This window comes from Corvus moneduloides, chromosome 9 (assembly GCF_009650955.1).
Source record: "Corvus moneduloides isolate bCorMon1 chromosome 9, bCorMon1.pri, whole genome shotgun sequence".
Lineage (NCBI taxonomy): Eukaryota > Metazoa > Chordata > Aves > Passeriformes > Corvidae > Corvus > Corvus moneduloides.
The window spans coordinates 30,017,576-30,300,993 of NC_045484.1; the positions used below are offsets into that span (position 1 = coordinate 30,017,576).

General features: G+C 44.6%; 6 protein-coding genes and 2 long non-coding RNA genes across 32 annotated transcripts in view; 4 read left to right on the top strand and 4 right to left on the bottom strand.

Moving 5' to 3' along the window:
• Window positions 1-9,141: 9,141 nt before the first annotated feature.
• Window positions 9,142-23,430, bottom strand: TM2D1 (TM2 domain containing 1). Its single transcript, XM_032118098.1, has 6 exons — window positions 23,200-23,430; window positions 21,839-21,912; window positions 19,226-19,334; window positions 14,839-14,930; window positions 12,078-12,151; window positions 9,142-10,885 (listed from the first exon to the last, which is right to left on the bottom strand). Exons 1-6 carry the CDS (start codon window positions 23,316-23,318, stop codon window positions 10,775-10,777), a joined length of 579 nt encoding a protein of 192 aa, XP_031973989.1. The 5' UTR covers window positions 23,319-23,430; the 3' UTR covers window positions 9,142-10,774.
• Window positions 23,431-23,538: 108 nt separating this feature from the next.
• LOC116448088 lies at window positions 23,539-25,294 on the top strand. Its single transcript, XR_004241799.1, has 2 exons — window positions 23,539-24,018; window positions 24,294-25,294. It is a non-coding gene; the product is annotated as an uncharacterized LOC116448088 (long non-coding RNA).
• On the bottom strand, window positions 24,592-26,017 carry LOC116448089. The gene is made up of 2 exons (XR_004241800.1): window positions 25,925-26,017; window positions 24,592-25,795 (listed from the first exon to the last, which is right to left on the bottom strand). It is a non-coding gene; the product is annotated as an uncharacterized LOC116448089 (long non-coding RNA).
• Window positions 26,018-26,125: 108 nt separating this feature from the next.
• PATJ (PATJ crumbs cell polarity complex component) lies at window positions 26,126-166,126 on the top strand. Of its 4 annotated transcripts, none has more exons than XM_032117749.1 (44): window positions 26,126-26,252; window positions 32,186-32,245; window positions 32,328-32,494; window positions 34,126-34,308; window positions 35,633-35,772; window positions 37,544-37,736; window positions 39,433-39,561; window positions 41,175-41,387; window positions 44,052-44,154; window positions 45,353-45,441; window positions 46,672-46,810; window positions 51,627-51,703; window positions 54,083-54,139; window positions 55,514-55,648; window positions 59,181-59,345; window positions 60,124-60,252; window positions 74,911-75,120; window positions 75,995-76,114; window positions 78,958-79,329; window positions 80,444-80,564; window positions 81,091-81,247; window positions 82,247-82,318; window positions 83,161-83,338; window positions 84,171-84,281; window positions 85,040-85,117; window positions 88,175-88,292; window positions 110,725-110,921; window positions 117,527-117,618; window positions 125,242-125,314; window positions 127,981-128,073; window positions 132,240-132,311; window positions 132,624-132,741; window positions 133,328-133,461; window positions 145,324-145,407; window positions 147,417-147,610; window positions 149,383-149,530; window positions 150,588-150,674; window positions 153,345-153,462; window positions 155,128-155,168; window positions 155,437-155,559; window positions 156,636-156,740; window positions 160,081-160,184; window positions 161,695-161,818; window positions 163,466-166,126. In XM_032117749.1, exons 2-44 carry the CDS (start codon window positions 32,224-32,226, stop codon window positions 163,610-163,612), a joined length of 5,532 nt encoding a protein of 1,843 aa, XP_031973640.1. In that variant the 5' UTR covers window positions 26,126-26,252; window positions 32,186-32,223; the 3' UTR covers window positions 163,613-166,126. The 4 variants fall into 4 exon arrangements, with proteins under 4 accessions (XP_031973640.1, XP_031973642.1, XP_031973641.1 ...); XM_032117751.1 differs by lacking the exon at window positions 161,695-161,818 and adding an exon at window positions 30,874-30,933 and having other exon boundaries at window positions 26,236-26,252; XM_032117750.1 differs by lacking the exon at window positions 26,126-26,252 and adding an exon at window positions 30,852-30,873.
• Window positions 166,127-169,616: 3,490 nt separating this feature from the next.
• On the bottom strand, window positions 169,617-192,339 carry KANK4 (KN motif and ankyrin repeat domains 4). Of its 5 annotated transcripts, none has more exons than XM_032117767.1 (10): window positions 192,228-192,339; window positions 181,337-181,415; window positions 178,081-179,967; window positions 177,014-177,125; window positions 175,520-175,732; window positions 174,888-174,975; window positions 174,291-174,510; window positions 172,806-172,948; window positions 171,754-171,954; window positions 169,617-171,104 (listed from the first exon to the last, which is right to left on the bottom strand). In XM_032117767.1, the coding sequence occupies exons 2-10, from the start codon at window positions 181,350-181,352 to the stop codon at window positions 171,015-171,017; spliced, it is 2,970 nt and encodes a 989-aa protein (XP_031973658.1). In that variant the 5' UTR covers window positions 181,353-181,415; window positions 192,228-192,339; the 3' UTR covers window positions 169,617-171,014. The 5 variants fall into 5 exon arrangements, with proteins under 5 accessions (XP_031973658.1, XP_031973653.1, XP_031973655.1 ...); XM_032117762.1 differs by having other exon boundaries at window positions 178,081-179,970; XM_032117764.1 differs by lacking the exon at window positions 192,228-192,339 and adding an exon at window positions 191,058-191,855 and having other exon boundaries at window positions 178,081-179,970.
• Window positions 192,340-202,078: 9,739 nt separating this feature from the next.
• USP1 (ubiquitin specific peptidase 1) lies at window positions 202,079-213,965 on the top strand. 3 transcript variants are annotated; one of them, XM_032118617.1, is made up of 9 exons: window positions 202,079-202,197; window positions 202,372-202,565; window positions 203,828-203,951; window positions 204,285-204,392; window positions 204,890-205,050; window positions 205,645-206,357; window positions 207,462-207,632; window positions 208,741-208,942; window positions 212,345-213,965. In XM_032118617.1, the coding sequence occupies exons 2-9, from the start codon at window positions 202,405-202,407 to the stop codon at window positions 213,066-213,068; spliced, it is 2,364 nt and encodes a 787-aa protein (XP_031974508.1). In that variant the 5' UTR covers window positions 202,079-202,197; window positions 202,372-202,404; the 3' UTR covers window positions 213,069-213,965. The 3 variants fall into 3 exon arrangements, with proteins under 3 accessions (XP_031974508.1, XP_031974510.1, XP_031974511.1); XM_032118619.1 differs by having other exon boundaries at window positions 202,400-202,565; XM_032118620.1 differs by lacking the exon at window positions 202,372-202,565 and having other exon boundaries at window positions 202,080-202,197.
• A 2,280-nt stretch (window positions 213,966-216,245) lies between these two features.
• Window positions 216,246-283,418, bottom strand: part of DOCK7 (dedicator of cytokinesis 7) — a 92,592-nt gene continuing 25,419 nt past the window's right edge. Inside the window, exons 7-51 of one of the 16 annotated variants that reach the window (XM_032118601.1) lie at window positions 283,187-283,272; window positions 281,134-281,200; window positions 279,783-279,932; window positions 278,980-279,060; window positions 277,754-277,919; window positions 276,977-277,119; window positions 275,370-275,463; window positions 274,255-274,417; window positions 258,343-258,460; window positions 257,531-257,601; window positions 256,684-256,822; window positions 256,409-256,510; window positions 256,069-256,155; window positions 255,093-255,324; window positions 253,599-253,763; window positions 252,282-252,451; window positions 248,562-248,654; window positions 247,280-247,369; window positions 246,159-246,254; window positions 245,916-246,056; window positions 245,685-245,798; window positions 244,432-244,602; window positions 243,559-243,698; window positions 239,958-240,127; window positions 239,011-239,165; window positions 238,185-238,367; window positions 237,623-237,758; window positions 236,496-236,592; window positions 236,036-236,053; window positions 234,110-234,206; window positions 233,385-233,519; window positions 232,612-232,764; window positions 231,972-232,130; window positions 231,606-231,706; window positions 230,487-230,679; window positions 229,928-230,071; window positions 228,857-228,988; window positions 228,277-228,291; window positions 222,974-223,099; window positions 222,019-222,108; window positions 220,966-221,202; window positions 220,135-220,278; window positions 219,279-219,385; window positions 218,144-218,311; window positions 216,246-216,780 (exon numbers count right to left, since the gene is read on the bottom strand). In XM_032118601.1, the coding sequence (XP_031974492.1) occupies window positions 216,738-216,780; window positions 218,144-218,311; window positions 219,279-219,385; window positions 220,135-220,278; window positions 220,966-221,202; window positions 222,019-222,108; window positions 222,974-223,099; window positions 228,277-228,291; window positions 228,857-228,988; window positions 229,928-230,071; window positions 230,487-230,679; window positions 231,606-231,706; window positions 231,972-232,130; window positions 232,612-232,764; window positions 233,385-233,519; window positions 234,110-234,206; window positions 236,036-236,053; window positions 236,496-236,592; window positions 237,623-237,758; window positions 238,185-238,367; window positions 239,011-239,165; window positions 239,958-240,127; window positions 243,559-243,698; window positions 244,432-244,602; window positions 245,685-245,798; window positions 245,916-246,056; window positions 246,159-246,254; window positions 247,280-247,369; window positions 248,562-248,654; window positions 252,282-252,451; window positions 253,599-253,763; window positions 255,093-255,324; window positions 256,069-256,155; window positions 256,409-256,510; window positions 256,684-256,822; window positions 257,531-257,601; window positions 258,343-258,460; window positions 274,255-274,417; window positions 275,370-275,463; window positions 276,977-277,119; window positions 277,754-277,919; window positions 278,980-279,060; window positions 279,783-279,932; window positions 281,134-281,200; window positions 283,187-283,272 (5,682 nt within the window). In that variant the 3' untranslated portion in view covers window positions 216,246-216,737. Of the gene's footprint in view, window positions 216,781-218,143; window positions 218,312-219,278; window positions 219,386-220,134; window positions 220,279-220,965; window positions 221,203-222,018; window positions 222,109-222,973; window positions 223,109-228,276; window positions 228,292-228,856; window positions 228,989-229,927; window positions 230,072-230,486; window positions 230,680-231,605; window positions 231,707-231,971; window positions 232,131-232,611; window positions 232,765-233,384; window positions 233,520-234,109; window positions 234,207-236,035; window positions 236,054-236,495; window positions 236,593-237,622; window positions 237,759-238,184; window positions 238,368-239,010; window positions 239,166-239,957; window positions 240,128-240,978; window positions 241,066-243,558; window positions 243,699-244,431; window positions 244,603-245,684; window positions 245,799-245,915; window positions 246,057-246,158; window positions 246,255-247,279; window positions 247,370-248,561; window positions 248,655-252,281; window positions 252,452-253,598; window positions 253,764-255,092; window positions 255,325-256,068; window positions 256,156-256,408; window positions 256,511-256,683; window positions 256,823-257,530; window positions 257,602-258,342; window positions 258,461-274,254; window positions 274,418-275,369; window positions 275,464-276,976; window positions 277,120-277,753; window positions 277,920-278,979; window positions 279,061-279,782; window positions 279,933-281,133; window positions 281,201-283,186; window positions 283,273-283,418 lie in introns of those variants that run through there. The other 15 variants (XM_032118600.1, XM_032118609.1, XM_032118608.1 and 12 more) reach the window with 15 other exon arrangements.
• On the top strand, window positions 263,883-273,546 carry ANGPTL3 (angiopoietin like 3). Its single transcript, XM_032118621.1, has 7 exons — window positions 263,883-264,466; window positions 265,535-265,645; window positions 266,424-266,541; window positions 267,249-267,362; window positions 268,582-268,677; window positions 270,253-270,525; window positions 272,026-273,546. Exons 1-7 carry the CDS (start codon window positions 263,963-263,965, stop codon window positions 272,205-272,207), a joined length of 1,398 nt encoding a protein of 465 aa, XP_031974512.1. The 5' UTR covers window positions 263,883-263,962; the 3' UTR covers window positions 272,208-273,546.

Here is a 283,418-nt window from a genome sequence, read left to right on the forward strand (position 1 = left end):
TCCGACACCCAGATCATGTTTGACATCATAGAGCCATCAGACAGAGGACATGGCAGACCTCGCCCTGTCCAAATCGCTGACTCACATCTCTGTTTGTCCTGGTTTAAAAGTGAGGCCTCCAAAATGTGATCTGGCCAAGGGAGTCGTGTGGGGTTTTATCCCACGGCCTCCGCCGTGACAGGAACAGTGCAGCTCCGAATGTGGGCCATGGATATGGCTGGATTTATGGAGTATTCATTATTTTAATAGCACTCATTGACTTAGGGTCAAATATCTTTTTCCAGCATTTTTTTTTTATTTAAGGAAAGAGCCCGTATGTCACAATCTCATGCCTCATCTAATTGGGTAAGTGTTTCCTTTGTCCTTGAAACCGAAAAGTAGACGGCGTATCCAGGAGCTACAGAATGAAAAAGCATCTGCCTTTGGTATTTGGCAGGCCTCAATTAAAAACCTGCTGCCTGGGCTATCATTTTTTCTTTCATTCTGACCAAGGCGCTTCTGCTCAGATTCAAGCGGACGGTTCTGAAGGTTGAGCTACGGGAATGCAAAAAACCCAAATATTTTGGAATAAAAATTAATGTTTTACATACAACAGAAAAGAGGCCCGGATCCAGAAGCCCGGAGTCGTGCTGGAAACACAGGAAGGGCTCATGTGCTCGCTCCCTTCCGAGTGTTTCCATAAGCTCCTGCTGGAGCCGAGCACAGGTCCACGCTCGAGACGTGGCTCCCCCCACTCCCAGCTCCACAAATCCAGAGCTCGATATGCACAAAACACTTCCATCTTTAAAAAATAATTGAAAAGGTGCACTCTGAAGTTCACTGGATCGATCCCACTGAATTTATTTAGAAGGCACTTCATTGTGTCAAAGATTTAATGGCGAGGTTACGATGCCCAGCCTTCAGAATGTCAATGCGCTGCAGCGGGAGCGTTGCAGGGAATGCTAAAACCCTCGGCAGCACATGGCCAAGGAGAAGTGCCAGATTTGTGAAATATGAAAATTATTACACAGAGTTTAGATAAGACACAGGCTGCTGGGGGAAAAGCAGCACAGGGGCTGGAATTCTGCGTGTGTCTTATGAGTGGTGGGATGAAATTTTGCAGCCTCCCTGTGGACTCCTTGGCCGGCCCCTTACATCCCTTCGAGCCTTCGCTCCCAGGCTGCCCCTTTGGAAATGTGTGTGTCTGGATGTGAGTAGTATTTCCCGGCACACTTGATTAAATACCTCCCCTGGTTATTTATTGCACATTAAACAACATCTCTCCTGCACGTACCTTGCTTGGACAAAAGCTCTTTGCTCTCAAGTGCAGAGCTCAGCATGTCGTAGCCCAGAGTGCTGCGAACCTCCGGCAGCACCCATCAGCATTCCCTGTTTATTAAACACCATTTCTGGAAGCTGAGAGTTACCCTGCTTTCCTACAGTTTACATTTCTTGGTGCCTGTGATACGGTTTTAATGCAGAAGATGTCCAAAGGTTTTTTTTTTTTCTCTCTCTCTCCTTGGGGAATCTCCGTGTTCAGTGCTGCAGGAACAATCCCGATCCACCGAAGGACTCCCAGGCTGTAAAGTTTCAAGTGAAGCGGGAGGGCGGGGGAAGGAATGACAAGTCCTTTTTACTGAAATTCTCTCCCCAAATGGATTTGGCAGAGCCGGGCTCTGCTGATCTTAAAGCAAGGTTTATCATTCGTGCAGGCTGCTGCCTGAAGGGGGAAAAGATCTTTGAAGTTGCTGAATGATAGAAGGGTCTCCCCCCTCCTCTCCCTCACACACATTTTTTAAGGGTGGTGACTGGGAGATGCTCAACTGCCCTGAGTCAAGAAATTACATGACAAATTAAACAATTATGTGTTTTAGCGCTGAGCATCTATTTAAACGTTTAGCATCAAACATGCTTTTAGCATGAATTCCACGGGCATTTATACTTTTCCCACCACCTGTAATTCCACAGTGTGTTTATTTCCCCTGCATCTCAAGAGCTCCTCTGGTGCAATATCTACACCTTGAAGAGGTTTCTTTATCATTTAACTTTATTACAGAAGGCACTACTGCCTGGACACTGTTGGAGTGACAAGGACTATTTCCTTAATTACTGTACATTGATAATAGCATTTACTCTGGCAGCTCCAGTGCTATTCAATCAAGCAAGATTCAATACAAAAAAGCTGATTTGCCAAAAAAGAGATTAGCATAAGTGCCTACAGTCACATTCTATTTTTGAAGGTAAAGCTACTGTGTCTGTGAGCTTTCTTGTGGGAACTTTATAAAGAGAGATTAATCTAGTTTATCTCCTTCAAAACATATTTGGGGAAATCGCAGAGAGTCACTGTTTAAGGCTCTTTTGGCAATAATTTTCTATAAACATGTAAAATAAAGACCTGCACAGAAAGTGCTAATCAGCAGCAGGAAGGTGCAGTTCTTTTCTCTTACGTGGAGAAGAGAATTTGTGGTGAAAAACTCTGTGTTCCCCAGTTTGCTGTTGCTGTTCTTTGTCATTTAATCAAGTGGTGACTGTGGCTGTTGCACTTTAAAATTAAATGCTATTATTTATGGTAGAAGTTGTGCTGGTTAAAAGTGCAGAGCTCAGCACTGTGTACGTTTGTAGGCAGAAGGTTAAGCAGGACATTTTAAATGGTAAAGCAAAGGGCTTAATCAAGGCTGAAGAGCAAAATGCAGTGGGATAACAGATATAGTAAATAGGCATTAATCACCATACAGGCTTAATCCAGGTATTAGGCAGTCTTGGGGCTAATTTGAAGATTCACTTACATAAGAACTCATTCTACCAACCCCTAAGTAAGTGAATAACTTTATTCTTAGGAGAAAACTTAGCAGTGCTAAAGGCCCTTGCAGTATCAGGCCTGAGTTATACATTTGTAAAATGATCATCACACAATTATTTTGCCTGAAGGGGATTTCTGAGTTAGGAGGCACATGGGGGGGGTGGTTCAAGAAGGGAAAAACTTGAATCACCAGAGCATAAGGAGCCACTTTTCCATGTGTTTTTTTTCCCCCTTGACACTGTCTATTACTGTGACATCAAAATCCGAGCTAAGCACTTCTTGCCAAAGATGGACCAGATAAAATCACGAAGCCAGTATCATCTCATGGGAGACAGCTCACTGTCCTAGTGCCAAATTTAGTGACTACAAATCCAGGCTTAGAACATAGTCCTTCTCTAGCCATAATCCAGCACTTGCACACTGGATTTGTGCTTAACTACTGATGACCTAAACCTTGGGGTTTAAGAAGATAATTGCACATCCATAGGTATGGAACTCACTGTACACAAGTTCTTTTATTGAATGCTCAGACAGATTAAAGATCTTCCACGTTTAAATTTACGTCAAAAATTCCAGATCTTTGTACAAACAGACACTTCTCATGTACTGACACAGCAACACACAAGCCCCAGGGTGGATTTTGTCAGCCTGGTCAACCTTGCTGTAGAATCCTAGAGTGGTTTGGCTTGGAAGGGACTTCAAAGCTCATCTCTTTCCACCCCCTTCCATGAGCAGGGACACCTTCCACTATCCCAGGTTGCTCAGAGCCCCTTCCAGCCCGGCTTTGAGCACTTCCAGTGTGTTCCAGCCCTGAGGAACAGCAGACTCAGGGCTAGCACGACACAGCCTAACCTGAGGAAAGGGGAGGAGATGGAAGTGGGGAATGCAGTAGATGTCCACGGTTTATCTGCTCAAGGAACAGCAGGACGAAAAAAATCCACAAACCTTTAATTGTGAATGTAGGAGAGGGACAGTGATGTAACTGTTCCCAGGGAACACTATTCTTATTTTGTAGAGGGAGGTGAGCCAAGATACTTAAGCTCTAGAGAACCTTTAACACAGGAAGCTATTTATCATAACAAGCTTGGTTGATACTGCTCCCATACTGAACCAATTAGATTAGCCTATTTCGTCATACTTCATAACTTGGGATGATAGGTTTCCAAGCATGGTACAGTGCAGTAATTGAATTTTGATCAAACACACATGGCCCATAACCCAGTATGTGAAACTTTCAGAACAGTTCACAGCTTTTAAATATCCAGTCAACATGTTGCCAAAAGTACAGGATGTACTTGATGCAAGTGGGAGAGGAGGGGGGGAGCACGAGTCCACGCCGTAACTTGGTACAGCTGTAAAACAAACATTTTTTTGTTCCGATTCTGTTCCTACTTTAGCAAAGGAGCTGGGAGGAAGACAGTGAATGTCAAGTAAGTCGTTTTTCTCCCCAGCCCCCACGCCCCTCAGGCACACACTTCCCTTTTAACATTCTTAGATTACCACAACCTTTTAAATTCACTCTACTGTACTTACATACTGTGTTAGACACACCAGCAATTATGGTTGTTAGCATGACACATCCATTGCCTACACTTAGTTAACAAAATAACTTAAAAGTCGCATGCATCAGCCTCTTAATAGGGTTATAATCAATGGGACCTTGGAATGAAAGCCCTAAAAATTACCCCCCACCTCTGCATTCCCCAGGTTTCTGCCGTTGCCAACACAATCCATATGGTGGGCAGTCTCGTCCGGCTCAAGGTGAACACTCAGTTTTTCAGCTCTCAGCATTCTCTTACATGTTCCTGCTGTATTTTCCCCATGGTAAATCCAAGGAACTTTGAAGAAGACACTGTAAAGGAAATAGAATTCATTAAGAAATACATTCCTATGATTTTACTGACTCGGTGGCAAAGCACCCACTGCAGAACAGGTTTATGGCATGGGAAATGCTGTGCCAGAGTTTCTTTGGAGCAAGTCATGGCTATCCATATCAGAGCTGCTCCCTGGCCCACCAGGGAGCCTGGTATTCTCCAGCAGTGGAGCAGGACATCACCAACCTCTGCTTATGGTACTGACAACCTCTTCCCCAGTTTTAGAATCACAGAATCCCAGACTGGTATGGGTTGGAAGGAGCTTAAAGCTCATCCATTCCACCCCCTGCCATGGGCGGGGACATCTTCCACTCTCCTAGGGTGCTCCAACCTGGCCTTGGACAGTGTCAGGGATCCAGGGGCAGCCACAGCTTCTCTGGGCACCCTGTGCCAGGGCCTCCCCACCCTCACAGGGAAAAATTTCTTGTGTAATATAATCTAGATTTCCCCTCTTTCACTTTGACCCCACTGCTCCTTGTCCTGTCATATGTTCCAAATGCTTTGACCCAAAGGAAGCTCCAGACACCTCAGTGCCCCTGAGGGGGAACCACCAGGGCACCCAATTTTCATCAAAGTGGTGCAAATGACATAAAAGCTGGGAGTTCCTGCTCCATCCCCCCGGAGAGGGCAGGCTCTGAAGGTTCACCCCAGCACCACCGGCCTCAGAGCCGTCTCACACACCTGCTCTGAGCACAGCTGTGCATGAGGAGCAGCCACAGGTTCCAAGGGGAGAAACGGTGCTTCTCACAGGGAGCAAAATGCACAGCTCATTTCGTCCTGCTGCTGGCTGGGGACAGGTATTTCCTGATTGCAGCCACCCCCCTGGCAGGACAGGGCACAGAGGACACGCTGGATCCCATCTCCCTCCCTGCCCAGCTGCCCACTAAGTTATGATACTGCAGAGAAAAGAAGGGGGAAAAAAAAATATAAAAATAATTTGGTGCTCAACTTAATCAGACTTGGACCAAGTCTCAGCTCAAACCAAGGTTAAATAGGCCTGTTCTAAGGTAGGATTTATATAGCAATTACAGTAATGGAAACTGAGCTTTATAATTCTTATACTGCCTAAAATTCTGCTGTGTCATATGCATCTGCAGAGCCCGAGGAATGTGCTGCTCGGAGAGCACTGCAGTCCTGAAAGCAGCCATTCAAATGGATCATGGAGAGTTATTGGGGCACGTGGATGGCCGAGATGTTTATGAAGCACAAAGAGTTACAATCAGAAATCTGGGAAGAGCAAGCAGCTTGTATCTGAGACAAGCAGTGTTTTTTAAAATACTTTATTTTGCTGGGAATGTTGGGAACTAGATCTCCATCAGACACTGTGCAAACAGCATTGAGTGTCCTTTTTATCCTTGGATTTCTTTCCCTTTGCTGCAGTCTCAGATCCCCAGTGCAAAACGCATCTCAGCCAGACAGAATCCTCGCAGCCACTTTCCAGTTTGCTCTGCTGTGCAAGGAAAAATACCGGTGTGCTAAGTCTGTGCTGTGATAAAGAACAACTTGGGAAGATTTGGGGATCTGATAGGGGGTTTGGCTCCACCTTCAGGAAGCAGAAGGCAGAGAGACAACGCGGGGCTGAGTTTCAGACGCTTCCCGCAGAAACTGGAGCCCGCAGCCGCCTCTTGCTGACATCATTCCTGCCCCTCAAAGGGTCTCTGCTCGGATTTATCACAGATTCCCTGATCTGATGCCGTGATATTTCCACATGGGTGATGCAGCTCTGGAGTCCACCTCCTCCTAGAACTTGAAGAATTAGGGCAGGATGTCCAAAGGCAGCTGGTGCATGGACAAAAAGCGACAAATAGCAGCTTTAAGGTGACAAAAAGTAGGGGTACGTGGGATGCCACAGAACTGTGTCAAACACCATTAGCCATTCACACTGTCAGTGCTGAGGTTCCCCTGCAGAATGTGATTTTCTCTTATAATTCCCAGAGATTAGAAAGGTTCTCTGGGTATCACAGATGGATTGAGAGGAAGAAAGTGGGAAGAGTCTTGATCATATTTCAGTCTAGCAAAACACTTAAGCATATGCCTAAAGTTAAGCTATTTTTTCTCCTCAGATTCAGGCAGAAGATGCAAACAGAACAATCTCTTATATTTCACTTTTTGGCAGACTCTGATGCTGAACCTAGAACAAGGTAGCTGGTTAGAGAGCATGATTTAAATGAATTTAAATGGTGCATTTTTTAAAGAAGCCACATAGTGACCACTTGTAATAATGAAAATGGCAGAGTAGTTAGGGACGACACTGAGTTTGAAAGTCGGTATGATGCATTACTGAAATAATCAGCAAGCATACAATTAGCAACAGTCCTATGAGGCAATGGAAATGCTCCTGCTCTTGCCTCTGGAATTTCCCCAGCTGGGTGCTTGAGCACCCAACTTTATTGTATTTAACGTCACTTTCAGGAGGAAGCAGGTTTGAAAAGTGCAGAGCAAGCAGCAGTGCAGAGATGGCCTAAACACCTAATGAATCTAAAAATTAAAAAAACTCAAAAACACAGAGAGGAGATGGGAGCAGACTGAATAGACAGAGCTGTGCAAGCAAATATAACTGAATATACTCCTGAGGAACAAAGGAAACAATCCTTGATGGGGTGACAACAGATGTTCTCCAAAAAAAAATTCTAAGGGAGCATTTCAAACACAAAGACCTTCCTGTGGAGCTGAGAAGTTTTACTGGCAGACATACAGGAATACATCTTTGGAAACAGAATAAAAGCTAACATTTAAGGTGTTATCAGGTCCTGAAAGCAGCAGTGATATCTTCATGTAATAAGTGGTGGGTGGTGGTGGAGAGGGAAACAGTGAGGATAACAAAATACTGTCACAGGAAGTTGCCGTAGCAGAGTTGTGATTTCAGTCCTGGGAGGAATAACCAGTTTGTTCTAAAAACCTCTTTGAAAATGAGCTCTAAACACAAGTGAGAGATGCACAGGTTAACCCAGCTGAAGGAATGCAACCCAGAGCCACTTATTAGTGCAGTCAGCACACTGAAGTGCCACCACTTTGGCACTGTGGGAGCGAATGTGGAGTGCCCAAAGCTGGACGTTTCTCCCAACTATGGCTCCTTCAGATCATGGTTAAGCACACTGCAGAAAATCTTAAACTGGTCATTAAAAATTCAGGGGGGAATAGGACAGTTTGTAGAGTCATTTTTGAAATGACTGAGTTGCAGTGGTAGTTTGGGAAGATCTGGATTTAATGCCTGGCCTGGATCTGCAGCATCTTCAGTGAACAGTTTTATCCGAGTTTTTAAAGGCTGGGCACCTCAAACTCTGGTTGTAAACTCTGGCATTTATTTTTTCTGTTATTTTTACAGATACAGAGTAATACTTCTCTGCCTTGTTGGAATGTTGAAAGGATTCCTGACTATCTGCAAGGCCAGCAGATATCATTTTATCTGGGAACGAGGCAGGAGGACGACATAGTACATTGTCTAATTATTTTCATTGGTTTGCAACTGTTTTGGGGAAAACAACCCCCAGAGAAGATTATTCCAGTGAAATCAGAACTACAGAAAGACTGGGATGGACAACTTGATTGACAGGAGAAAGCTAAAGCAGGCAGCAACACAAAAAATCATCATTGGATAGACATTTTGATAAATATTACTGCAGCCAATTTATTATTAACACAGTGGGACAGCTTTACATCTCACATCACACTTTTCACAGCCCTTATGGTAAACATGCCATATCTGACAATTACAAGATGAAAACAAAGACCTCACTAACTGTCTCCTGGCCCTGCAGCACTATCTGCTTGCTCAGTTAACCCTCTCTCCACTTCTGCTGCGCAGCTAAACGAGCAGATAGAAGCACAGCACGGTGTGTTCACACAGAGAACACAACCCTGGCAGCAGCCCACAGAATTCCCAAAGGTTAAGCCATCTGGGGCACTCATTCCTTAAAGGCTTCCCAGACACGGGAGGGGGTTGTGGCTGAGGTGGGAAGTTGTCAGGACAAGATGTAGGATCAAGGGGAGTTCCTTGTGAAGGAGAGAGAAGTCACCTGTGGCTGTGTCCCGGCTGCGGTGGCAGAGCGGGGCAGCCCCGGCGGGAGCAGCCCCGGATCCCAAACCGGGCTCCAGCAGGGAAGGATCCCACAGCAGCTCTGATTTCCTGGACTGGCTGACACACATCTTCTCTTCCTACACAAACACTGCAGCTTGGACTAGCAGCTCTTCCTCTCTTTGGCTTCTGGGCTTAGCAATCTCATGGACCTCGGAACTAATCATGTTTTCATCTGATTCACACAAAACAGCTCCTGGAATTTTTTACAGATCATGAAGCACAACCTGGATTGCTGAAATCACCAAGCCCTCTGCTACTTGTACACCTGGAGACACATTTTAGAATGGAATCTTGTGTAATAAGGCACCCAAGGCTATTTTTCTATCATAACATCCATGACATCTTCCTATTTTCACAGCTTCATTATCAGCTTCAGGGTTGGAAAAACAAAAAGCAGACAAGTCACAGGATGATCTTAGGAGATTTTATTTGATTCGAACATCTATTTTCCATCCACTTCCTGTCTGTTGTTCAAAGTATTTCAGGGAACAAAACTGATGTGCACAGAGAGGAGTCAGTGAGAGAGAGACCAAAGGGAGACAGAACAAATATCAGGCAAGGGAATGGAGCTGACAGAGTGTTCTTGTCTCTTTGAGCCCACAAGGAAAATGCATGGTAGGAAGTATTCCAAAACCACATCTTTCTTGCGTGAAGGAAAGAATTAACGTTAAGCACAAAGTATTCCTTGTGGTTTATTCTCATTACGTGACATGTCAGGTTATGCTGATTTGGGGAAAAAACAGGATTTCTTTACAAAGCCTTCTGTGCACTGGGCTTAATGTGGGTTAAAAAGAGCCTAAACCCCACAAACTGTGCTTTCATAAATCCACTTAGGAATCTCATTTTTGGTAATTCCCTTAAAAATACAGTCTGTGGATATATTAATGACAGGTTCAAAGTTTCACTGGAAAAACAAAAAAATAGCCCAAATTTTGGTAAATAATACAGATTACACTGAAGTTTCTATGGCGTGGGGTTCTCCCTCAGTTACTGCCAGTTTTCATTAGGAGGTGAAGAGAATGCTTAAAATTGGTCAAATAGCATGAAGACTTTGTTGACATGTTTTCTGTCTCCGTGTGTACCTACTTTTCCTGAAAGGAACATCCAGTGAAATCCTGGTTGTCCAAAAGACTTTGGTCAAACAGCTTTGAAAGACACTGAATTTATTTCACTGCAACACAACTGATCCAAAGTAAGAGCCTTTTAAGGGCTTTAGTCATACAAAGAATTCACTCTTTCGACACTCTGTAGCTGTAAAACACACACCAATTTATTTTTAGAAAAAAAAAGGCATTTATTTCACTATGGATGGCTGCAAGAGAGGAAAGAAAAAAAAATCAGAATAAGCAGAACAATTATTTCTTTTTCTAACCTCAGGGCACCCCAACATCCACCCTCTTCTTTTGTGATGTGCCATCTACAGTTCTATTTTTTAAGCATCCATATTTCTACTGTTGATCAGCAGTGACCAAATTTTGCAACTTAACCAAAATTTACAGAAATAATTATTTCAATTAACACAAGTTCACTGGCTACACCAGCCTAAGATTTACGGCTCTTTGGATTTTAACAGGATGGAAAAAAAGGCAGTTTGTGTGGTTTGGGATATTTAAGTTAATTTCCAAACTGCCACATGGACAGAACCCAAGTGTAATCCTGGCCCATCCATGCTAAAACTCCTATCAATTTCAATGGAATAAATATCAGCGTATTTATTATGAACAACTCTCTCTGCAGCTCTCTGTACACTCTAAACGACACAGTTTGCATCAGTGCAAACTGCAACAGTCTGCATTGTTTCACAGATGATACAACTTAGCAACAACCCTGTGCTCCCAGAAACAGAGCAGTCCCAAAGTTCCACCTTTGAGGTCAACTTGTTCACGTGAGGAACTTTCACATTTTATCCTCTTTGTTCACCGTGCATTTGATATGCTGTTCTGACGAGGGGTAATCAGTAAGTCCTCAGCAACTCCAGTGGACCACTGGATCCAGCTGTAAAAACAAGCTGCACCTATGGATTTGTGCCACTCCCTGCCAGAGTTAGGGATAGGTCTGCATTTTCCTGAAGGTTGCATTGGTGATGGTGAGCCGGGTCAGCCTGGCCCCATAATAATCGATGATGTAACTGGAGCCATCGGAAGGGCCAACGATCTGCAACAGAAAAAAGAACCAAGACTTTTCAATATGAAGTGAAATATATACTTTGTGCTAATGTCTCAATTACTGCTAATTTTCCCATCATAAAATTAGTCATGCTTAATTAGTCAAACAGAAACTAGATTTATTTTGAAGTTATGCTGCAGTTTAACTGTTTTAGCGAGCGCTGTCTCAGAAGGAACATTTCCCCTGGGCTTCTAATCAACCAAATTACAGCCAGGCACTGGGACTCGGCTAATCCGATGAGGATTTGAGGCACAAAACCAGCCGAACAAATGAGTGGGCTCCAAACCACTTTTCCTGAACAAAGGAGGGTCGGCAGCAGAGAATTAGGCTGATGACAAGAGTCTTTGAAATACTGAACAGGTAAGGAATGAAGAGAAGGAGGAAAGATCACGGAGTTTTTGTTCTGGGAGTGCTAAATTGATGTGGAGCCACCAGGGAGATCAACAAGGAGAGATGAAAGATACTCTCAACTGGATGTGTAAGTGCTCTGAGGCAAGATCACCGCGACAGCAGAGAAAGGAATTTGAGAATGCACACAAAAGACATATACAAAGTGCACACTTTTAAAATATTTCCCTACAAACCCATAGAAAAAACCTCCCATATCCACAGTGGCTTTTGAGTTCATCGTAGCCAATTTGCAATTCATGCTAAATGGCTGCTGCTCTGTTGAATAAAACAATTTGGCAATTTCATGATGTCACAAGATGTCACTCCAGCTGGGGATTTAACCCTCATGAATCCCTCACAGCTCTCAGGTGATGCTGGAGTTGAATTTGGAGGAGAAGTGGAAAATGAAAGTGGTAATGTCTTCTTTCATCAGCATAAAGCATGTGCAAACACAGAACCTGAGGATTCTGGGAACAGTAGGACACCTCATGCTGAGTCCAACACTCTGCCTCACATAAAGAGGTTCTGACCATGTGGATTTATGGTGCTATGGCTTCCAAGCTATTAATTGTAAGTATTTATAGATGGCTAATTTTTAATTCCAACAGCAAATATATTGATATTTTGTGTCTATATTCTACAACATCAATCTACAAGCAGAGCCAAAATAAATGCCTTGATTTTTCAATACCCAATGGTCCTTAAGGCCAAAATACTACCAAACTGTTAGTAATCAAATCAAAGCCTAAAAAAACACAATTTGGATCTTGTTTTGAAAGCCCTGACTTACCTGCATTGAAATAAGTATGAAATCAATTAGGCTCCCAATTCCACAAAACCCTACAGTGCAGAACTTTAACAAACCTAAAAAAGAAAAGTAAAATTTAATGTAGCTTTAAGCAATCACTGGATTTAATCAGTGGTGGCAATAACATCCAAACTCTCTCCTCATCCCACAAAATGTGTGTGTTTATATATATATATATATACCTCTATCTAGAAACAGACCTAAAGTTAAATGTCTTTAATTATTAGGGAAAAAAATAAACCACATATTCATATTTCTACATCCTGAACGCACTTTAAAAATTTTAAATATTAACAATTGATTTTTTTTTTTATGTATAAATATTCTTACACAAGGAAAGGCAGAAGTTGATAATCAGGTTACTGAAATATTCCTTTCACTGAGGCACAGACAGAAAAATCCCAACTTGAGCTGCAAAATTTGCTTATGAATAGAAAGAGACTTTCTACCACCTCACGAGATGCAGCACATACTGATTTGATTTTCAGAACATGCAACTTTGGAAAACAATCCTTTGTATAATTTTTGTATTTTTGCTGAAATATGAATTTATTTTGAATACATATAAAAATAGATAAACACTTCTTTTTAACTGGTATTCAAAAATGTTGGGTTTTATACAAATAAATGAAAGAATAATAGAAAATACATGGGAATAGCAACTGACAGATGAATGTTTTATTGGAAGTTGTCCTGCAAGGCAGACTTCATCTGGAAAATGCCTTAAGAAAAAAGAGGCTGCCTTCAAATTTATTTTTAATATCAATAATTTCTTGTACAATGAAGGTAATCCAGCGAGAACTATATCTATTACGAGTCTTATTTCAGGCAAACATCTTAGTTAATTCCTCTCTCCAAAGCAGCAACGTGTCCCACAAACCACCTCCTCTCCCCCAGGCCTGTTTATGGGGCTGCATATGGGGCAGAGGAGAGGAATAACTGCATGCACACTGCAGGAGGAGCATCCCACTGTCTGGATTTGTCTCTCATGCAAGAAAAGTCCCTGGGCATCCTTCCCTCTTAGGCCCTGGCACAGGCTGCCCAGAGAAGCTGTGGCTGCCCCTGGATCCCTGGGAGTGCCCAAGGCCAGGCTGGATGGAGCTCTGCACAACCTGAAGGTATCCCTGCCCGTGGAACATGCCAGCTGGGATTTTGGGAACCCAGCAGATTTCTTACGACTGCTGCAGCTCGACTTTACTTAAGGAACTGGATGGAGGAGAACTGTTTCTGAACCTGGCATTTATTTCTGGAGTGCAGGGTAAAGTTGGGTTTTTTCTTCCTCCTCACTTCCCTCCCCACAAGCAGATCACACTGAGAAAATAAACTGCTCTAAAGCATGGAGGGAAAAAATAGTGTTGTTCTGCAGTAATAACTCATGGTTTAGTTCACAGTGTGTGGGAGAGGAAGAGGTTGCCTTCCTGATTTCTTCATACTCAATAGCTTGTTTGTATTTGTGTGCTCTTTAAACAAAAGAGAAGGAAAAAAATAAACCAAAGAGTATTTACAGTCTTCATTACACTTGCAAAAAAGATTTCAATGTTGTTAACCTTTCTTAACCATTTTTTGCCAAGGCAGAGATGACCTAAAAAATCCCTAATCAGCCACTGTAAAGGAATCCAATATGTTGATTTTTATTCTCTTCTGCTCTTACCTATTTGCTTTTCCCTTCTTTACCTTTCAACAGATTGAAAACTTGGCTTTGGAATTTTAAATACTAACTTTGGCTACTGGCTACAGTATAATCCAGTAGGGTTAAAGCATCAGGCATAAAGAATTTCTATAAAAGAATTAAGGATTTATGAATCTGTATTTCCACAATATATTAAAAAATAATTATGGCAAATTATTTCAAATCCAGTGGTACAACAAAATAATGGACCTTATTGACTGTTTTGAAAAATGTATCTTTTTGTAAAACAGATGGACAAAGTAAATGCTAATTACAGAATCTCAGGGATAAAAGACATGGATGTTAATCAAGATTATAGAGAAGGACAGATAATGTCATTAAAAAGAGTTGGCATTTAATGGGCAGAAACTCAAAATTTCTGGCTGAAGTGACAGCAACACACAGCTTTTTCCACATCATTGCTCCATCCTATCTATACTTAAATTCACCCCCTTTGTCCAGCTCAGAAATAAGGCCAGTGAAGGCAGTTCTAACATAATAAGGTATTTCCATTACTTAAAAGCCAGTGGCACCATCATCCTGGGAATCAGGTCCTAAAAACATCAACCAGAGAGAGAAAGGTCTATTAAAAGTCCCAGCTTCTGCAGAATTGTTACTAACACCATGACTTATCTTGAAGGTGTGCATTTGCCAGAGTAAATTGCATCTCCCAAAACACCAGGTGTCCAGTAAAATTTGTCTACTTTTTTCCTGGTGAAGTCAAGCTTCATTTAAGGCTGGGACATGAGGCAAAGCTACTTCTGCTCCAGTGCCTCATGAAGAATGCTGTGGTAAACATCAATGCAAAGCAAAACTTGGAGTAGCAATAACCACATTTGCTTATTAGGATTTTATCTGCTGGACACTCTATCTCCATTTGTCACCACTCCAACAGAAGAGTAGGCTGAGGATAATGCAGCATTTTACCTCACTTGACCATGAAGTAAGGATTCTAGTTGTAAATATTGAAACTGTGGCTGTCAGCCTTCATTACTCAAAATGTGAGTATACACATACAACTCAGTCATAACAATAAGCTTTACCTCAAAGCAAAAAATTAAGGAATAAACTTACCTAATGCAGGATAGCCTAGATAAAATCTATCTGCTCCCAACCATCCAAGAAATAAGGACAGAGCCACTGCCACTTTGTAGGAGTATCCATTTCTGCCAAAAGAAACAAGCAATGTAGATAATGACTGCAAAATATCTCCACTCATACTTTTGACTGTTAAAGTAGTGACTCATTTTCCTGCTGCTCCAGTTTTAAAAAAAAACAACAGACTTGTTATTTATCTTCAATTAACGGCCATGGAATTGATAATGTTAAGCTTTCAAACTGGGAAGGCATCCTCCATAAAGGAACCTCAGCTGCTGCAACTCAAGTGTACTCTTGCAGAATACAGATTATTCTGAAACTAAATGATGATTTCTTGTCAAGACATAATTCAGTTGCTGATCCATCCCCAGCTTCACAGAGCACTTCCTAACAGTTCAGCCCTACTGAGACGAGCCCAGGAAGCCAGGAGGTGTGTGAACACTGTCTGCAGGCATTAGTCTCACACGCAGCCAAATCGAGAGGAACAGGACAGACAGGTGAGACGTCAGCAGAGACAGTAATTGCCATGAGATCTGAAGGAGAAATGAACCATGGCCACCGGCTGAAGAAGCTGCAGGAAGGATTCAACAAAAAAGAGTAAGTCATGTATTCACTCATTACACTGTAAATGGCACAAACTCACAATGAAAAGAACTGTTGACAGTACAAAGATGCACAGGGGTAGAGAGGCACTCTCAAGTTAAGCTTCCCATGGTTAGTCATACAAAATAAACAGATAGAACAGACTTTTTCAGATTTATCCTAATTGGAACCATTCTTGCCAACAGCTGGAGCAATGCAACCACCAAACCACCTGTTACTGCAGTCCCTGCTGGAGAACTTTGCACTAATAAGGGAGCTAAAAACATATCGCTCTCAATGCTGGAATTGCTGCCTTGGCGAACAGAGAGCTTCTGAACAGCAAACCCAAATGTAATTAGAACTGAAAAATATTCAATAATTCACTGTTTTGATACGTGCACTACTACGTGCCAGCAATTATTTAATAGGCCCAAATTAAACTCTCGGGTGACAGTTGAATAAAACAGTCTCAAAAAGGACAGTAGCTGACAGAAGTCCAAGCACTTCTATTAAGCATTTTCAATGCCAAGTAGAGACCTACCTTTTTTTGCTTATTATCTAAATTTACTGACTTTAAAACCTAATGGCAACATAAAGTGATTAAATCATGACTCTTACCTCAGTATTTGTTACTTGGTGTTTATTAGCAACACGGAACACACAGGGCATTCCTGGAACCTAATGTAACGTAAATTATCATCTTTAGAACCATCTTGTTTCCACTGTAAAGAACACTAATGGGTTTATTTAAAACTTGAGGTAAACTGTTGGAAATTGTTTATCAACTACAAAGTGTCAACAGCCCTCCAAGGACACTAAAGCATAAAAAGAGCTGTTACATAAAAAATGGGAACACGGTTTAATTTTGCTCCTGATCACAGCTAGTAATAAGCTGAGCCCTTGCTATGCACTGAGATGCTTCTGAAAGCAGAACAGTTTCTGCAGCCTTGTCAACATCAAACTGACAGGCAGAAGAAATCCAGTATGAAGGGGAAGCATGAGAACACTGTAACAAACAGGGCTGCATCCTCTCTTGTGTTTCCTTTGCCTTACTCCTTCAGATAAAAAACATGCACAAAGATTAAACCAGTGAGTAGGAAAATGTCACATCCCAGGCATCTGAAGGAATTTCTACAACTGGGTGAAAGAGGCAATTTCTTGTCAGTTCCTCTTTTGATTTTTTTTTTTGCTTCTCAGCCTCATCCAACCTTTATTTTTCCTGCATGCATTTCTTCCAGCTGCCATGTTACAAATGTTTCCTCCCAGCTCTTCCACAGCAGCTAACAAAAGCAGGTGCTTGCTCTTTCAGGGTCTCTTGGCTCTGCTCAAAGACCTGTCCACACTGAACCCCATGAATTTCACAGAGAAACATTTCATGGCCTCCTTCCCTGGAATGGCAACACTTGAACAATGGACATTTCAAGTCTGCAGCATCAGGGCCAGTACATATTAAGTAAAATATATGATAGATGCTCATCTGGGGGATTCTAGAATTTGGCCAAAAAATAAGATCACCTCCAAAACATCAAATTAAAGCCAAACCTAAGCAATCCTGACTCCCAGTACTTCTTTGTCAGAACAACCTTACAAGCTTTTCCTTGAATTATTACTGGGAGTAAATGAACTTGAGCACATCCACTCACACAAACATGTAACATCTACTGGTCTTGCTCTAAAATAACTGGATCCCAGAACTTAGCCAAAACTAAATTACTGTTTTGGCTAAGGACAACGTGCTGATTTGTCCTTTCCAAAAGCTGGGGATAGAGATTCACCTGCTGTCCCCATGCTGGGACAATCCTGCCATAGGAAGATGCCTTCTCAAACTAATTTTCTGGTTAAATGATGTGCAGTTATTTCTACAGTTACAGTTTCTACCAAAACTCAGGTAAGATGCTGGAAAATCTCCAAAAAGCAGTAGAAAAGGCAGGGCTATTGTAATATTAAGCTGGAGATTCCTGCTTAAAACAATATTTCTAACACTTAGGTGACATTCGAAGTGCCTCATAAAAGGTCTATCAGTAACTGGACCACTTTTTAAATAAGTGCACAGATGAAGGATGGTGATATTAATCTTGCTGCCATTTTTTACTGGTTTTAGGACATTATGAAGGACATGCTTGTGTAACTCTATCTACATTCACAGTTGTATTTTACTGGAATTTTCAGTCCAAGAAAGGTTCTCTTCTCTTTCTGCCATACTAGCAGTTGTGGGACTGGAAAAGTCACAGCAAGTTTTTTTGGCAGTGTAACCATTGAGTATTCATCATAAATAATAGTCATGATCAAGTAATAGATACTGTAAGAAGGATCACATTTCTCTGCCTACAGACCTGGATTTTAATAAATAAACGTAAAGAAAAGCTACCTTTAAAAAACATTTCTAGAAAATATACTAAACCAAAAATATATGTATACAAAAAACCTCCAAACATAAGAATTGCCATCGAATCTAAAGAGGAAACAATTTCATTAAATTAATATAGCTCATCTTCTTCTCAGTCCCCATCACAGATGGGACTGAAACACAATTGTTTCTGGACAAAAATGTGACTGACGTCTACTTTGCGGGCATTTAAATTTGATTAGATGTAATAATATGTTTTCTTCAGTTTGCTGAGCTTTGACTGCTGAGAAGACTAAATACAGAGAAAATATTTATAAAACTAAGGGGCAGAGCTGTACTTCTGAGTTAGGCAAATTACTAAGCAGCGAGTAGCACATCAGAGTTATTTGCCCACTAGAGTGACAGGGAGCACCCAGTATCAACGGAGTTTTAATTTCCAAAGATTCCAGTAGGACAAAAGAGAAAGGTTCCAGTGTGAATCCCAGAAAAATGGGAAACAAATGGTAGTGACAGGTGCTGGCTGATCATTAGCACTGGCCAGTTGGAACATTTATTGGTATCCAGAGCTCTCCATCACTCACGACGTGCTTCAGAAAAACGAGGTCCATCATTCACATACAGAAAACAGGCTCTTAAAAGACACAGTGGATTGGATTAAACATAAAAGTTATTCCAAAATAGAGAACAGTTTCTCCTATAGATTTTGGGGGTAACTGCAGAGATCCTGAAGCTCCCCTGAAATTCATGCATAATAGAACTTCAGCTGCAGCTACAGGCACGCTTTGAACTGGCATGAACCACTGAGCAGCAGAGCCCTGTCCAGCCCTCCTTTGTCCTCTCCGATTTATCCTTGAGTCACCCTCATCCCCGTGCTGGCACAAGCACTTGGAGCCACTGTCCTGTGACTCAAACTGGGGAACTGATCCAAGTCAGCTCAAGCCCAGAGCAGCTCCCTGATGTCCTGGGGTCTGTCAGGGAAGGGGATGGAGGGTGTCCCCAACAGCTCCTTCCAGCAACTGTGCTGATTTTAAGCACATGTGAAATGTGGCCTCAGCATTTGGAGCAAAATTTTGCCAAGCTAAAGTATGAAATAAAGCAAAGGTAAAGTAATAAGGTAAAGCAAAGAGATAAAAATAACTAAACAACAACAAAAAAGCGCTGGCAGAGACAGATTTCCTGAACGTGCATGTTCAGAGCAACCTGGTCTAGTGGAAGGTATTCCTGGCCATGGCAGGGGGATGGAATGAGATGGGCTTCAAGGTTCCTCCCAATCCAAACCATTCCATGACCCTGTGTTGCATTCTTATAGTGTTTATTAGAGGATTAACTACTGGGCAAAATGTGCATGGTTCTGTTTTACTTCTATTTTCCTTCTGCCAACACATCATACAGTTTTGGACAAACTTCAGATTTTCAAAACCAAAGAGTACTCACACATTGCGACACTCAATAGGCTTGTAAAATCCAACTTCACGTCCCGTGAAGACTTTCTCTATGCCAAGGTGATCTTTGCAAGTAATATTTGGTGCTGGCAGACATTGAACTGAGGACAAAAAATGATTTGAAATTAAGCAGTAACTGACACTCAGACCAGTTTTCTGACAACACACAAGTGAAACAAATTAAGTTCTACTGTGCAACAGTCTTGATACAAAGCACAGTTCACACGCAATTACTTGTTTAAAAATACTTTTTAAGCCAGTCCTACCACTAACTTGTAGTTTTTCCTTGCTACATATTAAGCAAAGTATACAAACCTAATTGCTGCCCCAATTCTTTTGTATTTTCCACTCTGGCTTCAATATGAGTCAATGAGAAATCTGAACCTGACGTACAGAAAACATTTTCATCATGAAAACAGTCAAACATTGGAACAGGTTGCCCAGAGGAGCCATGCCATTACCATCCCTGGAGGGTTTCAAGATCTGACTGCACAAAGCCCTGAGCAACCTGGTTGGAATTCAGTGCCAGCACTGTTTTGAGCAGGAGGCTGGACTACGCAACTTCCTGAGGAGTCTTTCTACCCAAATTATTCCATTATTCTTGACTCTTAGGGGAACCAAAGTGGAAAGCACAGCTGAAAGTCACACCTGCTAAAAGCTTGCAATATATTACCAGAATACTAGTCACTCTCCAATGCTGTAGTCTGTTGTTTTAAGGGAAAAAAAATCAGTCCTTTACCCACTTTCTATCAGCTTTCAGTACTTGTGAGTCCTGTTGGTTAATTCCAACAAAACTGCAAGCCAGGTTTAACATTCCTTCCAGATATTCCAGTAATACACACAGGCAAGAGATGGATATTTTTTAATGCCCATCTATGCTGCATGGAAACAAAGAAATAAAATAGTATTTGAGTTATCTCTGGACTTAACTGCTATAAAATCTTACATGGATTATATACCCCATCCCTGGAAGTGTCCAAGGCCAGGTTGGACGGGACTTGGAGCAAGCTGGGACAGTGGGAGGTGTCCCTGCCCCTGGCAGAGGGTGGAACGAGATGAGCTTTAAGGTCCCTTCCAACCCAAACCATTCCATGATGCTACTGATCAATATGCCTAATCTAAGGCTATTACAAAAAACCACATTATTTCTTGTAAAGTAAATTAAGCAAAGAATTTTTTCTGTTATTAGAAGAAACCCAGCGCAGTTAAAATATATTGATACAGGAAAAGCCACAGTTTTCTTCTCAGTGTCACTCCAAAGACCCCAAACCTTCTACTCAATGACACCACTTTGATGCTTTGAATTAAAGCTCTGTTTGTCTGGGTGAGGGATCCCAGAAAGTGATGAGAAATTGCAGTGTTTCAAGCATGATCCAGAAATTAACTTTTTATTACTTAATAATACTGAAAAAATAAGAAAATTCAAATACTCTGAGGACAATCTAAAAACTGGTGTGTGTGTGTGTAAAACTGCTACACAAAGAAAACAGTGTTAATTAATTCAGCAACTTGTTCTACTCTGAAGCTCATCTCCTGTTCAAAAGTGCAGTGTATTAAATACAATCACATGGCAAATAGTTAAATAACTGATAATCTTGAGTAGTGATCTATCTCAAACTATGCAATATTCTTTCTGCTCTCTGACTGTCCATTTAGAGTCAGGGACACAATGTCAAAATGATGGAAAGAACTGAAAAAACTTTTAAAAGGATCCATTTTGCAAAGTATTTTCATCCAGTGCCTGATATTGTCTGGAAAGCCTTCACTATCCCAGAAGAAAATCATTCAGCACTTATAGGAAGCAAAATATGAAAGACCACAAGCACACACCTGAATTTTGTGGACTCCCCATCCCTGGCAGTGCCCAAGGCCAGGCTGGACGGGGCTTGGAGCAACCTGGGCTAGTGGAAGGTGTCCCTGCCCATGGCAAGGGGTGGGACTGGATGAGCTTTAAGGTCCCTCCCAACACAAACTATTCTGTAATTCCATGATTTTAAAACAAGGGCGCACATAAAGCGAAATTGCTGTGCTATCAAACACAGACCGTTTATTTCAATGCCTGAGAACACCAAAGAAGTTAAGCACAGGTAGGAAACCAAGTAATCAATTTATGAATTTTTCTGTTGTACTCTGAAGTATGTCAGAACTGAACATCAAATAAAAATGTGCTTTCAAAATAGAACCTCACGCACCAAAACCTGGTGATGATGGAAGGCACAATGTTGCATTAACAAAAAACCCTAAAAAATTAGAAGATTTTGAAGGCTGTTCTGTCACATGTCAATTCTTTTAATAATTATATGCAAAATCAGTATGACAGGAATGGTTTGTTTTAATCACAGTAGTGCAGGACAGAGCCTAAAGGGTGTAACATACATTGAAGAGATTTACCAGAAACCTCACTTACAAAAGTACCAATCAGAGACAGTGTATTTATTCATTTCTAGTAGAGTACCCAATCCACACAAGTGTTTTGGGCTTTCAGACTAATGATATTACTAATCCCATCTTTAATAAAGCTCAGCTAGTAGATATAGAAATGCGTAAATTGAACACTTCCTTGAAAAAAAGGTAGTTAATCAATATATAAGTTAGAAATCCTTACCATATGCCGTGTGATTTGTGCAATTCATTGGTTCTTGTGTGCTATTGTCTATTTTAGGCTCATCACACATATACGTTCAGGTAATTGAGGAAAACAGTTCTCATATCAAACACTACAACAGGTTTAACAGTAATTTATTCCACCCTCTTTAAACCCCGAGGATTTAAGATGCACCTTGATGTTGGTTCCTACCCAGCCCCCAAAAGAGGAGCAGCACATTACCATGCAGCAAATCTGCTAATCCAATTTAATACACCAATATATCGCATAAGCCCCACGTTTAATTAGTGCTGCAGTCAGCACTACCTAAAGGAACTACACTATTTATCAGTTATAGCCTCTGTATTTGGAGGCAACAAGGTAGCACATGCCTCATCTGGTCTTGTTCCCTTATTTAAATACCACAGTGCCTTGAAATTGAGGCATTTGGTTGAGAAAATTTAATCTACAGGAACAGACAAAATTCTACGAATGCGTAAAAATGAGCATATGAAGCGCCAGGAATTTGGTGCAGGAACAAACTGAGCAGGAACTGACTTCCAGAGGTCTCAACTCCCACAGCCAAGTAAAGCAGGAGATGAAGCGAGTTTTTCCAAGATTTGCTTTCCTGACACTTTTGATCATCAAAAACTTGTCAGCTGCCATCAACCAGCATGTTCTGGGGAGGGCAAGAGGTGCCTTGGAAAGCCAGGAGCCTCACACCTCCTGCTCCCTGTGCACTGCATAGAAACACATTATTTTGTAATAAAATGGCAAAGTCTCCACGTCTCGCTCCAGAGTCCTGCAAATAATAAATAAGGCAGAGTGGTAGCAGACCGGACTCTCTCATCCCATGGGAATCTCTTTGAAGGACACCCCAAGCGTGCACCGGGGCACACACAGTATCACCAGAAATCACGAAATTAATTAGGTTGGAAAAGCCCTCTGAGACCATCGAGTCCAACCCGTGACCGATGCCCACACTGTCACCCAGACAACAGCACTGAGTGCCACAGCCAGTCGTTCTTTGAACACCTCCAGGGACGGAACCCGCCACAGCCCCTTCCGATGTCTAATCACCCTTTTTGTGAAGAAATTTCTCCTGATGTTCAACCTGAGCCTCCCCTGGCGCAGCTTGAGGCCGTGACCTCAATTCCCACACCCTGAGGAGCCCTCTCCCGCTCCTGCCAGCCGAGACCCTCTAAGGGCTCCCAACCTGAGGCTTTCCCTCATCCCACCTTCCCCCCGCCCTGCCCGGCACTTCACGGCCCCCACTGCCCCTTCCCCTCCCCACGAGCGGTGCCCCCCCTCACACCGGGCCCGTCGCCACAACAACAGTCCCCGATCCGACCGCGGCCCCGGCCCGGCCCCGCTCAGGATATTGCCCCAGCCGCAGCTCCTCGCACTTGAGCGGCGGCTCCGAGCCCGCTGCTCCCTCCAGGGCTGCGAACCAGAGGAGAAGCAGGACCAACGCCTCAGCCGCGCCGCTCCCGGCGGCCATGACGGCACCGCCGCCGCCGTCAGCTGACGCGGGGAGGAGCGGAGCGGCCCCGCCGCGGGGAGAGCCCGTGCTAGCCGCGAGGAGAAACGGAGGGGGACCCCGAGGTGTTCGTGGGGTGCTGAGGGAGTGGGTTGGGCTTTTTGCGGGGCTTAAGTGTTTTTTGGGGTGGTGGGGAGGCTGACCTCATTAAATATGGCGGCCGAGGCCGCGCTGAGGGCAGAGCGCGCCCGTACTCAAGATGGCGCTCGCAGGACCCAGCGGAGGGACGGGCGGGGTCGCGCCCCGAGTAAAGATGGCCGCGCCCGGCACCGGCCACGCGTTTGCCCGCAGCTAAGATGTCAGGCGTTCGGGGCCGCGGCCCCGCGGCGGTGCGGGGATAGCGGGGGACCCGTGAGGAGCCCTGAGGCGGCTCTCGGAGCGGGGCTGGAGCCGCTCCGGGTGCTGGCACCGCGGGCGGGACGCGCCCTGAACCGAGCGGCGGGGCCGGGTGAGGGAGGAACATGAGGTGAACCCTCCCCGCTCTTCCAGACACCGACGCTATAGCCTTGGCCCACCCGCTGAAATCGCACCTCTGCGTGTCCCCAGTGGTGTCTGGAGTTTGCTGGGTACTTGAAAAATAAGTTGAAAAAGCCCAGCCGAAGTTAAAGGGGTGACCTGCCAAACCTGGTTAACCCGGACTGGCACAACCCCCGTCATCCAGGTGGGCCTGGTGTGCTGATACTGTGTTCAGCATGCCCACAGCAGTCGGATTAGAGAAATAATTTCAAATTCTTCCCTATTTTCACATAAAACTGTGACTGCATTGTTAAAAATGCTGTTTATTTCAATTTTTAAATGAGTACTGAATTCCTGAAGCAGGCAAGCTTTTATCTTCATCCGCGTTTGCTCTTCGTAAGGTATTTTGTGGTGATTACAAACCTTTTCCTTTTCTCACTACCTTGACAGCTATTTATTTTTCTATTGTGATTATTTCAGGTTTTTCTAGTGTTTGAAGGCATCAATTTTCCACTTACGAACTGCTAGGGATCCTGGAGTGTTTATAGGAGATGGAGAAGTCGTTTGGAGGAAACACACCCAGGAGAGGCAACACCACTGTCCTAAGTTTACATTTGCTCAAGAAGCATTTCCTGAAAAACAAGTAGGGACCTAAAAACTGGAAAACTGAACCTAACAAGCTGGGAAAGCAACTCTGAAATAGTACTTAGGAGAACATCATCGTTACCCATCCCTTCTGGAAGTCTTTTGGGTTTTCTGGGCATTCTTTTGGTGCACGGTGACTTGTCTGGAGCCTGTCAGTACCAAAGAAGGGTTTGTCCCAGTCCCAGATATTCCAAGAATCCGTGGAAACGCAGATTAAAAACGTGTGGATGGCTGACAAAGAGCTCAGCCAGCAATGTGAAATATTGCCATCTAACAGCTTTTTGGGAGATGCGTGTAAACTGAATTGGCAGCCTGGAGTTCAGCAGGCAAAGTATGCAAATGAAAATTGATACTCCTCTCAGCAACTGGAAGCGAAAGGGCAGGGCCGGAGCACGCTCCGGGATGAACTCAGCCCTCGGAGATGGAGACAGAGGTGCACTGATGGGAAAAGTGCCCGGCTCTTCTGTCAGCGGCGCGTCCCTCGGATGGATAAATACACCACTCGCTGTTCATCACTGTCAAGAAAATTGTCACTTCTCACAAGCGCCACATTAATTAAAACTGAGAGTAAGGACTGGGAAGTTGAGCGTTCAGAATCCTTTGAAAGGGGGATGGAATGGTGTGTTCTTAGCGTGTCGCGTGCTCTGGTGCAACTGCTGCTGCTCAGTGAAACGAAACGGGTGCCAGAATGAGGGGAAATCAATCTGAACTCATGAGAAATTGATTTCCAAACCTCTTGTAGCCCTTACCCTGTGCAACCAACAGGGCTGTGTAAGGTCAGCAGATGGGCTCGTGAAACTGTGTAGCAGAATAAAAATTGTATTTATCTACTTTAATTTGACTATTTTATGTGTGTACATATATAATTTTAAAAAGTCAGAAAGCAGACTAATGTACAGGTTTCAGAATGCACACAGTTCACCCAATTAATTTCAACTAAAATGGTGCCTGTTCAGTATTTCGTGATTAGCAGGAGGAAAATTTTACTTTTATTGCCATCCTGGGCAACGTTCTGTGTGGTGGAAGTCACAGAGACATGGTGTGTTTTGGGGTGCTGTAGGGGAAGTCTTGCAATCCCTTTACTCCATACGAGTTTTCCTATGGTTTTTTGCCATTCCCTTCTGTGAAGTGGTGGGGGCTGTGCTGCTGAAGCTGAGCAGAGCACATTATTATACAAGTATTATTATACACAGTTCACCCGAGGATGTACACCCGTGTGTGCAAAGGGGAGTTAACTCCTCCAGCAAAGCCCTTGCACCAAGTCGCCTCTACGTGCCCCTCTGTGGGGAGTTCAAAACATAGAATCACAGAGTATCATGAGTCTGGACATCGATGTGCTGCAAATAAATGAAAAATAAGCTTTGCTACAATATTTACACACGCGGTTTGCCTTCACTGGGGAAGCTGGAAGCCACATCACAGGTTCAAACTATCATCTATAAACAGGCTGGCGGGTCAAGGCTCACCTGGAAATTGATTAAAAAGTTAATTTCGGCCCTGAAATCCCGCGGTGGCCAGAGCCCGTGTCCCGCTGGAGCGCGGCCCGCGGCCGGCCGAGCGCTGCCCCCGCGGGCGCGGCGGAGCCGGGAGGGGCCGAGTCCCGGCCGTCCCTCGGGAGGCGGCTCTCCCGCCGCGCCGCCCCGGCTTCCTGCGCCGCAGGTGAGCCGGGATCGCCCCTCGCTTCCCGCTTCCGCCCAGGTGAGCGCCGGCGGCCATCCCGCCGCTCCCGGCATCCCGCCGCTCCCGGCACCCCGGCATCCCGCCCTCGGCGCCACCGCCGCCTCCCGCCCGCAGGTACCGCGCCCGCCCCGGGAATGGCACGGATGGGGTGGGATGCGATGGGAGGGAGGGGGGCACGGACAGTCGGCGTGGTGCGAGGGCTCTGCTGCGGGAGTTAATTCCCCTTCGGACACGGCGGTGTGGATTATCGGGTGAAATGCGCGCATAAATATCTAAAGGGGATAAATAATCTGTGTTTATCTGTAATAAGTATTCCAGCCTGCCAAGAGGATGGAGCCGGGCTCTGCCTGGTGGCGCCAAGCAATAGTACAAGGGGCAGCGGGTAGAAACTGATGCCCAGGAAGTTCCGCCTGGATGTGAGGATGAACTTCTTCCCTGTGCGGGTGACAGAGCACTGGAACAGATTGTCCAGAGAGGGTGTGGAGTCTCCCTCACTGGGGGCATTCCAGAACCATCTGGACACACTCCTGTACCTTGTGCTCTGGGATGGCCCTGCTTGAGCAGAGAGGTTGGACCAGATGACCCAGCTGTGGTTCCTTCCAGCCTGACCTATCCTGGGATTCTCTAAGTGTTTCCAACAGTCTCCTGCTTCCAGAGCCAGACCCGTATTTTGCTGTGAACACCAGCTTGACCAGTATAGCCGTGGCCAGGATACCAGGCTGTGCTCACCCAGAGACCCCCAACTGAAAGCCATTCTGGCACCGGGGACCTCGACAAGTCCCTGACACCCCAGTAAAGACAGGGTAGGGCTGCATGGCTCCCGATGGCAGCCAAAGGCTCTCATGGCACTGGTTTCATCCTGGTGTTGTGTTGTTGTGCAAACAGTTTCCATTGCTCTGAGAGGCTGGCTCAGGATGAGGAGAGGAGGGAAGTAACACACCTGTTGCGACACTTCCCCTCAAGTGCCTGTCAATCCAGAGATTCTTAGCAGAGCAGGTTTTTACTTTGTTTACAGGTGGTTAATAGGAAAACAGTTCTTCCGCATTCCTTGTTAATTTTTGACCCTTGTAAGTTCAGCGTGGTTCCCGGTCTAACAGCTCTGTTCCCCATGAAGTGTAACTTGTTTGCTATGTACACTATCATCAAAGTACCTAGGATTTATTGGCAATGACAATATTTAGATACTGGAAACGAGTTTTCCATGAGAACAGGTTTCTGAGACTGTGTTTTTGCTTCGTGGAGAGCAGCTTTGGCTTGAGCTCTCTCTTCTATTAGACAACAGAGAACCCACACTGGCACTTCCCTAGAGGCTGAAGTCCACAGGAATTCAGGTTCTGCTTGCTATAAAAGTTACCATGCCTGGAGAGTGAGTAAGGCTCCTCTTGATCTGCATTGAGACTGGTAATCACAGGTGCAGAGTGCTGGGTTTTCGTTACTTTCCTCCTCCTCTAGTCACTAATCATCTGTAAAACTCAGGCTGCCCACGCAGTATTTTTTTATTTTTAACAATATTTTGCTGTGACCCACTGTACCCTGGAGAAGTGTGGTGTATCTGTGTTCAGGTACTCACAGAACTATTTAGTTTTTTTCCTTCTTTCAAGTGCCTGGAGCAGTCAGTGTGTGCTCAACAGCATTTTTATAAATCCTGCAGCGTTGCACAGAGCAGAGGTGGTTTCATAGGAAAGGTGTGTATGTGCTATGCTTGGTATGACTGAATTTTACTGTACAGTATAAGTAAAACTGACCATAACATGTAGGATAGCAAAATCTGTGTTAGAATAGTGTTTTTTCACAGTATGGAGTCGCTTGATGGCATGTAAACTACAAAATATTGAATATCTGAAGTTACAGCCAATGTCTTGTGAGGACAGTTTAGGATTAAGATCACACTAACAAATGCTGTTTTCCCTGGCTTTTGCTTTTATCAGCGTTTAAACTGAAACTTTCCAAGTTAGAGGTCTCGGTGATGAGGAGGATGATATGCACTGTATTAGTCACTCCTGATAACAGGGCCAGGAAAAATTCCAACTGCATTAGTGCAGAAAGGTGACTTTGGATTGGGATGAGCCCTTTGGCTGTTCCTGTGGCAGGCTGCTGAGGCTGGCCATTTTAGAAGCCTTTGAGAAATAGCAGCAGTTAGTTGGCACTTGTGGATTTTAATATCCCAAAAGGTTTCAGCCAGGCTGAGTGGGGAGAACATCCCATGAGGCCGTACTTTTCCTGGAGGGATGCATGTTGTTGGAGGCCAGGTTGAAAGACACGAAGCAGAAGCGGTTGTGGATGAGTGGGGAAAAATGGGCAGAAGAATCTCTGCTGGCTGAACCATGTCCTCTTCCAAACCCCAGCAGCAAAGCCTCAATTTCCATCTTCCAGCAGCCCTTTGTGGAGAGCAGGTGCTTGTCAAGGCTGCTGATGGGATGTGGGGATGTCATGTTCCCCTCTGGCTCTGGGATCGCCGGGGCTGAGCGCTCCGTGTCTCTGTGCAAGTGGCAGGCGTCTGGCAGGGGGGTGATGGCAATGGAAGACTTAAACCTTTCAGCTCTTCTGATGACCTCTGCTGGCACCAGCATGGGGGAATTCCTTTTTCCTTATGTTGCTTTTGAAGAAGATCCAAGTCTTGGGATTTCATACAAAACCTTCTGAAGTTTTCCCACTCCCTCGGATGTGTTGAGTTCAACTCTCAGAAGTGAAGACAGTGGAACCCCAGATGGATGCTGTCCTGGGGTTAGAAAACACTCAACCTTCTGAAATTCATCATTTTCTTGATGATTTTATGGTTATGTTGGAAGTTGTGACATAAATGTTGAACTGAGGTTTCCAATAAGATAAATAAGCGTTTATAGAAGTTGGAGACTGGAGCTAAGGAAGCGGAATGTGGAGTGCATGGAACTGATTTTAACAGGACAAACCAAAGTGTTTTGGATCATTCTTCAAAATTAACACCTAGGAATGGACTTTCTAATTTATCAACTGTTTGTTGATACTCTGCCTGGACTTAGAGTGTGTTTGGAAAATGTTTAATGATAAACTGTTTGGGCTGTTAAACATAGACATCAATAATACATAGAGATGTGAGTTTCTCTGGTGCCCAAAAGCCAATCTTAGAGGCCTGTCCTCAATTATCCATGACTTGAACACTCTAAATTAGTTTATATTTTCAGGGTTCCCTTCACACCAGAAGGAGCTGTTTGCTTTAATTTTTCCCCCCCACTCCCTTATGGAAGAAAGGAAAAGAAAGAAGTACTGAGTGTGGTTTTAACATATTGTACCAAAAAAAAAAGAAAAAAAAATCACTAAAAAGCATTGCAAGCTGGCTGGAGGCCAGCTCTGATCATGAGGAACCCCAAAGTGCTGTGTAAACTTGAACTGTTATTAAACCACCTGAGATCCACTTGGGCATCCACTGGCACAAGTGGCCTGCAGTGGCTCTTAGGGACACTTGGAGCAGCTCAAGCAAGAAGCTGAAACTTTCTTTAATCTTTTTTATTTCCTCCTGTTTTGTACCTCCTTCTCCAGGGAACTTCTGCCTCGATGGAGCCAAGATCTCTTACCTATAATTCTTCTCCTTAAATTTAAATCTCCGATTTTCTCAGGTCATAATCAATCATTCCCCATTGTCATAATTGCTGTTGTTACACCCTCTGTAATGGAAAAAAAGATTAATTTTGGGGATGGTTAGCATGGCACTTGGAGGCTGTTTTGGAGTGAGACTGGGTGTTTCTTGTGGTGCAGTTTGGTCCTGCTATGAGGTGTGAACACATCACCATTTCCCCTCTTGTCCCCCTCCTGCCAGTGCTGGCAGCTCAGAGCTGGCTGGGCACAAAGCTCACCCCACCAAAATGTGAAGGATTCATTCTGAGTGTTTAGCTCCCTGTTCCAGCTCATAGTGGGATCAGCTGAATGGAAAATGGAAAGGGAAGAATAAATGCATGGAAGAGGGCTGGGGAGCTGGACCAGCCTCTTGGCTTTGGCTCTTGGGTGGGCATGGTGCTGTCAAGTCGTTATTTCCTGCCATGCTGGGTTTCTTCTCTGGGTTTAATCTTTTCTTCACCCCGCTGCTGATTTAAAGGTGTTTCAAGCCACTTTTCCTCACAGGAGTTATTTTCCATCCCTTTCTCATTTTGATTCGTTCGCTTTAGAGTTTTTTTTTTTTTCCTCTTTTAACTGCTGATGTGAGGTAGAAAAACAGAGGAGGGAAGCGAATGGAGTGAAGTTAACCCGGGAAGAAAGAACAAATTTCCATATTCTTTGTCCTGATTTGTTAAGGTTCATGCAGTATTTTCATTCGAGGAGGTTAAGTTTTGTCTTTCTGGTTTAATGAAGACTCAGGAGTGTGTAAGGAAATGGTGTTTTCATCTGTTCTTCAGAATCAGCTCTCAGCTCAGAATCAAAGGCTGCTGTGCTCTTAGAAGTGTTTTATTTCCAATGGAAAAGAAAATAAAGCTGCAGCACTTCCAAAAGTTCAGATGCATTCCTGAAAATCTTTCAGGGGGTTGTATGGCTTTGCTGCTTCAACTCTTGCTACGAGTTTGATTTAAAATGACCTCCTAAATCTGTTAATAGTCTTGCAAAGCGACTCCTTTTGCCTGGCCCTGGGTGGAAACCACACAAACCCACCGAGTTCTGCAGGAATTCCTGCAGGAGCCAAAGCTGCTTGGATATGCACAGCAAAGGGTGCATAAATCTGAAGTTTCAGTTTGTGACACGCCTCCATCGACTTCTTCTTTCCCATTAGGTAAATCAACCTGACTCTGCAGGAGAAGGGAAGCTACTCATCTGCATAATTAATATTTTGGTAAATATAACACTGTCCTCCCAGAATTCCAGATGTTTTCACTGAGAGCACAGACAGCGTCAGAGGCAGAGCTGAAAGGATCAGAGATCCTGCTGGGAGAGAGCCCCTGGAATGTGCTTCCCCTGGTGTCACGTTCACCATATGACCCTTGCTACTCTTGAGTTGCAAGACAAAAAATAAGTAAAAAGCTTTTATATAGAGAGAGGGGTATGGCTGTTTTTGTTCCAACATAATTCCAAATATATTATTCTGAAATTACACACTTATATACTGGATAGAATTAAAATTACATAAATTGTGCTGTTAAATGGCTGACTTCTTTCAGAAGAGCTTGTACTAGGTGAAGGAATCTTGTTTGGTAGAGCTGCCGTGATAGATTTCAGAATGACAGGCTCCACATCAACTTAATAACATGCAAGCAAGGGTACAAATTTATCATCTCTGCTAATTGCAAGTCTGTTGTTTTTATACTGCCATCTAGGCCTCGGCCCCAGTTGGAGACCTGTTCTATTTGGCACTGTGGAGGAGCATGATAAAGGATATTCTGCTCCTTAAAAGCTTGATAAAGGATACTTTGCTGTTAGTGTATGTAGAAAAGAAAAAGGCAAACACCTGCAGGAGAAGAGAACAGGTTTCCTTCACCTGTTGTGAATCAGGCTGTGATTGGAACTGACCTTCCTTAGGAACATGTTGGAATAGGGATTACTATGCCCAATTTTGGGCTTTAATTCTGTGCTGTCCCATGAGTGGAGGGAACAACATTCTTTTATAGGGAAACACAAAAGTTTCACCTGTATTGCCATCCAGCAGGGCTGAACGATCATGATAAGAATACTGTCTACAAATGATCAGGTGGAAAATATCTTCTAAATAATAGGTAGATTTTAGCTCTGTGTATATCTGTGAAGATCACAATTATAATGTCAATATCCAAAAGAATTTCGTTGAGCATATCTGTGTTTCGGTTTTCTTAACCTGCATTTTTATTCATATTTGAAAGCGTTGTTTATATTCCTTCCTGTGTGTGAAAGGCAAAGCACATGGAACAAAGACAAAGTTTTGAATATGCTGAGGCTATGTTGAGAGCTTTGTTAAATACTTGGGGTAAGCAACAGGGTAGTAGTATTTTTTTATTAAATTTGTTGTAGTTAGCTTAGTATTTTATTACTGCATTTATCGAATGTTACTATTCTGTTGGATATATCATTTATTAATTTGATTTTTTGTTGTTGTTGTTGTTTTTAAACCTCAGCCAGGTTATTTTGAGTAATTCCGAAAATACCCCTCAACATGCCTGAAAATCCTGCAGCAGGTATGTGGTCTGAAAATGATTCCTTTTGCTGAGTGCTGAGCAAAGAAGCTCCATTCCTAACCTGGACTCCGTTGTGGTGCAGATAAGCAGCAGGTGCTGCAGATCCTGGATCGGCTGCAGGCAAAACTGCAGGAGAAGAGGGATTCCCAACACCAGGAAAGCCTGACTATTCTACGGAACACCCTCAGGAGCCCCTTGTTCAACCAGATACTGACTCTCCAGCAATCCATCAAGCAGCTGAAGGAACAAGTGAGTGTAAAATTACTGTTGTTGGTGTGATGATAACTCTGGGCAAGTGGAAGTTGAATCAGGATGTGTAGGCGTGTGTTAACGAGGGCGCTCTCGTTAATAGTCTGTAATGTGGTGTGAGTGAGTGTTGGGCTTTTTTTCTTCTGTGGAGCTGGTGTCTGCAGAGGCACTGCTGAAATGAGAAGTGGTTTTGCAACAAACAGGTCATGGGGCAATATGCTTTAAAAGGCATGCAGGAGAGGCAGGGTTGTGTTGGAAAAAAACATCTGCAAAAGACATCAGCTCCAGTATTTTGAGTCCTGAGCAGTGTTGGAACTGGGATCCTTTGTTTTTCACAGGAACTAAGTGCTGTTTATCAGCTCACTGGCAGCATCTTTTCTCCCTAAAAGACAGCATCACTTAATTGCCTCTAATTTTTACAAGAATGCTTAACCTGCTTCAGGATGTAAAGTGTAGAAAACCCAGCCTGAAGATTTGCCAAGCTCTGATGCAGCCGTACCCAAGCGAGTTTTAAAATGACTCGGCTTCAGCAGCGGTTGGAACTTGTGTGGGTTGGTTTATGAAGCCAAGTGACATTTGATTTTGCGGACAGGGGCATCCACAGCACAACCTGATGAACACATCTCACCCTGCAGTTAAGATAAAATCATCAGCAAACTTAAACCCAGCAACTGAGCAGCAGCAATCCCCATCTGTGCTGCCACGGTGCCCAGCCGGAATTACAGCAGGGTGGGTGTCAGAGGGACAAGGCCACCTCGCTGTCGTTGCCAGATGTCTTGCAGGTGTTCCTGCCTGGGTGGCCTGGTGGTGGCTGTGCTATTCATTATCCCTCCTTCCCAGGTTCCCATAGATGCTGCATCCCTTCCTTCCAAAGTTTGGATGCATGTTTGCAGGCTATTAAAAAATGTATGAAAATGCAAATGTATCTAAGAAGTTACTGTGACGTAGTGGGTTTTATATTCAGAATGTTCAGAACTCTCATATCTCAAAAATTTAGGTTTTCTTGAAATTCTATTTAAGCATGGGCAGCTTCATTCAGGATGGGATTTTCCAGGTTATGATGTCACGCTAGGAATATTTTTGCATTTCTTCGTTATCAGTGAGGACTAGAAGTGCAAGTCCTAGCAGGGATAACTTGTTCAGTGGTAGTTGGTTTGTACCCTAGACTCTCTCCGGGGAAGGGATAATACAGACCAGGCCTCAGGCTCCTGAGTGACTCAAAATATTTGGATTTTTGTGCCAAAGTTCTACGTAGCTTTGCCTGACAGTTGCAGCAGTGCTTGAGAGCCTCTTTAGAGTTTGGTGCTTTTGCATGTGTTGTTTCTGGAACACCAGGGTGAAAAGAAGATAAGGGGCACGGGCAGGGGAGAAGCATGAAAGAAACAGAGAGAAATGAGTGGAGTAGAAACACAGCTGAAACATTCAGGGAACTTCTGAAAAACAGTTTAAATTTCATGTGGTAGCTTGGTTATAGCTTATCTATTAATGCTGCCTGATTTATACAGGTGAGTATATTTGTGTGAATGGGCACAGGTATTCTCCTTTGGCAGCCTGCACACAAAATGGTGTTTGTGGAAAACCTTTCCTTTTGTTTTCAGTAGGTTTTCCACACCTTTGTTCATTTTCAACAGCTCAATTACATGCCTCCTGACCGCTCAGTGGATTTTGATTTTACCAAGAGGGGGTTGTTGGTGTTTGCTGACAAATCAGTCACTGCTGGGACACCTTGCACTTCACCTGGACCCAAAGCATCAGCCTTCACTCCAAACCTGGGAGTTAATGAATTTAACATGATCATCCAGCAAATGGCAAAGGTAAGGCTCTCAGGGTTAGTGAACCAAACTTTTGTTCCTTTTGGAGCATTTCACACTGCTTTTTTTGTTGTGTGTCTGGAAGCATGGTGCCTCCTAACCAGGAGAGAGTAGAAGTGTTGAGAACTTTTCCCTGTGGAAGATAATGTCAGGAATAGGAAGTGGTTTGGTGGCTTGTTTTGTTTTTTAGCTTTCTTTGCCAATTTTCTGGTTTACTTTCTACCAAACACACCAACATAGTAAGAAAATTTCGATTGCCAGAAAGCATTTTTGGTATTTGATGACGCTTAATTGAAATTGGACATTTTCAGCAGAAACTTGTTTTGGTGGAGGCACTTTTTTATCAAGTACATTTTAAATTGGAAACGTACCAACTTTATGAACTGTGCAAAGTATTAAAAGAACTAGCATGTAATATTTTATTTAACTCTTTATTTAGTGTGTCTTAACTTTGTCAGACAGATGCAGATTTTAAAAGCTTGTCATGTAGCATGGACCAAATTCCCTAAGAATTTCTACAGGTGCAGACATCCACCCATGGGGGACTGGCATTTATACCACAAATGTATTGTTCTCTGTTATTTTCAACCATTAATTTAATTGGTATTCATGCCTTTCTATATTAAGTAACTGTTGCTAATTGACTTCCTTAATGTAGCTGTAATATTTTGAGCATTACTCTGCTCATTAGTGTGTCATTAACTCATCAGAGATAAGATTTACAGTAAAGGCTGCACGTTATTTGGAATAAAAGAGCTGTGATAGCAGTGCGTTCTCCCAGTAATATCTCCCAGTAAACATCCCCAGCAATCTTGTATTAGAACTGAAAAACGGGCAGTTGCAAAAGCAAACTTTTTTTAGCATTAGGTGTGAAGCCACAGGGAGGGGAAGGAAATTAATTTTCTGTATTTAAAAGCTGAAGTCTTTTGAATGCACACCTAAAAATCAGCATTAAAAGCATGGGGAGCCAAAACACAAGTAATTTAGTTCAGCTATACAGCATTTCCAGAAATCCCAAATATATTGCTCTAGACAGCACTTCGTTCATAGTTTTCATCCAGTTTGGAATTCATCTCATAATGTGAATGAAGTGTGAAAGCAGCTCTTAAATTCCCTGAGGTTTCAGAACCTCAGAGTGCTTGCATATCCAATACGTTGCTATATTAAAAATAATAAATGGAGGAGCTTTTACAGAAATAACATATTCGGTATTTTGCCTTTGTTTAGTCTTAGGAGGAGAATAATTCTCCAAGTGTTCATAAATTTTGAAGTAGCTCATTCTATTGCTTTGAAAATTAGTAAGTCATTTTATCTTCTGTTTTATTAGGGAAGACAAATAGAATCAATAAAGATTGATAAACCTTCTGTTGGAGGTCTCGGATTTAGTGTGGTTGCCCTTAAAAATCCCAGCCTGGGAGAAGTTGGTATCTTTGTCAAGGAAGTCCAGCCAGGAAGCATAGCTGACAGGTGAGATCTTCATAATTGTGCTGGAAAATTGTGTTTTCCGTGAAGGGAAAAGTCATGACCTTCACGTTGAAAACTCTATCAGAATAACATGTTTGTCTGGGTTATCTGGTGGGATATTTTGGTGGTGGTATCTTGCTTTTCAGCTAAAGGGACTCATATTTTGAGGATCAGGTTTTCAGATGGGTTTTAAATATCCAAGCCATTCGTAAATGGAATTTCCAGAAATCATTACTCACTTTAGAGAATCTTGAGTCCTGATTAAAAAAACAAAAGAAAACTCTGAAAAAAAAACCCAAAGAAAATAAAAATTAGATTCCATTTTAATTTTTATCCATTGTGTCCCTGAAAGATTTTTTTCCCCCCCTTCTTCCTTTATTCATGTGCCTCTGACAATGCCCTATTTATAGTTGGTTTTACTGTTTATTTCCTGTGTAAATTTAGATCCACTCCTCCCGACAGATCCCTGCACAGATGTCATCATAGAATCGAGGCTCCAGGCAGTTTCTTCCTGTATTGTCTGTGGGTTTTCACCCAACAACAAAAGACAGAGCAATCCTTTAAAAATAAAATGTGATTGTAAAACCACAAGAGTTGGCATGAGACAAATGCAGTGCTTGGAATTATGTTTCAAGAAAATGTGTCTAGATTTCAAGTCATTGGTGTCACTTTTTAAATAACACATGTCAGGAAGTGCCAACACAGGATGACAAAAAGAGTGGGGAGAGGTTGGAATGATAATGGCGATGGGCCCACAGAGAACACACCAGAGAACACTTAAAGAAAAGCATATTAAGGCTCTTTCAAAGTGGAGACAGATGGACTGATCCGGATGTCAAAGGAGGGTGAATATCTCACTTTAGGATTTGATGACCTGCTGCTCACTTTCTTTGATGAGAGAATCTGAAATATGGTTAGTGCTCGAAGAAAGTGATTTCTGGGAAACATCTTAAACATGGCATGATAAAAAGGAAGTTTAAAATGCCTTAGTTAAGATGTGCAGTTACATTGTTTGGGAGTTTATAAATTTCCCCAGCATGCTTCCCATTTTGCTTCTGAGACAAGATCTCCTGGAGACTTTTTTGGATTCCTACAGAGCTTTGAAGGCAGTGTCTGTCTATGTAACAGTTTGGTCTCGTGCTCAGAATGAATATTTAACAAAGGAGATGAGTGATGGTTTCTCTCTTGTCACAAATCTAAATTCATCACTGGGGTGAATTAACTGTGAAATTTATATTATCTCAAGGTAGCAACTGAACTGTGTGTTGCTCCAAGAAAGTTTCATGTCTGAAGCTTGATACTATAAATTTTAAGTAAAATATAAATATGCAGCACATCAATCTTTAGATTAAATAATGATACAAAACAGCATCAAAGCCTGAGTTGTGGGTACTTAGAGATGGCATCATGTAGTGCTAAACATAATGAAGAATAGTTCCTAGTTTATTGTGTAACTACAAAAATACTTTTTTTCTGCTTTGTAGTTCAATATCATCAAGAAAGGATGAGGGAATTGAAATTAAATTTTGAATAGAGGCATGGTAAAGAGTTGAGCAAATTTCTGCACCATGCTAAAGCTGGAACAAAATGTGGCTGGGCAGTTCAGAACAGTGTGGATTGAATGTAGTTTGTAAGCTGGTGAAGGCACCCCAATAAGCAGATTTTTAAAATACATAAACATTTAACCTTGCACAACTGTTCATATTGCAGTTACACGAGCCTGATGTGAAGTCACTGTGCCGCGTTTAAAAATTGCTTTCAATGTTTTGTTAAGGGATCAAAGACTGAGGGAAAATGACCACATACTGGCCATTAATTGCACGCCATTGGATCAGAACATTTCCCATCAGCACGCCATTGCCCTCCTCCAGCAATCCACAGGATCCCTGCATCTGGTGGTGGCTCGGGAGCCACTTCAAGGGAACAGCAGAACTGCCTTATTAAGTGATGTAAATCCACCTGAGACTGTGAGTTGTTGTAATGCTGTCAAAATCAGATTTTCAGCTGGGCTGGATATTTTTTTTTCCGTGGCTCTAAGTGTTTGTGTTAGCAAGTTTTACATGGAGGGATTTTTTCCTTTAATTAGATTTTATATGTGATGACATTTCGTTTAGACTCACCGTGCAGTAAGTACAAGGCTTCCATTGCAAAGCTACGTGGAGTTGTTATCAAACAGATCCTGGGTTTTTATGGGATAGCAGAAGCTTTAGTAGATCACCATATTCTTATCAGCAGGGTCTGTTCAGCACAGGCTGGATGAAGCATTTGATGGGGATACCCAGCTGAAACCTACTTGTGCTCAGCAATTAAAGATGCTCTGATTACCTCTTAAAAGAGAGTAAACATAACCTGCCATGAGCACTGCTTGAAACAGCCCAAGCAATTTAAACTGGCACTGCTCACACCAAAAAGCCTTGTCTTTGTTTTAAAAAACAAACACAATTTATCTGTTAAAGAACCTCTCAATCCCCGTTTATTTATCAGCTTGTTTTGGTTCTGGTTTTTTTTTTTTTTTCCCCCATCTGCAAATTTCAGTGATTGGGAAGCCTTTTGTTTTTGTGACAAAGGAGAGCTTGTCACTGGGACATGTAATAAACCAGGGCTGAACTTCCATCTGTGTTCCACCCATATGGTCCAGGTGGCTTCCCTGAATTCGGTCAAACTGCACACCTAAATCCAGGGATTGCAATATTGGAATCTGAATTTATTATGCTATTAGATTTTGATGAAAATCTGGGTAAAAGCAGTGCTTTTCCTTATTCTTAGTAATTATTTCCCTCATGATTATTACAGAGGTAGTGAAATCTGAAGGTTTTAGTGGATAATCAATATTGTTTATTGCACTGAAAATTTTAAAGAATTAAATTTTAACTGCTTTTTCATTGAAAGATCCGCACTGAACAGACTAACAAAATAAAATACAAATATATATCTCTGCAGGGGGTCTTTAAACTTCTTTTATGATATTTAACTGGCTTTGGCAAAGATTTTCAGTATGCTAATAAATCCTTTATTCGCAGAAGACTTAAATCTGCCTACTTTGCTCCATTTGGGCCTGTATGAGATATTAATCTGACAGAAACATTGGCTGGGTTTAGGTTGCTTAACAGCTTTGTTATTTTCAGGTTGTCTTGTAGAACATAAGGTCATGATACAGTGTAGCTTGGAAATTTGCTTCCAATCCAGTATGGCAGAATATTATGCTGTGCTATTAATTCAGTGCCGAATGGTGCTGTTCAGAGTGTGTAAGTGAAATAACAGAAATAAGAATTTGGGCAACGCTGACTGAAAACTGGACCAGTGCAAGCTCCTTGCCTCTGTTTTTCCCTCTTGTTTGCAGTACTCTGGATTTATAAAAAACTAAAAGGATACTTTTCATCTTGGCAGGAAAACCTTAAAATTGCTTTTTCTTCGTCAAGCTTTTTCCTAGTATCCTGTTATCCTGAAGGTGAAGGACAAAATGTGTGTTTAAAAACAGATGAGAAATCCCACTGCGTATTTATGAGGAAATGGAGCTGAGTGAACAAAATCCCACAGATCTCCAATACCTGGGGTGGAGACAGAAAATTGCTCTGATTAATTCTCCTCATTCCTGCTACACGTGGAAGTGAGAAACATTAACGATCATCCGAAATTAAAATCTCCTGTTTTTATTAATTGCAGATTCACTGGGGCCACATTGAAGACGTTGAGCTGATTAACGATGGTTCAGGATTAGGCTTTGGAATCGTAGGAGGAAAGTCGAGTGGAGTAGTTGTAAGAACAATTGTTCCTGGGGGATTAGCAGATCGGGTAATTTGTTATATTATGTCACTTCTTATTTGATTGCAAAGTATAATTAACTGCTTTTGACAGTCTTAAAATAAACTAATATACTTAAACAAAAGGAAGCTGATAGCATCAAAGTCTGAATGCCAACACATGCTTCATAAATAAATACATTAAAGGTATGATGGAGGAAAAAGTCAGCACCTGATATAAATTAAGTTGTTTCTCAGACAAGCTTTGGCTTTTTTAATGTTGTTGAACATGCAGAAATTCTGAAAAGCTGCCTGATATTTTTCATACTTTTGGTATTTTCAGCCTTTGATCAGTCTGGGGCAGAACAAATACTCTGTAGAATTTGGCAACATCTATAGGGACAAACTCTCCAAGTGAATTGTCAAGCAAGAGAATCTGCCCTACCAAAGTCACTGCATTGCAAGGTTCAGTTTAGAGATTGAAAATGTCCTGTTTGTAGAGGGTTTCATTGAAGGGGATTTTGATCCCTGCCCTGCAGCCTGACCAGTCCAAGGAGACACTTGGGTTTGATGCAAAGCCTTTTGAAGGCACAGTTTGTACCTTGATTGTTGTCTTTAAAGACTGGGTGCTGAGTGTTGCTACATTTCAGGAGTAGAACACTTGCAATAACAAAACAGATTCAGATTTTTTAAATTAATTTGGTCACGATGAGTTACGATATTTGAGGACTGGAACCCATAGAGACAAAAGAGAGAGGCAAAAGTACTTCCTCTAGTACAGGATGGAAATAAAAGCTGGAAATTTGGAGAGCTTTACTGGAAAATGTTGGCTTTTTCTTGACTGTCTCCCTCTGAACCTGTCGTGTATAAATGAGTATTTTTTAATTTTTGTCTAACACCTGTTTTGCTGTAAGGAATAAAGTGTTTTGGCTACCAATGAAGCATGTAAGCTAAGAACTCACCACATCATTCTCAGCTGAATGAGACATCATTAGGAACATGTGAAATAATGAGGCATGTACATGTTAAAATTGGATGAGTTTGTAAATGAGTTTGAGTTGGTTCTGGGAATAACCCTGTGATTGCTGTATAAATCAGTGCACCAAAGGTGGTGGAGCTGTGCTGATCAATACCAGCTGAGGATGTGGTGGTAGGAATTCTTGCTTAAAATGGAAATGATGATGTAGGTCATGAATCACAATTATCAGGTGAAAAATAGGTTGTGTGGAGTCTTGTTACCTCCAGTGGATTTACTCACTCGAGTTGGAGCTGGTCACATAAGAAAAAAATTGCCCGGCTAATACAGAAGTATGAGGGAAAAACTCTAGAAAGTCCTCAATCAAAATGCTGTGCTTTTATTCTAATCCCCTATCTGATGAGGAGCGTTCTATGAAACAGAACACACAACAATCTGTGAGATTATAAAACAGTGTTGCTGCCTGTTTTCTCCTAAATGAGCCAAAGGGTGGGAAACCCAGCATGTGACTGTGCAAACGCCTCCTTGAATTATTTACTATGTTGCCATAGTGGTCATTTTGCTGACATTTCCTCCCATTGGTTCTCATGGCCATGAAGATGCCCCTGCATAGTTCCAGTTTTTGTGATAGAACAGATACTTTGTGTATGGACTGGAAACGCTTTTTGCCATTTAATTTGTGCTTGAAGGATGGGAGGCTGCGGACAGGAGATCACATCTTGCAGATTGGAGGGACCAACGTGCAAGGAATGAGCAGTGAGCAGGTCGCCCAAGTGCTGAGGAACTGTGGGAATTCTGTCAGGATGATCGTTGCGAGGGACCCCAAGTGTGAAGTCGTGGAGGCTCCACCACCTCCTGTGAGCTGGCCAGTCAGCACATTACCTTCGCTTCAAAATGGGAATGTGAGTATCTCTGCTGCTTCCTTGTGACGTTTTTAAGCATATTTGTGGCTTGTGATCAGAAAGGAAGAAGAGAACAGAATGTTCTTGGGGCCTAAAGTGCTTCTCCTCTCTTGAGTTTCCAGATACCATATGCTGGTATTTAAGTGGTCTTTATTATAGCCCTGCCTTCTATAATTTTTCCCTTTTTCCTGTATCTTATATATATATACCTATAATCTTGGGATTGGAATGACTGGCTTTACAGAATTTATTTCAGAGTGGCTAATTTAATTACCAAGACCATAAATGTTATCGATAAGTGGTACTTTTAGTTCTTCTTCTTAGCTCATTACATTTTTTCTAATCAATCATTTGTAAGTGGATTTAAAACTGGACTGTGAATTTCCCTAGTCTGAAATCCAGAGAGCCACGGCCACACCAGAATTATTCAGCACAATCATCTTTTTATGAAACATAAGTGTAATGTTTTCATAGTCTACGCTACTGCCTGTGATAGGAAATATATCTAAAAATTTTGAAACTTGTTTTAGCAAATCTTATCATGGTCATATCAAAGTCTCTTGTTTTTGAAGTCATTCTTTTCAGTTTTGAGTAATTAAAATCAACAAATGCTACACTAAGTGTACAGTAGGTCTCGAAACATAAACAAAGCTGTGCTTGTGTACCATCTGCTACTACTGTGCTGCTTAGATTTAGGTGTAGAATCTGAGTAGCCTTTTCTTTCTTGTTTAGTTTCTTGAATATGAGTGAAGAGAGCTGGGGGTTTTTTGAAGCACTGTTTTTAAAAGTCACAGTAGAAGTCACTTCACTACAAACTCACCTCTGCTCCTTGGGCACAGTCACTGCAAAGGCAGCTTTGTGTTTTACATCTCTGGAAAAATGCTGGGGCTGTGTCAGTCGAGTATTTTGGGTCCTTCTCAAGCTCCTCTTCTCCCCAGGGGGATCCCAGGAGGGATCAGTGCAGTAGGAAACGCAGTGTCCAGGAGATGGGAGGGGGTGATCTGCATCCCTAAGGTTGGAGCCTAAACATTGGGTTTGTCCAATGCTCTGACAAAAGGCTTTCCAAGGGAATCAGTTATGAGGCCCTTCTTTCCTGACTGGATCATATTTTCCAAGGCCCATATTAGAGGCAAAATAACATGGTCTTAGTTTTGTTTCCTCCACAAAATACTGTTTTTCTCTCTTCCTCTTGTCACTGATCAACCCTGAGCACTGTAAATGGTGCAGCCTTTCTACAATGTGATTCCTTCTGGATGTCTTTTCAGTGACCTCTGTGTTCCTGCTATGCAGTTTAGAGGAGGGAATATAATTTTCTGATCTAAATAGTGCCTTCATGTGTAGATTTGAAGAAACTCTTCTGCCTGGTGCTAGGAGAGATTTGCTGAAGACAAGATTAGTGGTTAATCTGAATGTATTTATTAATTTAATGATGATTTCAACGATCCACCATTCAGTTTGTGTCAGATTTATAATGGAACTTATCCCTATAATCTAGTTTTTCTCTGTTTTCTGAGTACTTTCACTAGCTGTGAGCTTTGGAATAGAAAACATTTTCCTTTTCTCTTTTTTGCAAACCAGAGAGAGGCATTTTTAACAGGTGGTTAGTTATTTTCAGTTTTATATTAATACTTGATTTTCTTTGGATTTCCTGTAGTAGAGAATAACTGAAACTACTTCTGTCTGTGTGTGAGCACAAGAAAACAATCTTATTATCTGTACTGTCCCAGGCAGTGACAGCAGTGTGAGCAGTGTGCTGACTGTATTTAGGACTTTGCGTTTTGGTTTTCCTGGACTCCATTTCGATTATTTTGCATTCTACCAGGAGTGTTACTTAGAGAAAAGTGTTTATAGGCAGAGCACTGACTCTGAGGAGCTTTTGATTGTCAAAACAGCCGGGCTCTTGAGGCCACAGCTCCATTTCAGGTGTTGCTATGGGCTTGTTTACTGGAGATAAGTGACAGCATCCAAACTTATCTTCATCTCCATCAGCCTTTTATGGAGCAAGGGAGTTGGAAGGCATTTAATGAGCTTAATGACTTTGCTGGTGGAGGGAGGTGTGTGTGATAACGAGATAGCTGCCCATCGATTTCTCTTCCTTTGAGAAGTGAAATAGGTATGGCTGGAACTCTGGGCTGCTTTTGATATGGGTCCTTCCAAAGCTGATACTTGGCAAGCATTTGATTGAACTTCTCTTTTTTCACTCCCTTAAGAAATGTTTTCCATTTTCCCAGTCCATTTTTTGCTGTTGGCAGTGACAGTATCCCTCTTGATTTCATCACTTTACCAGACCTTACTCTCATCATCTTCCTTTTGAACTCATTGGCCTGTATCTGATTACAGAAAGCAAACAACTCTATGTATTTTAATTTATCCCTTGCAATCCCAGATTTATGTGCTTCATTGTTTTTCTCTTTTGGTCTCACCAGTGTCTGTACTGTTCCCTGTCTGAACTCTTGCCTTGCACTTCTGATTTTTGCTGGTCAGAGGAGAGTTGCACAGACATCCCAGGGCCAGCTTTGTAGGGACTTTACAAATGAACTTACATTGCCTTTTAGAAGGAAAAACAAAATCACTGTTCACTTCTGAGGATCTTAATTAACCTGTAATATTGTAATGGCGCTGGGAAATTCAGAGTTTTTTTATTGTCTTGTGCTTTATTTATAGGATAATGACAACTTTTTTGATACCTATGATGTTGAACTTATAAAAAAGAATGGGCAAAGCCTGGGAATAACAATTGTTGGATATGCTGGCACATGTGACATAGGTGAGTTCTACAGGATTTAATTAAGTGTTGGACAGGTGCTTCTCAGGTAGCTTTTATTGACTATGGGGAAAATGAATAGCTCCTACCTGTGCTAGGATATGGGAATGTGGAATCAGGGGGTTTTCCTCCCCTCGATTCTCTTTAAATTAGAGCTCTTAACTTGTCTTTCAAATATCAGTGGCACAAATGATAGTGTGTTTAAAATTGGCCCGACTGAATGTCTGGTTTTATGCATAGGGTAGTGGTTTTTATCCCTCTGCTTCCTCGTGGGAATCAAGGAAGTGTTCTGGGAATGTGGTGCAGCTGGACTTGCTCTCCAAGCCTCTTTGCTCCCAGGAGATCCTGTTGTGATGCCAGTCAGGAATCCCAGGCCAATGGCTGGGGAGGGGGCACGTGCCAGGCAGCAGGGAAAGGTGGGCTTGGAGCATCAGGGGAGGGGCTTTGCTGAGCACGGACAGACCATGTTGGGCAGGTGTCTGAGGAAGCTCAGCGTCCAAAAAAAGACGGATGAAGTGTCAAGATTCACTAGAACTACAGATCAGCATTTATTTATTAAATAAATGAACATATTTAGAGGGAGTGTGTGAAAGGGAAGTGTTAGTGTTTCAGGTTTTTGGTTTGTTTGGGCTTTTTTTCCTTTGTTTTTATTTCCTTGTTCTCATTGGGAGTTAGAATTAATAATCAAACGCCAAACATGACAAAGGACAGCTTTTCTGATTTCCATGTTTCTCTTTTCTTTTTTTTTAAAGAAAAGTCCTTTTTCATTAAGATTTAAAGTACTAAATTCTTTAGCTGTAAGATGATTGAAGTCCTGATCAAAGTCCTTAAGCACATACTTTACTTTTAGCTTATTTAGTCCTATTGAAATCAAACGCAGCATGGATTTAAGTGATTGTGGTTTAAAGCCTGGGTAAGCACAAGGATGAATCCATGGAGGAGGTGGCCTTTTGTGAGCCATTTTAAGGAAAAAAATTTGAGGTCAGTGTACAGGTGGTTGTGTCAGTGCTGGTTTTTTCCACCAGATATCCTCAGTTTTATGTCAGGAGTGGTAACGTGCAGATGGTGGGGGTTTATGGAATCATCACTTTATGGACAGAAGGAACGGTGTGAAAAAGGCTGGAATTAAAAATCTTAATAAGAAAATAAACACCTTAGGTTAATGCAATGACTTGTTTCTCTTCCCGTCCCCCCCCAACAGAACCTTCAGGGATTTTTGTGAAAAATATAATACCTGGTAGTGCTGCTGACCACAATGGCCAAATTCATGTTCATGACAAAATTGTTGCTGTAAGTAAATACTGTGCTTATATATTGCTGTAGAACTAATACATTTCATATCTCTGTTAAAAGAACAACATAGTAAAGACTTTCTAAAATTAATTAAACCTCCTCTGCTTTGCAGAAGAAATAATTTGGTGGTTCGTGTTTGTTTAGGTAGACTTGTGACAGAAATGAGCTTTGGCTTGCTGTGGTTAAAGTATTATTTTATATTCAAAGAAGTAGTAAATAGTAGTTAGCTGTGAAAGAGGCAAGCATTTGGATTAAAGTGTTTCAGAGTGGAGAATCTTGGCTCTTGGCCTGCAGTAAAGATGAGCAGCATTAACTTCTACTTGAATTGAATGTGATTCGAGGATTGTTAAGATTCTGCAAGACGTGGCACATTGTTTGTGTTCCTTAATGGCTGTGTAGTGTGGATACAATCAAAATGTTAATGGTCACAATTTAGGTTTAAAAACCCAAGCTTTATGTGTAGAAAAATGGAAAAACCACTGAATAACAGTGAATTGAATAATAGCCAATTTTGCATTCACAGCACAAGCAGGACTGAATTCCACAGTCTTTTTGTTTTAAGAGATAATATTTATAGAGATATGATTTTAAATTACTTTTAAAATGTATGCCATGCCAGACCTTCCAAAGCCAGCTTCTCCTCTGTGAGAGCAAAAACTAATATAACCTTTTATCTACAGGAAAGGTCCTGTTGATGCATGATCTGACAGTGAGGTGAACAGACTATCTGGGGTGTAAATTAAAATATCTGAAAATATAAGAATTGGGCTGTTTAGGGTGGATTATACAGACAGTCATGTGTGGAAGTTTGTGTTAGAAATCCCTGGGACAACCAACAGTGATAATGAACAGAGCAGACTTTTAGGTTGGATACTCTGCATCCACCGTCCTTGTCAACCTGGTTTTGGTAAGCAAAAAAAAGGTAAGGAAAAATCTGGGCATACTTGTATCATATTAGTAAATTCTGTTTTGTGGTTGTCCCCACGAAAACAGAAAGAAGAAATTACCGCTGTGTTTCCTTTTAAAATGCATTTTGAAAATAAATTCTCATCAGTGAACTGTAACGGATTTAATGAGATTGTTTTGCAAATACTGCTGTCTTGGGAGAGTAACCCTGTAATTCCTGCACTAAATAACATGGCTGTTGCTTACAGCCTGTGGTACTTCACAACACAGCCTAAGAATGCAGCACAATTACTGTTCTTTGATACAACTTTCTTGTTTTAGGTTGATGGAGTCAACATACAGGATTTTACCAACCAAGAAGTGGTAGAGGCCCTGCGAAACACGGGACGGACTGTGCGTCTCACCCTGCTTAGAAGGAAACCTTCCTCTACTGTTTCTTCAGAAACACCTTCAGATAGAGGTAATTTATTTTTTTTTTTTCTAGCAACTGATCTTATTTTTCACTCCATTTACAGCTACCTTATTTAACAGTTTAGGACTGGATACCACATGATCCTTGATATTTTTAAGGGCGCACTGTTGAAAATTAAGATACTTAAAGAGGAATGGAAAGAGACAAAAATAAGAGATTCAGGAAAATTCTGTGCAAAACTCCTTGTGTAGCCACCCCACCAAAAAAAAAGGGAATTAGTGCAGTGGTGTTCCTACTTCCTATAGTTTGCAGCATATGATTTGGGTTTTTTTCATCTATTTTCACAGTGCAGTCAGCTGTTCCAATCTTTGTGTCCCCTGGAGCTGTAGGGACTGAAATTAGTGTGGACACTAAGAATGAGGGAAAACAAGAGCAGAAGGATAATCTTCCCAGTGAAAAGCAGCAGTCTACACCAAGCAGGTAGATAGGGTATCTTGCAGTGCCTCTTCTGCTTCTGGTTAAAGGTTACCATCTTTAATCCATTTTCAGTACTGGCCAGCTGTCATGGCTTACTCCATCTTTAGCTTTTACCCTGCAATGCTTTCTGAAGTAAAGCTCTACCTCTTGGATCTTCCAAGTCTTTCACCCTACCCTGTCCCCAAAACGTAGCGCTGTCCACAGGTTTGCTCAGAGTGGATTCTGTGGTGTCTCAGGGCCTGTAATTCTCTGGATCTTCTTCCTTGCATAAAATTTGCCCTTTTCCAGTCAGCAGTGATCCCCTTTGTTTTGGCAGGGTCTTTTTAAGGTTACAGTCAGTGGAGGTGCTGCCCTTTCAGGAAAGACTCTCATAACTCTGTAGAGCTCAGTGATTCCCCTTTCTGGTCCTGGTCCTGCACTGATGACCTGAGGTGTCCTGCCTGCAGCCTTCCCTTGAGAGAGACTTTATCATCCTCCTCTGCTGCCAGGGCCCTGCACCAGCCTGCTGGGTGAGCAGCATCAGGAGATGGAACTCCTGGGAATTCATACTTCTTTCCTGATCCAGTGTTACCTCAGTCATACCCATTTAATGCTTGGACTCCATCATCTTAGAGATCTTTTCTTGCCTTACTGATTCTGTGATCTTCTTGCCCTCACACGTCTTAGACTCCTGCAGAGTATTTTCATGATATTCTTCTGGTTTCCTGTACCACATCTCTGATACCCATTTGCTGCAGTTTCCTCTTCTGGCACTGCAGTGACTTCATCAGAACTCAAGTCTTGGGTGTAAAGACCTGATAGCTGGAGTTCACAAAAGGCTTTTTTTAACAAAAGGCATTCAGACACAGGGGCAGGTCACAAAGGCATGGGCTGCTCTGGGTTTTAGCTGACTTTGGAACCAAGGCTGGAGGTCTTTCCAGAATCTTCAATTTCCCCACTGATTTCTGGGCTTCTCTACAGGAACTTCTGGGTGAATTTATACAGCTTGTGTTAAAGTCAGCATAAATTATCCTTATGCCTTGTAGTTTCTAAGATATGTAGATGTAATAGAGGATTCTAAATTACGGCTGTCAATGAATAGCAATTTTGCTGTGATTGTCGAAGATCTGTCAGTATTAAAGACAACCTGGAAATGAGAGAGATGTAGCAGTTCCTATATTCCATTCTGTTTGACTTTTCTGTCCAAGCCTTGTAACCAGACATCCTTTGTTGTGACTTTTGCATGTTCCCAGAAATAGGAAGCCAGAACAGAGGTGGTTGAGTAGCTGAGAGTTGGGGTTCTCAAAGCATTGTTTTGCTATGACAGAGGCTAGAAAAGAGCAACACTTTGTCTGTCCTGTGTCACTTGCCCAGGTTTTTTTTTACTGTGGGACTTCTCTGCATATTTCACTCCTGCAGAAATACGATGTATGAGATTTCACCTTGGAATAGAATTTAATGGCCAAGTTTAAATTCCAAAGATAGGTGCTTATTTTGGATGTGGTGATGGGCACTTCATTATAATGGTGCTAAAGTAAATACTGCTAATTTAAGCCTCTGACTAAACTCTGGAAATGCTTTTAGAAGTTTAATGTAAAAGGTATGTTTTATAAAATGCGTATTACTTCCCTTTAAGCCCAGTTGTGTGAAATTCTTATTAAATTGTGTTTCCTGGGGAGGTATTAAGTAGTAATTCTGGCCAGGCAAAGCCATGCTTAAGCAGTTCGGGTACAAAGGCAACAGGGTTTGGGCTGCAACGTGCACAAGGCCTGAAACTGTGCAGGCAATGAACTTAATAGCTGCCTCTGCAAGCCTGCAGTCTGGGCAGAAGTGCTCCATCCTGCCTTGCAGGAGTACTCAGAACCCAGAGGGACGATGATGGGAGTCAGGAGCTTAAGAGATGTCTGGGGAAAAAGCCCCAGCAGTAGGGCAGGTGAAGGTAGGGCTTTAATGAAGGGCACCAGAGCACACCCTTGTGTAGTAACTTTGTGAGACCAGGAGGAAGCTGCAAGAAAAAAAGATCCCAGTTTTGAAGAAGCTGACAGTTTTGACCAGAAAAGATGATTTTTACAATACATTTGTGGTTTCTTCTTTATGCTTGCTAATTAGAAATTAAGAACCTCCTGGAAGCGCAGACAGAAGGACAGGCAAAATATGCTGAAAAGTTGTTGCTAATGAAAGCTGTCCCTGGGAAGTGTTTTCATTTCTGAGGCCTTGGACATTATAGAAGATATGGTACATATGTCAGGTCATGAGGAATTCAGCTGGATGAGAAAGTAGAAGAAATTTCCTATTAGCTGCCATGTGGAAAAAGCTGTTTGGGGAAAAAGGAACATTGTAAGTGAATTGAGTGATGCCACTGGAATTGAATATATTCAATCCAAATCCCTTCAGCCCACATTTCCACAGTTCTAAGGACGTTACAAGCAGAGACTTCAAAGTGTATTTGAAAGAAAGAAAGGGGAAAACTTCAAATGGAGACGTACATCAGCACCTGCTCTGAACAACTCGTAGATTTTGGTAATGTGTTTTGGAAGTGACAAAAAAAAATCTGTATTCAGCCAGCTGAACACAGCTTACAGTTGCTGAACTGAACTTTGAGCCTGACCCTGAGATTCATTATTCCTGGTGAACCTTAAAATCTATATTTGGCTGTACCCGGGATTGCAGGTGCTTGGGTCCTGTGTGTTCACACTGTTGTAAGTCTGTAATAGCAGAAAAAGAGACTAAGGAATTTCTGTCCCTGTGTTTGTCTGCAAGTGGAAGGAGCAGAAGAATGCACTGGTGTTCTGGTTTTGCTACAGTTGGGAAGTAAAGCCAGTGATCAGCCCGTGCTTGATAATAAGTCTTACATTAGAAACTTAATTTCCAATGAAGTCAAAAAACCTTAGCTGGCAGTTGAGAATTTTAGGACAATTTGTCTTCCCTTTTTTTTAAGGAGATAATTTATTTCAGAGAGAACTGTGGGCTGTATTTACAAACCCGAGTTTTTAATCTTGGTGGGGTGTGTTTTTGGTAGGAGAAAACAGCTGTCAGGATTGCTGGAATTCTCAGATATCTGTGTCTGCTTGAGCCTGTAGGTTGAAGATCCTCTTTCCAAATGACATCTCAGTTGTGAGGCTCTGAGGAGTGTGGTTTCTCAGTGCAGATCAGACAGAATTTGCCTGTCTGGCATGGCTGAAAGTGAGCTGGAGAGATGCAGGGGTGGGCTGTGTTGTAGAAGTGAATTTCAATCTTTGTTTTTGATGAGCGGAGAACTTCAAAGTTATCAAAGTGTGTAAAGAGGATTGTATTGCAGAGCTTTATCTTTGCTGTCTGCAAAGGTGTTGAGAGCAGAGGCAGCTTGACAGGCCATTTGTGCAGGCTTTTGCTCCTAGGTGGGCTCTGAGCTCCTCATGGTGTCTTCACAATTCCCCCCTGAGGTATTTTACTCACTGTTGTTGTGCAAAACGTGAGCTTGTGCTTTACATTCAGAATTTCAGAGCGACGCAGCAGCAACACCGAGTGGTCTGTGCCTTGTCTAGACATCTGACAAACTATTGCAGTCATTCAGGGGGGGAAAAAAACCCCCAGTTTTTGGTAATTCAGCCCCCAGATGCTGCTGCTGTAGCTGCTCGATGGAATTTGCTGTAGAGCTTGATTCTTACCAGTTACACATTGCTCCAGCTTGGAACTTTATACGTGAGCTGAGCTTCTGGCTGAGGTCAAACACAGGGCAGCCAGTCATTTTCTGCTGTCTAGCTCTGTCAAATTGTCTTACAGGACTGTAATACTGCCTTGGTTGCATAAGTAAGAAAGCTGAAAAGATATAAATGTCAAGATAGCCAAGTTCCCACGGAAGACTGGTTTAGAACTGGAGCTTATATTAAAGCTCATGTTACTTACTGGCCTAATTAAAGTAGACAAGCCTTTATACCTGCCAAATGTATAAATAAAGTCTGTGCCTGCATTGTGCTGACACAGCCCCTCGATAACAGCAATATCTTGTCAGGTGTTTTCCTTCTTCAGGGGGCTCGTTTGGGTGGGAGATGATGTTTCCCTGGAGTGGGAAGCGTTTTTATGGCAACAAATGATGAAGCCGTGTGAAATTTGTTTTGCAGCCTGAAAGAATGATTTATTTACAGTACTGCGTGGTACAGAACTCACATCTCATCATCAAGCATCACCTCTTCTGCCTCTCAGCTGAATAAATCACACTTTTACAGGGGCTGGCATTTTGCATTGTTTTTCCTAAGAAAGACATTTTTGATTTGCACTGTTTGATAGACTCAGCTTAATGCACTTCCCTTTTGGGGATTATTCCCTCTAATCTTTTATTTACACTGAATTTTTATTGGAGTATTTAGAAGTAAATGTACTTCTGAATGTACAATATGCTTGTAAATTTAATATTCACTTTCATATTTAGGAAGAGTCCCACTCCCTCCAGCACATGAGCTAAAATCCAAGTGGGAAAACCTGCTGGGACCAGAATACGAAGTTATGGTATGTTTTATTTCAATAAACTACGTTCATGAATGTTATTTCTTTAAATTACAGATCTGTGAGCTTAGCATTACCCGCTGTTTATAGAACAGTTCAGTGTTTCGAACACATCAGTAACATCAAATTTTCTTTCCTGTAACATCAGGGCTGAAATGTATGTTATAATGAGTTGGGAGATTTGTTGCCCTTTTATTTTATTCTGTTTATATAGATACTATTGTTATACAAATACAAGGCAGGAACAGTGATTTAAGGAAATCAACTGTCCTGTTAAATCTGCATCACAGCAGCCACTTAAAATATATGGCATTTTTATTATTTCATTCATGATCTATTTGTTTTACTGGGCACTGAATAAAGAAAAGGCTCAGGATAGAGCTTCTGTTTTCACAAGAATATTACAATTCTATCTGAAGAATGAAAGAATGATTTTCAAAACATGCTGAGAAAATACGAAGTAATTCTCAGTAGTGTAACTTTGTGGTGCCAGTGTCTAGTAGATATTTCTTCACTTCATATTAAATAATTGCCTAGCAAAAGATTGTTTTGATGAATTGTCACGAGGAGTTGATGGAAATTGTAATTCACTTGTGCTTTTCAGTGCTGGGTGAGCCAGTGAGTACAGATAAAAGACTCCGGACAGTGTTCTTTCCGAAGCCTTAAAAAATTCTCACCACCACCAAGAAAACGCCCTGTTTGTCTTTGCAATGCTTGTCCAGTTGATTTAGAGACACTTATTTTTACTACTTGGAGTAGCCATCGCTCCAGTCACTCGCTGGAAGATTTAAAGTAGCTTTAAGAATTGCCTTGAGAAACTCGCTTCCCTTCTTTCCATTAGCACTCCTTTAAGATCTGAAGTTCGTCTAAGATTATGTACCTGATGCAATAAATCTGTTTGGCTGCTCACTTCAGTTGCTTGGTATTCCCATCCTTACATTTCAAGGGGCTGATATTACCTCCCTGAGCACTATCATACTTCCCACAGAGGACAAAAACCTGCTTAGTTGGTGAATCTGGCTGTTCCCAATCCTTCTTCAGCCGCCGCCGGTGAAATGTCAGCAGTGAAAATGTTAATGATGGGGCCTTTTGAATAATAGAAGGGAACTCTTGTGGCATCCCATTTTGAAAGTCATTTTTTGGTTCTGGTCGCCTGTGCCTCTCTCCTGTGTTCAGTAGCAATGTTCTGTTTGAGTCCAGGCTGTGACACCGCAGTCCCTGTGTCACACTGTCCTCACTCGGCTCCCAGAACTCATCCTGAAGGTCCCTACAGGATTCTCTCAGGAGTATTTATCTTCAGAGGAAATAGCTGTTTGAAGAGAAGGGTTGGTGGCTTCTGTGCTGCTGGTCCTTTGTGGTGCCAGTGGAAGGAGCTGAGATCCTGGGCAGGAACGTAGGACCATGTGGTATCAGTCAGGCTGAGGAGCTACCAGTCATAAATCCATTTAGTTACATGTATGGACATGAAATGGGTTCTATCTGGCAGGAAAAACACCCTGAGTACTGGAAAACAACATGCTGGAAGCCCTACTTAAAATTAATCCAAAAGAAAAGTCTAATCTTTATTAAACTAGAAGTTTTCAAAGAAAAGCTACCTGTTTTTTGCAGATCTACCTAAGTGTAGCTTTCTTTCAAATATTCAACTTCAAGTGTCCCAAATTCCAGCTCTGGGCCATTGTCATGATTTGACAGCCATAAATTGGAACTAAATGATCTTTAAGGTCTTTTCCAACCCAAACCATCCTATGATTTTGTCTTATTACATTTAAAATTGGAGTGAAGAACCTTCTAAGGTTACAGATAAATCTGTTATGTTAAGGAGGGACAATACAAGAAAACTGGTGGTGAACACAGTCATTTTATTAATCTTAAAAAAAGATACTGAAAGGATTTCCTGTTCCTGCTTGAAATAACCCACTTGCCATTCCCATTTGGTAATTAAAGTTCTGTATTTCAAGCCATGTTAGCAACAGAAGTTGGTGGGTTAGTCTGGATGTGAGATGGCTGCACTATAGCCCGAGGTAAAAACTTAAGCTGTCATACTTTCAAATTCTGATTGGCACGTCCGTGTGGGTATTTGTGTCAAACATAATGGCATTTTGTGCTTACACAGGATTACTGAACTTGACTAAAATTGGCATTTGGGCTCCAGGAATAGGATAATATTGGAGTCTGCTAATAGTGCATAATCACCACATTCCTACTTGTAAATGTTCTGTGCCTGAAAGATTTTTCTAACATTTGTTTAAAATTATTTCACATCAATGTGACTTTGTTTAAGTACAGTTTATTTTGCTCTTGAGTTTTTTTGCCAGAATTTCATCGTTCTGGTAAAGTCTTTATTGTCCCGCTGTTGAAAAATGTTCTGATGTCCAATTTTAGGTTGTGAACGTGGATATGCCCTTTACAGACGATTCAGAGCTCCAGAAGTACTCAAAGGTAAGACTTCCATGGTGGTTTCCTTCGTGGTGTATGTTGGCAGGGCAGTCCTGGGAGGACATGACACCATTCCAGATGTGTTTCAGGAATTTAGTGGTTTTGTGGCTCTATATTTTCCAAAAAAAGGCTGCCAATATTCTGCTTATCTCCTGGACTGATCCGGTACCTTTTCATAGCACAGGCAAATGAACCTTTTAACAGTTCATTACCAAACCCCCAAACAACAAAAAAACTCCCTCAAACCATGCACATAAACCCTAAATTTAGGGGTACTTAATTGCACAGAACGGCAGAGGTTGAAACTGCTGAACTATGCCGTTGTACTGCAGAGGAGTTTGCCACAGTAATCCTGGCTCAAGGAAAGGGAGGTATAATTAATTTAAATTGTCAGAGCTTACATTAATTTCACTTCCAAGAGATTTTCAAGATACATATGTTAATATTGTGGAAAAGAGGTTTTAGAGGTGATGAATTTATATATTTGTGGGGACATCTCACTGGGGAAGGGCCATAAAGTCATAATCAGACATGGCTGTGAAGGAGTGCTGTGGATCAATGGATTGCTCCTTTTACTTGCATCCAGAAAAATAGCCAGAAAATTCCCAAACTGAGGGGGCGGCTCCTGCTGATCATCTCTTCTTCCCAAGTTGCCATGATTTCTGCTGCCTTGTCTGGATAATGTATCACTTTTATTCGAGTTTTCCTAATATTAGACTTAATATTAAGACTTAAGGCACTGAGGGTTGGAGTCTCCCTAAGGAAAAACTCCAAATTAAGGAGGCCCAGCGGGAAAAGGCTGACACAGAATCAGTGATTTCCCCTTGCAGAAAAAGGGTATCAGTTTTAGTAACTACTTACAGAGAACACTTCATGGATATTTTTTCTACCTCAGAGGAGTGTGGCTCCCAGAGGAGTAAGAACTTGTGGTGAGATTTTATAGCAATTATGGAATTTATTTTATTCTTTTATTTATTTTTATTTCTTTTATTTTTGTTTTGCTCCAACTCTATGGAAGAGGGGTTGGAACCGTATGGTCTTTAAGGTCCCTTCCAACACAAACCATTCTGTGATTTGTTGACAACTCACCTTTTGGGTGGGATGGACTTTAGCTGGTACTTCTCTCTGCATTTTTCCCAATAAGATCAATTATTTAAGAATACAGTTCAGATTGCCTTTTCCCCCAAAGAGCAGACTGGTTATTTTTATTTGTGCAAACAGTTTGTGAAGAGAAGTTATGGACATCAGATGAGGTCACTGTGAACATTTAATCATCTTACTGTGTGTTTGGTTCAATTTGGTGAATCCTAAATCTGATTTTATCATGGTAAGTAAAGATTTATACTTAAATATATACTTATATTTATCTTTTGGCAGTTACTACCCATCCACACTCTGAGATTAGGAGTTGAGCTGGACACGTTTGATGGACATCATTATATATCATCCATTGCTCCAGATAGCCCAGCTGCAGCACTTGGTCTTCTGCAACTGGAGGATGAACTTCTGGAGGTAAAAAATAAAACAGAACCCCCACAAAAATAAAAATTATGTGTTTCCTTTTTGTTTGGCCTTCTTAAAATGCTTCTCTTAAGTTCTGGCGTGGCTGCTGTGTGTGCAATAGTAGTATTCCAGAGTTAGTTGAGGAAGCAGAGTTGTGCTTTGGAATTCACATTCACATTCACGCTTATGGACAAAATGTCAGATTCTTGTGACCTCTCAGTGACTTCATGGTTTTTGTTTTTTTTTTTCTGAAATGTTTTAACATGAGTATCAAGAGTTACAAAGGCAGAGATAATATTTGTGTTGAATTATTTGTAGTCCTGTGGCTCAGTCTTTCTGCACAATCTGGCTTTAGCTTTTGTGGTGGATAATCTTTCTGAATATTTGTCACTCCTAAAAAATTTACAACAGTCTTAGGAATAGTGGTTCCAGTTACACAATAAAACTTTTTTGTTGAGTGTTGAAAGATATTTGTGTGTATGAGCAAATACATCAGTTTGTTTAAATGTGTATAAAGAGGTATTGGGAGTTATCAGAGTCACACCAGACCTATTTTCTCAGGAAAAATTATTATTTGATAACATTAAAATAATTCCTATTTTGTATGTGTGTGTACATGTATCCATTGGTATCTCAGCCTGCAAGTGAAAAGACATTAATTTCTTATTGAATGCATGCTCCTTGTGGAATATTTTGATATTTGAACCTTTTTTTTAGTGGATGCAAAGAACATTTAATGGAAACAGAATTAGGCCTTCTGAAAGATTGATTTGTTAGGTGTACAGCTATTTTGCTTTTACTTCTTCACTCCCTAACATCAAAAATTCATACTGATATCACTAAGACCTAAAACATTTTCTTATTGCTTAATGCAGGAAATCTTGATTCCTGAAGGAAGGGATTAATGGAATGCTGGGAGTGTCGTTTAAATTGCTTGGCCACTAAACAAAAAAAATTTACACAAAAAGCAATAATGCTGTGCTCTAGAGTAACTTAGGAAACTTTAATTGTATATATTTAACAGTTTCATGTATTACTCTTAGAATTAAGTTCACAGGTATGTCCAGACCTAGTGAGTATAAATTTTTTGCTATTCTGTAGTTGGGGAAAAAAGCCCCCAACAAAATAAAAATGTGCTCTGGGGCTAAAGCTGCATGTGCCAAGTTTAGCCCAAACTATGTTTTTGCAGCCAAGTTATAAATCCCCTTAAATAGGGGTTTGCAGTGGAAAAAGTGACAGCCCCATTCCCCAAACAAGCAGCCTTACCTGGGCCTGATACATTGGGGATTGAAATATGAGCAGCAAGGATTTTATTTTTCAGTCTACAGTGAGGTTGAATGTTGATTATTTTTAATGATGTGTTTGAATTATGACAGAAAGCACGTTACCCCTCCCCTGCCCTTCATTTTAGCTAATTCCATTGTGTTCTTTTTAGGAGTAAATTGCTTCTTTGTGCCCTTTTGTTGTACAATTTCCCTGCTATTTGAGGGCTGGCTGGCTGATGGGCTGAATGAGTGGGTGTAGGGCACCTCGCCTGCTCAGAGGCTGATTTCTGGCAGCTGCAGCAGGAGAAATGGGAGTCCCCAGGTCTGCTGGGGGGTGAACAGTAGCTCTCCCCCATCCATCATGGGATGCTGAGAAGTGCTGGTAGCTTTCCACCACGCTGCCACTCTCCAAGCATTAAAAAATCCTTACGCGTAGATCCTTCTGCTTAAATAATTAACTAATGGATGAGGCTGATAGCTCAGCACTTGCTATAATTCTTGCAGAAAAAGCCCAGAGCTGTCTGTCTTACCGTGGTGGAGGCCAGTTCCACCACTCTCAATTTTTCTGCTTGGCTGGGATGTAGAGTGTGAGAGGAACTCTGTGTTTCCCAGCAGTACAAACTATGGTTACACTGCAAGAAAGGAAGAAGTGGGGGGAAAAATAGAAGTGGTCAGGAAGCAAACGTTGGCTAAAGTGGGATTGCTGTGGAGCCTAGCTTGAGGATTGAATCCCTCTAATCAGCAAGATCTGGGAGGTGTATGGAGAGGCTCTGCCTCAAGTGCACACATGCAAAGGTGTGTCCATGTCTGGTGAATGTTTCCATGCTCTGTTTTCTTGGATCAGATGTGGTTTCTTCTGCAGTTTGGGTATGGAGGGAAGTATTGAAGGTGATCTTTAGCTATCCCCACTTGCTGTGCCTCGGTTCCTGTTGTGGAGTGACTTGGATGGGGGGTGCTGGATTCCTAAACCAGTGGCTGCCCTCCAGCAGTGTGGACATTTGGTCATGAGAGAGGCTTGAGGCAGCCTGAAAGAAATCCCTGGAACACACGAAGTGTTGGGATTGAGTCCACAGCACTGACTGGGTTAAACCCCTGCTCTTTTGGGGCTGCAGTGCTGGTTAACACAGGTGATACTCAGACCTGTGACACCTGCTGACATCCTGCATTCCTCGTATTTAGGGACAGCCCTGTGGTGCAGATAGAAGTACCCCCAGGATATAAAGGTTATAAAATAGGTAAAAGAGGATGAATCACGGGGGTTTTTTCCTGCAGAAGTAGAATCCCAGAGTGGCAGAATGGTTTGGGTTTGAAGGGACATTGAAGCCCATCCAGTCCCACCCCATGCCATGGGCAGGGACACCTTTCACTATCCCAGGCTGCTCCAAGCCCCATCCAACCTGGCCTTGGACACTTCCAGGGATGGGGCAGCCACAAAAAAGTGCAACTGCAGTATCCCATTTTTAAAGCACCATTATCTATCTACCTACCTACCTACCTACCTACCTTTATCTTTTTTTTTCTGTTTCAAAGTCAAACACTAATGTTTAGAACATCCATTAACAATGTTCTTCTGTTATCACTCACAATCTTGGTTTTATGGTAAGGTAAGCTTTGACCCTTGTCTGGCTTTCTGGTTAATTGCTGACTGTCATTGGTTTCTTTCTTACTGTATAAATGCTCTTGCCTGTTTTCTGTAGGATCTATTTTTGTTTCAGCCGCTTTGTTGCACTTTAAACCGGCAAAGTTAGAATCACAGAATCATTAAGTTTGGAAAACACCTCTAAGGTCATTGAGCCCAACTTTTAAACTACTTGTGGTAGTTCTGATTTCAAGTTTTTGATTGGAGCTCAGAACCCCTGTTTGCTTAAAATACGGTGAGAAAATCAAATGTTTTAGCTTTTGACGTTCAAACATGTAAGCCTAATGTGGAAAAAATTCCCCAACAAAGAAACAGGTGAGAAAGAAATAAGAATTCTAGGAAAGGTTTAGGCTTGGAAAAGTGGTGAGCAGAAAAGAAGTTAGAGGAGGCTGAAGAGCCATGATTTAGCAGTCAGTAGTCACAAGATCTTGGAGGTGAGGTCTTACAATAACCTACATATTCTTCAGAAGTGTATGTTAATAAAACCGTGCAAGCTGTGCCAGAATCCCCAGGTAAAATCAGACTTTCACGCTCAGACGGGGAAAAATATACGCCAAAAAAAAAAAAACTAAATTCAAGAATTCGGTGGATATCCTTTAATTCTCTTTGTGTGGATGTGTGTTCCTGTTCCATACAGGTAAATGGAGTGCAGCTGTATGGAAAATCCCGGCGTGAGGCCGTCACCTTCCTCAAGGAAGTGCCACCCCCTTTCACCCTGGTGTGCTGCCGGCGGCTCTTCGATGACGGCACCGAGTCCCTCGTGGACGAGCCCCCCGTGGCAGCTTCCCCTCCAGAGCAAAAGGTAGAGTCCTCCTGTCATCCACTGGTGCAAAAGGACAGTAACTTTGTGGAAAACTGCAGGTATTTCTGGGTTTACACGGGTTGGTCTTGAGAAACTTCATTGTCCTGGGAAGACAAGGTAGGTAAATCAGTGAGCTGCTTTGCTGACTGTACATCCCATTCGTCATCCCTGCACTTAATAGGTGAGTGAGAGCTCTGAATTACACTAAATCACATCCTTGCCACCATTAGCTGATTGCTTCCATGTTCTGAGTAGGTTTTCATAGAACTGGGGAAAAAAAAAAAATGAAACTTAAAAGTTTCTTTCCGTTGCAGGAGCTTTAAAGTCTCAAACTAAAGCTTGACACTTGTGGTTGCTCCTATTTGTAAAAGTATTTACAGCTTGGCTTCTCATCTTTTCTGATTGTCTGGCCTTTCTATTAGCTGTCTGTGGTTAAATCTTTTATGCTGTTTATTTTTCCTTTATGCATCTAATGGGGCAGCTGAAGTTCATCAGCATGTAACAGGTTAGTAATATTCTAATAATTAATTAGACTAATACACGGGTATTTGTGTGCCAGGTTGGGCTCTGATGCTCAAAACATGTAGGCCTGGGCCCTGGGGAGTACTCAAGGCAGCAAGCTGGAGAAAACTCTATTCATAATGCTCAGTGAAGGTTTAATTCCATGAAAGGTCACATTTTAGGGCATGTATTCACCATTAATAATCAAAATGTTGAAGGAATAGTGTTTGTAAAGAACTGAGAGAATGGTATTTGAACCAGAGCTTTTATTTTCCAGGTGAAACCCGAGGAAGACTTCAATCCCGAGGAGGAAGAAGGGGAATTGGCATTATGGTCTCCTGATGTGAAGGTTATTGAGCTGGAGAAAGACAAGAATGGTTTAGGATTCAGCATTTTAGACTATCAGGTATACTTTCCTGTATAACTAAATGCTAAAAATCCCTTTGATCCTTTGTCATGCATGGTGCCTTAAAGTGGTGTGTGATGGTGGTTACTGGGTAATGGACTTGACACTTGGGCCTAGAAACTGTAGGGAAAAGCAATGTATTTTGAGGCCAACTCTATAAAGAAGGGAGTGTTCTAAACCACTGATTATTGAACATGATAAAGTGCAAAACCTTTAATGAAACTCCACCCCTTAACTCTTGAGTTTAATGACTAAATGTTGGGGAAGGTTGGTTTTTTGTTGTATTTTGTTTTAACTTGGAATGACTTTTCAGCTGTGAGAGTGGCAAGTGAGTATTCTTGGGTATTAGTTGGAGTTGATTATATTCTTAATTGCTAAACTCCTTAGAAATTAACAGACAAGTCTTTAATTGGAGGGAAATCCTATTAAAATTAACGATTCCTTCTTTCAAAAATACTGGCTTCAATTAAATATGTAGAAACTCTCAAAATCTGTAGTCAGAATGAAATGTTCTTCATGTTTCTAGTCAACGTGATATATTTTTTTAAACCTCCAGTCTTCATATTTATAAGGGAATCAAATAGCTGGATTACTCTTTATAATAATATACAGATCACATCTGAGTGCTGCCTAAACATTGTAGTTTAATGAAATGTGTTCAACTGTTGTACATAAATGTCAAGTGATACAAAATTCACTTTTTGATACAATAAGGCAGGAGTTGGGAATGAATTAGAAGGAAGAAAATATTTGAAGTATTATGCAAACCCATTAATTCTATATTTTACCAGTGCGATTTAAGATTACTGAAAATAGATCCTGGTAGTCATTTTAGCTGACACATGTTGTGTTGCAGTGCCAGCTCTACTCTAGAGTTGCTGGGAGTCTTTACAGAGCAGTAATACACAGATTTGCTTTTAAGTTCTCATATAATCAGAATTAATGAAGGCTTTAATAACAGGCTTTTTATTTACTTATTCGCAGATGCAAATACACGAGCAATGTTGTGGTACTTTCAGCTAAATTTAAATACATTCTAATCAATTCTAAATGAGTGGTAAACCACTTAATCTCAGATCTTTATAATTTCAAGATATTTATGTATAAAGTGTATAAAGTATGTTCTTTTGTTTGGGATTTGCCTCTTAGATCTTTTACACTTTTCATCATCTGCAGATTAATTTTGATAGGGAGATATCTGTGACTGTTGTGTGTGTTTATGTAAATACATCCATCACATCCTTGAGTGCAAGGCAAAGAAAATAAATAATTGTCCATGCTACAGTGGAGGCAAGGCAAAAAAAAACCCCCGTGTGTGGTTCCTGGGAGAGTGTTTGGAATTCTTAACACAGACTTGCTGGGGAGCACAGAATTACAGCAGTGTTTAATTGTGCCTTAAAGGACCTGGAGAGCCTTCTTTAAAACATGAAAGGTGTTTTTTTAGGCACATACTCTTTTTTTTTTTTTAACCAGAGAAAATCCAAGCCTTATAATGGAAAATGATGTTGCTTGTGCTGTGTATCCATTGCTGATTTTGCTTCTTTTAAGGAATTGGATTTTTAATTCTTTTTTAGGTGTTTTTCAATGAAGATGGGTCTTCCCATCTTCATAATCTGTGAGTGACCAGCCTTTCTAGGCTCCCATAGTGTTGATGGAGGTAGGGTGGGGAGGAAAATGCTTTTGAAGGGGAGATTTTGAGCAGGCAGCCTGTTTGTGATGCTGGTAATTAACACACAAGGACTGACTCTCTGTCCATTGCAGAAATTTAAGGAAAGTTTGGTGTTACATACCCAGCTTGGAGGAGGTGATGTCACTACCCTGGGTTTTGAAGATCTAATTACTTCTGTAGCTGTTGGTTGAAATGACGCTTCAGCAATACTGGGAGGGCTTCTGGAAGCTCAGTGGGAACAGGGAAGTGGCACCGGCGTTAAAAAGTGGCTCTACAATTCCACCTCACTTTGCCCCACATCAAGGTGTGACAACACCTTGGAAATAGTGGATCCCAGCCCTAGAGAGGGACTGGTGGCTGTTGCCTGCAGTGTTTAAGGAGCCCTGCTCCTACATTTCTGACAGTGAGAGATGCCAGACACGCTGCAGAAGCACAAGAATGCTCAGCAATTAGAGACCAGGCTGCTCCCAGTGCTCTGGAAGTTTCTTCCTGCTGCTTTCCATTCCTCTTTGGTACTTGTTTTCAAGCACAAGACTTTTTACCTTTCCATCTTAATTTTGATTGTAGAATTAGATGTGGTGCTGAAAGCTCCTGTTGTATATAATTTATAAAATTTGCCATTTTGTTTCTCAAAACTGGCTGCATTCTCAGCATAAAGGATGCTGTGCCTCAGTTGTCCTAAATTCTGTGCTTCCCAAGTCATGCTCTGGAAAACAGAATTAATAAAAACTCTTTGTGAGGCAGAATAGGAGTCTGAGTACGTGGAAAACTGAATGCTGAGATCGAGAAAATTATTACTCTGGCATATTAATTTTTAATGGGCTGTCTTTCTAATAATGTTTCATCTATCAAATAAATGATAAGCGTATCCCAAGTGACTTGCAGGATATTCCCAGAAATGTACAAGCATAATTCCAATGCCTATATATTTTAATGAACTAATTACAAATTAATTATACCAATTATGCATAATCAATAGTATTTCTACTTTGTCCTGTGTTTTCTTTTGATTGTCTTTAGGGATTTAAAAGCTTAAAACAGAGCCACCTTCTTTTTTTTAATAAGGTTTGTGCAAATGTTCTTAAAACTTTGGGGTGAAGTTACTCCTTTTACTGTGACAGGATAGTCACAGATATTCTTCATTTTCCTGTGGTCTTTATGTATTAAAAAAAAACCCTTTTTCCCCCCTTTGAATGTTATAATTTGTAATTTTGTAGTAGGAAATCTGCTCTGCTGGCAGCAAGGTCAGTACTTGGCGAGAGGGGAGGTGGATGGGAAGCTGAGCCTGTGGATTCTTGAAATGATGGATTTCAGTGGATTCTTTTTTTTCTTTTATTTAAGTAAGAAACACTGAAGATGTCTTAAAATGAAATCTGTGGTTTTTTCTATTGTCACCACTGCTTTGGAACCTGGTCAGAGCTCCTAGAGCCAGGAATTGTTTTTTCTTGATGGTGCTTAGATGGGAAGGCTGCAGAGGTCTCTTGGCCATTAAAAAGGTGTGCTGCTCAGTCTTGTGGCCAACTCCTCCATGAAGTAATACCCTCTGCTTCCCTTAATTTCCTTCTAGTTTCACTTGGAGAAGTTGCTCTGCCTTTCACCTCTTCACTAACCTTTATGTAGTGCTGCTGGCACAGGTAGTGCCAAGTGTGTTCTGATGCTGAGGGAGGGACCCGGGACGCTGCTTGTGGAGCGATTTGGGATCACCTGGGATGGAAGGGGCTACAGTCAGTGTATTTCATGTTCTTTATCAGCAGACCTGAAAGTATCCACCTTAACAGTACATTTGTCTAGCCTGGAACTAATCACAGAATCTCAGAACGGTTTGGGTTAGAAGGGATCTTAACTCTCATCCAGTTCCAAACCCTGCACCTTCCACTAGACCAGGTTGCTCCAAGCCCTATTCAGCCTCCTGGCCAGCAAGTCAAGAGCTAAGCCATGGTTTTTGAGACCAATCCCTTTTTCTTAGACAGAAATTAAAAGATACTTTTATCAGGTTAAAATAGAGAAATGCTGTCTAAAAACACCCGTGATCCCAGGGCATTAGAGCAAGAGGAAAGAAAAATCCCACAAGACTTCTAGAGAAAAAGAAGAGATCCCAGTAGGATAGAAGGTCCTTTGAGCCCTGAACAGACTCTGTCAGTAATGTTTTACAGAAATACTGGAAAAACCGCAGGTAGCTGAATTGCAGATTTCTTGAGGCAGTATTGACCAGAAGGTAACTTGAATGGTCTGATGAGCTTTTATCAAATTAAACAAAAAGCTGAATGGACTTTATGTGGAGCTTAATTTACTGTGCTTTGAAGTCAGAGTCTTTTTAAAGCAGCTGTTTCAAAGTGCATGAAACTGGAGAGGGTGAGGGGTGGAACGGGGAGGTTTGACATTTTACATAACTCTTGGGAAGGACTGTGAGATGCTGTTCCTCCCTGTCTGCGCTGAGAGAAGTCCCCAGTGCCTGGTTGCTTCTGCACAGTCCAGCTGCCCTGGAGAGCTGTCAGGCTGTAGGAGCTCATGGACTCACCTGCTCCAAGTGATCCATGGAAGCAGAAAGAAGCATTTCAGCACTCCAGGAGCTTCAAGTTACCCTGAGCTGGAGAAGCAGCGTGAATTGTGCCTGCCTTGAGCTGCCTGGGTCAGTGCTGCGGGGATTTTCCTGTGGTTTAGCAACAGGGATCCCACAGCTGCCTTATTCCTGGCTTCCCTTTATTAGTAGTAGCAGTTTTTCGTGCTGTTGAACTGACGTCTCATTTGCTGCACATTCAGCAGGTTATGTTTTGTCCTTCTCCCAGGGAACATGGGAAACAATTGTTTTCTCTTTTCTAACAAAATCACTGCATAGTCATTCACGGCAGGAAGTGGAGCAATTTAAGTGTCTCCAAATATCTTTCCTCTTTTCTTTATGCCCCAAACAGGCTCCAGATGCAGCGTTACAAAAATGCAAACTGACTTCTTATTTGTAGAAGGTGGTATTCAAGTAGATGATTTTTTTTTTTTTTTTTTTTACTTTCTTGGTCTGTTGGGCAGTGAGATGCAGGCTGGAATGCTTTGACAAGTTGCTGGCTAAACGTTTGCCCTCTTGTGATAATTTGAGCTTTTGTCTGTTCTTGTGATAAGTTTGTTATGAACAAAGAAGCATATTCACGTCTTTGTTAAGCACATTTTCACCTGATCATGTGATGGAAACCTGTGGCTTACTGGCAAAAGCTACACAGCTGTATTAAAAAGCAGTTTTACAATGGCTATCAGCTTGGTACTGGGAAAACTGATAAAGGCAGCTTTTCTCCCATCTCTACAACCCATCCACATTCATTAACATCAAAGTTCTGTAAGCCTCAGTACCAACTGTGTTGGTACTCATCTCACGGAGGATTTGCTTCTCTCCCCCTATGGGAAAGTTCTACATCCTTTAAATCATATTAAGCTGCTTCATGTGTAAAATAATTCTTAATAGTGTGTCATGAATTGAATCCAGTGTAGCTTTTTGAAAAATTCTCTTGGAGTTCAGCTTAAAAACTACTTTTCAGGACCTAAGAGCTGGTGAATGCAATTGAGCACATTCCTGGAGAAGTTTCTGAGGTGTTTGTGATTAGTGGATTCCAAAACCTCAGTGCTGCAGTAGTAATGTGTTAGGAGAGCAGAGACCACTTTAATAAGAAATCAAAGAGATTTTGTATCTCACAGGAAGATACAGACAGACCCACAGGAACAGCTTGATGAGGGACAGATCTGGAGAACCTGGAGGCAGGAAGTCACATTAGGGGTTGGGTATTCCCTGACACTGGGCTGGAGGGGGTCATCAGTTTGACCCTAAATGAGAAGTTAGGGAGGAATCTCATAGAATCACAGAATTCTTTAGATTGGGAAAGTCCTCTGAGACCTTTGAGGCCAATTGTTCCCCTCAGCACTGCCAAGGCCACCACTGCCCCATGTCCCCAAGTGCCACATCCACACGGCTTTTAAATCCCTCCAAGGATGGGGATTCCACCCCTGCAGCTGTGCCAGGGCTGGACAGGCCTTTCCATGAAGAAATTTTTCTTCATACCCACCCTGAGCCTCCCCTGGCCCAGCCTGAGGCCGTTCCCTCTCCTCCTGTCCGTGTTCCCTGCCAGCAGAGCCCGACCCCCCCGGCTGCCCCCTCCTGTCAGGGACTTGTGCAGAGCCACAAGGTCCCCCCGGAGCCTCCTTTGCTCCAGGTTCAGCCCCTTTCCCAGCTCCCTCAGCCGCTCCTGGGGCTCCAGCCCCTTCCCCAGCTCCGTTCCCTTCCCTGGACATGCTCCAGCCCCTCCATGTCCTTCTTGTCGTGACCTCAGGATTCCAGGTGCCTCAGCAGTGCCCAGCACAGGGGACAGGCACTGCCCTGGTCCTGTTGCCACACCAGTGCTGACAAAAGCCAGATTTTTGGTCATCCAAGCCATGCACAGCCAGTTTTTCCAGGAGAATGCTGTGGGAAACAGCGTTAAAAGCTTCACAGAAGTCCAGGTAGACACATCCACAGTCTTTCCCTCATCCACTAAGCAGGCTTTGTGGTTTTGGCTGGGATAGAGTTAATTTCCCTCTTAGTAGCTGGTGCACTGCTGTGTTTTGGGTTTAGCATGAGAACAATGTTGATAACACAGTGATGTTTTAGTTGTTGCTAAGTAGCGATTACTCTGAGTCAAGGACTTCTCAGTTTCCCATGCTCTGCCAGTGAGGAGGTGCACCAGAAGCCAGGAGAGTTGATCTGAACAGAGGGATATTCCATACTGTAGGATATCATGCTCAGTATGTAAATGGGGGGGAGTTGGCCAGGAGGGGTGAATCACTGCTCAGGAACAGGCTGGGCATCAGGATTGTGCATCACTTGGTTGTTTTCAGGTTTTATTCCTCTCTCTCTTTTTGTTATGTCCTTTTTCATTATATTTATTAGTATTAGCATTTTTATTGCCTTTTACTTTATTCAGGTATTAAACTGTTCTTATCTCAGCCTTGGGTTACCCCAGCCAAAACCGGGGCAGCAGATTTTGGTCGAGCAGGACCTGCATTTCACGTGCTGATCCCCAGGTTGTCCCACATTCAGGAAAGGACTGAGATTTTCCTTATCCCTCCTTTTGCTGTCTTGTAGAGCAAATTCTAGGAGCATCCCTCCTGGCCCTGTGAGCTGCAGCAGCTCTGGACAATACCTGAGTTTGCAGAGAAACTAGAGCATTACTGAGAACATCTGTTTTTCTTTGCTTTGTTGCATATCCTTGAAATAAATGCTGAGCAGTATTATTACTATTAACCTTTAGAAATGTTTTCCCTTCTTCCCCTAAATTCTCCAATCTGGTTGTTCTTTTTCATTTCCTGCTAGAAAGAATAGCTTTTAATAAAAACAAAAACCCCAAACCAAAGAAATTCATTATTATTCCACAGATGTCTTCTGCCTGCGAGAGAAGGCGAGAGTTTAAAGGGACAAAACTGTAGCTGGATTTTCTGTTAACCACTTGGTAAATCTCAGCAAGGCTGAGATAATGTAGATGAGGCTCGAGGAAGCTGTGCTGGCCTGGCAGTGGGCATGTGGAGATGATGGAGCAGTGGGTGTGGAAGAGCTCAGCCCAGACAGCTCCAAATCTGTTCTGAAATGATGAGATTTGAGGTGTATGTTGGTGCTGATGGATAAACATGAAGTATCCTGAAAACTCAGGGAAGTTTTCAGGTGTTCTGTTTTCTTAGTACCTCACCCTGCTGGAAGATGCTGCTCCCCAAATCCAAGGAGTATTGTCCCACTAGGAATTTTCTGTCTGTTTGCAGTGTGATTCGCTGTAACCCTAAAATTCTCTGCAACCTTTCTGCCAACCCTTCTGTCTGCTCCCCGTCCACCCTGTTCCGCATCCCTGGAAGTGTTCAAGGCTAGACTGGATGGAGCTCTGAGCAACCTGGGACAGTGGAAGGTGTCCCTGCCCGTGGCAGGGGGTGCAATGAGATGATCCTTAAGTTCCCTTTCAACCCAACCCAGGCTGGGGATTCTGTGAGCCTTTGGGCCAAGTCACTGTGTGCGGATCCTTGCTGCGTAAAACCCAACCTGTCCTGTGTGCCCACTTTTATTTTGCAGCTTCTTCTGCAGCAAGTCTTCCATAATTCATGTGTTTGCTGTTCGTGAAGCAAGGTTTCCATGCAGAGGAGAGCTCTGGTTTGTGTGAAAACACATCCTGCGCTTCCACAGGCTTTGACCAGTGCTGAGGCCAGCTCACCTCACTGGTGGAAGTGCTGCTGGGCTCTCTGGTTGGATCTTTAGTTCAGGAATTCTTTGAATCTGAAAGCTGATCAAACCCACAACCTGTGTTAAGGCCCACTGAGTGCAGGCTGTGTAGGTGATACCATTTATACTTTTTTCCTTGGCTTGTTGGTATTTTTTTTCTTCTTTCCCACACATCTCTATCTCTTCTTTATCTCATCACACAGTGGCTTTCCTCCACTTCCTTAGGAGTTCAGGGCTTTTTTTTTTTTTTCTTATCTTTGTGGCTTTTCCCTGTAGTCAGCACTCAGTGTGTATTTTCTGGAGCTGCAAAGTCTGAAAGTCTAAGATACTAAGAGAGTCTAATGAATGTAATCCCTGTGACTTTAGCTCTGTCGAGAGCAAATATGAAAGGCGGATAAAACCTTAGATGGATTGAGAAGTTTGATAAATTAAAAGATAGCGACAGGCACCTGAGTCCACTGCACAGTGACACTGAAAACGCCCAGAGCCGGTGCCTATCTTTGATTTTTTTGTTTGGGAAGAGCAGTAGTGTGTGAGGTCTTTTCCCTGGGGTCCCTGGTCCACAGCAGAGGGGTGGGGACTTTGCTGTGCTCTCCTGCCCTGTCAGACCCACGCGGCTCTGAGTCACTGCCGGCCACCGTGTTCGTTCTTGCTGGGGAAGGTTGATACGATTTCAGATCCCAGATGATGAAAGCCTGGTGTGGGAAACCCATTGTGCCACCTCCTCCTCTTATTTTGCTGTTCCCTCTCCTCCTTTGGGTGGGGCTCTGTGTGGTTTGTTTCTGGTTTTTTTTCCCTTCCCTGCGAATTCCTGTTTCTTTGCTGACATTTCCCACAACAGTTTTGATTAATGCTGGCTGCACACCAGAGCTTCTGAAATTCATTGCTTTATTCCCTCACTGCAGATCAATAAATAGTAATGTTTTATTTCCAGTGCTTTGCCTTACATCACAGCAAAGTTCACCGTTCCTTCTTGAATACTGCTCTGTATTTAAGTTTGTGTTGCTTCAGCACATCAGCCTGCAGTTTATTTCTTTGGTACAGCCAGAGGCTGCGCGTTGTGTAAGCTCCTTCCTGTGCAGTCCTGCTGACTGCAACCAGAGTGGAAGAGGCAGAAACAGGTCTGAAATGCTTCGGATTTCACTCCGATGCAGTGGATCTAACGAAAACCAGTTGAGCACTTTCTCAGGGGTGTTTTTCCAGGCTCTTTGGAAGTTCCTGCAGTTCCTACAGCCAACTGCTGTAAACATGTTGGAGTGAGTGAACAGAAGATTTGGACCTTGAGTCTTAACCCTAAAGTGAGGCCACCTTAAGGAGGGAATCAAACCTCACTCACAGCTGGCTCTCCCTCTCTTCCCTGTCTGTTGTTGGGAGGCACTTTGTGCTTTGAAAAGGCTGCAGGGTGCTTGTCAGTCCTGATTCTTGCATCCTATTGGCATTGTTGGTGTCACTGTGGAGGGTGGCTCTGCAAAGGGAATGACAGGCACTTCACAAAATGAGAGCACGAATGAGTATTTTGAGTAATTGCACAGCACCGAGCATATAGGTACATTACTCGTGCACTTCTACCTTTGTTCTACATAATAGTGAGACAAACATAAAATGCCTCTGGTTCTTTTCGTTGTTGGTGGGTGTCTTTTCCTTTTACAGCATCAAAAGTGTTGTGTCTAAGAGTCTTCCAGCCTCAGAGTCTTCCAGTATCTGAATCACTGAAGAGTTTTAAATATGGATATGTGTGTTAGACCTGGAAGTGGTCCCATGCAAAATGTAATGAAGCTGGGCTGCTCTGACCTCTGAGCTCCAACGCGTTTGTTTTGGCTCCCTCACAGAAACCTGCAGTATACAAATTGGCACTTGTAAAAATGTTCAGATAAATCAAAAAATGGTACAGGGGGAAAAAAGTTTCAAACTGTTTCTTTTGGGATCCTTTGCCATGCTATTTTGGATGTGTGTTTTTGTGGCAGCAGGCAGTTTGTTGCTTGAAGAAAGCTGAAATATTCTAGGAAGTCAGGCTAGCTGGATTTAGATCTCAAGTGATGCCAAAACTAATATAGCCTGTAACTAAGTGAGAGTGACTTTGCACAGGGAATGTCAGTCACCCGCAGCTTTGTCTTACATTTTCATATGAGCCTTTAAAAAAGCAAAACACAAACAAAACCCCGGCAAACGTGAGAGCTGCTCCCATCCAATAGAGTCGTAGTTTCAGTGCTCCTCATCCTCGGCGCAGGGAGGGTCTGCTGGGGCTGGCTGGGTGGATGGGGTGGGTTGTCAGAGCAGGGAATGCCTGCGGTGGTGGGAGCTGGGCTGGCCTGGAGTGCCCTCTCTTGGCTGCTGCACACCCCACCTTTCGGGAGGGACAAGGGAACAGGCAGCCTGGTTTATCACTTTAATTTCCCAGCAGGATGGACAGAGGTCAGCTGCACTGGTTCTGCCTCCAGATTTGCTTCCTAAGGCCCTGTGAGTGTGGATGTTTGGTGCCCGTGGCAATCGAAGCCACAATAAAGTTGCAGCTCCAGCGTTGCACGTAGGACTCTCTTAACTCCCTGCTCCTGGGGCTCTTAACATTTTAGCAGAGCTCAGGTTTTTAAGAGATTTCATACTGCTCCTAACCCAGAGATCCCAGAGGCAGCAACTGCAGTGGCCCCTGCCTGACTCTCCACTGCTAAATGAATCCAGAACAAATGAGGCTCTGAAAATAAGGAGAAAAATTTGACACCTGGACTCCAGGAAACATTTGCGGATTTTGATGAGGGGCGGGGGTAGAAGGGAAAACCTATGGTTCAACATAGTTAAATATACGGTGTGCTAAGAATGAATAAATTGTGGCTATTTTAAACAAGTTCATAGACTCTGTGGCTGACTTGGGCACAAAGGGAAGGACACCAGCTACAACACACGAGTTCCTCAAAGGGTTACCTGGAGGCCACTGTCCTGGGCTGCTGCTGCTGCATGGCAGGGGGCAGCTCTCAGCGTTTACACAAGTGGCAAAAGTTCTCACATGTAGTTCCTGTCTTAAAAAAGAGCTTGTGTCAGTGCTCGTGAGTTAAGGGGGTTTGTCTCCTCATGGCCCTACTTTGCAGTCCAGTTCCTTTCCCCATTGTTCATAAATGATTCATTGGTGTAAAGGAATCCTTCAGGAAAGGTGAAAGCTCCTCTTAATTGTGCCAAGGCTTGTTCATGACCGTCTTGGAGGTTTTTTCCAGTCTTAATGTTTGTATGATTCATTCTCATTTTAAGATGGCCAGTTTGCATGGGATTGCCCATTGCACTCTCCTTGTGCTCTGATACAAAGCCATGTGATAATTTCTTGAAATATTGAAATTGTATCACTTCTGGGTTTGAGGAAGGAGTTTCTCCCCAGCTTGCAAAGTCCATCCCAGTAAATGAGCCCTCACTTTAAAGCAGAGGCTGAAATCTGGTCCTGCCTGCTGGTGACTAAAAATCACTATTATCTGGCTTAACATGAGCCAAGTAAAATGAGTCTAGAGCCTCAGGGTAGGTGTACAGTCACACTGGTGCTCTTTAGTAACTTGGAATGGTTCTAGCTGGTCTGTTAACATGGAGGCAGCCCCGAAATCCCACTGTGGGAGTGAACTTGCCTTTTAACTATACTGACTGTATACAAACTATACCTTTGCCACTTAGTATAGAAGGCAAGGATCTGGTTTTCATCCTGCTGCAAGCACTGCTTTCTTTTAAAAACAAGGCAACAGCCCTCATGGTGCAGTTGCACTCACCATTTAGAAAATGTGAATTCAGTGAATTTGGTGTTTGCTGTCTTGTTTTGGCAGGTGTTTCTTTAGGGTGTGCTTGGGGTTGAGGGTAAATCATAAGGCAAGGCTTCAAAAAATCACAGTGATCCTTTGGTTTAGATGAGGAAAGCACAGTGCAATCCACCGTTGTGATAGAATATTAAATCACAGAGGGAATATGGATGCGTGATTACACCTTGAAATTCAGTGGGTCTGTGCCTTCTTGTGCAGCTTTTGTTGCATTTCTCGTGGCAGTCGCATTGTGGTTCAGCCACTGGTGAACTCTGAGGTTTTGAGCGCTGCTGGTGCTGCTGGCTGAGCTCTCACTGTGCAGTTCATCCTGCTCTTCTCTCCCTGTACAATGGCTCCCTCTGCTTGAAATCAGCAGTGGAATTGTTTTCTGCTCTCCTGGACAACAGTTTTTAGCATGGACCCCTTTTTTAAGATTTCTGCTGCTCTTCATGAAGCAATTCCAGTGCATGGCTTGTGCTCGTGTGTGTTGTGAAGCAGGGAAAGTAACCACATTGTCCTCAAAACTTCTTTGCCTAGGATCTGTTTCTTTGCAGGACCTCTCTTCCTTTTTAGAAGGAGGACTAAAGTTGCTTGGAACACTTCTTTCAGCTAAATTATCTCTTACCAAAACATGGTGATTTATTGAGCAAAACTGTTTTTATTTCAGTGGTGAGTTGAAACAGGGCTGTTTCTCATCAGAAATGTGGTAGTTAGGCCACTGACCCTGCATAGAAGCAGCTAATGGTGAGATTCCCATGTCCTGCTTAAGTGGTTCTAGACCAGAACCCAAAAAAGAGCAGCTTTGGATCAAGCAGAGCAGGGGTTTGAACCTGGTTCTCCCCCATCCTCAGCCAGCACTGTAATTACTGGGCCAGTCATTCACTCACAGAATTTTGTCAGCTTATCTGCATGGGTGGGGGTGAGTGCTGGGTTTGTTTTGTTCATTTTTTATCAATATAGCTAAGCCAGCAAAAGTCATATTATAAAAGCTGTTGTGTCAGCAAAGGTGTAGTTTTGCTGAGAGAGCATTCACCCATTCAGGGAACCAGCATAAACCTCTCTTGCTACGGCGAGATGAGCCCATGATAGGAAAACTTGCTGGTTTCGTTCTCCAGCAAAGCCTCCCCAGTGTGAACTGTGCCTGCTTTGCTGCAAAGTGGCTGTCTGGGCAGGATCCTGGGTGTGCAGAGATGTCCAGAAGGTTATATCTAATTTGCAGTGGAGCAAACCCCCAGATTAAAACCATCTCAGAAGTCTGTGTTGGTTCCAGGGTCGTTGGGCTGGTTGGGCACAGGGGTTTGCTGGCAAGGGCAGGCAAAGCCAACCCTGAACAAAGAGCAACGATAACTTCAATTATCTACATTCAACACTTAAAGCAAAGCTGGTTTTTTTGGTCCATCCTGGAATCCCTTTGGATTCTTCTGAGCTTCCTGCTCTTTGGTCTGTTCCTGAAAATCTCCCGAGGGGATGCGGCTCATGGCTGTTGAAAGCACAGGGAATCCTCCCCTCAGCACCAGGTGCAGCAGGTTTGGGCACAGACACTCGGGCAGCACGAGCACCTTGGCACAGGAGGCAAACACAGGGAGCCTGCTGGGCTTGGCTGCCAAGACATGACACTCGTGAGAAAACCTCTTGTGTGCACTGCGGATAAATTGTAAAATCATAAGATTATAAAAGAGCAGGATCAAGCAGTAGAACGGGAGAGAATTGTTGCTAATCTTTATTTACTTGAATCCAGCTCCAGCTTGGCTCTTCCTGCTGAACTCTAATTTCACTTCTCTAATTTCAGCCTTTTACAGATATTACAGGCATTGCCTCATATGTTTGCACATACCTTAAAAAACATGTGCCCTCGGAAAGCAGTGTATAGTCATATAAAAATAAAGAGTTTAAAAAGCATTCCTGTTTTCAAATTAACACTGAGGTGCTGAATTCATGGTGGTCTTTGTGATTTGAATTTTGCCCTTTTTTTTATCCCTCCCATGCCCCAAATAAGATGCAAGTCCTGAGGGAAAAACAGCCCATGATTATGCATTTGGAGAGCCAGTGCATGCAAGGAGCATTTCTGAACTTTATCAGCCCTTACCAAGGGGGAGAAAGGCTATTTGCAATCTTAGGAAAACAAACGAGGAAACAAAAATTTTAAAAAATTAAAAACCCACACAGTTGTTTTGTGTCTCTTTCTGCCACCATAAAATAATTTATATTTTCATTGGATTGAGGATAATTTTTTTAATGAGTGAAGGCATGATAGAAGTGGTACAGGACACAAAGGAAAGGCCAGTACTGGGTAAAAGAGTAAGTGAAGTGGGTATCTTTGCATCAGTTTACAATGTGTATAATATTGTTGTGCTTCACACTCTCTGTATCCACCACTACAGTGTTCCTTGTTCTCAGTAATCATCTTAGTTACTCTTCTGTTGCTGTCTCCTGTACCCTGTTAAGGAGGAGAAAATGTCTTTTAGCAGTTGTCACGTGGATTTGACAAAGCAGAAATGCTACAGTAACACAGCACACATCAACTGCTATCTCTTCAAGATTTGGGGGTTTCATTTGAACTTAATATTTTGAATTAAACTTCTGACGTTGCAATGATTTTTACCATCTTTTTTGCTGCTCTGAAGCCCTCGGGTGACGTGCAGAGTGGTTATTTTCTGTGACATTAGCACGTCCCAGGCTGGATGGAGGCTGGTGGAAGGCTGCCAGTGTTGTTGTTCTATTTGCAGGTTGGCCTGGCTGTGTCTGTGTGTGTAAGGAGAGGGCAGGCAGGGTATCGGTCACCTTTCAGATCTTAACATTTCTTAATGGATTAGGCAAGTGATGGAATATCTTCCTTTTTGCAAACTGTAAGCCTTGGCAGAGTTAGCAGACTGTTTTTTGAACGTCTCAGCAGGCTTCATTTCTGTAGCATTAGAGGATGAACGTGCTTGAGTGCTCTTTACGCACTCCAAACAAACATCATTTTCAAGGCCTTCACTTGTGGGGTGTTTTTTTTTAATTTTTCCCCCCAGGATCCCTTGGATCCAGCAGGAACAGCCATTGTGATCAGCTCCCTGGTGGCAGGTGGAGTGGCCGAGCGCGGGGGGCAGATTTTGCCGGGTGACCGCTTGGTGTTCGTGAATGAGAAATACTTGGATGGTGCCACCTTGGCAGAGGCAGTGGAAGTGTTAAAATCTGTGCCCCCAGGTACAGTTTCCCTTGGAATCTGCAAGCCTTTGGTGGTAAGAACTGATTTTAACTATTTTTTTCTTATTTGCTCCTATGGCATGTGTAGAGGGGGTTGTTGTGTTTGTGGGGAAGAATTCAGGGTAGGGTATGTGTGCATTTGGGAAACAACTGAGTTGCTGTGCCTTGACAGGTCCAGAAATTCTGGCAAATGAGCAGCTCAGTGTCCAAAAGGTCTGACTGGAAAACCAGCACCCTCAAGTTCCTCCTTAAAGCACATCCACGTGGAACTGGGAGATGTGCCTGGGCAAATCCATGTGCACTGTGCACAGGTGTAACATGGTGCCAGCAATTCAGCAACCAAGTTAAATGTGTGCTGGTGCCCATTTCTCTCTGAGACACTGCTAAGTGCTTGCTTGAGCTTTGACATCAAAGAAACTTACTCTGTTTGAAGTCAAGACTATAAATTCAAGCAGAATTTCCTTTTTCGAATCAGGGCTTTGGAACAGTAGTTTACTGGGGAATGCTGCAGTATTGTTCATCAAGGGCACCCAGGCAAAATTAATTAAAGCCCCAGTTAACAGAAAGTGCTTGTAATTCAAAGTGGTAAAGGAGTTGTGAAATAGGAATGTAGGAAAGCTGTTAAATACATTCTTCTCTTTTCTAAAAATTGCTATTTCGATGTTCATATCCTTGTATTTGCCTTTCTTTCCTACACATCTCTTGAGGTTTTAGCACATCCGAACCAGTATCTTCAAAGAATAAAAGCTGTTGACTTCATCCTCTCTATTTATGGCTTTGTATTGTTATAATTCTGTAACCTTTCCCTGTCTCTAATGGCTGATTCTCCTTCTCCCTTTTAATTTATTGAAAAATGTGGGGATTCTTTTTGTCATTTTCCTGACTCATTGTTGGGATTACCTGTTTTAGGGAGAAAGCAGAGAGGAGGAGAACATGCACGGTGTGGATACTAACAGCATCAAAAGCAGCCCTGGGTCTCCAGAGCCAACAGATAACACCAATTTCTCAGTAATACTTGAAGCACCACAGGTATTTGGTTACTTTTTTGGTTCAACTCAAGTTTATACAGACAGGAAATTATGTTTTAAAGTAAAAAATACGGTGTTTTTCAGATAAGACTGAAAGCATTGGATTCCCTCTGAAAAAGCCTCTAACAGCAAACTGTATGCCAAGTGCATCGTGAGCAGGGAGCACTTAGCAATGCAGTTCCCAGACTGCCTCATCAAATTTATTAAGTCATTAAAATACCTTGGGTTACCTTGGATATGAAATAGGAATGCTGTGTTGTTATTATTGGTCAGAAGTGGTGGGATCAGCTTTGCAGAGAAAGTAAAGAATGGAAGCAGAATGCTTTTAATTATCATGAAGCAAAACAAAAAAGTAGTTTAGAGTACAAGGCACTCTTGAAATATTTTCTTCTTCATAGCCTTCTGTAGCCTTCTGATGTGCTCTGGAGTGATTTCTTTACTCTTGCCTCAACTATCTTCTTTCTTACTATCTGAGAAATAATTCTGTTTATTGTAGGAGGATGTGGCAGTAAAGATAGTGAGAAACTCAGATACCAGGGTAATAGGCAATAATATTGCAGTTCTCACCAGTGCAGAGCTAGAGAGATGTGGATATCTTTGAACTTTCATCTGTTCTCGAGTGCTTTGCAAAATTCATGCTGGTAAATGTATTCTTTTTAGACCAAAAAATACAATACATAAAGGATCATCCAGAACTGCAACACAGGAAGAAAAATAAATTCCAGATTTTCGTATAGCTAAACATGTGTACCTGTCTCTGGATGCAAACCTATTTTTAATGCTGAAAGGGTAGATTAGAAGCACAAAAAGGAGCAGTATTATGGGATAGATGTGGGTATACTGTGAAGAAATCAGCCTGGATGATGATAAATGATATTTACTGATTTTCACAGTGTAAAATGGCGTTTCTTGTTTTCTGGGTGTGTGGGAAGGGTTGCAGAGAATCAGTCCTCTGCCAGCTCAGATTGGTTTTCCACTTCCTAAATAAAACCAATGTCATTAAGTACTTTTAAAGAAAATATTTTATCTTAAAGTCCTGAAACTGGAGCGATCAATTTGGACAAAACACCCGCAGAGGAATTGACTTGCATTTTGTTTCACCTCATGTGTGACAGCTTTGGTAGTAGCTAAAACTCCCATCCATTTATTACCTTACCTGCTCACACAGGTGCCAGGAGTGGTGTGTTCTGATGGCTCCCACTCTGAGGCCCTGGCAAGCAAAATTTCAACCCCAAAATGAAGGAACTTGAGGATTTTATTTGCTGCCACCGTGGACTTCGGTGTCACGTTTGCAGCATTCCCTGTGCCACTGGTGGCGTCTGGTGCTGCAGTGCAGCAGTCAGGGATGACACAGAGCAAACTGCTGGATCAGGGACACAAACCCTGTGTGGTTCTGAGCAGAGCCAGCTGATTCAGGTGCCGTGCACTTGGGGAAGTGTTGGGAGAACGATGCTGCAGGAGCCAAGGGAAATGAAGTGAAAATGGAGAGAATTAGGATCTCTTCAGCCTGGGTGTTTTGTGAGATCAGGTACACGGATCGAATGGATTAAAGGGACATTTAATGCTAGTTAAATTAATAAAATGGGCTAATTTCTAGATTGCTGGTGTTCTGCTTTCGTGCCAGCTATTGACTGCATTGTTTCCTTATGCTCCTGCCTCTCTCTTGTTTTCTCTCCTGCCTCTCACTTGAATTATACAAACATCTTGGCAGTGTCTGGGGGCTTTCCCTCTGTATTTGTACAAATGTAACAAAACAGGATCCTGACACCGAAGGTCAGAAATGGTGCAGTGCCGTGGGGAGTCTGGGAAGGGGCAGGAAGCAGGAACAAAACCATTTTGTGGAAGGAGCCCTGAACCTGTCCATTGGTTTCGGAGTCTGGGGGTTCAGGGCTTTGAAATTGGGTTTGAGGGTTCTTCGGGCCACAGAGGCTTGGTGGCCTGAAGAAAAGAGGGGAAAAGCTCTCAGTGTGTGGCAAATTCTGGAATAAGTAGAGGGCATAAAATCTCTGCGGCCTCACTGTGAGCCAATGAATAGCACCCCATTCCATCTGGGAGAAACAGGAGTTGTTGGAAGTTGGGGAAGCACGTGACGAATCCCAGGAAAAGAACTGTTGAGTGAGATCTTTCACAGTGGGTTTTAATACCTTTTCCTTCAGTTTTGTTGTTTGTTGTTTTGGTTTGTTGCTCTGTGGTTTGAATTTGGTGGAAAGGTGAGCTCTGTTCTCTTTAAAACAGGAAGGTAATGAGCAGTTATTTATATCCTTTTTTTGGGGGTATGTGGGTCATCCATTTCCCCTCCACTCTGGGTTAAAAGTTGGATGGAATATCCAAGATAGGGAAAAGCAAGTATGGCTTTCATTTGGGGGGGATTTGGGGTTTTTAAGTTGCTGACACTGTTGCATAAGCAAACTCTTGGGCTGTTTATTTAGCTGACAGTGTTTTAAGAAATGTTCATGCATTCATAAAGCAACAGCAGATATGTCTGAAGCACAGAGGTACTTTAACTAGATTTATATGTACTTTTTCCTGTGGTTCTTTTAGTGTTAATTAATAATTTCATTCCCTAACTTCAGTCCAGATTGGTTTTTCCAAATGGCTGCAGCAGTATCTTAGCTGTGCAACTTAAATTTCTTTATATTAAAAAAAAATAATTGCACTGTCTACTTTTGCTGTTAAAATCATAAGTCAGAGAGTCTATTTTCTTGTAGAAAACGCAAAAGGTAGAAGATTTTCACTTTAAATATCAGGATTCACTTTTAACATGGGCAAAAAATAAAGCATAGCTTTAAAAGAGTTGGGAGGAAACATGGTGTGAAATCTCTCTTCCTTTAATGATCTTTGCAGGGTTTCAGAGATGAGGCACCTTTTAAAGAAGAGTTTGTTGATGAACCCCATTTGGACTTGGGAAGGTCATTTCAGCTTCCTCAGAAGGATGATGAGTATGGGAAGGAGTCCTGGGAGATGTGTGAATTTCTGAAACCCAGAGCAGAGGACGTGGGCGAGGAACGGGAAATGTTGGTGGATGAGGAGTATGAAGAGGATTCAGACTTCCTGAAATGTGATGCATCAGGTGGAGAGAAGGCAACTTCAGACAAGAACCTGGATACAGAACGATGGGCAAAGCAACTGGAGACTGCTGAAATACAAGATTTAAGATCCAGTGTTAGCCTAAGTCCCAAAGAGTCCCTGGAATATGCATTCAGTAAAGATCAAATGGTAAGGAATGCTGTGCTGGTCTCCATGCTAAGCACAGATCCCTCAGGGCAGACTCCAAAACTAAACCCTGAGGACTCTCTCTAGTGTTTTAATTACTGCAACTTAACTAATTTATTTACTTGGGTACCTCTAGCAGACACCAGTCTATCCTTTTGTACATTTTGGAAGGGTTTTTAGGTTACTTATTGTCTGTATATTTACCTGCTGGAGCAAGATATGTGGTTGGTTATTTACAGGCATCCTGAATTTGTCTTTTTACCCATCTCTGACTTGTGGGGTTGGGTGTTTTTTTTGGAAGCTGTGCTGATATGGGGCATGTCAGTAGCAGCAGAATGTCACTTCATGGGTTTGATAGTCCAGGGTCTTCAGTGAAAGAAGTTCCCTCTTCTCATTTTTTAAACCCAAATCAGTTCCTTCAGCCAGGTTGTGTAGTTGAGCAAAAACTGATGTGGTGCAAGGAATTATGGCAAGGATGCTGATGGATAAAGGAGTAGGAGGAGACAGCTTCAGGTAAATTGCAAAACTCTTATTTATACATCTTTCTCCAGTATTCTGAGAATTATTTTTTTTTCTGATTCTTTGTTCATCCCCTTACCATAAAAAAAGTTATATTATCAGCCTCCCATGCACCAGCGTCTGAGGTGTGTGTGCTTTTATATGAAAAAAAATGGAGCAGAAAAGGATTTAACATCACAGCCACAGAGAATTTCAGGTTTTGTTTGGCTTGTACCCTTAAGCAGTGTGTGTAAACAGATAAAATGAAGTTTCTACTGACAAGAGTGCACAGTATTAAATTTATACATTTGTTACTTATAAAAACCAAATGAGCAAGAGTAAAGAAATTTTTGTCTGAATTACAGGTGAGGAGAAAGATACAGTTGCTTTATATTTCAATTGCATACAACATTTTTCATGCCTCTTCTTAATGCAGTGCATAAATGAGCAGTTAGTATTTAAATGAGCAGTTAGTATTTCATAGTTACCTGAATAAATATGAATGTAGCTGAGAAAATGTGTATCTTTGCTGTAAAAATTAATGTTCCTGTCAAATACCCCTGTGTAAGTTAATACCATTGCTTTCTAACTTTAATTACTTCTTTTCTCCTCTGTGAAGTGTGAAGAGAATGCTACTGTAAGGTCACACTTTTCTGGAACCACAGCACACAGCAGCTACCAAAAAGACATATTTGATACTGAACCAACCCAGTCAGGAGTGAAAACTGAGATGGATTTAGGTTTGTAAGAAGGTTTTCCTTTATCTCATAATTTCATATTTATATATCTAAATTTTTTACCAAAACGCAAACACTTCTGAATGATAAAATATTCAAATGAAGATTGCTGCAGGCTCAGGGCAGTCTGGCTCTAAGTACATTTCAGCTTTATAATCTTGCTTCCTCCTCCAAATCTGGTCAGTGATAAATAAATATAGAAATAAAGTGACAGGCACTGGAGGTGACTTTAGCACAACTCCCTGTGGTAGATAATTGCCCCATATCTTGGGTTTGTGATCTGTGCTCAGGAGCAAAGCTGCTCCTTGTCAGATGGCCAGAGATGCATGGTTAGAATTTGGTAGATTCATCAGGGAAATAAATTTATCAACCTGCCTGAAGTAGCACTCCCTGCTCAGGAGGAAGGAGCTCCAAGCCTTGTCCAGCCTGGCCTTGAGCACATCTGGAACCTGGTGGGATAAAGGGTTTCATTCCAAGGGTGTCTGGATGGAGGAAGCAAAAGTTCACATCTACCCCTTTTCTTCTTCAGGGGCAAAGCTTCAGAGTGACTCCAGAGGACCTGGGCTTACTGTTGATTTGGAAGCTATTGAAAAGGAAGCACTAAAAGAGGAGAATTATGTTTTTTCCAAGAACAAGGAATCTGAGAGAGTAACCACCTTAGCTCAGCCTAGAACAGCATCATGCAGGTATGGAGGAAGAGTTCAGGTTTTGAAAGACATTCAGTTAATGGTCTTAGCTGTCCTCTTGCTTTACTCAGCTGAATCATCATTAAGGGTCTGTGGAATGCTCAGATAGACATAGAGCCAGATCTGTAACTTCTACCCCAGGAGACGAAGTTTGGCTTAAAACATTAAAACTTCCCATGTTTCCTCCCCTGAGTATTGGAACAGAAATGTGCAAATGGCTCTGCCACCCCTTCACTTAACTCCACAGTGAGGGATGTAGCCTTTACTCATGGCTCCTTAAGGAGCTCTCCTCTTGGTTTTCCCTTTCCTTTGTTCTTCCTTTTGGGAAGAGCAGTTCAGCCAGGGCTCTCAGGCCTCTGCAGGAAGCTTTAGTCCTGCCTGTGGTGCTGAGGAACCTTGAGCTGGCACTGGGTGTGGATATTTGCCTTATCTGTCCCAGTCTTTCCCCACCAATTTGGGGTCAGTGGGTATTGGAGCTTTCGGGGCCTAGTGCTTCCAATCCTCAGTACTTCCCTAATTTCATCTGCAGTCTTCTCTCAGAGGGAAAGCAGCTCAACAATAAGGTGAGAGGATTATTCTGTAGGATTTAATGGAACACACAGGATCTGTTCTCTCACTTGGATCATGATCTGCTTACTGGTTTTGGCATGTTTATATCCCTCTCCAAGCATCACAGCATATTTATCAGAAAGTAAATGTTAATTGCTTAAATAGTCATTTCAAATGAGTAAATGCAGTGCAGATTTGTGTATCACAGAGCAGCTTATAAATTTGGTCTGCCCATCATGTTTATTTCTGGAGCATTCCTTAAGTACATTTAAACCTAAATACAAAGATTCCTGTCTGGTCTGTTGACTCTGTACATTTGCTTTAAACTGGGCAGTGTGAGAAGGTGTTGCTGTCTTGCTGCCAGATACAAAGTATGTGAGGAATTGTGACCTGGCATGGGTGATGCCTCTTTTATTTTTTATTCCTCCCCTCCCCTCTGCCCCAAATTAGTGAATTACCCGAGAGAGAAGAAGGAGAAGGAGAAGAAACTCCAAACTTCAGCCACTGGGGACCACCACGGACGTATGTTCATGTGATTTCATTATTCCTTCCCACTTACCTTATGTCTTCTTTTCTGTGAACCAGATTAGTTCTTGTTGGGTGGGTTTTTTTTCCTCTCCTCCTCTGCCAATAACTTTAGGGTACCTGTGTACCTTGGGCTTTCCTGAAGACAGGGAATTTTTAACAGATGTTCAGCAGAATTATGCCTTCTATTTATACAGCTGACTTGGGGAAGCTTGGCTGGTTTAGGTTGTGGATGACCTACAAGTTCTTGCTCATTTAATAACTATTAGGTGTGAACAATGCACATAGTGCTGTGCTGTCTCCCTTTCCACGGGTTCCCTGCTAAACCCCATGGCAGAATTCCAAATTGCCAGGCCAAGTTTTAGCCACATCCTTGTTGTATTGTTAACATTTTTAGGTGAATTGTTTTTATGGTCCCGAGTAAAATATGATCAGAAGGTTCCTGCTTGAGGTGATGAATGTGTGCTGAAGTCAGTGTTCAGAAAGTTGTATGAAATACTTCATTATTTGTCTAGTGTGCCACTTGCAGGGCTTCCCATTCCCAGACACTTTGCTCAGGCTGAAAGAGGATGAGTGTTTACTTGAAGATCTGACTTCCTCTGAAATAAAAGCCTCTGCCCAGTGGGCATGGATTGGCAGCAGAATTTTGTTCTTTTTGTGGGGTGAGATCTGCTCAGGGTGAAAACTCAACTCTGTTGAGAGCATTCTCAGGCTTCTGACTTTATCTCTTTACTATGTTAAATCTTCTTGAAAGACCAGGAGCTTACATTGATTTAAGGCTTTGCATTTGTAGTTTAAAAAAAAACCTGTTTGAAACTGTTAAAACGTGTTTTTTTCAGTGTTGAGATCTTCAGAGACCCTCACGTGTCTCTTGGAATCAGTATTGTTGGTGGACAAACTGTCATAAAGCGCCTGAAGAATGGAGAAGAACTTAAAGGGATCTTTATCAAACAAGTTTTGGAAGACAGCCCAGCAGGAAGAACAAGGGCTTTAAAAACTGGAGATAAAATACTTGAGGTAAATGGAGATAAAACTTCCTTTTTAGTCTAAGAAATAAAAATTGACTCAAACAGCTTTGGGTGGAGAGAGGAACAAAATACTGCCACCACTTCATGAAGTATTGACAACACTGTGTTTTGAAAACCAAAAGAAACCTCTGGTGGTGTTTCTTTTTTTAAGGTCTGACTATGGAGCTCTTTTAACATTCTCCTGTGTATTTAAGAAAAGATGTGTCCTGGTGTCTGAGGGAGAAGTGAAAAAAATAGGAGTGTCCTCCTCCCATATAAATGAGGAATAAGTTATAGCATATCTATAAGCATAAATTTAATACATACAAGAACAGAGACTGTTCATACTGAATTATGGGCTGTTATTTTGTGTGTGTGGATTCAGAGTAGTTAACTGATAACCAGTGTTTGGGATAAATCCCTGATTCTGGCAGGTGCTGGAGGGGGGAAAATGTCATTCCTGCCTCTTACCTCTGGTTGCTTTTTTTACTCATTTTTCTCCAAATTAATACTTCAGAATCTGAGGTGCCAAGCTGATAGTGCTGTTCAGGTTTGATTTACAAACAGGTAAAATCTGAAAGAGTTAGATCTAACATTATGTAACACTCTGACAATCTCATTCCTTATGTTTTTATCTAGAATTGTTTTGGGCAACATATGGCCATCTTTTAGTTGTGAATACTAAATAGTACACTTTTCTTTAAACCATCATCAAAAAGTACTTTACAAATAATTCCTCTTGACTGGTTTTGATGCCTTCCTCAGATACACTAATCTTCTGCAAGTGTGTCTGATGCCTTGTAATGACTCTGTACCTAACAAAAATAAACATTGTTTGTCAGGTTTCTGGGGTAGACCTACAAAATGCCACCCACGAGGAAGCAGTGGAAGCCATCAAGAATGCAGGAAATCCTGTGGTGTTTGTAGTCCAGGGCTTGGCTAATGTACCAAAAGTAAGTTTATTTCTATTTTTATTCCAAAACTTAGTAATGTGTAACATATAATGTGTAAATCTTATTTTAAACTTGGCTAAATTCCTTTCAGGCAGTCCTACCAATTTTTGTGCCCAAGGATGGATCCTTTCAGTCAGTTACAGACCAATTGATTGATTGATTACTTCTCTGGCCTGATTGGAAACCTCATTTCTCTGATTTACATGGAGTAGATGTAAATCTGTTGACTAGGTGTTCATTCAGCTCTCCCACCTGGGTAATAAGAGTCTGACCCTGTGCATTTTCATTTGTCCATATTTCATAATCTAAAAATAAACTCTGAGTTTATATCCAGAGAAACAAAGGTGTAATTAAAATCAGTCAGGTTCACACCAGCAGCTCCTTGTAAAATGTGTCACCAGAGGGACCTGGAACAGTTACCTGGGAGCAAGTTTAATTTACAAGAGATTTGAGGCATCTCCTCATCTTCGAGGCCAAGGCAAGAAACTTTTTAAAGCCTTAGTAAGAGCAGGCATACAATTCTACCTGCCCAAAGTACACACAGAACCCCCCAACTTCTGTGTACTTTTGATGTAAGAATGTAATTCCGTAGATTCAGTGAAAGAATGTAATTTATAGACTGCACTGCAATGCCTTTCTACATGGGACAAAATGCAGAGTGCACTGGGGAGCTTTGTTGTTGTCAGGAACTGATTTTGGATGTTTGTTTTGCAGCTATAATGCTCTGTCTGATGTGTGTAATGTACATTGTTTTTCAGGTGGTTTCTCCTGCCCAGCCTAAGGGAATCAAAGTCAGCAAAGATCAGGATGCAGACAAAGAAAATAAGAGTGATAAGGTATTTATTCCATTCAGTGCTATACCCAGGTTTTACTAAATCAAATGGTATAATAGCATGTATTCTAACTCTATGATAAGCTTCCTCCGAAGTCTGAAATTAAATTTGAAGTGTTTTGTTGAAATATCTTTGATTCTATGATTTTTTGCCAAATTTCTGCCAAATATTCTGACATATATTCTGTGGGTGTCTGCTGGGTGCTGAAACCCTGTACTTAGCACAGCTCCTCACTGTCATCTGTCTGAAGTACCTGTTTTGCTCCATGTGGAGGCAAATTGATTCCCTTTGTTCAGCAGAAACAGAGAAATGGCAACATGTACACAAATAATATCCTTGATGCAAGGCTGCCTGAAATGCAGTAAAATCACCTTATGGGCTTATTAAATCCACAGAGTCTCCTGCATTTCCCATGGCTGTGTAAAAGGAGGAAATGACCAAGGGATCTGTGGCTGCTCAGCTAATTGTGAAGCAGTTACTGCACAGTGACTTCTAAATCACTTCACAGCAGCTTTAAAGGAGAAAAAGTCTGTTTGGAAGAAAACAGGGAATTTGTTTTAATGGCTGCAATAAGGGAAAATTTTAATTTTTCATTTTCATCTGTATCACTCTCATGGCCTTGGTGTTCTCCTGTGGGATTTGCCCTGACTGAGGAGTGTAGTTCAGGTAGTTTGAGGGTGTGAGAGCAGCAGCAGCAGAGACAGAATTAATGTAGACAATAAATTTTGCCTGGTGCAGTTTAACTACAAATAGGATGAAGTTTTCATTTGATCCTACTCAGCACTCTGGTGTTTGTTGGGTACCTGAGAGGACCCTCCTGCCTCCAAAAGTTTTTGTGAGACTCCTTTCAGATCCTGTCGGGGACAGGAGCAGCGAGGCTCAGTTATCAGAAAAGGTGTTGAAGACATGCTTTCATGCCAGAGGATAATACTTCCAATGAAGCACTTACAATCCCCTTTTCTTGTGTTTTTTTTTATCTGTATTTCCAATCTCAAAAGCTCTCATCCTCTGGCAACGTGCTGCCTTTAATCTGCAGCACTCCGGTGTGTCGCGTTCTGCAGCGTTCCGAGGTTAAAGTGGGAGCCTAATCTTTTTCAGACCTTTTTCATCTATTGCTGCTATAAACTGGTGGGTGGAATATAGAAGAGTTTCAGTGCATAAATATGTAGCTCCTTTTTGGCTTTGAACGTGGGCTCACAAAGCAGTCGCACTGCACTTCTGTGGGGCCGTCTCGGAGTTGGAAAGAGTTGCTATTAGTGGATTATTAGTCCACATCCCTGTGGGGAATCAGTGATATTTCTAGTCCAGTCTTCAGAGAGTCACAAAAGAGTTTGGTTTGAAAGCAGCCACATCCAGCTGGAAAATCTGCCTTTTCCTGTATCTTTTCAAATGCTGAAGGTTTTCTCTGATTTGATGGCGTTTATCTTCCTCTATTGATCTGTTTGTTTCAAAATGATCACTTTAATTTATATAAAACCACTTAAAACAATAGTGAACAAACCAGATGACAACATTATTTTGCTGGTTGGCTGTGTAAGCTGTGCTTTTGCCTCCGTGTTAATACAAGAACGTGGTGTAATGGAGTAGCCAGGCACAATTTTCTCATCTGGCTTTTCAGTGGGACAAGAGGAACGAGAGGTATTTGTCCCTCTGAGCCATAGAAAACTGCTGGGTAAGCCTGGGTGCCTCGTGTAATTTCACACAGACTTTCTAGCAAATGTTTAAGGTCTTAAAAAGCCAAAGGGTCAACATTTAGACTGTAAGTTATTGCTAAATTACAGCGATAATAAAGTGACTCATTTGTCATAGGCAGCTGAGAGAGAGGCTGCAGATTCTCCATCTTTACCTGCTCAGTAAAGTAGAACCCAAGTCCTCCCTTGCTTCCTGGATCATCTGGATTTTGCACTGTTCTGTCTGTGTTGGCTTCAAGAAAAAAGTGGGAGGCACATTAAGTGTGCTGTATGCTTTTAGAAAGCAGCTGTTGTGCTTCCAAGTGCTCTCACTGTACACTTTTGCTACTGGTAGATTGAATTAATTTCATTCATTATTGTACTCTGTGTTCAGTGCAGCACTTTCCTGTTATGTTTTTTAAATGGATGAGATGACAGATATCTTTACCTCACAAAATTTTCCACATATTGCAGCTCACTACTTCCACCACTCTCTACAAATTCAGCTTCAAGAATCTAAAAATCAATACGCAGGTTCAGCTTTCATTGCACACACTGAAAAAAACCCACATTATCCTGGGCTTGGTGTGTTTGGGTGTTGTGTCATATTTCCCAGCCACAGAAGGAATTAATTACGGGAATTCTGGGTGCTCTAATGGCATCTCCTCCCTGGTGTTTCCTCTCTAAAATGCATCCTGCTATTAATAGTGGGCTTGCAAGGGATGCAGCTGAGCATCATTTAGTGGAGTCGTCGTTGGTGCAAACCAAGGCAGGACTCAGCTCCTTGGAGCTGTAAAACCAATTGCTGAGCTGAGCCAGTGCCTCCAGCAGACTCCAGCCTGCTCTGTATTCCTGCCATGCGCCGCTATATGCATCATTATAGGAGCTGCCTGTATTTATGTGAGGTAATAGAATTTTATTGGGAGATATAACTCAAAATCTTTATTAAATTTACGCCGAAGTACGGACGGACTGTGATGGTTGAATATTCATGTATGGACTAAGAGGATTCAGTTCTTATTTTATATTTTAAAGAGATTGACGTTTATCAGCACCAGACAGTTTTGTTATGGAGTCTAATAAGAAACAGAGTATAATTTAATGTTTGTTTTTAACCCTTGATTAATGTTCACACTTTGACGTTTATGACAATACGCAAGTATTTTTGTCAACAAGTAAATGTGCATGCACAGTTGTGTTTTGGTTTCTTTTTCTTGATGTTCAGTGTCACTTCTTGCTCTGCTTTCTTGCACATAAAGCCTTTGCTGCAGAATTTAGCATTGTAATTAAGTGCTGTGCCTGTGCACAGTCAGTGCAACAGACAATGGGATTTCTTTTCATGTGCTCAGAGGTTACAAAACATGTAACTCTTTGTCTTTGAATCCATCAGAGAAAATATGGGGCTCCACCTCCCATGAAGCTGCCACCTCCTTACAGAGCACTCGAAAGGCATCATGCAGAGGAGGCTGCCCTGGATGAAGAGGAGGATGAGGATGCTTGTGCAGAGAGTGAGTAGTGCTCCGATCATTATGTCAGATCGCACTTGTGGGACACAATCAGGTGGGGATAAGCCATTTATTGCTTGTGGGAAGTGGTGCTCAGTGTGGCCACAGCACCAATCCTCAGCCTGGTTTGTAACTTAGATAGTTCTTCTCCTCAGCCAGGCGCCCAGGGCTCAGCTCTTCTGAGGAGATACAGGAAGAGCTCTGTTTGTTTTCAGTCCCAGAACATCTAAGCCGTGTCTGGAGGAGTTGCTTGGGCAGAGATGTCAGCAGTGACAGGAGATGTTCTGTGTTACTGCTCTAACTGCAGTGGTAGTCGAGCAGTTGCGGGTTGAGGACCACTGGTGCAAAGTCCTTGTCCAGAAAACCTGCTGCTGATCCCAGGCAAGGCTGTTCAAGCAAGATGGTTTCCTTTAAAAAGAAAAACCTGCTGATTTGTTGTTTCGGTGCTCTGCTTCTGGTTTTGTAGCACTCTTCATGGGAAAGGTTCTGAGGTTGTCCCATTTGGGTTTGGCAGTGGTTTGTGGTGATACTCACTCTGTTGGAAGAGCAGGGGCCTAAGGAGTAGGAAGCAGTGCCAGTGGAGAGCTTCTGGCAGCATGATTTAGATTCCAGCTGCTTTTGAATTACAACTTTGGTTAATTACAACTTTGGTTAAATGGAATATTATTATCCATATCTTATCTTGCAGTAAAATATTTAGGAATACTGAACTTACAATTAGGAGTCCTAAATTACTTTCTAAAATCAGTTACCTTTTATCTTTATGCTCTTTTGTACCAAATCAGTATAAGGTGGGATGAGGCCTTGACCAGCCTGGTCTAGAGGAAAGTGTCCCTGCCTGGAGCAGGGGGTGGAATGAGATGATATTTAATGTCCATCCCTGTAACATTCTGTATTCTGTGTGGGCTTTTGTTGGGGTTTAGTTTGTATTTTTTTGCTACAGTGATTTTCTCATCATCTTGAGCTCTCAAACCGACTCTGTAAACCTCAAATTGTAACAAACTAATTCCAGCTTGTTATTAAAGCTCTAATTCCCAGTTAAAGGATAAGTGTGATAAGTAGGCTGACACCTGAGTTATCTAATTAGGATATGCCTCAATCCAAGTGCTTGCTGGGCCTAAGTTAATACTTTGCACAGAAGTAATTCCTTATTCATGGGCTTGGTCATTTTTTAGCTGTCCTGCCATCCCTATTGATATTGCTGGCTGAGTCTGGAAGCTGAAAAGGTAAAGCTACTGCTGATATTAAATTCATCAATCCTACCAGACTTGGCAGCAGCACACAGATCTGTTCAGGGGAATCTCCTTCTCTCTCCCCTTTTTACTGACTGAATGTTTTGCAGTGGCCATCTTTTCCATGAATCTTGGAAGAGATATATTCTTCCTCACCTCATTCTGTTCCTTAAAAAATAAAAACAGGCTAAAGAAGCTTCAACTAAGTTTGTGCCTCAACCCTTGCAGTGAAAAGCATGTTAGAAGTGATCCCTCTGTACTTGATGACATTAAGCATCTTGGCAGCTGTGGAATGGGCCTTTACAGAGTCCCTGTTCTGTGATCATTTGAAAAACAAAATTTTCTCTGCAAATTCCAGTACAGTATTGTTTTTGATGCTCATAACTTCTGTCCTGATTCTTGAGCACCTTTCCCAGAAATCCCAACCCAGGCAAGAACTTGTCTTTCTTAACTGCCCATTTGTATGTCCACATTGCTCTGTTCCTTACCCACTTATCCAGCTAATTCTACTGGGTTTTTAACCTTAACTAATAATAAATCAACAGGTGAGCTGGATTTATTGCCCTCCTTATTTAGAAGATAAGGTATCTTAAAAGGAAGATGTGGTGTCAGCCCAGGTAAATTCACATCATTACCTCTCCTTTATTTGCTCCCTGTAGTTCTCAATCTCTGTCACAGCATGGAAAGCTTTAGAGGGCATTTTGAGGTGGGACAGCTGTTAAATCTGTCCTCTGGTTGTGCTCCTGATGGATTTTACTTTATTTTATTTTTTAGCATTCTTATTAATGCAGCTGCAGTGCCAGGAACCTGCCCATCAATTTCTTTCAAACTCCAGAAATACTTTACTTGCCCCTCTTGACATTTTTTGTCCTTGCTTTTCAACCCTTCCTCTCATCTTTTGTCTCCACATCCTCCATCATTCCCCAGACTGAAAATGAAAGTTGAGCATTGTTAGTCCTCCTTCCATACTTGGAGAATTTTCCTTTCCTTTCTGTCCCATCCATATTGCCTCAGAGTCTCCATGTTTTGTCTGTTTCCCCTTTAAAGTGGCTGCATAACCTTTTGGTATTGGCTGAATTTCCCCTGTGGGGTCTAAACCCACTTGCCTTTTGGCAATGCTCCTTTTTATTTCTGCTTTCCCACTGCTGAAGCTGGAGCTCTCCTTGCTGACCTGTTGGAACAAACAGTCATTTCTTGTAGATGTTCTCCCTTTTCTTTCCAAGTGTTGCTTTTGATCTTAAGAGGGCAAATCCTTGTTGGGAACAGAACTGTGAGGTAGTTTTTGGTTTAGAGAAACTCCAGACATGTCCTCCATGTTTCTGTGGTTTAAGAAGTCTAAAGTTCCAGCTGTTTGGTTTGGTTTTTTTTTCAAATGTGACTTCTTGCACCCAAGACCTTCAGTTTCAGATCTGCTTCACCTTTATGTTTCATGCCACCACTACTTCCAGCATAATTTCCTAAGTTCCTAGGTAGCTTTTGCTAGACTTTGAAGGCGAATTGAAAGTTGTATTTCCTCTTGGTTTATTTCTTCTTCTAGTGGCACTGCCAAATCTTTTATCAGTACCCAGCTCTGAACCTATGTGTGGGTTTTGTTTTCTCTTTGCTTTGAGGTTGCTGTTTCAAAGCTTTCAGTTTATGCATGAAAACAGTTTTGCACAACTTGCAGTGTGTCCATCCTGTTGCAAAAGGGGCTTTCAAAATGCTTCATCCTCCAGACCTGAAACATTACAACACAGGTTTGGAGTTTTCCCTTCCCACACTTGCCCGTGGCAGAGGCTGTTTTGGAGAAAGAGGTTTTTTTTTTTTAAGACATCCCAAATCTGAAAAACACCGGGTTGTGAATGGGATTTTTTTTTGCCTTTTTTTTTTTTAATCAAAACAAGTAAAAGGAGGGGAGAGCACACAAAGGAGCTGTTTGTGCTCATGGGCAGCTGTGCTGCAGACGGCAGCAATAGGCACTGGTGTGTTTCCCTGGAGTGGGGATGGCTGGAAGTGTGCTCTAAGAACCTGCTAATGGACTTATGTGCACCCCGTGGTGGCTTATTGCCATAATGAGGGGTTGGTAGTAAAAAGAAGCAGAGGAAATGGATGGGCAGAGCAGTTTGTAATGGAATGTTTCGTGAGGTTTTCCTTGGGGGAATTCCTAGCTGTACAATTTGGATATGCTTTTGTGACCGAGTTGCAGCAAACATAAATTAGATAGGAGGGAGCTGAAAAACCATTCTAGGAAAACTGAAAAGACAACTGGCAAAAGAACTTGAAATCCTTCATTCCAACTGCTGTTATATTTTTAGTGAAATCTTTTGTCAGTTAGTTGACTGAGATCGATCCGGTTGGTTTCAAATGAGTCTAAAATAATAAAAATAGATGGTTAATAAAAAATTTGTGGAAGGTGGCTTAGATAATGGACTAAGCTACTGCTGTGCTCAGACTTCCTGTCTGCAAGGATATTTAACTGTATCTAATAAGGGGATAATAATGCCCCCTTCCTTTTATTTTGTCTCTAGATAATGTAGAAATCAATGAAGCTGTAAGAAAGCATAATGATTTATCTTCCTAAGATGCTTTTTGAGGAACAGTGGTTTCTCTGCTAAAGCAAGAGATTTTAAAACTTCCCTGGTATTTTGACTGCGTTCTTGACTCAGAGGGTGGGGAGGCCCTGGCATAGAGAAGTTGTGGATCCCCCATGCCTGGAAGTATCCAAGGCCAGGTTGGGCAGGGCTGGATGAGCTTTGAGGTCCCTTCCAACCCAAACTCTTCCATGGTTCTGTGATTCCCCGTTGTGATAAATCTGTGGGTGCAGGAGGGTTGGGTTGGGATTGAGCAGCTCTTAACACACCTGAGGTTTTTAGCAGCATCCAGGTGCCAGTGATGTCTGTGATCAGTGAGAGCACAGTGATTTCATTAAAAATAAAAGATGGAAGTAAAAGGAATCGAGTTCAGTTGAGACTTTGAGGAAGGTATGGTCAAGTACATGGGCTGGGCAGAAACAGGATCTCTGGAAGTGTCTGTACACTGCTGTGGGCAAGGATGGGAACGTGATGATCAGCATTTTGGGAAAATGCCAGGATTATTAACAAATGACTAAATAAAAGCCAACCCACTCACAACTCCTGGGTGTCTCACTGTTTAGAGTCTGGTTTATGCAAAGTTGTGCTAAAACAAAGGAAAATCAATCCTAACTTTTACTTTTCATTTTGGGGAGGGGATCAGCTGAAAATATTGATCTTCAGTGGAGGCAGCTCGTGTAGCCAAGCGCTGCCTCTCCAATAGATGTCACTGCAATCAACAGCAAACAAAGATGATGCTCAGAGGGGAAGATGTAGCTTGGAGAAAGGCTTCAAGCTTTATGAAAATAAAATACTGCAAAAGTAGTAATTGCAAGATTTAATGTTCTTAAATATAGTACCAAGTGTTTTTAATACGGTGGATTTCCTTAGATCAGGCAAGAGCCAGGATTAGACAAATAGAGCAGACACTTTCATTTTTCTGCTCTGTGTTAATCTCTATTTAATGTGACTCTGTGCTGCTAATCTTCTTTTCCCATTCTTGTTCTGACCCATAATTAGCTCAAATGCGTGGGGTTTGTAACCAGCCCTAATATCAGATCCAGAACATGCTGGGCAGAGCCACAAAGCTGCTGTGCCACACGGGGAGGGATGAGGGAGTTGGTGTCACTGCAGCTTGAGGTGGTGGGTTCGTTTGGGGTTTTGTTGTCGGGCTGGTTTCTTCGCTCCCTTTGTGAATCACACGCACAGTTATCATCTGATGAAGTATTGCGAGAGGAAATTACATTTTTGATGAAGTAATAGTAAAATTGCAGCTGGGACTTCTTGTGGTTTTTACTGTGTGCTTGACATAATGCACTGAACAGATGGCTGTGTGTGTGCTGTGAGACATATTCTAAAGGAAGGACAATGAACTTTAAAAATGAACAAATTAATGATATTAACGAAATAACTGAGTATTTTGAGTTGTTTTAAATGTAGCTTTTGGAAGAGAGAATTAGTAGGACTTCCCAAAATAACTGAGTATGTTTATAAATTCAGAGAGAGATTTTATCTTTGCTTTTTTTAATTACTAAATGAAGGATTTTGAGTCTTTTCAGTGTTTCAGTTCAGCATTCATTGCAGCGAAACTAATATTGCTTGTTTGGGGTTTCAGCAAAATACAAGTTATGATGAAGTTTGAGCCTTTTTATGCTTATAATGACAGATTGGTTTTGTTTTCTGACATTAAAAAAAACCCCAAACAAACCAAGCAAACCCTATGCCACGAACACATATCAGTGTTGGGAAACTGCAAGATTTGCAGCGTTGGGGAATAACAGATTTAATGAAGCCGTTTGTGTGAGAGAAATTAATTTTTAACCCCAGTAGCTCGCAGGAAAAAGGATGCTCAGATAAATAACATTATTAACTGCTCCTTTGCCATGCAGTGGGTCATTAAGCAGGAAGGTACCTGCAGCTGCCAGCCACACAGCCACGCTGGGGGTGACTCGTGTTTGGGGATAGAGATGTCATTCGGATGCTGGCAGAGCACAAACAGCAGCTGGGAGCATCCGTGGGTCAGATGTGGGAATCCAGGGATCTGCTGCTCCCTGCATACTTCCATAGGCAGCTCTCCTCTGCTGGCAGATGTAACTGGGAGCTTGTGGGCAGCCCGAAATTAATATAATTGATGGCATCTCGTAATAGAAACAGACAGACGGTTTGCCCTTAAGGAGAGAAAAATCTCAGGAAAATAGGCCCAAGGTCGTCAGAAGGAAGACAAGCCCTGAGCCTGTGTGTGATGAGGATTTGAGCTGCTTACAGCCCTGAATGTTTGTCAGGAATGCAGATTTCCTGAGTACATGCTGGTATAGCAATGGTACAAGGGGGTTTCCCAGGTAAGGATTCACATCTATCTCTATATCGTGTTTGTTTCCAGCAAGTCATTTTTAAGCATTTTTAGTGATAATTTAGAACTAGTGAAGTGCTGGAGAGAGAAAATAATAGCAAAGATCCTTTTTTTTTTTTTTTTTTTTCCCTTCAGTTTGAAGCATGGACATATAGCATGATTGGAATATTGAATGCATTTAATATCTTTAAAATGTTTTGGTTTGTGTTTGCTTATAAATCATTGCTTCTGCGTGTGTCAGTGCTCAACATTCTTATATACAAAACTGGCTGGAGCACACAGTGCTTAAAGTATAAGAATTTGTAGCATTAAATTTCTTGCTGTATAGAATAATCTACTCTTCCGTAACTGTTATTGTAATGCAGAGACAGATGGCTGAATTTTCTTCACTTTGCTTGTTAAGAATGTGTTAGGTAAATGTTTTTAGACTAAAATAAAAAGCTGCTGGGAATCTAAACTGAATATTCAGCATTTTCATGGTAGAAGGAGGCATAGCAAGAATAAAGCAATGTGATAGTAAACAAATGAGCTATTTGCAATGAAGGATAATCTAATCTTTAAATATTGCCTGAGATTGCATTTGTTCTTAGGTAAGATCTTTTCTTCCAACACCAGCCAGGTATCCAGAGAATAGCACTGAAATGCTCGGCATGAAATACACTGATTTGATGTTATAAGGCTATTACATTGTCTGGGGCTTGGTGCAGGTGGCTGATGTTGTTTGGGATCTTTGATCTCGCTCCGGTGTTACAGATAAGTAATTTCAGAAAGAAGATAATGTCTGCGGTATAAATCTGTAAACACAGGTACAAACTTGCTAAGAGACGATGATCCAAGTAGGTCTTTATATTGCTCTCACCCAAGTACTCTTAATATCACTGCAATGACTTGCAACTAAAAACATGTTAAAAGGATGTAAATATTTAAATAGACAAATGAAACGCAGACACTAGCTCGTAAAAGGTGGTTATGTGTTTATATTCTTGACTAATAACCTGGTTTTTAGATGGGAAGATACCTTTTGTCATTACCATCGTAAATGATGTTGCTCCAATGCACCGAGAAAAAAAAATTAAAAAGAAAACTCCACAGTGCCTCATGTCTTGCCCAGACTAGCACAGCATTGCTTCCAGTTAGAATACACAGCAGATTATTTGCATAATAGCTCTGTTCCAAAATGGTCTGCTCAGTTTAAGCAGTAGCTGCTCCCAATATGTACTGGAAGTAAGGCTCTAACAGAAGGGAAATATAAAAAATGTTACATGACAATAATTTTATCCTTTACAGACGTTACCTAGTTTTCCACAGTATTGCAGCATTTGAGACATCTGTCCAGAATCACTTCTTGAACTGTCAGGAGGAAGTTGAAGTTATTTTTTGCTTCTCAGTCTGAAGGCTTGATTCTCCCTTATTCCCTGTCATGGTTTAGGGACCGCTCACCAGTTTGAGCAGGTGTGTAATTGCTCTTTATCGAGGTAGGTGGCATTGAAAAAGCAATCCAGAGTATTTAGCTCTAGGTCTGCTGGCTACAGCACACTGTGACAGACCAGGGAAAATTTGCTTTATACCTTGTAGTGGCCACGTGTGTATTGAAAACTGATTGCAAGCTAAAGACATTAGGAAGGAAATCTATATGCAGATATACTTCTGTGTGTGTGTGTGGGCTGTCTGCATCAGAGGAACATTTTTTGTCACCAAATTCAGAACACTTTTGCCATATTGGCTTTAGAGGAGATGTGGTAGCTGGCTGGAGAGCAGGTGGTTCTTTCTGCTACCCCAGAAGTAATAATGAGCCCTTTCTAATCAGTGTGATGATGTCCATGTCTGTTTTCTTCATCAGTGCTTGGAGATCATGGCTTGTGCTTCTCTCTGTGCTTCCCCAAAAAGTTATTAGAGGAAATGTTATAATCTGAGGTTGCCAGAGAAGCTGTGGCTGCCCCATCCAAGTGGAAGTGTCCGAGGCCAGGTTGGATGGGGCTTGGAGCAACCTGGGATAGTGGAAGGTGTCCCTGCCCATGGCAGGAATGAGATGAGCTTTAAGGTCTCTTCCAACCCAAACCACTCCACGATTTTGTTATCAAGGAAACAGCAAATTTCTGCTGCTCTGGCTGTAAAAAGTGCTGTGGCTGGAAGGGATGGGGCTCTGCTCCCCAGAGGCATGGGGTGAGTACCTCCCTCGAGACACCCCTTAATCCAGGCCACCTGAGGAATGGGAAAGGATTTCCAGCATCTAGATGGCACATCAGGTACCACTGACCAGGGGCTTCTGGTGCTGTGAGCTGCCAGCCCTGTCCTTGCCCTGCCCTCCACCTGCTGTCAGCATCCACAGCTGGAATTCAAGATCCAAGGGCAGAGTTCATATTGAGGGGGAAGGGAAGTGAGTGGAGCAATGGGGTTCCTGAGTCAGGAGGTTCGGCAGGAGCACGGGACCCGTGAGGGGACTGTTCGTGGTCGTGGTCTGGGGGAAGGACAAGAGTGGGGGAGGACCCTGCTCCTCTGCATTTCTTTGTGCAGACAGGCCAGCACAGAGCCAGGAGCCATCCCAGCAGCTGCAGCTGAGCCAGCTGAACTTGAGACCTCCTGCCCAGGTGATGAGTGTTCTACTGCCAGGGGACAGAGCTGCAGGTGAATTACAAACGTCTGAAGCTGGGAGTGGTAAACCATGACTTTGCCAGATCCTTTATGATTGTTTTGTAGGTACTAAGTGCTTTTAACAGTGGGGATTTTGTTTTGTTTCAGTGCATTAGGTAGTTTCAGAAGGGTTCTGCATCCCTTTAACTGAAAAACAAGTATATTAGTTATCACAGATTTATAAACTCCGGTGTGCTTTTTCTGCAGTTTCAGAATGGTAAGCCTAATTAGCAGGTTTTTTAACCTGTAAATGTTATGCTTGTACAGTATCCTGAACTCTTGTTTCTCTAGAGAAGTACAGACTTCCCACTCCTTAAGGTGAGGTGGGAAATCATCATTTTCGTGGTGTGATGGTCCTGGGAAGATTACAAGATAAGATAAGTTCCCATAATGTCTTGGGGTGACTTTATGATGTGTATCCCAAATCGCTGCCCTATGCCCAGACATTAATTCTTGTGCCTTTCTTGTGCACACATACTTGTAATGTGCTGTTACTTAGTGATGAACCATGTACCTAAATTGGGAGGGATTTGGAAGGAAAAGCCAGAGGGTGGGAAGGCACAAGGCATTTTCTCGTGTGTGCACTTGCACATGGAGCTAAGTTACGGCTCTTAACACTGTGCTGTGAGAGCAGAGAGGGGTTGCACCTCCCAAATGGCTTTTAGAGGCCTTGTGCTACTGAGCCTCCATCCCTCCAGGTGCTCTGGGAGGAAAGAGCACTCCCTGTATGCCAAAAGGTGTATGTCCTGTATCACTACAGTGTGTGATGGTCCTGGAATCCATCTGGCAGAGCTGTGACTGTTCCGTGGTGCAGAGGAAGGAGAAAGGATGAGATTCCCTTGGTGCTGGGCCTCTTGCTCCCTGTGCCAGGCTCACCTGCAACCTGGACCTTCAGATTTTGTCATTTTCCTGCACTGAACTGTAAATCTTAATGCAAGGTTCTGGACCAGAAACTATTTTTTTCCAGGTGTTTGGCAAAAAAAATCCAGTTTAAACCCATAAGGTTTGGCTGTAATTTCCTCCATCCATTTTGTAACTTGCTATTCTTTTAAGGATAAAACAGGTTATTTAGGGATTAATACAGTATCACTTTGTTGTGCATCATTAATGGATTTAAATAGACAATGCTATAATTTTACAGCAAGAGTTCATTTCAGGATTGATTTGTTAGAAGTACGGATGATGTGATTTTTAAAGTATTGTTTGTATAGAAGATGGGATTTTTTAAATACTGTTTTTCAAGGGCAGAAAGTCACTGAGGGACCAGCCTGCCAGCATGGTGCCTACTGAGGTATCTCTGAAGGGCTGGGAGAAGAGTGGAAGGGGAAAAAATGGGATGAGACAGGGATGTGATGGATGAGGGGGTAAGGAGAGCTCTATGCAAGGATGAGCACGAGCAGCTTGTGAGCGACGGCCAGGAAAGAGGTGGGAAGGGATTTTGTGAGGAATGAGGAGCTCAGCGAAGCCTTTTGGGGCCAGAAGAATGTGGCTGTTCCTTGTGTGTGCAGGAGGGATGTTGTGGGATGGGGATGGGCAGGCCTTGCACAGGGACACGGGGATGGGGATGGGGATGGCTCCTGGCATTGGAGCATCCTCGGGATCACCCTCCGGCATCCCTGGATGGGGCTGTGCAGCAGCCAGCTGGGACAGCTGCCCCAGCCCCTCCTGCCTGTCCCTGGGCTGCCTGGTGTTGGCAGTCCTGCCCCTCTGCCTTCTCAGCTGATTCCACGATTCCGGAGCACCGAGGTGAGGCAGGGCAGAGGCAGCGGCTGGGAGCCTCCAGCCAGGGCTCCAGTGCAGAGTTGTGAGGGCTTTAATGAGTGGTGCTGTGAGGGCTGCAGCTAATGAACCTGGATTCCTACAGAACAGTGTCTCCCCTTCGCCTGGCTTGGGTGTCAAGGAAGGTGTGAGCTCTGCTTTAAGCTTTTCCTGTGGCTGGAGCCTTCCTGAGGCCTTCCCTCGAGAGAATTCGCTGACTTTAATAAAGTGTGAGCTCACACCCAAGCCTTTCCCCCAGTCAGGGTATTTATCAGGTTTCTCTCCTGCCTATTTTCATGAACTTTTTATAGCACCTTGGAGACCCCTGGTCCACCATGAGATTTGCTGCCAGTCCAGAGATTTGGGGCCAGGAGCTTGGATTGCACGGGGGATGGTTGCATGTGCTGAGTTCCTGTAGGAAAACAGAATAAAATTAGCTACCCTATTAGAACTAAGCTTAATTTCTATTAAGAGACTAAAATATAATTAATAAACACTGGAGCATGACCCCTGGACTGCAGTTGGGAAGACCTGGCATCTCTTTGGTTGGTTGCCATCTGTTGGATGTCTTGCTTGGCCATCTGTCGTAAGAGACACAAAGCATCTTGAGACTTGTGGAGCTCCACGCCACAGTTCCCAGAGGTCAGATAGCCATGTAAATTTTAAAATAAAATAAAATAGAAAGCAGGATCCATGGAGTTCTAGCTTACCCAAAAGACAGTGTTTATTACTGGAGGGTACGTCGTGGATGCATCTGAATCATCTGATTTGAAGGCTAAATTCCATGAGAGGGGAAAAAAGAATCAATTGAATATCAAGCCAAAAGAATTACAGTAAAAATTACCATACCCCACTCTTATTTTTCCCCTCAGGCGTTTATTTTTTAACTTTCTCTTAGTTGATTTCCTTCTCCAGTCAGAGTGGAAAAAGTGAGTCTATTTAATATAGTAAAGTTTATCCATTTAGCTCTTCCTCCTGGATTAATCCTTGGAGATGGATTTCTTTTGCCAGAAGGAAAAAGAGAGAGTGCTTGACGTATTGCAAGTCTCTGCTCACATATATCATCAATTTCCTGATTATAATTGTGTTCATTTCAGAAATGCCCAAAGCTTAATGCATTAATATCTTTATTTCATTAAATACATTAGAAGAGAAGCTATCTGTTGTCTAATAACATATTTTGGTACTAAAAAAAAAAAAAATCATCTCTTCAGACACTCTGTTCACTTCTTTGTGATACAGTTTTTTTCCTGCAGAAAAATGAATGCCTTGCTTAGCACCTCTTATTTGAAGGAAAGGTGCCTGACCCTGGCACTTTTATTTTACTCTTTTGTGGAAGAGAAAACAGATCTGCCAGGCTGCATCCTTTGGAGAGCTAAAAAATAATCGGAATAGAATTTCTAATACAAAATATTGTTTTATTTAATCAAATCTGTCAAGTGTTATGATGTCATAAGTGCAGCACAAACCTGATTAACTTCTCCAACAGGCTCTCAAGACAGCTGGTTAAATAAGATGTATGGTTTATTTGGGGAGAGTGTGCAACTGCTTTATGATTTCACAGGATTATTCAGTGGGGGATTTGTGTGGAGAGGAATTGTTATCCGTTCCTCTGTCCAGGTTCCCCTGCCTCACCTGATGGAAGAGGAATTTGGCAGCTGTAAATGCAGGAGCTGCTTCTTGACTGACACTTGCAGTGCTAGGGAAAGATCTGTGTTCTCATTAGCACTGGGTGCCCACTTATTTTCAATTTATATCACATAGGACAATTGAACATTCTTCTTAAAACTCTTGCTGTCTCATTTTAAGAAGAGACCTTTTAGTGAATTCTTTATTTTGTTGGTGCCTTTCTCTTTTGGAATAACAGCCATAGCTCAGCAGTGTGTTTTCAGCCTGGAAGTTTGTATTTTAGTGTATTTACATGAGAGGTGTTCACTTTGTCATCCTCTCTAATGTTCTGCTGAAAACCTCCTCCTCCAGGGAGGAGGAATGGATTTGCAGGAGTCTGGCATGAGAGCTGACTTTGACAGAGGAGGGAGGAAGGACCTTCTCCTTCATCTCCGCTTCTCCTGGGACTTCTCCTGGGCTAAAACATGATCTCAAATCAGAGTGCTGGGCTGTGATTAACACATTAGACACCGTAAATTAGGACATCATAGCTGAAGATAACGGAAATACAAAGTAAAAGAATGATTATTGTGTGTTTATGAACAGAAGGGGCTTCAGAGTGGAATTGCAGGTGTGTATTTGTTTCGTTCCAAGGCACAGAAATCTGCAGCAGTGCCAGGTGTCGCAGTCATTTTTCACTCATTTTTCATTTTACCTCAGCAATCAAAGGCAGGCGGTGACATTGGGAAGCTCAGGTTTGTACCTAAACAAAGCCTGATGACTCAAGTACAGTTTGATAGCTCAAAGCTCAGAAGTCATCAGGTAGTCTGTAAATGTTTGAAGAGCTGTAATCAGTTTGATGGAAGACAAAGCAGGTATGAACCTAACAAAATACTGATAGCTGCCTAAATTTAAAGAAAATGAGGAGATAAACCATCTAAACAGCACTGTGGGGTTGGGCAGGACTTTTCCATAAGTGAACTCACTGTACCTCATGTCCTCTAAAAGCTAGATATGCAGCTTTTTAAATATTTAGCTGCTTTTTAATTTAAATTGGCTTTGCAGTTCGTTTAAATCAAACATTTTCTGCTCTTAACATGCATTGGAAGTTTTAAAAGGCAATCTGCATAAAGATCTGAGCATACTCTAAGCCATTAGCTTAATTTTCCTGAATAGCTTTTTTCATTTAAAGTATGTGGGCACCCAGAGGATTGAGAGGAATCTGGACCCAGCACTGACCGTAGTAAAAATCCAGCTTTTGCCTTTTTCCTCAGCAGCCTGAAACAAAGACCTTTTCTCTCCACAACTCCTTCAGTGGGAATGAAAACAGCTTATCAAACCTGAGCAACTTGTTAGGCGCTGAGAGAGGATATTTTTCTTTGCTAGCCCGCGAATAAAAGCTGGGAGTGTGAAGCTGAGAGTTGTCACCTGGAGAATTGTGGAAGTGTTTGTGGCCATGGTGTGGTGGCAGAGCCTCCTCTGAGGTCACTGCACAACGAGCTGTGTGTGAAACCCAGAGACAGACAAGAGGGAACCCTTGGCAAAGTGGAAATTAGACCAGTTAAAACCAGGTTTGATCACCACAAAGCTGCCATTATCTGCCAGGAGAATAACAATGCTTCTGTTAAATATCCCAGTTTTAAAGGAAAACATGGCAGTACAGACATTTTTTCTTGTATTAATCATAATTGGCATGTTTGTGTGCAGCATTTTTATGACAAAGCTGTTGTTTGTATTTCAATTACATTCTCATTTCTGTCCAAATGCAAACAGTGTATGTTGTTAGGAAAAATATAAAATATAGAAGGAAAGTTGTTCACAATATCTGACATGATTAATCTCAAGCATTTTGACAGATGTATCATAGATTTTATATTTCCTTAAATGTTTATATACCTTTATATATATACTTACAATACTTAGATCCCCATAGTTGGCCTAAAAAAGGAACGTGCAACGTTAATACAATATTTTGGTGCAGATAAATCTATTTTTGTAGTAACTAGCTTGACAGTTACAATCAATCTTTAGCAAAACAACTAAAACCTAAAAATAGTAAAGAACATTAAAATTTATCATTAAGATTGCCATTGAATTAATTCACAGCTGAAGTAGCTGATCATGATCAATCTTCTGTGGGGCTTCTTGCTGTTAAGGCTCTCGTTGTAATTCCCAGCCCAGCTCTTTGGGCATTTCCCTGGGCTTTACAGTCCCAGTGACTCATCCAGCTTTAATCTGTTTAATCACCATCACAGCCTATTTAAAAACTGCTGTGCCAGCATACTTAAGACTTCCATGGTGGGGGTTTTTAATCCTAAAGTTTAATTTAGTCATTGTCAAGTCACTGTGACGTGGCTCTGTTGTGTCACAGGGCTGTGCTGCCGTGGCAAGGAGTGGGTTGGGACTCTCCATCACCTCTTATCCCAGTGCCCAGTGTCATTTCCTCCCTTCACCTGCTCTTCCACAACCAGCTCCCTGGTCTTTTTTTATTTTTATGGCTTGTGAGTGCAACTGTTCTGATTTTATGTGAAGTTTTACATTGTTTGAGTGTTTTTCCTACATTTCACAAGGGGTGGCAGTTCCCCTGGAGATCTTCCTTGAAAAATGTTTTGTAGGTCTTTGGACTCATCAATACAGGCTGTGTTTGCTGCTCAAAAAGTCTTTATTATTAAATCCAAAAAGCCTTTCTATTTTCTCTAGTCCCACTCTAGATGGAGGAGGTTCAGGCTCTTACTGCAGGTTCTTAAATTTATTGAATTAAATGAATCACTGAGTGAGAAATGTCTCATCACCTCGACTTCTGAGAGGTGTTGTCTGTGCTGCCTCTTGCAGTTACTTATCACTGGGCCCCTAAAAGTCTTCATTAGGTAACAAACTCTCAGTTTCTGACAAGGTTCTCTTTAATTAGACTCCGTGCAGAAAGATTCCAAGATAATGGCTGTGCCAGTCGCTGTGGGAACATCATTATTAAAGATGAAGCACTGTCAGGATCAGCTGACACTATTACTGTCAGGGGAGGAAGAATATAAATGTTCACAATATTCATTTGTTTGCATTGAGACCAAGTGGGGAAGCAATGGATTAGAATTCCCAAGATTCAAACACATCAAATGAACGAGCAGCTTTCAAATCCAAACGTAGGGAACGGATCACAGATCCTACCAGAGCCAAGTGAGCAGGAGCAAGCCAGAAAACCTGCTCCTACCAGGAGCTGGACTTGGATGACCCTTGTGGGTCCCTCCCACCTCCTGGAGTCCTGTGATTCTGTGAGAGTAGGTTGGGAAAGAAATTTCTGTCCCAGCTGGGAGGTGTTTTTCAAACTGAGTTGTAAAAGGGGTCGTTAAAGCATCGTCTGTCGCGGCATCTGGGAATCTGGTGCTGGTGCATCCTTACAGATCCCTGATGCTGTGCCAGGGGACAGCTGGAATTTCCTTGGGACTTTGCAGTGTTCCCTAATGTTCCTGCCCTGTTCACACACCCAGGCTTCCTGGAGAGCTGTGTGAGGCAGGAGCACGGCTGTTTTCCTCGGGGAGGTGCAGCAGAGATAACTGAGCCTTATCTCCAGGATGCTCCCAGGCTGCAAGAGTGCAGGGTGTTGGCCTTGGGTGACTTCAGCTGCATAGTGCCACAAAATGCATATTTTTGGAGGGATATTTACAGCAGAGTGTTTTTATGGGATTTTTCTCTTAAAAACGGGGTCTATGGCAGCTGTCATTGGAGCCTACCTCACATTTTAAGGATTTAACTACTCCAAAATGCCTTCAGTCTGGCATTCTGTGGCCTAGGCATAACCACGATGTGATATATTTTTACACATTACCATTTGTATCCTCATAGAGGATTTTATCAAAAGGCAAAAAAAGTCTTTGTTGCTATTTGATTGTGTTTAATCAAGCAGTGGCAGTGTGATGCTCCAGCAACGTGTCTCCTATCTGGAGGAAACACCCCGTTTGCCAGTGCTTTCCTCCAAAGCCTGCAGGACTGCGGGAGGATCGGCTGGAGCAGGGGCACTCGCAGCTCAGCTCCAGTGAGTCACTGATTGCCACATCACAGCACCCAGAGGAGGTCACTTCTGAGGAAACCCAAGTGCTTTCACGGGGGTTAATGCATCATTTGAAAGGCAAATGAGTGGAAGGATTGTGTGCAGGGGAAGGCAGATTCCCTTATAATCGCCAGTTGTTAACATCAGGATGATGTACTTAACCACACTTTCACTAAATCTCCTTTTACAAGATCCCGGATAAACATGGGCATGAACAGACTCATCGTGGCCTTCTCATTTAATTAAAAAAAACATACAACATCTCTTCCTCAGAGGATTTAAATGTTGTGTAATGGAAGTGCAGCCTTAGAATGAAGCCTTGGGCCTGAATAAGGAAAAAAATCGTTGGCAAAAGCTCCATTTGTGCAAAATGTTGGTGTGAGATGGTGCAAGCATTGGTTATGGACCACAAAACCTGGTTTTCAGCCACTTTTCTCTCTGCTGTTGTCTTTGGGGGTGTGATGGTTCCTTGATTATAGGAAGAGGTAATTAATGGTAACAGTTTCTAAATGCCACCTGCTCAAACTGAAATGGTACTTGAAGCGGATTGTGGAGACTCTCATTATCCCCTTCTTCCTGGATGAGTTAACAAGCACCAGCAGAAATTTCCACCTTCCGCTGTAAAAAGTGATGCGAGGGACAAGTGGGATTTAAGGAGAGCCTTGGGAGAGAAGGAAAGTTTTCTCTTGTGAGCTGAGAATGAGAGGAGGAAAATGGAATTGGAGCCTGAGCTGGAGGGAGCAATGAGAAGAAACTTGGAGATCCCAGATGAAAGCCAAAATCCTTCACACAAAACAAGAGGAAAAGAAGGAATCTTCAGGTTAGGGTAAGAATACTGTTTCAGGAGAGTTTAATGCCAGCTTTTCACTTGAGGTCAGGTGAGTTGTGTTTGTGAGGGTGTGTAGCCCACACCTGAGCTGTTTGTGGCACCTGGTGCATGCTCTCTCTCTCATGGAATTAAAAGTAATGTTAGAGTGTTTTGGCTGACGGTATTTTGGGGAAGAAGGGGCCATGGAGCTCTTTTTCTTAAATGGGAGAATCAGCCGAAGTCTGCCAAAGGGAAAATAGGAATGCTGAGTTTTGTTTTTCTCTGCAAATCGTCACTTCAGGTTTGGTAAATGGTTTCCAAACGGTGCACATGAAGCAAACTGTTGCCAGAGGGATGTCAAAGGGAGATTGTAGGGGATGCTGAGTCTCTGGATCGGGTGGGGAACTCTCTCTGCCCCCGGGTTTGGAGGTAATAGCACTTAGAAGATGTGTCCTCTGTCATCACCTGTGGGAGGGGGACTGCTCAGAACAGGGTCTCTGGCTCTTCCATTTAGATTTTTCAATATAACTGCCCTATTTTTCTCATGCTTGCTGATCACTGAGAGAAGAGTTGCACTGATTTAATGGAATTTAAGGAAGCATTACAGAAATTCTCTCTGTTTTTCAGTTTGAAGCTCACGAAAACAGAGGAGTGCATCGCTTTTGAGATAACCTTTAAAGAACTGTCTGCCTCCTTGGAGCTGAATAGAGGGCTAGTGGGAAGATTAAAACAATAAGCTTATTATATTATTAGTAGTGGGAGAATTCTAAGCCCCATTTGTTCAATTATGGTCCCTTCAATATGCTTATTTAGGTTCTTGTAAGTTGTAATCAGTAAACTAGATGTGCTGCCCTCACAGCTCTAGGGTTAGCTTTCAAGGGACTTCCTACATTAATTTTTTTTAATGTTTGTAGTGAAATCAAGAAGGGAATTGGTTGCTTGATATGCAAGGGTGGCTCTGTGCAGTGGATGCTGCCTGCATTCTGATGTCTGTCATTACCCAGTGACAGCAGTGGCCGTGGTGCTGCAGCACTGCTGCCTGAGCTGTGCTGGGAAGGGCCAGGACTGTAACCAGGTTTTGTGCTGTGGGATAAAAATGGGAGATAAACACATTAGAACGAGCACAGGCTGATAAATGAGATCTCCAAAAGCCAGCATATGCTGCTAATAGAGATCTTGAGGCGACACGAGAGGGATGTAAAATCCTCAGCATCACCTTCTGTATACAAATATCAGCTGTTGTCTCTCTTTGTGGTTTTTTTCCCCTTTTCTTTTCTTTATGTTTTGCCTTGACATTTTTAATATTGAGCATTTGGTACTAAACCAAATCACCTCGCTGAGTCATCCGGAGCTTTGTCTTTCCTCTTTTTACCTGTTCTAGATGGACTCTCATTTGCATCACGCAGAGGCACCATTTTCCAAAGCAACACCTCTTCCCTTTCAGCTCATTTAACTGGAGATTTCAGCAGGCTTGGGAAAAAGGCTCCTCAGCCCTTTGCAAGTCCTTTATATATCTGTCATTTAAAGAGCCTCTTGCCTTCCTGAGAACTGGTGTCTGGTTTTGCTGCTGCAGATAAATTGTGTATTTGTTGCAATACTAGATCATGCAAACTCCAATATCCTGACCATATTGTCCCCATTTATTTCTTTTATCTCTCTGTTTAATATAATAGGAATAGTGGCTGAGGCAGAGAAACACATGCAGCAGCATAATAGTATATTGTTTGAGAGCAGTTGTCTTCCATTTCCAGGGTTTCTCTTTGAAATGTAATTGTCTGCTAATATAACTGGGAAATATTCTTCCAAGAGTGATCACTAAAGCGTTTACTCATGCTTTTGGTTCATGTTACATCTGTATGGTATTTTTAAGAGAAGCTGGCCGCAGTATTAGCTGGTGAGATGTGTTTGCAGAAGTTGTGATAGGCATATTGTCACCGAATGTGGAAACAGCCCCGTGTAGTGCCAAAACAGGAGATGCCGCGTCCCATGTGTAATGCAGCAACAACAGAATTACAATTGCCTCGTGTAAAGTATCTGGTAATGAAGGCAGATAATGGAATTCTTTGCAAAAGCAGATGCTAACTGGCTCCCCAACCCTAGGCAGAGAGCTGAAAACTGATACCAGCTGGAGGGGAGAAAAAGCAGCTGAAAAAGGCATTAAAAAGGAGATGCCTTAGATGCACGTTTGTTTAAACAGTAAATACTTGTTTAAAACAATCTTGTGAGATTCTTATTAAGAGGCAAACTGAGACTACCATGACAGAGCTGTAGGAAGTCAGCTGGATGCCCAGAGGATATTTGTATGCAGATTGGATGAGTAAGGCAACACCGCTGGGAATTTGTTGTCATTTATTGCCTGGCCAGGACAGCCCTTCCAAGGGCTGAACTGCAGGAGGTGGGACTGGGGAGAGCCAGAACCTTCTGTTGGCCAGGGAGAAGGCAGCCTGTGCTAAGGGAGGGTTGATTTTAAAAGCAGGGGTGTCTCTGCTTGTCCCTTCTCCAGGATAGCAGTGCCTCCTGCCAGGATGGAAATGGAGCTGGCTGGAGCATCCTCGTGCCTCCCTCCTTGCTCTCCCTCTGTTTTACCTCTTAGTCACCTCAGCCATTTCAAACCACGGAGCAGTTGCTTGGAAATGAATGTGATCATTTAGGAACAAGGGCTTAGTCCACACGGAGGCTTCCTTCTGTTGTAAGGATTTTTTCCAGCAAATGGCACAACAGGGAAGGCGCTTAAAAAAAACCCCAAAGAAAACAACCCAACCCCTTAACAAATAAAGTGACCAACCCTGGAGTTGGTCTGTGCTTTTTGCCCAGATAAATTTTTTCTTTACCCAAAGATTTGTTCCCACAGTGGGGGATTTTGGCACAGCTGGAGCACGGAGCTGGGATTCAACTCAGCAGGTTTCCAGCCCTGGCCCAACGCAGGCAGACCAGGAACTTTAGTGGGGCAATTGCCCAAACGACTGATTTTTGGAGGATTAAAGCTCACTTTCAGTTTCAGCCCAGCTCAGAAAGGAATATACATGTACTTCTGAACTGCCAACATTTCTCCCATGTGAGCAAACTCATTTTGGGGAGGAAACACGGTGGAATTACAGACTTACTGTCCGTCTCGGAGGAGGCACTTTGTCTGCAGGCAGAGGCTGGAGCAATGTGTTTGCAGTGTCACAGGGCTGCTCATGCTGGGGAATTTCAAGTGGTTTTTACTGACAAGCCAGAAATGAGTTTTGAGGCAGTCTCTGAAGATGTGCAGCTTCATCTGCACTGCATTTAAGCATGTGTGTTCCTTGCTCCTTCAGCTCCTGTCTGTGCACCCGGCTGTGAGTTGTTAAAATTACGCTTCAGACATGTTCCTTGCTCCTGGCTAACAGAAGTGAGATGTGTTACCCGTGTACAACAAACAGTGGAGGGAACTGTGGCAGAGAGTGATCGACAGCAGCCCTCCGGCGCCAATTCTTTGTTTTAGCCACAAAAATGCAATCAGCAAGAAAAATCCTTTTCTGCTGGTGCCCCGTTTCTGGGGTGTACTGCTGCTCCTTGCTGTGCTGTAATGAGTTATTTGTCTAATTGTGGTGGGCAGCAAATGTCTTAGAGCTCTTCAGGTCTTGTCTTGGCTTCATGGGCAAAGAAGTTAAACCTCGGTACTGTGAATAAACCAGGTGTGGCTCTGTGTGCCTGTATCTCCTTTGCTTTCAGAAACACCATTTTTGAGACCCTTCCTGTCTTGCTGGTTTGTTATTAAGAAGAGAAAAACAGTTTCCAAATCCATGTAGCAAACCACACCTCTAATTACATGTTGACTCCATTAGTTAAGAAATACATTAAAGAACCATGCAGCTACATGGATTTCCATTTAATGAAGTTACATGAATTTTTTGGGCCATATAATTGATAGTAACAAGCGAGTTTTCTAAATTTTTTTTTTTTTTTTTTTTTTGTGATATTCTCTGCAGACCTCTGTAGGGCTTCAGCAGCTTTCCAGGGATAACATCCCACCCTTACTGTACGCCCCCTGGGATTTTTGGCTCAGGCACTGGGGATTTTGAGCATGGCAGGAAAATGGCAGCCCATAAATACAGTGAGGGGAGAGCTGGTTGGTGCCTGTGTTGCTCTCAGTGTGGGTAATTCTCTTGGGTGCACCTGGGGCTGGAGATGGGAAGCTGCTCTCCATGTCCCAGTGGGCTCTGCCAAGGCACAAGGGGCTGCTGCAGCTGGAGCAATTACTCAGGAAGGACCCTTGGTGAGAAGAGCCACTGGGAATGTCCCACGTTCAGCTAAATCACCCTGGCAGCACAGGAGCTGTGGAAGGAACATCTCTGCCCCATCTTCTTTCTTCTCAGCAGTTTTTATTCACTTTTAGTTGCCTCCCTCTCACCTTCCCCAGCTCTTTTCCCTCTTTCTCGTTGTCATGGGAACATTCACTACAGCAGTTAAATCATACTGCTAAAATATGCTTCCCCAGGAGAGTGGTAGTAGCTAATATTGATCTAGCTCCTGCTGCTGACTCAGGGATATGGTTGTACATATAATATCCCTTATTTCTCCTTTTAATGCATAATGCAGCAGTTTCTTTCACCTTGGGCTCTGTGCTAAAGGTGACACCCAGCCACAGGGATATACTTTGACTTGCTCTTTCAAATGTGTGGCCCAGCTGAAGGGTGCAGGTGGTGGTTTAAACTGCCTTTAAAATCCGTAAAGGGAAAGCAGACGGGAAAGAACTGCCCTCCCCAGCAATGGTGATAGATGTTTACATGCCAGCGGTGAAAGGACATTCAGATTAACCTGTCAGCATCCACAGCCACACCGTGTGCTCCGAATAACTTTGTAAATATATCGAGCTCTGTCACAGGAATGCTTGAAATGCAGATGAAAGACAAATAACTACCTTAATGTCTGGTGAGGCTGCATTTAGAAATGCAATCACTCATCTCCATTGTCACTGACATCTGCTCTGCGTAATCAGCCCGTCGAGTTAAGCAGAGCGTGCTGAGAGGATTCCTGAGTCACCAGGAAGAAGCAGAAGGTTTTACCTTGAGATGTGAGCTTGCAGTAATGTTTGAGCCATTAAGTGTTTCGGTTTCCCCGCAGTGGTTAATTAACCAGCTCGAACTTTACGAGAGTTTCCTGAATTTGATAGGTTTTGTAAGGTAAAGGTGCCTCTGGAATTTCCTTGTTTACCCTCCTTTCAGAAAAGTTTTGGTTTGGAACCAGGCTGTTGTACAAATAATTAAAATAGTGTGGGTTTAATGTGAATAGTATTTGCAGCTGATGCTGCATTTTGCTGTGTGACTGATATACACAGAGCAAATGGTATTTTAGAGCCTGTGCTGAAAAGACCTCTGTTAAAAACACTATTTGCTGAGAAGCCATAAATTTCTGGCATATTTGTGTGTGTTGCTGAACATCTGCGTGTAACTCACTTTATGTTCTAACTCCCTTTATGTTTGACCTTCCCAGAAAAAATCAGGCAGAGATATGCAGATCTCCCGGGAGAGTTGCACATTATTGAGCTCGAGAAAGACAAGAATGGGCTGGGGCTCAGCCTGGCTGGCAACAAGGACCGCTCCCGGATGAGCATCTTCGTGGTTGGGATCAATCCCGACGGCCCCGCGGGACGGGACGGACGGATGCACATCGGGGATGAACTCCTGGAGGTAATTGTTCCCTTTAGCTCCCGTGTGCGGGGAGAGAGAGGCATCTGTGGAGTCATTATTGAACCTTAAATAAAGCCTGCAAGTGGAATTAGGTGGCTGAGCGAGGAGCTGTGCTGATTTATGCCAACTGAGAACTTGGCCTTTGGCAGGTAAATGTGTTTGCAGTGAAACAAAAATCATTGGCCTGTGAAAAGCAATGTCTTGTCAGCGAAGTCTGTGCTCTCAGCATGTTCACAAGCTCTGCGTAGGGAGGGACTGTTGAAAGGCAGGAAGGGGACAGTAAATCAATCCTTGGAGTGCAAGTGTGGTTTTACAGGGAAATTCACACCTTGCGTTAAAAAAAGCCAAAACCCCCTCAACGTTACCATATGTGTTTTTACAGATGACAGGGATATTCCCTATCCTGGAAATAAATTTCATGCTATAATCTGTTTTGATCTGTTGCAACTTAAAATACTTATTTTCTTTAGTTGTGTCTGGCACGAGTTCACGCACAAGGCAAGAGAGCTCATTAGCAAGTGGAGTATTTTGTCTTCACTTTTTCTCCAGTCTCCTTGCTTCACCTTCAGCCTGAAAATGCAGCTTCTCCTTCATCTGGTTTTCTGGGCTGTTGCAAAATGACATTTTGCTGTGGTACCTGCAGCGATTCCCCACGTCGTGATTGCTTCAGTGGTTTAAAAAAATCATCCATCCCTGGGGATCTTCCCCTTGGAGAGAGACTCTCACTGAAGAGCAGGGATTTGCTGACCTGCTGCTCTCCGTGGGTGGTGATGCTTTGATCTTTCAGCAACTCCCTGTGCAGTCAGAAAACCACCTATTTTTTCACATTTCTTGACTCGAGAAAGAGCAGTTTGCCTGCCTGGGGATACCCTGGGAACAGTTAGAACTGCTCAAGCATTTGTCATTGTCTAACAATTCTGTAATTAGGGAGTTTCAATACACATAGTTCAAGAAAGACTTTTTTTTGCTATAAAAACACCATCATCTGAAGCTGGTTTCATTTTAAGGGTGAGAAAAGGTATGAAGGAGCATTTCCCAAGGTGGTGGTGTTGCCCTCATTCCTCTCCCTGTTAAGTTGGAAATAAAAATATTTTTTTTCCTTCGGTAGAAGGAAAGTGAGGTTCTCCATCCCAAAACTTCCAAGCTTCAAGTAAAACATCAAGGAGGCTTTAGTAAATACCTTGTTTATCTTTGCAATCCACTTCAAGATGTGCCACCAGTGAGCAGGAGGACAGTTCCTTATAGCAAAGGATAAATTCAAACATCCTGCATTACAGAGGAAGGGGGTGGTGCATTAGCCATGTGCAGTGAGGAGATGACAGAACTCGTGCCTGGTTCTCACCTAACTGCACGTTTTGGGTACATTTGCATCTGCATCTTTAGTTACACCTCGATTTTCAGTATTGGAACATCTCAGCAAGAGAAGGGATTCACATCTTGGGAAGCCTCTGGCATTTCTGCGCTGTCCTGGGATGCCCCAGTGATTCCTGCTGGACAGTCCTGCTCCATTGAAACAGAGGATGCCACTGCAGGGTGTGCAGATTATTCCCTGGGGCTTTTGGTGGAGTTAAGGTTAATGGCCTGGCCATTTACACAGATAGATATTACCTGTTCATTTGTCTTTTGAACTGGAGTTTGATTGGAGTCAGTTGAAGGATGTGGGATGCTGCCAGATTGCCTCAGCTCCTTATTCATAAAATCTTTTTTTACTGAACCAATGAAATACCAGCTCACTTTTGGCTTGTGCAAACAACAGTAGTCTTTTGGGGCATGATCCTGACTTGTTTTCACAACCTGACATTGAGGGAAATGCAGGTCACATAAAATACCTGCATGTGATCATTATTTTTTAATATCTCTTCAGTGATGTATTTTGGATGGCTATGTGGCTGGAGAAAACAGCTTTTTGAGGGAAGAAGGTCCTTTCATCCTACTTTTATACATGTGGGGAAACTACTTGGGTCAGAATTTGGTCCCTGTGCAGAAGAATATTTTTTTTTACAGGACACGAGTTCTGCTTTTCCATTCTTTTTCCGAGCAAAGGAACCATCTGTGGTGCTCCTGCCTCGCTCTCTTGCTGGTTTAGTGCAGGTGTCTGCACTGCTTCACGTCTTGTTAGCCGGGGCTCAGTCCTGTGGCTGATTGTGCCCAGCATGGCCCTCAGCAGGTTCACCTGGAGCTGTACCTGTGCCTCGAGTCCTGCTGCTCCTCAGCCCTGCATGGGCCTGTCCTGTCAGGAGCTCTTATTCACACTGAATAATCCACCCTGCTATTATCATTATTATCATTCTTGTTATTATCATCTCCCCATGAGAGAGTCAGCTGAGTTCTATTAATAAACCAGGCTGTTCAGAGCCCTGTTACGCTGAATTACTGATGTTGGGATGTTCTGCCTTCTCCCCCTTCTCTTGCTGAAGATGGGGCAGGAGGTGGAAAGAAACTGCTCCTTTGGGTGTGGAGTTTTCCCTGCCCATGGCAGGGGTTGGAATGAGATGAGCTTTAAGGTCCTCTCCCACCCAACCCTTTCTGTGTTTTATTCTGTCACCTCTTGAAAGGGTAAAAGCCAGTCTTTAGAGTCAAAAATTGCTGTAAAAGTTTGCCTGTTGTCCATTCTGGACTGTTGCCCAAGAGACAATTATTACATTTTATTTCTTTATGCCATTTTTGTCATAGCTCAAAGCGAGGGAGCTTTTGTGCTAAATGCATTTTTATTGCTATTTTATTTTAAGAGGCTTAGATAAATAGAAGTTGTGCTGTAATAATATAATAGATACAGCAGTATTCTGCCCAAGAAAATGAGCCACCCAGCCAAACTCACAATGCCATTTTTGTTCTAAAATGTGGCAGATTGGCATTTAATTCTCAGTTTATTTGTTGTGGAATCATAGAGCAGAATCACAGAATGGTTTGGGTTGGGAGGGATGTTAAAGATCACCTCATTCCACCCCCTGCCATGGGCAGGGACACCTTCCACTATCCCAGCTTGCTCCAAGCCCCATCCAACCTGGTTTTGGACACTCCCAGGGATGGAGAGGCCACAGCTTCTCTGGACAAACTGCTCCAGTGTCGTTTTGGTCTTTTGAAAAGAGGATAGAAATCCTTTCCTCGTGTGCTTTGTGTGCAGGTTACCAGCTCAGGTTGGGTTTGGGTGGTGATTTTCAAGCTGCCAGCAGGTAAAGCTGCGAGGGGGAGGTTGCTGAGCAGCAGGGCACAGACAATCTGTGGCTTTCCAATGTCCTTTCTCCACACTCCCCAGGTGGGGAACCACAGGGATCAGCTGCCAGCTCAGAGCAGGATATTTTCTGTCCTTACGGATTTTATGGTCTGTTGATCACTTTAGATGATGCACATGTTTGAACATGTGCCCAGCAAGAAATTTGGTGAGGAAAGGGAAATTCACATTCTAATTAGTTTTTCTTTCCAATGTTTTCCTTGTGCTTTGTTATTTGGGAGCTCGGTGTACTTTATGGGGTTGCAGTATATAAAATTTGACTGATAAAAAAGGGTTTGAAACTTTCCCCATTGTTTCAGAGAGTCTGGTTGTGTCTTGAAATGCTACAATTCCTGTGGTAAGAAGGAACCCAGTGCAATGTACAAAGAAATAATTATTACAGAAAGCTAAGCCAGTATTTTTACTAGCTTTGGGGTATCATTTAACTTGATTTTCATAAAAATCAGATGATACTAATTTTATGGATTTCCATTACTGCCACGTAGTAAAAACAGTGCGGGTTGGGGTTTTTTTTTAATATCCATATCTAATGTTTCTCTTCTGCAAATTAAAGTTTGAGAAGCAAACAATCCTGGAGATTTTCCCTCTGAACTCAAGAGCTCGGATTTCAGTGAGTTTGTACTTTCTGCTACTTCAGTGCATGAAACTGTAAACCAAAACTTTTGTAGGTGAAGGCAACAGTACATTTGGGATCTGTGATTAAATCTGCCATAAAGCAATGTGTGATTACATTAAAGACTGAACTTGTGTGCTGACCTGACCTCATACCTGCAGCAAGTTTTTATCTTTCTCTCTGCTCTGCTGGCTTTCCAAGGGGTTATGGAAAGAGACATTTAAAGAAGAGTTGAGGTTGATTTAGATCAGTTTATTTCTTTTGCTTAGTTGAGGCTTTCTTTTTCTTTCCTAATCTCTAATGCAAAAAGTAAAGCACAGATTTATAGGTTTTGACTCCCAGAGTACTATTTGGTTGATCTGACGTGCTACTTTATTTAATTTGAAAGATTTTAAATGGTGTTTCTTCTGAAACCCTAAATGTTCTCTGTTTTGTTTTATTTAAGTAGGCTTTGGTGCCTTGCTCATCACTGTGGTATCTGCAGCTAACGGGACATTAATTTATTTTGTAAAAGAAAGTCTACTTTAAAAAAAAACAAGAAAACTTGATACTAGGGGTAATAACTCTGTAGGACAGTCCAAAACCTTATGGAGATATATTACTTTGATTATGCTTTCATTTTGGAGTAATTAAATAATTGTAACTTACAGACCCAGCTCACAGCTAATTAAAGTTTGGACTATTTGATACATGTCGTGAATAGGATTAATTTAGCCAGAGTAAAGACTATAAATTTTAATCTAAGAAGTCTGCTGTTTAGGAAAATTGATGGTAATTTAACTAAATCCAAACAATTTGTAAAGCATACAGTATTCCCAGTGAACAATTTCTTCTTGATCTTAGAGAAATTAAGTCAACAAACTTACTGAAAATTTCAAGTTGAGCTTGAAGCCAGAATGCAGCTGAGCATTCATTCATTCATTCATTCATTCATTTTTGCCACTGGATTTTTAAATTGATCTTTGATTAATGAAGCCTGACCCAGGATGTTGCTCCCCGCCCTGCCTTTGCCACCACAGCAGTTGCAGACAGAACCATATCAACCCCCTTAGGAATGGTGATGTGATGATATTTCCTTCTAGAGCTTTCTTGGGTCCCTCTTGGCAGGTCAATACTTTGCACTTCAATCCCGATCAGTAATCAAGTGTTAGGGCGTTTATTCTTGTCCTTGCATTGTCCTTGTTTAACTGATGAACTTGCATCATGTTTTGACCCACTGAAAATAACATTTTTGAATATTCCCAATGTGTCTGACTAGCCCATATCACACCAGGCTGGGAGACTTGGCCTGTTCCTTCTTGTTTGAATGAAAAAAAATCCTTCTAAGATCACAAACCCAGAATCCAATACAAACATCTGCAGTAACAAAAATTCCTTCTATAATCACGACTAAATTGTTCCTGGGCTCCGTTGTCGTTATTGTTTTAAGCAGCATTGGTATATCAAATGTGAATGTAAATATTATGTTGTAAATTTAGAGTGGGAGGAAAAAACTGCAGCATTGAAGCATAGGATTGTTTAGGTTGGAAAACTCCTCTCAGACACGGAGTCCAACTGTTCCCTCAGCACTGCCAAGGCCACCACTGACCATGTCCCCAAGTGCCACATCCACAGGGCTTTTAAATTCCTCCAGGGATGGGGACTCCATCCCTGCCCTGGGCAGCTGTGCCAGGGCTGGACAGACCTTTCCATGAAGAAATTTCCCCAATGTCCACCCTGAGCCTCCCCTGGCCCAGCCTGAGGCCGTTCCCTCTCCTCCTGTCCCTGTTCCCTGCCAGCAGAGCCCGAGCCCCCCGGCTGCCCCCTCCTGTCAGGGACTTGTGCAGAGCCACAAGGTCCCCCCTGAGCCTCCTTTGCTCCAGGTTCAGCCCCTTTCCCAGCTCCCTCAGCCTCTCCTGGGGCTCCAGCCCCTTCCCAGCTCCCTCAGCCTCTCCTGGGGCTCCAGCCCCTTCCCAGCTCCCTCAGCCTCTCCTGGGGCTCCAGCCCCTTCCCAGCTCCATTCCCTTCCCTGGACACGCTCCAGCCCCTCCATGTCCTTCTTTGACTGGGGACCCCAAAACTGACCCCAGCACTGGAGGTGCCTCAGCAGTGCCCAGCACAGTGGTCAGTCACTGCCCTGGTGCTGTGGCCACACCAGTGCTGACACAATCCAGGTGCCACGGCCTTGTTGCCCACCTGGGCCGTGTCGTGGCCAGGCTGTTTCCCTTGAAAGCTGCAGCATTTCCTTGCACACAGCAAAAGTGTCCGAAGCAGTGCCTGGTGTCTGCTGCTGTGCTCAGGTGTAGATCCATCACAGCAAAAGTGATGTGGCATCGTGTCCTTAAATTGTCCTTCTTCTCCCTGACTCCCAGTCCTGTTTCCTTCAGCAGAACTGAGGACTCGGTGCAATCTTAACAGCCAGTTTTCCTAAAGAGCCAGAGCCTGCAGGCAAAGTGCAGGAATGTCTGTCTAAACATCTGTGCTGTTGTCACATCCATATGATTCTTCTCAGATCAAGTTGTTTTCCAAAAATCTGGGAATAATCCATAAAACCCATTCAAGGGACCTGTGGAAAACAAAAAAGATTTCTCTCGTTTGTGGTTTACTAATAACAGTAAATTAGCTCTGCATTGGTTCCTGTTTTATACAGATCAAGATTTGGAGACCACATTTTCTTTGAGTCTTATCTCCTTATCCCACAGTAAACTTGGAAGTCTTGGTGGTATAAATTAAAACAAGGTGCACTCCTCCACTTACATGAAAATCATTTTCTTTTAACAGATAAACAATCAGATATTGTATGGAAGAAGCCACCAGAATGCTTCTGCAATCATTAAAACTGCCCCATCAAAGGTCAAGCTGGTTTTCATACGGTAAGAACAGTTCTCATCAAAACATTTGTTGCACTTTAGCCTATTCCATGACATATTTACATATTTAGCCTGTTTTGCACATGCTGAACTTTCTCAATTCTCTTTGAAGCTGAGTAAGCCTTTTCCCTGACTATTCTTCTTGGAACAGTTGAAGAGTTCTCCATAATAATTTAAAAAAAAATAAATCTAAGGGAAATGAATGCTTATTTTAGGGGTGTCTGCTGAAAACTTGAGCTATTCCTCGTGGGCTTGGGAGCTGCTTCTCCCACAACTTTCTAAAGTGCTTTGGGATGGTTCAGCACAGGGTTGGAGAGGGCAGCTTGTTCATCCAGCCAGGAGGGAGTGGAAATGGTGCAGAGGCTTGGGATTGCTGGGAGAGGAGCAGGGATGGAGCATATGGAGCATGGGCTGGGTGGAAGTCTGAAGGATACCTTTGTGTGGGCATCAAAAGAGGATTTTGAAAGTGAGCAGTGGCTTGTTTGTACAGAGGGGAAGCCTGACTTTGCCAAGGAGCCCTGGGATGGATTGTGTGGGAGGGAATATGCTAAAACATCCTTTCATCTGCATAAAAATTGCATGTGGGCATTTTTCTTTTGCTCCAAGCATGAAAATTTTTTCTCTTTGTACATGAATTGAAGACACCTGCATGCACTCCCTCAGCAGTTCAGGAAGTGTTGCTCCTATGACCCTGGGCAGGAGGTCTGGGAAGAAGCTGTCTCTTTCCCGGGACTCCTACATGCTTTAATAGGCTGGAATTTCATAGATGTGTATTTATGAATAAATGGAGCTGTGACTTTTGTTGGGTGCTTACCCTCATGGCATTTTATAAGGTGGTCTTCCCACCAACATATGCATCATACTTGATATTGTTTTATATTCCTGGCTCATCCACAGCCTCCCTGTGAACAATGTAATAATCTGGGGGTGAATGCATATAAATGTGTACATTTAGTGCCACGGCTCTGCCTGGTGCAGCGTGCCCAGAAATGATGGAAGAGCAGCATTAGCACCGTGAGGAATGAGTTGCTATCCTTGGCAGCTGCGAGGATCTGGAGGAGATTAATGCTCTTGCCTGCAGCTCCCGTGTTACTTTCCCCAGCCACTGAAAATTAAACGTCACGTCCCACAGCTCACTCACCATTATTTAATTGCGTGTGGAAAATGTGTCTAGTTGGAAGTTCCAGAGGCAAAACCACAACTTGTGAAAGCTCAAGCCAAGAGTGGGGGCTCCTTGCAGCCTGCCCTGGTGCTCCAAGCAGAACTCCAGGGAATGGGCCCTGTCAGCTCCACTTGCCAGGGACTGGACGTCCTTGGTGCATATTTTGGATTGTGTTTAAGACACAAAGGCCATGCAGGTTCTTAGCTAAAATTCTCCTTTTCAGATTGTGAGTTTCAAGGCAAAAATTCATCTCAAATATTCAAGAGATACTAGAAATAGATATTGGAAATACCACTGGGTGATTCTTGTTTCCACCTCAGAGTTTAAAAAAACCCCCAATTTCTACTTTCAAATGGTGCTGCTGAGGTTGTAAACGCCTGTCTTCCCAAGAGCACAATGTCTTGTCATGTCTCTTGGCCTTACACTGACAACTGATGGGTCTGTTTGCTCAACCCAGGCAGCCACTGGAACAGCAAAAAGCAGGAATTCTCCCACTGAGAGGATGTCCTTAGTAACAGGAGCACTGCCCCAAACGTGGGGAGAAAACCACTGTCCCTTGTTTTTTGATGTGTGGTCAAGTTCTAGCAAAGACAGATTAGACTGTCTCTCTTAAATGTGGATTTTAAGGAGAAACAAGAATTATTTTCTCTTCTCGTGTAAACTCTATTCCATGAGCCCAGTCTGCCTTGTCCTTCCCTTTCCTCCACCTCAGACCACAAATCCAGTGGATGCTGCTGAGTGAAAACATGAGCTGTGGCCTCTTTGTGCCCCTGGATGTGTTTTGGCCACGTTACACCACAGCTCACCATAGCAAAATGGCATGGACTGCAAGAGTTGTGAGAGAAATTAATTTGGTCTTCATGTTCATGAAAATACAAATATTCTCATTTCACCAGTGAAAAACCTGAGTAGATTATAATTTTGCAGAAACATATCAATCCACAGCCTAAAAAGGTCCTGACTGAGCTGACCCAGGGCATAAAAGCCAAACTGGTGGAATTCTTGGGCTATTTCAAGTGCCCTCTCTGCTACCCTGAGGCCTTTTTTCCCTGAGATGGAGGATGCTGAGTGATAAGCGTGCTGCTTTCCACTTGGAAGCAGGAAGCAGCATCAAGGTTTTCCTATTCCTGGTGTTTTGGTTCATGTGCAGGGCAGGGGGATGTTTCCATAAACTCCTTAATCAGTTGTGAAAGAAGCCCAGAAATTCCTGGGCACAGAAAAGCCTTTCTGTGAGAGCTGTAATAACTATCATTAAATAACTTCAGAGAATGGTTTGGGTTGGAAGGGACCTTAAAGATCATCCAGCTTCAACCCCAATTTTATTTTCTTTTCTAGAAAAAGATAAAGGATAAAAGGTGTCCTCAGCCTTTTTGACTTTTTGCTAAAATCCTGACTTACCATTTGTGCTATAAAAATCTGTTCACACTTTTTTACACCCAGGTAGTGTTACAATTGCATTCCCACCCCTTCCTGGAATTTTTGCTGATGAGATGCAGCTCAGTGGCTGTTGTGAGAATCTCAGACATCCCCTCATGTTTGAAGGCTTCTCACTCTGCTTTATGAGCATCTTTTCCTCAATTAAGTTGATGATGATGATTTAAAACAGTTGATTTTGGCCAGGTTCCAAAATATAGGTCTTAACACAGCCCTGTTTCCCAGTGGTCTCATTAATTACTTGAGCTTCTGAGAGCATCTAAAAGATTTGCAGTTACAGTGTCACTTTTCTTTTTTCAGGGGCAATAAGGGATATAATGTCTTAGTTGCCTCTTGAAATTCTTGGGCTGATTCTCCACCAGGAATTAGCCGGGTAATAATAGGAGAAAGGGACTTGATTCCTGTAGGAGTGCCTGTGCCCCAGTTCCCAAAACAGGATGTGTTTCTACCCATTGTGGGTTTTGTTCATGTGTTTTAAGTCCATCCTTGTAGCATGCATAATGAGACAGTATAATTAGATTTTACATCTGGAGTAGGAAATCCAGTTTATATCAGAAAGCTCTTTTACAGTGAGAATTTTATGATTCAGCAAATTCAATGTTTTTTCCATGCTCAGTTAACTGCCTTTAATCTGGTTTGATGCTTCAGTGTTGGTTTAACAAGCAGATCAAATATATCTGAATGCTTGAATCCAAGTGAGTTCCACTGATTTCAAACCATCCTCCCATTGTGTTCGGTCCTGTGAGTCACTCTTTGCTCTGCCTTTATCCCTTAAAAGAAAATTGCCTTGTGCTGTGATGAGACATGAGAAATGCTTTAATAGTGAGGGATTTTTCTGGTTTAAATGCCATCAGTTACCTGTCCAGAGCCCTCCCACACTGCAGTCACTGCTCTGATATTGTTGCTTCCTACTGATGGCATTGCAGCTCCTCAGTGAAGCCCACAAATGTGTCACCCAACCCCTCCTTCCATTTCCAGGTGTAATCTCCTGGTATTTATGGTGATGTGCAAAGGAGACAGATCCTTCTACTCCAAGGACTGGGGAAACCAGGGCAGTGTCTGGGTTGTTCAACACTCCCCATTGCTGTGGCTTTCACTCTTCTTTCAGAGCCTTTAGAAGTGACACTTGATGTTTAGTGCCACTCTCAAATACTGTCATGCTTTAGAAATTATTTTTACATTTGTTCAAACCTCCATAATTGGCCACATTTTAAGAGTATCAACTCCTGTTTTTACTTGCTTTGATTGCTGAGGTTCTTTCATGTGGGAAAGCTTTAAAAATAAGCCCTTGCCAGGCCCTGTGTGTGTGCAAGTTTGAACTTTTCCTGTTTTCTCCAGAGCTGTTTCCTCCTCTCTGTCATACACATGTGGGAACAGGCGCACGGTTCAGGAAGTTCAGTAATTTGGGCTCCTTCAAAACCTTTGATGACCTAAGCTGCAGCTTATATGAACATTAGTTGTTCATTTAAAATACCTGTATGCCTGTGGCTCCCATGTAATTGGGAGTGGGTGCAGAGGAAGTGGAGAACAAGACTGTTCTTGCTGTCATAGGAGAGATTTTTCGGGAAGATGCGCAACACAAAAGTCCTGCCTTGCCCCAGCTGGAGGAGAAACCCAGTGTGGCTGCTCAGTGTGCAGCTTTTCTGCAGCTCCTCTTTTCCAAAGGAGCTTCTAGAGGGAAGACAAAGATGAGAAAATACAAGATCCTGCCCTGATTTTTTTGTAATTTAAGAAGCAGGATGTGAACAATAGATGTTTTCCACAATCTGCAGGACTTTGTCCTGGTGTCATCTTACAGAGGAAACCTTTATTCCCTTGTTCCACAGCTCTGTTCCATCTAAGATGTTGTGTCACTTCATACAAGCTTTTGGCTTTTTCTTCTGGTTCCTGATGTACTTTGTATTCCCACAAAAATGTCCACAGCCCCTTGCAAAGCTGCTGTCAAATGCTCTCTCAGCCTTGATGAGCTGTGTGGCTGCAGAGATTTTGGCAGGAGGTTCTTCTCCCTTAGTTGAGACATCCTGAGGACATCTGAACGTCTGTGAAGAGACAACAGTTGTCAGGAGCCCTCAAAGAACAAGTCCGTGTGTCCTGTGATAAATTAAATCATTTGCCCCTCTGAGTGGGTCTGGTTTGGGATTTCTCTGGGTTTTGCCTTACAGCACCCAACTCCAACTTCCCTTCAGGCTTCCTTCCTGCAGCGTGGAATGAGTATTCCCTTGAGATTTATATTTGCAGGTGGCTCTCTTTAGGCTTCTTTTGTACGGAGTATTTGTGGCAGTTAAGTCAGTAATAAATGTATTTGCCTTTGCTGAAGCTGCAGGTGGAGCAAAACATCAGGAGTTTTTCTCTGGGGAAGGTCCAGGGGTCCTATTTAGACTAGAAAGAAGTAAAATGTAGTCCGGAATGAAGGCTGATCTTGAGTGTGAATGTTTAGACACCTTAACCCCAAGCAATATTGAGCACCATTAACTGAGAACAGCTTTTTTGGAGGTGGTTCTGGAGCAACTATTGGCAAATATGTTGGATGCTCGTCTGCAGTCACTGTAATTTGAATATGATGTTCAGCTTCTAAGCTGTCTGCCCCTGCATCAAAAGAAAATGATTGCTCCTTTTAGTCGTAAATAAATTCACGTTTTAGTTGAGGACACTTGTGGAAGTGGAGAGCAGAAACAGCAATTTATTATTAGATCTGTCACTTTAAAATATATTCCCACTTTGATTCTGCTTTGAAGCATTCTCCTTTGAAGCAGCATTAAAGTATTTAAATATGAACGAGTCCTAGCAGGGGGAGATTACAAGTTGTGACACTGTGTAACCTTGGGGATTTTTATATTTTTGCATTTTTTTTCCCTGGGGAATTACCATAAGTGGTTTTTTATTGCTTGGAATAAAAATGGCCATCCACTTAAAGCTGCATAAAGATATTTTCCCACTGGTGGAAAAAAGTACAAAGGTGTGTGGGTATGAAGTGAAAACTAGTTTGGATAATTAATTACACCCCAGTTTGTCATGAAGCTCCTGTCTAGCAATTTTTAGGGTGCTTCTTATAAAAGCTTGTATATATTCCTTTTTACTTCCATGTTTGCTCATAATTGCACGGCATGTACCCTGCATTGTGAGCTGCAGAGTGGGGTTACTTTTCATGCTGATTGTTCTTCACATAAACTATTGTCAGGAAAACCTCTGCTGTCAAGGAAAAATCACCGGGCCCCTCCCGTGCTGATTTATTCCTGTAGGTTAGAAAAGCACCGACCATAATGAGATCGATGTCTCACGAAGATAAGAGCAGGGAAAATGTCCTTGCCCAATATGCCCTGCAGAGTAAAATGCACCTGGAAATTGAGAAATGTTGATGAAATTCATGGGCTTGGTTCCGTGCCTGCCTCAGATGCCTGTCCTGGCCCTGCGTCTCTGCACCACGAACCCGCTCCCAGCCTGGGTTCTCACTCTTGCAAGGCTCTGAGCAGGGCCAGGAGGAGAGGCTGGGAGCCAGGACAGCACTGAGCAGCACCCAACCAGCTCCTTTGAATTGTGTGGCTGTGTGGTTGAAGATAAGCAAATGAATTCACCAACCTTTGCCTGCAGGATTTATCATTTCAAATGCCTGTGACTCCCGTTCTCTGCTGTGCTGAGAGCTGTTGATTCACAGTGTTATTTCTCAGTGATCAGAACATGCTAGCTCCATGTGTTTTAACCCTTCAGCAGGAAAATGAGACTTTTTTTTCTTCCAGGCACTTCCATAAAATGTGTTTAAAGACATACTAGTCTAATAGTTTATTCCAGAAATTAAAGAGGAAAAAATTCTGCTCGTGTCACAGTAACATGGAATGTAGTAAACAGGACCAGAAATCAAACCCAGAAGAGCCATGAGAAGTCACTTCTTTCATCTAAGAACTGTACCTGTGAAGCAGCAACATCACTGATTCCTCCTGCAAAAAGGCTGGAGAGGGACTTTGTGAAAAGGCATGAAGTGACAGGACAGGGGGGAATGGCTTTAAGCTGACTGAGGGTAGATTTAGATTGGATATTGGGAAGAAATTCCTCCCTCTGAGGGTGGGCAGGCCCTGGCACAGGGTGCCCAGAGCAGCTGGGGCTGCCCCTGGATCCCTGGCAGTGCCCAAGGCCAGGCTGGACATTGGGGCTGGGAGCAGCCTGGGACAGTGGGAGGTGTCCCTGCCCATGGCAGGGGGTGGAATGAGATGATCTTTAAGGTCCCTTCCAACCCAAACCGTTCTGTGATTCTGTGATGTTTTGCCTTAGGTGATACCACTGAAGTCACCTGTTACCTGGTTTTGTTTTACAGAGGCCAAAAAAATGCAGAGCTAATTCCAGAAAACAAATCCGTTTCAATGGCAGTCGAGGAAAAACATTAGCAAGGCAGAATGCTATTAAAGGAAAAAACATTCACAAGCTAATCAGATGTCAGCTTCAGAGGCATTTTAAAGAGTGAGAAGAAAATGCCATACATCATAAGCATTTTGGAAAAATAATTCACTTTATGTGTAGGGAGAATCAATGTTCATCTCCTCTGCATTTTATAAAATCTCTTCCAAGTTTTTACATTGAATCTTTTAGAAAAGACTACAGCAAAAATGAACAAAAGAAGAAAAAGCAATCTGTTATATTAAAACAGGTACTGTATTTCAGTAATGTGAACATGAAACTATAAACAAGCAATTTACAAATGCAGAGACTATTAAAAGAGGCTGAGTGTTAGCACATCTATGGATGTGTAGGGACCATAAACTCCAACTGCATCCTCACAAATCCTAATCCACACAAAATTAGATTTCCAGAGGCCCTGATGTCAGTGTGGTCCAGATGAACCTACTCTGGTCCCTTGGAGGGGTGTGATCTGTTGGGGAGCAAAGAACCACAGCAAAAATGAAGTGATTTTCTAAGCTCTAACTCTGGTAAGAAACAGTTCTCATGCTAGTGAGGTATTTTCTTAATGGGCAGAAGCAACTCAAAGGAGAAGTTTGTCCACCCTGGTCTGATGTGTAACATGTTGTTGTTTTGTTGTACAGAAGTGAAGATGCAGTCAACCAGATGGCTGTCACTCCCTTCCCACTGCCTTCAGGCTCCCACTCTGCTATTGAGGTAAGGTTTGTGGGCTGTTGTTTTTAATTAGGGACTGCTAAATTGGTTAGATTAATCATAATTAGCAGCTCGTGATAAGTTCGAGCACCTTGTCCAATTAAACCCAGGATCATAAAATGCATTGGGTAGAGACTTGGCCTAATAGGCTTATTTTGCCCTGTCTCTTTTTTATTGATTTGGTTGTTGCTGACAGGCCTGCATGGCATTAACAGCAGGTATTAAACAGGTTATTGCTGTACAGGAGGAAGAGAAGGCTCCAAATTAAAACCTTGCCACCTCCTGTCCTGCTCCTTTTTCAGCTGCTCGGAGTAGTTGTGGTGAGGCACTTGTGCCTGGAATAATCTTCCAATGCAAAAACAATCTCAGTGTGGTAATGTTGCCAGTGTTTTTTGTGATTCTTGTTGCCACTTCAACCCCAGTGCAGACTGATTGCTCCCCTGTGCACCAGGAATCCCTGCAGTCACCACACTTGTTATCATTTTGACATCTCAATATGGTGTAACTAAATTTTCTAGATAAACTACATGGTTAGCCTTGCTGTTACTTTTTAATTCTATTTCTATCTCAGCTAATAAAGCAAAAGATGTTTTGTAATTCAGTTGGGGTTTGGTCTTGCCTCAATAAATTCATGTGCACTGAACTCTTGGTGTTTCCATGAGCACGGCTGGGATCCCTCAGCACGAGGCCACGGGAGGTAACGCTGGATGCGTCTCCTGTTTGCACTCTTGCTGTTGTTTTCCAGATTATATTACCTCTGATGGCTGCTCCTTGCAGGCCTGGTGCTGTACAGTGCAAGACCTGCTTAGCTTTTACTTGGATCTGAGTCATTTTTGGACAGTGCTTTGTCATTTCCTTCTCCCCTCCACACCAGCAGTGTCCCAGGTGCAGCTGGTGCTTTATAAATTACTCTACGACTTAGAGAGTTCATTTTAGTTTTGTTGACTCTTTAATACCTGCATTTGTTCCCAGCTTTGTTTAATATTTGTGCCTTCAGGGTGAAGCACAAAGCTTTGTTAAGGCACATTCTGGCTGTGGCCAAATGGCTGTAATTAGGCTCCACCAAAATGTGTCTTTGTTTGCCTTTAGAGGTAGATGCTTGTCGGGTGAGTTTCATGCATTAATGGCAAGTTCTTACTATTTATATTATGTTCATTTTATAAGTAAATGCAAGTTTTTACTTCGGGCTGGTATCTTTTTATTATATAAAATCAACATAACCAAATATAGTGATGTTATACAGAAGTTTACGTTGCTTTCTTCGGCAGCTCTTCCTGTCTTTAAATAAAGAAAAAAAAGAGCCCTCTATCTTGAAATGATATCTTCAAATTTCTTTGAAATACCACATAAATATTTAACATTGTGTGTTACATGCACCCTACATGTAACTTGTCAGATCACATTAAACAGCCTGGCTGGTGTAATGGACTATCAGGGTGCCATAGTTACCATGGATTCTTGTGTTAGTTTTCTTCAGCTTGTCTCTTGATCTTTATCTTGTCTCTTTATCTGCAGCTTATCTCTTTATCTTCATTGTATGAAAAGTGATAAACAGTAAATACACCTTAAATCAGGGTTTTGCTTCATTGCACGGAGTTTCAGGACAGGATAAGACACTGTTGTGGTGTGATACTGTGGGCAAGCCACCAGAAACAGAGTATATTGACTATTAATTGCTGTAAAATATGGTTTAAGAAGTTTCAATCACCAGAAAGCTGCAGAATGACATTTTCTTTTACAACAGTGAACAGAGGTACTTTGTCCCCTCAAGTGGTGGTCGAGACATCTGAGTTATTCACTTAAATGTAAAATGTCTAATGAAAATTCAGAAATAGTTTTGTTCCTAGGCCTAACGGGTCCAGAGGAGGCCTCGGAGCTGCTCCAGGGTTGGAGTCCCTGTGCTCTGGAGCCAGGCTGAGAGAGCTGGGGGTGCTCACCTGGAGAGGAGAAGGCTCCAGGGAGAGCTCCGAGCCCCTGGCAGGGCCTGAAGGGGCTCCAGGAGAGCTGCAGAGGGACTGGGGACAAGGCATGGAGGGACAGGACACAGGGAATGGCTTCCCACTGCCAGAGGGCAGGGCTGGATGGGATATTGGGAAGGAATTGTTCCCTGGGAGGGTGGGCAGGCCCTGGCACAGGGTGCCCAGAGCAGCTGGGGCTGCCCCTGGATCCCTGGCAGTGCCCAAGGCCAGGCTGGACATTGGGGCTGGGAGCAGCCTGGGATGGGGTGGCACTGGATGGGCTTTAAGGTCCCTTCCCACCCAAACCATTCCATGATTTTCCCAAGCTGTTCAGACTGTGTGGAGGAAACGTGCTGAGCATGAGACAGAGGTCTGGAGAAAGCCTCTTCATACCAAGTCAGCAGCTTTCCCAGTTGATAGGGATTAGTCTGGCCTTGAAAGCTGCCCCCGAGCTGCCCCTAAGTGCAGGTTTGGGAACACCTTGTGGTGTTTTGTGTCAGCCAAGTGGGGACCAAGGTCTGCCTTTCCAGACTTGCATCCCTCATTTGCCCCCTGACATTGGGAGGCTTTAATTTTGGATCTTTCTACCTTGTCATGCTGTCCCTTGTGTAAAAAACCAACAAAAAAGGGTAAAACTGTCTAATTTTTCTCTTCAGCTGTTATGGGGAGCCAGAGCTCTGTTTAAAAGCTGTTGTCAATCCTTTCTCCCAGGACCACGGTGGCACCGAACCTGCAAGCGGCGAGGAAGACCCGAGCTTGGAAGTTGTCATGAAAAGCTTGACTGATGAGGAATGCAACAAGGCTGTAAGTGACTTAAGGCAATATTTAATGATGATTAGAGTTTAGAAAATGGAGGCTCACTGGCTTGATTGGTTTTCTCTGCCTTTTCATTGGAGCGTTGCAGCACTTTTGTCAAATAATATCGAGTACAGGTAAAAGCAGAATCAAACTCAGCTTTACATACACAGCCTGTTTTCATGAACAAAGCATTCAGTACAACTTGTTAAAATACCAAGAGTTTTCATGTAGCATTTTGGCCCTCTCCTGGGTTCTTGGTGAGTGAGGGGATTGCATTTCCACTCCTGCCATCCATGTGTGACAGACTTCAGAAAAAGCCTGGTCTGTAAATCATATTCTTATTTATATTCATAGCTTCATAAATTCTAAGGCCAAGATGTCTATTATCATAATCTAGTCTTGCCTCCTGAATAACACAGCTATAGAGTTTCTCTCAGTAATTTCTGCATTAAGGCCATAACTTGTGGTTTAATGTGGTTCTGTCAGTGTGCACTGTAATAAATACTGAACTTCTCACTGATACAGGTGGAGCTTTTTGTTGTTTAATGGGTCAGGATCATGCATTATCAGGAATCTGAAAGTCCTTCAGGGTGCAGCTCTGATCTCTTTTTTTTGGACCCGGTGTTAAAAGTTTAAAATGGAAAACACTAAGCATGACAAACCTGGAGGTACCTCCAGATTTGCTGAGAGAGTCTTTTTGGTGCCTACTCCAGTTTCAAGGAGCGCAGGACTTGCTGTGGGTGCACAGTCTTGTGTGTGTGTGTCCTCAGCTAAGGAAACCCAACATTTCTGGATATTTTTCCTCTTAGATATCTTCTTCCTGCTCCATCATGTCTCTTGCAAGGAGTGTCTCAGGGTTTGCAAATATAAATGTTACATACATAATGCTCTGTAGCTAGTAAGTATTTAATTAATGAGTCTGCAAATTCCAAGAGTTAGGAAGTGTTATGTGCTATTCAAGCATCAGAATTAATCACCCATGGATTGATTTATGTCCCTAACGGATTACAGAAAGGTTGAGTTATTGCTGTTTGGTAGCCTTGTGCAGATTCCTCTGATGGGCTGGAATACAAATGAATCAGAGTTTCACTGCATGTAGTTGCAGGTGTCATTCACCTGTTTTTATTGGAGTTCTTGCTCAGCTTGGCAAGAAATTTGAGAGGGGTTGCAAGGTAATAGGAGAAATTGCTCAAAGACTGAAGAGGATAAAAACATATGAAATATGTTATACAAAAGTGAACTCTTGGTGTAGGCTGCTGTGCTGTGCAGCTCTTTGGGTGGTGTTGGAGGAGGAGTGGATTTAATGGGAAAAAGAAATTGCAGCAATCCAAGGCAGGTGTGGAGGGAAGACACCTCTGGAACCACAGGAAACCCAGAATATGTTGGCAGCTTCTTTTCAGACTTGGAGCCAGAAAGAAGGGAGCTCTGGAGCCAAAGGGTAGAAGTTGAAAGGTAAAAGAAAAGAAAGAAAAAGAGTTGTCCAAACAGAGCAATGGCAGAGAGGTAAGAGAAGGCAAAGGCCTGCACTTGGAGAAGTATTGGAACGCCTGTAGGTCCAACTGCTCATTCCATAATGCCTCCAGTTGGGGCAGCCCTTGGTTTATGGGTATAAATGGATGAAAAAGAGCAGTAAAAGCCAGTTTCATCATTTCAGAGTTTTCTTACCAACAGGATTTTAAACCTACATGGGAAATACTTCTGAGTGGATCTCAGTTTGGGAGTGCTGATGGTTCTGGCCAGAAGGGAGTGGGTTTGTAGGCACAACTGGCATTAAGACTTTGACTCTGCAGTGCAGCACAAGAGAAATTGGTATTTTGGGAAGGGAGATTTCTCTTGCAGTCTTCTAGGGAGTGTGGAAGCAAAAGAAAACAGTGCCTTGTTTTTCATAGCATGATGGTTGCTACCAGAGCCTCAGTGCTACTTCACCATTGTTACTGAATTTCTCAGTCATATGTCAGGAGAAATCAGGAATGTAAAAGTCAACAAGTAAGATCAAGTTCACTGAGTAAATAAAAAGTATGTGCTTATCAGCAGAGATCTTCCACAAGTATGTACAGCTCAAAGCATGGGCAGGATGTCTCACCAAGTGACAGCTGTAATAAAAGGAAAATTAAAAAATTCACATCATTCTCTATTCATCTGTTGCTGATAAATTTGTCAGTCTCTCACAACATACTCTTTGTTGTCACTTCATCACTTTAAAAGCTATAAAGTTGTATAATGGACATCATTGTAGGCTGGGATGATAAGAAGGGGGAAGGAAAACAACTTTGTTTCTGAACTGGAGCCAGTGGAAGTGCTTGGCAAAGTCTTTGTGTTTATTAGCTGAGGTTTGAGGTGGTCTCAGAGAAGGCCCTGGGTTTCTGAGGGCTGGAGAAATCTGACTTTCCATAAGGTGTCCTTGGAAAAGAATTGATGGAGGGGGCTTTGAGATGCTCTTGGAAGTTTTAATCTGACAGAGGTGAGAATGGATTCATTTGCCTTTAAAGGTTTGAACTTGGAACAATAATCTGTCTTTACCACAAACAGAAAACACACCCTTGAAACACTGGCAGAGAGGAGGGGCTGTGTGAAAGTGCTTTGGGATGGAGTTGAGGGGGTTGAACTTGATTAAACCAGTTGGGCTGCAGGCTTTTGACAAATGCTGGGTGTATTTGGTGCTTATTTTGTTCAGGTACCTCTAGCACAGCCTCAGTTAAAAGATCAGAGAGGTGTAAAGGTGGTGCCTGGTGCTTACTTGCTGTGCAAGATGAAGCTTCAGATTTTAGTCACATACCACAATGAAAAAGGGAAGTATGAAGTAATTTTTCATTGCTCATTAAAACAATCTCTCAGAAAATGACAAAGCAGTCTTCTCATTTCTCCCCTGACACCTCTGATAATACAATGAGATCACCACTTTATCTTTTTTCCTGTTATCCTTTTGGATAATAGTTGCAGTTGTAGAGTTACAGCAAGCTTGGAGAAAAATTCAAGGGGAAAAAAGAACTCCTGTGGGGGTTGGCATGATTTAACATAACAAAACTCCAGCAAACAAGGCCAGTATTCTCAAGCTGAGTTACCTACAATTCTGTTTACTTTTTCTTTTAATTTATAAATTGTCATCTTAATTAGAAATTCTTTCTGAAATGCAGAGTATCTTTTGAATATTTGAAAAAGATTTGAAATATTCTTTGGAAGTTGGTGCTCATAATTTCTGCAAAACAGACTGTTTTTCAGGGTTTTTAATATGGGATAAGATAATTAACTATTACTGGGATCAAAGGGGCCTGAGTTTAGTGAAGAGCTAACAAGGGAGGGCACTGTAACTGTCTGGAAGCAGTTGTAGAAGTAGGAGATAAAAATATATTTTAGTGTCTTGCAAAGGTACAGAAAGAAATTAGGCTAAAGGTGGAGCCAGTGATTGAGGTACCATTGTTGGAGACCTTTTTAATGAGGCTGGAGGATGCATTTTAAGCAGTTGCTTTATTTAGGAGAGCCAAAAAAGGAGGGGGAGGAGAGAGCAGATGACTTTGAACCCCTTCCTGCTGTGGGCACTGAGGGGTCCCTGTACAGCTTGGGAATTGCTGTCCCCGTCATTCCAGAGCTTCACATTGCTCTGCAACAATACAGAGCACATGTGATAATCTCCTCCCCAAAAATCCCTCCTGTGCATTGCATGCCTTCAGAACTGAGGGGTGGGATTTTAGTAACTCCTGATACTCCCTGTGCTCACAGCAGCTTTTCCTCTTTTCAGTTTTGGCCTTCAGATTTGTTTAGTGCTACAGATGGGCTTACATGAAGAAATCATGGAATCACAGACTGGTTTGGGTTGGAAGGGACCTCAAAGCCCACCCAGTGCCACTCCTGCCATAGGCAGGGACACCTTCCACTGTCCTAGGCTGCTCCCAGCCCCAATGTCCAGCCCGGCCTTGGGCACTGCCAGGGATCCAGGGGCAGCCCCGGCTGCTCTGGGCACCCTGTGCCAGGGCCTGCCCACCCTCCTGGGAACAATTCCTTCCCAATATCCCATCCAGCCCTGCCCTCTGGCAGTGGGAAGCCATTCCCTGTGTCCTGTCCCTCCAAAATATCACTGTATTTCCCTAGAACCATCTTCCTGAGTTTTGCAAGATATTTTATTGAAGCTAATGAGACATTTTCAATACATCTCACTTTCTTTTTTGACTTTGTAGGATGTGAAATGTAAAGCTGACACACCAGTGGTGGCAAATCAGCAGGAGACAGAGGAGCAGCTCCCAGAAAATGTATGTGTGTTTAGGGAAATGTTTGTGTGTTTATGTTAACCAGTAAGGGAGGGGCCTGAGGGCTTGATTTGGTTGAAGATTGAGTGATTTATGGGGGAAGGGATTAACTGGGGAGCCACTAAACTAATTTTATTGATGGAAACATAAAAAATTACTGGCTCCTCTTTAAATGTGTGGAAATTGCTTGTTTTCCTTCTATTGACTTTGAGGATTTAGCGAGGCACGACAATCAACAGCTGATGCTAATGACCTCATCATATCCCCCTTCCTGTGACTGATCACTGATCTCTCTTGCTTCTGCTTTGCTTTTAGGTCCACAACCAGATCAGACAGTCCAGATCTTCCACGAAAGCCCCCGTGAGCTCACAGGAGATTCCCCTGGAGCCAGCACCCACTTACCTTTCTCCCGAGGCAGAAGTCCCCAGCCGTAGTAGGAACCAGTGATTTTTCCACAATTCAGTGTATTTCTAGTACCCTAACCCAAGATGGATGTTTTCATTTTGTTTTCCAGATAACTTTTGCTAAAGTTTTGTTTCTTTGAACATCTAATGACTTATTCAAAGTTATTTTATAAAGTGTCTGTATTTTTCTCTCCTTTCACAATTTTTGAGAGTTTGAAGCTGTCTTCACTTGTTTCTCTTGACTTTTATGTAGAAAGATGATCTTGGTTTTGATTGAAATAGAAGGAAAGACAATTTGGGATATGCTGTCCATTCCATGGTGCTGGAATATGGCCTTATCTGTCCTGTATGGAGTATCCCTTGCCATCATGATATGAATTGTATAGGTTAAAACCAAATTAAATGTCCTCACAGGCGTTTACTGGGAGCATTTACTCCTAGAACTCAAGTCACTCTGGTTTAGAGACTTCAGAAGTGACTCAGAGTGGTTCTCTAGTTCAATTTTGTTACGCTGAAGAGCCAACAAAAGCTTAATTAGTTGTCACACAATTCCTTTGGTGGTTCTCATTTTCTTGTTGTGTTGTGTGACTTACTATGTTCTTTTTATGTTCTCAGGTGTCTTCCCATCTCCACTGCCTGTGGATCCAGCAACATGTCCCATAGTTCCAGGGCAGGAGATGACCATAGAGATCTCCAAGGGTCGCTCAGGCCTCGGGCTCAGCATCGTCGGGGGCAAGGACACTCCACTGGTGAGTTTCTGTTAAACTCATACTTGCTGCAGACAAAGACAAAGGAAACATGGAAAATAACAATGCCCTTAATGTGTAATTGCTTTAATAAATTGCTCAGGACAGGGAGGACAAGCCAACTATAACCTCCATTAAAAAACTGGCAATTTTGCCTTGTGTCAGATCAGATGATGTTCCTGTCTAAATTGTGTTTCAGTAGTTTTTCTGCTGTGGCCAGAGGTTGCAAATGTGTTTTCTTTTATTTAAGCATTGTGAATTAGGAGTTGCAAGCAGGTAAGTTACCAGAAGTTAATGTTGCAGAGGTAGAGCTGTCTCAGCAAGGATAACGCCTCTGTCTTGAGAGCAGAAATGCTCAGTAGCTGTTTAAACAAACTGTGATTTATCTGCCTGCCAGCAAAAGCCCTTGCAGAACAGAAGTAAACCAAAGGTAATCTTTTATTGTTTTCTGTGTCTTTTCGGCTTAATCTGCCTCTTGGATATGATGGTTTTTAAAAAAACTGTCGTCAGATGAATTAAAATGTATCAGTTCAAGCGTGAGCTCGGCAAATTAGTGATGCTAAAGCCCCCTCTGCCTCTGCTCTTGCTGTCTGCTCTCCACTTTTCCATTTGAGGGATGCTTTGCTACAGTGTAAAAGAAGCCAGATTGGGTTTTTTAAATGTCAAATTCCGTTCTTTCAGTAAACAAGTCTGTTGCAGAGGTGTCTTTGCTGGGTTCTCCTGAATTCCCTGACACAGAGACTCTTCAGGCAGTGGAGCTGCTCTGGTACATGCAGTTACTCCCCAAAATATCATAGAGGTGCATCATGAAGCATCAAAGTGCAGTGAGTGTCAGCACGTACTGACAGTTGCAATGTAGTAATTTTCTTCCAGACAAAAAAAACCCAAATAAAATAAAATAAAGAAGGAAAAAAATTGAAAGGGAAGAAGAAAGGAATTCAGAAGGAAAAGGAAAGTTTTGTTTTGCGGAGTGTGGGCTGGATCTTTTACAGCATTAAAGCTGAAATAGGAAAAAATTTAGGTTTTTCTCCCATTTATCCCAGTCTCCAGTTAGGTAGAGCTGGAATTAATTGCTCTGTGTCCCATGGAGATGGAGCCGAGTTAGTTTTCACTCTCTCCAGCCATGCACAGTTTTGTCCACAGTCCCTTTTTTTGTCAAGCTCCTCAGTGTTGAGTAAATTCAAATAAGTTGCTCAATGTTAGTCATCTCCCTGCTTTTTCATTTAACTGGAATTTGGAAATAGTACATGGCAGTCTGTCAGATGCAATATGGTGTGTGTCTTTCATGAGATTTTAATATAAATAAATGAAAATTGTAAATAACTGCTTTACAGAGCAGATGAGAAAAATGCAAAGGGTTTTATTCTTTAAATTGAGTAAATGCTTTTGGTTAAGTATTACGCTTTCATTAGTTTATTCATTAAAGTGTCCTCCTAGGAGTTGATTTTAAAAGTCTTTGCACTGGAGTGCAGTAACTGAAACCATGAAGGGAGGGAGGTCCAACTTCCCACTTTTCAGATCCTCAACTTACAGGACTTACCAAAATGAGTCCCTGTTTCTTTTCATTAACTCTGAATCTGCTCATTGAAAGGCAAGAAATGGTGTTTCATAGAAACAAGGTGCTTTTGGGAAACCACAGTCTAACCCGATCATTTGCCATGTGCAGAGAGCCTCTCTGGGATTCTCCATAACTTCCTTCTCCAAAACAGTCCCTGCAAGCCCTTCTCCTCAAGGCAGGAACTCAGGGTTGTGGCCACAGCTGGTGGGATCACAGAATCCTGGAATAGTTTGGGTTGGAAGGGACCTTAAAGATCCTCCAGTTGCAACCCCCTGCCACGGGCAGGGAACCTCCCATTTTTCTGTCTACTTTGTGCTTCTGATCTTCTCCAAATTATTTGGATGCCTTCCTTTTTTCTTTTTTTTTTTTTTTTTTTTTTTTTTTTTTTTTTTTTTTTTGGGTCCTGGGGTCAGAAAACCTTTTGAAAAGAATCGAAGTTCACATGACCTAACGAGGAGTCAAAGCAAATACTGCTCAGGGCTGGAGGAAAGTTTCTGTGTTTCCTGAGTTTCATATCTTAAGAGAGAAAACGTAACAAAACAGGTCCATGGAGCTGAGTGATGTATCTGTCTGTCTATCTGTCATTTGGTTTTAACCCAGTTACACAGATGGACATCTGTTGTATTTTAAAAAAGGCAAAATCGAAGGAGTTCATCAGGTCTGAAGGTTTTGTTGTGTGGCAAGAATTTTGTGTCCAAGATCCACTGTTTGCTGCAGTGCAGAGAAATTGGAATGAACTGTAATTGGCTTCAGCAGAAGTGTCTGCAAACCCCTGAAGAACACGAACCCCAGCTCCTAGGATCTCAGAAGTAATTTATCAGCATTCCTGGGGAAGCCAGGAATGCTGCTCAGAACGTGTCAAGTCTAAAATGGACATGGCAAGACTATAAGGGCCTCACCCATGTTGTACTAAAATGCTCTTGATCTGAAAATGCTGAGCTGAGGGTACTCAACAGCAGCTCACGTGGGATGGGAAAGCTCTCTCAGAATATTTTATATCATCCTTGAGCACAAGATGTACAGGCCCAGCTTTTGGAATAATAAATCTGGCAGCCAGGGACAGGCTGCTTCAAAATGAAATACAGAGTGTAACTTTTAAGTCATAACCTCGGGAATCTCATCAGGAATCGCCAAGTAGAGACTTGAAAAATACAGCCTGTGAGCAGGGAGGTTAACTCATTCAGGAGGTTGGAAAGTGATGTCTTAACCCCTGTGCAATGTTTTTTGGTGAGGAGATGTCCATCCCATTAAACTCCAAACCCTTTCCAGTGATGTATTACAAGCCAGGATTGGGGCTCTGTGCTCGAGGAGCAGGGGAGCAACAGCTGGAAAGATGTGCTTGCAGGAAAGGCATGGGGAAGGAAGGATTGTCCTTGGGAGTTGTCTTCATGTTGTTGATCTTCAGGCTGCTCTAGCCCTGGATCAGTTCTGTTTCATTTCCCTGTAAGCGTTGATTTTTTGTAAGTATTTTTTTTCCTTCACTCACTTTCATTTCACCTTCCCATGTACCCCTGAGAGAACACAACACATGGCCTCTGCTTTAAAGCAATTAAAGTGCAGAGTGGAGCTGGCTGAAGCACAGGGCTTTCAGTTTGTGATTTTTATTTTTTTTTTTGTTGTAGTCCAATCAAACTTGTAAAAGTAACCTCAGAGTGGGAATTTAGAACAGGGGGAAAAAAGAGAAGTGTTTTCAGAAGCATCCCCAAAATGAGGCTGTAACGCTGCTCCCCAGGACACCCATGAGATTTTCATCTTAAATCCTTAGAGGACTGGGCATCAAGGAATTGTTTTAAATTGTACTCATCCAGGTGGCATGTGGGGTTTGTCCAGAGAGGTTGTTGGTGTTGAACAGGACTTAGATCAACCTGGCCTAGTGGAAGGTGTCCCATGGCAGGAGATAGAATGAGATGGGCTTTGAGGTCCCTCCTAACCCAAACCATTCCATGATTCTCTGATATCCCAACCCCATAATCCCCCCCAGAGTGGTTGAATGCTGCCATGTCTTGTCCAGTTAACAACTTGCAATGATTTTCTGTGATCCAGGATAGTCAGTTTTGAAGGATTTGATTTCTGGCAATACATGGAAAAAGCACTGCTCTGAGGTACAAACATTTTCTTTGCAGGGTGGGGGCACTGCTTCGCTGCCAGCTGAATAATTTAGTGATGGTCGAGTTGATTACTGGTGGTTATTGACTCTGTCTTTGCTGCCTGGGTGATTAAGACACTCAGACATGCCCCCCGAGGGGGTTCAGCAGTTTCAAGGCTGGTTTGGGGATGTTCCTCCAGGCAGGGTTAGAGAACCTGGGAGGGAGGAGGGCTCCGAGGCTCAGCTGGGGCTTGAAATCACAGCTAATTGCTGAAGAGGCACCTCTGATATAAAAGAAGATTGCAGGAGCTGTAACTTAGGGCTCTCTGGAGGTGGAGTAGGCAGGGAGTGGTCATTATCTCAACCTTACACAGAAAGGAAGAAAAACGGTGTTTGTCCTGTGTGGTTTTTGTTGTAAACAACATCAAACCTCTTATGCAGGATTTTTTATACTGGGTTGTCTACTTCAAATGTGGTAAATTTTCTTTTTGTACTTTTGCTTTCAGCTGACTTTAATAAAAAGCATTTTTAAGGCAATTAACAAACTTTAAGGTACTCCATCTGTAAAATGAAGCGATCCACAAAGCCAGGGAACTGGAACACAAAATGTAACAGAATATGCTTGTGCTCAGCTAACATGAGTTGGTGGGAGAGCTGGTTACACTGGAGTTGGGGAGGAAAGAACTTCCCTGATCACCTGGCTTTGCCCAGAAGGTTTTCTGGGGAGCTTCCTGAGGGTGAGATGCAGGTTGACAGAAGAATATTTAGATTCATTCTGTCAGTCCAGGTGAGTCATCCCTTGAATAAACCCCATCTGTTAAGGCAGGGCAAGGGAATAATCAGGAAAACTGTGACTTGTAACTGCAGCTGTTCAAGCCCCGGTGTTTGCCCCTGGAGCTGTGAGGGATAATTACCCTGTGAGGGCTCCATGCTGCCAAAATCAGGCTGTTCTTGCTGTAAAGCCAAGCCTGAGAGCTCTGCTTTGTGCCCTGCTGCAGTCTGTCAGCAGTGGGGACCTTCCTAAGCGTGAGGGCTCTGTGACTGCTGTGGCACTGAGTGGGTTCTCCCTTGGCTGGGCTTTCATCCCACACTCCCCACTTCAGTTATATTGAAATCCAGGCAAAAAATATCTTTATCAGGTATAGACAGACAACATCTGAGTGACTCCATAGACAGACATCCTGTGCAGCTAAGACTGAGAGAGTTCTAGTGAAATATGCTCTCCTTATAACCACAAATGAAAAGGGGGATACTGGCCTCAGGGGGGTTCCAGCAATATCTGGGCTGTAGATGCTGCTGCTTTTAAATCTGTCACACAGTGAATGGAACAATGGAATGAAAAACGGGAATAGGAGCCCTGAGTTTTTAATCGTGGCTCGGGTATCGTGGAGGGAGAGTCTGCGGTTGGGAGAGGGAAAAACTACAATCCCTCCTAAACCCTCTCCCACATTTATAAACCAGAAGGCAATTTAATGACAGGGTGCTAAATGCAGTTAGCTCGAAATTGTGAGGAATGGCCTTGACTCCTGCTTGGATAATGCTGAGATGGAGTTGCTGGATTCATCATCGTTCCAGGAGGACGTTGGCTTGCAGGAGCATGACAAACCCAAGCTGCTTTGTACATGAGTTGTCACAAAACGGAATTAGGGCAGTAAGTTTTGCAAATCATGTCTTTGATGGGTCTTTGGCAAGGGTCTAGCTGATGGTAGGGCGTGCTTGCGTAGCAGGGCCTTGCTTGGAGGAGCTGGTGTCTTCCAGGAATGTAAATCAACCGTAAAATTTAAGTTAACAATATACAAAAGCAGCAGGACCTGTCAGGATGGACTTCAGGAGGATCCTGGCTGCTGCTGGTTGAAACCCCTGGCTTCCTGTGTCACACACATTCAGCACCTCATGCATTCTTTATAACCTGTGCTATGCTCTGTACACTGCAAACTTTCTTTTTTTTTTTTACTTAATAAAATAATGAGAGTGAGAGAGTTAAGGTTTTAATATGTCATTCTGTGTTTTATTATTCCCTCTAAAATGAGCATGTATACTTTTTGAAAAACTTTGGTTTGCTTTGGCATGTGATTCACAGGAACATAGCTCTTTCTATCATTCTGACTTAAGTCATATATTTTTACACTAAACATCTTATTACCTTAGTTTTATTATTTCAGAATCAAAGGAGAGCTTGCAAATGTCTATGACTGCAGAGCGAAGGAATGTTAATGAATAGTGCCATTGAATTTTCAGGTTTTAGCTTTTCTGATCTTAGAGAATATAACTGTAAGCAAAAATATTATGCAAGCTGAATAAAATTTAAATAAATAAGGACCAGATGTAACTATAGGGGCCTATAAAATGTAATACAAATACTATCCACTTCCTTAAAATAAATCTGTATTTTAGTATGAAAAATTATATTCATATTGATATTGTGGATTAATCTTTTTTACGAAAGTTGGCAAGTGAACACCATCTCTTGCAAGGGCTTGTTCTTAAATGGGAAACAGACCTTTTGTTTTGACCTTGAGCGGGGCAGTTTCTGGGTCTCGTGCAATGTGAAGCATTTCTGCATTAACACGGTACTGCATTTTTACATTCTGCAGCCTCTGTTACTGCAGTAGTGTTTGGCTTAGGATTTGGGGTGCCTGCTAATGGTTTGTGAACGCCAGCAATGGCAAAATCGTGCAGTGCCAGAAGGAGGCATTTGCAGCACGATGCATCAGATAAAACAGCCCCCTTAAGAAGTCGAGTGATTTGCTTGGGCTTGACCATCACCCTCCCTTGCTGAAAAGTTATCTTAGAGATACCATTTGGGTCTGCAAATGGAAGATCAGAGATCATAGCAGTTGTCATTTCCTCTGCCTACAAGTAACCAGCAGCTGGGTTTATTTTAACTACTGAGGGATTCCTGCGTGGGGCTAATTCTCCAGTGAAACTCACTGTGCAACCAGTTGTTTTCTGCTTTTATCTCTGAACCAGCCTGTAAAAATGAAATTTTTACGATTTTACTACTCTGGACAAAGTATTATAGAAGTTGAAAAGGAAATAACAAACGGTGTTGTGCTTGCCCTGGGAAAGAGATAAATCGCTGATCGTGCAGTCAGCAAAACCCCTTGCAGTGTTATTATCCTTAATAGTGCTAATTCGGGGTAACATTTGTAGCTATGTAGGAAATTAGTTGGAAATGTGTAATGTTAGCTTAGGAAAACACAATGTGTCAACTAAATCAGAACCCGTATTTTCCAGAGCGTGGTTTTTATATGTAGTTTACTTTTTGTCTTCCTCAGGAAAAGTGCTCGAATCCATGCAGAAAGCTTCATTCCCTGCACCAAGTATGTGATTATGGTTGGTGGCAGGATTCATTCTCAGTCACTCTGTGCTGATTATTGCAGTCCTCAGTGGGGAGTGGTTCACCTTCCTTCTGTGAGGTGCCTTTGATCCTGTCCAATGATGGCTGGAGCTCATGGACTGAAACAGCTCAACAAAGACAAACTCAAAGCAAAGTTCAGCTCAAGTTAAAGCAGTAGGACTTGCAGTAGTGCAGGACTGGTCAGTACTGTGCAGGAAGCCTCTTTACCACAATCTGGACCTTTTTCCTTGTCAAACCCAGCCAACACCAGGAATATGGAAATTTCTCTGTTCCACATCCTTTGAAATCACCCTTTTTTGCATACTGACCCGCCTTTATCACAGGATACAACTTCATCAAAATACTCTTGGTACTTAATATTTGTGCCTCCTTCATATCTTGTGTCCTTTTCCTCCCTCACCCTCTATTCCCAGCATTCCCAATAACAGCCTGGGGACTGCTTTGCAGTGGCTTTTCAGTGGAAAGCTGCTGCTTGTCCTGCTGAAGAACAGCTGCATGGTAGAAAAGAAACACTGAAGAGACTGGTTCAGGAGCTGTAAACTTGCAGGGAACACGTGAACAGTCCAAGCCTAAAGCCAGCAGCTTGTGAGACTTTCTCACCATGGTTTTTGCTCCTGCAGGCTTTTAAGGATCACTTGGTCAGTGATTTTCCTGAGTAGGATGCTGACTTGACCACCTTTCTCCCAAAGTTTCAATCAGGGCAGTGCTCTGTGGTCCTCGCCTGAGGTCTCTGCCATACTGGTTCTTGACATTTAAGATACAAAGATTAAGCTGTCCATCTGCCTGAATTTGATTTCAGAGTTAACATGTCTGTTTGTGCCCTTTGCTGAGGGGTGAGCGTGATACTCTTCCCCTCACAGGTCTCTGAATTGTTATAAATCAAGCAGAAAAATATCCACAGCCTGGGGGGAGGAGTTGAGATCCATCTCCCTGGGAGTTCAGGGTTCTTCCCTCCTCAGATGAAGGGCAATGCAGTGCAGATCATGCTGTGCACATGGTACCAGCTCTGTTTTCCATAGGTGGGTGCTAATTTCTGTCAGGCTCCTTGCCCTCACTGTTCAGTCGTTGTTCACTCTGCACCAGCTTTGATCTTTGAGGTGTTGACCAAGAGGCTCCATGAGCTCTCCTGCTTCTCTGCCTTTATTTCCACAGCCAGACCCTCATTTTCTCACTCCTGGGCCTTCCCCTTGCTCGACAGCTGTGCAGTCACAGTGGTATTCTCAGGCAGAGCAATACTCTGCTGGTGAGGGGTCACAGCTCAAGTCTGAACCCTACAAAATACCTTCTCTTTGTGGCAGGTTTGGTGACCATTTCTGCTTCTAACAGGTTTGGGGCACGTCATATCCCAACCAGGTGTACTTCTGCCACGTTTGGGAACCATTCTTGCAGGTGATTTTTGTGACAGTGCTGTGTCAGTGCCTTCAGCTTCCTTTGCTTGGACTGCAGGCCCTTCAATACAAACGTTTTTGAGCCTAGGATGGCAATCTCAGCAGTAGCAGAGAAATTCCCTTCAAGTCTGTCTTTCTTTCAGTGTTTTCATGGCTGGACAGCCTCAGTTTACACCTGCCAGCGTGGACTTTGTTTAGCATGGAGAAACGCTGTTTACATGGCCCAGCTCGTACTCCGCATCCTTCCGTCCCGGGCAAGAGCTGCTCAGCTCTGCATTAATTGCCCGTTTGTGTAATGGTCCCAGACTGTTCTTTGTCAAAATATACAAAGATTAAAGCCCCAATTTGTTGAATGGATTTGTAAACTTTATGAAGTATGTGCTTTCAGCAGCTGGGTATCTTTTTTTAAACAAGTGTGTTCTTGATACAGGAGTGTTTTTATTTCCCCTTCTGCACGAACAGTTTTTGTGACTCTGCCAAGCTCGACCACGGAGAGCCATAATCTGTATGAAACTGGTGGTGAAAGGAGGTGGGGAGGGATGGGAAAATCTGTCCAGAGCCACCATGAATTCACAACCTTTAGTTGAACATTGACACCACTTTCTCTTCATCCCTCTTGATTGATTGATTTGGAACTATGTAGGTTTTGCTATCAAGCACACATTTAATTTAAACAGGAGCTGCAGATGTCCAGAAAATAAAACCTATCCTTTAAATAAATGTATTGTTTTAGTCATAATGGATCCTACTTTTTTCCTGAGGCACTGAGAGGGGTGTTCCAGCTTCAATCCATGCCTGTTGATAGAGTCATTACAGCTTGGGGCTTGGTTAGGTGGTTGGAGTATGACATCTCAGCACTGCATACAGTTCTTTCAAATATTGATATGATTAAAAATGTTCACTAGCATCAGCAGTTTGGTTTTAGTGATTTGTCATGGATGATCAAAACTAACAGAGTCTTATCCAGGTCCCACTAGATCCAGTGGAAAAAAATTACTTCTGGTTTAAGTACTTCGAGCTGATCCCAGGAGTATCAGAGGAAAGAGATATTTGCCATGGTTCATAAGCTAAGGAAAATTAAGCTGATATTTATGCTTATGGACTATTTAGAAATCTTTACAGTGCATCATGGACACGTTGCTCTGTTCTGTTTTTAATGGATTTGATAAGCCTGGTTCAGCTACACTACTTTAAAAAAAACCTGCTTAAAAAAAACAGTGTTTTGGCAGGTCAGCGAGATGTTTCCTTCTGCAGGGTAGGCACAGAGCGAGCAGGAATGTACCTTTTCATGCCATGTGTATTTTTAGTCCTAGGTCTGGCTTCTCACACATGCAGGAACCACAGTGTAACGCTGAAGTGTTGCCTTTTCAAATAGATGATGCAGATTATCCAAACTGATAACATTTGGTGGTTCCTGGGTCTGAGCCTTCGGTATGTGCAGTTTTACATTTAATAAAGCAGTGCTGGGAAAAGCTGGTAACTCCAGGTTGGTGGGTGTTTTAAAAGCAACCACAGATGAAAAACAAACTTAAAGAGATGTGATTGAAAGGTCCTTGCTCTGAGGTTAGGAAATATGAGATTAAATCCAGTCTGAAAAGGTTTAATTTGACCATGCTGTGTGCGTGCCCCGTGTGCTGTTCCATGGTCACACTGCCAGTTTTCTACCAAACCTCATGGTCACCCCCTGCCCTGCTGTGTCCCAGGTGAATGATGCTGCCTTAACAAGCTGGTCAATATTTTGTGTTCTCTCATTGGTAAAAGTCTCTTGTGTTGATTTGGAGTAACACCAGCATTTGTAAAACAAAGGTAAAAACTTACCCCAAACCAACCAGCCAAAACCCCACAACAACCCAAACCCCACAACAGGGAGAGTATCTAAGACACAGAGGCTGCTGAGATGGACGTGCCTATGTTATTCTATTCTGTTAGTGTTTGTTGCTCCAGTTATTGCAAATAAACCCTCTAGTTGCCAGTGGTGTATCTATATCTAGATTTTATTTTATTTTTTAATCAAACCACTCTTTTGATTTTCTTAATTACTTGGTACACAGCTCACAGTGTTTCTCCTTCATTTATGCAGATTGAAATCTCTTTTCCCCCATCTGGGACTCTTGTATCAGCTGTCATCCATTTGTGATTACAGTCCTCCAGGCTTTTTTCAGGGACTGGTGTCCATGTATCAGAGGGGACCTGTGGCAGTGGTGCCGTGCTCCAGCAAGTCCACATCCTTAAATAAGTTGTAGAGGGAATGAAAGGGAATCGTGCTCTCGGTGGTGTCAGGATCTGAGCGTTATCCGAAGGGCATTTGAGTTTTCTTTCTGTTCAGCATGTGCTGGGAAAGGATCGTGAGGCAGCACGGGCAGGGGGTGAATTGGTGATGAGAGATGTGGTATCCAACAGTGTTTTCCAAGCATGGAGGGACCTTTTCCCACCCCAGCAGCAATTCCCTGCCCCTGCTTCAAGAAGCCGTCGCACAGCAGGGTTCGCACGCTCCAACCTCACCACCTTTTCTTGGGAGCACTGTGGGAAAGCTCCTCTTTGGCTTGTACATCCAGCTGGTGAGGGACTTCACAACAGCACTTCTGGAGGGTGTATTTGAGAATGGGTTATCCAAAACCTATGTGTGCAATTAAAAATCACGTGTTTACCCAGAGCCAGCACTGGTGGCTCAGCTCTGAGGCCGAGGGTTTGCTGGTGTCGCTGGGGAGAGGAGCAGGTTTTGCACACTGGAGCATCCCATCCTGCAAGCTGAAGCACTGCAGCAGGATGTTCACCTATATATTTTTTTAAGGAAAAAGAACAAAAGAAAAAAAAGAAACAAACCAGAACAATGCAAAGGGAAAGCACCAGCAAGAGAACAGTATGTTCTTTGTAATGCTTTTTCTTCGGGGACATCTATTGCTGGCAATAAGATTAAATCACTGAAACCTTCCCTGAAGCTACATCTGCCACTGCCTACATTTTCCAACCTCAGTAATAAACTAACATTTGCCATTGTTCCTTTCTTCTGGATTTCATTTCTTACAGATTTAACCAGCACTATTTACCACAAGGCATTCAGCTCTTGCTTAAAGCCGAGGTCTATGCCAAGTCCCTAAAAATATTCATAGCTCTAAAGAATCTGGTTTTAAATAATACCATTAAAAGTAGACGATATTAATACAACAGTTCACACTGAGTTCATGTGCTGCTGATGCCAATGTATAAAAATGATGGAAGAAGCTCTAGACAAGACTACCCTGAAGTGGGAAACAAAATCCTTTGTACCTTTTTACTGGCTCTTGATTACAGGAGTCATTTTCTTATCCCAAAATACTGGAAATTTTGAAAATCTGTGTTACAGTCTTGCTTCTCCTGACTTGGAGTGCTGTATTTTTTAACTGTGGAGCTGGTGGGGAGTGTGGGGTGGGTCATGGTGGCCAGTTTGGGGGTGTTCGGGATCAGGATTCATGCCACTGCCTTCTTCCCACAGGATGCCATAGTGATCCATGAAGTTTATGAGGAGGGGGCCGCAGCCCGAGATGGCAGACTTTGGGCTGGCGATCAGATTCTGGAGGTAAAATCTCTTTCTCTCTGTCTGTGCCTGGTTGTGGAGGCTTGTTTTCAGTTCAACAGAGGTCCCTTGTAGGTTGAATAGGATCCATTCTCGAGGCTTCCCTTCTGTCACTAAGAACGTCCTGAAAAATTCATATTTCCTTATATATTCATATAAACTGAAGGTACAAATTGAGAATACATTAAATTTAATTGAGCAAGGCAGTTCTTGAATTACATAGTTCAGCTGTCATGTCCAATAGCTTAGTATTATTCATCTCTTTAATCTTTCATTCGGAAGCATGCGCTCCTAACGCCGCTCCAGTATCTCTGCTCTGCCTGAAATCCAAACATTGAGCTGGGATAACGTGGGGTGAGGAGGAGAGGGTGGCTGTAGCATCCCTGCCAGCTTCTCTCCCAGTACGCCTCCCAGCATCCCTGTGAGCATCCCTCCCAGCATCCCTGCAGAAGCTACCAGCTCCCCCAGGCCATGCTTCATCCAGCTGGGGAATGGTTGCTGTGAATAAATCTGGTGTTTTTCCCCCAGACAAGCACAGAAAAGGTGGAGGGAAAGGGTTAAGGGAGAAGTGTTGGTCTGCAAATGAAACTTTCGTCAGGCAGGGGTTCAGCGCAGCTGCTTTGCAGCTCTGCTGTCAGCTCAGGACAAATTCCCAGCATGGCCATTAAGGCCTCGGTGTGTAGGGTTAAGAAAATAGCAAGGGGTACTTAGGGAGTTGTCTTTACAGCTCTTGCACTGCAAATATTTTTGTTAGTGTTGAGGCCGAATGTTGTTTTGGTTTTATAAATAACGGTTTATTAACAGAGCATGATAATTAGGGGGGTAAGAGTGGGGCGGGTTAATTAATTCTTCTCTGGCCAAACAGGAAAGTGCTGATGTTTGTGGGCCATAATACTGTTATTATTTCAGCTTTTAAAAGCTGTGTTCATCAAAAAGATGACTGAATTGGTTTCAGATTAGTGTGATAAAGCACACATAGATGCCTGTGTCGAGGAAAGAGTTTCAATGCATTTATAAATAAATGTGTGCAGGATTGGTACTAAAGAATGTAATTTCTGTAGATTAGTCTTAATTACCTGAGTGTAAAATTAAGTATGATTGTAACTTTGCATATATCTTAATGAAAAATTACGGATGATTAGAATTTTGTTTCTCTAGAAATTCTGAGAAATATTTTCACTGCCTTAAAACTTCTGGAAGTGGATTAACATTTGTGGTTACTCTGCTACAGTTCATGCTACTTCCTAAAGAGACTTCAAAAATGCCTAAGTATTGATATGTTTTGGTATGAAGAAATAAAAGATGATTTTGTTGACAGAATATTGGCAAACACCTTAAAGGGCATCTGTGGATCAGGCTTGGAAAAATTAGGAGATTTAAGTTTCAAGTTGCAATAGGGGTTTTTTTTAATACTGTAACATTGAAGCAGAACTTCTTGTTCTGCCTGACATTACTAAAATGCTGAAACCTTCTCAGGTTATGGTAAGAGAAGTGTAGCTGGGTGCTCCAGGAGCAGTCTGGTGTGCCATCTATTGGAAAAAATGGAAAATCACCATTTAATGCATCCTGCCTGGGATTCTCTGTGGCCATTTATTTGTTGGTGTTTCTGATTCCTTCTGTTTTCATCTTGACAATGTTAGGGAGCTGGGGGAGAAGGAACCTGAGTACTGAGATACACAGGGAGCTCAAAGGACCATATCCCACTTTGTGTAGTTGGAGAAAAAAGCACTGCTTGAGGCTGCAAAGGTTTGAGGTTTAAAAAGAAGGGAAGAACACCCAAAACTTCCAAGCCCAAATGTTCTGATTGTTGGGATTCACCCCAGGCAGTGGCACAAAGCTCCGAGCTCACACTCCGTAGGAAACCCAGGAGCTCGGCCCTCTGGAAATGGGAGCACTCAATTAGAACACCAAGGGGTGTCAAATTGATAAATCTGTGCTGTCACCCCCGGGTAGGGTGTGATGAAAAGATCATTTATCCACGTCATTTGGAAAGCAAACACTGATTATTCCAGGTGAATGGGATCGATCTGCGGAACGCCAGCCACGAGGAAGCGATCACTGCGCTGCGGCAGACGCCCCAGAAGGTGCAGCTGGTGGTTTACAGGAATGAAGCACATTACAAGGATGAGGAAAACCTGGAGATTTTCTCTGTAGATATCCAAAAGAAAACGGGCCGAGGACTGGGGCTCAGCATAGCTGGGAAACGGTAAGAGCGTCTCTGATCCAACACTGCTTCCAGTGGGAAATATTTGGGATTAAATGGACTATGAAAGAAAAGGCAAACTGCATAAGGAGCAGAATTTTGTATCTGAATATCTTCCAGGATGCAATGGGGCCGTGGTTCTGGTTCCTATGTCAGAACAACAGACCTGAGCAGTGGAGGCTGCTGCTGCCCAGGAGGGCTCCGGGCACAGAGCAGGAATCCCACCTGGAGAGAGTGTGGGACATGCAGAACTGGGGGCTCACTCTTCTGTGGCATCAGTGTAGCTGTTTCTCAGGGCTTTGAAGGCCCTAAGCATGGCTTTTCTGATTTCTAAACTGGGGGATAAACCTACCCTACCTCTTTCCAGGATGTGCCTTTGCAGATGGGAGTTGTGAGTTAGGTGGAGCTCGTGCTCGGTTCAAAGGGACCGAGGTCAGTGGAAGGTGAGAGGCTGAGTTAGACGCAAACCCTGAGCAGTTCAAAGTGACTGTGCCACGCTGCAGAGAGCAGCTTACAGAGCAGAACCTGAGATACAGAATCACTGGGATTGGAAAAGCCCTCCAAAGCCATTGAGTCCAACTTTTGACCGATGTCACCCAGCCCAGAGCTCTGAGTGCCATGTCCAGTCCTTCTTTGGACACCTTCAGGGATGGGGACTCCACCACTCCCTGGGGAGCCTCTTCCAATGTCTGACCACCCTTTCCACGAAGAAATTCTTCCTGATATCCAACCCAAATCTCTCCTAGCACAACTTGAGGCCGTTTCCTCTTGTCCTGTCCCAGCTCCACCCTCCAGTCAGAGAGCAATACAGTGGGAGGTAACAGCAGCCTAATAAAATGTGACTTTTTTCTGATACATCTCTGAACCACTGCTATTAGATCACTCAAACCAGAGCACTGATAGTTTTAGTCTTCCTTTGCTAAAAGAGATTTATGGCATAACACTTGTTCGGTGTTGGAGTTGCCCTCCTGTATTGCCAAAAATAATTTACTTTTGCAATTACAAAGCGCCGTGTCATTATCCTGACTGCCTATGGTCAGGAGAGTTTCTGCAACAGTTTTTGGGTAGCAGTGTTTAACCCAGGTGTTGTGAGCAGATTGTGGGGTGGGTAATTAATTTAGATTATGTAAATTACCCTGCAGATGGTAATCGCAGTCTCCAGCCCTCCTGCCTTTGCTTCTGTGCTGAACTTCTTGTGCTATTCCTGAATCCTTCAGAGTGGGGATCCCCTCCTTAGGGGGAGCCCAATTTCTGAGGTCTGTTAAATGATACCCAGGTATAATTCAGGGTGGGAAGTGCTGTGTCCTTCGGGTGAAGGATAAAAAATGCCAGATCTTGTCATTGCAGCTGGCACCAGCTCACACCACGGAATCACAGGATCATTTAGGTTGGAAAAGCCTTCCAAGATCATTGAGTCCAGCCTTTAACCTAACACTGCCAAGTCCACCACTAAACCACGTCCTACCGGGAGACAGTTTAACTCCATCATAGACCAAACCTTGGACTTCTATTCATATAAATGGTGTTTTCCATACATCTTTATGTATCACACAGTCAGAATTAGCAGTTCAAGGGGAAAGACAGCATTAAATATTAGCAAAACGTGCTGTGGTTTTAAAACTCATCGATTTTTTTACACAGCTGAATGGGGTGTAAAACTGGTTCTTCCTCTGCTCACAGGTTTCTTTTAATGTCTCTTAAATGCAAGTAATCTAAATTGGTCTCCCAAAGAATATTGGATTGTGTAATTAGCCATATGCTTCTTGCATTGTTAGAAATGGAAGTGGAGTGTTTATCTCTGACATTGTTAAAGGAGGAGCTGCAGACCTAGATGGAAGATTAATTCAAGGAGATCAGATTTTGTCTGTAAATGGGGAGGATATGAGAAATGCCTCACAAGAGACTGTTGCCACTATACTTAAGGTGAGTACAGAATACATTTTGAGATATTGAATTGCAGTTACTGACACTGTGCAAGCTAATTATCCTGAAGTGCTATTTACCATACATGGGACAGCTCTATCTGATTACTGAGACAAGAATTTCATTTGAAATAACTGGGAGCTTCATTTAAAGTCTCTTCTCCGTGTATTCCTAGGAATTGGATGATATGAAGCAGGAACACAAAGACACATTTAGTATTTAGGCATTTATTTGAAAATGCAGTTGTGTATCTCATGTGTTAGAAAAATACTTGGAAACGGGAGAGGCAACACAGACCAGAACTGAAATAAATCTTTGGCTTTGCTGTACTGACCTGCAGGGATAAAATGACAGCTTAAATTTGTTCCTGTGCACAGCTTTCCATCTTCCAGGAGTAATTTTACTCGGAAATTCTGGGAGAAGTTGCCTTTTTCTGTGGCAGATCAGGCTGGGGGAAAGGGCAGGGGTGGGATGGCCACGAGTGCCTGTGGATGCTGAAGACCCATTTCTATTCCAGGCTGCATCTGGTTCCAGGGCTTTCCCCCTGCCATCCCCACCAATGTTTCTGTGCATGATTTCTTTCATTCTGGAAGGGAAAGGTTAATTATTTCCTTGCTTTTTCCATTTAGGGTTGGTGCTTTGCCAAAAGTTTACCTATTTAAGAATTGGGAATCGGAGGTACGAGGGTATTTTGTTAAGTTGGATCCATATGGGTTAAATTCACCCTTTTCTGCAGCATTTTTCCTCTGAAGTGTTTTTCAAATGTCTGCTAAAGAATTTGGGGCTTTTTGTTTATTTTTCCTGAGTAAATTGGCCATCAGTGTGCAAGAGGGAGATCCATACTAAATTCAGCAACCAGGAGAAACCTTCAGGACAAGCCTAAATCGATTTCACTTTTTGTATTGTCTAAATACAAATGTTCGTGTTTTGAGCATTCCTTGTGGTTTTCTTCACGGGCTTGTGGTGCTGAATATAAACATAATTCTCTCCAGGAGAGCATGAAATATTATATGTCTACTTAAATTGTACATTGTGGGCTGTGTTTTTTTTTTCCAAGTGTGCCCAAGGCCTGGTGCATCTTGAACTTGGGAGACTGAGAGCTGGGTCATGGCTGTCATCACGGAAAACATCCCAAAACAGTCAGGTTAGTGAGAAATTCCTCTGTTTAAAGTGGAGCTGTGAAGGGCAGAGCCCGGGGATGGTGCACAGATGTGCTCATGAAGCTCATCCTTCCACAGACACTGCTGAGGGTGGGGAACCAAATATTTTATCCCCATAATTTTCTGTGCTGAACTGCAGCTGAAATGCTGATTGAGCAGAAGAGCTGGTTAATGTATTTATTGTCGGAACGTCTTCCCAAGGGACACAAAAAAAATCTGTAAAATCTTTCTCAAATGATGATGCCCAGAAACTTCTGGTTTTCAGACCTGCAAAAACCACTTGAATGTATTTTCTGCAGCTGTTTTGTCTATCAAAATGAGCTGATGAAACCGAACTGTATCTCTGCCTATCTTACAGCAGAACCACAGGAGAGCTGCTTTCCTCTCCAAGAAAACACAGAGCAATTTCCTGCTTCACTTGCTTTTTACCTGAGGCGAGGACAATTCATTTTTCAATCAGAGCAGGGCCTTTCCCCTCTCCCTGTGCCCCCCAAGTCCGCTCAGACACCGATTCTTGGTGTTAAACCTGGAGGATTGCAGGGACAGAAACAAGGCACAGTGACTTAGAAAACTTCTCAATGGGTTTTCCTTCTGAAAATCGACTGCTTTGCCATTACACTGAAGGTGCCAATGTCTCTGAGAGAGTGATCACAGCACGGTGATGCTGTGGGGGGTTTTGGCCCCTTTCTGCCATGGGGGAGCTGCACATGAGGGGATCCAGCACTTCTAAAAGAAGGGTTTGTTTTTTGGAAACAGAGAGGAGGAGCCCTAGGAGGCTTAGGGGAGATGTGAGTTAAAGCAGGAATGTTTTTAAGGACGTCTGTAAGAGGCCTGTCCATGAACAACCCAAAAACGTGCCAAAATTATTGCAGCATGGGCGTGATTTCTTCACTTCCTAAAGGCCAGCAGTGATCCGGGCTGGCTGGAGGTGGTGAGGTACCAGGAAGGGCTAAAGCCATGTGGGAACAGCTGGGCTAAGCCCAGCTTTAAAAAGAATGGCTTTGGAGAAACATCTGCAGTGCATGCAGCAGGCGAGGAGAGATGAAGTAACAGAGGGAAATGGCACTGATTGCATTAAGTCAGCAGTCAAGTACTGCACTTTGTTTTGGCCACTGTATCAGCATGAAGCCTAAGCAAGAGCAAGGTAATCAAAAAGTGACAGCTAAAAATTATCTGCCTGGTTTTACCACGGAAAGCTCAAGCTGAAAGGGAAGCAAAATGCCATAGTATCTAACATGGGTCCAGGTGAAAATTCAGATCAAATGACATCATCCCACTTTATTGTAGCCTAAGAGGCTTTTGCAGGAACCTGGTAATTCCTGCATTTCTTTTTAAGAAATCCTAATCTCCTTGATGCAGAGTCGTTTGAGAGCCTTCATCTCACTGCTCCAAAGCGACTTGGTGATTTTGAAAACTGAATAAATGTTTCTCACCAAAACCCTTCCAAGAGCTATAAAAATCTTGGCAGATGATGCAGCAGATCAGCTTGAATGATTTGGACAACTGCAAGTGCTGCTTTAGAAGGTGCTGGCCAAGAGCATCGAGAACTTTTGTCCTCACTTGGCTTTTTTCTGGGTCGACTGCATCCCTTGAGCAGTGGAAATTGAAGCCTTGAGGTGCGGGACAGGGGTTTCTTTCATGTGCATTGCAAATGTTGTTAACTGGGCCATGAATTGGCACCCAGAGGTGGAAATCTTGCTGTGCCTGGTGTTTGTCACTGACAGCTGCACACTGGCCAGTGGGATAATGTGTCAGGGCTTTTGAGTCACCAACTGATGCCTTTGGGGGGAGAAATCTCTGCTGTGCGTGGACAAAGATGGACCAGATCTTTGTTTTGGACAAGGCAGCCCTGTTGGAAAGGTCTGGCCCTCGGTGGAACCTGTTGTTCAGATGCCCTTCCTAAATGGATAATTAGGTTTCCTCGAGGGGCAGAGTCTGAAGATAAAAGCCAGTTAAGGAGAGAGGGAAAAGGAGGGGAATGGGAAGGGCAACAGGAGCAAGCAGCTCCCTTTGGAGGCTCTCCCTGTGTCAGCTTCCACATTCTCCTGGAAATGGGAGGAGGTTCTTCGGCGAAGAGAAGGAGCAGGGACAATCACAGTGTGTTCAGCTAAAACAACAGAGATTCCTGCCAGGTGACAGGATGAGTGTCCCTGTTATCCCCTCCATGTGTGAGAGAGCAGCTGTTTGGTGTCCTCCTGGGTGCCTCGTGCATAATTTCCCCTTCTCCTGAGGTGTGGAGACACCCTGGGAGCAACTTAGAGAGGGGAACACTGTCTAGAGCTGACCTGAGCAACACAGAAGTGTGCACCTAAGGGTCTGTAGTACTGTGAGCAGCACCATAGAACCACTGAGGTTGGAAAATCCCTCCAAGACCATCAAATCCAACCATTCCTCAGCACTGCCAAGCTCACCACTAACCCCTGTCCCAAGTGCCACGTCCACACATCTGTTAAATCCCTCCAGGGATGGTGACTTCACCTCCATGGGGAGATTTTGGTCCGTTTCCCCTCCCAGAGGGGTTTGCACTTGTGTGGCCAATGTGGCATTTCCAGTGTGGCTGGCACAGAGCACAGCTGCGTCCGTCTGTTGCAGGGCCTGGTTTAAAGTTCACTTCTGGGTTTGACTCACGGGTTTTTATTTATTTTTACCTTCAGGCGAGCCAACAGAGTGTCCACAGCCACTTCCACCCCGCGCTTGCTCCCGTCCTCTCCACCTTGCAGAACTTTGTCAGCACAAAAAGGTCCTCGGCAGACACATCCCAGAGAAACTCAGGTACAAAGTGGGCAGCTGTCAGAACAGCTGAGTGTGATTTGCTTTATATTTGGGCTGCTTTAAAAGCCAAACTGAACACTTCAATCTGGTTTTCCTGCCCAGCCTCCCAGAAGACACCCCATGGATGTTTTTAAGAGCCGAACACTTTCCAGCAGATGACATTATTTTATGTCTGCTGGAGGAGTAATGGCTCCTCTATTTCAAGTGCAGAATTCCTGTGCCCTGCTATTCCCTCACGCCCTTGTCAGAGGCTTAGCACAGGCATGGTTCTCGCATTAGAAACAGTTTTCTCAGGGAATAAAGCTGCCACCACTTCATTTATATCTTTGTTACTCTTGAGTGCATGAAGGGGTGTTTTGTAATGAGAAAGTCACAATGCCCAGTTTGCAGTTTGCAGGTTTAGAGAGCATTAAATCCACGACCTGCAGTAGCCTGGGGAGAGTTCCTTCAGGAGTCGGGAATCTTTGCTCACGTCTGACCGTGAGCAGGAGGAGAAGACATTTCTTCTGCCAGTTTGCAGGCACTGGAGGAGCCTGGTGGCTTTTGGGCAGCCTTCCTTGGGCTGTGTGGACAGGCCCTGCAGCACTGGGAGGGCATGTCCTGACCATGATTTGGGGTCCCCAGGGCTGAGCTTCCCAGTGCCACGGACCTCAGCTGTCCTGGTCCTCCTGCACAGGCACACCTGCATGGATGTGGGGGAGTGCTGGTGTTGGGGGCGTAAGAATCGTGGAATTTTGGAAGAGACTAATTCTGCCAGCCTTTGGAAAGGCTCTTAAAACAGTTTCATTAAAGTTGATACAATTAGGGGTGGGTGTAGCCGAGCCTGGGACCTCACTACACCATCAGCTTGTAGGGCTGAAAACAGTTTGAGCAATGCCTCTGAAGTCCTTATTTTCCTTTCTCCTTTTTCCTTTTCTTTCCATTCTCCTCTCTCCCCTCCCCCTTTCCCAGTTTCCCCCTTCTCTTTCGCCTGTTCCTTTTCCTGTTCCCTCTTTCTCCTTCCCCCTTTCCTCTTCCCCCTTTCCTTTCCCTCTCACCTTTATTCCCTTCCCCTTTTCCTTGCCCTCTTCTTTCCCCTTTTCTTCCCCCCTTTCCTTCCCCTCTCGCCCTTATTCCCTTCTCCTTTTCCTTCTGCTTTCATCCTTATTCCCTTCCCCTTTTCTTTCCCCTTTTCCTCCCCTTTTCCAATATTTTGAGTACTTTTCAATGCCCTATGACTGGATCCACACCAGCCTGACTTCTTGCCTGTCCATTATTTTCCAACACAGCACAAACGGGAAGAGGAAATCCCTGGAACCGCACCATTCCCAGAGCCCTTTGTGCAGGGCCGCTGTGATTTAGGAATAATAAGGCAATCTTTAATTGAGTGAAGGCACAATAGGGCTGTTCTCCAGGCTGGCACAGTGCTGCTGTTGCACAGATTGTGGCTGGGCTACAATGGGAGTCACGGTGACATCGAGAGCCGGAGGGATTGCACCGCATTCATCCTTCCTCCTCCTCCTCCTCCTCGCGTGAGCAGCACTGCCTGCCTTGGCACAGGAAGGCTCCACTCCTGCTTGGTGATAACTCTGCCTAGGCAGCAAGGGACCGTTGTCACCTGACAGTGTTATCTCTTAATTATATTATCTCTTAATTACAGAAGCTAATTGTTTGTTTCTTTATTAGAAGGAGCCGATATGGGCCCAAGGACTGTGGAGATAACGAGGGTCAGTGAGTTATTTTCTATCCATTCATAAAGCCGACTCCTGTCAGTGAAGTTGTTCATTTTTGCAGCATTTCTCACAAGTCAAGCTGTATTGTTTGTGTTTGCAGTCGGATGTTGGATGTGTGCCTGTGCTTTGGGTGAGGAAATGTGTGTGTCAAACCCGTTTTCTCCCTGTTCCACAAATCAAAGGAGCCAGTTATTGCCATACCCTGAACACGGACCTCTGCGAGTTGCCCCAGCTGCAGATGTTTGGTTTTGCTTTGTTTCAGGGCCCAAATGATGCACTGGGTGTCAGCATAGCAGGAGGGAAGGGCAGTCCCTTGGGAGACATTCCCATCTTCATCGCTATGATCCAGGCCAGTGGAGTGGCTGCTCGGACACAAAGGCTCAGAGTGAGTGCTGGGGTCCTCAATATTTCCTGTTTCATCTCCCACATGTCCCTTGAAGCCTCAAGCACTTCTATGTTTGCTACCACTGATAATCTCTCACAGATTACTCTGCCTCCTTTTATATAAAAGCAAAACAAACAAACAAAAAAACCCACCCCAAAAACCAAATCTGCCCTTCTCTTCCCATCCTGGGAATAATGGTGATTGCTGCCCCTGAAAGTGATGTTAAGAGAAAGAGCTTAAATGCATTTGCAGTGGTCTTGGAATGTCTGTGTTCATCCAGGCCCAGGCAGGGCAGCAAGAGGGTCTCTGGAAACCACAGGTATTTTGGGAACTCCAGGCTGGGCATCATTTAGAGCTCAAACCAGGCAGAAACCAGATGAGAAATGAGTTGTTTGATCTTAAGGCACCTATAAAGAAACAGCAAAATAAGGCACTTGTATCAGACCCACAGCACGTGTGGGTTTCCAGGGATGGCCATGGTGAACACTTCCAATTTTGGAGAGAGTTGCAAGGAATCATGAGGATTGAAACGAACTTATTATGCAGATCCACATGCTTTGGCCCATGAGATTCATTAGGACATGCTGCTACACTCCTGCCTTGTCTCTAATGGAATTAAACAATGGCAGGGTCAAGGTCATTTTTGTGTGTAGGAAGAAGAAATCATCCAGGTTAATTGGATTAATATCAGAAGTTCCTACTCTCCTATACAAGATTCAGCATGTGCTTACATGGTCTGGAAGAATATGAACTTGTCTGCACATTCAGACACAAATGAATCCTTTCTGGACGGGAGGACAGCAGTGAAAATCTCCCTCTCTCTCTGCTTGCAAATAGAAAAAGTGAAATACAACCCATCTTTGTTTCTCTGATCGTATTGTTAGTGGTAAAAAAAATCCGTATTGTCCTTGCTCTGAAGAATGGGAAATGATCACTGGCAGTGCAGAATCCTCACAAAAGGGATCCTGCAAAAGAGAAGCATGACTATGCAGTGCCAAGTTCACCAGGAATTTTAAGCATTCTTACCTTTAATTTTCCCTAATGCTGTTAATTTTCCATTGCTGTTGTACTTTCAGGTTGGAGATCGGATTGTCAGCATTAATGGGCAACCTTTGGATGGGCTGTCTCATGCAGATGCAGTTAATCTACTAAAGAATGCTTATGGGAGCATTATCCTGCAGGTATGGTGATAAATTGAACATGCAGCTGCATCAGGGTAGATAAATGGCATTCAGGAATTAAAAAAAACCCCTGAGCATCCCTGGCACAAGGCATCTCAGAATTGCAGGGTGCTTTGCTGGTGGGAATTACACAGAACGAGAGCAAGAAATCATTTCCATTCAAAAATTCTTCATTGCCATTCATGCAGGCTGTGAGCATGGTTCTATAAAAGCATAACAAAGAGAACAAAATGACTTGTTGCCACACGTGATAAATCAACAAGCTTCCAAGTTGTGGGGTTTTTTTTTTTAATTGGAAGTTAACTAGGAACAAGAAAATGTGTGTGTGTGTGTGCTTGTGATGTAAAGAGACAGAGACCCACAGGGTGGTTTCCTTGTCCTTGAAAGAAATTCTAGCAGAATTTAGGAGAAATGATGGCATTATCACTGAGGCAGTGCTGCCTGGAATTGATTGTTCTACAGGTAAAGGATAAAAACACTCAAGAGAGAAAACAGTGCTGTCACTGCTGTGTTTCTGTGGTAGCTAAGAGGGACATCTTCTGCCACATTGCTTCTAATTGCTGCCTGCCACTGCATTGATCCAGAGTTTATTTTTATGTTTATACAAAGAAATGGGGAAAATACTTGCCAGAGAGAATTCAAAATTCTACTCGTTTGCAGAATTATTGCAACAATTGGAAAACAAGCTGAAGACACCACTAAAATCTACTCTTAACTCTCTTTATCATCCCAGCATTTTGGATTGGAACACATCCTGAGGGATTTGTGCAAGCTCCTTGCTTGTATTATGACACAAATGTGACTATAAAAAACAGGGGGAAAAAAGAAAAAAGGGAAAAAAAGAGGCAATGAAATGATAATAAACTTAGTTTTAGACTTGCTTATTCTTTGTTTTGTCTGTCCATGAACTGCTGACCTCGTGAGTGATGAGCCAGTTCCAGAGCAGATGGTGTTTTGTGTAGTTCCATTGAAGTCAGAGGAAACACACAGATTTACACCAGCTGAGGATTCTCTGTTAAATTATAGTTATCATATTGTTACTAACGTTGCGTAATTTCACTTTTCATGTCAACGGTATTCCCTGAATAGAAAATTAAAAGCTTGATGCAGAACCTAAAATTGCTCATCTTGAAAGCTGTAATACAGCTCAATATTGCTCCTCATCATGGATTTAAAAATATTCCTGATGGAGCACTCTGTCACTGGGTCGCTCACACAAACAAAGAGGTTCTTCTAGAAGTGCCACTGGGTTAAAGAGCTTCCTCTGGAAGTGTCTTTGGGTTTGTCACTTGGCTGTTTTTCTTCCACATTTTGGCTCCCTGAGCATTCTGTCTCATTAAAATGAGCTTGATGCTCTTTACAGATGATACAGGTTTATTGGGATGGAGTAGAGTCTGTTCTCCTCTATTAAAAATCTGTTCTAGGAAGGTGGGGTGTTGTACTTCAACACCTGGAGTGGTGTCAAAGCGTGGGTCTGATGGTTCCCCACCAACCACAGGTACCTCACCACCACCAAGCTGCTCTTTCTTTATCACAACAATCCAAATGGAATAATCCTATCTCTGTGATGATCGTGACTGATGTGCCATTAAGTAATTCTATTTATTATCAGGGTAGACCACTTCATGGCAAGCTGCTCTGAAAGGTCAGATAATTGTGTGCAGTGGGGTGGAAAGGCTTATTATGGGAATGTCCTGGGAAGGAGTTTGTAAATGCTGTTTGCAAATGGGAGATTAAGGTCTCAGGGGAACAATCATCCCTCTCGGCTGTTTTGATGCCTTGGTTTAATTTAATTTCTTTTCTGCAGGTGTAGTAATGAGATAAGGGGGAGCTTTTTTACAAGGTTGTTGAACTCTCATATGTTCTTGCTGCCAACTGAAGATTTTTGAATATAGATTTATTTTTGTTTTATTGAACGACAGAAAAAAAAAAAAAACCAAAAAAAAAACCACGACAGATCCTGGCTGGAATTCCTTACCCTGATGCCATGGGAAGGGAACCTCGGTGGGGTCTTTGCTGGCTGAGCCAGGTGCTGCTCTCATCTGCTGGACCCCTTCCTTTGGGGCATCCTGGAACCCAAGTTCTGGGATGCAAAATTTGCATCGGAAACCTCTTGGCTCTATCACCCTCTTGGCTCCAGATGATTGGGAAGAGGGAAATATTGCTATGGAAGAATTGTGAGCACTCACTTAGAACAGATTTATAGAACAATTTTTTTACTTTGAAAAGGGACGTTTTCCTTAAGCCACGTTCACAGCAATGAGTGGAAGAAGTATCTGCTCACTTGGATAAAATAAGGCCATAGCTAGAGGAAATACTGGAATTATTCTTCCTGGCTGTTCTTCACTGTGTCTGAGCTGAACTCCTGTGCTGCAGTAAACGTCAGGCAGAGAAGAATATCTCCTCAGAGAGAGATGGAGTTAGGGGATAACCACAGCATGTACTTGTTGGGAAACTGATGTCCTTTCAGCTGTAAATACTTCAAATCCAAACCACTTCGTGGTGGTTTCTTTGAAAATCTTCCAGAAAAAAAAAAAGCAAATAAAAAATCAGCATCAATGAAAAAAAAATAAAGTTATTGCCAGGGCCTTCACTACTCTCTCAGAAAGAATTCCTTCCCAATATTCCATCCAGCCCTGCCCTCTGGCAGTGGGAAGCCATTCCCTGGGTCCTGTCCCTCCATGCCTTGTCCCCAGTCCCTCTGCAGCTCTCCTGGAGCCCCTTCAGGCCCTGCCAGGGGCTCTGAGCTCTCCCTGGAGCCTTCTCCTCTCCAGGTGAGCACCCCCAGCTCTCCCAGCCTGGCTCCAGAGCACAGGGGCTCCAGCCCTCAGAGCATCATTCGGGATGGTTTCAGAACAACAGAGGACCCAGAACTGGGAAGGTTAACAATCCAGTTTGTTTTCATGCTAAAAATTCAGAAAAGTCAAAACCGAGGATTAATTTGTTCCCTACTCATCAAACAAACCAGTCTGAGCTATTTCAGGGTACTTGCCTCATAGTCTTTTGGATCTTGGTGTTCTCTTAAAGGTTATGATGGTTTCATTCAAGACCCATCCTGGACCCTTGTGTTGACTCTTATTTCCTTGGAAAAGTAACCTTTTTCTCTGGATTATCCAGAAAGACTCTTCCCCTTTGCTCAGTGCCCGAGTGATGGTCATGTGAGGGCAAGAGAAAGCTTCAGAGCAAAATTTGCATTGAACCCCCAGAAAAGTAGCTGCTCTTACCTGAAAGTGAGGAATTAGCAGGAGATTTGAGTGGAACTTGGTTTTAAAACTTGCCTGGGGAAAAAAGTCAGCAGCTGATTTTCCAAATGGTGTTTCCTTGCATCCCCCTTGCCCAGGTGGTGGCTGACACCAACATCAGTGCCATTGCCAGCCAGCTGGAGAGCATGTCCACGGGCTGCAGCCTGAACGCGCCCTCCGAGCACCCCGCCGACGATCCCGAGTAAGTTCCTGCTCTCCTGCAGAGCTGGGGTGGATTTCTGGGCAGGAGAAGGGGTGCAAGGAGGTCTCTCCCATTGCTTCTCTCTCTAATTTTCCATCACCTTTAAAATGAAAACTCTGTGACCTTCCTTCCCCAAGCTGATGATGGGCTCATGTCTGTCTTTGCCTGCTGACAGAAATTGCTTGAGTAAACAAGCACAAAACGTGTTTCCAAGCACTACTTCTGGGTGTTTTTCAAGGAAAAAATATCCCCTTTCTTCCCTAACATTGTGCTGACATGGTAGTTCTGCCCTTGTCCGTTGGCTTCCTCGTCTGGAAGGAGTTCTGATCATAGCAACTTGAAATAATTTGGTATTGGCAGACTGATGCCAGAGGTGTTAAAAACACCTTTCAAAACATGTAAGTCCCAGGACTTTGTCTTTTCAATCTTTTTAGCTTTGTAATTTGAAAAAATCTGATTAAAATAATTCCTGCTTGCAGCACCTGTGTGAGGTGATGGAAGTTGGAGATCCAGCCCTGCCATATATCATTCTCCATTGTGTGCTTTTCACACTGTAGCATCCCAATTACCATTTTGAAATTCATTTGGTCTCCATTTCAGCTCATCGTCTTCATTATGTTCTTCATTTTCATTCTGTGGTTCATTCTGTTTATTTTAAGAAGTTGCTGCCCTACCTCAGGGGGGTTGAGTGTAAAAGTTGAGCTATTTGTGCTGCATTCTGTGGTCTTGCAATGTGAGATGCTGGTTTTATTGCTTCTCTCAAAGGAGAACTGCTTGCTTTACAAAAGGATTTGTATTCTTTTTTCATATCAAAGCAGTAGGGAAATTTAGAAGTGAAAATGTGAAGCAGAATTAGGTAGGTCCTAAAAAATGCAGATATTATTCAGCTTGGGCTGCACCCTTAGATAGGTGGGAGATGCCAAATGGCTTTCACAGAATCATGGAATGGTTTAGGTTGGAAAAGCCCTCCCAGATCATCAAGTCCAACTGCCAAGGCCACCACTGACCCATGTCCCCAAGTGCCACATCCACACAGCTTTTAAATCCCTCTGGGGATGGGGACTCATCCCTGCCCTGGGCAGCTGTGCCAATACCTGACCACCTTCTGTCCACAACAATTCTTTCTACATACACAGAAATTACTAATTTCAAATTTGAGATGGATAAATTCGTATGAGTGGCCTAAACTCCACCAAAAAATCTTCCTTTGTTCAGTGTAGGCAGAGAAAACCCCCCCAAAGAGTTCAGGCTCAAAGTGACGAGCTCTGGAGTTATGAGCACAGGCATGTGGGTATAATATAAGAATACAGTAATTAAAAATAAATTCTTCCAAGTGAGGAGCTGGAGCACACGGGAGCAGCCTTTGAACTACTCTGGGCTTTGAAGGAACATTCCAGTGCCGGGGTCATGGTTTGTGAATGTGTGAAAAAACTCATGATAGATAAATGTCTCTGTAAGTGTCCCCAGAGACAGACATTGCTTATCTAAGTGATATTTATTGTGTTTCCAGAGCACCTCAACCTAAGATTATTACTTTGGAGAAAGGCTCTGATGGACTGGGATTTAGTATTGTAGGGGGGTATGGAAGTCCCCATGGAGACCTGCCCATTTATGTCAAGACTATATTTGCCAAGGTATCTTTTATTTTTTGTTTTCTCCCCTTTTTTCTGTATTATCTTTAAAAATAAACCTAAGATTGGGCTTGGATAATATATTATGTAGCAGAAAGCAAAATGTACTGTCTGAGTACGTTGCTGTGAGTTAGGGGACCCAGAACTCATAGCTGGCTTCTCAGTTTGTATTTCATATTACTGATGGCTGTAAACAAGACACTTTGTCTCAGCAAAATCGCTCTGTGTACTTGGGAAACTTGGATTTGTACATTAAAATATTTATAAGGCAGTTTTCTATCTGTAAATCTCCAGGAGATTTCCGGGAGGTGTCGAAGGCATCCTTTTTCCCCACTGTGCAGGAGGGAGGCAGTTGCAGAGGTGCTGTATCCTGGTGAAAAAACAGGAATTAGCCCATCTCTGATCCCAGCCCTGAGTGTCTGGGGGCATTGGGGGTCCCTGCCAGGTACAGAGAGCTCCAGCCCCTGAGGCTGGGGAAGAATCATAATACAGCATATGGAGGAGGGAGAAATGCCCCTTTTTCCACCCATCCCCTGCTAGAAATGAGCTCAGTGTGGGCCAGCAAGACACATCAGGCATGGCCACGTCAGGGGAGTTGTGGAAATGGAAGAGGAGGGAAGAAGAACAGTGGGAATTAGGGATACTTTCCATGAAATAATTTTGAAGTCAGTCACATGCAGTTGCTTGCCCTGTCACTTGTGGCAGCACTTGTGGCAGGGTAGATGATGTCTTTGAGAAAACTTTGAAGGTAGAATAGAAGTCATGTCTCCTTCTCCTGCTATTCTGGGGCTCAAACCGTAAATATCTGGCCTTTTTACAGTTTTCAATTATTAAAATATTGTCTCTTTCAGCTGGTGCTTAGGGTTACGGGTTTCTAGGTGAGAGCACAGCTGAGAAACCCTGAATGGAACCTAAAGTTCCTGCAGTCACTGGGGTGGGGCAGAAGGAGACACTGTGAGCCAACCTCTGGGCAGGCAGGGCTTGGGATTTAGGTAAAAGAACTTCACTGAGGCCTCTGGAGGAGAAGAGCCATTTCTAAAGCTCTCTGGAAGCTTTTCAGGACTGTCATAGAACTTTTTAGGTTGGAAAAACCTTCTGAGATCATTGACTCCAGCCATTTTTCCAGCCCTGCCAACCAATGTCCCCAAGTGCCACATGCACATGGATTTTAAATCCCTCTGGGGATGGGGACTCCGCTGGGCAGTCTGCTCCAGTGCTTGGCACCTTTTGTTGAACAAAATGATCCTGATGTTCAATCTGAACAACTCGAGGCCATTTCTTCAGCTCTGTCTGGGGTCCGGGGCAGTGCCCAGCTTGTTCCCTCTGCCTCCCCACTTTTTTAGCTGTTTCTCTACCCTGGGGCATGGAGCACATTTCAATGCTGCTTTAACAAGCCTCTCCATGATCATAAAATCCAGAGTCAGTCTTTCCCTGCCTTTTTTGAGGGAAGAGCCAATTCCCTTCTTCCTGGGCGTGTACCCTGGCAGGGTGGGGAGCATCAGGTGGTGGTCGAGGCACTCAGGGGAAGCTCAGCACTGCCATTTCTCCCGGCCATGAGGGATTCCCAGTGCTCCATCCCTCATTCCAGGCAGCATTCCGGGTCCCAGGAGGCCCGGTGTGCCACGGCTGATCCCTGGTTTGCCGTTGCAGGGCGCGGCGGCCGACGACGGACGGCTGAAGCGCGGGGACCAGATCGTGGCCGTCAACGGGGAGGCCCTGGAAGGCGTCACCCACGAGCAGGCCGTGGCCATCCTGAAGCGCCAGAGGGGCACGGTGACACTGACAGTGCTGTCCTGAGCGTCACAGAGATAAACACAATTCTTTTAGGCCATCAGTAGAGCTGTCAAACACTGCCCAGCCCCCGGCAGAGCCTGGCAAACATGGATCAGCCTTCCCGCCGCTGCCAGGCCGCGCAGTGCGCATCTCCAGCTTCATTCAGCCTCCCATGTTTATCAGCCTTTCTCCCCGCCCTCCACAACTTCTGGTGGCTTCGGAGGTTTCTCTGAACAAGTTTAATTAAGGAACTTCAAAGGACGAGATTCGTTCTGCTTTATTTAATGCGTCGGTTTGTCCCCGCTGGTCCGAACCCCGGTTGCGACTGCTGAACCTGGAATCAATTCGCACACAAAGGAGAATTCCGATCATCAACTGATCTCATCTGATGAGCAGAAATAAATGCCGAGTGACTTGTCATCTCACTCATGATTTACTTATGCTAATTGTTCTTTCAAGTATGCCAGAAAACATTAGCAATGTAATTAAATTACCACTGTTCCAAATGATGAAATATCAAATTCTCCTCTGGGAAATTATTTGTGCTCGGCACAGTAAGTCTGATAGTCAAATGTGAACTTCTCATGTTTATCTCTTTGGGTAGGTCTATGGAAGTTAGTCAGAGGTAATTACTGTGATGTGTCAATTTGCAGCCTTTAGCATGAAAAATAAACGAGGGGAGAGGGAAATTTATTTTTTTAGGCTTTTAAAATGTTTGAGCCTTTTCAGATATTTAGGCAGCATGAACAACAACAGCGTAGCTCAGTCTATTCTAATTATATTTTTTAAGAAGAAATGTGCTGTTATATGCCAGGCATGTCGCATACAAAGGCAGTTGTTGTCGTGCCAAGCTGCAGCATAATTGTTCATCCTGAAACTTTCACGAAGACAAAAAGTTTGCTTCGGGAATGTGATCCTGTAGTTCTCGGAATGACGGTGAGCAGTCCCTCCAGCTCGATGGAGTTCATCCTACCCAGCAAACTGATTTATATTTCTGGGAGTCTCCCCAGGATCAGGTAGTGCAAGGAAGAGGCTTTCATGCATCACAGAGGATGCTCCTCTCTTGGGGCTGCCAGAGTCAATTTTGGGTAACACCAGGCACTACCAGGCAGTGCTGGGATGATCTCCCACAGCCAGCTGCAGCAGTTTGGGATGATGTTTCTCAGTCCCCTCCAGCGAGTTGGGCAGCTCAGTTGAAACCCCAGCCAATTTTTGGGGGTCTGAAGCTCACAAGGAGCCTTCCCGAGGCCGGTCCCACTCCACTGTGGAGGTGGGAGTGCAGGAACGTTTAGCCAAAAGTTCCCAGCTTCATTCCATGTCCCAGCCATCCTGCAGTGATTATATGAGCGTGGCCTTGGTGATTTAGCAGATGAATTTGGCAGGCAGATTCCTGGCAGTGCAGGGCATTGTGGGTTAATCTTCCTATCCAGAGGAGCAGGAGGGGTTTGGAGGAAGCAGCCCAGTCTGACTTGGACTATTTGGCATAATTTATAATGATGATGTAGCTGGGAGAAATGAAAGGGGGGGCGGGGTCAAAATTGGTTGCTCATTTTGTGTGAAAAATTCCAGGAATTAAATGGAAAGAAGGTTCAAAATCTGCAGTGTAATAACTGAGCAGTGCAGGGGGGTGTTGTTCTGTGTCATTTAGTGGAATTTTCCCCATTTTGCATACAGGAACAGGTCCTGAAGCGAGGTGAACTACACTGAGACAGGAATGCTGCAATTAATTCTCATGGAGAAGGGTTTTCCTTATTTCCTTAGAAAGTTTTCCATAACTTTAGGTAATCACAAAGTGCATTTAGCCTGCTGGAACCATTGGTGGGTATTCCCTTAAGAGTGCCTGGAAGAGACTTCTCATTTTCAGTGGATTCCCAGTGTCCTGTTGGATTTGCCAAGTGAGGTGTGAATGGAATCTTGATTGCAGGAATAGCTCCAGATGTAGAAAACTGGGGAATTCTTAACAAACTGCTTGGGTTGCACAAGTATCCGAGGCATGCAGCAGTTCAAGGTGAGATGTGAGGAGGTGCCCTCAGCAACAGTGTGTGGAATTTGCCAACCAAAGGGAATGATTCCTCTGTCCTGTTGTTTTTATAGCCGCTGCGTTCCGACTCTGAGACGTTGCCACATTTAATCAATGAAGTTGTCCACGGCTATTTATTAGCCTGGGATGCACATGCAGTTCATTGACATAAATAGAATTTATGGGCTGAGACATTTTGCACTTCTCGTTGCTCAGAAGGAGAGAGAACATTTTCTGCTTCCTGTAATTTGCACTTTGTGTGTTTGAGTATATTACTGCCAAAAAATTATATTGCAAATAATTGATAAACCAGTGACCACGCTCCACGTGCAGGACCAAGGCAGAGAATTCAGTTTGCATCATGCTTGTCTGGGTGGAGGCATTCTGGTTTGTTTAGAACTTTATTTCTGCGCAAGGGAAAAAGCAATTAAACCTCCTGATTGTATGTTTACGTATATCAGTAAAAGGAGACGTTTTATGACTTCAGAGGTTCTAAATAAAGCTCGGTTGCGTAAGTAGTTGTGCATTTGTTTTATTCTGTATTTTAATTTAGGTCAGAGTTAAAAGCTATTGCATGAGATGTTGCCCTGGTATCCTGTCTAAACCTCCTCTGGCACAACTTTTCCTCCATTTCCTCTTGTCCTGAAGGTTCTCCTGCCTTGGTTTGAGGACTCAGCTGTCAGAGCCTTTGCTTTAGAAGGGCCTTGTGCTGTTCACAGTCCCTCCATCAGCTTCCTCTCCTGGAGAGACGTGGAATAACCTGCAGTTGGCAGTGACAGCATCAAGGACATCTTTGACATCATCAGGAGCCATCTCAGGGCTGTTGGCATTTCTTGGCCAACTCATAACCAGGTTATGATGTGGTGGTGTTGGGTGGGCTGGTGGGGACAGCAGGTCAGCCTGGAGGGATGAGAGACTCCGCCTCATTATCCTGCTCATGAGGAACCATTGTAATGCCCCTAAATTTCCTGTAATTAATCCCGTGGTGATTACCATCCTGGAAGTGTGACATCCACAGAGCCTGTGGGGATAATGTGATTATGCCAGGATGGAGCAGTTAATGTCCCTCTGCCTGAAAGAACTGGGATGAATTAATTTAATGTCACACATGTATAAAACATCAGTTTTTACAGTTGTGCTGAGCACTGATGCATAATTCCATTATCATTTTTCTCCACGGCTTCACACATCTGTGTCTGGAATTGGGGTGGATTGATGGCCTAGTTCAACACTGCCATGGTCATTGTTACCCCTCTTAGCAGGGCTTGTTCCCTAACATGCACATTCCTGTGATAGCTGCACCTTCCAGGATGGCAGCAAATCAGAGAGATCCGTGCTCTGCAGCATCCCCAGTGGAAAAGGAGCAAGGATCACCCTGACTTTGCTTTTAGCCTTTTCTAAGTGGGCTCTGAGGGCTCTGATGCCTTCTCAAGGGTGGGGGTGAAGCAGAGTTTACTCCCAATTCCTGCACAAAAAAAGGGGAAATATGCAGTGGTAGCATAAACTCTTATTCCCTCTTTAGTTAGAATCACAGAATCCCAGAATGGTTTGGGTTGGGACAGACCTTAAAGCTCGTCCCATCCCACCCTCTGCCATGGGCCAGGACACCTTCCTCTATCCCAGGTTGCTCCAAGCCTGATGCAACCTAAGGAATTCCTGAACAGTTAAAAAGCTCATAAGGAATGTTATGTTTTGCAGGGCAGATGTTTCCATGTAAGGCTTTACAGTCCCATTTTGAGAAGGATGAGGAAAACAGGATAAAGATCCCTGGTTCTGGATCTGCAAGGTAAGCACTGGGCCAGGGCTGGGTCCTGGTACATCCTCATGGAACCACTCCAGACACCAGGCAGGGAAAGCTGCCCGGGCCCAGCACGGCTCCAAGTGTTGTGCTCCAGATGCTTTTACTGCTGAAATGGCACTAGATGGAGCAGTCGACAAAATATTGCATTTCTTCAGCCTTCAGCCCAGGGCTGGAGGCCCAGCCACAGGAGCTGCCCCCAGGGATGCTCTGAGGATGCTCCACCTTCTCAGCCCAGCCCGGGAAAGACAAACTCCCAAACTGTGAGCTGGCCCTTCCCTATGAACAGGGGCATGCTGCAAAAACGACACACCTGGGTGCAGTGACAGGACGTTTCCAGGGAAGGAAATCATGGCCCATCTCACTCCTGCTGGTAACTGCCTTCCATCCTGGCAAAAATAGGGTAAATTGGCCCTTCCACACTGAGCTGTGGGGACAGAACAAGGGCCAGCTTGACCCCACTGACCCCAAAGCAGAGGAGCAGTCGCTGTGCCCGACACGCTGCCCCTGCAGCAAATAAATCTGCCTTTGCTGCTGAGACATTTATCTCTTCTAAGGAGATTAAATTCTGCTGAGAGTTGCTGCACTGACACCGTCCAAGCTGCTGATGGGGCAGGTTCTGGGTGATAACCATGTCAAGAGGAGATGTTTTTCTTTGGATGGATCCTGGAATGGTTTGGAAGGGACCTTAAAAGATCATCCAGTTCCATCCCCCTGCCATGGGCAGGGACACCTTCTACTATCCCAGGTTACTCCAACCAGGCCTTGGACACTTCCAGGGATCCAGGGGCAGCCACAGCTCATCTGGGCACCCTGTGCCAGGGCCTCCCCACCCTCACAGGGAGGAATTTATCCCTGATCTCTGATCTGCCCTGCCCTCTGGCACTGGGAAGCCATTCCCTGTGTCCTGTCCCTCCAGCCCTTGTCCCTGGTCCCTCTCCATCTCTTTTGGAGCCCCTTTAGGCCCTGCAAGGGGCTCTGAGCTCTCCCTGGAGCCTTCTCCTCTCCAGATGAACACCCCCAGCTCCCTCATCCTGTTGATGCTGAGGATGATTGAGTGACAAGGTTCTCCCTGATTGCTGAGGGGCTTCAGATGAGACCCTCAGAGTCCCCCCTCCTCTCCCCTCGCAGCAAAAGAAAGGGATACACTGGAAATGCCCATAAGGAGAGTGGAAAAATCACGTTCAGCCGAGCTCCTCGTCATTCTTTCCCTTCATAGCTGAGGGGCTGCTGGATGCTGAGCCTGTAAAGATCATTAGATTAATTCCTTTCCTTGCTGTGACTTAATTGTCTCCATTTGTCCTGCGCAGTGCTCATGCCGGGGGTGTGTTTCTCCTTGCCTATATTTAGTTTGATCTCTACAGTGATATTAGAATATATAAATTAAGGCTGGCTCTGGCTCTCTGTGGCACTGAGATCCCACAGATGATTTTTTTGTGCAATATTGGTAATTTGACAGCAGGATTTTGGGCACTGGGAGATGCCAAGGGCAGCATCAACCCACCCGTGATCCCTCAGGGTCCCCATGAGCAGAGGAGCTGCTCCAGGGGATCACCCTGCTCCTCCCTGGGGAGATGGTTTGAGAGGCAAAGAGGAAATATGAGGCAAAGGAATGAAAATAAACATGCTGGGGATGCAGTTAACCAGCCTGGGCTGCAGGGATGGGAACAGGAGGGAAAGGGGGATTGGAGGGGGGCAGGGGAAGGCAGCAAAGTCTGTGGTGCCTCTCTGCAGAGCTGCAGCACACCCCAGAAACAACTTCCCTGTCCCGAAATCGAGAAGGAGGTAGGCACTTCCCAAAGCCACCCTGATCCTTAGCAGAAAATCTCCCTCACTTATTCTGCTGAAGCCAGAACGTTCCCCTTCCTCAGGGAAGCAGCAGGAGTCAGAGTGAAATTCCTCTCTGCAGGCACAGATCCAGAGCTGTCAGGAAAAAAACCTCAGTGAAAACTGTCACAAAATGGTGTTACGGCTCTTTTTGTCTGCAGCTGGGGCCTGACAGAGATGCCCGTGCTGGCTTTTGTACACAAAGTGGAGGAATTCCTGCAAAAAAAATCCCACCTTGCCATGTCTGTGCAGGGGCCTCCCTGGGGGTGGGGGGGTGTCACTGATCTGAAGAAACACCTCAAAAATGGCTGGTTTGGTGCTGTGCAGGTTTGTGAAGTCACCCCAGAAAAGCCACAGCCATGGGGACAGGAGCACACACGGGGCAAGGTTTAACTCAGTTTATTTGTACATAAAGGAGGCAACTGCATTTTGGGATATAGATTTAAAAAAAGGCAGATAGAAGTTTGAGATATTGAATGCTCTGGGCTGAAAATGTGAAGAAAGGAAAGAAAATTGAGCAGATGGCAGATTTCCACGGAAAACAGAGGTCAGGGCTGTTTTCCCCTCCCTGCAAGGATGGGGGCTCTAGGCAGCTCAAGAGACATTTTGTCAGGATGTGAACTGACTTAACAACGACCAAAGTGGTCTGGAATTTACTTCTGCTTATTTTGGAAAAAAAAAAAAAAAAAAAGGAGCAATTAGCTAATCAGGGAGATCTGGGTTTGCCACACACCAGCTCCACCAAAGCCAGGGGAGAGCATCCAGTGGGTCCTGATGCAGCAAAATAAGGATGCTTGGAAAAGTGGGGCCTGAGCCCTGCCTCCCCTCTCTGTCAGAAGCAGAGGGATTTAAGAGAAAACCCTGATCTGAGGTGATGCTGGACCCTGTGGCTGCTCTGTGGTGGGGGAGACCCAATTCCAGCATCTAAATCATGGCTTGGCTTTACAGGAGGAGTTTGGGAATATTAAAATTGAACAGAGGGGAAGCAGGGAGCAGACACTGGTCCAAAAGGCATCTGCCAGCAAAGCCACTCCACGGAGCTCTTGGACAGCATTAACACACCCTGTGATGGGAATCTGCTGGGATCTTCCAGTGCTTGGAATGCCCTGCTCCGCCCTGCCGTGATGCAGAGCCTGTCAATGGGCTGCGCTTCCCCATTAGCTCAAACTTAATTAGGGAAAAATAAGAGCCATATGGTAATTCCAAATCCAGGCAAAACAATGTCTGTGTGTTTGGGTCTGGCATACTCAAATATTTTCCTAGAGCATTAATTTTTAATTCTTACATCAGACCCGCATAAGCAAACATAAATAGGATTTTGTGCTTTCCATAATCCATCCAGCTTGTGTTTGTTGTTACATACACTGAGTAATCACTGCCTGCCACTACTTACAGAAGAGCTGATAATAAATATTAGGACACAAACTTACAAGTTAAATGAGATACAGTTAAGTAGTCAATTAAAAGGACACTCACAACCTCAGGTTGGAAAAGACTAAGTACTGCTGTTCTAATGTGCTTTTCTCATTCCTTTTGGTTGCTCACCTGCCAAATCTACACCGGGAGGGGCGGGTAGGAGAGTCTGGAGTTGTTTGTGGCACTGGGCGCAGTTTAGGGGTGTGAGTGGGATGAATGAGGAGAATTAGACACAGGGAACATTATTCAGATGATGCAGGGAGGTTGCTCCCCCGTGACCCCGCGGTACTGGCCCTGCCACGGCGGGGCTGTTCGGGGAGGAGCTGTTTGCTCCCAGCTCCCCGTCCTGGCTTCTCCCCGCTGGGTCACACCGAGAGGGACGGGCTGAGCTCGAGGTGGGCTCGCAGGAGAGCAGCGATGTCTCCGTGTGCCAGTGACAGCGCCGAGTTACCGCCCTGCAGGACAGAGGAGGTGAGACATCACCGCCCGAATCCCTGCTCCATCCCCAAAACCTCCTTCCCTCCCTCCCCTTCTCCCTGCTTTACAGTGAGTCACCGTCCCGCAAACCCTTTGGGCCTCGACCGCACCAAACACAGCCCAGCTGTGCCTCTGCCTGGCCCCGCTGCCCTCCTGCATGTCTCAGATAAAATTATAGTTTAATTAGAAAATAGTTCCGTAATTCCAAACGCAGCCCTGTGGCCCAGCAGGAGGAATTTCCAGCGGCCCTGCCGCTCCCAGCCCTGCCCCGTCCCACGCGTCCCCACGGAGAAGCTTCGTTCTCAAGGAGGAGTTAATTGCTGCTAATTTCTTGGAGCTGAAGCTCTGCTGATTCCACATGTCCAGGATTTCATCTGGGTTTTTTTTAGGATTACACCAGTGCTCCTGCCCAGTCTACGGCTGGGACAGAGGATGCTGTCACAGCCATCCCATATGCACCAAAACCAGGGGTACCCTCCTAAAAGTGATTCCCTGATTTAAAAAATGGACTGAAATTGCACTTCTTCACTTAAACCCCCCCCCCGTGGGATTGCTGCCTGGAGCACATGATCCCAGCTGAGTTTTCCCCCCTGGTGCAGTGAGGTTGTGCTGGTGCTGGAGCCTCACCTTGTCGGTCAGCGTGACCTGGCAGCCGGGCTGGGCCAAGAGCAGCCTGACGATGTCGGCATTGCCCTGGCGACAGGCCACCATGAGGGCCGTGGTCCCCTCCTCGTCCTGCAGGTTGACATCGGCCTGGCAGGACAGCAGGGCTCGCACCATGTCATCCCGCTCGTGGCTCACCCCCAGCATCAGCGCGGTCTGACCTCCCTGCGGGGTCACAGGGACAGGCTGAGCACCCCCTGCCCACCTCCTCCCACAGCCCTGCTCACTCTGACTGCCAGAGATGATGATGATAATAATAATATTATTAATAATAATACGTTTATAGAATCATAGAATCATTTTGATTGGCAAAGCCCTCTGAGATCACTGAGTCCAACCATTAACCCAGCGCTGCCAAGCCCACCACTAACCCCCATCCCATAACCACATATCACAACATTGCATATTATTATTGCATTGTACATCTATGATAATAATTCCTACTAATATTGCACCCTATTGCATGTTGTTATTAAATCACACTGGGGCTCCTCAGCAAGTGGTGTGAGAGACACACGTTCACTTCTGGAAGGTCCTTGCAGCAGCATGGACAAACTGCCCAGCTGTCCCCAAATGTGGGTCCCCCAAACCTTCCTGGGCAGTTTAACTCAGATCTGGACTAACTTTTACAGCAGTTTGGGAGCAGAGATGGATGAGGGCACCCTCATCCCTGAGAACAAAATGTGTGACTCTGATGAAGCTCACCAGCAAGCCTGGGGCTCCCATGCTCTGGGGTTTACCCCCCACTGCTCCTCCCTGCTGTCACTTCTGATTTTTACCTCAGAAAAACTTGTTTGAAAAATGTTCAGTCATTTTCAGTCCCTCCATTTCCCCCAGCTGTCACACCCCTTCCCAGGGAGCTGGTGGGTGGCCACACTGCAACTTAGCTGAGGTTGCTTTTGGAACATTTGGGAAGCAGCAGCTCCAACCTGCGACCTGTTGCCGAGCCTCAGCCTGGCGCTGCCACGGAGCGCAGGGAACCCAAATTATTCCCCCAGCTCTTTCCTGTCACGCACCTGGGCGGCCCTCAGGTTGACATCCCCCTCCTTCAGCAGCCTCATCACCACCTCCATGTCCTGGTGGGTTTCAGGGGTCGCCAGCGGCGTGAGCATCACGGCCGTGTAGCCGGCGCGGTTCTGCAGGTCCAGGCAGCACACGCCTGGAGGGGATGGATCCAGCCCATGATGGATCACCCAGAGGGAACAGAAGGGAAAGAGGGAGTCATACAACGTGTGGCATGTTACATTCCCAGGAACAGGAGTTATTCCATGATGATACAGGACGGGGATTTATCGGTGTTAAATATCGAGGCTTCTGAGCGCAGCATTAAACCAACGGCCCCTGGTGCTACAGTTAATTACAACTGTTGAGGTCAACTCAATTAGCTTTGAAGACCACAACAAATACAAGTTAAAGGGGGATAATTAATGCCTCGAGCACATGCTGGTTGGAGCTGTGGGCTGTTTGCTTTGGCTCCCGTGGCAAGGGAGCAGCAGAGAGACGCCTGGCACCCAACGGGCGTGGAAAACATCCTGGCCCCATTTCACTCATTTTTCACTTCAAAGAGCCCATTTCCAGCTCCACCACGAGGAATGAGCCGTGTCTGAGGGTGAGGGCTCAGGTCCAGCCTTGCCCTGGGGAACCAGCTGCCTCAAACCCTTCCCTCCCTACGCCTCTGCGGCAACAATCGGGTTATAGATGTGTATGATAATCTGCCATTTCCCAAACATTTCATGGATTGTCCGGCCCATGAGAAAAGGCCAAAGTGCCTCTATTCTCTCAGAGCACGAGCACATTTTTGCCCCGTACAAGCTCAGCTGAGATTTTTGTTCTTTCATTGCAACACGAGCTGAAAGTTCAATAGTTGAACATGGGAGTTTTTCTGCGGCACTGGGGGGTTCCTTATGCTCTCAGGGGTCTGATCCTCCTGCCCCAAGCCATGATGTGGCTTTAGCTGCTGCAAGAAGCTGGGGAACCCCCCCATCCCACCTGGACTGGGGCCATGAGGGACATCCCTTTGGATACAGGGACCCTCAGCCATCCCCAAAGTCAGGCTGCAAAGCCCCCAAGATGTGTGAGGGCATTAATGATGCTTAATGTCCCTGAGGAGCCTCAGCTGGGACCCCTGACTACACCCACGGGCCCAGGGCTGAGCTATGGGGGAGAATGCTGGTCGTGAGGTCAGCCAGGTCTCCTGGATGGACCTCGGCCCTATCCTTGTATTTTGGATGGATCTTGGGCCCCTGTTTGCCTTCTGGATGGGTCCTGTGCAGGGAGGTGGCTGTTGGTCCTCAGCCCCACCTCTGTGCCACCTCCTTTAGCTCCTGACTGAGCTCCCTGGGAGGACCCTGGACCTCATTCAATGCTTGCCATGTCTGGGACTGTTCACATCCCCCTGTTCCCTGTGTAGCCATCACTCACGGGACCACAACCCAGTGGCAAGAGCCATTCCCACCCCCTGCCCAACAAAGGCCCTGGCTGGGCAGAGTGGCCGTTCCTACCCGTGTCCAGCAGGAGCTTTGCCACCGGGAAGTTGGAGTGGGACACGCTGTAGTGCAGAGCTGTGTTGCCGTTCCTGTCGGGCAGGTTCACCACCGTCTCCAGCAGCTGGGGCTGGATGTCCCCCAGCGCCTCCAGGTACGCTGCCACCACCTGCGGGCTGGAAGACTTGTGGCTGGACACCTGGAACCACTCCTGGGAGATGGAGCCGAGGACGTGCCGCTGCAAACACCAAGGTGTCACCGTGAGTGTCCCTGCGAAGCGGTGCCTGCCCCACTCCTGCGTGCCCTGGCACCACCCAGCCAGCACTTAGCTTGTGGGTTTGTGATTGCTGCTATAACTTGAGGGGGAAAGGAATTTCCTGTGGTAACTTGGATGAGTAACCAGACAAAGCCTTCATCCCTTCATCTTCCTTTTTTTTTTCCCCCCCTTTTCCTCTCTTTTCGGCTGTTCTAAAACTGACTCAGATGTCACCTCACCCCCCTCTCCTCACAAAGCTGTCCAGGGCACAGCCTGCAATGTGCCATGGGGATAATCTCATCTATTAAAGTGAACAGAGCATGAACCGTGTCTGAAACGGGATTGGGGAATATCTGTACCAGATGCTTGTTGCTTGTGCTCCTGATTTCTGGGAGGTGTTCACTGAGGAGCTGGCAGGCGGTGAGGAAATCTTCAGAGGGTTTGCACCTAAAGGGAAAAGACTTTTGTAAATCCACCATGGGGCAGGACTTGCAGGAGGTATTGAACCAGGTAGGAGAACACAGGCAGATGAGGCTGGAATATGTTCAACACTTATTTACTTGCTTAAGTTACTGGACACAAATTGTCCCATTGACTTGACACAGATTTTACGTTAAGCACTTAAATAAGGGTTTAAGCCCAGAGTCACAGATTTGTGTGGTCAACTTCATCTATTACAAAAATCCTTAAGGTGGGGAAAAAAAAATCTTATTCCTGAATCTGCAAAGAACTTTACCAAAAAACCTTCCATGAGAGGGGAGAAATGAGCTAACTGGCCAGCCATGACTCAGTGTGGAGTGTAGGGCCTGAATCAATCCCCATTAGATTCTGCAGTAACTCAGAAAATATTTAGCTCTTTAAAGCCTTTTCCCTTGTCTGCAGAGGTCAGCACTGCTGTTCCACCAAGCAGAAGAAGTCCCAGCCCAGCCCTGCAGCGCCGTGTCCTGCGGCCATGACAGACGGTGTGGTCACCACCTGGTGTCCTGGTTACCTGTCAGCCTCGTGCTGAGAGCAGGGTGCTGCTCTTGCTGATGCCTCCTGCTCATCATCATCCTCACACTTCTCCCCTGAGGAAGCCCCTTTGCTTTCCCTTCCAGCCTGCTCGGGCTCCACATCACCAGCTCTGCCTTCGGCCTCGGTCTCGGTATCACCATCCGATGCGCTGTCGTCACAGCTCGTGTCTTCGCTTGATGTCGTCTCGTAGCTATTTGAGGACACCACATGTTACTCCCTCCTTCCCCTGATGGGGCCTGACCAAGGCTCATTGACTCCAATGGGCCTTGGGCGAAGCCCAGAGCGACAAGCAGCAAGTTAAAAGGTCTGAGCCACAGCCATAGTCGGGGTTAGTCTTTGTTTGGCTCCGTAAGCAGCAGGAGTGTGACAGAAGCAGTTAATGAGCAGGCAGGGTTACTTCAGGGTTTGGAGGGATGTCCATCACACACAGCCCAGGCAGGGGCTGAGAGCTGCCTCCCTGCTGGCACGGTGACAGGGAGCCACCAGCAGCACGGCCCCTGTAGCAAGGAGGGACTGGTGGTGTCGGCAACCTCGAGGAGCACGAGACAAAAGCTGTGTTTGCACAGGCTGAATCCACCATTCCAGCAGCCCTGACAGAGATCTCTCCTCTGGCTGTCTAAAAGCATTAATAACATCTTCCACAAAACAGAACATTTCACCCTGACAGACCTCAAAACTTTCCTCAAAGTAATCAAGACTCCTCCACTCCCTACAAGTCGTACCCATTTGGTAGAAGCAGCTGTACACAACTAGAGTGAGGAACTCCTGATGAACCCAGCAGCTGGGAAGTCAGAGGAGCAGGATGTGAGCAGAAAGCGGCACCCAGACTGGCACACACAGCTGTCTGCCCAGCCCAGGGACAGTGACACGTGTCCTGCACTCTTCATGCCAGCACACGTACACCTCAGCAGGAGATGCTGCCCCTGCTTAGCTCACAGGGAGTGTTAGATATTGGACACACCTGGAATGGGGAGCACAACCTTAAGTTTCCTTCACCCCAAGGTAATTCCTTATTTACCAAAAAAGTCTTTTCCCAGGCCCTGAACCAACTGCTGTTGGCTTTGCTGGAGCGTGGGGGCAGGTTAGTGGCAGCGTGCCCACCCAGGCAGTGCTGGCCTCCTCCAGAACCCACCAAAGTCAGTGGGAATCTTCCCAGGGAATCTTCCCATAGAATCTTCCCACCTTCCCCAGCTGGGTTTTGGATGAAGTCCCACGAGATGGGTGTGCAGAGAGTGTCAGTCCCCAGTGTGTCCCCTGCTGCTCTGAACACACCACCACCTGTTCTCAACGGGGTTACTCACAGCTTACTCAGAGTGCTGGATTAAAGAAGGGAGAAAAGAGGCTCCATTTCAACTGGCCTTTTAATCAGGAGGTTTGGAGGGGAAAAGAGGGGGAAAAGGAATGACTTCTCCAGCGATACAGAGGACGTTCCACGTTAAAAGGCAGTTTGATCTTCTGAACAGATGCTTACCCACCATTTACCCCAACAAACTGGAGATTCTTTTTGGTCCCATTGCCTCCTGCATGGAAACCATAACCTTTCTTTTTCATGATGGATTTAAGACTTGTGGTTGGAGAGTTTTCTACCAAAATACAAAATAATAGATTAATTAAGCAGATGTGCCATAATTAGCAATAATTATTCCCCACCTCTAGCAACAAGCTACAAATCATAACCGTAAGCATCTTACTTCATCTTATGAGAGTCTTTTGATGTCTTGCAGAACTACAGATGCAGCTGGCCACAACCTGAACCTGCCCTGCCACCTTTAAATACAGGTCTCAAACATCTCCAGGTGACTGGGAATATAAAGGAAGTGACTGGGAATTATGTATTTGTCCTATGAATATAAGTAGATTTTACGTTTGTAATACTGTTTTGGTTTGGGTTTGGTTTTTTTTCCCCAGTGGTAATGTATTGGAAATTTCCTATATAAACCTGCTATAATACTACATGGATGAGTTTTTCCATTGGACTTTGAACAGTGTCTATATATTGCTTATAAGGAGTAAGTCACTTATCTATTTGCAAGCCCCCTCCCTCCCTCCCCCAGTGAACAGGCGTTGGATTCCCATCTTCATATAAGCTAAAATTATTTTAGATGAAGGTCTGTGAGTGGGGACAGGTCTCTTCCCAGTCTGGTTGCTCAGTTTGACTGGTTTGGGTTCTGGAGAACTCCATGCTGATTTACCCCAGATGAGCACCAGCCCCGTATTCTCGCAAACTGAGATGTTCAATCCAAATAAAAGGAATGTTTGTTTGATGGAACAGCCACCAGTGTGGCAGCTTTTGGAAGCTGATCCTGCATATAAATGAGCCACTGCTTTATGAGCTCCTACATCACTTTGTTCGCTTTTTTTCATGTCAGATCCATAACTTGTGATGTGCAGAGATTTGCCTTTCTCATCATGCTTAGGCGAGACTGTTTCTGATCTGACTGACAACAACTGTTCCACCACATCCCCCCTGCTCCACGCTGGAATAAATGGGAAAAGATTTGGCCCGGACACATCGAAGCCTATGCCAGTATTATTTACCCAACTGTTGATAGTGCATGTTGGAATTCTCCTTATCCACGGGCCCTTGCGAGGAGTAGGCAGAGAGCAGGGAGTTTAGGGAATTAACCAATTGGTTCTGGATGGAGCTGAGCTTGGAGGCCGGCTGCTTGATAGCACTGGCTAGCTCAGGGTACCCGTGCTCCAAACACAGCCACTGCTCCTGCAGGAGCTCCTGGATCTTTTTTACATATTGGCCAATGGGGTCAACAGCCGGGAGGTCCTCATGGCCAGGGCCACCTTCCTCTTCCAGCCCTTCCCGAGGTTTATCTTCTCCAAAGCCTGCCCTGCTTCCGGCTGCCTTTGGGCCAAAGGAGTCGCAGCTGTTCCGGTGGTTCTGGTTGTCGTCACTGGGGTGCTCGTGGATCTGCAGCTGGGTGAAGCATGGAGCAGGAAGTCCAGCCTCCATGCCAGCCTCACCAGAACGTCCCTCTGCTCGAGCGTCTGCCAGTCCCTGCTCCCTCCACGCGCCCAGCTCCACGGCCTGTGCATGGACGTTGTCTGCCCTGTGGACACCACAGCCGATGGATCTGGTGGAGAGCGGCATGTTGACGTTGATGCCTTTGTCCTGGGCCTGCCTGAGCCCTGCCACCTGTGAGAGCTCGGTGTTCACCGCAGCATCGAGGCACTGCAGGGCCCCACTGCCCCGCCGCGACCGCAGCTCGGCCTCCTTGGACTTCTCCTGGCACAGCTGCTCTTCCAGCTGAGCTTTGGAGCTGGCCAGCAGCTTAATGCTTTTCTCCTTCTCCTGGATCTCATGATCCTGCTGCTCCAGCACTGCCCTGACCTGCTCGAGCTCCTCTTTCTTCTTGCCCAGCTGCTCCTCCAGGTCAGCGATCTGCTGCTTCAGCGCCGCGACCCCGCCGGGCTCTCCAGCGTCAGGAGCCTGCGGAACACCGCTCTCCTTGTCCCCTCCAGCCCGGACATCCCTCTCCTCGCCTTCCTGCAGCACATTCAGATGCACCTCACTCACACTTAGCCCCCTTTCTGCAGGGTTCATGCTCTCCTCTGCCAGCTGGAGGGCAGCCGCTGGTGCTGCTTCACCCTTGGCCACGTCGGAGCCGCCGCTGGCATCGGCGACATCGCCCTCCTCGCCGCCGCTCTCCATCACCACCTGCAGCTGCTGGTTCTGCCAGGGGGGCTGCACGGGGCCCAGCCCCGGCAGAACCCCGCCGGGATGCCCTAAGGAGCCGTCCTGCTCCGAGCTCATCTCCCGGGGCGGGGTGAACGCGCTGCGGTCCGAGCTGGGGCGGGAGGTGCTTTCGGAGCCGCCCTGGTCGGGGCAGTGCTGGGGAGGGGTCCGGAGCGGTGAGGGGACTGCCGGGGGGCTCTGGCCGGGGGGCAGCGCGTCGGGCATGCTGGAGGCTCGCAGCAGCTGCGGCCGCGCCCACAGCGCTTCCCGCGGCCAGCCCGGCTCCGCCTGTGCCCGGCCCGGCTCCGCCTGTGCCCGGCCCGGCTCCGTCTGCGGCCAGCCCTGCTCCGTCTGCCGCCGCGTCTCCGCCAGCAGCGCTTTCCTCCGGTAGCTCGGCTCCTCGGCCGCGGCCTCGGCGGGCAGGGGGGCTCGGGGGGGCTCCTCGCCCAGGGACGCCTTTCGCTGCGGGAAGGAGCAGGTCGAGGTCCAGCTCTTGCTGGGAGCGGCGGTGGAGCAGCCGCGGGAGCCGTTCTCGGGCAGGCTGAAGTTGCGGGGCAGCGTGCTGAATTTGGGCTGCTTGGCTCTGCGGTGGATGTGGACCCTCCTGATGGTGTTGCCTTTCTCGATGTCATCCACGTACTTCAGGAAGTCGAGGTCCAAGTGGAAGCCGTAGGGCGTCTCCAGGGAGTAGGGGAGGCCGCGGGGCTGCTCCCTCTCCCCGTTGGGTGGCTGGCCCTCTGCTGAAACAACCCGTAAAAAAGGAATTACTGAATTTTGAAAAAAAAACAAAAAATTGTTTAGAGCAAGGGGGAGATGTTTTTTCTCTTCTCATCTCAGTTTTGGGCAGGCAGGGGCTGCAGCTCATTATCATGGAGGCTCGTGGTGAAGCTGTGCAGAGACACAGTGACACGCGCCAAGCTCTGATCTGCTTTTCCAGAGGTGCATCAGGTAATTGTTGCACTGAGGAAGCCAAAAATTTGCTGAAATCATGGCTCTAATTGGCAATTAAGAAAACAGCAGGTTTTGCAGGCAGTGCTACGTGTCTGTGTAGGTATAGGGAGCTGCCTGGTGGATAACAAATGCAGCTCAATAACAGAAGGTGGGACCAGTCTATGACAATGACATTTTTCAAGGCTTTTGGTTTGGTTTGAACTTTTCGGTGGCATAAGCAGTGCGCACCAAGCAGGAAAATCATTGCCTCGCTTCACCTGCAAGCACCAGGTCACAAATTATTCCTTGAAAATGATGGATCCAGGCAGAGGCTGGACCCAGACAGCGCCAGCCGGGCGTTCAGAGCCGCAGCCATGCAGAACACGTGCATCCCAAGGTGACCGGCTCACTGCTCCCAGCACAGCTCTTAATTGAGGCAAATCACCACTAAATGGGTGTCCTGTGTTTGCCCACACAGCCAGCACAGGCAAACAACAGCTCTCTGCCGAGTCTTCCCCTTTTAACACAGCTTAACACAGCCATCTCCAGCCTGCAAACGTTCACGACCCCCAAATTTCCACCTTGAGAGCCCAAACAGTTAAATTTCTGCACCACTGATGATTTTCTTTATGCAGCAAGTCCCTGAAACCACAGTGGTTTGGGCTGCTGTGCACCTCTGAGCAAACAAGTTGGGCTTAGGGAGGAGGAGGAGAAGGAACCAGGGCCCATGGCTGACCCCTCTGTCTCCATCCTGGTGCAGCAGCTGGAGAGGACCAGGACAATTTGGAATGGATTTTGGTGCTGCTCATCAGAGAGCATCACTGAGATGCAGGTGCTGTTCGGGTGGGAAGCAGCACATGGAAGTCAGAGGACGGACAGAGGGAAGACAGCACTGGGGTCATCACAGGGCACAGGAGCACAGCTGGAGGGTGGGAGCTGGGATTTGTCCCAGAGCACGGGAGGACAAATATGTGCTGATCTACAGCTGGGACCTGCTTTGCTGTGGTTTTTAGGAAGTCTGCATAATAATAAATGATGCATTATTTACCTCTTGGCCCCACATCTACAGAGAACAGGTTATTTACAGTATTTCTGGTGAGGAAATTACTCCAGGGCTTGGTTGGGTTTTTTTTTCAAGGAATAAATGAACAAATGAACATCCCATAGCCTCCATACCTTCTGTCTTCTCCATGGTGGGGTCTAGCTGGGCTGTCACTTAAACATCTTCTGACAAGGGCTGAGGAGTCGCTTCACCCTTGAAAAAAAAGAAATGGATACTTTTAATTTAATAAAAGAAAGCTCAACCATATGAACGTCATCTCTCCTTAAAGCCTTACAAGTCTTCCCAGTCCACCCCCCTCCCACTTCCCATCTTCTGCAGCCCAGTGGTGTCCAAAGGCTTTGAAGCTGCTGAAATCAATAGCTCCTTTTCCAGAGGCAACAACTTGTGCTTGACAGACACATCCCGGGGAGCTGGTCCTTGTAAAACATCCCCTGCATTACAGAGCCTTTGACTGCCAGCAAGGACAGACAGACATCTGAGATGACTCGAGATCGATGGCACAGGGACTCTCCACTGACTCCTGTAAGCTGGAGATATCCAACATGATATAACATCCCTGACAACAGGGGTATAAACTACACACAGAAATGACTGCTTTGCCTTTTTTTTTTAATCCACAACAAGCAGAGATTCAGAATTTATGTTGAATCTCTTTCAAATGACAGCCATTACTTCAGAGCACATCCCTACTGTTAAAAAGAACCTGCATCAAATTGCACTGAACCACAGATAAATTGCTTTCAGCTCAGGGAACAACTTCAGGTATCTACCCCAGCCAGCACTGAGATCTTTGTATCATTCCTGGGCTCTGTTGCCCTCCAGCTCCTTCCCATCATGTGGACAGGGGTGAGACCCTCCTGGAGCATGAGAAATTAAGGCTGGGAACAACCAAGAAAGGTCCTGGGTGAAACTTCTCTCCTCCAGGCCCTTTAGAAAGGCACAGGGAGGAGGCAGGGAAGGCTGAAGGAGGTTGGGGCAGTTGGACATCACAGCAGGAGGCTCCCTGGCTTGTGTGAGAAGGACAACAACGCTCTGAGTGAGAAGGTCTGGTTTTAATTTCTGCTACAGAGGATGAAGTGGGAGTTTCTTGAACAGTAGGTTGTTTATGATTCTCCTTACAGTATTCAGTTTGGTTCCTGGCCAGAGACAGTCCCACAGCCGCTTGGAAGTCCATCCCTTCTCCTCCAGTGCATCCCTGAGTTAGGCAAGATTCTCAGGGCAGGACCGAGCAGTGCAAAGCCTGTGCTGAGCCAGCCCCAGCTCACACCCATCTCACACCCATCTCATGGACCAAACCACCAGAGTCTGAACGCATTTTCTGCGTGCACAGCTTTGCCTCAGCTCCCCATGAAGGGGCTCCAGCCAACCTTTACCAAAGACCAGATGAAAAATGAAGTCAAATCCTGCTGTACTGTTACCATAGGACATTGCCTCATCCCTGGAAATGTTGCCTCATCCCTGGAAGTGTTACCTTTTAAAGAAACAATTAGCTGTCAATCAGGTAGGCATGTTTATGGTGGATGTACAGCCCTGATGGAAAGTCAGGAAGGTCCCAGCCCAAGGAGAACATCAAAGCTCTCCAAAGCTCCTGCAGGGTCACAGAGGGTCACGCTGATGCCCACCCAGCACCTTGTGAACTCCTGGAAAGCTCCTGACATGCTCTCCAATTAACCACACTGCTTCTGCAAAGGGCAGCTCCTTCTGTCTCCTCCTGCCAATGAACAGCACGTGCCAAAACAAACACCAACCTCTCTCTCAAATGTTGTTTCTTTCCCTTAATTTCCCAACTGCAGCCAACTACAGCCTGACCAGTTACACTCCCCTCTTCTAGGTCATTTATTCAGAAGAGGGGGGAAAAGCCAGTGAATAGGATGGTTTTTAATATCTAGATAATTACATCTATTTGGATCATTTATGAGCTGGCCGGGTCCCAACTCTGCAGCCCAAACTGATACTACGACTACTCTCTTTTGACCAATCTACTTCAAAATCGCCTCGTAAAAGGATGCTGAATGTACCCAACCGGCTTGCTGATGTTCTCCTGTCCCCCCCAGGGCAGCTCAGGCATGGAGAAGATGGCTTAGAGCCAAAAATGTTCCTCTTTGGACCCCACAGCTGCTCTCCCATGCCTGTCCCTAAGAAAAATGAGATTAAAACATGAAGTCATCTGCCAGAAGTAGCAGACCCTGACACCCAGGGTCCAGCCCATAATTTGAGGCAGGGCAACACTTTTAGGTGGGTCTCCATCCTTCTGAAACCTGTTAGGCTGACCCTCTGTCGGGTTCTATATTTGCTGAGTCTTCTCTATTAAATAAAATGGAAGAACATTTCTTTTTCTCCCCATGCATCGCTGATTTTTACCTTTGCTACACAGAGAGGCCGTGGGGAGGATTAATCCGGATTGGAATTAGGCTGTTTTTCTTAAGGCAGGAATAAATACATACAGAAATGGAAACGGAGAAGCCAAATATGTGAGAAGGCAACCGCACAGAGCAAAGTGGTTTTATTCCCTGGGGCAGCCCGTTTGCAGGGACAATGTACTGTCTTTTTAACCAGCCTGGACTCAAACACTGGCTCTTTACACTCACATTTAACCCCTCTTTCACTCCATCCCACTTGCCAGGCAATGTGAGCAGCTCCCCCATCCACCCCAGCCAGGAGAAAGGAGAGCACCATCGCACCCCCAAACATTTCAATTACAAATTAACTCAACCACATACCACAAATATACACAAAATTCATTCTGCCAGAGCATCTTGATAGTAATTTTAACTGGGAAACAGTTAACCCTGAGCCTATAAATTAACAAGATAATCCACCAGCACGTTAGCACAGTCTCATTAGCTGTAACACAACATTATTTGAGCTCTGCCTGTCTGTTCTCCTGCACTGCAGCAGCGGCTCCAGCACTTCGTGGTGAAAGGAAAAACTGTGGTTAGCAAAGCATTTAGTCATGTTACCTTCTCCCGCTGGCACCTACAAACCCCCCGGGGAGCAGCAGCTCCTGCCTCCCTCCAAAGCATCTTCTCCCGTGCCCAGAGCCGGCAGCGAAGGGTTCGGAGCACAAACGCGTCGTGGCTGAGCCCCAGCCTGCTCCAGCAGCTACAAAGTTGGTCAGCTGAGCTGTGACCTTGCTCAGAAAGCAAATACAAGTTTAAACCAAGAAGCACAAAAGAGGGATTGATTTTCCAATAGAGCAGCCCACGGCTCTCGGATGACCTTTGCGAGGACAGTTCAATCCCGGTGCATAAAACGAGTGACTTTTCCACTTAATAGTTATCTTTCCCAGAAAACACAGAGCACCGAGTGCTGCCTGGGCTGTCGGGGGTTCTCCCTTATCAGGGCTGATAATTGAAAGGAGAGTCAATAATTAACGGCGGGGTTGTTGCTGTACCTGATGCTGCGGCTGCAGCCCTCCGCATGCTGCACCTCCGGGCTGGATGGAGCATTAGCAATTCCATGAGCGCCTCTCCCGAGGAAACGCAGCCGGCTGCCGCGGCTCGCAGGCGGCAGCTGGGGGGAAGCTGCAGAAGGGCTCAGTGTCCCCAGTTCCTCCCGGCGGAGCAGACACAGCCCCCCGCCCTTGTCCCCGCAGCTCCGGCCCCTCTCGCCGTGTCCGGCCATCCGCAGCCCCGGGAGATGCCGGACGGGATGGGCAGGGGGAATGACGGCGGCACGGGCAGAGGATGTCGCGGTGTCCCCGGGCTCCCGGGGGGGACAGTGGCACTCTCCGTATCAAACTCTCCAGCCCTTGGCTCTGGGGTTATCCATCCAAACTTCCAGCTGGCAGAGCAGACACGTGGAACAGGCTGCCCGGAGAAGCTGTGGCTGCCCCTGGATCCCTGGAAGTGTCCAAGGCCAGGCTGGACGGGGCTTGGAGCAGCCTGGGATGGTGGAAGGGGTCCCTGCCCATGGCAAGGGGTGGAACGAGATTTAAGGGCTCTAAGGTCCCTTCCAACCCAAACCGTTCTGTGATTCTGTGATTTTGGGCAGGGTACTTGTGGCATGTGGCTCAGTGACGGGCAGGGTGCCCGTCCCAAGCCTGTCCCGAGCTCCAGCATTGGCATTCCCCTCGGGCATCCTGGACTGCTGCCCCTCCAGGCTGGCAACAGGGACAAATCCCTCAGTCTCCGCACTGAACTTGCAACAACCTCATGCTTGCAAAGGCCGAGGGGTTCACTCACTGCCCGGGCTGCAAACCTCTTCCAGGGCTGGGAAAGAAAATCCTGGGAAGTGGAGGCATCCCCTGGGACGCGGGGGCTCTGCTGGGGGCTCTGCTGGGGGCTCTCACCAGGGACTCCCATCACAGAGCAGTGCCAGCACCTTTCCCATCGCTGAACGAGCAGCACAACCCAAATCTCGTGCTAGGGAGGAAAACCACATCTTGTCACTGTGTGAGAGCAGAGCTGCTGGCGCTGCTCCAGCTCCCTACAACCCCCAAACGGGACTTCAACACATTAACTTTGAAGAAAAGCAGGCAAGGTTTGCCTTTGCAGGAAGCAGAGTATCTGGATGCATAGAGAACCAGCAGTGTTTGTCCTTTTGCCAGCTCTCCCCGAGGCACGGATGGGTTAAACTTCCTACCCGAGGAATGAAAAATAATTTCAGCAGCCGGCTAAATGCCGCCTTTCCCAAACACTGCCTTTCCCAAATGCCGCCTTTCCCACGCGGCTCCATCCCACACCGCGCGGGGCCTGACTCGGTGTCGATGGCTTTCTGCTTTCACAAGCAATTACTGAGCCTGAGGTTCAAAACCAACTCCAGAGCACGCTGGCTCATTTTCTGCTGAATTCTTCTGCTTTAGTTACGCTTGCGCGTCTTTTCTGAGCGCATTCTGCTGCTCGTGCTCTCCAGACAAAGCAGCACGGTGGAAAAAATACAAGTATTTCTATATGATGCTGATTTTAAAGTCATTCTGAAAGAATTGTTTGGTTTTCCCACTGGAAAGACCTAGCAGGAAGCTTTAATTTGGAGCATTTCCTCATTGCAATTACCCACATACGACCTACAGTTGTTCCCAGATTTAATCCCTCTGCAACTGAAGAAGTCTGCGACCCCTTAAATAAGCTTTTAATCGGGAGCTATGAGGGGAAGGAGTCAAAACATGCAAATTAATTAATTATGGGCTAGTACTTGATGGATTTACATCTGGCCTCTGATCGCTTTGCCCAGGGGGGCTGCTGCAGGGGGGGAAGTGGGGAAGGGGCTCACCAAGATTGTCTCCCAGGCATGAGAACTGAGGTCATGGCCTGAAACTGCTGCTGCTTCACATCAGGCACCGCAGCTGGCCGGGGGGTTTTGCTCTGCCGGCTGCTCCCATGGATGAGAGGAACCAGACGGCCCTGAAGTGGCTCAAGAGCCATCCCATCCACCCCTGCTGGCCACCACTGCTGCCTCCCTGGATGCTGGCAGGGCTGCTGCCTTCCCCTCCCCACACAGAATCCCTGTGGCATGGCAGGTTTGGGCCTCACCCCCTCTCCTCTCCACCACGGATCCGTCACAGAGCGACTCAGGTTGGCAGGGACAACGGAGATCATCCAGTCCCACCTCCCTGCCCCAGCAGGGTCATCCCAGAGCACCTTACCCAGGATTGTGTCCAGATGGGTCTGGAATACCCCCAGTGAGGGAAACTCCACAGCCTCTCTGGGTAATCTGCTCCAGTGCTCGGTCACTGCCCAGGGAAGAAGTTCTTCCTCATGTTCAGGTGAAAATTCCTGGGCATCAGTTTGTGCCCATTCCTCTTGTCCCATTGCTGGGCACCACTGAGCAGAGCCTGGTCCATCCTCTGACACCTCCCTTTGGATACTAATATCCATGGATGGGGTCCCTTCTCAGTCACCTCTTCTTGAGACTGACCAGGCCCAACTCCTCAACCTTTCCTTGTAAGAAAGATGCTCCAGGCCCTTCCTCATCTCCTCAGCCTCCACTCCAGGAGCTCCATGTCCCTCTTGTCCTGAGGAGCCCAGAGCTGGACACAGCACTCCAGATGTGCCTCACAGGGCTGAGCAGAGTGGCAGGATCACCTCAGAGTGACCCACAGACAGAGCTCACCCTCGGCACCCAAAGGGTTACACCCAAACCTGCTCCATCCCGGTGGTCTGGATTGCACAACAACCGGCTGAGCTATCACTGCAAATGGACATACCAGGAATAAAAACGGCCTCTCTGGGAATATTTGTTGTGCGGATTTTTCAATTCTGTTTTCACTGCAAAGGAAGAAAAATAACCCACTTCCAGTCTGCTGGGGACATGCACACGGGTGAGATCTGCGCTGTGATCCGCTGCCGGCCGGCACGGCCGCGGGAAGGAGTCTCCCTCCAGGAGAAAAAGAAAGAGGTTTGAAAACTTTGTGGGATTAAATAAATACCTAGCTAAATAAAAGCAGTTTAAAGTCCTGGTTTGCACTGCAAGGAGTTGTCACGAGGCTTCCCAAAGTGAGAGCAAGCAGGGTTCCTGCAGGATGAGATCTGAATCCCAGAAGTCCATCAGCCACCTTCCCACATGTCTGGCATCACACAAAACAGCTCTGCCAGTGGTCCTGTGCCCCACAGCATCCCTTGGAAGGGCTGCTTGAGGGGACAGAAGGCAGCTGAGCAGATCCAAAATTAACGTGGGGAGACCAGACAATGCCTGAGCCACTGCTATAAACCCAACAGCAACCAGGAGGAAAAGTTTCCACGCTGGATCCATCCCAGCCTGCAGCCACGCCACCACACATGCGGGGCAGGCTTCCCTCTGCGCTGGTATCACCCACAGCACGTGCTGAGGCAGAGCAGGACTGGATTTAGGGATGCAAAACCTGTTACTTATGGGAAGAGCCTTCATCCTGGGGCCAGTGGATCGGTTCAGCACATGGCTGATGACAGTGGGTACCCCACAGCACCGGGATCTTATCGCACCCCAAGAGGAAACTCCCTCAGCTGCTGCCTGCCCAGGGCATCTCCAGAGCAGAGTTGGGAGCTGGAAGCAATTTGTGAGTGCTGGAGAGGGACGAGCTCTCTCTGCAACTCATCAGCTTGTGGCTGATGATGGAGAGGTCCAGGCTGGCCTCCCACCCTCTCTGCAAAAAAAACAGCGGAGGAGGAGGAGGCGGATGGGGCTGGAGCCGGGGGCAGTGTACATGGAAAACATCCTGGAGGCATGTGGGGCCTCCCCGGGGTTTGAAGGAGAGGGTTCACAAGGAAGCTGAATAATGAACCCAGCACCACTTAATAAAGAAGCCAAACTCTTTCAGCAACCCCCAGGTGTGCAACTCTTGGTACTTAAACAGCCATTTCAGGCCCCGTTCCCTGATTTTATTAAAGCTGCTCGTTGCTGTCTAATAAATGTTGTGAACTTCCTGCCAGCATTTCCATTAGAGACGGGTCAGACCTGGAGGTATCAGATATCCAAACCCTCTCCCTCTTTTACGGCTTACCAGGAGGGGAAAACGATCACATTCACCCCCTCCTCTGATAACCTCTTTCCCGACTGACCTTCAGCTCATTCCAGCCACAGACTTACAAAAGCTTTGGTTGATTCGCGTGATTTTTTCCCATGCCTTGAAAACTGTGATGTTTTCCCTAAAGTCTCCTTTCCCAGAGCCAGGTGATCACAAAAAGCACCCAAAGCCCTGAAACAAAAGTGCTGCACAGTCAGAAGGCAGACAAAAATCTGAGGTGCCTCGTTTCTAGTGTTTATTCTTTTTGCCTCAATCCCACAAGTTTTGAGGGAAAATAATGAAGCCATGCTATGGCTTCTGGTCTCTTCCAAGCTGCTGGTTTCCACCTCCTTGACCTTGGGACAAGTCAAGCTTTGCTGCCATGATACTGAATAACTCCCACATGGTGAAAGACAGTGGGACATTTTAGGTGCTTTTAGGAAAACCCTATTGTCTGCATTTCTCTCCTCTTCCCTGGGCAACCACCGCAGTCCCCCACGGAGACACGGAGCCATTTCACATCGATTTCTGACCCGAGCCAACAAGACTTGGATTGATCACACTCCTGACAGGTTTAAAAACCTCTTCACACAGGAACGTTTCTTTTTCAGGCCACCTGAAACCACCCTCCTCATCGATTGGGACTGCAGAGAGGATGGACGTGCCACCTCCCTCCTCTGCTGGTGATTTCTGTGTGGATAACGGGAGCTGGGAGCCCTGGAGCAGCATTTCCCACCTCTCACCCATTTGGGGTTTTTCCTCCAGGTTTTTGACCAAGCCTCAGCCACATATTGCTGGTGTAGTTTCAGCTTTCTCACTTGCACCACGCTCAACCCTGATGGGCAGAGGAACCGGCTGCAACGATGAATTTAAGATATTCCCATTTGGAAGATGGGGACCTCTCTGTCTGGGTGGGTTTTTCACCATATTTCACATTTCTGACTCCATCAAATTGTCCATTTGGGCAGTGTATCTTGATAATGACACCACCTTCTTTTTCCTCAGGTGCTTTTTTTTCCTGTGCTGTTTAAACCTTGGGATGGGCAGGACTTGAGGCTTCCCAAAGCATGAATTCCACCAAGGTCTAAAATAAATAGGGTTTTGAAGCAGGAGCTCCCTGCAGCCGGTTCCTCCCCAGTGCTCTCCCCTGGCATTGTCACTGTGAGGATTTCTGCCCCAAGCCATGGGCTCCTTCACACCCCTTGAGCTGGGGTCAGGGTTTTATTGACCAAAATCTGCATCCCACTGCTCTGGAGTGAGGCAGAGTCACATAACCCCTGTCAAACAGGGCACCAAGTGGAAAATACAATAACTTTCCCTAGTGGCTTTTTTCCCCTCATCAATGGGGCCACGCTCATCCCTGTGGCTGCTCCCAAAGCTTCCTTGAAAAGACCCAAGATTTGGTGAGTTGGGCTGCAACACACGGTGATACAAATGTGACTTTTAAAATATCTGGCAGCTGTAAAACCACCAGGGGAGGGACCTGAATCAGCACCAAGCTCGTGAATGAGCCTGTATTCATCCAGCAGCTGTGTCCCAGGATCTCAACACCGCTCCTGATTCAAGGAATGCTTTGAGGCCAAACCTCTCCCTCCCAAAAGGTTCCCATGCCAGAGGCTGTTTGATGGGAAGCAATGCAGCACTCCTGCTTGGTGGAAAAGAAATATGTGGGAATGGGACAGCCCCAGCACTGCATGAGGGGGTGACACCTGCGAGATGAAACCTTCCTCACAACAGGACCTTCTGGAGAGGAGCCGAATGCAACCATGGTTTGTTTTCCTGTTCACAAGGAAACTGCACCAGGAGTCTGACAGAGCCCACAGCAGCAACAGGCTCCCTGACATCTCCTCTTCCAGTTTTGATGAATCCATTCACTGATCCCTCCTCAAGCACAGATTCCCCAGCCAGGTCGCTGCTCATCGGGCTGACTGTCATTTCAGCAGATATATTTATTTTTTAAATATTGCAATCAAAGTGACAAATAATCAGTGATTAACCTGAGGTTACAGGTTCCCCCTCCTCATCTGCCATCTCAGGAATCATTTAAGAAATCAGCTTTTCCCATTAGCCCATCCCAAATCAAACACAAACCATCTGGAAGACTGCAAAACATGTCCAAAGGCAAATGCTGATATTTTTACATAATTTGCCTTCTCTGCCATTGCTGTGGTCGCTACCCTTGCCCTGCATGAGCAATGTTTTTGGGTGTTCACCAGTTTCATTTGGGCAACACAGCTAAAATATTTCATATCTGGGGTGGCTCTGGACAAGGGAAACCCTTCCTGATGGTGTCACATCCCAGAGCTGTCAGGAAAATGAGAGATCCCTGCACAATCCAGACTCACTTCCATCCCTGAATGGTGAACATCACACCCAGAGCATCCAGAACACCACTTCCTCCATCCTGCACTCACTTGAACTTCCAGCTGAGATTATCCAACCCACGTTCTGCCTTCTCCGACCTCCTCATGGACCACCCAGCCTCTTCTCCAGCGATCTCAGCGATGTGCACCCCACCGCAGCAGCTCCCTGCTCCCTGCTCCCTGCTCCTGCCTTCTCCCGGAGCACAGCCCGAGCTCTTAGGCCTGTGTGAAATCACCAGCTGGACTCTGGGAGCCGAGGAAAGTTGCCCGGGGCACGCCTGGTCCCGGCAGAGTTGGGCTGCTCAGCAATGCCCTGGCAGCGTTCACGGCTGTGGAAAGGCGATGCTGCCTGCGAGGGAGAGGCGCTGCCCGTCCCTCCTCTCCTTCCCCGTCCCTCCGCTCCCGGCCCGTTCGGGACACAGGGAACCCGAGCACAGCCCTGGCCAGAGCCAGCAATGAGTTACGGTGCCAGGAGCTGCTCCGTCCGGGCGGCTGGAACGCCGGCAGGGAAATGGGGAGAGGCTGCAGGCAGGAGGGGGAGACCACGCTTAGCCCGGAGGCTGGGCTGGGGCTTGGCTGAGCCACATCTTCAAGGCTGGGCAGGGTTTTAAGCTTCGGCTTTGAGGCTAAACACAACTCTGGAGACTTCCACTGCAATGCCCAGGGCCTGGAGGCCCTTCCCAGCCCTCACACGGTGACCTCTGGGGGTTCCACCAGGGCTCGGAGCCTTCCTGCCCTCTCCCAGCTGCCCAGCCACGCTCAGTGCCTCCACCCCTGAGCCAGGGGTGCTCTGCAAACACTCCTGTCCCGAGTGATCCAGGGCTGATGCTGCCCCGGGGCAGCCACGCGAGCGGCCAGGAGCCCTGAGCACCCCCTGAGCATCCTTGGAGCACACCCAGGAGCACACCCAGGAGCACCCTTGGAGCACCCTCCAAAGCGCTCCCACACATTCCCAGGAGCATCCTGGAGCACCCCTGAGCACTTTCAAAACATCCCTCTGAACATCTTCCAGCGCACCCCAGGAGCACCCCCAGAGCACCCTCCCGCGCTCCTCCCAAAGCCCCTGAGCACCCCCAGACACACCCCCCACACCGCCTCCAAACTCCCCCAAGTCCCCCGGAGCATCCCGCCAGCCCCTCCGGTACGGTGCCCGGTCCCCCCGCGGCTGCCGGGCCCCGCTGTCCCCGCTGCCCCCGCTGTCCCCGCCCGGCGCGGCCGTACCTGCACGGGCAGAGCGCGGCGGGCGCAGCGCTGCGATCCCGCTGCCTCCTCCGGGAGGGACCCGGGGCGGGACCCGGGGGCGGGGCGGGACCCGGTGCCCTCCCCCGGGCAGCGGGGCCGGGGGCGGCCCGAGGCGACGGGGACGGGCTGCGGGCGGGACAGCGGGAGCCAGGAGGAGCGGCGGCCGTGGGAGGCCAGAAAGCCACTTTTTGGGATGTATTTTTTCCCTTCCCTCCTGCCCGCGGTATTCAGTTTAACGCTTTATTTATAGTTTTGTAGCTCATCCTGTTTGCACAGATGCGAATCAAGAGCGGTGGGAAGGGAAATCTGCGGGGATGGGCTCGGGATGCAGAACTTGAGTGGTGTTTGCACCAGCTGTTCTCTGGCTCGGCCCTTCAGCCCCGCCCGGTTCATGTCGGGCCCTTGTTCCTTAATGCAATCACAGGGAAAAAGTAAAGAAAAGGCAACTGGGGTTTTAGGCTTTGAGCCTCCCCATGTGCCCAATCCCAGTGTGCCCATCCAGCTGCCCAAGCCACCATTGTGACAGTTCTGGGGACAGGCAGAAATCAGCAGTTTAGTGACGCCAAGTAATACTCTCAGTGTTAGGTAAAGGTTTTGATTTTCCTTGTCTTTGAGACACAGGGACAAATCCCAGCCCTGCTCCAGCTGTTCCGGAGCGTGGGAGAGCAGCAGCTCCAGTGATGCTGGGGCAGCATATGGTCTCCATCTGGGCCAGGAACTCAGCATCCAATGGGGATGGATGTGGCCCACTGGGATCCCCCCTTCCTTTGAGAAGAGCCCAGAGACCTTTCAACTCTGACTGGGAACATCACAGGGGGAGATCTGAGGGTTGGGCTCTGGCTGCTGCCCAATCACCCAGTAATTCCAGAGCCCTCCTGGCAGTGCCCAGGCTCCTGGTGAACAGAGAGGAATAAAATATCCCATTACCCAGTTCAGGAGTGACTGGGGCTCTGCCCAGACATGGTCTGCCCTCATTCCCTTGTGAGGGGCTCAGGTGCTGAGTGAGAGGAACACATTTCCTGTGGACTTTTGCAACAGATCAAAGAATTAAGGGAAAAGGGTGGGAGCCTTCAGGCTTCCCAAGACAGCCCCTGTTCCTGCTGCTCAGGGTATTCTGGCAGTGCCCAAAAGAGAGGGATCATGGTATCAGGGGATTTTTTGGCTAGTGGAGGCGGGGGGTGATTCTGACATTGTTTTCTTCTCTTGTTCCTGATCAACGAACCAACTTGGATGTGTAGCCACGGCCTTGCAGACACAGCACCTCTCCTGCTGCTCCTGGGACCGTGCACCTTATCCATTACCCATCCCTTGTGCTCATCCCAAAGCCATGATGATGCCTGAGCCCTAATGACAACAACGAGGCTTTTGCAGCAGAAACTCTGGGCCTACAGGAAGCTCTTGTGGTCACAGACATTCAGCTGAACTTGTTTTTATTCTCTTTTCCCTGGGGTTAGATCAAAGTGCTCAAAGGTGTGTGTGTGGGGGTAAGAAGCTGGGGTGGCAGCTCACAGCACACATTTCTGTAAATGTGCCTCACAAAAGCACCAACTACCAAAAAACCCCATTTTTCAGGAAACAGTCAAACTTAGTTCCCCTTTTCAGTCACTGAGGTTTCACTTGCTCAACAACTGGAGGAAAAGGAGTCTTCTCCATGAGCTGTAGGTGCTTGGAAGTGTAATATGGAGATGTGGATCACTTGTGTGACCCCTCTTTAAGCCCAGAGGATAAACGGTGCTTTCAAACAAAACGGGATAAACACAGAGAACTTTGCTGTCTGCATAAACGAAACCTGATAATTTGTTTAAAAGCGGATTAGGAGAATTTGGGGAGCACTCCAAGGCGGCTGATGCACATGAATATCGAAGAAGCCTCTTGCCAGGAGCTGGGAGGGGACATCAGGAATGCAGCCACAGCCTCTCCCTGCCCATCTTCCCCTGTGTCCTCCAGCTCCCCGCTCGGGCGGTGTCGGAGGCCGCGTCCTCTGCACTGAATTTCCATCTTGCAGAGTTCATCTATTCTTAGGCGAGGTTGTGAGTCATTAAGCGCTTTCAGATTGTTTATTTGTCAAGCCACAGGCACTTACATTTACTACTTCTGAAGCCAGGCAAGCCGCTCCAAGGATTTCTCTGTGCCACAGAAATTACTAGGTGAAATTCCACGGCAGGAGGTCAGCCCTGCCGCCCGGAACGCTGCGTGCCGGATCTGCCCAAGGGCTCCTTTTCAAAGGTCGATATAAGAGGGGAAAAGAACAACAAGAAGAATGTGGTTTCCTACAGCCTTTCACCACCTGATTTAGCTTTTATGTGTGTTTTTTAAGAGAGGCACTGAACTTTGCTGGCTGGCTGCAGCGCCTCGGAGGGTGGATGGCGGTTTGGATGGGGAAGGGACTCCCTGGGGAAGCAGGTTTCCCTACAGGGGTGGGATTAGACTCTCCTGGAGGCCCTGCAGCTGCCAAGAGCAGCCCGACAGGAGCAGGGAGAGGCTCCTGCCCCATGCTGGGAGGAAAACAGAATTGATGTCGTGTCCAGAGCCTGCAGTGCCGGGGCAGGGGCTGATGTGATCAAGCCCCTTTGGAAAGTCACAGAATTGCTGTTGTTCTATAGGATGTCACATTTGTGCCAACATCCATTTTTGTAGATTTTCTGCAAACTTCTGCCCCTCTGCTGTGCTCACAGAGCTGCCTTGTATGGTCTGGGAATGCCAAAACCCTGCCCCATCCACCCACCATGCCTGTGGCCTTCCACTTTTGTCTGGAAGCATGAACGGGGCAAAATGCTTCTGCCAGTATCTGGGTGCTGCAGGAATACAAATATCAACCCAGCAAAGCAGCTCCATTTGGGAGGGGTTTATGGACCATGCCATGATTATCGTGAAACTTGACTGTGCATCCCCTTTCACACCCCAAACCCAGCACTTCCTTACACATCCCAGCCAGCTGGATGCAGGCAGGAAAAATTGTGCAGGGCAGAGACAACCTCTGTGTCCAGGAGAAGAAACAGCCTCCAGGAACTAACCTGGTGCTCAGTCAGCCCTGTGGCACCCTGGTTGTGCACATCCTGTGATCCCCAAAGTGATATGGAAAAGGCTTCATTTGCTTATGGCACATGGATCACCCTTGTGACGTTCACATCAAACGCCGTGGGCTTGCCTGGCAAATTAATTTGCTGTAGTTGTGGTCTCAAAAAGGAATTGTTATGTCCTTGCAAGCATTTAGGTTGCCAAGAGAAGCTGTGGATGCTCCATCCCTGGAAGTGTCCAAGGACAGGTTGGATGGGGCTTGGAACACCCTGGGATAGTGGAAGGTGTCCCTGCCCATGGCAGGGGGTGGAGTGGGATGATCTTTAAGGTCCCTTCCAACCCAAACCAGTCAGGGATTCTGTGATGAACAAGAACTGCTGTTGCTCATAGCTCGGGTGGCTCTGGCACAGCCACAGCTGGAATTCACACATCCATTGATAGACTCCAAATCTACTCAAAGGGAATTTCTTTGTTCCTTTGTCCCTTGTAAAGTGGTTGCCATTTTTCTATAAATCTCTTGTGGACAGGTGTGTGTTCATGAATTTGGGCTTACTGTGGTGCAGCTCCTCTTAGGAGAGAGAACCCATGCACGTAACAGAGAGGCTCAGCTGTTCTCTGCCTTAGCTTTGGTTTCCTGGATTTTTACTCCTATGTCATTTGTCCCTCTGCTCCAAGGCATGGTCTGACTCCCACTGACTCACCACGCTGAGATTTCTGCCCCTCAGTAGTGGTTTAGTGCCTGATGACTCAGGGGCCAACTTCTCTGTAATCCTCCCAGGGAGCTGCACCTAGAAAAGCCCTAGAGATTCCTCCAGTTCCATCCTCCAGGCTGAAGGGTCAAATGTGACCTGTTGGCTTCACAGGGATAAAGATGTTACCTGTTCTAAAACTGCCAATTCTCTTTAAAAGCCAAGCAAGGGTGTTTAATGATGTTTTTGGTGCTGTGAACTCCACAGACTGCAGCCTGCGTGAGGAGATGTTGGTTTTGCTGGTCACCTCCCTCCTGTGACCCACTTCTTGTACCAAGGGATGGGGCAGAAGGAGGAACTGATTTACCCCTGCACACCTCAACATCACAAAGGCTTTCATCAAGTTTCGCTTCCACTTGAGTTATTCATTCACTCACATGATGATGTCTTTGGCACCTAACAAAACACAGCGTTCAATTTTAATATCTGTTAAGTCTCTGGGATAGGCAAGGATCCCATTCTTCAGCTGAGATTCCAGCAGGGAGTTCAGAAATTCAGGAGGAGAGGCTCTGTGGTGGGGACAAGACCTGGCACAGTTCTGTACGAGACCGGCACAGCCTCTGCAGCTCCCTGCTTGAGGTGGCTGTGTTGGGGTCACGGACACTTTGCTGTGTTATTCCTTAAAACCTGCAGAAATGGCTCTGCTGTGGATAAAAGCAAGTCCTCACCTGAATCTTAAACCTTTATAATGGTGGGCTCGTGTCCCTAGGTGTGGATGAGGAATTATAGAAACCCTCCTAGGAATGTCTGTCAGTGGAGATGCTGCCAGCAGATGGTGCAAGCATGTGCAGGTCGGGCTTCCTCCTTCCTCTGCTTCCAGGAATGAGTAACAGCTCTGAGAGATGTTATTCCGACCTCAGAGATGGGAGAGATGGTGTGTATATTTTTATTTGGTTATGGTTTGCAGTGTAGCACCTGCCTTCCCATGTGAATTCCAGCCCATAGCAAACTGCACTGCCTCTGCTACCAGAGAAGCTCTGGATCCATATTTATATCAAACAGAGCAGCAGGATGTGAGCTGTGGAAGAAAATATGCACAGACAGGCAAAAGCTGGGGAAAACACACTTAAGGATGCAACAGCACCACATACAGAACATCCCTTTTTTTTTCTGCAGCTTTGCTTTCAGAGAGATCTGAGGAGAAATGTTCTGTTTCAGACCTGGCCACAGAACCCTCTTGCCTCTGGCAGATTTTCAGAACCACACGTTTATATTGTTATGAACTAATTAATCTACTTTATCTCTACCTTATGGGTGCAATTATTGCTATTTCCTTAGATATCACACATGCATATGTAGCTCTAGGAAGTTCAGAGATCACATCCAACTGTGTTTTCTCCTAAGAAGGAGATAAATGAGAGCCAAGGCTGTGCTATCAGTAGCTAAATACCTTGACCTCCAAACTTATAAACTCGCCCACATGGAGGAACTTGTTATGGTTTGTGCATAGACAAGCTCATGGTTTGTGGCTCAGGCCTCCAAGCTGACATTTGCCCTCTGAAGCTGAAATTAAAAGGAGTTCCCTGCAGGATTTCCATGGAGTTTACAGAACTGTAGCAATCTCTGATTTATTCTTTCCTGCCTTCCCTAAAATCTGTATCTTTATGGATGCCAGAAAACAGCTGGCCCCAGAGGTCAGGGGTTTGGGCCAGGTTTTACTTGGCAGAGGGTGAAGCTGCTGTAAGTCCCCAGGTGGGAAGGAGTCGCTCTGTGACCCAAAGTAGGATCTCACGCCTGACAGAAGACAGTAGCTCTGCTGCTGCCTCACCCTCTCAGTCTGACATCAAATTGCCCAAACTCATCCTGTTTTGTTGCCAGAGCCAGGCACAGCCCTGCAGAGGTGCTGCTCTCACAGGGACTGGAGTTCTGCAGTGGCCAAATTGTTCCCACATGCCCTGAGGCAGCAGCACCGAAGTTAAAGAAAGGGTTATGAAATGATTTGAGATCCTCTGAAAGCAGATGTAGCTCGTCAAGCAGGAATAATTCAGGGTTTGTGACGTTCCCAGGCTGCTTGCTGTGGGAAGAGTCAGATTTCCTTTCCTGTGGAGTAAAGCAAGTTGGACAATTTGTTCCTGTTTCTGGCTGTGAAAGGGCACAGAGTCTGCATGAACTGTGGGGATCACCAAATAACAAAATCCCTAAATACTCATTTCTATTCCTTCTGCCTGAAGCCAGTCCTGTCCTGACATTTCATAGTCAGTATTCTTATTTGTCTGAATGGTTTCTTACCTTTTCTGTGCAGGGAATTTGACCAAGAGTCGTATTCCTCAGGAATTAAATGGGTTTTGCCCGGCGTAGGCTGCAGAACTTCCCACCCCGAGGTTCCCGGGTGATCCGAGCCTGCTGAAAGAGCACATTGTCTGCACACAATTTGCACCAAAATTCACAGAATAATTCTAACAATACAAGAGCCCTGACAGATTTATAGGCCTATCACTGATACGGCTGCAGGCTCTGGCAGCTGATTTATATCATTCAGTAACAGCTAAAGGTGGGGGGGGGGTTTCCCCTGCTGGGAATCGTGCTCTGTACTGGAAGCTGCCTCCAAGACTCCAGAAATCCCATCTCTGGGGAATCTGCTCCTTCCAGGCATTTCATGTGGTTATTTTTGGCTGTGCCTGTGGAGATTTCTGGTTTCCCAGCACAGCTATTTTTATAACACATGGCTGTGAAGTCCATAGTATCAGACATAATTTCATTTTGCGCATTGGAGTGCCTCAGGACCATACGTAAGGAATCACTGCCTGCTGCACCTGCTCCTTCTTTGGCCTGTGCCTGAAACACTCCTTTACTGTATGGAGCTGAAGCTTCAGAGCCTTCTAGACAACAGTGCCTTTATGGAGCGTGCTAAGCTGCCATAAATATTTAATTAGGTGTTACTAGGGGTTTGGAAAGATACAGAAAAAAATAATCCCCATTTCCTTGCATTTAAACAGAATGTTTCCCTGCTGGAAAAATTTCCCCGCATTAACCATTGACGGGGAGCCGTATTTTAAGAGGGGGCATAAAAATTGGAGAGGGTGTGAGGCTGGTGAAGAGGACATTTCAGGGAGCCAAGGGTTTTTCCTCGGTGGGAAGGAACTGCTGCATGGCTGGTTTGAGATGGAGCTGTGTGGGTGTCTTTGAGGCAGCACAGCCCCATGTCAGGCTGGTGGGTGAAGCTTCTTCCCAACCAGGGGAGTTTCTGCTTCCCAAAAATAAATAAGTCATGGCTTCAGGGGCATTTTGTAATGAATCAGCAAACCAGGCTGTCCTGGGCATCCAGGTGGTGGCACTGCCTGGATTGTTTCCTGTGCCCCAAACTGTTGGATACAACAATGATCTGGACCGGGATTACAGTTGATGAACTCAGCAGAGAAAGGTGAGAGAGAAGAAAGAAGAAGCAGATGTGTGACTGTGCTGCCTAATTTTAAAAATCAATCATCTGTCAGACCTGCAGCTAAGTTTTCACCCCAGTTTTCCATCCAGGTGTCAGAGGGGAAGCTTAAATATCATTCAGAATGTCTCATAATTATATTGGCTTTGTCTCTCAAAGCCAGAGAGAACTAATTTAGAGTGGAAATTAAAAATGACATATGCATGGTTTGGTCAAAATAATGATGATGGGGAATTAGGGAGCAATTTGTGAGTATATTAAGGGAGGGAAATTATTTAGAGCAAGGTAAGGGCTATATGCAATCAGATGAAATTACCAGTAGAAAAAGTAAAACAGGAAGTTTTAATTTTAGTTTTAAAAATCTAGGAATCAGACCTGACACTGAGCTCTGCTGGGCTGCTCAACAGCTCAGCACAGGATGGCACAGAGCCTCTTTAAGGGGACGATTTGGGAATTGTCCCCACACTGTGGGTAATGAGCAGGTGAAGTTGTTCCAAACGTGTGCTGAGTGAGCATTCTGAGAGGTGCTGCCCTGTCTTGGCTTTACCTCTGTACTGCTTGTGTGGCAGGTGCATTTGTTGATTAAAATAATGATTATATCGATGGAAACTGAGGTGGCTGCTTCATTAGCCAAAAAAATGTAACACACAGTCCAAAGCCCCACAACCACCACGGGAAATGCACTTCCAGTCTCTCGAAATTGCTCTGCAAACATCTCCCTTCCCTCCTTCACTCAGTTACTGCCCCTGAAAGTCAAACCATGAGCCTGGAAATGTCCACGAGCCTGGAAATGTCCACAAGCCTGACTCTGCACCCAAATCCCGGCCTTCCGACGTCACCGATGGTGTTCCTAGGCACAAGCACACCTGGAGTTTAGCTAACACAAGGAATGAGGAATTACCTAACGTGGATTTAGACTCTCAGACTGTAAAACCCTTGGATATAAATAGTCTCCTCTCACGTTTGCTGAAGCAGATTGCAAAGCACACACTGGGCAGGGCAGACCTTGGTTGGGATGAACGGCCTCGGTCACGGCACTTCTGTATCATATTGAGCCAGCCTGGAGCAGCTGGAGCCCTGCCCTTGGAGCTCATTCCAGTCTGGAATCCAGTCCCAAGGCCCAAACACTCAGAGATTTCACCCTGTCTCAGTACAGCCACGGGTTTGACTGCCCAGCACCTTCCAGCTGCCTGTGAAGCGACTCCTCAGCCAATGACTCGAACCAGCAGCGTAACACAGACTTAATTAAACACTTTATTAATCAGCCAAGCACTTCCACGACCTCTGGGCACCACCCACCTGGATAAGACTCCCATCTCACACAAAAGAACCTCTGTAGTCCTGAGTGTCTATTAACTGCAGGGACCTCAGGCAGTGTTTGTTGAGCTAAAGTTCACATGGCAGAGCTCTGGGGGAAATCCACCCATGTTCAGTGGGAATGCAGTATCCCAACAGCTTCAGAGCTCTGGGGATCACACAGGCCAAGGAAATTAATCAATATATTCGCCTTCAGAATCTGAGCCTTGGTTCCTTGGGTGGGCAGGCACACATGGGTATTTTACCTGCAAGAGAAATCAAAACGTGTGCAGGAACAGAGCACGTCCCTGCTGGAATAGACACCATTCCTTCCATAATTCATATGAGTATTTAGGGATAGGGACCTGCTCTAATAGTGAATTCATGCAGCAGTGTAAAAAAAAAAAAAAAAAAAATCCAAAAATATTGCAAGACTGCAAAAAAAAGTGGTTTTGTGGGGTTCAGTTTGGTTTAGTGTTTGGCAGGCTATGCTCGGGAGAGGCAGCAGCAGCTTGTCCTGGGGAACCTCAGCTTTTGAGTGCTCACATTTGGGGTAATTCACCCCAAAGCCCAGACCTGGGTATGGCTCTAAGTTATGAAATTAATCCTGTAAAATATCTTATGTGAAAGACTTTCCTGCTGGCAAACTTTTATGTATAAGCAATGTACACCCTTTATGTATAGACTGGTCCTTGAGGGGCCAGTTTAAAGAGCAGAATGCAGTGATCTATAGTATTTTCCCACATTCCATCTTTTTTTGAGCGTGGTGCTCCCTAAACCAGCAGTTTTGCAGCCTTAACAGCCTCGGTGACAACTATTATTTACTGCTGTCTCCACGGGTGTGCTGGTAGAGCCTTTAGGCCGGGATCCGATGGGAATTCGCGGTGGAATGCCCGGTTTTTGATGGGAAAAGCGCGGGAAGGCTCCTGCGGGGCCGCTCTCCCTCACTGCGGGCCGGGCCCTCGGGGGGGGGGGGGGGAGTGGGCAACGGAGCCGCCGCCTCTGATTGGCTGAGCCTCTCAGGAGGCGTGGCCACAGCGGGACCAATCCACCTCCCGCCGGCGGGGGGGGTGGAGGGTTCTCCCCGCGCAAATGGTACAGCCCAAACCCGAGCCCTTTGGCCGGGCCGTTACCAGCGCCCGCGCGCGCCCAGCCAGGACCCACAGCGGGCTGCCCGCAGTGCTGCCTGATGCGGCGGCGGCCTTACGGGGCCGGTGGCGGCGGCGCGCCGGTGCCCAGCCGCCGTCGGACAGGCTACCGGCTCCCGGCAGACGCCCCGCCGCCGTTCGGCATGGCTTTTAGCCGCCGGTCTCCTCCGGCGGCGCGCTCGGTTTTCCGGCGTTCGCGAGGGGCGGCCGCCGGCGGGGCGGAGGGGTTGCAGCGCGAGGCGGGGCGCGCGCGGGGCGGGGGGGTCCTCGTCGGCGCGCGGAAAAAAACGCGCCAAGTTCGCTGACGGTGTCCCCGCGGTCTCCATGGCAACGGCGAGCGGGAGCGGGGCCGGGATGTAGCGGTGAGTGAGGGGGAGCGGCCGCACCGCGGCCTCGGGCCCCGCCGGCCGCGGGGAACATGCGGGGGGCGCGGGGGGGCGGCCCGAGCCCGGGGCGGGGGGCGGCGGGTCCGCGCTCGGCCCCCTCGGGGAGTAAATGGCGCCTGGTGTGCGCGTGTGTGTGTGTGTGCGCGCCAGGTGTGAGCGCCCCGGCCGCGCCCCGCAGGAACCATGCCCGGCGTCCTGCCCGGCGACAGCGCCAGGGCCAGCCCCTCCAAGAAGAACAGGCTGTCGCTGAAGCTCTTTCAGAAGAAGGAGACGAAGCGAGCGCTGGATTTCACCGAGGCGCAGGAAAATGAGCAGAAGGGCGCGGAGTTCAGAGGCGCCGAGATGTGAGTGCCGCGCGGGAGAAGTTTTTGTGGCGATGTTGTGTCTGTCTCGTGGTGCTCCATCCTCCACTCCTTTCGGTTTCGTGTTCTTGCATAAATAACGTGCTGCAACACGCGCTAAATTAAATTAACGTGCGCTTATATTAAATTAACGTGCGCTTAAATTAAATTAACATGCACTTACGTTAAATTAACCGTCGAGCCAACTTAATCAAACTGAAGAAACTAATTACTGCAACCAATTTCTGTAACTATTTTAAGAAAGCAGTTTTGACCCACAGGGGATGTTTAGTTGGCACAAACTTTGGGATCACTTGCCGAAGTTACTTTTTAAAAACTTATTAATCACCGTAAACAATTTCTGATAATTCTTTTAAGGAAACAACTTCGCTTCACTGGGTGTGTGTAGTTGGCACAAACTTTGGGATCACTTGAAAAAGTTGCTTTGCTTCAAGTTGATATAAGTAGTTATTGTGTGCCTTAGCTATTTATATTATTATTTACATTAATATTTAATTTTCTGCAAGGTGAGCTTTAATGAATGTGTGTTGGATCTGAAAGGTTGTTTCTGCTGCAAGGAAAGGAATTGATTGTGGGGCTGGCTGTCATTCAGTGGGGCTTTTCAGGCCCTGAGCAAATCTACCGACTCATTTCATTGCTGGTGAGGGAATTTAAGTGGGGAAAAAGAAAATTGTGGTCAGTTAAAAATAGTTGGAGACTTTAAAATTTGGTTCTGTTGCGTCATTACAGTGTATTAATCACTTATATCAGTGATTAATAATAATGATAATCAGTGTATAGCATGTCAGGTTCATTGGTTTTGGGGGGGGGGGGTTGAAATTTTTTTTTTCTGGTTTTATGCTTTTGCTTTGCATCCAGAAATGTAGCGGGGTGACTCTGGAGCAGGGGACAGTGATAAAAATATGTTCTAGGCACATTTTTTCTGCCTTATGAAGGAACAAAAACCATACAAAAGTATTTAAATATGAAATTTTTGGTCCTTTAAATCAGTCTCCTTAATTGATGTGTTGGAACTTAGAGCAGATTTGCCTCCTGCTTTGGAAACCTGTGTGGTTTTGGGTGGGTTGCTGAGGAGTCAGAGGTGAGGAGTCTGTGCTGGAGTGCCCAGAGTGAATTCAGACACACTTTGCCATGCTTTTGATCTGCATTTCTCAGTGCTGAATTCTCTAGGGTGGCTCTGAGGTGGGGACAGATGAAGGAGTGGTTTTCCAAAGTGTTTCTTACCCGGATTCTCTGTTTCACAGTGACCAGGTGGTTCCTGCAGCACAGCCCCCCTCCCTTGTCAGCTGTGAGAAAAAAGACAACATGTTGCCTTTTGTGGGCTTGAACAACCTGGGCAACACCTGCTACCTGAACAGTGTCCTGCAGGTGAGGCCATGTCCAGGGGGGCTCAAAAAGGGAGATTTTGGTTAAGCACAAATGGGTGAAATCAGTTTATTCTGAGTGCAGTATAAAGGACATCCAATTACAGTGAGGGGAAAAAAGATGCTGCTGCAGGAAATGTGTGCACTGTGGTTGTCCTGATTGGGTAATTCTTCAGTTTCCATACTCAGGGCTCCTCCCTGCTGTGAAAAATCCTGGATCTTTGTGTGCCGTGCACAGCCTGGGGAGGTGCACAGCTGTGTGGATTATAAATGTGCATTTATGTGTGGAATAACTTCTTACTTGAGTTATTCTCGTGTTTTCAACTGTTGCTTTCAGGTATTATATTTTTGTCCTGGTTTTAAAACTGGAGTAAAACATTTATATAACATTATTTCAAAGAAGAGAGAATCTTCAAAGGATGAAGGAGAGCAAAAGGCAGAAAAGGTAACAGATCCCCACGTGTTCTTTATTTGTAACCTTGCAAGTGAGGCTGCCCTGAATGTAGTGAAATTTTAACTGATTTCTGTTCTTAAGAAGCTTTTCAGCATTGTTTTCTACAGTGTTGCTTCAGGTGAAGATGTATTTGAGTTGTTTTGAACTTTAGCACAAGTTTTAAAGTCTAACAGAAGAAATTTGAGAAAGATACCTGACCATGCTTCTGGCATTAAGATAATTATGATACAGTGTTTGGAGTGGATGCAAATGGGAGTTTGGGCAAGGATGGTTTGGGATTTTAAACTAAGGGCTAATTGGGCTTTTATGTTTGTTTCCTACCTGAAAAAAACCCAAAATATTGTCTGAAATCCACCTGACTCCCATAGCAGACAAAAAATTCTGTCAAATATAGAAAACCAAGGGAGGGGAGGAGAGAAAAAGTGTAGCTTGTTGTGACAGATGAAACTGATGGAAGTGTTTTTACTCCTATTACATTGTTATTACAGGGAAGTTGTAAAGAAGATCCCCTGGCAAGTTACGAACTCATCTGCAGTTTGCACTCCTTGATCCTTTCAGTTGAGCAGCTTCAAGCCAGTTTTCTCCTAAACCCAGAAAAATACACGGATGAATTGGCCACTCAGCCCCGGAGGCTGCTGAACACCCTCAGGTACAAATCACCTTAAATGCTGACAGAATTTTATCCTGACGTTTCCAGGTCGTTACACTGCCCAGCTTTAGAGTCTGGTGAAAGGTAGATGGCCTTAAATTTGGGGTGACCTTTCAAGAAGTAAGATTTTTGTGCTTATTGTTACCACCATGATGTTGGAAATTTGAAAATAAATTTGGATTTTGTAAGACTGTAATGCAGAAGGGCTTTAAAACAGTGCTTGGCCTTAGCTACAGAAGTGTTACTGAATTATAGAGGGGTTTGGATTGGAAGGGACCTTAAAGCTCATCCAGTTCCACACCCTGCCATGGGCAGGGACACCTTATTCTAGGCTAGGTTGCTCCAAGCCCAGCCTGGCCTTGGACACTGCCAGGGATGGGGAAGGATCCTCTTTGGAGCTGAGGAGCTCCACTGCTGGGTGTGTGTAAGTCCTTAAGGCTGAACCTCCCTACAGCTCTGTGACAGAGGTGACCTCTCCCTAACCCTGGAGAGGATCCTCCATGACTTCTAAATCCCTAATTTCAATCTCAAGTCACGTTCCCCAGTTAGCAAAGGATGACAAACCCTCATTCTTTGCTCCTTTCCTTTGCACAGAGAGCTGAACCCCATGTACGAAGGGTACCTGCAGCACGATGCCCAGGAGGTCCTGCAGTGTATCCTGGGGAACATCCAGGAAACCTGCCAGCTGCTGAAGAAGGAAGAGCTGAACAAACTGCCTGTGGAAGAGCCTGCAGCTAAACTGGAGGAAAAACCCAACCAAAACTCTGAGAGCAACGGCCCTGTCAGCCCTGCTGAGGAGGAGGATCCCAGCTCGGGCAGCCACGGCGGAGACGCAGCCGAGGAGAAGCTGCTCAAGGGAAACGGGAAAAGGAAAAGCGACGCCGAGGGTGGGAACGCCAAGAAAAAATCCAAAGTATCAAAAGAGCAAATGGCAGCAGAAGAAAATCAAAGACAAACCAGGTCCAAGAGGAAAGCCACGGGAGAAAAGATGGAAAACCAAACGGATGCCATTGCCAAGTGTTCCGGGGAGAGCGACAGCACCAAGCCCACGCAGAAAAAGTCGCGCCTTAGGTTAAACTGGTTAAAATCTTCCTGCAAACAACCCAGTATTCTGTCCAAATTTTACAGTCTAGGAAAGTTAACTACAAACTTGGGATCCAAAGACCCAGGAAAGGAATATGACTGTGAGTTCGAAGAGTCAGCTGTCAAGTGTGAAAATGGTGACAGTAAAGAAGAATATCATGAACCAGCGTCTCCCATGGAAAGCCATCATGGAAAAGGAACTGAAAGAGAACCAAAAAAGGAAGGTTGGTGCACAAGTGGATGGGCTTAAAATTAGTAGGATTAAGAAAGTACAATGCGTGGGAAGGCAGCCTTCAGACTGCGCAGCCTGCAGAGTTCTAAACACAAAATTAGATTTTTCAGGAATTGAAGACGATTTTTAGGAAAGAGAATTTATTTTTATACGTGCTTGTAATTTTTTTCTTTTAGAACTTGACCTGTTTAGCTTAGATCTCGAGGCACTTCTCTAACATTCTGTAATCATTGTATAATATATATAAAAAAGGCAGAATATTACCAGGTTTGTATTTACCACTAGTTTTTGTCATCCATAGAAAGATCAAGTGGATTCAAGATGTAAAGGGATATTTCTGTGAGGAGCAAACAGAACCAAACCCCACTGGCTGTGGCTTTACAAACAATATCCTCTTTTTCCCTTCCAGTGCCTTAATCTTTCCATATTCCCAACCTTCCCAAGAACTAGGAAGGACTCAGGATGTATTAAAGATCTAATCTATTTAGATTTAATAGATACCAATTAGAAATGCTAATTGGCTGGCAGGTCTGGATTTTGTTTATGTCAATGAAACAAGATTGTCTGTTCAGGAAAGGGCTTCAGTTGGAACCCAGTACTTACTGATTTGAAACTTTCCACCTACCAGTTTTTATAAAAAATTGAAGGAATGAAGAGTCTTTTGAGTTCTGCATTTCTCCTGTAGATTTGGCCAAAGCTGGCCACTATTTAGAAAGGAGGACTAAGAATAAATAGAAGCCAGGCGAACCCAGTGTGGTGCTCCTTGAGGAGGCTCATGGTCCATGCTAAGCACTCAGAGCATTGATGACATCCCAGTATTCCAGAATGTGACACTTGTCACACTTGAAGTATAAAACAAGAGCCCAATCTTAGAACAGAAATTAAAGTTTGAGGGCCACAAGACAGAGGGGTCCTCATTTCCTTACAAGCAGGTGATACCATGAAAACTGCACGTGATCTGTTTTGCTTTTTAATTCCTAACTGAGATCCTTAAAAGGCCGTGGCTGTAACAGTGATTTTCCAAGAATAACCAGGTTCTGAATGCCTTTGGAATAAAGTGCACCTTGCTCAGGGATGTGCCATGTACTTTCTCCAGGTACAGAGCTGGCTGTCTTTGAGCTGGTGGAGAAACTCTTCCAGGGCCAGTTAGTGCTGAGGACGAGGTGCTTGGAGTGCGAGTGCTTCACGGAAAGGAGGGAAGATTTTCAGGACATCAGTGTCCCAGTGCAAGAAGATGAACTTTCTAAAACTGAAGAGAGTTCTGAAAGTAAGTAATTTCCCTCAAAAAGGGTTGTGAGGTGTGTTCCTGCCTCAGCCAGCTGTGGGGAAGGACAGTGCTGTAGTTGGGAAGGAACACGGCTCCTGTTTGTGCTGGCTAAAATTAGAGGTTGTTATCTCCTGTCTTGATTAACTTTAGACTTTGGAAACACGGTGCTGATAATGTTGACAGATCCAGATAATATTCAGATTGTTCCAGATCTCAACACATAGCATAAACTGCCTACAGTCCTTCACTTAGGCACCTGTTTTCTTGCTTATGAACAGGTATTTTCTTTGATTTGAGTCTTCTCTTTCTTCCTGGATAAGAAATCCTGCTTTTTCTTAATTTTACAAGAAATACTTACTTTAAAAAAAAAAAAAAAAACAAGAATCCAGCTTTTTTCCTCAATTATTCTAAAAAAAAAACATTTAGTATTTTTGATTGTTGTTACCTTAATAACATTTGCATTATGTTTGTGTTAGTCCTGTGGTCTCTCTCACAAATTTTATTGATCTATATGTAGTTTTTTAGATATTTTCAAAAGGAAGCCTGGCAAAAACACATCTTGAAATTCAGAATTTTAGGGGAATTAATTTTAGTTGCCATGGACTTAATTTGGAGCAGCTTTTCCTGCTTTTACTCCCCATTTTGCTGAAGGATTCAAATGAAAATGTGTGGGGTGATGTTCATACGTGAAGTGCTGCCGACAGCGGGTGTTCCTGTCAGCAGTGTGAGGGTGGCAGGGGAGGCAAAACGCAAGAAGTGAGAGGGAACTTTCTGGTTATTTTGGGGATTTGCCTTAATAAGTGAAATTCTGGTCTCATACAAGCTCTCCATTTCTAGACATGGCAACAAAATTCTGTGATCTGAAACAAGCTTTGGAAAAATCCTAATTTTGGGTAACGAGACCCATTAAGCGACATTTTCATCCCTTCCTGAAATGCTCCAAAGATTGAAATATGTCACATATTTCACACATACTGGGTGTTCCTTGCAGTGTTGCAGGTTTGGAGTGGTCTGAACTTGCCATATTTTGTTTTGTTGCTCTTCTGGCGGGATGCATTGGAAATGTAAATATTGGCATCTCTGTGAATGCAGCGATTCTCTTTTCTAGTTTCTCCAGAGCCAAAAACAGAAATGAAGAGTCTGAAATGGGCAATTTCCCAGTTTGCCTCAGTGGAGAGGATTGTGGGAGAGGACAAGTATTTCTGTGAGAACTGCCACCACTACACGGAAGCCGAGCGCAGCCTTTTGTTCGATAAAATGCCCGAAGTGATCACAATTCACTTGAAGTGCTTTGCTGCCAGTGGCTTGGAGTGAGTATGCATTGCCTGCCTTACAAAACAGGGTCCTGCAGCAAGGGAAGTCTTATCTCAAGAGCTGGAAATGCTATGTAATGTTTCCAAAAGATTTCCAGATTGGAATTAATTTAAATTGCTGGGATGCAGCCCCCAATGTCTTTGTGTTGTTACAGGTAGTGGCAGAAATTACCTCCAGAAAAAGTGACTTTTAGGAGACTCCTGAACAAAAAATTTTTAGCTCTACTCTTACAACAACCTGATACCGTGATATTTCTTAAAACTTTATTCATTTTAAATATCCCCTGTGAGCTCAGAGGCAGCTGTAAGTGCTTTACCAGAACAAGTAATGGAACAAATCTGTATTTTATGGTCAGGTTGTTTCTACCTGAATGTGAGTACTAAAAAGATGAATGTGAGTGGGGGAAAAAAAGATAATCAGGAGATGAGACACTTTTTAAATAGCCAACACTCATTACCCCAAAACTGACCAATTCCTTTAAAAATACTGTGGTGTGTACCTGAATGTGAATACTAAAACTTTGGGGGAAGAAATTATCAGATAAACATTTTAAAGAGCTAATACACCAAAAAAAAATCAATTACTTTAAAAACACCATAGTATCAGCATCACTGATACTCAATTACTGATCAGTTTGATGTTACTTGTAGCAATCCTTATGTTTTGAAAGAAATTGTGAGAGTGTTCTTTATGTTTTTTTTCATACTTAAGAATTTAGGGATTTTCTTTGGGATGAGAGGAAACAAAGAAAAATCCATCCTTGTACTCTACAGGAATATCCAGGTTTCTGACAGAGTAGAAAGGAAATTTCCTCTGTCTCTGCAATGTCTTTCCATACAAGTCCAGAATCCTAGCATACAAAATTGTCTTTCCCTTGAGCTCCACAATATTTGACTTAAATAATTGATTTGTATATATTGACTTACAGCTGCACACTTAAAAATCGTCACTGTTGAGTAGGAAACATGAAAATTATCTTCCATTTACTCCTGTATTTCCTACTTGTTTCCATGAGGAAGGATTGGCAGGTTAATTAATCATCCCTCTCCTGCCTCACTGACCTCTTCTGTCCTGGCCAGCTTCAGGTGCTTGCTCCAAACCACTCAGACCGATTTCCAGGTCAGAGTGAATCCAGCCTCTTGTGGTTTTCCTCATGTGTCCTCTCAGTCATGCCATACATTTTCTGCCAAGGGCTACCAGCCAGAGATTAAGGAAGTCAGAGTGGAAAACCTGATGTAGAAACCTGTGGTGAAGCGGAAACCCTTCTAAAGAGTTTCCTGATTTTTGGGTTGGATGTTTTATCTTGGACAAAACCCTGTCCTTGCTAAAAGTAGCAACAAACTCTTCTAGTGGCTTTAAACTTAAATAAGACAAGAATCTTGAGACAACTTTTAGCTCCCATAAAAATTTGGAAATCTGATCTGCTCAGTTCTCCTCTACTGAGTTCTCTGGTGACTGAGTTGTAAATAAATGAGAAATGAAGGGTAATGTAAATATTTACAGTTAATAGGGATTTTATTCATCTTTTCTAGATGCTGCTTTTCAAGGTGTTTTGGTTTAAAATAAAGCAGCCAGTGTGAAAATCTCCTTGCCTGGAGAAGAGTAATTCTCTGGCAAGTGTGTGTGTGTATGTGTGTGGAAAAATGCCAGGCCATGTGTGAGCAGGCTGTGAAGCTGTTCAGAAGGAATTTGTTACTTGCTAACATGTAATTAAGCATTTCCACTCTAGAAATTTAACAATTTGTGAGAAAATCAGCTTTTTGTCTTGTGAAATTCACTGCAGTGGGTAAAATGTCACTAATTTATGGTCTCAAAAGATGTGGCTGCAGAAATCAGGTTTGCTGTGTTTGAAGTGCATCAGCCAGAGCAGGCAGAGTACTTGGCATGCAATTTTTCTGTCTTCAGATTCTTATCATTAAGAAGAACAAAAAGCTATAGGAAAAGATTTCCTCTCTTATTTCCTCCTCTCCAAATCTTTCTGATGCTGGATGTCATTGAGAAGAAAGGTAGAGCCTGCTTTTTCCTGTTTTCTGTGAATATGAGTGTCCCAGTGTGCTTGAGTGGAACCGGATTTCTGATCCAGGGTTATCAGCCAGCAGTTCTGTGTTTCTTGACTCTCTTCTGAATATCTCTATTTCTGGCTGCTGACAATAGGGATTTTCAGAAGATTTAAGTTCTATTATTCCTGATTCTATGCTCTTCTGTGTTCCTTTTGCTGGAGTGAAACGTGTATGATAAGAGAGGTCTGAAGTGAGGTTTCACTTAAATGGAGTGACTGAGGATCTGTGTGTGGTGTCAATGTATTTATTTCTGTGGTTCTGAACAGGAATGAAGCAGAATCAAAATTAAATCCAGGAAAACAATAATCTGTCACTGCAGTTATGCCATGGCTGCAGTTTCCTTGGATTTAAGAGCTATTCTTTGCTGAATAATAGCAGTGAGCTCTTTGGAACCTCAGTTCTACAGGGCTTGTCTGTACTCCCCAGTATTTTTCCCTACAACACCCTCACAGTTGAGTAAGACTGAGTCATCCCTGGAATTTATTAGGACATCACAACCTAGTTCAATAAAGGGGTTAATTGATCTGGGCTGATGCAATGTGTAAGTCATCAAGAGCACAATCATTCAAGGAGGCTGATGCACAATAATGAAATCCCAACACTGAGCCTCTTCAAACTCTGTAGAAGATCCTTGTAATGAAAGGACTTTTCCCCTCCTGGTAAATTTGTGTGCTATGAACAAAATACTGAATACTTAAGAATACTAGAGGCTTTTCCAAAGTAAACCAGCTACAGAACTGTTTGAAAAAACAGAATACCATAGGACAGCTAGTGCAGAATCCCACGAGAGCACCACTGGCACTGCTACAGTGCACTGAGAGCTGAGGAAAATTAGTCACAATCTCTGAGTGGTATTAAAGCTACTTGAAAGTAAAATAAGTAATGCTTTATTTAGTAAATGACTCTTTCAGGAGGGGAAAAACCAAACCCAAGCCTGCTTGGTTCAGCCTTGGCTGTTGAAGAGGTTTTCAGTTTGTTTTTAAACAGGAGGGTGAGAGAGAGAAAGGAGGTGTTTGTGCAGAGGTAGAAGCATGAATGATAACAATCAGCTGAATTTTTATCATCCCTATTTAAAAATTTATTCTTAGCTGCTACTAGAAAAAGGGGATCTCTTAAATAGTTAAAATTTACCATTTCTGGGCTGTAAGATTTAACATTACAGTCATAAAAACGCCTTTCCTGATCTGGGGTGCTTGGGATGCTGGTGCTGAGCCAGGGAGCAGTTCCCATATCCGTACCTTAGAGGAGAAGGATACGGATACACCTCTGGGCCACTTAAAGTGGGGGTTTTGGGAGCTGCTGTGGCACAAGCTGTAACCTGTGTGTGTCCCTTGCCAGGTTTGACTGCTATGGGGGCCTGTCCAAGATCAACACGCCCCTGCTGACACCCCTGAGGCTGTCCCTGGAGGAGTGGAGCACCCGGCCCACCAACGACACCTACGGGCTCTTTGCCGTGGTCATGCACAGCGGCATCACCATCAGCAGCGGTCACTACACGGCCTCAGTGAAGGTCACAGACCTGCAGAGCCTGGAGCTGGACAGGGGCAACTTCCTCCCCGAGCCCGGCTACGCCGCCCTCAAGCCGGAGCCGCTCAATGAGGAGGAGGCGCGGGCCGTGGCCGAGGACTACGACGACGGAGAGGTCTCCTTCAGGCTCAACGGCGCCGCGCCGCCGGGGAAGGTGCTCAGCAAGAAGAACATGGAGGCCGTGGGACTGCTCGGGGGGCAGAAGAGCAAGTCTGACTGCGACCTGTACGTCAGCAAACAGCCCAACCCCGAGAAGTTCCTCAGCACGGCTCCCGAGCCCCGCAGTGCCGAGCCCAGCGGCAGCGCGGAGCCCAGGGCAGAGCAGGGCGAGCCCCCGGCGCTGGCAGCACACGGACTGGAAAACAAAGCTCTCTACGTGCTCCAGAGCCTCAAGGAGTACGAGGGGAAGTGGCTGCTCTTCGATGATTCCGAAGTGAAGGTCACAGAGGAAAAGGACTTTCTGAATTCTCTTTCTCCGACATCGTCATCTACATCAACTCCTTACCTACTGTTTTATAAGAAAATTGTAGAGTGATGCTGGACTTTGACTGTAAATATTCGGGATTTGCATACACCTCTCGCTCTGATTTGCGTCAAACTACCTGGAAGGAACGGCTGTTTGTTTTTTGAAGCTACTGATTCTTCATCTTTCTGGTCTTTTTTCCTTTGGTGTCAAGTGGCTCAACTTGAATTAACAAAACATGACATAGGACTTGACTCACACCATAATTTTTCTGCTGGAGAATAGTGCTATGACCTTTTAGAAATACCAGTTTGTATAGATCGCAAGCGATGCCTACAGCACCCAGTAGTGGTTTTAATGCAGCTCTAGGTCTCAGACATGCCTATTGTATTATTAGCTTTTTTTTTTCTTTTTTTTCCTTCTTTTTTTTTTTTTTTTAAATAAAAGTTATTTGTATTCATACCTTGGAGTAAATGTATATTAACTAGCAAATTTCATCAGAAGTTGTGTATTTTTGTAACTTGGGAAGTAACACTTCATATTTAGTCTTTGGGTAATCGACGTGGTTTATTCTCCTGTTCCAGTTCTTTCCTGTTCCTTGCAACTTGAAGCACAAGGAAAAGGGGTCTTGGAACCTTGTCCAGTGCATTGGAGGGAACTAAACTTGATGGAAGTGTTTGACTGGTCTAATTTGCATCTTGGTGCATAGGTGTTAATGAGCAAAGTGTAAATAGGTGTGATTAATACTTCAAAGCAGGGGCAGAGTGTAGTGTAATTAAAATAATTTTGTACTTTGAAGAGTGAAGCCCTCTAATCTGCATCTCTGTTTGGGGGGTTGGGAACTTAGTGGTGACCTTCTAACAGTTCATTTGTACCTGGAACTCACTGATACGTGGGGGAAGAAGAGAGCATTTGGCTTTGATGCTTTGTTAAGAATGTATATATGAAATAAAAAAGTTATGATCCGCATCTGCGACAAGCAGCTCAGCCTGTTGTGTTTGGAGAGGGGAAAGCAGAAAGGGAGAGGGGTTTGGGAAGAGTTACAAAAAGGTTGGGAAATTATCTTAAAAACCCAGAAGATTTAAAGTGCGTTCAGAATAACATTCTGTGGGTTTCAGCTGATTCTTGTACAGTATCTCCTAATTTGAAGGCACTTTTTGACTAGTGAGGTTCAGGGGAAACATACTGCAAAACCAAAACCATTTGCAGTAAATACTAGAGATGAAAATCCCAGATTGTCTGTCATAGAACTGAAGGTGACTCCTAAAAACTTGTAATTAAAATCTTAACAAATACAACTCAAACAAGGGGGATTGTTCAGTGGCCCAGGACGGATGGAATGGCACCAAGTGTTGCTGCAGGCTGTGAGTATACCCTGGATAGATTTAATCTTTTTCCACTACAAATTAACTGATTTACAGGAAAAGCCCTAAAAACCTCTGCCTAGTTAATTCTGCAATACTTAAATTTTTACTGTATTTTATTATAATGTATAAACACTAAGTCAGGAAAAATCTCTTTCAGTGTATTTTCCATGTTAGGTTTGACCTCTGATTGTTGTGCAGGCTGTGATTTTGCAGCATAAAAAATCTGCAGTGACAAAATACACTTTCCCTTTTCCAAAGCACTGCACCATAATAATAAATTATTTCAGAGTCTAAACCAAGAAATAGCTACATTACAAAAGTATCAGTAATCTTACCTTGCAAGGGCAGCCCAATCCCATTACAGAACGCAATTTTTTGGGCTTTGCTGAATTTCAGCCTGCAAATGAAAGTTTATTTTTCCACACCTGGTGCAAGACTTTATCTTTTTCATTCAACTGCAGGATCGGAATGTTCCAAGGAAACAAAATACCATTATTTTCACCAAAACAGGATGTAAGGAAGACCCAGCTGCCTTCCATCATCCCAGTACAGCTTGGGAGGAGGTTCTTTGTGGCAGCTGAAAACAGCCTCGGCTGGAAGATGGTGAAGAACAGCCTCTCCTCTGGCACAGGGAGAGGGATTGGGGGTGGGTTTTTGGGATATTTACTCAAGCACCACTTGCCCCCCGCCAAACTTGTTGCTTGTAACTCCTGTCCTGGAGCAAGACTGCTGTAAATTAAAGTTTCATCCTCTCATGGCTACTGGGATTTGTTTTCACTGTGTACATATTTTTAATGCCTCTTCCTGTAAATCTCTTCCAAAGCCATTCCTTCCTTCCTTAGTATTTTCCATTATGAGATTCCCTGACTCTTGTAGCACTTCCAAGGCCTTGTCAACACCCCTGGGCTTTGCAAGAGGCCTTGGACTATCCATAAAAAGGTTGAAGTTTTTCTTTCTGCAGGAAACTCCATGCAGGTGTTCCCATGTTCTATCCCGTGACACAGAACTAATTCAGGATTATTCTGTTCCAGGGAAACAGAGCCTGGCACACAAAACACATCCCTGTGGAGCTGTTGGGATAACAGAGCATGGGAGAAGTCTCCAATAACCTAAAATAAGTATCAGGAAGAAAAAAAGAGACCCTCCCCAGCCTAAACCCTCAGTGCTGCTGCAGAAGGGGGGGCACTTCATGTATAAACCCATTTTTCCTCCTATTTTTATCGAGTATGTTTATCAAATTCAGGTCTTCTGTGTATATATCTGTATTTTTATGCAGATTTAGCTATTTATGGAGAGAGAGTGTTTAATCACATACCACCACTTCCAGGGGACTTCATTCACCACAGAGAGGAAAACTATTAAGGAGAAGATTTAGGAGTTGTGGACTCAGCTCCAAATCTGATGTTTCCTCGAAGTTCTGTGTTAAGACCCCGAAATATCTGCTGCAAAACACATCTTTCTTCACATAAACAGCAATGCAAAGAATGTTTTCTATGTACCCTTTTAAACTGTGGTACCATTTTAGGTTCTTTTTCCCCACAAAATTAGGCTTTAAATTAAAAAATGGACACTAAATCAGTTTAGTTCCATGGACACTGCTAATTCCAAAGGATGAGGAGATGCTGGGACTTCCCAGCTGCTGGAGATGTCCATGAACACACAGAAGTGAAGCTGAAACTTCACCACATGGACTGAAGGAGCTGAAGCGGTACCAAGCTGTCCCTCCATCTGCTGCTGGCTGCAGATGGAGTTATTTTTGTTTGCAGCAAAAGAACAGGGATAATAAACAATCACCACTTGGTTAATTAATGTTACCATGACTTACCTTGCTCTGAACCTTTTCCCCAAGGATGCTGAGCCCTGAAGTCCAATGCACAGGGAATTAAAGTGTAAACATTCACATATTTAATAGTACCATCAAAATAACCATCATCATCACTACATTAAAAACTTCCAAAATGCATTTGCGTATGCTCCTAATATAAATTAAATATAGGAACTAAAAGTAAATAAATTTAACATTAGGTAATGCTATAAATAAAGGTAAATGCGTTTAGTGTACCTTTGAGTCATAAAAATGCCTTAAAAAACAGGATAAGTTTACAGCTCATCACCAATACTCTGGATACCACTGCCATGATTTTTTTTTTTTTTTTCAAACATTGAGAAGTCTACATTTGACAATTCAGAATGATTTTTTGGCCACTGAACACTTTGATGGAGGAAGAGGTGTGTGGGATGTCCAGGATGAAGTCCAAGTTTTATTTCACAATAAAACTTCTTTGATTCCCAGCGCTGATAACAAGGCTCTTTTTCTTTTCAAAACCTTAATTTTTTAAGTGCTTTTTTTTTTTTTTTTTGGTTTTTAACTCGTTTAGATTTCCATTTTGCGAAGGCTCATCCTGCTGAAGGAGTCTCTGAGGGAGAGAAAATACAATGATGAGCTCAGATTTTCCATGGTGAAATAAGAAGCCTCAGCAGATGAATGACTCTGAATTGATTTCCAGTATCTCCTAGAGCTGATTACTACAAAAACTAAGAAACTAAGTCCACTGGCATTAAAACTCATTGTTTTTCCAATGGATTGGGTTTGGGTTTGTATCTGGGATCATCCAACTGCCCAGAAAACTGACAGAAGTACACAGAGAAGCAGCACAAACCATCTGCACAACTGAAACCTTATTTAAATCTGAATTTCAAATACATCCCTAAAGTGGATTTTGCCAGGAATACTTGGAGTTGGGACTCGATGATCCTTGTGGGCCCCTTCCAGCTCAGGATATTCTATGATTTTCAGGATATTTTATGTCATACCTGTATTAGGCTGCCTGCACAGGCTGATTTTCACAAGATTAGGTAACAATTACCACACCAAAGGCACTGGTGGGGAGGGAAGTACTGCTACTCCCACCATCCCAGCCAGGAAAAGCTGCCAGGGAACATCTGGGACACAGTGCATGACCTGGGGAGAGCTCAGACCATCCCAATGCTCGGCAGGGAAGGAAGGGCACCTTCCTGCAGCACTCACAGCCACAAACCACCTCAGGTCAGCTCCACAGACATCCAGCCTTGTCCTGCTGCCAGGGAACTCCACAGAGATGCCCAGGTCACAGATTCCATGGAGGGTTCCTGCAGGGCACCACCCCTGTTCCTGTTCTGGGAGCCACAGCCTGGCTGCAAAGTGGCTGTACCCAAATTCCACCTGCTCATCCACGACCTGCCCAGGGAGGTTTTGGTCTCCCCATCCCTGGAATTTTTCCAGACCAGGTTGGAGCACCCAGCTCGGGTGGAAGGTGTCCCTGCCCACGGCAGGGGGTGGGACTGGACGATGTTTAAGGTCTTTCCAACCCAAACCCTTCTGTGATCCTGTGATCCCCACTGGGGTTTTTACACAAAACCCAGTCTCCAGCTTCCCGGTCTTTCAGCACAGAAGACACCAACAATTTTTCCCCCTGGAGTGTCTGATCCCAGTTTCACTGGGAATAAAGTCCTGCCACACTGAGGGTGGTTTTGCATCTAAAAAGAATGGGATGCAGGATGGAAACAAATAAAAAAACCAACTGTCACAGCTGAGGAACAAAAGGAACGTTGCAAACACCACCTACCACAGCTGCTGGGAAGGGAATGTGCTCTCAGGAGGGACAGAAGGGAAAAGGGATGGGCTCAGCCAAAAGAGCCAGGACTGAAAACAAACGGATGGCGCAGGATCCTGAGAAGTTCAGACCCCACAGTTTCACACCCTCCTTTCTCTGTGCCCCAACAGGAACCCCAAATATGCACCTGTGGCACGTGACGGGCAGCACTGCCTTGTAGAGCTGCGGGATCTTCCTGTTGATCAGGGGCTGCAGAGCCTCCTTGAGCCGGTGGTAGTTGCGCTCCAGCTCCCGCTGATATTCCTTCTGGTCCGGCCCGATCAGGCTCTTGTTCTTCCTCAGGGCATCCTCACACCTGCAAAACAAAAACCCTGTGAGAGCTGGGCACACAGAAACACCCCCTTGCTCCAGGTTTGTTAATCCAATAGTACAAGAACATCCATGCTGGCCCTCTGGGACCACAGGGTCCTTCATCGTGTCTTTTGGTAATCAAGGCTCAGCTGAACCACCTGGTGTCCAGGGGCAAGGAGAGGGAGTCACATCTCCAACTTCCATTTCACTCCCAGAGTGACAACTCCTTTGTTATTGTCATTTACTGTCCAGTTACATTTATCCTCTCTGAAGAGAAATGAAAAGCCCATCTCCACAGAGCCACTTCCAGTCCCAGTGGATTTAAAGATGGATGGAATCAGGAGAGATTAAGAAATAGCAGCCTGGGATGTTCGTCAGGAACTCTTCTGCTTGCAAAGATGCAATTTAAATAAAGGGTATGAAAACAACTGTATCAGCAAAGCCATTTATTTCACAGGGGAAAACTATGCTGCCACTGGATCTATTTGCTTACAACATTTTAATTTCAATTGTTTTGGTGTTTTTTTAATTTCTTGGTGCTTGTAAAAGATGCTGGACTGAGCCTGCAGTTTGCATGACACCAGGAAAGTAGAGCAGCCAGCACATTTCTCTGGGGAATTGTGCCAGCACCTCTCCACTCTGCTTGGAGAAATTCACTTCAGAAAGAAATTTCATCTCCGGGACAGTCCAGCAGATCCTCCTGACCCTGCCAGGCTGGGAGTTCACTGTGATTCCTGGGACACTTCACAACTGAGCTGGAAGCACCAATTCCTTCCTGATAAACAGCAAAGCCCCTGCGGCCACGGAGCAGCAGCACCAACAGGGAAGGGCTGGGCAGGTGAGGAATGAGCTGCACATGGAACCTGGGCAGGTGGGGGACACCAGGACAGCCCAGTGTCACTGCACGTGCCCCTGCCTGGGGTGGCAGCAGCCACTGCAGCTGGCAGGTGCCTTGGGGACCCTTTCCATACCTTTTTGTGAAGTCCTTGAAACAGAGCCGGAGTTTGTTGTGGTGTCTGAAGAGCTTTGGGTCGTTGGGGATTTCAGACAAGAAAACTTGTGCAACTTCTAACGGTCCCTTTAGGAGAAGAAGGGGCAAAGTGAGTTTCTGGAAACTGTCTGTCATATCCAATCGCTGGAGAAAGTTCAGCCACATAGAAAACATCCACAAAACACATTTCCTTACACAAAACATCCTGAAGAGCTGCAGCTGGGAAATGTGATGTAAATCACCAACCTCAGTGACAACTGAGTCTCTTTCAGGCCTTGCTTTGTTTTATTTAAAACTCTGCTTTTGGAAAACAGTGTGAGAAACTGCACAGATTCTCCATTTGTTTGCCTTTATAAGGACTCCTGACAACGTTTGCTCAACTCACTACTACGGCAAAGTTTAAACAATGCAGATGGAAGCCAGGGAGGGTTTGCCAGCACTGCAAACTTAACCCAGCACTCAGAACTCCAGCTGATTTTTTTCCAGCTTGTGCACTGTGCTTTACTCAAGCTCCTTCAGCTTTTCCTCAGTTTTTCTCCACTGCTTTCCATTTTGTTGGAAACCCACAGCAGGACACAATCCTGCAGAGCCTGGCTAACAAAGGGAAAGCAATGAAACTTGGAGGGAAGAGCAGCAGGCAGAAATAATTTCAAGTGCCAGGAAGGAGCAGTAACTGAGGGAGGGATGTTTCTTCCCAGCCACTTTTCACATTTTCAGGACTCATACAGCAAAATCACTGAGAACAGCTGGCCTGGACCTACCAGTGACCTTAAACATCCCACAGACTCAACAGGGAAAAAATTCCAAGGGAGTCCAGCTGGGACAGTGATCCTTACCTGATTCACTGTGGTACCTACTGATCCCTGCAGCACCATCTGCAGCATCTTGGGGTCTGCAGGGTCTTGGTGGGTGGCAAAAGCCAATTCCTGTGTTTTCTTTTGCATGTCCTCAATGGCAACTTCAATGGGGGTCAAAATGATCTAAGCAAGAAGCCAGAACAGGATTTTTATTATGGCTGAGCTTGGCAACTGGGCACAGATCTTCAGGAACACCCAGGTCACAGTGGGGTGGCACCACAAAGAGGTGGAGGACACCAACAGGACTGACAGGACTTCAGAAATGCATCATCTTGGTTCAGTGGCATCAAGAAAAGGTTTGATTTTTAGAAGTGTTTCTGGGCACTCCAGTGCTATCTGAGATTTTTCTGAGTGGCACATGTGTCCCTTTGGGTCACTGCAGGGTTCCAGCACTGCCAGTCCCTGAGCACCGTTCACAGTGTCCCAGTGACCACATCTGACCTTGCCCACCCTTGGGAAATGAACACAACCTCCATTATCACAGAATCATGGAATGGTTGGGTTGGAAGGGATGTTAAAGCTCCCCCCATTCCACCCTCATCACAGGCAGGACACCTTCCCTAGACCAGGCTGCTCCAAGCCCAATCCAACCCAGTCTGCAGAGCTCTCCAAGAACCCTGCATGTACCAGGTCTGGAGGTGGTGGGGCAGATGCACCCTTAGATCAGTCTGGGCTTAGTTTGGGTTGAACAGGAACAGCGAGAAGTTCCTAGGAACTCCTAAGCTCCTAGGGCACGCTTGAACTGGAGCTGAAGGAGCCTCCTGCACCGTGCAGCGCTGGGCACTGCTCCCCTCCAGGCTCTGGCCTCACCTCCTCCTTGTGGATGACGTTGATCCTGGTTTTGATGTAGGGGAAGGCGTGGGAGGTGGTGAGGATGGTCTTGCGCTTGAACTGCTCGTGCAGGTCGCCGTGGGCGCGGCCGTCCAGCGTGAAGGGCGTGCAGTACATGAAGCGCCGCAGGTTGTAGTTCTTGTCGAAGTAGGTGATCCTGTCCTTCATCTCGTACGTGTCAAAGTAGGGCTCCACGTACGTGATCTGGATGTAGGCCTGCAGGGACAGCAGGGAAGGTGCTCCTCAGCTGCACCGTCCCCGCTGGATCTGTGTCCTCCCAACGCCACCACTGGACAAACCAGCGAGGGCTGGGGTTTGCCTTTAAGGACCCCACCGACACTGGAGGGAGCGCGGTGCTGGGAACGCTCACTTTGTGGGCTGGGTAAAGCACAGCTCGCTGTCCTTCCCCTTTCCTGCCCTTCACATCATGGAATGCTTTGGGTTGAGAAGGGACCTTAAAGCCCATCCAGTCCACCCTCACCACGGGCAGGGACACCTTCCACTATCCCAGGTTGCCCCAACCTGGCCTGGGACACTTCCAGGGATGGGGCAGCCACAGCTTCTTTGGGCAACCTGTGCCAGGGCCTCGCCACCTCACAATGAAGAATTTCTTCCCAATACCCAATCTAAACCCTTCCCTGCCCCGAGCCACAGTCCTGTTTCCCAGGCCTGCTCCTGCTCTTCCTGCTACACATAAAGCACGTGGCACAAGGGTGACAAAATGCTGGAGCTGCACAAAAGCCAGGGAACGGCACAGCCCCTCCTTCCTTGCACCCAGCAGAGAAAGGCCAACACAGCCCAGGCCTCTGTCCTTCAACCTCCTCCCCTTCCCACCCACCACTACCAGCGCAGGGAAGGGAGTGGCCAATTCTCCATCCCTGTGCTGGATCTTCCCAAACTCTCCTCCCAAGCAGCCACAAGATGCTCAGCACATGGATTTCGTTGCCCACGTGGTGAAATTCAAGGGAGATTTTGTCCCACTACATTTTCACCCATTCAGGACTTGTTCTACACCTGCACTTGTGCCATTACCTTGTTGGGATCAAGTTTACATTTGTCCACAGGGTTGGAGTCCTTGATCACTTCCAGAACATCTTCCCCAAACCGTTCTCCATAAAATCCCTACAATCAAGAAGAAAGCAACTGAAAGCAAACATCAAATGCAGCCCTGATGGGGGCTGGGGGACAAAGGCACATTCAGGGGAGGTGAAGCTCCACATGCCTTTCACAGAATGTGATCTGCTGAACCCAGGAGAATTCCAACAGTCACATTCCAGGGGCAACGGGAGAAAACAAGTCCTGGAAAGCAGGAGAGCTTTCCAACAGTGCCTGGTTCTGAACAAGGCACTTGGGTTTGTTTTGTGTCTGTGAGCAACTAAAATGGGTCAGTTTGGCATCTACTGGTGCTGAAAATGATAGAACTTTGTAATCATTTTAGTTAATGGTTTTAATTAACTTTGAAATGAATTGGTTTAAGCATAACATACATATATATATTAATTATAAATAGTGTGTTATTCTTAAATTACTCTTAGCCAGCATTTTGCAAAGATGTCATAACCTACTTCTGCAGGAGCACAGCCTGGGAAAATTAATGAAGCTTTAAGTTTTGATAAACTAACTCTGCTATGCTTCAATGAACAAGCCTGGGAGAGAGAGGGATTGCTGAGGTTGGACATCTGGAATGTAGAATTTATGGACCACAAGGACATTTTGGAGAGACCAGAAGATAAAGAAGAGACTAACACAGACTCATCTTATGCCTTGGAAAGACCCTACTGGATGAAGAAGATACTGGAAACACCACAAATTCTCAAGAAGAACCTCTCCCTGATCAGGGAATTCCTCTCCTCCCACAGAGGTGGCACCAGCAGGAGGACAGGAGATACTAGCCCCAGCTCTGGGACACTCAAACTGCTTTTCCAAGGGGCTGCACCTGTGAAACAACTGATGGAAACCAGTTAAACTTCCAGTTAAACCCTCTCACCTCCAGCCGATGGGAGATTTCAGCTAACTTGGTTATTGCAGGCTCCTTGTAAACAAACTCTTGCTCATCCAGGTCTCCAAACTTAGTTCCATAAAAACCAACTCGGAAGTAGGTGCCAAACATCCTCTTTCCATCCTAGGGATGGAGAAACAAGAGGTTATTTCAGGGTGGGGACATGCACACCCCCAAGCACAGCTGCAGGCAGGCTCCTGAATTTATGCAAAATGAAAAGAAATTAAAAAACAAGGGAAAAAAATCAGAAAGAAAGAAGAGAAAGAAAAAAACACACCTGGAACTCAGCATGGATGCATTTAGCAGCAAACACCACAACGGAATTATAAACTAACATGGAATTACATGGATCAGTTATGACCATTAGCCCAACCCTGCAATGACTTCTCCCAACCCAGGAGGAGCCTGGAGGTGCCATCACGGAATTATGGAAAGGTTTGGGTTGGGAGGGACCTTAAAGCCCATCCAGTGCCACCCCTGCCAGGGGCAGGGACACCTTCCACTATCCCAGGCTGCTCCAAGCCCCAATGTCCAGCCTGGCCTTGGGCACTGCCAGGGATCCAGGGGCAGCCACAGCTTCTCTGGGAACCTGAGACTCACCACCCTCACAGGGAAGAATTCCTTCCCAATATCCCATCTAAATCTATTCTCTTTCAGTTTAAGAAGCATCAGATGTCTCTGAGAGGCAGCCAAAGGTAAATCCCTGTTGGGATCATTATTTGAGGCTCTCCAAAGCCTGTGCAGAGACCCTGCAGGGGGGGTCAGACACCCCTGGAATCACCCAGCATCGATTCCCCCCAAATCCACCCTCCAGGAATTGCAGGGTTGGGCCCAAGTCGATGACCAGTTCACTCACACACACACGAGTGCTTTTTAACCAGCATTTCAGCTGGGAGGTGTTACACTCTCTAGGAACTGTCTAGGAGAGAGGGCCAAAGTCACTCCTGGTGAAAGCAGATGCAATCCTGTGCCATGTACCTGCTTCCAGGGGAGCCAGTGGTGAATTTGGCCCCGAAACGCAACAAAAGTAGAGAAACAAGAAAGATTTTTTGCTGGAAAGGCAACGGAGAAAATCTGATTAAGAGAGAGAAAGAGAGAGAAGAAAAATGCTTTAAAAATTAAACACACCTTGCTTTTGTTAAAGAACTCACGCTGCATGCACAAACCAGGGATGCCTTTCAGCAAGAAACTCCAAAATGTTCACCTTTACTCTCGTGACAAAGTGAGATGCAGTTTAGGACACTCAGTGTCCCTGAGCTGGGTTAGATTTTGGCTTCAAACAGCCCTTACAGGTGTCCTGGCTGCCAGGTTTTATTTTAGTATTTTGCTATGGCAAAACTGATCTCTTGTGGTGATGGTGAACACGATCTATGGAAGGCAAAGAGGATAAATAAGCCAAACTAAAATTTAAAAAACCCTTCAGGCAAACTCCAGACTGAAAAAAGCACAGGCATGGCCAGCCACTGCCTTGGCCTGGCTGGAGGAAATTCTGGAGCATCCCACTGGACATGCCTGAGGTCCAAAAACTTCCACTTCACAGCTGAGCTCTGCCCTCCTGAAGGCACCTGGGGTGAGTAGCAGCCCTCATCCCAAAAAAGCAACACTTGGCTGTGTCCAGGCTCCCTGGCCCCTGCTCTAGCCTGTCCCTCTGGGAATCCTCTTCCAGAGAGGGGCTCTTCTCCAGCCCCACTGCCAGGGGTTTCATCTCAGCACAGGATCCCAGGAGCCCGTCCCAGGGTGGGAACTCCAGCTGCAGAGCTATTGCTGTTTTACTGGATGTGGCCATTTCCCTGGATTCCCTGTCTTTGCCCAGTGCCCCTCCCTCTGGATCCACGCAGGATTGAGCTACTGAACCCTTTTTCCTCATCACTACCTTTTCAAAGCCACAAGCCTGGATAACATCACCCACACTAAAATCCCTCAATGCCCAGCATGTCCAGCTTCCATCTCACTGTCACAGACCAAAGGCTCTGACTCCAGGGCTCCTTTCTCAAAGTCCTTCCCAAGGCAGCACCTGGTGGAAGGTGGGGTTAGAACCTGATGCTCTTTAAGATCCTTTCCAACCCAAACCATTCCATGACTCCCTGTCTGCCTGGGGGGAACTGCCACATGGATCAGCTCCCCAGACCCAGCACAAGGTTTGGGCATGCTCCATGGGGAACTTTGTGGGATCCTGCCCCAACCCTGGCACAGGGTGGTGGAGGACACACTGATTTCTAATTAATGAGCTTTTTCCTTCTTCCTTGGCCAGGGGTTTTCAGGGTGTGAAGCATCTGCAGAACCAGATCCCTACAGGTTGAGTTTTTGCCATGGACGCCTGCCCAGGCAGCTCCTTGTTACAGGCAGGGTAGAAATAACAGGGGAGGAAGAGGATGCTGCCTGTTGATCAGGATAAATCACTAAGGAGTTCTGCTGGCATTTACTAAATCCATAAAATAATAGTTTTGGGGCATTGGGGAGCCCCAGGAGTGGCAGAGCTGCAGGGAAGCCCTGTGAGATTCCCTGTCCCTGTGTGAGGGCAGCTCCCAGCTCATTCCCATGCAGACCCTGGCTTTCCCTGGTAAATCCAGATGCTGAACCCCAGTTAAAGGGACCCCAGGGAGAAGAGCCAGCAGTGAGGAGCACTGTCAGCCCCTGATGTGACTCATGCTGGGAATCTGTGCCTGGAAGCAAGGGAATGGAAGCAAATCCATTTGGGAGAAACACCTCCAGACCACTCCATGCCTCCCAGGGACACTCAGGAGCTGCCAGTTCCCTGGGATGAGCAGAGCTCAGCTCCATGCCTGGCATTAGGGATAGGGGATGGCTCCATACTGGGATCTCTGAAACTCAGCCAACACCAAACCACTTCCCAACCACAGCAGTGGAAACTGAACAAGTAACTTAATGCTCCATGGTCTTGTTTCTGGCAAGAGCTAAAAATGCAGGTATGAGGGAGGAATTATTAAAAGCATTGTATCTCCTATTATTTTATCAAAAATAATAGGACTTTGGGAGGAGAAGAGAATGAAGGTGAACACTGAATAGCCATCACACAACTGGCAGAGCAGGTAACAGCCACCATGACTTATGAAGGTTCATGATTTGTTATTATGCATGGTAAATACCTTTCCAAATTGCTGGGAATAAAGTTTTGGGGTTATTTCTTGCACGCACACAAAAAGCTTTGCCAACAAGATTTGGAGAAAAAAAAAATAAATCAGATGCAAGAGGAATCATCTGCTTCCTTCACCAAGACAGCAGCAGCTGCCTGAAGGGTGTAGGAATAAAAGCAACACCTTCCAAATGCAGAATCCAACCATCTTTACCAAACTCAGCACTGTTGTTTTTCTGCTCAATTTTAACCCAAGGTCCTTTACAGTGCTGCCAACTACTACAAGTCTTCCAATATTGATTTTTTCTGGGAAAGGATCAGCTCCTGGAGTCCTGTTATTCACTGGCAACCTCCCCCTGCACAGCTTAAAAAGCATTTTTAAATACTGATGGTGCAGCATGAAAAAATTTTTTTCTTAACTTTCCTAACTGGAAAGCAAACCAACAGAATGAATTTAATATTTATTCCATGAATAAACACACAAAGCCTTTCACTTGGTGTGTTTAAGGAGAGCTCAGGAATGCTTTGGTGTCAGACTCAGGACACTGCAATGCTTGTAGTTGGCAACACCACACTTCTTGTGCCATGAGGGGGGTGTTGCTGTTGGCATAGCTCTTTGTTAAAATGAAATTGGGGGTTCCACAGTGTAAAACAAACAAAAAAAAAAACAAAAAGGGGAGGTGGGGGGAAAAGGGGCAGAGAAAGGGAAAAAAAATTCCACAAGTAGGAACTTACCACAACAGACAATAGTAAGAGTGGGGAGGAGGGTCAGCAACCAGGGCGATAGAGGAGAAAACAGAAAGTATTTAATTAGGGAAATTCCATAAAACAAACAAGCAGCAAATTGGCAGCAAATAAATTTTAAAATTAAAAAAAAAAGGGTGAGCATCCATTAAAATATTTCAAATAAGGGAGAAAAAAAGGGCAAAACATGCAACAAACCTGAAAGCTACAAAGCACAAAGGTCAGAAAAAGTGTGGCAATGAAGGAGCACGATGACAGACGAGAGCTGAACCCACGGTGTCTTTTACCATGCAGTAAAACATGACCAAGTGGTGTTAGAATCATAACCAATGGCAGGAGTCTCTCCAGGGGTCGATTTAGGGGCAGAATAATAAAATAGATGCTCACAGGCCTTGTTGGCTTGAACACATTTACATCATTTCCACACCTAGGACAGGTTCTCTGCTGTGCTGCTGTGTCTGCCTGGACCTTCCGTGGGGACAAGGGGACGAGTTCCAGGGCCAGCCCTGAAGTGTCAGGGTTTATTTTAAGCTGCTCCATTTCCTTTTTTTGCTAGGCTGGAATTAAAACTGACATGCAGACATCACCAGCCCAAATTATGTCCCACAACACCAAAGGTGTTTGGTTGCAGCCTCAGTTCAGTCAGTGTGTGGTAGAAACCTGGAGGGAGGTGGCCCAAAATGAGCTGCCTGATCCACAGAAAGCAGAGAGAAACTGGAAAGATGAAGCCTAAACAAATAACATCATATTCACAGAGCTTTTTAGTGCTTTCTGAGACTTCTCCATGCTCATGCACCCACTGTGCCAACTGGACTAGGGCTGGAGTCAAACTGGCCCTGCAGATTAATCAATTGCTTTGTCCATTTTTAACCCAAAAGCGTGGTTCTCGTGGTGTGTGTTGCAGAACTGTGAGCAGACAGCCTCCTCAAAAACCCAGGCAGAAAAACTGGCCCCAGTTAACACAACTGAGCCCTTTTCCTGCCAGATAAACCCCTACATAAATTGACTGAGAACAGAAGGAAGCAGTTTCTCCTCTGAGATCAAAGGTGCACCTGCAGCAAACCAGGTTTGTGTTTGGTACCTCTGAGCATTGGTGCTTAAATCGACCCCTGTGGGTGGGGTGAAAATATGGTATGGAGGGATGATTTTCTGTGTCAATGCTGATGGAAAGAAATATAAACAAATTGTAAAAACAAACTAGTGATGATACAGTGGCTCATTCACCAAAGAACCTCATTAGTGGAACACGTCAGCATCCATGCACTACCTACAGCTGCTTATGAAGAAATTCCTACTACAACCATGGTTTATTGGTATTTCTTTGGTTAATGAATTGTTTTAAACAGCAGACAGCAACAGAAATACCCACAACTAGCACATGTGGGCAAGCGTTGGCGTGAGTCATCTGGAAACTCAATTAGTGTTCTTTGCTAACTAAGATGGAGTTACCTACCTCCCAGCCAGTACTCTGTGTGATAAAAAGTAAAAAGGGCATGTCACAGAAACCAAAAAAAGAGTTTCAAAGGCCAAAACATGACCAGCAATAACCCTGCAATGGTTTCAATGGTTCTAAGTCATCATGCATCCAAAGCAGCCTCCTCTGGCCCAGCACAGCCAGGCTCTCACCAGCCCTTAAAAGCTGGTGGCTTTTGCACCATCCAAGTTTAGAAAGCTTCCTTCAATTATTTAACCACCACATGAACAAACAAATAAACCCCCCAGCATTTCTGGATGTTACCTACCAGGCTAAAGGCAAGGTACAGTGGGTTTTCCCAGCATGCAAAACACAGTTTAAAAGAACATCTGAAAGGATAAACTGGAATTTTTAACTCTTGGGCAGTCGTGAAGTTACAACAAAACTTGGTATGTGATGTTCTCTCGTGTTAAATTCCAGAGGGATAAAACCTCCTGTTAATGATCCCTGTATTTACTGTGGATCATCGTTTGACAATTCTCCTGGAATCATTTTCCTTGCACTGAGCATTTGAAGTCCCTTCACAATTCACCCTGCAGCTGAAAATTCAAGCCGTTACCTGGTGAACAATCTTGCTGAATGCTTCCTGCAGTTTACCATGAATTGTAGACAACTTCTTGGCATCTCTGTTGGCTTCATGAATAGGAATAAGGACTTTGTAAACCTCATTAACTGCTTCATACATGCCAGCCTACAAAAATAAGGCCCATCAGATTGCTCCATCAATTCAACAGCCAGAATTACACATACAGCATTTAAATGATCAAACTGCAAAATGAAAAGGTGGCTGAGACACCATTGTGGGGCAGTCACATCTTTTCTTAAAATGTACCCAGAGATAAATGGAATAAAATCCTCAGTTACCCCTGAGACCAAGAGCCTGCTGTGTTACACCTTGCTATTAGTAATTAAGATCATTAACACAACCAGTCCTGGGATATTTTGGATGGACACAGGCACAAATGCACAACAAGCTAAACAGGATCCTAACCAAATGTACGGGAATTAAATATGGAAAAGATTAAGTGCACAGCACAGCTTTTTCTGTGCAGGACATCTCCAGCCTGTGTGACTTCTGCATCCACTTCTGGCACTCCAGGAGAGATGGACTTTGGAAAATCCTTAGGATCTCTCTCATGGAGTGGGTCCAGCCCACTGTGGGCAGTGACTGTATAGAGTGGCTTAGCAGGAATTCCAGGTTTTTGCCCTGGAATTATTGCTGCTTGCACTTAAGCCCAGTGAATGACACTCCATACTGTGTAGTGGGAATTAATTCACTTGTTTTCCTTGGCCTCTGATGGATGCACTGGTGGCAGTGCATCCACCCTGGTCACACAAAGCTCTCATCCCACTCTTTTTGAAGAGAGGGAAAACCACCATGGTCTTTTTTCCCATTGTGAACTCCCAAACGTGCAGTGAGGAGGTGAAAGGCACTGGGAACACACCAAGGCCTCTTGCTCCCAGATCCCACCCTTGGCACAGTTTACTCCAGAGGCCTTAATTAGAACTCCAAGTTAAATTAAACATTTACAATACAATTACACACTCAGAGAAAAAAACATTTTACTTCCTACTGCCCAGCAGTGTGAGGTTGCTGGAGAAGGGAGGTAAAGAAATTAAAGTCTTCTACCATGGAGAAAGATGCTGCAGCCTGTTCCAGCAATCCCACCAGACCAGCTTCTGTAAAATACTTCCCAGAACAGATTCCTTCTTCATCTGGGGACACAACATCATCAGAAACTGCTGACTCTTCCAAAACATTGGAAGATATGTTCTGAGGAGATAGATTAAAATACATTTACTCAATTTAAACGACACTCAACACTTTCAGTACTTTGAAAGCCAGCTGATTTGCAGTCAAATACTGGAATTTCTACCAAGGTGGCCTTCTATTTTCATGAAGTATATATATATATAAAATACAGCTTTCTATTTTTGTAGAGTATATATGTAAAATATAGCTTTCTATTTCTGTAGTGTGTGTGTATATATATATATATATATACACACATCTATTTTTGTAGAGCATATAAATAAAATACACATTTCTAATCTCACAGAGCAGCATTTCATTCACACAACAGAGTGAGCACGGTTTCGGGATGTAAGCACAAGGACACCCAGCACATGGAGACACTTTGTACCTCAGCAGCAAACCCCAAAAATCCCTTGGAGAGGATAATCCCCACCTGAAATGTAACACAGCCCACAGGGAGGTATTTCCTGTCCTCCAGCATGCTCAGGTACTCGGCCACCAGGGCTGCTGAGTGCACCAGGCACTGGGCGGACTCGGCGTGGTTGCTCCTCTCAGAGTGCTTGCCTGCCATGTTCTGCAGCCACGTCAGCCGCAGGTCGGGGGAATTCTGGTAGCCCTTGGCAATCCTGAAGGAAGAGAAACCCTCTGTGACTTCATTCCCTTTCCTTCTGAACCAGCACAGCCCTTCAGCATGGTTTTTTCACACCACATTTGGTCCCCTCTGCTTAAACACCAACCCCCCTCAGTGCTGTCTCTTCCTGAGACAAGAAGCTCTACAGATGGGAAGTCACCCTAAATTACAGATTTTTGAGCCAGTTAGTGGTGGGGGAGCAGTGGGGGATGCTGAAGCTCTTGACCAAAGTCCATGTCTCACCTGAGACTGGTAGCAATCCAAAGGTGTGGGACAGTCAGAGCACACCTGGCTGGCTCCCTACGACAAAACCTCTGCTGACTTCTAAGAAGCCTTTCAGAGCCATTTGTGCAGAAATTTGGCACTTGGGAGCTTAACATGGCTCTGGAATATCTTTTGCATAGGGAGACCATTGAATGTACCACCAGAAAGCCTTTTGGGCAAGCAGGTGCTGGAAGATCCCCAAGTTTTCCCTGAAGCAAGCAGGGAGAGTTCTCTCTACTCAGGTGCAGGAGGAGATTTCCAGGGATGGCTGGGGAATGAAACTACTTTTATCCAAGGTAAGCTGCCTAGATGCCAAACAAAACCTATCAATACCACATTCAAACACAAAAGACAGGCACATACGGGTCTGTGAGCAGTGAGACCCAAAAACTCCTCCAAAATCAAGTCTTTCAAGTGCCCAAATGTGCAGCATCTGAGCCCAAATCTAAACAGCCAGTAGCTGTGCTGTTTTCAGGTGACACGGGATCATGGCAAGCAGTTTAAAACAGGATTAAGTTCAAAGTAAAATAATTGCTAATGAAAAACAAGCAATCAAAGCTCACAGCAACACAAGACCTCCAGGAGTGCAGGAGGCACCAAGCCTTGCTCAAGCAAATGGAACACTGACATCTCCTCTGCCTACAGTGCCAACTCTACCTGTACATCAGGTCAATCAGCATTTCTGGATCTTCCTGGTGCTCCTTCATTTTAACTGTGTCTGACAGGATCATATGGAGGTTGAACACTAAATCCTGGACCTGTGAAAAACAAGCTGTTGTGAAGAACTGGCAATGGGAATTGAGCTACACATTGGTATGTGAGGAACGTGGTCACTGAATCTTTGAGTGTTTGTATCTTGTCAGAAGTAATCAAAGACCTGAGTTTTATGTGACTAGAAGATTAAAAAAACCAAAAAACAAACTCTTTTCAAGGAATGCATGCAAACTCCAGTTCTAGATGGAGGTTTAGGCACAGCCTGTTAATGAATCACGTATTACTTGTCTTGTGGTTTATGTCTTTTACCTGGTCAGGAAATGTTGTCTCCCTAAGTTCCAGATCTTCTTCAGCATACGTCAGAATAGTCTTAAGGGAACGTCGCAGAAATTCTTCATTGAAGTTCTGGGATGTCCCCACCAGGGATGAGAGGGACATGGTCACCTGCATCTTCACTCTGGCAAAGTTCTGCAACAGAGATGTTGTTATGGTATTTCAGCAGCCTGGAGACAGTGCAGTATCAGTGCTTTGGTCATGGCACCCTCCTCCTGACCTGACAGAAAAAAGAAAACTGAAGTTTTGCTAGAAAGGCTGTCTCAGAGCAGTGATTAGAATAAACCTGGTGCTGCCAAACTTCATAACCTGATGATTATTTAGTTCCAGGTAAAGGTTCTCCTGCAAATATGTTAGTGTTGTCTCCTTCCACATGGTCTCCTCTCACACACCCTGGACAGGATGATGCTCTCATGATACAGCCTCAATCCCAGGCAGCTGCTTTTGGTTTGGTCAAGCCTAAAAACTGGATTCCCGTTATCTTTGGTGCTGTCAATCCCCCCACAGTCCCTGGGCCCAGAACCAAGGTGTCTCCCAGTTCTGTGAGGGACAGTACCCAAAGCCAGCAGCCCTCAACCCCATTATCTGCAACAACCCAGTGAAGAGCAGGACTCACGTTCCCAATCTCGAAGTTCTGCCTCATGAGGAGGTACAGGGATGCACTGGCATGTGACCTGATGGTGCTGATGCTGCTGCTGCAGTGCCTTAGGAGCCTCAGGCACAGGTCTGCACATTGCTCTGTCTCCTCCTCAAACAGCAGCTCAGGGAACTGGAAAACAGCACAGGAGGAAATCAGTGCTTGGACAGGCAGGAATGAACACTTGGACAAACAGGCAGCAGTGAGGGTACACTGGAATAAGAGGGAGCCCAATCTCTCTGTTTTGAGGGGAGTGATGTTCCTGTGAATCATTCTACAGTAAGGCAAAACTGGCAGCACTGGAAGGCAACACATTTTACCTCCCCCCACAACTTGCTCCTACATCTACACCCCCACACTGATTTACATCACTCCCAAAAACTCAAGCTTAAAACTTAGAGCTTCTCCCAGCACACCTACAGAAACTGGGAAACAAATCCATTTGAAGTGAGATTTGTCCAGCTTAAACCCCACCTGTACCTTGTGCTCTCCACTGAGCAGGTGCCTCTTCCCACTCAGCACCAGCCAGCTGGAACCCACACCCCACCCAGGTTGTGAGAGCTGCACTTTTTGGTGCAGCTAACCCCAAAATGCAGAAATGCAGGTACTGCCCATGAAAACCCAGCCAGGCTACACTGCCTGAAAATTGATACTGCCCAAAATAACAACAGCTTAGGGAGGGGAGCCCATACAAAAGAAGAAACAGTGCCTTCCTCCCTCAGGGTGGATTTCAGCCCCCACAGGGGATTCACCTTTGAGACCAAAGCTCTCTGTGTGGCAAAGCAGTGCTGGAGGTAAAGGGCACTTTGGTTGCAGGCCATGCTGTGCAGCAGCACTTTGAGCACCCCGCCGAGGATGCTCTCCTTGGACTCCGTCACAGACACGGTCTGCAAAGGGAAACCAAGATTCCATGAGAAAAATGAACCTCCTGTGTGTGTGGGAGAGAGCAAACAGCTCTGACCAGATGCCCTTTGCACAGGGGAATTACCCACTCAGCTGGGCCTGCGAAACAGCCCCATTCTGAGCCAATCCCCAGGTGAGCAACACCTGATTCGTGGATAAAGCAGGTGGAATGGGGATTCTCTGTTCCCAGTGAGGCTCTGACCTTTGGGGACATTGTTCTACTAGAGGACAAGCCCATAGCTGGGCTCTAGCTGGGTTGTTCAGGCACAAAGTACAATCCTTGCAATTCCTGGGTCTCTCTGCAGCTCAGAGGTGGATTTGGGAAGTATCCCCCTGCCTGCTCCCAGCCCATGCCCAGGAAATCAGGGGACAAAGTGAGCTGAGCACAGAACCAAGAGGCTGACCTGGAACCCAATGATCTGAGGCAGGTTTGGGAACCCCCCTTCCTGCTGCAGCTGAACAGCTCTCTCAGCACTCAGGCAGCAAGGAGCAGCAGGGAGGTTTTGTTTAACAAAGTGCTGCCTGGCCAGGTGACTGTAATGCCATTACATCTCCATTTTCTTATCAACCTCACCTGTACAACTATCTCTAGAGTATCCAAAATGATCAGGTTGGCTTCTGTTGCAAGATTCCCATCGATGAGAGCCTCATGTTCTATCTCTGCCCTTGACCTAATCAGAGAAAACAAAGCAGTAAAATTACTTCCTGATTAAGAAACAGACCTCTGTATTTTCCAGTCAAAAATGTTCTCTCACTAGCAGGAAACTCCCAGTTACTGTTTGTATATTTATCACTGGACAACACTACAAGGGTATTTCAAAGCACCCACTGAGAAGACAGGAAGGAAAACTCAGTTTTTTACAAGTACAGACTTACAGAGGCTTCACGTTCATCATGCTAGGAGAGCTCACACTGCTCTCTGACACTTCATTACTCTCCCAGGAACACAACAACAGTTTAGACCCCAAGTCCCACTCCAAAGTGGCTCAGCAGCATTGTTAGGCATGCGACAGCACAACCAGGAACAGGACATGTGGCTTTATGCTGCAGGCTGTGGACACACGGTGGTGCTACATGAGCTGGGAACCTGCACTCACGCTGGGAGCAGCCCAGTGCAGCCTGCCAGGGTGCAACCTTCTCTCTCCAAGCTACACTGCATTTAATCCTCAAAGCATAACTTCCTCTCTGAGGAGAAGGTCTCGGTTTTGCTGTTCCATGCCAAGCACTCGCTCTCCTGGAAAACTTTGCAAAGTCCAGACACCCACTCACACCTGTGGCTCCAGGAATTCAGCAGAAGCCAGCCCTTTCCAGTGGCACCAGCTGCACTGGGCAGAGATCCAGTGCTGTACTGAAAGAGCCCGACCCTGGCCTGCCCTGCCACAGGTGCCATCTCTGACAGACTCGTACCAGGCCAAATCCCAGCAGAAGGGTGACCAAAATCCCAGAAAAATACACAGAAAGAGAGAGGAACTATTTGGCTCTTGGAGCTGTATTGCAGCAGCCCTTCCTGCCACACTTCACATCCTCTGGGAGCTGGGTCACACACCCAACATCTCCAGGATAGGAAGTTTTGGGACCTGGCCCCACATAAAATAATTTCATCTGCATAAAATGACAGCAGCTGCAAGCTGTGCACAGTTCTTGGGGTGAAAAGTCTTGTTTATGGGGTTTCAAAGGGCCAGGCTCTACCTACACACACAGGACACAGCAGACCCAGTCACAGCAAGCAGGGGTTAGAAAGCAGCTCTGGAGAGTTTTATCTAAGCAGCTCATTTTGTGAGGTGAGACACCATCCTTTGACCATCAAGGAATTCCACAGCTGTTAAATGTGTCCGTGAGGTCCTTCAGGGAAGGGGAGGGCTCAGACCCAGTGCTGGCAGTGAACTGATGAGTCCTTCAGGCCAAATTTTAAACTGACATGACTCTGGAATTTGTATCTACACCATTTCATCAGCAGGTTGAAATCCCCTGGTCTTTCCCAATGACTCAACAGGACTGGAGCCTTGGACAAAAATCCACTACTTGTCATAAGGAGAAATTACATTTTTGTGTGGGGCAAAGCAACTAAAAGCTGTGAAGAATTGCTTTCTACTCCAGGGAGAGTCAGTGTCTGCAAGAGTAAAATTTGGCCTGATCTCCATCTGGGCTCTGAGGATCCCATTCCTCAGTTTCTTCAGAGCTTCACTTGGGCTGAGATTGCTTTCCTAGGATAAGGAACAATTCTTTTGCTGGGAGGATGGAGACTGCAGGTTGCAATTTGAGGAGACAGAAAACGTGCACAGCAAAGCTCAAACACAACTCCTGAGCCCTCCAGATTAAACCACACCAAGAGAGGGAATTTTCAAGGAAATGGGTGTAATAAGCCAAAAGAGCTCATTCCAGTCAGTTGCACACACACACTGAGAAATTCTGCCAAGCATCACAAACAACGCTGTGATGATTGAGTCTGCAGATGTACAAAATGGCAATTTATAAGAACTGCACACCAATGCTACAGTACCTGGCTGGTTTGTGGCTTCTAAAAGCACAGCACATGTGGAAAAACAATCAAAGTGATGGATTAGGACAGGAAAGGAAAGCGAGCTTTGTGAACTCCAGAATGCTCTTATGGAATAAAGGAAATATGACATGAGATATATATGCTATCTGTGGAAACTGTTAATGGATCTTCCCTCTAAATTACAGCTTACGGCAGGGTTTTAAGAAAGGAATGGATTGCATAAATCTCTTTAAATCTCATTTGAAAGTCTAAGGAAGCATGGGACAGTGGAAAGGCAAAGAGTTGGGAGGGCAGTGTCGGAGTAAAAGCTCTTTGCTTTTTTTTCTCCACAATGCCAGCCCTGTCCAACCCAGTGGCACAAGGGCTGAGTGGCTGCTGGCAGTGACCTTCTGTGGGGAGGGGGGCCCTGCTCTCACAGGCCCTGGCCCATGGGTAGAGCAGAAGGATAAGGCAGAGTTACTTGTCAAGCTTCTCTGTGTTCTGCCGCCAGTGAGTCATATCCTTTCTCCACCTCAGATTCTCTTGACTTCCAAAGGCGCTCCCAGAAGGGCTCCTCTCTGCAGGAGAACAGCAAAACAACAGCAGTCAGCTGATGCTCATTTCTGCTGCACGAGCAGCAGCTCCAGATCTGCTCACAAGTGGCAGGTGGCAGCAAAGATGACCTGCTAGAGCCTGAGGCTGTGGCACTCACCCAGGATGTTTACACGGCCCTAATTCTATCCCTGCTGAGTGGCATGAGACACAGAGAGGCAGCTGAGACCCTCACTGGTAAGAGGAGTCCCTTCCTTGGACTGCACGAGAAGCCTGAGTGTGCCAATCCTCAGCATTCCAACACTGCTTTCCTCAGCTGGCACCCAGAAATGTTCTAAGAGTGTTCCAAAGCCCCCGTTTCCCACCTCACAATCTTTTGTTCTCATTGCTGGGAGGGCAGGGGAATTTCAAGTAATACAGACAATCTGTCCACATTAAGAAAAAAAATAAATGTTCTCATCTCTCTGAAGTGATTCCTTAATTATGACTCTAAACTACCTATCCATCTTAGCCCACAGTGACAGGCTCGTGTATGGCAGAGCAGGAGACAAAACCACAGATCTGATTCTTGTCCTAATCCCTGGGCCACCCTTTGAATTTGAGTGTTCATAAAAATTACTGGGTTTTACAAACAGTAAAAATCATCAGAAGGTGCCTGTTAGCCCAACTACAGTTATTTCACATCTCCTTAAGCCAGCAGAAACATCCAGGCCTTTTCAGAACTATCAAAGCAAGATCAGGCAGTTTGCTTTCCTCTCTGATCCTTAAACAGGACACTCTAGAAGATGCTACACTGGAAAAAATTAAGGCAAGAACATCCCATAAATGAGATGTGATCTCACTTAAAAAGGCAGTCAAGTAATAAATAAATCGTCTCAATTTAGGAAAAGTGCAGAGATTTAGCAGACCCAGGGAAAGATGCTGCAAACTGCAAACAGCTTTCCTAGGGGCCTCTTCACCTGTATCCCACACCACAGATGGGTGAAAATAATTGTTAGGGATGGGAGGAGAAGTTTTTGGAAAAAATGGGATGGCACAGAGGACTCCTTTACTTACCCAGCTGTCCTCTACTTCTTCGGACCATTTCCTGCCTTGCCCCTATGCTGCCCAAAATTGCTTCTTCAAGTTTGGCTCTCATGTCTTTCGACTTCTTAAACGTCAGACTGTTCATTCTTTCAAACACTTTCTTGCCCTGAAAGTTCCAAAAAAAAACCATGAGGGAAGATTCTTTCAAATTGGGATATTTTCTGAGAATTATCAACTGAAAATATGTTTCCTGTTAAAAACATGCAGCAAGAAAGGAATACAGATTGAGTTGGTAGGCAGATAAATCACTCAGATTCCAGCATTGCTACAGAAAATTCTCTTTTCAAAGTGATACTGCAGCAGCTCCCAGATGAGGGGCAAGCAGCACAAACTGCTTGAGAAGTGGAACAAGGCAGAGACATTCACATGGCTGAGAAGTAAACACGGGAAAAGCCTGACCTTGGGATTGTGAATACAGGAAATACTTTGGAGAGAGCAGGAAATGCCTTTCTGCAGTCGTGTAAAGGATGGGAGTGTAAAGGTCCACAGCAGGGCCCAGGAGGGACTGCAGGAGGTTTCAGCTTGGCAGTACCTTGTACTCAAAGCAGGACACACAGAGATAGAGCAGGTCCAGCAGGCGGTTGAGCTGCAGCACTGACAGGTCTGTGAACCACTTCTGCAGGACGCTCTCGTCTGCGTTCTTCAGCACCCAGAGCAGGCAGATGAGGAGGCTGCGGCTGGACTCTGTTGAGAAGGTGGAGTGCTGCCTGCCACTCTGAAACACAGGTCAGGACAGAGTGCTTCACACCCACACATTCCCATCACCACCATGTATGAGTTTCTTCCCTTGAGATGTCTCTAAAAACCTCCAGCAGCTTAGGAGTTAAGCAGAGGGGCTCCACTCGTTATCTCACGCATCTGTCAGTGTCTCACTAAGAGTGCACCTAAATCCCAGCAAAATGGGGTCATGGTCCTGGAGTAAAGGCAAGAGAAGGCAGAAATGGAAGGGTCTGCCTGCTGCCAGAATCCGGATTCCCCCTCTGTGCAGAACAGGGGAAATGGCCCTCTGTGTCTTCAGCTAGGTGGGATTTAGCTGGGGTAGAATTTGTGCTTAGGGCTTAAAGCTCACAGTGACTATTGCACCTCACAAAGCTTTTATAAGACTGTTTCAGAACAAGAGAATCTTTATCAGGAAAGACAATTCTTCCATTTTCTGAGGTTTGCTGATTTTTATCCGTCCTTGGCATTTTCTCATGCCCCTCTGAGACACACAGCAATGTGCAAACAGTGCTTTGTCCCCCTTGTTGCCCCTCTGCAACACCCAGCTGCAAACTGATGTGGGTCCCCACAGAAGCTGCTGAATATTTGCTGGTTGGCACAGACTGAGGGTCAGGAAAGGGAGAGGGATGGATTTGTACCGAGGAAGGGAGTAGAAAACTGCTGGGCCTGGTGAGCTGGGGGACAGATGTCCCTGCAATGGCCATGGCCACTGTCTGGCTGATCATGCTGCCACCCTCGCTCTCGTAATCGTCCACGGCGACACAGCTCGGCCTCCCCCGCTGGTTGTGACTCTCTGCAGAGAAATACAGGAGTATAGTCAAGCCCCAAATCCAAGGCTTCACCCCCCAGACTCCCTCCACAGTGCTGGTCTCACTGAACTGGGAATGCAAACTAAAAATCATCCCACTCGAGGCATCCTACAAAGAACAGGACAATGATTTGAGGGAATGAAAGCAAAGAAAGCAATTTCCAAATGCAACCTACACAACCTCAGTACCTAAAACTCTTCTAATACCAGACCTTTTGTCCCTTTGAATACTCCAAATCCTTTCTCAAAGCTTTATTGTGTCATTAAACTCAAAGGATGTAGAAGATAACTCTAAATTCCAAACTATTCCTGATTGGACTCCCTGCCCTGATTTGAAATAACCTCTGCTGCTCTTTGGGAGACATTGCAAAGAACCCCCGAAGATGAACTGCTGATGGAACACATGATAGGAGGAAGGAGAGGAACTCTGCTTATCCTTTGGAATTAGGAACTCTAGTACAGTATGAGGGGTGACTTTTAAGTAGGTCAGAGACATGAAGGGAAGCTGCCTGTGCATCTACAGCATCCAGTGGGACATAAACTAAAATGCACTGCTGATTTTTCACTTCAGGCCAAGTGGGCAAACACAACTTTTGAGTGTTAGCAGGCATTGAAGGCATATTTTGCAAGCAAAAACAAACATGAAAAAATGTCAAAGTCACAATTCAGAAACAACCTCGTCTGACACCAAAGGCATTCATAACTCAATTTTAGAACCCAAACACCCAAGTCTGGGGAGCAGATGAGCAGATAGCCAAGGCAGAGAATATCAAATACCTGTGAAGTCATAGAGCTGAGGCACAGTTTCCATGATCACGCCAATCAGAGGTAGATACAGCATTGCCACCCGGGCCTTTACCTGGGGGTCAGCGTACCGCGGGTCCGAGTCGTGGCTGGACAGCAGGTTGTGTACCATGTTGATGACCTTCTTATGCAATCCAAATAAACTGTTAAAAGACAGTTGGGTCATGCACATTAGTTAATATCTTCAAAGCAAACTCTCTTTTGTAACTAAGGGGCTTCAAAAAGGAAAAAAATCCCGTTTTTTATTTTTAACTTCACACGAACTGCCACTGCATGTGTTTTTTTGATCTCCCACGGATTTTACAGATGGCTGGTTTTTCACTGTGCCTTGTAAAAAGGGCAAAAGTATCTTGTGGAACGTACACCCAATATAATGTGGACACTCATATTTTCCATTACACACCCCCAAAGTCCCAGCTACTGCTGTGCTGAAGCATTGAGCCTACTAAAAACTATTAGAAAAACTTACGGAATATGGAAAACAGGGAGAGAAACTTGACACAGTGGGTTTAGTAAAACTATTTGTTGCATTCTTTTTTTTGTTTCTATTTAGCACCATTTACAGAGAGACAAACCCTCCTAAGCCAGAACATTGCTTTAATCAAATGATCAGGAAGTTTCTGCTTCAGCTGCCCACCCTACCCCATGCAATTACTGAACTAAAACAGGAGACTACAGATCCATAACTCTGAATAAAAAGTGGCAAAGACATGAAGGGATAGAAGGAAAAATAGCCAAAATGGCCTCTCTCATTATTTAGATGCAAACACTGGCAGAGCCCTTCTACAGGGCACCAGGTGTGACCCTCCTGGAAAACACAAAAACTTCCATGAATCTCTCAAAGACTCTGCTTCTTTCAATCCCCTCAGCCACCACGCAGAGGCAAAACTCTCCCAGAGCAAATAGCAGGTTCTCTCTGCAGCTATTTGCTTCTGAAGGCAAACCAGCCAAGAAGACACTTTACCCCATGCATGAAGCAGCCAAGGAAGCTCAGACATTAGGCAGTAGCAAAACATAAGCTGCAATGTTCAGACCTGAGGTATTAAAACAAGTGCTGAATTTCAGGCAGTATCCACTTTACCTGAAAAGTAGAGGTGAGTTCTGGTTAAAAAAAGAGGCTTTGACTGGATTTTTGGGGGTTTGAAGTGACTAAAAGGCAGCAGTACAGCTTGGGAGGACATTAGCTATTGGAGCTGCACGTCCTCCCTGTGGCTTTTAATCAAGCCATAATGAGATCCTGCAATTGCTTGTTTATGTAATTAGTGAGAGCCTTAACAACTAGGAAGGAAACACTTATTTAAGTGACTGGTTCCTTCAGATTAAGGATAAAGAAAAGTCTTTGTATTATTTTGAAGGAATTATTTTGAAACCTAAATCATGTTTTTAAAAATTCAAGGGAAACTATCCCGCAGGCCATAAAACCGCAGATAGGGAAAACATCCAAGCAACACAGTGTAATTCCAACCTAGGGATCCATGGATTTCTTTGTCACTTTTCCAGAGCTGAGTGGCCACTGTGGTGGATCGATCCATAGTGGAGAGGAGGAAATGCAGCCCCCTGCTCTTCCTGCCTGATAAGGCAGCGAATTGATCTCACCGCCCTCCCACCGTCCCCTTCATTATCTCAGTCCTGGCCTGGATCTCTGTCAACACCCACCCACACTTCCAAAAAACTGACTCTGGCACTGAACTCTGAGGGCTGAATTCTGATTTTCGCACTTCTGGCCTGCACCATCAGCCAAGATGGGCAGTGTGGGCACTGCGTGTGATGGCCAAAGCACCCTGCAGTGTTTGCAGAGACAACTGTGCAGGGTCCAGCTGCTTGGACCGTCACATTCAGCTGGATCCCTTCCCCTGCATGCTTTGTTTGTCCTGTTTTTCAGGCTGCAGGTGCTCTGCAGGGCTGCACCGTGCCCTGGCACACTGAGGGATGTATCCAACACACACCTCCAGGCACCAGGGAACTGACGCCCTTTCTGTCCAACTCAATCCAAAGAGTTCTTATAAAATGAGCTAAAATTGAACATACCTTGTTACTGGAGCAAAAAGAGCAAGGACAGAACACATTTAAGGCTCTGGATCACCTATCAAGGCCTAAAGCAGGTCTCTAACAATAAGAAACTAGATGAATATCCCTCTCCACTTCTGCTACAGGATAACGAACTGAGAACGATTCTGAGCTTTTTCCATTTTTCCAATATTTTATGGAAGGCAAGTCTGAGCTCTCTGCTGGCGATATTGTATGACTGTTAAAAGTCTTCACAGCAAGGGAAGAGCAGAGCTGGACAGACTTGGTTTACTTTATCTGATAGATCTACCAGGGCAAATACAGAGGGTTTGAGCTTGAGAAGTCAACAAACCTGAAACTGCAAGCTATTCTGGAAAACAATAAAAAAATAAACGTTTTACAGGTATATATCTCCCCCAAATTCAGGAGCTTTGATCAAAATGCATCTCCAGAGCTGAGAAGCTATCAGGAGGCTTTCTCTGGCTAGACAAGGTTTGAGAGAGGAGCTGTCTCCCCAGCAGGCACCCACAAGCTCCTTTGTGCAGAGATTACCATCCCGGGCCAGGCTTAAGGGCTTGGTAGGCACGTAGAGCACAGAAAGTTTGTGAAGAACAAGGGCAGATACAGTCAGAGACAGGGCCTGATTTCTAACCAGTGAACAGGATGCTCCTCTGGCACAAAAAGGATTTCTGCAGACAGCACATATGGGTAAAGATTTGCTGCTTTTTCCATTTCAGGCCAAACAAATGGGACTGCAGTGTGTTATGTATATATACAGGAAAATATTCCAGTTTATGGCATCACTTTCTTCTCCAAGAGGAAACAGAATGAATGTTTACCTCCAGAGACCTCTTGGCAAAGGGGCAGAATTAGCCATGAATCATCAGCATTTGTCGACTCGGCTGATATTTCTGAGTCCACCTTGAGAAAAATGCCTGTGAGGGAACTGAGGACTGTGGAAGCAATCAATAATTTCCATTGCAACCCATTTTAAAGAGGCAAGGCAGAAAACAGCCCTAAATAACACAAGGAACAGACTGGATGTCAGGACTACAGCAGAAAATTATTTGCTGCACAAGCCAGGCAAGTCACTGACAAACTCTGCATGCTTGACTCTATTTGTCTATTTATGTAACCCACAGGGGCCTCATCAATGCATAATTTACTGTTAAAAAGAATTGGGAGAACCACAAGCAAAATACACTGTAACATTTAAAACCACCAGCAAGAGAGGCTTCCTAAATGCTGGAAACTATTTTCTTGTTACAACTGAGAAAAGCTATTTTCCTTTCAGAGCTCCAGCAGTGCCCCTGTGGCACCTGGGGGCTCCAGCAGGAACCTCCTTCCTTCTTCTCAGCTGGAAAAACAGGACTGAAATCAGGTTTACAGAGTCTGGGATGAGGAAGAAACACAAGGGGCAAGAAGAAAGAAGATTCTTCAACAGCTGTTTTCTTATCATAGCTTACAAATTTAACTAACTTCTGGCCATGCCAGGACTTTCTTTGCATCCACCATTTGCTTGAAATCACAGAAAACTCTTGAAAAACAAAACTTTGTAAAGATTTACCCTTCTGCATCAGGATCTAGAATGACAGCCAGTTCCGTGAGCACCAGCCCAGCCAGGTAATGCTGCTGGCGGAAAGGCACAGACAACTCAAACATGTTTGCAATCTTCTGGTCTTGGACATTTGTGGAGAACCCAGAACTCTGAAAAAATCAAGTTTCAGAAGCTGCATCATGAAAAGAGACAAAGCTTAGGAAATACATCAGAAGCAGTTTTCAGAATTAAAGACAACCTCACACCTTTTCCCATTTTTTGTTTGGATCTAGGCACATCTACACTTAAATTCCAGCCCAGCTCAGTAACCCTTTCATTAATTCTGTTCGTTGTTACTGTCTTCCCCTGTAAGGAAAGTTAAACCAAATAACCTTTTGAAGTGGATTAGTTAAACTTTTAACTCAAGGATGCTCTTATTCAGGCTGAAGAAGGCTTTAATTTGATTTAGTTTATGTGACTTTGCAACTAATTAATCCACTTGAATGACACACTAATTCAAATTACTCCTTCTGAGCAGGCCAGGACTAAGCTGCAGTGAGCTCAGAAGTCCCTTGTGTTGCCAGAAAAGGGTAACACCGGGTAAAGTGTTTTCTTTGATGGCTCATTTGTGTTTGTCCAACGTAAGAGGGGATCAGGTCCCTAAGGACAGTGTGTGGTCACTACCAGGAGAAGGATATGGCCACTTTTTTTCCAATAATAAAAGATCAAAAGAAATCAGAACCTACATGGCAGGAAAAGCTGACTTCTAGCTAAACTCTTCCAAAAATATTAGCAAGAGGGTCTGAAGGTACAGTGATACAACTGCCTCATAAGACTTAATTCTCAGCACCGAGCTCAACTTGTATTCCCAGAGGATCCTGGTCACAGGATCCTTCTCAGTACCTGGGAGGTGGCTGAAGACACGGATGGTGATGGAGATGCAGGCGGTGTGAGCAAGCTGCAGGGTAAATTCAGGGTGACATAGTGCTCATGGCTGCAAATGATGCGCAGGAAGTCCAGCCTCAGAGATGCCAGGTTGCTTGGATTTGTTAAGGAATACAGCTTTGAAGACACCTGCAAAGTCCAGCCCATTGCATTGCAGTCAGCACCAAAAGAGAGTGTAACTGCAGGGTGAGCCCCCCTGTCCCACCACTGCTCCCCAAATTCACTCCCAAAGCAAGAACTGGAGAGCTTGGTATCATTAAATGGTCACACCCATGTCCACATCGCTTCTTTGTGCCAGAGATTAAATTCCTGACGTGCAGGAGCCATACACATCTCAGACATATCTCTCAACACAAGATCTATAAACCAGTCATATTTAAATAACCAAATGAAGAACTGTGGACTTCACATATTGGGAGGTTGGAACAAGATGATTTTTAACGTCCTTTCCAACCTAAACCATTCTTTGATTCTGTAATTCCCACATCCTATTGATTTCAGCAGGGAGTTGTGAGTACCACAGTGTGATGCATTAATAGCTCCAAGATACTGTTTTATACAGTATCTTTTATGTATAAAAAATATAATTAATGACACATAATGTAGGTAATCTACAGTAGGCAACTTAAAATCTTAAATGCTTTTGCTATTCTTTTGCCCCTTATAGAGAATGTTTTAGACTCTGCAGGGAAAGTGAGTCTAAGCTTAGTCTCACTGATCCCTCGTTATCTCCTCTGTACACAGTGTCAGAATGGATGTTTGTACTCAAACAAAACTTGGTGGTTCAGGGTGATTTCCCTGTCACACTGCAAATGGGGGAAGACACCGTGCATCCCCCAAGGGATGGAAGAGGAGCTCAGTGATCAGTATGATCATCCAGGGTCACTGTGTCCTTGAGAGACCACAACAGTCTGAGCTCCCTCACAGAACCTCCCACTCATTTTTGATTCAATTACTCTGAACGTGGTGAGGAGAGGAAATAATTCTCTCATCCTGCTGCATGTCCATTCACTCCAGGGAGTGACTCCTAATTCACAGTTAACAGTGTAATCAGAGAGGCGTAAACCCTAAATCACCTCTGAGAATGCCCCGCTCTAAGAAGACCTGAACAGTGGAATTCTGTGTCCATATTTTAACATCTGTCCAGAGAAATTTAACAGTAATAGGCTCTGCCATGGTTCAGTTAAGCCACAACGTTTATCCGCATTTACCTGCTTGTAGCAGGTCTTAATAAGAGCAAAAACAAATCCTCTGTCCATGATGGACAAGAGATCATTGAGGAAAAATGCGAGACTGGTGTTGAGCCGCTCGACCATTTCCGTGTCCTGGAGAGAAGGAAGAGAAAAACAGAAAGCAGATGAAGAACCCTGTGTGTTTTCAAGCAAACAAGAGGCAGGAGGGCTGGTGCCTGAGCTGGGCTCAGTGTAATTGTTTGCCATCACCTTCTGGAAGCGGGAGACTATATCACCAGCGATTGTGCTGACCAGCGCAGTCACGTCATCCATGAAGCGCTCCGGGAAACGATTCTTCCTCGGCGCATCCAGTTTGTCAGCAAAATACAGATGATGCACCATGCTCTTCACCTATGGGGATATAAATTACAGCACAGCCACTTGCAGTTGCTGCTGTTTCTGTTTGAAAGCAGGGGCTGGGAGACATCAGGGAGGTGTTTGGGGTTTGCTCACCATCAGCTCGAAGAAGAACCAAGCCTGCTGCAGGGCCGCCTCGCGCACGCTCCCGCTGCACACAACCCACTGCAGGGCCAGCTCCTCGTGGAAAAGCTGCACAGAGTCAAACCCAGAGTCAGCCCGAGCCTCCAGAGCAGCTCCCAACACAGCCCCCATGAGAAATGTCAGCACGGTCCATGGCAAGTATGGCAAACAATGAGTTAAGCAAACTAAATAACTGAGGACATGACAGCAGTGGTGGCATCCCATAAAGAAATCCCCAGCTAACAATGAGGGATGAGGTTATGACATGTGATGTGAGAAACGTTTCACAGCATCTCGCTCCAGGATTGAATCTCAAGTGTCAAAAGAATTTTCCGCCCACCCCCAAGAAATAATAATTAAAAAAAAAAGTTTGGTGCTCAAATTAGTTTAATTTAAAAAGTCTACCTTTCTGCCTGGTCTGATTTTCGCAGGAAAAAGGAGTAAAAAGTGGACATACATGATTTGTACAAAGATGTATATTTACTGTGAGAAAGGACTTAAAACGGTAAGAAAGAAACACGGGGCTCAAACAGCTCTTGGATTTCTTTTCTCAGGATGACCAACCCACAGACTGATGGTGGCAGTGGCCACATTTTCATTACACAAAAACTCAGGCATTTTGCCTTTCTGACATAGCATAGGAGGATCTCCTCTCCTCTCCTCTCAGGGAGTTCACTTTCAAGGTGACTCCCATTCCCTCTCTGGAGTCTCTTTGCATTAACACCTGGATAACTGTGCTCAGCACACTGAGCCATCCAACACATTTTCATTTTGCACACAAAATGTATCATTTACGTGTCTAGACAGTGCTATTCATATTTTTTGAAAGCCAGTAAAAAACTGGCCCCAAACACTACCATTAAATCAGACAAGCTACTCCTGATCATTTAATTCTTCCCAATTCAACTCCAAATACTTCACATTCCCTGCAGCCTGGATATTCAGAGGTGTTAAGCACCAGCAGTTCCTAATGACCTCGGGCGGGGGGGAAAAAAAAAAAATCAGGCTATAAATAAAAGAATAAATTGCATCATGTTTTCAGAATGACTTGACCTCCCTGCCCCACAATATCAATTGTCTCCACTGAAATCTACCTTTTTGGTTGGTAATCGTCCTGTTAATGTTTGTAAGAAACTTGACGTCTCAGTGTGCGAAGACATACGATTACAACTTCGATCCGTAGCCTACGGAGTGGAGATGAATGAATGATGACAGGACATTAAAGTTTGCCGTGGATGGGTTTTGCAGCTCAAGGACAACGAACGTTTACAAAAATACTCTTCCAACTGTAGGTTTTTACAGCTTTTTAAGCATTCTCAAACTCTTAGCCGTTTACAGATTGGGTCTAAACAAAACGACAGCAATTTTGATTGGTTTTAAGACAAACAGGTTACTTAAAGAACTGCATGTTCTGATGCACAAAGACAATGCTGCAAAGCATGAAACTTTTCCATCGTTGCATTTTATCAACATGCACAGGTAATACTTGAAATTTCAGCCCATACCTCTCAATCTACCAGAGGCCAAGCACAGGGGGATGTACCCACAGCCACGCTGCTGCTGCCACAGGCAAGGAGAAAATCACTCAAGTTCTGCTTCTGATGGAAATAATTTGCCATGAGAGCAAGTGAACTTGGACTAAAGATTTTGGGAAGGCTGATAAACTGGGAAGGAGGAGAAGTTGAGAGGTACGTTCAAGGCAACCATGCAGTGGAGAGCAGCAGGCAATGGGGGCCAAATAAACTCTTTCTGACTGAAGCTGCTGTAAAGTTTTCATACTTTGCAACACAGAACAATACAATTGGCCCTGGCAAATCACTGCCTCCAGCACTCAAATTGACACGTTTTAAGAGAGAATTCCACACGTGGCAATCAATTTGGGTTCACAGTATTCCACTCAAACAAGTCATGAAGGATTACTGGACGATGAGTACTAAATGCTTGATGAAAATGGCAAAATGGTTCACGACATCGAAAGGAATGGCAAACATGAACAAAACTATGAAGCTGTGATTAATGTTCCCACTTAGAAATGTGCTCCACCTGAAGCTGAAACTAGTGTGAGAGAGAGAGAAAAAAAAGAAAACAAAAGCAGTCACAGCATTTACATTTCACAGACCAGCAACCACTGAAATGAAAGGAGGGGACACGTTCACGCGATCGGAGGTTTTTCATGCAGTGTGGTGGGGTGGTGAGGGAAAAGATGAAAATTTATAAAATCAAACTCAAAAGTTTTCAAATAAATAAACAATCATTAAAAAAAAAAAAAAAAAAAAAAAAGAAACCACCAAACTGGAATATGCACTGAAAGGAAGATATTCTACAGGGAAACATCAGGGAAAACAAAGGCAGAAAAACCTCTACCGAAGACACCACCTGTGTTGACTCTGCACTTGGGCTGGGGTTGGATCCCCATGGGGCTGCTTTTGGACCACCAGTGTTTACCCAGGAATTGGAGCGGTCTAAGCCCTGGGCATGTAATAGAAAGCAGGTGGGAAAGGAAAGAAATATTACATGTTGCATGCCATACAGTAGTCAAAGATCAGTCCTTACAAGCAATCAAAGTGGGTACACTGCAAACACATCATCACTGAGAACTGTTGGGGCAGCCTGAATTCTCAGGTGCCTGTCGAGACATTGACTCCAGAGGATTGTTTTATATCTCATGTACATACAGCACAATAATCCTGTCCACAGCTCTGGTCTGGCCTGTGCTATCTGGAATGCCTGACATTCAAAAACTCTCCTCCTCCTGAAAAATCCCACTTATCCTTTGCTCAGTTTAAACCCATTCCCGCGGAGCCAGGTGAGATTTACACTGTGGTAGAGGAAAATTGGTGCTCAGATGGGAGGATGCTCGCTGAGGTTTCCAGCACTTTCAGGGCAGTCCAGAATTCATAAGCTCTACAACTCTTACAGAAATGCTGAGAAACTGAAGAGGCTGCCTGTCAACCCTCACAGGTTTCCTGTCTATGGAATAAAAACCCAGCCCTGCTGGCAGAATAACCCTGTGGACAGGATTTCACATGGACACTCAGGCATTTCCTCTGGGCACTGTGGCAAAGAGAGGAAAGAGCACATACCTTTTCTGGAACCAGCCTGCTTTGATAAGCAAAATATTTGAAAAATCAACCTGCTTTTCAAAAGCTTAATCTAGCTTGTACTCCAGATTCTACTGCAATGGATCATTTTGGCAAAATTACTGTGGATCTCTGCTCTCTTCTTCTTGAGACACTCAGAAAGAAGGAGAAATTTAAACTTGTGTAGTCACCCAGGCTGCTCCCAAGTCAGAAGTATTCAGGGGGATGCAGTGGGCTTCCCTGGCTCCCAGGAAGCAGCTCTGACTGAGACAACTCCTTATAAATGCCACACATTGATTTTGACAACCCTCACCTGAGCAAGAGCTTTCATCCTCATTTCTGTGCCAACTTAGGGCTTTTTCCCAATACATAAAGCAAAGGTGCAGCCCATTTCATCCCAGTGATCAGCATCAGCTGCAAAGTCCACCGAGCCCAATCATCTGTTTCTCTCAGCAAACTAAAATCCACCTCAAGGTTGTACCTGGCGTGAGAGCTGTAACCTGGGATTCAAACCATTAATCCACCGAGCTCCTCTAGGCAGAGCTCAGCAGTGCTGTAATTTTGCTTAAGATGTCCAATAAAAAAAAATACTGAACACATAAGGAGAGTGTTTTAATCTCAATTACTTTTTGGCAGGAATAAATCAAAGCCCTGTGCCCTGCTCAGCCCCATAAACATGTTTTATTTTGCTCACAGTGATTTAAAGTCGAAAGGACTTTGCAGAATGCTGAACTAAGCTCGTGTTTTGTAAAATCAGGCGTAATTTTGAAGATGCCTTTATCCCCCTCACATTTCTCTCTCAGGTTTCCTAATCTTGTCGCTCTGGTTCTGAGGATAACAACTAAACACATACTGTGTTTGCAGAAGCAAAAGTCATTTTGCAAAAATCTGGAAAAGGAAGGATTCTTTCCTCTTCAGAAAACAAAAGAGTACAAGAGCTTCTCATTGCTTGGCACAGTCCCTCCAAAGTTCACAAAGCTGCTGTTAAATTCTGGTCTGCCCCTGGGGCTCAACCTGCAGCTGGGTCTGTGCAGGAACATAACCCACACCTGTGAAAATCCACTGGCAGAGCAATGAAACTCCACAATGTTTTCTGGGTTTTTCCCAGCACATCTCCAACATTTCAGGATCATCTTAAACATGTCTTTTTAGACATTTCATAGATTTTCTTTAGTAGGGAATAAAACTTACATGGTTTCAATTCACAAATGACAGCTAAATGAGTGACAGACCTAAAACCTCCTCTGCTGTGACAATAAACAGAAATCTTCCAAATCCTGTAAAGGGTTTTCAAAATGAAGTAAGAAGGTGGTAAGGGAGACTTAAAGCACTTGTACCACACCTCTAAATATCTTACATTAGAATAAAAAATAACACAAGACTGGACTTTGAACACTTCCCTCAAACAACAAAACCTCCACTATTTGAGTTGTTTTAAAGCAGAAAACCTCCTGTGATAGGGAGCCTGCATTTCAGATTAGAATCTAGCTGGGAATATTCCTTAAACCATTACTTGGAAAAACAATAGGAATTTTTGCACCCTTTGATTCATGTCAGCATCTCAAGAAGTGTCTCATTTTTGTCTACTGATACTAAGAAGTAAAAATAATTATAATCAACTAAAAGTCTGTATAGCCAGACTGAGGTTAATTCCTGATGCTCAGACTACCCTAAAGGAAACTCTTCCCTCAACAATTATCTATGGAACAGATTTTCCTTTAAAGCCTGGAGTACACCTCTGGAAGAAAATCTCTCTTCATTTTGTATTGTGACATTATTCACCAAGCCAGCACACGTTAAACTTCTGATAGCCTGGGTAAATTCCATATGCACATCAGTGCCTGTGGCATTTCACAAAAGGTCAGGCTTGTTTAATTAGCAAGATACTGAAGTGGTCTTTAAAATATTTTAAGACTTCTAAGTCCAGACTTTGATGTAAGAAATAATCATTTGCCTACCCACAATTCTTCAGCCTCTTATTTGGTCAGCAAATGATGTTGTTATTCATTTAAAATTGGTAACCTCTTCCTCAAACTGTGTTTTTCTTGCTCTTATAAAACCCAGCACCAGCCACGTCAAGCCTGTCTGGTCAGGGTGGTGGCTTTGGTAACAATCTTGCTCCTTAAACTCCCACAGGAATTTAACAGCTCCCTGAAAGGGCTCAGGAATTCACCTGTGCTGGAAGAGTGAAAGGTCATGGTGGGAAGAGTCTCACCTTGGTGAAGTGATCAAAGTTTGAAGAATACAAAAAAAAAAAAAAAAAAAAAAGAGAGAGAGAACCCCAAAGCAGCTCAGGCACCCCTCTGAGGGGAGGAAATTACCAACACTGCCTTGTCCTGGCTCATCCCACCTATTTTTGGCACAAAATGAAGGGCTCAGATTGGGACTGTGGTGGTTCTGTGTACTCAGAAGCCACCAGCAGGAGGAGATGGTTTTACTGATGCCTCAAGAGCCAGAGTATAACCATGCTGGATGCTCTGCATCCACACCGCAATGTCACTTCTTGGTGTGGGAGTCAGCCCCCCTGTGCCTCAGCTGGCCAGACTGTGCCTCTCACCAACCATCCCGAATCCTCTCCGGGCCACACAGGGACCAGGAATATTCCTGCTGTGTGCAAGATACCTGCTCTGGACACAAGGAGTAGAGAAATCTGAGCAGCTGAATGCAGAGGAGAGGAGAGCTTGGGACTGGGAAGGAAGAGTAGGGTCAGAGGGTGCAAGGTTTGGGGAGACACAATAGAGCTGGGCACAGGATTCGGCTGCTGGCCATGCAAAAAGTGAGGGGGAGACAAATCCAGAAGGACTCCTGCCCTCAGCCCCCACTCTTGTGGAACCAGCACTCTAGGATGGCTCCAACAAACCAGAAAGAACCATTTCCAAGGAGTGGCATTCCTGCGGTGCCAACAACAACTGCTGGGAAAGGGCTGAGGAGGGGCTGGGACAGCCCCCAAGCCCTTCCCTGGCATTCAGGCAGGACTGGCCAGGGCTCTGAGGGGTCCCTGGCAGGACACACGTACCTTGGTGCCGATGATGGAGCGCACCTCGTCATCGGGCGACGTGGGGGTGCCGGAGATGTCGGGGTTGCTGTTGCTGAGGCTGCGCGAGCGGTTCAGGTTGAGGCTGGCGGGGCGCACGGCCGACCTGGCCATGGTGGCGTAGTGCACTGACCCCCCCAGGCCGCCGGGACCTGTGGGGACGTCTGGTCAGTCTGGCCATCCCTCACCCAGACCCCCCCAGGCCTCCTCAGCCTGGTCACTCCGGCCACCCCTCACCCAAACCCCCTCAGGACACCCTGTCCCCCCCCAGGCCTCCCCAGCCTGGTCACTCCGGCCATCCCTCACTCAGACCCCCTCAGGACACCCAGACCCCCTCAGGACACCCAGCCCGGCTCTCCAGGATGGGAATAAAAAGCTGTTTTGTCCACTGGGAAGCAGGAGGCTCCCTGTGGGTTTGTCTTTAGCTAACAGGATGTTTTCCAGACCTCACACTCACAACCCACCAACAGTGGGCACAGTTTTAGGTACAAAGTCTTCCCAACACCTCCCAGAGCTTTTTCCCACTCCATGTAAGAACATTCCTTCCAAAGCCTGGTCTTCCATGGCTGTCACTCACACCACCTCTTTCCCATCCCTTGTTCTCAGCAGGGCTGGGATTAATTTGTTTCCCTCCTGTACCCAGACATGTGTTTTCTAGTATTTGGCACCCCTGCTTTAAATCTATAATGTCTATATTTTTCGATATACACATAGAAATAAAAATATGTCATGTTTATATATTTTTTTTTCTATGCATATATATCTGTAGATATACATACATACATTAAATATGTAAAACACTATATAAATAATAAATTTAATTAATTTAGGTTCTATTTCTGGAATCAGCACAACTTTGGTCATCAATTGCAATGGTAAAAAAATCAAGTCTTAGTTTAATTGATGGATAATACCCTTTGGAGGTGCATTACATCCAGCCAGTGTTTAAACTTTTGCTGGAACTGGATAAAAGTATAAAAGTTCTTGTGAAGGAGACTGGGAAACATGACAGGCCAAGAGTGCACCACATCTGTCTCACAGAAAAAACCCTAAAACGCAATATTTTGCCATAATCATGGTCCTTCAGCAGTGATGCTGTTATTTAAAATCATCAGATAATTAAGTCTCTGACATGACTACCAGTAATTAAAGTCATCTTTTCAGTGGCTACACTGGTAAATTAATAACAGGGCCCTGCAGGGAAGCAGCCACACAGGTGGAGCTCAGGAGCACCTGCCAGCAAGTGGCTTCTGCCTTCTTTTAACAAACTTGAAATAAAAAGAAAACAAAAAGAGCTACCTGGCGATGGTGAGTTGGGATAGGTGTTGGGTAGGCGAAAAACATAATAAATATAGGAAGCAAGAAGGCTGTTCCTGCCATGCTGGTCCTGGTTCCCATCCAAGTTCTTGTGAAGTCTGTTTATGATCGATGCCATCGCTTCGAAAGATGCTTGGCCCAGGTTAACTGAAAGCAAAAAGTGAGGAGCTTGTTTTAGACTGCAGCAGGAGTCCAGGGGAAATCCTAAATGTGCTGTTCGTCCACCTCCTCAAGGGTAAATGGTGGAGCCTGTTAGAGCCTAGCATGCATTTCTCATCCCAAAGTGAGCCTGGTGTTTGAACCAGGTCTAACAATCAGCCTGACAGCAGGACAACTGCTCCAGTGATCAGCTGCCACTTTTATTAATAATAAATTTAATGAATTTAGGCTCCATTTCTGGAACCAGCCCAACTTTGGTCATCAACTGCAATGGTAACAAGATCAAGTCTTTGTTTAATTGATGGATAATATCCTTTGGATATTTATCATGCTTTTCTCACTTAATTATTTCCTCTATTTAAGCTTTAGCCAAAATACAAACTGTATTAAAAAGTACAATTTCATTTTGTTTGGAGAAAAAAGCTGTTCTGAAAATGAGCACAAAAATCTACACGCAGACTGAGACAGATATTCTAGACAAATTAAAGATGAAGTAAACAGTAGCTAGAGAAGAAAAATTTATTTTAAAAAAACCCAGTCACTAATGTCCTCAGTGTTCCATCCAAACCACCTGAACCAGTACAGAACACTGAAAGAGTGAAAGAACTTTAAAATATAAAATCAAAATGCAAGTAAATTCTTCCCCAGAAAGATTAAATAAATAAATAAATAAATAAATGCTAGAGCTAAGAAAATATTTTTACAAGTATTTTTAACACACTCTTAGATACTTATATTCCACCATATCCAAAGTCAGATTTCCTAAAAAAAACCAGCATAAAACTACTATTTTAAATACTAAAGATCTAATCCTGACTTAAACTTGAGATTTTTTTGGACTGCCAGAGCACAGCCCTTCATAGGGGGCAAAAGGAGGGATTATTCATGCTGACAGTATCAGATCCACAACAGGAACATGCAGCATCTGTACTTTCCTACTTTACCTACTTCCAGATTTTCCAAGGTGACTAATAAGGTTGAAATCTCTACTTTCTGTCAGGATGGAGACACCTTAAAAAGCTCCAGTGCTAAAAACATGCTGAGCATCCAGGAAAATCAGACTCCTTTCTGGTGCCTCAACTTGGACATCAAATTACCAGTCCTTCTTGGAAGCTTTACATTAAATATTAAATATTGCTCCTGTGTATATCACCCCAGATCTGGATGCCAGCATGTTTTATTTGGGAGACACATGGTATATTAGTGGCACTAAAATAAAGCATAAAAATGGACTTCTTTATTTCTACATAAATATGACAAAATTGGAAGTGTCAAACTTTCAGCTATGTAATTCTCTATAAAACTTAAATAAAATACCTATTTGGCCTGCAATGACAGGAGGTCTTACTACCAGAAGGATCAGTTTGTCAAGCAGGAGATGAAGAAATCGCACTACCGGCTCCAGTTGAGAGGAATTTAAAGCTGAAATGCTGCTCTTCAGTTCATTTTCCAAGTTGTTTTCCATGATTCTCATGTCTCCTATTCGCACAGGGAACATGTGCTCATCCAGAGCATGGACAAGTGCAAAGAACTTGTCAAGGTAAGGGTCCTACAACAAGCAAAAAGCCAATAATCAGCAAGAATCTCCAAAATATCTCCATTTTCTGTGGATTTGTGCCTCATGGATGGGTTCTTACCCTCATTTTTCTATCTAGCTGCTTAATCTCACAAAATTAGCAGAAATTCAACATCTTTGAGAGATCTGCCCATATATCTGATTCAATTTCATACTAATTCTAGTTTAGAAGTTATCAGGGCAAAACTTGAGACTGTGTATTCTTAGAAAACCAGACAAAAATGCACTAAAAATCACATTACTATTTACAGCACAAATAAAAATACACAAACCCCATCAGCACGACACAGTGGGAATTAATAAAACAAAAGCTGAAACGATTAAACAAAGTGACTGTCATCTTTCTGTTCAGATCAAAGAGGGAAAATACAGGGGGAAACAAAAGAGGACTAGGGGAAAGGGAAAAACAAGAAAACAAGAAAACATCATTTGCCTGGGCTGTGTTAGAGCTGTTGTATCAAACACAACAGTCTGAGGTCTGAAAACACTGGTGGCCATTCACCCTCCTGTGAATAAAGGCCAAGCCACTCATATTTTTAAGCAGAACTTCTCAAATATACTCACGGCACAAAGGAAAAACAGGTGTGCTGGCTCAGAACTGAAAATGAGATTGTAATTTCACTACAGGGGATTGTTACACCCCTCACAACATCAACTCTGACAGTGTTTCAACTGTCAGAAAATTATTTTATTACAGTGACTGCTCTTGACATCTACCTGAGTGTGGAGGGATGACACAGCAACAACTTCCACGTTGAAAACCCCTTTGTGGTTATCCACCCACTTCATCCCGGGAAGAGGAACCTGCAGGTTGAGAGAAGAATGAGAGAGGACGTGGCAGAGAGCAGAGCTAAGGCTCTGCTAATTACATTTACCATTTATTTTCAGTTATTTTGGTCAGATCACACACACATACCCACACACAAACACTAAAATTCTGTCTAAATTTAACGGTATTTAAGAAATAAATAAATGCACACACAGAGATATGTACACATCCATCCTCTCACTTTTTCTCACATGTATTCTGGTTTTCAGCATGCAGAACTCAGCTCACCTCTGGAGAAAGCACTGAATAAGCCTGTGGTGGCTTTTCCAATGAAACAGGAAGACAGAACTGACCCGTCTTTAGCCGGCCATTCTGAAGCATTGGGATCCACTGGAATGAGAGGGAAACAACAAAAACACACATTACTTAAGGCTTTCTTTGAGCATTTGCCAGTTTCTCAAGCTCTCCAATGGGATATGAGCTGACAGGGATGCTAAACAAAGTGCCAGCAAGCATTTGAATGCATCCTGTGCTGAAAAATGTAAGGATGGAAAGGCACTCACAGTGTAGCCGACTGGAGTCTCCAGGGGTGTGTTTTGTTTTTGTTGGCAACTGACGTGGTAGAAAGTAAAAAGCAGGTGGTGGTGGTCTGTCAAAGTGGCTGGAAGCTTAATCTTGATTTCCTCGTGAAAATCAGGTGATCTGTGCAGAGAGCAGAGCCTCAGCTGAGTCACCCACAGTAGTTTGCTACTTTGTGCTTGAGACTGAACCCTGTGAGTTAAAGGATCTGCAGGGAAGGGAGTATATGGACGATCCCAAGGGATTAAAGTTCACTTTCTCATCACCAAGGACTGGAAAAACTTTTCTAATCCACAAAAAATGGGCAGCAGCCCCCTCTTCACACAGACACTCTGAACCACATGAGCAATAAACTCTGCTCTCAATGTGGACACTGCCACAACCCCGACCTGCAGGACAGGAATCTCCTCTGGAACATCTCTCCTTGGCACAGCTGCAAAGCCATGAAAATGTTCCTGCTGAATTCAGCACTCCTCACCCTGGCTGCAATGGAATTATTTTCAAGACCAAGTAGTTCCAATTTGTAACTAAAGTCTAAAACACTCCAACAAAACAATGGGGCACCTGCTAAGGTGAGTTTGGAACATAAACCCTCATGACTACTGACTGGAAGTTGTACTTGGAGCATCTGCTGAGCTGGGCTACGTGCTCAGGATCACACAAAGCTGATTTGTACCACAGCAAACAAAGACTCTGTCTCCCAGTTATCACAAAACTCTAAGGACAGCATCAACTGGCACTGCAGTCACTGTGAGTGCTGTCCAGACGCTGATTGTTAAATGATTAACACCAGCTGCTGGCAAGTAACTCCACTTCCACACTGTGTTTTACCTGTTGTGATACACCACAGCTGTGTAGGCTTCTTTGGAAAACTCAGGACAGCTGGATTTGCCAAAGATGACCTGCAAAAAGAGAAAAAAACACAGACACCCTCTATAAAACTGTGCCAAGAATTTGTTCCATAACCCTGCAGAGGTATTTACAGCTCCATTTACTGTGCACCTGTAGTTACACCTGCTTGTTCCCTGCACTTTACTCAGTCACTGAGAAGGCCCAGTTTTAACAACCCCAGTGACACATGGACACAGACATGGCAGAAGAACTGATGGATGTAACCACCCCTACACAAATCCTCTCTGAGTGGGGTCACTGCTGGCCCTGAACACAAGGCTTTCACCTTTAATTCTTCTGGCATGGAAGCAAAGCTTCTGTTCCCACCACAAGCAGTGTCCACTGCAAACACAGAATCACAGAATCCCAGAACGGGTTGAGTTGAAAGGGACCTTAAATCCCATCCCATTCCACCCCCTGCAAGAGCAGGGACACCTTCCACTATCCCAGGTTGCTCCAAGACCCATCCAACCTGGCCTTGGACACTTCCAGGGATGGAGAATCCACCTTTCTGGGCAACCTCTGCCAGGGCCTCACCACCTTTATATTAAATAATCTCATGTCCAAAATTCCAGCTGCTCCACTGTTACCTTGCAAACTCTACCCAAATGCACCCTTTGCTCTGAAGTATAATTTTATATTCCTCTGAACTTGTTATTTTGAAATGCATTTCACTGAGGTTTTAACACAGGGGTTTCCTGACTGCAAGGAGTGCTCTGCCCTTCCCATGGAGCACAAAGCACTTCCCTCACCGGCATGGCATTGCTGGGATCCTCTCCATACATGAACTGCACTTTCACTGTGATATTCCTGGCAGATCCCTGGCGGTTGGCAAAGTTAAGGCTCTGTGGATACACATAAAGGAGATTCCTGCAAGAGACAAAGGTGATGAGAGGGGTCACACCTCCATTAATGCTGTTATTTAAACCTCTGTGGAAATACTCAAAGTGAAGGGTTTGGCATTTTCCATTCTCTCCAATGCAGTGCACACTCAGACAAACAATTTGATAATGACCCCTTCTTGCAGACATCAAAAGACATCATTCTTAAACCCTCATCATATTTAGAAACAGCTCCTGTTTAGAAGGGTACTTGAAAAATCCTTCTAAAACTTTCCCAGCGATTCTACAAACTGAGTTCAGGTGGAAAGAAAACATATGAATACAGCAGCTTTATTTACTCCTACTTTACATACTTTATTTCCTCAAAACAGAGCAGCTGGTTTCTGTTAAATACCTTCCTTCTTGTGGCCTGTCCTTTGTTTTTTTATTTTCTTTTCTTTTTAAAATCTCCTGACATCAGGATGACTTCAGGTTACATTTCTCCTCTGAGAATGGATTAAACAAAATGGATGTGTGTAGCTTCAGGTAATGACAATGCTCCCAGGTATCTAAAGAACTCTTCAAAGACTGATGTAATAAAGTGCTCATCACATCCACAGGGAAGGTGGCAGGACGTAATGGGAGGAAAATAGGCACAGGAGATTTAGGTTAGGCACAAGAGAAAATGTTCTGGCTGTAAGGAGAGTTAAAGCAGTAGAACAAATTGTCTTGGATGGTGTGAAATCTCCGTTTTCTGGTGGTTTCTGAGGACAGGTGAGGCAGACACCCTCCAGATGGGTTTAAAGACAACCCCTTCCAGCCCCATTTCTCCAAGTCTGTGATTACTTTAACAGCCATGAGATGCAAAATTCTGCAGTATTTTCTGTCCTCTGAGCCCTGCTGGGCCCTTTGCCAACAAGGTGAAAGTTGGATTCCCACTTCATCAGCAGAACTATCCACTACAAACCCCTACCTGTCCTTTGGGCAAGTAATTTAGACCTACACAAAGTCCCTTGATGTTCTTTTAGAGACAAAAAAATTGCAACATCCCCCCCAGACTTTTCCCCTCAACACTCAGTTATTCAAAGGAAATTAGCATTGTTTTGCTGCCAAACAAGTGAAAATGTATGAAATGTTATCCATCTTTAAAAAACCAGCCTGGAAATCCCCAGTCCATCTCCCACACAGCCCTGCCCACCACACCAGCATCATTCCTCCTTGGACAGCCTGGCTCCTGCAGCTCCCACCAGAGCATCCAGGAGGGATGCTCACATGGAAGCTCAGTGAGAGCTTCAAGTGCTGCCTCCAGCTTCCAGGGATAAAGGACTGGCACACTGCATTCTGCCCAAACACTGCAGAACCAGCCCTGTAACACTCCTGGCTTGTGAGGCAAGAGGAAAAAGAGGTTCTCTTCCCTCTGGGAACTATTCAGTGGGTCTGAACACAATTTTTAAGTAGTTTCCAACTGTTCCTTGTCCCAGAGAGACAACAGACACCAGATGGGCTCAGAAAAGTGAAGTGAGGAGCACAGCAGGACAACATTTAAGGCATAATAAAGCAGCTGCTGTCGAGTGCTGGCAGCAGGAGGCTGATAACAAAAAGACTCTTTTTTGGATCCTCAGGAGGGCAGTAACTCAAGGAAGGTACCTGGTGCCTTTTAGCTGCCAGGAGATTCCAAAACACCTGCACTGGTGGGACACACTCCTGGAGCAGCAGCTGCAAAGGGGGGGGCTGCCCTTGGCTGCCCGAAATGGCACTGATGTCAATATTTTGGCCAATGAATCCCACCCAAGGACTTGGTTCTGAAGGCAATTCCATTTGCTCCCCCAAATAGTCCCGTTTCTAGACACAGCTAACACTGTTCCTAAGGAATTCCCTATGAGCAGCCCAGCTCCAGGGATATTTGGGGCAGCCTTGTGAATCAGGCTCTGCTTCATCCCTGCAGGCAGAGAAATAAGCTTAGCTGGCAAGTGGGAATTTCTTCCCTCTCAAGTCCTTCATGGTGAATTAAGTTTTTGAATCCCATCCCCACTGGTCACTTTGCCAAATCAGCGCTCTCCTACTATTTCAGAGGGGGCCTGGGCCATTTTTGTGAGTCTCCTAAATTACTTTGTTCTGCCATGAATACATTTGCTGCTTGATGTTCTTTTTAAAATGAAAATGGATATGAAAATTTACTCTAAAATGTACCTTGCTCATAAAACTTTTATTAAGTATTATTAGCGCTTAAGAGAAGGATTTAAAGTATTTGTGAAGCCAGGCTACAGGAACCCTATATTAAAGGCAGTCTTATGCATAGGACTGATTTATGCTGAGGAAAGGGACAGGTTGTTTCCCTCTCCACTGCTTTTCAAGCCCTCATTAAGGGCATTTCACTGGGAAGCAGCTCTGGTTGCTTATGGGATTTCAGATGCACAGCTCCCACTGTAATAGGGGACAGGGGGCTGTTCCCCCTTGTTCTGGAAGCCTCTCTCCAGAGGGTTTCCTATTACAGGCATCTGCCCTTTGTGGAAAACTTACATAGAAAGAGGGGGGAAAATGCCCAGCTTGCAAATCAGAATGTGACCCCAAATCAGAATGTGACCCTGCTTTACCTTACTGCAGAATCCCAGACTGGTTTGGGTTGGAAGGGATGTTAAAGATCACCTCATTCTACCCCTGCCATGGGCAGGGACACCTTCCACCATCCCAGGCTGATCCAAGCCCCATCCAACCTGGCCTTGGACACTTCCAGGGATCCAGGGGCAGCCACAGCTTCTCTGGACAAGCTGTGCCTGGGCCTCCCCACCCACACAGAATTTACTCCCAGTATCTAACCTAATCTAAACCTACTGTCTTTCAGGTTAAAACCATCACCTCTTGTCCTGTCACTCCAGGCCATTGTCACCAGTCCCTCTCCAGCTCTCTTGGAGCCCCTTTAGGCACTGGAAGGGGCTCTGAGCTCTCCCCAGAGCTTTCTCTTCTCCATCCCCAGCTCTCCCAGCCTCCCTTCTACCCTACATAACTAAAAACCTCAGCTCTTCCTGTCTAAACACAGTTACAGGAGCCATGGAAAGGGTCTGATGGCTGAAAAACTGACAGGAACATTATAAATGTCTTGATTTCTATCAATAAAAGTTTCAGGCAGGAGCTTTAAACCCAAGGGCTTGTGTTTGGAGCTTTTATTAAAATGCTACGCCAAATATATGCAAAGCTTATCCTGTTATCTCAAACACATCTCAAAAGTACTTTTACTTCCATAAAATAAATTGCTAAAGTGCAAAGGCTTCTCAAGCCATGGAAATAATGGCACCAGGCACTCCTCTAAATATTTATGTAATATGATTGGAGCCATTTTGCAAAATCCTTCACCAAGGTATTATAACATTAAGAGCTGCTCCTAACTCTTAGAGGGAATTTCTAACTCTTATGAAAATTTCCCTTTTCAGTAAAACCCAGAGACCTTTTTCTTTGCTTTATTCCTACTATAAAAATCATTTAAAGCCCATATAATCAGGGTCACCCAGGTGCACAAAAGATCTTCAGGATCATGTTTCCTATATACATCTTTTCCTGACTGGGCTGACAGCTCTCAGAGGCAGGATTCCCTTTTAGGGTTTCCAGAGCTCCTGAATTTTATGATTGAATCATGCCAGAAGCTTTTCTCCTCTCTGCTTTCCTGTGTCTCACTTTTCTTCTGGACTCTGGGACTGTTGTGACATCTAGGGGTGTTTTGTAATGAGTTTAGCACTGCCTGACTTCACTGGCCTTGGCATTAATATGGAAGCGTGCTTGGCAGCTATTTGTGCTTTATTAGGATTTGCCAGCAGGGCCTTTTGGCTGCTGTTTCCCTTTGGAAAACAAATCTTTTCCATAGGTGGTGTCATGTCTGAGCAGCACCAGCAGCACATGGGACATAAGCTGCAGAAACCTGGTAAAGTGCCTGATGCCCAGTTGCTTGGTCATTGCTATTTCTTGAGTAACTTCCTATAATTTTCTAAAGACTAAGAAGCCAAGAATAAAGATTTTGGGGAGTGATGGGGTTAGGAAGAATTCAAAACAAACCAGAAGGATTTCTTGCATGAAACAGTTAAAACAGAAAATGATTCATAAAACCAAAGTCACTTAAGTACTGTGAAGTGGACTGAAGAAAGTCTATACACTTGTTTTGGTGGTTTTTGTTTTTTTTTTTTTAATTTTACAACCAGTTCTTCAAGTTTTGCAGCCCAAAATCCCTGTCAGATGCCAGAGAAACAATTTAGAATTTTCTTTGAAGGAATCCCCATTCTGCCCAGAGCTGGGCTTGATCATCTCCCTGCTCCTGCTGTTTTTCCATACTTTGGATACTCCAGTAAGTCTCATCCCAATCATACTGGCACAAAATATTCCCCAGCAATTAATTTGAGATCTAAAATACTTTCACAGTATTTACTTGTGAGTGGGGAGGTTACTTGCATATTACCAAGCCTTGAACACACAAAAAGTTCAACATAAGAGGTAACAACTTCATTTTTTAAATGTTTTTTTCCTACGGATGCTTAATTTCATAGGTGCATGTGCACCTGAACAACACAACAAAAAGTCCAGGGGAAGAATTCCTAAGCAGACAAGAATTTAGCAAAAACCTGAACAGTCTCCAAAGTACATTATGCAATGCTTGATTTTGATTTCTTGGATTGCTATGAATGAATCCAGAAAGAGAAATACCTTTCACTCACACTGCAATACTACCCAAAAAAACCCATGTTTCTATGCAGAGGCCCACTGCAGAACTGGGCATTTATTTCAGAGCACTTGCAGCCTTTCTTTATGTAGTGTGAATCTCAAACAGCAAAAAGAATGGTAAGGTGAGAAATGCAAGCGAGGTATTATTTATCTCATCCCCCTCTGGAAAGCAGCTCTTAAAAAATAAGTTTTATATGGTGTAAATTACTGCACAAACCTTAACACAGTAGAATCACATCCAGGCAATCTCTGGACCTAATTCCCTCTTTCTCACTTAATCTGGGCTACATGACAAGTAAATCCACTGCAGCACAATGAGTTACATCAGGAAACAGCCCAAGATGAAAATCAAGTTGTGTGAATCATCTGGGAATATTCTGCCCTTCCACAGCTTATCAAGGAGCTTCACAATCTGAACGTCCAGTGTGAAATCCTTTCCCACTCCTGAGGCAATAAAGGGAACCAAACAACACAAACAAGGAGCAGTTTAAGCCCTTACCAAGATTATGACCCCAAATTAATCTATTAAAAAGAGTGGTGTGAAAAACACTGTGTCATCAATAACATTTTACACCAGAAGGGCTGGCAGATGGAAAAGTTCAGAACCCGTTTAATCAGCAACGTGGCCATCTCTCAATTTTATATTCCCAGGTATTAACCTACATTCAGGAGGGGTTACACTCGTTCAAACACACACAGTTTAATGATCAACCCACTGCTCTGCCCCTCCTAAAATGAAGAGGGGTATAAATAGACCAAGTTCTGCAACCCACAAAAGCCACGCAGCAAAAATTATCACTGGGAAAAGTCTCTGCATCCTGAGCAAAGAGAACCAGGAGCAGGAAACATGAAGCTCATTCCAGTTTTACTAATCCTGGCCCCCCTGGCTCTCCCAGCTGGAGCTGACAAGGATTTTTTCTCTGTTGGTTCTGCCGGATCTCCTGAAACAAAATCAAGATTTGCAATGTTGGATGATGTCCGAATTTTGGCCAATGGACTTCTCCAGCTGGGGCACGGCCTCAAAGACTTTGTCCACAAGACTAAGGGGCAGATGAATGACATCTTTCAGAAACTCTACATTTTTGACAGGTCCTTTTACGAGCTCTCCCTGCAAACCACTGAAATCAAGGAGGAAGAAGAACAGCTCCGGCAAACCACGGCCAGGCTGCAAATCAACAACGAGGAGATAAAGAATCTCTCACAGGAGATGAACCTGAAGATTGAAGGCCTCATACAAAACAAAATCCAGCTGCAGGAGAAAGTGTGGGGACTGGAGGACAAGGTCACCAAACTGGCCATTATCCAGCCTTCGACGACGACACAAGAGACAAAAGAAATTTCTTCACTCAAAGTAAGTGACTTGTGAAAGGCCCTGACACACTGAGCCAAAACACACTGCAAAGCCATTATCAGTAATTATGCAATAGAAGCTGATGCTTTCCCTTGCTCCTCACTGGGCTACTAGTGTGCATTTTGAGAAATAAATCACTGTAATAACCTTTAAAAAAAAAGAAATCACTGTCTTACTCTGACACGGTGTTAATTTTGCAGTAAAATTCCCCAGCGAAATCAGTGAGAAATTATAAAGCTCTGTATCATCAGTAATTTTTTGCAAGCCAATTTTAAGAAATTTTGTAATCACAATGATAAAAAAGTTTTGCAATTGGGAAAATGATGAGATTCACAAGCCCATGGGTTTGTACGTCGTCAGCTCATCCCAAATCAATGCAGTGGGAACTGCCTGCTCAGTGCAGAAACAGGGAGCTTAAACCTTTAGAGAGGGGCATTTGCAGCACCTGTAGGACCTCCAGAACCAAAGAACCTTACAAGTCTTAACAAAATTATTATGCTAATCATGCAAGTAGTTAGGTGGGTATAAGGTTTTCTATGGAAAAGGAAATATTAACTGTATCTTGCAGAAGCATAGAAAGGCCAAGCAATTTGTATCAGAAAATACTGGATGTTTGTGTCGAAGCAGAAAGATGAATCCTGATCTCTCAAACCCCAAGCTAATACCCTAAATGCTGGGAATTTTTCCCTTTTTTGATCAGTGCCATATATCCAGTTTGAAGCAAGGGCCAATTCCACAGAACGTAATTGCTCTTGATGTGAAAATGGAAGGGAAATAGCAATTAGAAAGAAGTCTACAAAGCTGCCAGTAGCTTGTCTCAAAAAAATGGGTGTTCACTCCAGAAGCAAAGAAATTCTTCAATTTAGAGGCAAAGCAAGCAGACCTTGATGATCCTTGTGGGTCCCTTCCAGCTAAGGATATTCTAGGATTCTCTGGAAAAGAAAGGGCAATGTTCAATGGTTCGTGCCTCTTAAAACTGGCCCCAGGACAAGAGTTACAGAGGCAGCACCACTGTGAAGGTCTTTTGCTGCTCCTAACCTTCCTCCATCCTTCCCTCCCTGTCCTCAGGCTTTCGTGGAGCAGCAGGACAATGACATCAAGCAGCTCCTCAAAATCGTGGAGGACCAGCACCTGCAGCTGGACAGGCAGCACAACCAGATCATGGAGCTGGAGGACAAGGTACAGGAACCACCTCTGCTTCTCCTTCCATCTCTCCTGACACTGAGGGAGTCGAGGGTCCAACCACCCCTTGGGGTCAGGTATCCCTTGTTCATTTTGGGGTGGTGAGGAGGGTGGGGACCATTTTGAGGTACCTGTTTGGGGGAGAGGCCGCTGTGCTGCCAGGCAGGAGCTTTAGCCAACAACAGCTTTGAGATCTTGTCCCTCAACACCAGGCTGCTGCATTTTCTGACTGCTAATTTTGGGGTTTTTCTCTTATTACCTATCATATTATTGTTCTTCCATTGGTCTGGAAGTCTCATTGTTTTCTACCTCTTCCTTCATTTCCAACATCTACTCCCAGAGTGGAAGTCCAACATGTGTCACTGTAATACAGTACAACCAACATGCTCATATTTAATTTATTCTGAGAGGAAAATGCATTTCAGCCTAAGGAACTGTGGGTTCTGTGCTCCTTAGCTGCTAGCATTATTTGTCTAAGTGATGTCACCTGAGGAAGTAAGTTAAATCTGTTTGCCCATTAAGGTGCACCACACGAGAATGGGTCATTTCCTCCCCTCATGAATCCTACCCTGTCTGAGCAGTGGCAGTGTTGGCCTTCTCACACCTAAAATCCACCAGCGTGGAGCTGAAGTTATTTTTATGTGGTAAATTGGGTATTCTACAGGATTACACTCACAAGAAAAATTATTCTCTGCATGACACGGTTCGGCTTGATCCATGAATCTCACCATTCCAGAGCCTTGGGAAATTAACAGTGTAATTACGGCTCTTGCAGCTAAACCACATAGAGCTCCAGGAACTCCTGGAGAATTCCTTCACGGAGGAGTACCAGGAACCAGAGACCATCCCCTCTGCTGTGCACAGGCCCACTGCTGGGACATACAGAGCTGATGGTGAGACCCCATCCCTGAGATGTGACCACAGCACACGCTGCGTTCCCAGTACCCTCTGAGAAAGCCTTGGATTAGTTTTTAGGTGTCAAAGACTAAAAGTAGAAGATTTTTATGTTATACACTGGGCTGTGGGAAGGAGCTAGATTTCCTTCTTTGGCAAAATGTCATTATCTATTTAGCCCCACTCCAGCTGTACTTGTCCCTGGGGTGACACACAGGACCAATGTCCAAAAACGCAGTAATGGGATCCATTCCTCCCTTGTAAATATGCTGTGACCAACCTTTTATTGATGCCTGCCTTGTAGAGCCTGAAGAGAGAACTAATTTACTTCACACTGGCTAATTATAAGATTTAGAAGACCTTTCTTTGAGGTTGAAAGGCATTGGTGAAGTGCAGCAGTGGGAATGGTATTTACTGGGAGCTTTAAAAAGGTAGGAAAGCCCATTTGCCAGAGTCTAGTCTTAGGCCTTGGAAACTTTCCAAAATCCTCCAAATTGAAACCCTGCCTAACTTAAACTATGTTTTTTTAAGGCAGTCCAACCTATGTACACCTTGGCAGCTGTACTATTAAGCTCAAAGCAGTCTGCCCATTCTATGACATTTATTGTAAAATAAAATTACCAATATGGTCATTGTCCTTTTTTTCTTTGGCTCTCAGCTCAGCACACCCCAGGCAGGATTTCTAACAGGCTGTCTGCTCTCCCAGGTGCTGCTGCTGACTGCACTGCTCTCTACCACACCGGGGTGCAGGCCAGTGGGGTCTACACTATTAAGCCCAATGGCTCAGAAGCTTTCAATGTCTACTGTGAAATGAAATTTGGTAAGAGCTGTGCCAACAATAGTCTAATTTTCACAGAAATATCTTCCTCTAAGCCAAACACCTTTGTCTCATCCCAAAGTACACAAAACCTTATGATTTATGTAGCATCCTCTTGACTTATCTTACTGGCCTGTCTGCCCTGAACTCAGGTTTCCCATACCCTGAAATCTCCTTATCACTGCTCTCATTCTTTATTCCCCTCTTGTTTATACCGAGGAAAGGACATTCAATCATGTGACATTAATTATACCCAAAACCCAAGCCCCTTTAGCTGTAGGTAATGAAAATGGTCATTATAAAAGCCATCATAGGGCAACCATGAACAGATTTCCCAAAGAAAAGCAAACAGTAAATACCTTAGTAAAATTTTGTTCTATTAACAGGGGTTGCTTTAGACTTAGCTGTGCCAAACTAACCCAGAGAAGTGAGTGCTGGGGACAGGATTCCCGTGCCATGTTTGGGTGGCTCAGCAGCAAGGCATCATCCAGGCACACAACTGTCACATCACCCACCCGAGCTCCACCTTCCCAAGGAATCCATGTCTGTTCCTTTTGCCACCAAGACCGCACACAGCTTGGCCAGTTCCCTCATTCCCTGACTTCTCTGCATGCCCCAGAGCTGCTCTGTGCCTGTCCTGCCTGGCTTCCCTGCCCAGTCCCTTTCCCACTGCCTCCGGAGTGCCGGGGAACACGCGGGGCCAGCTCACATGTTTGGATGTGCTAACAGAACTCACGGGGCTGCCCTCTGCAAAAAGCTCCTCTGCTTACATTTGGTGGAGCTGGTGAAGTGAGGGTGTCATGACCTGGGCTCAGCAGAAAGACCTCCCTGGAGTTCCAGTGTGGACACAGCCCCAGCACCTCATCCCTGCCCCAGAGCTGTGCCAGCAGCCAGGCACTATCAGCAGAGAGTCTGACCCTCTGATCCAATGTCTGGGGCTTTTCATATCTATTCTTTATCAATTTCTCAGTCTCTCAGCCCTCATAAACAAATCAAACCCAGTCAAGGCAGCCTAACAAAACAATTCCGTGAGTGGAATCACCCCGAGTGTGGCCAAGGACACTCGAACAGCCCCAGGTTCTCTCCAGTTGGGCTCATTTCAATTCCCTTCACAAAGATTTTAATTAACTCATTCTGCCTCAAAGTGGGAGCACCCCAGAGCACACTCAGGAACAGATAATGAGACCAAGGCCAAGTTGTGACTTATCTCCCCTTTTCACAGGCACATCCTGGACTGTAATCCAGAAGAGAGTGGATGGATCGCTGGATTTCAACCAAACTTGGGATGCCTACACAAATGGTTTTGGTGACCTCAATGGTAAATAGGCCTTTTGTGTGTGTCTCTTGGTAAAAATTGATTTGAGAAGCTGAATCTTCTTATGGAAAGGTGTTCCCATAAGAGCAGACTAAACCTGCAAGTAACAGCTGACTGATCTATTGGAGTACCAGAAAGTGCTTCCTAGAACACATAACTCACAAAATTCTCAAAGACATCCCTTCAAATGTCTATTTAGAAACTGAACCAAGACCAAAATGCTTTAAACACTATTTTATCAAGATTTTACTATTTATAAAAGCACCTCCCAAAGCCTTTCAAACATACACAAAGGCAAAACCTCATGAAGTTGCTGTCACTACTTTCTCTCAGCCTTCCTGCAATCCTGTTTCCCTTAAAACCACCACACCAGTTTTTCCTCAAGAGAGCCCAAGGCTGCGTGTGCTCCCCTGAGCAAACACCTCAGGCTTCCCCAGAGTGGCCAATCCCCTCCATGGCTGGATAGGGTGAGGAAACACCCACGTTCCCCTGTTAAACATCAACTCCAAAGAATTTGTAGCACCAAGTGCTGCCCAACAGCTTTCTTGTCCAGAACATTTTCCTTGTTTTTCTCATACAATGAGATGAGTCTCCTCTTGTTTAGGAAATATTTTGACTTTCTAGGCATAGCACAGACCTAAACCTCACCATGGTGGGCAGCAACATGGACTTATTCCCACATCTTTTACAATGAAGGGCTGCTGTATCTCAATCTTTCCCTCATTTTTGGGACAGGAGCTCACAGCTGAGGTAGACTTCCACCTGTAAAGTTTGTCTGATCCTGCTGGATGCTTTACTGGCTCCTTGATTAGTCTCCAACTCCCAAATACTGCACCAAGGTGCAGCCACATGTTTTCAGTGCTGGGTTTTGCAGAGAATCTCACTGCTCTCAGCTATGTCCTATCCAGTGCTCTGCTGCATCTTCTGAGGTGATAAAAATAAACCAGGTTACAGCTCCTAACCTGGAAATCAGGGAGTATTTTCCTCAATCTTCTTGTCTTCTACGGCTTTAAATGCCAGCTGTGTGCGTGGCACTCACATTCAGCCCCGCTTTCTACATGTGGTAATTACCTGCACTGATAATAAGCTACTTAATGAATATAATATATGAAACCAATTAAACTAATTATCAGAAATTCCAGCAAAAGAAAAATTCCCTTTGTACAGGAGGGTGTAGAAGCCCCAGTTCAGTTCTGCAGCTCTTCCCCCACAAAACGCAACAATTGCCATTAGGTTTTATGTATGTCACTCGCTTCATTTGTCACACGCTTCCAATTGCACACCTTTTAAATGTCTCCAGCTCCCTCTCAGAGTTTCACCCAAGGTGGGAAACTTAAAGGGAGAAGCTCCAGTTCATTTAGATCTCTTGCTTTTATTGATCATCAGAGTGTAATTAAACAGAGGTAAACAAAAAGAATGTAGCAGCAGACCTCTGCAAAGATCAACAGTCCCCAAGACTCAAATCACTGATTTAATTAAAGCAATTAATAAAGCCTTTTAAATACTGTATTTTCACACACACTACCTGCAGGTTATCCCTAAAAGCAAATTCAGCATCTCTTCCCTCCAACTTTGCAGAGGAATTCTGGCTGGGCCTGAAGAAGATCTACTCCATCGCCAACCAAGGGAATTACATCCTGCGGATTGAGCTGCAGGACTGGAGGGGGAACAGGCGGCACATCGAGTACACCTTCAGCCTGGGGGGCCCCAGCACCAAATACAGCCTGCAGCTCTCCAGGATGTCCGGGAGCATTCCCAACGCGCTCCCGGAGCACACGGAGCTGCGCTTCTCCACCGCAGACCGCGCCGAGGACACGGCCAGCGACTTCAACTGCCCGGAGAACCACCTAGGTACGCTGGGAATGGGGGCATGGCCACTCCTCTGCTCCACCAATTACAGCATCAGGGAATCGCGGGATGGTTTGGGTTGGGAGGGAGCTTAAAGCTCATCCTGGTCCACCCCTGACACCTTCCACTATCCCAGGCTGCTCCAAGCCCTGTCCATCCCTCCCAGGGATGGGGAATCCACAGTCTCTCCAGACAACCTGAGTCAGGGCCTCAGCACCCTCACAGGGAAGAATTTCTTCCCAATATCCCATCTAACCCTGCCCTCCTGTGCAAACAACCAACACCAGAAACAGAATGAGCAGCACAGGTTGAAATAACCCTCAGGATCAGATTCTGAGCTCTGAAGCAAAGGGCTGTCCCTCCTCTGATGCCTGGTCTGGTGTGGCAGCCCCAGGTTGGATTGTTTGATCCCTTTTTGCAAAAAACCCAAAGACAAACTGACTCCTAACTCCATTTAGGCTACAACCTGAAAGTTAAGAATGACAGTGAGTTTCCACTCAAAGGCAGATTTTAGCTGTTTGTCAAATACACCCAACAGAATCACTCTCAAAAGAGCAGGAGATGTAAGGCTGAGGCCATTTCTCCTTGGAGACAATTGGGTTAAAAGGTTCTTAACGCTTTGATTTTTTAAAGCTTTTATGTTTGCCAGTTTATAGCAGAAAGCAAACAAGTGAAAAAGCAGTTAAATGACTAAACCACAGAATAACAGAATTGCCCTCCAGCCACCTGCTTCATGCAACAAACACTTTGTACATCATCCTCGGCTTGAATTTGTGAATGCCTGAAACAATGCCAAGAGTGTCATCTTGTGTCCAGGGAAGGACCCCTCAGGACAAGGACATTAAGGGGCTGGAGTGGGACCAGGGCAGGGAACAGGGCTGGGGAAGGGTCTGGAGCACCAGGGGAGGCTGAGGGAGCTGGGAAGGGGCTGGAGCCCCAGGAGAGGCTGAGGGAGCTGGGAAGGGGCTGGAGCCCCAGGAGAGGCTGAGGGAGCTGGGAAAGGGGCTCAGCCTGGAGCAAAGGAGGCTCAGGGGGGACCTTGTGGCTCTGCACAAGTCTCTGACAGGAGGGGGCAGCCAGGGGGGGGATCAGGCTCTGCTCCCAGGAACAGGGACAGGAGGAGAGGGAACAGCCCAAAGTTATATCAGAGGAGACTTAAATTGATATGAGGGAGAATTTCTCCATGGAAAGGCCTGTCCAGCCCTGGCACAGCTGCCCAGGGCAGGGGTGAGTCCCCATCCCTGGAGGGATTTAAAAGCTGTGTGCATGTGGCACTTGGAGACACGGGGCAGTGGTGGCCTGGGCAGTGCATGCAGTGCCTTTGAAGGACCTTCCCAACCCAAACAATTCAGTGATTTGGGAATCCTGGGTAAATGCCAATTTAGCTGGAATTTAGGGTCTAAAGCAGATTTCTGTTGCAAAGAGGAGCTGTTTGCGCTGCCATAGAGCACAGTGAGTTAGAGCACAACCAAGAGTGCCTGACATTCCCACATTGCTCCTCAGGAGGCTGGTGGCACAGCGAGTGTGAGGAAACCAACCTGAACGGCAAATACGTCACACCAAGGTCCAGGGGAAGGCTGGACAGAGGAAAAGGCTTATACTGGAAGCCTAAGAAAGGAAGATACTACCTGCTCAAGTCCACCAAAATAATGATCCAGCCAACAGATCTAAAAAGCTTTGACTGAGTGCTGCATTTTAACTCAGAACGAACACTGAACTTTACCACACCAAAGGCCTTGATGCTGTGTTTGCCAACAGATGCATGTCCCAATCCATGCCCTGCATGGAATTTCTCCAAAACATAAACCTGAGGCATCTGAGATGGTCTTACAAAATGTTTGGTGAGTATTGCCATTCCTTCAAGCCTCAATGTCAACGTGCTGCAACTTTTCATGGAGCTTTTCCCTCCCCAGGATGAAATTCTAATGCCTAGGAGCCAACCTGTCATATATTGGTAATACTGTTTGGGGGAATGGGTTTTCAGGCTGTGCATTCCTCTCTGGGTTGTGTAGTAGGGAAAACAAAAAGTGTTTTCTGGGAACAAAGGGCTGGCAAAACCCTACGGAAAACATTTAGGGAAAGAGAAAAATGTTGTTTCTTGAAGTAACTAAGTGGATGTTTGGTTCATGTTTTTGTTGTGGAATGTTTCTAGGAGCAAATGAAAGGTGGGTAATTCCTCGTTTTAGGGCTCTGGGTATTTCCAGACAATTTTCCAGGAGTGCAGCTGAGGCCAATCCATCCCCTTTGGAGCACTGTCCTCACACTGCTGCAGGTGTGAGCACACACAGGGAGTCAGAGCAGTCCTGGTCCCCTGGATCCCACACTCTGCAGAGTAAGTGCACAACTCTGGCTGCTCACTGAAAGTTAAGAGCCAAACTTCAAACTCACTGAAATGAGGCAGAGATCTGCTCTCCTCACCTGAAATGAATCAGAGCCAAGCCTTTGTGACCTTTCAGTCCAACCAACTAAGGAATTAAAGAAACAATTAAGTGAGCACACAACAGAACACCTTCCACTTAGGGAACAGCTGCTCCAATGAGGTCAAGGGTGCCAACCCACAAACCCAGTAGGCACAACCCATGGGACAGTGTTGGTCCAGCTCCTGGGGTCACCCACGTGTTGAACTTCAGCTGCAGAACACTGAGTGACAGCCTTGGGCTGGCCCTGGAAGGGCCGACGGACAAAGCCCCCAACCCTGCAGTTCCACTGAGTCATATTGACTTGTTTATTTTACCCAACCCTTTTTTATCTGTGGGTTTTTTATCTCAACACTTGCAGTCGCACAGGAAATGGTTTTGGTTGTAATTTGTCAGAGTGAAACCCAGTGAAGAGAATGTGTTAATTACAGAAACACTGAAAAAAAATCCTTTTATTTCTCATGGGTTTATAGCAGAGATGAGATCATGCAGTGTTGTTTATTTGTACTGGTTTACTGTAATGTTAAATTACCTGTCCAATAAACAAATAGACAAATAAATAAATGGCTAAAACTTTCCAAAATACAGGATACGAAATTTGACTAAACCCTTCTTCTAAGCTTTGATTTATAAAAACCTGGTTTGTATCTAAAGTTCCAACAAGAAGTAAAGGATTTGGTAAGTTGGTGAAATTACTCAGCTGGTGAAGACAATTCCACTCAGACAAGTAATGTCTTCAAAGATACTGTGAAAAAGCTTCAAATTAATAACGGTATATAATGAAAAGAAATCTGGTCCCAGCCTAAGTGTTGTTACAGAAAGGTTAGTGTTTCCCAAGATATTTAGAAAAATTTCCTATTTTTCAGGGCCTCAGAAGATTTTTTCCAAGAATTTCAAACAAAGAAATTGCTTTGAAATCAAAATGGAAATATGAACGAAGGGATTATGCATTTTCTCTATTTCTATCCCTCACTTTAAAGAAAAAAGTGTCACTGAAAGTGATATAAAATAATAAAACCAGTAGGAGAACAGTGAAAAACCCTGCATAAAACTGAAAATAATTCAACCAAATTCCACCACGAATTCTGGGAGAAACTTCTCCTGTGTTCTTATTCACAGCCAAGTTTGATGCAAACCTGTTTGTCCCTCCCCAGCTGAGCCTTTTCTGCTATGTCAGCCTGAACCCTTCCCATGCCTCTGGCACAGCACATCTGCCCATGCACCAAATTTTGCAAGAACCCCACTGATAAGGGAGGAATTTCTACACTTGCCAGGCTCAGGCCCTGAAAAGTGAAATGTATTTCAAAACTCTGACCTGTATGTGGTGTTTGGGACGTAGACATCCCTGGCAGGGAACTCCAGGATTTCTCTTGTAGGCCTGACTCTGCTGTCTGGGTAAAGCTTGACTTGCAGCAGCTCTGGGGTTAGGCAGTAGTGGGGGTTCTCTGGAGCTGGAGATATGTCTATCTTCAACTGAGCTGCAAGAAGAAAGAGATTTTACTAATTAATAAATAGAATTTATTAACAAATACAAATTCGTTTTTTAAAGCATAATCATGCTTTGTTTCTTCAGGTTAATATCCTATATATTCATTAATATCCTATATATGAATTTAATAAATCAACAAATGATAAATTACAGCCAAAGTGGATTTGTTAACAAGTATCAGTGGATCAAGCTGGTATGTAAGGCAACTAGGGGACCAGATAATAAGAACCAACAGAAAATATGCATCTTAGCATGTCACAGATGCTTTTTTCATAGGAAAACTGGGGAAATACAGTCCAGATAATACTCCTGTGAGGCCTAATTATAGTTACAAACAAAACTCCATCAGAAGAAGGGTTGAAAAACCCTAAGATTGGTCAGGCTACAAAACAGAGGTGAATTGAGTGAACCACTGACAATACTCAAGTGCTTGGAAGGTTGAGGTTGCTGCCTGAGGTTGTGGCACACCAGATTCAGATTAATTTGCAAGGAAGGTAATTTTGCAGTTTCCTTAACACCTAACGTGGCTGCAAGGCCAGCTGAGTGCTGGGCAGATGATCCAAGAAAGAGGCAGGATTGCTGTCCCTGGAAAGTTTTAAGAGCAGGTTAAGCAAATATTGTCAGGAATAGCACAGGTCAGGGTTTCTATTCCCCTTTCTCAAACAGAGGTGGAGCCTGTTCCTATTAACCAGGAGTGGGAGCCAGCAGAGAGATCTCCTTTGGGACAGAAAGCGGGAAACAGAGGTTCCTGGTTTTTGGGCTTTGGGGTTTGCATCTTCTCCTCACAGACACCACCCTCAGTGTGCCAGTAACAAACCTGCCCTGTAACACCTTCAGTGCTCCTGCTGCCCAGGGGTTGCTGTGGAGGACTTCTTTGGGGTGCCTGGGTGAGGAACTAACCAATACCTGAACTTTTGAGCCCAAAGGGGCTGGCTAGATACCTGTGATGGGTCTGAGCCTGCGCAGCACTGACGAGGGACGTCTCATGTCAGCCAGGAACTTGTACAGGTCCTCATCGCTCAGGCGATCCCCCTCCTGCTCAGGGTGCAAGAATTTGGTTACCCAAACCACCCTCCAGGGCTGCCAGAGAGTGAACAAACCCTCTCATCCCACAGGCTCTTCCCTCTGACATCAAAACATCCCTTCCCAGAGCAAGGTGTTAACATTATCGTGTTAAATTACACTTCATTTCTCCATCCTTTCCCCTTCCTTCATCCCTCATGAATCATCCTGACAGCTGCAGGAACTTTTAATTGAAAGCCTTTTCTCTCCCCATCAATATTATCTTTTTCCAAACTGGAAAAGGCTGCTAAAAGATTTCCCAAAAATACCCATTTTTTAGCAAGTGTAATAGTTTGAAAAAGTATCTGTCATTCAGCAGGGGATCCTCACTCCTTCTCCTCTGCCTTTCCTTTGGGATGAGCCCAGAAGAGCTTTATTTTTCAGGAAAAGTAGGAAGTACAAGGAGTCTGCAGTCAGTTTTCCTTGTGCCACATTCTAGTAGCTCCGAGCTTTGCTAATTTTGGAAACATTACAGAAAATGTGACTCTGCCACCCCAAAAGCAGAAGGTATCTGATTTTAAAGGTAAGAAATCACAACACTGGAAAAAAAAAAAGCAGATGGAAGGAGAAAAACACTGGGTAGTGTTCAACTAATCATACTTAACAGGATAAACTTAACAGGAGAAAAGGAAGATAAAAAAATAAAGGATCAAAAATTTTAAATCTTAAATTAATGTTTGGCAGTTTTCAAAGGACAAATTAAATACAATGAGCTGTTTCCAAGTAAAAATAACCTCAACAAAGTAAGCAAATACATGCTTTCGTGAATCATTACTAACTTAGTGACCAGTTTTTCCTTAACTAGATGTGGCCATTAAGCAAATATTAGGAAATAGTTTCAGCTCATTACTTTTTGCTAAGCTTAACTAAAAATTTTGTTCCCTTTAATCATGTTTTCCACTTCTCAGGAAAATCCCAAGCTCTGGCTAAGAGGAGCTGCCACTCAGCAAAGCAGCATCAGAAGCAGAATGCTTTGTTTTGCTCAGGGATCCCTGGATGTGCCCAGGGAACTGATGTCAACCTCAAATCACTCTGAGGAACAGGATTCACTACTGCCAGAATTAATGTATGATGTAAAATTATGTAACATATCACTGAAAGAGAAGGGGTTTAGATTGGATATTAGGGAGAAATTGTTCCCTGGGAGGGTGGACAGGCCCTGGCACAGGGTGCCCAGAGCAGCTGTGGCTGCCCCTGCATCCCTGGCAGTGCCCAAGGCCAGGCTGGAGCACCCTGGGATAGTGGAAGGTGTCCCTGCCCATGGCAGGGATGGCACTGGATGAGCTTTAAGCTCCCTTCCAACCCAACCCACTCTGCTATTCCATGACAATTGATATGTAACACAATAAACCCACTGAATGCTGTTCAAAGATTCCCTGTGATCAGGGAACAGACATGAAATGCAAACTAATCACTCAGTGATCTCACACGATCCAACCCTTCTGTCCAAGGAACAACTCCTTAGTGAGACCTTTTCGTGCCACACCTGTTTGAAGAAGTTTGTCACTGTCAGGGTGGCTGGTCTGAAGCTGGTCAGGTTGCAGGCCTCATCCCCACTTGTGGTTCTCTCCAAGGAACGCCTCCCCACGATGCTGGAATTCCGCCTCTCCGACCACGACCCTTTACGTTCTGCAAAAAACATCAGTGAGAAGGGGAAGGAATTAGAAAATAAAGAAGGAAAACTACAGTCCAAGAGCCTACTTTTGTTCCAAGCAGGATTTCTACACAGGAGGAGAGGGAATGATGCCATGAGGTGACAGAAGAGGTGGTTATGCTCAGGCAATCCCATTCCAGAGGCATCGGGAGGCTGTGGAGCAGAGCTGACTCCTGCTCCCCTCACAGCCACCTCACCCCAGTGCCTTCCTGCTGTTATAAAAGTCTTTATCATGCTGAGATTGATGTATTCCCCTTGCTCTGAAAGATGATGAAGTTGGCAGGTTTGGGGATGCTGAAGAGCAGTTTCAGATGAGCTATGTGGCTCGCAAAGATTAATCCACTCCTTTGGAAAATGTTCATCAGCCTGTAACACTCCCTCAGTCTCACAAGCCTGGTTTTAAATAATATAACAGATGGTTTGCTTGTAAAATCCTTGAAAGATAAATCTATTTGTTATCATGGACTTCTCTGTTTTAGTTCAACCACGACCCCAGACTATCAGGGCAGGGGGAGGGAAGCGATAAAAGGAGCAACAGCAGCTCCAGGATATGAATCAAAACCTCTGGATTTGCCCCACGTTCCCTCATGCAGATGCCAAGTCCTGTACCTCCTGTGCCAACTTCAACTTCTGTGGAATCTCTTTCCAAGCTGCCAGCACTGCTCACAATGTTCATGAGGTGAATGGCTGTCCAGGCAAAAGGCATCCGGTACTTCCCGAGTCTTTGGCAAAACTGTTCTGCCTGGCCTTTCAGTTTTTCCAACTTTTCCTTATTCTGTGAAGAAAATATTCAGTCCAAGAGGTTAAAAGGAGAGGAACAAGATCAGAGGTTCATTTAGCACAAGCAGTTAGGAATGATGGTGTCTTTTCTAACTCCCAGTGATTGTGTGTTTCAGTAGCACCTTCCAGAGCAGGATCACCAAGTGTTGGGAAAATGCAACTTCTGCTTCCCAAAACAGGCCACCAGAGGACAGTCAGAACAGTCTTTTACATTCTTAACCCTCTTGAACAGCCTGAAAAATCTCAGTGAGCTCATCTGCCCACTGCTCCTTCAAGAAAATCTGAATTTTCCCCTGTGAAGTCTGGAATGGCCTTTCCTAATGTGGTTTTATGCAGCAGGTGCCCAGATCATCTGAAGTTGTGTGGGAAACTCAAAGCACTCCTCAAATAAGTAGTATCATGCTCATTTTGTTGAGGAAAAAAAGGGAATAAAAGAGGATTTCTCCATAACTCTGCATATTAAAGAGCAATTTTTAGAGCTTTGGGGAGGAAATATTTTATTAAGAGGTTGATTAAAACTAACAAACCATCCAAGCTCCTTTGAGAAAGCCTAATGGAGAGGCTGGGATCACAAGAAGGGCTGGAACCACTGCTTTGCCCTTCACCCAGCCCTCATTATTACTCTTTGATCTCCACTTGGCTCAACCCAACTGCACATGAAATTAGGAACCATTTTTGAGACTCTTCTAGAATCAGGCAGAAGGGATGGGGTTAAGCTGCAGAAGCAGTGGAAAAGTTAAAATTTTTACTGCAAATTCCCATCAAAAGCTGCCTTCCCTTGACCCAGCTGATCCTTTGGGACAGGGAATCACAGATGACTGAGCTTGATGGGAACCACAAATCTCCCCTGACAGTCACAAAAACTGGTGACCTTTAACTACTCTACCCCAATAAGGCATCAAGACTCAAAGGTCTTTGGCTCTTTTTTGGCCTTTAGAATGGGATTAGATTCTTAATTAAAAATGGATCCTTTTAAAGACAGGAACAGTATCAACAGTCCAAAGTAGAAGAAAATACATTTAATTTTTTAACAAAACACCAAAAAAAATTCTTACCTTTGCTGCATCAGATTCTTTAAAAATCATATAAGGCTCTGCACACTCCCCAATATCTCCCTGCTGTAGTACTTTTTCCAGCTGAGAAGGGAAAATGAACCATTATAAGGACATGTATCCAGCAAGGACTGATAAATTGAACAAACACAAGGAAGCAAAAAATTCTTTCACAAGAGCAAAAGCCTGGTGAGTCCTTGTGTGAGAAGCATTTCCTGCAGAACTTGCATACTGCCTGTGAACTGAAAATACGTCTTGAACTCCCCTTTTGACCACAGGATGATTTTTATCCAGAGTTAAAATCCTGGCTGAAACACCCACCTGAACGAGCAACATTTGTGCTCTCATTGAATCAAAGGAGAGAAGAGAGAATAACTTTTATCTTTGTGTGCTTTATCCCAGGAGTGACCAATGTTGCATTTTATTTCAGTTATGGATCTCACTCTCAGCAATTTCAGCCCTTAAATACATCTGAAAATCTGGCTGAGGGGTGTATCCTTTTTGAAATGAGATTCAGATCAATAGGTATTTTTAAATCACTGACTTATTTGTCATTTTAAGGAGTCAGCACATTGGTTTATAGGAAAACCAAGGTCGAGCCCCAGAAAACTGATTTATATCATCAAGCAAACCTTTGTGCTCTTTCCACTTCCAATGCATTGAACTGGTTCTGTTAAAAAAGGAACTTAAGTGAGACTATCTGAAATAAAGCAGCACTGTTTACACTTTTGAGAACAGAATTTCTATTTTATTTTAAATAAAAACCAAGAGACCACAATAATTTCCACTTCCCTGGCATTTCTTACCTTTATTACCAGAAAGACATCTTGAGAGGGGTAGGTGATAGAAAAGATGGCAGATCTGGCCAGGGTGGAAATAGCAGCAGGGGGGACATGAGGCCGGAGCATTCCCTTCATTTGTTCAGAATTTAAATCAAAGTAGAAATTCTCTGAAATCTAAGGAAGAAATTGGGTAGTTTCAAGCATTAGTTATATCTCTTTTTTTTCAACTTCTTCATGAATGCAGTTTTAAAAGACGTGTAAAAACCTCCTCATTTCAAATCATGTAGAAAAAGGAAAAAAAAGCCTTTTTGATTAAGAAACCAAGACAGGACAGTGAGAGAGAAAATGGAGGAAACAACATAAACCACCTATAAAATTTTCTCAGCTCCTCTAAGGTGTGTAGCTCCATCACAGGATTAGGAATTACCATTGTTAGCTGAACTGAAAATACCAACATATCAAAATAGAAACAGAGAAAGAAAAAAACACCACCTCTTGAAAGACAGACACTGAGTTTTCTACCCTGAAACACCAAATCTTTGACTGCTGAGCTTCAGAGCCAAAAAAGGATGTGAGCAGGTTACCAACACCAGAGGTCACTAAAGAACTTACTATGTTACAGCCAAAAAAAAAGGAGTAATGAGATGATAAAATTGGCTTATGAAATGTGATTTAAATATTAAACAAAGTTCACATAATATTCCACATACTCTCATCTACATAACTTAAATCTCAATGCATTAAATTCAAGCCTTAAAGAGATAAATGTCAAAATGCATATTTTTAACATTTTTCTCTCCACTACTGCTAATATCTTGAATAAGGAAAACTAAGAGACTCTTTAAATATTAAATACAGAACATAAATAGGAGAATAAATGTATTTTGCATTCCCTATAACTTAGATCTTGAAAAGACTCCTCAGTTTTGTTTTGATTTTAGCACTTTTAGCCTGTGTGACTTTCTTGTGCATTATTGAAGTGTTGCTTGGACCCATGCCACACTGAATCACCAAAAAGAGATTAAGAAAGTCATAAAAACCTAATCTAAATAAAAGGTTTCAGTTACCTAAGATCTCTCTGGGGAAGAGACTTTTGAAAGCCAAAATTGGCCTATACATATATATATATATATATATATATATATTCTGATTTCAGGCAGTCACATATTAGATGGTATTTTTAGAAGAGTGGTTATACCTTAACTGCTTTACCAAGCAGAAGAAGAGCACACAAGATGGTTCATGAAATGAAATCATTCTTCCAACCTCTACGTCACTGTCTTCTTAAAGCTTTGCCACCACAATTAATTCCTCCATTTTTGTTCTTAAACACAGCTTCAGTGGAAATGTCACACTCAAGTAATTAAAAACCTACCTTCTTCTTTTCTTTAACATCATACAAAGCCAAACTCGCAAAAATGGGCTCAATTTCTATTTCAAATCTTGAAAGAAAGAAACATAAAATCAGTTGACTTGAATTTTGTCAGAAGGAATAACCAGCCCTGTCCCCAGATCCTCCCCGGCTGATGGGGACCGAGATGTCAGGAACAGCTGAGCCAGCCTAAGGGCTGCCTCCTGCTCTAAAGGGATCTTGTTTCCCAATTTCCACCCCACTCCTGTCCTGGTCCCTCCCACCAGGACCATACCAGTGCTCCCTGGACCTTCTAAAAGCCATTTGAACCCACTGACTCATTGAAAGCCCAGCAAAGCAGCCCAAGAGCTTCCTCAAAGTGAGAGGAGTTATTAACTGGGATAACTGGAGCACTCAGCTCCCCTGGCTCCCTGGCCTGGCTCATTTCCTGTGCTCTATGGGTAAATGGCCAACTGCTCCTCTCAGCATTACTGACCAGAGGGCTCCTGCCTCTGGACACTCAGGGACAGCTATTTTGGCAATTTCCAACAGTTAACTGTTGTCAGAAAATGCCAACAGCTCAAAGATTTCCTCAGAAACTGACACAGAAAAGTGTCAGCTTTTTGCAGCAAGTGTTATCCAGTGTTTATGCAAGCTCCAACACTCCCAACAAGAACACTGACCCACCAAACAGAGCTGAACTTATTGTTAGAGCACCTGGAGACTTAAAGGAATTTAAAAACATTCAAAATCTGTCCCTGCACCAAAGCAAGCAGGGCTTCAAATGACATTCTCTTTTCTGCACAGCCTGCCCACAAAATTCATGCCTCATCCACGCTGGGATCCCCTTCACACCCAGCCCTTGCACAGAGCTCTCAGCTTCTCAGCCTGGAACTCCTTCTTTCAACAGGGAGAACACCACCAAACAAGGTGTTTTCTCCAGTTTTGCAACAAAGCTGAGATTAACCTGGAAATGACCCCGCTTAGGTCATCTGAGCCTTCTCCCCGGGGAAAATGTCTTTGTTTTGTGCCACTGGGATGGCACAATCTTGGATTACAGCCCTGAGCACAGGCTCAGAGATTCCCAGGTACACAAGCAAACATGTAGCTGGGCAGATTTGCTATAAATTTGCAGTCAGCAAGAGATGCTTAAAGAGTAGAAAACATTAATTTCCAGCATCTAACTTATTTATGCTAAAGACACCCTCCTTTGGAGAGAAAGCTGCACTGCTACTGCATATTATGTTGTTCCAGTTCATAAAAGGCTGCAAAATCAGTTCATCTCTACGGCTATATTAGGTCCTGGAGTACTCTACGAGCAGGAGATATGTCCCACACATATATCTCAGTTATGAGCAGCAACTGGAGCTCTCTAATAAGAAGGGTTGACCTAACTGAGGACACAGAAGATGAATACAGCAGTGTGGAAAATCAGTTTTGTACTTTATTTCTCCAAGGGAATAACAGTAAAATTTTACCTTGTGTTATTAGAGAAGAGTTATAGGCAATGAACCAGCTGCAGGTAACCCTATATTCAGGAGCTCCACTTCATTAAACTTGTTTAACAGGTTTCTATTCCTCCAGTTAATGCTTACTAAGTATATAAAGTCTTCACTCTTAAAGGGACACAGTCAAGGTTGTTGAGCCTAAACTTTGGCAAATCTTTGGTTGTCTTTGTGTTTTTAAGGCTCAAGCATTTTTAATCTTAAATTTATCTTAAATTTCCTCATCAGGGAGGGGAACACCAGTGACTGGCCAACTTCAGAGCCCTGGAGGAGCGTGGAGAAGCCTCATGTCACGTGCCAGTGGCATGGAACAGGTAGAGCTGGAAAGCAGCAGGGAGAAAAGCCAAGGGAGGTGGATATTTCCTGCCACACCAATCTGCAGGAAGTCTTGAAGATACAACTGTGTAACTCAACCTTTATAAAATTAACCTGGGAGCCTATGACCAAACAATGCAATGACCCTTCCAGGGCAATAAGCAAGGCAGTGGAGTTATTCCAGGTGCAGGTGGGTACAGCAGCAGATTTAAATGCTGAATTTCTGCAGTGCAGCTGTCTGTTGGAGTGGTACTCACTTCAGGGACAAACACTTCACCAGGAGTCTTTGGCCAAAGTGTTCTTTGGGTACTTCAGGGACACTGAGTCTCTCTATGGGCTCCTCCTGGAATTAGAGACACAACCCCTGTACAAACCACCAGCAGAATTAAGAGACAAACACATGTATCACTTTCTTCTTCTAAGACACAGCACCAATTTAATCCAAGGCTTCCCAGCACGGTGCATTCATCAGCAGCTATAAATATGCTA

Coding starts and splice junctions, on each gene's coding strand:
- KANK4 (XM_032117762.1), bottom strand. Junction 172,949..174,290: donor AAAGCTCCTGCTGGACACGG/GTAGGAACGGCC, acceptor CATCCCCTCCAG/GCGTGTGCTGCCTGGACCTG. Junction 171,105..171,753: donor AGGTCACGCTGACCGACAAG/GTGAGGCTCCAG, acceptor TCTGTCCTGCAG/GGCGGTAACTCGGCGCTGTC.
- ANGPTL3 (XM_032118621.1), top strand. CDS start 263,963: ATGAAGCTCATTCCAGTTTTACTAATCCTGGCCCCCCTGGCTCTCCCA. Junction 265,646..266,423: donor TCATGGAGCTGGAGGACAAG/GTACAGGAACCA, acceptor CGGCTCTTGCAG/CTAAACCACATAGAGCTCCA. Junction 267,363..268,581: donor CTACTGTGAAATGAAATTTG/GTAAGAGCTGTG, acceptor CCCTTTTCACAG/GCACATCCTGGACTGTAATC.
- PATJ (XM_032117749.1), top strand. CDS start 32,224: ATGCCTGAAAATCCTGCAGCAG. Junction 59,346..60,123: donor CTTCCCCTCCAGAGCAAAAG/GTAGAGTCCTCC, acceptor TTTATTTTCCAG/GTGAAACCCGAGGAAGACTT. Junction 125,315..127,980: donor GCTCCCACTCTGCTATTGAG/GTAAGGTTTGTG, acceptor CCTTTCTCCCAG/GACCACGGTGGCACCGAACC.
- USP1 (XM_032118617.1), top strand. CDS start 202,405: ATGCCCGGCGTCCTGCCCGGCGACAGCGCCAGGGCCAGCCCCTCCAAG. Junction 203,952..204,284: donor ACCTGAACAGTGTCCTGCAG/GTGAGGCCATGT, acceptor TGTTGCTTTCAG/GTATTATATTTTTGTCCTGG. Junction 206,358..207,461: donor AAGAGAACCAAAAAAGGAAG/GTTGGTGCACAA, acceptor TACTTTCTCCAG/GTACAGAGCTGGCTGTCTTT.
- TM2D1 (XM_032118098.1), bottom strand. CDS start 23,318: ATGGCCGCCGGGAGCGGCGCGGCTGAGGCGTTGGTCCTGCTTCTCCTC. Junction 21,913..23,199: donor GAGGAGCTGCGGCTGGGGCA/ATATCCTGAGCG, acceptor AATTACCTGAAC/GTATATGTGTGATGAGCCTA. Junction 19,335..21,838: donor CACAAATCACACGGCATATG/GTAAGGATTTCT, acceptor TTTTGTCCTCAG/TTCAATGTCTGCCAGCACCA.